Source organism: Typopeltis vanoorti, chromosome 12 (genome assembly GCF_054136105.1).
Source record: "Typopeltis vanoorti isolate ZY-2024b chromosome 12, IOZ_Tvanoo_1.0, whole genome shotgun sequence".
NCBI classification, from domain to species: domain Eukaryota; kingdom Metazoa; phylum Arthropoda; class Arachnida; order Uropygi; family Thelyphonidae; genus Typopeltis; species Typopeltis vanoorti.
Window position 1 is genome coordinate 138,759,178 of NC_143560.1, and position 243,793 is coordinate 139,002,970.

General features: G+C 35.7%; 2 protein-coding genes across 4 annotated transcripts; one reads left to right on the forward strand and one right to left on the reverse strand.

Moving 5' to 3' along the window:
- Window positions 1-53,426: 53,426 nt before the first annotated feature.
- LOC150101255 (solute carrier family 35 member E1 homolog) lies at window positions 53,427-173,293 on the forward strand. Of its 3 annotated transcripts, XM_090402267.1 has the most exons (7): window positions 53,427-53,562; window positions 53,691-54,078; window positions 74,001-74,071; window positions 92,927-93,064; window positions 134,690-134,815; window positions 149,424-149,669; window positions 165,439-173,293. In XM_090402267.1, the coding sequence occupies exons 2-7, from the start codon at window positions 53,754-53,756 to the stop codon at window positions 165,631-165,633; spliced, it is 1,101 nt and encodes a 366-aa protein (XP_090258393.1). In that variant the 5' UTR covers window positions 53,427-53,562; window positions 53,691-53,753; the 3' UTR covers window positions 165,634-173,293. The 3 variants fall into 3 exon arrangements, with proteins under 3 accessions (XP_090258393.1, XP_090258392.1, XP_090258394.1); XM_090402266.1 differs by having other exon boundaries at window positions 53,438-54,078; XM_090402268.1 differs by lacking the exons at window positions 53,427-53,562; window positions 53,691-54,078 and adding an exon at window positions 72,061-72,199.
- Window positions 173,294-179,273: 5,980 nt separating this feature from the next.
- Window positions 179,274-242,776, reverse strand: LOC150101256 (uncharacterized). Its single transcript, XM_090401849.1, has 2 exons — window positions 241,911-242,776; window positions 179,274-180,396 (listed from the first exon to the last, which is right to left on the reverse strand). The coding sequence occupies exons 1-2, from the start codon at window positions 242,274-242,276 to the stop codon at window positions 179,410-179,412; spliced, it is 1,353 nt and encodes a 450-aa protein (XP_090257975.1). The 5' UTR covers window positions 242,277-242,776; the 3' UTR covers window positions 179,274-179,409.
- Window positions 242,777-243,793: the final 1,017 nt, after the last annotated feature.

Sequence of the window (243,793 nt, forward strand, 5' to 3'; positions counted from 1 at the left end):
TATTTATTTATTTTTATTTATTATTTTATTTCTCGTTTTTATTTTATTTTACTGTTTTGCAGATTCAGAACATCGCAAGGATTGTGTTTTATTGCGCATGCTGTTGTTGTTGTGTTCCAATTTACGATTATTAGGCTTTCAACTATCCTTACATGTGAAACTCTACTTGTCTTTGTCCAGATCTTATTTATATACGAGATATCACCCAAATACAAATATTCAAGCTTCTTCCCCACTTAGTGTCACTAAATATTTATTTTATACTGCGCCTTTCAGGACATTTAGTTTAAGATATAAAATTCAAAAACAAGAAGCAATTACCAAAATATGTCTGAGTGTGAAACTAATATGCAGTCGTGACCTTTATCTCGTAATTTAACAAATCCCCCCCCCGCGTGATTTGGTTCGTACGTTGTTACAAGTGGTGCATTGAGAGGCAATCTCAGACAATTGTATTTTCAAGGAACAAAAGTTTATTGAACTCTTAAACATGGTACAATTCATTCTTTATCAAATAAAACTCAATTCAATACTAAGAATATATAATGCAAATTTTCACTAGCTAAACACAAGTATTAGGTTAAGTTCCTACATGAGAATTGTGATCATATCGCCATAACAGATTCTATACATACAAATAAGTATAATCCTAGAACTAGTTGATCCTTTGTCTAACCCCTTACTGGTTTGATCACGATATAATTCTGTATTTTCTAGGACATATATAATCAGTTACTCTAATTTTCTCACTAAGACAATATGGATTAAAATTATCCTTTTCCTGAGCTAATACACACTTTTGACCTTTAAACTTTCTTAATTAAAATACGATGTACATGCATAAATCTTTAGGCACATGAATACATATTAAAATTATCCTTTCGCTGAGCTAATACACTTTTGACCTTTAAACTCTCTTAATTAAAATACAATGTACATGCATAAATCTTTAGGCACATGAATTACGTATTAATTAATAATGACAAGCTCAATTTTTATTCTAGTTTGACATGTACTAAAGCCCTAGTATAATTCTCATTTATCCTTTCAACTGTTCAGTAATTGAACAATGACTACAGTCACATATGATTTGAATTGACATGAGATTTTACAGTACCTTTTGACTTGGGTCTTCTACACTGGTCGCTACCTTTTTCCGATATTTTACTTTCCTAGGACGAACTCTTCTATAACTTATCACTCCTAAGTTCTTTTGGCACTAAGATGGGCTTTCACAATCTTTACCTTACATTCTTCAATCAAGGACATACATAGGATCGTCTATTGTATGGCTGTGAAATTCACCTCGTGGGCAATGACTTCTTTATAGATTTTTCCTTCTTTCGTTACGATCACTGGACGATGAAACACACTAACATTATTTGCTTTCTTTTTAACGAAACGGCGTCCCTCCTTTCTTACGATAGGAACACGGAATCGAAATCCTGCACACTTTGTTTCCTTATTGTGTCGGATGGAGAAAACTCCTAACCGGTCACTCAGGAAAACCGCGTGAGACCTATACGAAGACTCGTGAAGAAAACGCCGAGGAACTCAGCCTCGTGGGGGGGGGGGGTTCCTAACCCTTTTATACGATAACCCCTACCGGCGCCTTCTTCAATTTCTTTTCTTCCTCCTTTACTGGAGTCGATTTCACTGACCAATTTGAGTGGCATTTTTCTGTCAAACCTCATACGGTCCGTGTGCACGCGACTGACACGTGACGAAGTCTCAATTCGGGAATTATGACCTTGAACTTTAGTTTTTGTTTAAGCATCTCTAATCCCCTAAATTAATCCCCTTTCGAAAATTTTCTAAGAATTAACTACTCGAATCTTTAATCTCTTATTTCAATTGTTAAAACTAGCCTCTCACATACAAAATCCTATGACTAATCTTCTTTGCTTTGGTTTACTTAACCTTATTTTATCATATCACAACTGTATTAAAATTTCTTTCTTTTTTTATTTAGAATACTGTATTCCATATTACTGTATAGTCTTCCATTACATATTAAGTTATTGATGCTATTAAGTTATTCGTAGATAGCTATAAACTGTGCAATATTGCATCAGTGATTTATATTTGCAAGTATTCAGCTGTGGACTTGTGAACTTGTTTGTTGACGAACTATGACAAATGCGGATCTTGTCAAGCCTTGTTTGTTAAGAACAATCTGCTTCATAATTTGGTTGCAATATTTTTTATTATTATTATTTTTTGAGAGCCGATTTATTGACTAAATGTCATTTTTCCAGAGAGGGTTACCAACTTTCCGTTAACGTAGTTTCAGGCAGGCAGTCTTTAGACAAGATCTTCCTTATATAATACTAATAATCCGTGGTATTTATGAATCCTGAATGGTCCACGCCTTGAAACAATGATTATAGTATAATTTGGTCATCTTTATACTATAAGGCTAACTACCTTATACTTATTTATAATTTACAACTAAAATATATGCGAAGTATGCATTTTTGTATAAAGTGCATGTGTTCTCCTAACCAGTTTGCCGATTACATGATAAAAAATCCAATTTTTCGGGAGTAAAAAATCCTGCCACTTCTGTAATCGTGCCAGGTAACTGTACTAACATTATCTGGCTACGGAGATGATGAATTGGTACCAACTGAAGATTATTTCGTTTCGTTTATTTATCGTTTTTTATGTAAGAGTTCGATAGTTTAACTATTCGTTATCCAAACTATCAATTGCGTTCACGGCTATGGTTTGACGTCACTACTTGGAGTGGCGCGTGAAATCATCGTCCTTGAGGATTTTGTTCACTGTCAGAGAATTCTGTACGAATTCTGACGCAATATTCAAACTCATGATCATACATTTAATTAAATATTTTTTATAATGAAGTAATTAAACTAACTATTCCGTCTTTCTTTTTAATTTAATGTCGAAAATTTCATGAGGAAGACCGAAGATATTTTCTAATGCCTCTTTATAAGGCCTTGATAAAACCACACCTGGATTATTGTGCGCAGATTTGATCTCCGGATTCCAAGGGAATAAAGAAGCCATGGAAAGGCTGCAAAGAAGAGTTACAAAGATTATATCCAGATTATGGGATTTAGATTATGAGGACAGATTTCGAGTATTTGGATTACAGACTCAGGTTAACAGGAGAAAGAGGGATGATATGATGGAATTCTATAAACTTTTGAATGAATGTTATAGAATATCGGGATGAAATTTTTCATTACGTGGAAGGTGAGGAGAGAACGAGAATCCATGGAAGTTAAGTTTGTTCAAAGTAAAGAAAGGGGTGAGAGAGCTAGGTTTTTCTCCCAGAGAGCAGTGAGGTGAGTGAGTGAGTGGAATAATTTGCCCTCAGGAGTAGTAAGTGCATCTAGTGTGGATGAATTTAAGGGACGGTATGACAGCTGGTTTGGGTGATTTATAGCCTTCCCTCAATGGGTCCTTGACTCCTTAGAGGTCTCAGATAATAATAATAAATATTGTAGCTGCCACAATATGCTTCATAATATGTTTTAGTTAGCATTTCTAATTATGAGATTAACTGTAAAACTAAATAAATTTATGTTCGGTTTCAAATTTATAATAAGCGTTGTAACATGGCAAATGCTCAAATTAACATGTAAAATTTCGCTGGCTGCTCACATTTTACATATTGCAATGGTTTGGGATTCTGAGACAATAAACGTAGTCGTGTTTTCTTTCAGTAATAGTGAGTTCAAGTTGGTAAGTTCTTTTATGTTGTCCAGCCAACTCTTTTGTGGTCTTTGGAGTGAGCTCTGTAAGACAGCAGACAAATTAAAGATTTTTTTAAAATTAAAGTCAACAAAAAATGAAAGTCATTTACTGGCTAAATGTCTTTAGTTACAGCCTAAATGACTGCCTAATGTGGTTACATTCAGAAATATCCATGCCTGCAGAGCAAGTTGACCTCACGGTCTGTTGGTCTGAAAGCGGATACGCTGGCCACCTAACCGATTATTTGTGCAATGATAGCGAATCGAAGTTCATTACAGAGATTTTTTTTTTTTTTTGGAAAAAAAAGGTCAAAGAGGCATGAGGGCAATGGTTCTAATTTTTTTTTAAAAAAGTATATCCTTTCTCCAGAATAGAAACAAAGTTTTCAAAATTTCGTTTTCATTAGGCCGAACTCAAATCATTCAAGCGCCGAACTCTAAATGAAATAAACAAAGCTATTAACGTTACACTTAATTAAAAGTGAATTTCAATAATTAAATTTGACTTGATAACAATCCAGATATCAAAACCAGGACATAAAATTTTGGTTACATAATTGAACCCTTTGGTTACATAATTGAACATAATGATATTGATTTTTCTTTGTATAAATACAATGCCTGTCATATTATAAAACAAAAACAAAACAAAAAAATTCTTGAAAAAAAACTCTTTTCCTTGAAGACTTTTTGAAGGAACAGGAAATCGTATTCAAAGGAAGTTAGAGTAAAAATATTAAAACTGCAGGAGTTATTATTCTTTTATATCGGAGGAAAACGATTCCTCCAGTACATCGCTACTCCTCTTATGGATGGTGTGGTATCCCGATACACGAAGTGTGAGCTCGGTATCAATCACACAATCATGCTAAATCAAACTTGAAACTTAGTTTTAGGCAAAATTCAAATAGCACTCTGAAACAGTACTTAAAATAGCATGACGCTAAAAGTAAAATGGATTTACCTGTCTAAGAATTCGAAACAAAAGTATATAAAAATATAATAAAAGTAAAAGAGTAATAAATTAAAATAAACACGACAGAAAATGAAAATAGAAATTTTCATGAAAGCAGTGGCAAATTAGGTGAAAAAAAAAGAAGAAGAATCTGCACACGACATCAGCAGTAGATGCAGATTACTCTATTTCAAATGCGTTCTTCATCAGCATCAGCCACTCAAAGAACGAAAAAAAGAATGGCGAGCATTCCTAGTTTGCAAGATTCTGGTTGTAGGAATTGGTTTGAGAAAGAAATATGGGATTTTTTTTCTCTTTTGTTTAAAAAAAAACAAAAAAATATGAGCTTTTGAGCTGCATTCAATAATTTGGATTTGTTTTAGGATGTTTCAGGTGGTAGCCTGAACTGATATTTCTGGTGAGTGACATTAACTGATTTGATTCCGCTTTATATTTTTTTTAAAAAAAAGTACTCATTATGCCATGGAACAACACAGTAATTCTCGATTATCAGGGAATTGATTCTCGATTATATAATTCATTTTTACTAGGTGGGAAATATTATTAAAAAGTTTTAATGACTGATACCAAGAGATAAAAAGATGACATGGTATATTTGAAAAGATACTACTAGTTTACTACTTTCGTTGATTTGATCAACATCTTCAGGTATCACAATCAAAGAAATATATAAAGAATTACAGAGACTTAAAATTACATTAACAGAACAAGTACAAAAGACAGTAGCGTGTTTGAAAACAAAATGCGAGCTTGAGTTCCAAATACACGTAGACTATGCGCAGTCGCGAGTGCGCCAATACTGAACAGAGGCAACGTGTGCGTCAGAGAGATTGAAACTTAGGCTGTTGTTGATATGGGAAGAATATAGAGAAATTTTCTAGATTCGACAATCTTTCTCTCGTGCTCATCATAGCACACATGGATGTTAGAAGTTTGAGTCCAGTTCACAATGTGTTGGCGGCCTTCGTCTGAGTTAACTGAAAAGAAAATGTGGCTAGAGAGAGCGCTGGCTCTAGTCCTGTTGCAGGAGATATCTTTACGGTGTTCTTCCAAACTTAGAAGGATGGATTTAGCAGTCTGGCCATAGTATGGCTTTCTACAATCACATAAAATCTTGAACACTCCTGGAAACTGAGTTGGAAGATGTTTCTCTTTAGGTTTACTAAGTATTGAACGAAATTTTGGGAGCGTAGTAAAGCAAGTTCTGAAGTTAAACTTCTTAAGAATTTTTGCCAGCAAGAGATCTGATGTAAGGCAAAGAGATGAAAGCTCTGAGGGAAGAGGGATCTTCAGAAGCAGTTGACTCACTGGGGGAAAGAAATTTATCAATTTTCTTAGGAGAGAAACCATTATTAATAAAAGTTTTTTAAGAAAAAGGATTTCATTTTCAATTTCTGCTTCTTCTGTAAGTAAAGATTTAGCTCGGTGAGCTAAGGTGGAAATAATACCAAATTTTTGTTGGGGATAGTGATGGGAGGAAGCATTTGAGTAGGTTGTCTAAAAATTGAAATTTTAATACTCTCAGCACATCTGGTAAGTTTCAGGTCTAGAAAGGGGAGGCAGTCATCGGATTCCAGTTCGAAGGTAAAAGAGATTTTTTCATGACACTTGTTTAGGTGGTCTAAAAATCAATTGAGTTTGTTGACACCATCTTCCAAGATGAGGAAGATGGTATCAACAACAATCAAAGAAATGATGGTTCCCTGCTCAAGAAGTCCTCGATCTTGTCAAGAAAAAATTATCCAAAAACTCTTTACTTTACTCTCCCATTGCATAAAGTCAGGAGACTTCAAATATGACAATAAGATCTACTTACAAAACTCAGGTCTGGCCGTGGGCAGCCCACTCTCTCCGATTCTCGCTGTATATATCTCTTAATGATTTTGAAGAAAAAGCTATTAACTCCTTCCCCCCTTAAACCAAAATTTTGGTATCTTTACATTCATGATACTTTCCTCATCTGGGAAGATGGTGTCAACAACCTCAGTTTATTTTTAGACCACCTAAACAAGTGTCATAAAAAATCTCTTTTACCTTCGAACTGGAATCCGATGACTGCCTCTCCTTTCTAGACCTTAAACTTATCAGATGTGCTGAGAGTATTAAAATCTCAATTTTTAGAAAGCTTACACATACTGATAGATACCTTCTTGCTTCCTCCCATCACTACCACCCCACACGAAAATTTGATATTATTTCCACCCTAGCTCACCGAGCCAAATATTTACTACAAAACAATTTAATACGAATAAATGAATGCATGTAATCTTGCAGTTCAATCCCAAGATGCATTTCAAAGAGCTTCTGCGTCTAATGATCATTTCTGACATTTAAGTTGCTGAGACCTTTCATGCTGCATTTATTAACAATGGCTCGTACAAACGATTCGTTCATTAAGGTAAACTTAAAATTATATTAATTTTAAATTAACCATTCATGTTTAGGTCCTTCACCTCCTTTACATTTACTTTTCTCACTCTTAATTGCTTATAAACAGGCTAATAAGTTGCACTAAAAAGTTTGCAAAATAGTCACGTCTTTGCTGCTGCAACACTGTACTATGGCGGCTCGGAATAGTAGAATGTTCAAGAATGGTTTTGCAACGCTCAATGAGTTTCCTCCTGAATTTTGTAACACATTACTACTCTTCTCTAATGCGAGAAATAACTGTTAATGTTAAATGTAATGAACAGAATTTCTTTTCTGACGAAATAACAATAAATGTACTGTAATGCATTTTGCATATAAAATGCTGCCTATGATATGCCTGTTTTTGTAAATACTTTTTTTCTGAAAAATCGGTCATTCTTCAGTAATGAACGAAAAGGAACACTTGACGTTCTTATTTTCGCAATTTAGCATATTGCGTCATTCGATTACAACACCCAGTACAAAGTTCAGTGTTGTGGTAATGAAAAACGCATTTCAAGGATTTCGTGTTTTTATTTTTTGTCAGGAAGATATGCAAGATGGGCTAATAAGGATGTTTAAACATAAGTCGAATTAAAAATAAATATTAACAAAATTGACTTATTTTTGTTGAGAGAGAGAGAGAGAGAGAGAGAGAGAGACACCCACTCAGCGATGAGCATTTATTCATTTAGAGCAAAAATTTTAGATGACATCTTTCATTTAAAGTGAATCAAAAATGAGTACTTAAAATTAAAACAAATAAAACTTGTAGATTTTAAAGTTAACTATAGTTTTGTTGATAAGGATCGATCATGGAAATATTGTGAATGAGAGATTCGAAAACATATAACAGGGAGCTGATATAGATAAATTTCATCCCTCAGTGTGAGACCCTGTCACCAGACGTTACTTTGAAATTGAAGTTTCACGTTTAGGTGATCTCCAGCACAGGGTTTCATGACTATCCTCAGCTCACGGCAGTATTAATGTACGAGTAATGTACTACAGCGAACCGAACCAAGGAATGGTTTCCTACCATTCGTTGCTAAGAATCACGTGAAAAATTAGAAGGCTTAGTCAGAAATATGTGAGTATATATTTTCAGCACCAGACAAAGACACCATCCTGATAAGTTTTGAAATAATGAAAAGCAGTGCTTATACTAAATCATGATAACATTTTCTTTAAAAAATATGTTGATAGTAAAAAATAGTACTTGGTTTTGGTTTCGGGTTTAAAATCTTATAATAACCTGCCTTTTGCATGCAAACTATGTATATACTTCGTTATTCTTCTTCTTTGGCACTACAGCCCAATGTAGGGCCTTGGCCTCCCATTTTTGGGTTTCATAACACACTACCAAGTGGGGTCGTTACCCACGCTCAACCGTGTGTAATTGTCTGTGAAGCGTTATGTTAAGACTGGTTTGCCGGGAGGAAAAACCCCAGATAAACTGAGGAGAAAAATCCTGCAGTCCACGCCCAAGACCGGCTAACTTGGCTCTGTCTGAGAATCTTTCTCAGACAGAATTTCTGCAGAATTTTTCTCCCCAGTTTATCGGCGGTTTTTCCTCCCGGCAAACCACTCTCAAGAACACAACGCTTCACAGACAATTTCACAGACTTAAAGGTAAATGGGAAGGTGCGCTTGCCAACATTCATCTTACCAGAGAATTTAATAATATCGATTCCACTTATGATGAGTTTCATATGATAAGGAGAGGAGGAGGAGGAGTCAATACCATCGTCAACAACAACACAGGAAATAATATTTTTGAAAGTCTAAAGAAAGATTTTACAAAGTGTACAAGATTCCCCCTGGCAGTTACAACACCCTTTAAACTTCAAGCAGTATTTGAGGTGAGTTCTGTGATTACTGGAAAAAAGAACCCAAACAAACAATATCATCATCAACACCTTTTGTTTCCTAAGGAGTCCCCAGGGTTGGGCCTTCTACTGGGTTTTGATCAGATTGGTGTAAGGCTGAAAGGCACAATCACTGGGAAATATCCAATTGATATAAAGAGGGGTGTAGCCACATATTTTTTTTATTCTGATTTAATCAAAGAGCAGATAGTTTGAGATACATGTGCATCACTGTTACGAGTTTTTCAGTGCAGCACCAAGTGTTCCTTCGTTTTTGATCACCCTGATTATTATTCGTTACGAAAACAAGCATTTCAGTCAATCAGCATTGAAATTCGTTCTAACAGTGACAAACTATTTCTATTTCACTTTTGTAGTGGTAAGACAATAATAATTAAATTACCTTTCTGCCAAGTAAAGTATGAGTGAATATCTTAGATATTACACTCTGCAGGCAGTTAGGGTAAAGTATTTGCAGGGCCATCAATAAAGCATGGGTATGGATTAGGTAGCATTTTCAGAAGTGCCTACTCCTTTTAATTTGCCGATTGTCAAGCCTTAAAAGCCAGTCAGCAAATATATTAGGATAGATGTATTGGAAGGAGTACTTGTACATTGCACCATTATAAACAGAGCATCAGAAGCTGGGAAAGCCATTACTCAAAAAGCTCAGAGTCAATTACTTCAGAGTGGTCAAGGAAGCAAAAAAAAGAAGACGAATATAAAAAGCGTAAGCAAGATGACATCTTTTGCTGAGGATATGATATCAGAGTTAAATCTTTTTTACCACCTTGTGTAACTTATGTGGAAAGAAGTTCCTATGTCACTTACCAATCAATATTGAGTACTGACAGTGGAGGATCCCATGAAATTTTGCGTACCAGTTATGCCTAAAGAATACTTGAATTTGGGATAATCATACCTATGCATTCGTGTGCGCATCACTGACAACGAGGGTAAAACTATTGAACATTCCTCAGGTGGTGTCGTGAACAATTTTGTCCATTCACTGTTCAATCAAATTGACTTTTTCCTCCAATACAAGCTGGTGAATGTGGCATCAGACATGTATCCTTATGCGGCCTATATTGAAAAGATGCTAAATTATGGCAAAGACGCTAAACGTAGTCAACTGACAAACGAGCTATTTGTTAAAGGTAACATGGCTAACGTTCGCGATATGTTTACCAAATGTGAATGTGGGATGCGTAGACGACAATCGAAATGTGTCGAGATGCTTAGGCAAATACACTCAGACATCATGCATCAATACTGTTACTTGAGCAAACTACGTTTCTGTTCGTTTGGTTCGCAGCTCTCCCGAATTTTGTTTATTGATTGCAAGTGTAGATGCTAAAGCTAAAGTGCAAATTGAAGAGGCTACACTTTTTGTCTGCAAATCCAAAATAAACCCAAAGATTCGCCTGCCTTTCCTGTCTATATTACACAAGTCAAACATGGTGTATCCCATCAATTGAGTGCAAATGTCTCATATTTTGATTCCCAAGGGCATATCAGATGCCACACGAGACAACTTGTATCTAGGTGAAATACCATCTAGACTAATTATTCGACTGGTCGCTAGTGATGGATTTAATGGACCTCTCAACAGAAACCCATTTAGTTTTCATAATTTCAATCTGAACTATTTAGTTGTGACAGCTTATGGTATTCAGTATCCCTGGCAACTACTGACTCCGAACTACAAAGAAGGACATTATAGCAGATGCTACATGTCACTGCTCACATCACTCAGCAAGTGGAACAGAGACTAGTAATGACATTTCTTACGAGGAATACGTAAAGGGAAACGTTCTCTATGGATTTCACTTATCACCAGATGAAATACCATTGCTTCCCATGTCAGTCTATTAAGAAGAGGAAGTGTGCGCGTCGAAGTTAAATTTGCTCAACTTCTTCCTGAAAACAACACAGTGGTTCTTTATGCAGAATTTGAGTGCATGTTATCCATAACAAAGGCTCGTTCTGTTATACTGGACAATGAACACTGAACAACTAGTAAGCATATTAGAGCTAGAAGCCACAACAAGAAAGGTAGCTTTAGGAATTTGAGCTCATGACAAATTGCCACTTCATCTGATCAGACAACAGTCGATGTTCATTGTGAATACAGATTCAACTTGGTTGCTTGGACAACATTGGCAAGCTATCTATATCAAAGACAAATGTGGTGATTTTTTCATTAACTTCAGTCATCCACCCGAAAGCAACATTGTTAACTTTCTGAATAGAAAAACTAATTTATGGCATTATAATAGTGTACGTATACAATCTAAGGAATCTGTGGCGTGTGGTTTACACTGTATATATTTTTTAATATTGAGATGTCGTGATGTTTCTATGCAAAATATTATTAGCAAATGTTATTCTAACAATTTGTGGTTAAATGATGTTGATGTTGTTGTCACCTATGCTGTAATAGATCATTTATGGCATAAGTTAAATTATTAAATTTAAATTATTTTCATTAAAAATAAAAAATAATTTAAAAAATTCGCTTACTATTTTTTTTACACACCACTTTCTTATTCCCTTGCAGTTTTTGGGGAGATAAAAAGACGAAAATGGAATTGGTTCTCTGACCTCTCCTGGAGATAGGATGTGGAATGGAAACATCTTCCTCACTGGCTGTGACCAAAGAAGCATGACAGGGAGGGACTGAATATTCTGTTTGCACACTGTGAGAGCTGGGTGCCTTTTTTTCAAATGTGACTGCTGGTGCTCCTGTTGCTCTCCTTTCGTGAGAGCCAGGTGACTTTTCAAACCTAAATAGTTCTGTAGAACAACACTTAAATATCCATTGACTTTTTCATCTGGATTGTCATTAGATCTTTTAAAATGAAGCTCATTTCATCATCTAAATTGTATAACTCATGCTGCTATGGTGGTTGTAGAAGTGTACATTTTTTTAAACACACGATTCATTTCTAATAAGTGAGCTCAATAAAGCATTGTTTCTCAAATTCAGACATCCACGTACCCCTTCTTAAATTTCATAATTACCAAGTACCCCTTATCAAAATAATAATAAAAAAATAAATAAAGTACTAATTATAATGAAGTGCCAAAGGCTTCAATTCAGCGACATGAACATATTTAAGTTAAGGGATATTATCCCATATTATTCCTTAGCCGAATAAGAAACTCAAAGAGTTTCATGCCGAATATAGAAACTATATAAAGTTCGGCGATTCCAAGCGTAAGCAAATACCTGGATAGTGCAGCAACTGACCCTTGAAGGTAGTGCAAGCTGAGGCAACTCATAGGAAGAGTGGAGCAAGCTCCGATCACTATTCTTGATATTTACCCATAATATGAACGTAACTCCTAGGAGCTGTATTATTGTTCAACATTATGAGAGAAGGTCACTACCCAGACCGGTTTCGACCTTTTTTGAGGTCTCATCAGTGAGTAGGTAGACCTAGTTAATACCAAGTTTGTAGCGAACAGAACTTACATCCCTTCTATGAGAATTGCCAAGAGGTGTCCTATTAAATTACTAATTATAATGAAGAGCCAAAGGCTTCAATTCGGCGACATGAACATATTTAAGTTAAGGGATATTATACCTCTTGGCAATTCTCATAGAAGGGATGTAAATTCTGTTCGCTACAAACTTGGTATTAACTAGGTCTACCCACTCACTGATGAGACCTCAAAAAAGGTAGAAACCGGTCTGGGTAGTGACCTTCTCTCATAATGTTGAACAATAATACAGCTCCAGGAGTTAAGTTCACATTATGGATAAATATCAAGAATAGTGATCGGAGCTTGCTCCACCCTTTCTATGAGTTGCCTCAGTTTGCACTACCAAATGGGTCAGGTGCTGCTATCCAGGTATTTGCTTACGCTTGGAATCGCCGAACTTTATATAGTTTCTATATTCGGCATGAAACTCTTTGAGTTTCTTATTCTGCTAAGAAACAATATGGGATAATATCTCTTAACTTAAATAAATAAAGTATATTTCACTTGTCAGAACATTTCATTATAAAAATATTTCATTGAACCGAACAGAATATTTCCTTATAAATGTCTATTTTATTTGAATTTATATGTTCATGTAAACAAAACACATGATTTATAGAACAATAGAACAAATTTTGGAATAGGTTCTTCTTCATTTCCCATCCATGAAAATTGACATTTCAAGTAATTCATATCATACTTACGAAGATTTTTCATCTTCTTCCTAGTTGGTTCTCTAGAGATGTCAGACGATACACCCTTATCAATTTCATTTGATCCAGATACAATATCAATGTTTTCTTGTTGTTTACAGCTACTTGTATTTGCAATATTGCTCTCTTTTGTGCATTTTATAAATCCAGTCTTTAACCAATGATCCACACTTAAGAATTTGAAAGCTAAACAAATTACCGTATTTACTCGACTATAACTCGCATTTGCATTTTTTTACCAAAATTAAAGCAAAAAAATCGTGGAGCAAGATATATGTGGGGATTTTCAGAAACTAAAGTTTTCAGAAAAAAACTGAAAATGGTATGACTTACCAAGAAGCTCCTATTCGCTATCACTACTTTTGGCATCGAGAACAGTTCCCTTGTGTGCAACATCAAAGTCCTCTGCCTAAATAGCTTCATCTTCTTTCCCATTATTTCAAGCAAAAATTACTAGTAAGTTACGAGACTTGAGATACATAATGAACAGTCCTTCACAAATAACTAACGAGAAGTAAAAGCAGAGCTCCAAACAGACAGCAATGGTAGGCCAGTAGAGATAGAACAGCTATGAAGGAGTGCATATGATTAGTGCAGCATTAACAGAAGATCACATGAACTAAAGACAAAGGCAAGTCAACAGATGAGTTGAAATGCTAATTCTCTTCAACAGAATTCCATGTCTGAAACATAATTACTATATATTTCTTAGTTTTAACACGTTCGCGATGGGGTAGTGTCAAGCAAAACCATATGTTGCACCGGCAACATATGGTTTTGCTTGAATCTATACAGCAGTTGCTGTTGGAGGGGAGATGCGATTCATTAGTTAGTGCCGTTTTTATCCCAGTTGTCTCTAATTGCACTATTTGTTGAGAAATATATTACACAGACCGCAAAGTCTGTGTAATATATTTCAATAAAACTACTTCTTTTTCTTATGTCTTCAATATTGTGACAATGTTCAGGAGGGCATGTTGTTTACCGCAGAGAGAGAGAGAGAGAGAGAGAGAGTGACTATCGTCACGACGTTCACGTCCTGGCAATAGTAACTCGCAATTTGAGTAGGAGAATCCATACATAATATATAATTTATTGAGAAATATATATGTATAAACTAATTCTTTTTTTTCTTAATAATGATTTCATGCATTAATGATGCATAGCCGAAAATTGCCACGTACCCCCTGAAGACCTTTTGTGTACCCCTAGGGGTATGCATACCACACTTTGAGAAACACTGCATAAAGGAACAATGATACTGCCTAATAATGGCAACAGTGCTTCCCCATGCTGCAAAACCAGTTTTTTTCGAGTAGTGAATGGAACCGATTTGCTGCTTAGTGTTCTTATAATTTCTTTCTTTCTTAGCTGCACCTTCTGGTGATTATTTAGTGGAATATTGCCAGATGTAACATTTTTACATATTTCGCAAAGCGTCGTGATTCGGTAGGGGGTGCAGTGATTTAGGGCGTCATTTGCATGTTTGGGAGAGGAATGAGATAAGTACTAGATGAGGTAAGCATATTGTTTGAGTCGATTAACCATTGTGGTACATAAACAATGTTATGTTCCTAACCACCATGTAATTTATGTGAACGCAGCCATAAATTATCCGGTGTTTCCTGTCTAAAGTCTAAAATTAAACGCTTTATAATATCTACTGACACCTGAGATCGACCTGGAAAAACTTGAGCAGCAAGATGAACAATTTGTAATGGGTCTTAGGGATTTTTCAACGCAATAACCTACTGGCTAATGGGAGAAACTGTCCAAAAATGAATTCCTTGAGATAATAAATTTTTTATCAGCAGAATGATGCTGAGGTTCCAGTGATGTGAACCTTTTATGAAAACATCAGCTATTTCTGTGCTGTCCTCAGCATGGCGAACCAAATCGTCGATTATGAGTACATTTCTCACATTCAGATCAAATTTAGAATGAATGTCGGCAAATTTTTTTAATTTACCCTGATTTTTACTGTAACAGTATACGATTCACTTAGGTGGTAGCATGAATGTTGTATGAGAGACAACATGAATGTTGTTTTTCCTGACAGAGTAGCTCCCGAAATAATGCAAGTAAATGGATGTATGAACATAGCGAAAAATGATAACATAATTAGGCTGTGATCATTTTCATGTCATCAGAGATCATGTAAGTATAGATACATAATTGTTCTTTTTTAATACCGGTTAAATATCCCCATTAAGCTTTTTTGTATCACTGCCACCATGTAATTATTCAAAGGTGAATTTTTTTTATTCTAAAAAAGAGCTATTGTGGAATACTTGTAACAATGACAATCATGTGTGTATAATTGCACAAGAGAGGGACAAAACTGCAGATTATTGTGTGAGATACAACCATGGATTTTTTACCTATCATGTAGAATGATGTTTAGTTTTTTTCCCCCCTAGATAGAAACTTTTGCTTATGGGGTATAGGAGAGTACGGAATTATCCTTTAAAATATGCATATGGCAAAGTGCATGTGTTGGTTGACACAATGCACTTTGCAAAGGTGCATTGTATCAACCAACACTATAAGAACACTTTTGAGTTCACAGCTCCACTTGTCCCTTTGGACAGAAAATGACACACAGGAATTTGAATGTTTTATGGCTCACTGCTGGTATCATAGATTCCAGATTAATATCTGTGATTGCATGAGAATTTAGAGTAATACCTTTGCACATGGTCACAATCTTACTTCCTCTTCCACATTCTGTAAGAATAAGATTTGGGCCCAGTTGTGACGAACTCAACGATGATATCAGCATTCAGTTCGTCACATAGCATCCCAATGTATTGACCAGTGGATGGTGAAAAATCGCCATGTTTTTGGGTGAAAATGACAGAATTCGTATCAGTGTACAAAAGCCATCTCTGCAAAGGTTCCATGACCTCATATAAATTTATCATACCGTAGACAGCTACAAATGAAGAGATAACAGCTTTCCCTCTCCTATTTTCAGGCTTGGTGCCTTGAATAGTAGGGAACCATTTTGCTGATCTGAAACTCACCTGCATCTTGTAAAATTTTACTGTTATCCAGGAATAGTTCTCTGAGGTTTTCATAACAGGAAACTACTTGGGTTTGATTTCTCAAGGTTCTCATTCCAATTCTTCTGCACATGGAATTCTAACAATAACAACTTCCCTTAGCAAAAATTCATCCATATAAGTTTTTGATTTTATCCCCAGGCCATCCAGATGATTCCTGTTCTAGCTTCAGAAATGTATTAATATGCTGAGCAAAGAAGTTTTCTTCACCTTCAAAGTTTTTAAAAAATGCCACACTTTGTAAATTTCTAAAACTTTAGTCTGCGAGCACAGGCAAGATCATATTCTGGAATGCCCCAAACGCCTGTAAATGACCAGTCTACATGTGAACAGCAGCATGACATTTCAGAACCACAGGCACCACATAAGAGGAAGATCAATTTTTCATTCACACTGATGGGCAAATCCAGTAAAAAGAGTTCGTCTAGCGTTTCCACTTTGGCATTGCTAATACCAAAGTATACCCCTAGGGCTATAGTCGAAATTATTGAGAATTAACTTTGGGATGTCATAGGAAATACTTGGCATTTCATTAAGCATTGATAAAGGCTACTGAAGTCCCAATATCGAATAACTTCCCCTTCTGATTGAGTTTTGTGATACATTTTATAGCAGTCAGTTCTACCATCATGCAGAGCACTATGAACCAAAATGGGATCTGGAATTCTAAGAGCAGAAATATCAAGTTTTTCATGGCTGTTTTCAGATATTTTGGTATTTAGCTGCCATTTCCAAATTGAGATCACATCGCATCCTTTACTACAAAAATTGCATTTGCAATCTTTTGCTTCCTCAAAGAGAGTATGTTTGTATTTCTGTATGTCTGAAAAGTATTTGGTCTGGCATTTATGACAATCATGGTCAAAACAAATATAGAATACATATAAAAAGTTTCCACTTTTCCCAATGACAAAACATGGTCCAATGTAGACTTCACCACCATCAGAATGTGCATGTTGTATGGATATGTTGTTCTGTTGTTCTAGCCATTTTATCCATGCCAGAGCCTTTCGACTTTGAACGTTTGTCCATCCTGTAATCAAGAGCAAGAAGTATGGCCAAGGTGTTGGGTTTTAAAACGCTCAGGAAAAATATTCTCAAACAAATCCCTGTTATTTTTGTCATGAAGAAAAGGTTGATCCATGTCTGCACTAAAGAGAAGGTGGAAAGTATTGCAAACATTATGCAAAACATAGACGTCGTACTTTTGTATAAGCCAGTAGTCCTGATTTCAGACAGTATTCTGTGTGTAACAAATTTTCATACCAATTCTCAAACTCTGTACAAGTTTCTTTCTTCATAAATTCCAGCTGGAAATATGATTTTTCAGGGATGGCTTCATGATAATCCAGCAAATTGGATATATCGAACTCATGAGTAAAGAAAGCCTTAAAGAAAATTTTGGCAATTTGAACATGCTTGGTAGTTTCCTTAGAGATACACTAAGGTATGCAAATGCTATCAATAAATATGACAAATAGGCCATAAAAGTTAGCAAGTATCTTTGATCCATCAAACACTACACAAGGATGGAAATTTTTTGCCAAGAGATATTCCAAAATAAAATACCCGTAAAACCACAAAAACTGCTCACAAGCACATGGATATTTTCGCGGTTTGGTTTGATAGTCTGAAGGATCCTACCATCTTTGGCCTGTTTCCTGATATTTTTGACAGAAAACAACTTATCTAGAAACTTACCCACACAGTTTTCACTCCAGAACTTGCATTCTTAACTGCCAAAATCAGCTACACACAATACTGGGATATGACGACCTTGCTGAACGATCATTTCTGTGTAAAAATAGATCATCGAAACCTGATTTTTGGGACCTCTGGTTTTGATGATCTAAAGTGTTGTTTAGGGTGTACAATCTTGCACTGTTGACAGTAATTTTCAGGTGGACAGACATAGTGGCTTTTATCTGTAGAGAAAAGACCAAATCAACACTGCAACAATGGAATTTTGGACAAATATCATATTTTAGGTGCAAATTCAAACATTCGTCGCCATAGCAAAATCTATTGCATGACATGCACAAAAGAAGGGCAATTGTGATGAACTATGATAGGCAAATTGTACAGAGGATATATATGTTTACCCACCTTACCAGCCATTATGAATCAAATACGCATCCTCATATGCTTCGTATCCATCATATATTTCAATGTAATTATCAATGGTATTACAATTTTAATATGCATTTCGTATCCATGATAACCTTGACGTCTATAGATGCCTTGGCCAGTAGCATGATTAAACAACTATGGAGTTGTAATTTGATTTAGATTTTGAAGATTTTAAAGCAATTTGGGCAATCATACACTGTCCCAAACAGAGCTTGGACACTATAAATTAAGTCATAACGTTTTTATGATATAAAAGATAGATATGTTTATTTGCATTTTTTTTCCTGAAACATTTTTTCCCTAAAAAATTTCAGAGAAACAGCATCTGCTGAAAAAAATTACTATTTGGTATTCCAGAGTCAAATGTTTCTGAAATAGAGCTGCATTGTGAACACCACATGCACTGAGCTGAACCCCCTGCAGTTTTGTGGAGATTTAAAGCCCTCATTGGAAATTACCAACAGCTCTTAGCATAGAGCTGTTGGTAATTTCTGGTGGGCGGAGTTCGAGGTCACAAAATTTGGTACTATTTGGTACTCCATTTCACCGATTTGGTATTTTATAGAGAATCGTGACCGACCCACCAAAACTGTATAAAAATCTCATCGAGTGTGGCATCAGAAGAAGAAGAAGAAGAGATATTATTTTCAGATCCAGAAATGGATGTAAACTTTGTGGGAGATCCCTGCTCCCTCCAGCCACACCATCGATTTTTGCTTGATGACACTCACAACTGCATGAGGATTGTACATTCTCTTCCTGTGTTTCTGATAAATCAACTTCTAAAATCAGGGGAACATAATTTCAAAAATGGCATCAGCATTTGTATATCAAATTATGGATGATCACTAATAAAAAAATCTCATTCTTTATTTAAGGGGATCGGCCTTAGAAAATCAATGTCACTCATCACAAAGGTGCATTTGGCAATATTCTACACTATGCAATCTGTTCTCTGATACGAAATTTTCAATATTCAACCCTTCTCTCCCCTTCCTATCAAACAAAAATATAATAACTTGTGTACACATTTCCGTTAAAAACACAAAACAGTTTTGAAATATTTTCATAAACATAAGTTTTTTTTGTTGCAAAAAGCACCTTAGACATTACTATTATGGATAAAATACGCATCCTCATACCTTCGTATCCATCATATATTTCAATGTAATATCAATGGTATTAAAATTTTAATATTCACTTCTCATCCATGATAACCTTGGTGTCTATAGATGTTGGCCGGTAGTGTGATTAATATTTTTCAAATGATCATTGCTATGCTTAATCTGTACAAAAAAAATTAACTTACAATCTTTCCAGAATGGTTCAACTTGGAACTAACGAAAATCCGACTGCACATAGAGATCCCAAATTAGTCTTAGATAAAAGGAATAATGAAAAACTCCATAACAGAATATAAGGAAAGAACTATCACCAATGGGATAACGAATAACACATGACATCCAATAAACCCACTGCTCACTGGTCACATGAGCTCAAGTTCCAAAGGTTGGTACACATAACCTTTATTAGAAATTCGTTCACTTACTCTAAAACCATAACCGATTATAATCTCAAATTAGTATGACGATGTCTTTAGCAGCATGGAAGGACAACTTATATCCATCAGAAGAGATCATGCGTAATGTTTGCGTCTTATGAATCATGCTTTAGACACCACTGACATAAAGATAACACTCAATAGTCTCAATTCTAAATGTTTGGAACTTGCAACAGAAGATTTAACATGAATATTAGCTCTGGTAGTATACAATAGTATACTACCAGAGCTAATATTCAGCTACAGTCATACCTCGGTTAATGTTACATCTGGTAATGAAGCCTCGATATAACAAAGTCCGCAATTTCAAGCCCCATTTTAAGTAAAAATATTAAAATTTTAAGGTCAACACCCTGCAATCACCCAATTGGCGAACTACGGTGACTTGTCACATACTCCCAAGCTGTGGGTGTATCTGTTTTAACAGTTTCGAGTGTCATCCGCATAATTTAGTTCGTTGCTGACACTTCGTGGGGTGTGTTTTAGTGTCGTGTATTGCAATAAATGGCATATGTTATCTGATAGCAATATTGTAGATTTTGTAAATATTAATATTTGGTTAAAATGTCAGAATTAAGGAAAACAAAAGCAGTTTCTTTAGAAACTAAATTAAATATCATACAACGTGTTGGAAGAAAATCTAATGTGGCGCATTCTTTAGGATTAGCACAGTCAACTTTAACAACCATACTTAGTCAATCAGAAAAAATAAAACAATCTGCTCAGAATTGTACAGATGTTACAGCAGAAAAATTAACTCACTTACTCACTTTTCGAAAAAATTGAGAAAATGTTACGTTTGTGGATAGATGATATGTCGCAACATCATATGCACTCAAATGGTGATTCAAGAAAAAGCATTATTTTTGTTTAATCAACTGAAATCTAAACAAACTGAAGAAATTAAGGAAAATTATGCAGTCTCTCATGGTTGCTTTGTGGAATTTAAAAAATTGGATAGAATTCATAGTATAAAATTATCAGGAGAAGCTGCAAGTGAAGATGGTGAAGCTGGGAATAAGGTTCCAGAAAAACTAAAGGAAATAATAATTGAACGTGAAAAATTTTCACCAAATTTTGTGTTCAGTGTTAATGAAAGCACTTTGTTCTGGAAATGGCTACCTTCAAAAGGCTTCATTTCTATTGAAGAAAAATCAGCTGCTGGGTTCAAAGCAGTCAAAGACTGTTTAATCTTACTTTATGGATATATATAAAATTTATGGATATATATACAAATGCCTCTGGCGATTTTAAATTAAAATTGTTATTAGTTTACCATTTGGAAAATTCGATGACGTTAAAAGGTAACATAAAAACGAATTTACCTGTAATATGGAAAGCTAATAAAAATGCGTGGATTACCAAGGAGTTATTTACTGAATGGTTTGTTAACTATTTTTGTTCAGAAGTGAAACGTTATTGCCAAAGAAATAATTTTGAAGAAAAAGCTCTTTTGTTGTTGGACAATGCTCTGGGACATCCTACTGACCTTAATAGTATGTTAGACACATGCATTCCTGTCAAAGTTGTTTTTCTTCCAGTAAACTTCCCTGGTTCAACTGATGAATCAGGGAGTAATAGCAACATTTAAAGCTTATTATCTGCAGGGTACATTAAGCAATTTAATCGAATTTGAAGATAAAGAGCAAATGTCAATTAAAACTCTGGAAAAACTACACCATTAAAGATGCAATTGAAAACATTAATAGCTCTTGGAAAGAAGTCACTCAGAAATGCTTAAATGGGGTTTGGTGCAAATTATGGCCAGAAGTTGTACTAAAAAAAGAAGAAGGAAATAACATTCAAGGGATTAGAAATGGCTCACTCAATAGGTTTCGAAAATGTCAACGAAGAGGATGTAAGAAATTTATTAAATGCAGAAGATGATGGATTTCAGTGGAAGATTTAGAAAAATTTGTTATCTGACTGACTGATTTTCCCTTTCAGTCGTTTCCGACCGCAGATGACTTTGTAGGCATTGCCCACAAAGTATTCCTGATGAGATTTTTATAGGGTAGTTCACCACTGCTTTCCCCCACCTCAAAATTTTATCCGGGCTCAGAACCGGCATATGGCTGGGACATATTCATGACTGTAATCCATGTGTGTTCATGGGGATGGATTGCCAGTTCTGGGGAACGAAAACACGAGTTTCTAGGATGAAAAAACCACTACCTCTATATGAGACCAGATAACTCACCTTTAGTCGAAAGAAAGAAAATGAAGACAAAATTACAGACGTTCCTACCGAAAATGTGTTAGCAACCAAAGATTTAAAAAGGTGCTTGAATGACATTGAAAACATTTGAAATTTTTTCATTGAAAATTATCCTATTTAGGAAGAAGTGTTATCGTTAAGCGATCAGTGCTAAATGCAGTAAGTCCATATAGGCAATTGTTAAATGAAAGAGAAAAAAACATAAACAATCAACTTTAAATATGTATTTTAAACTGTCGTGATTTTATCTTTGTTGGGTATGTAATATTGACTTTTTATTTAATAAAGCTTTTCTTTTTTCAAAAAAAGTCTCTCATTTTCTTTACGCAGAAACGTATCCCTAGTTAGCAGATCTCATACGGAGGTAGCAGGGTTTCTTCTCCCGGAAACTCGGGTTTTTTTTCGATTTGGGCCGATTTGTTTTTTTCCGAAAGGGCAGATTTGTTTTTTTCCGAAAGGGCCGATTTGTTTGTATGCGGGATGAAAAATCCCGCATACAAACAAATCGGCCCTTCAGAACACACGCAATTTACAGACAAAAAATACTAGTTGTGGTGGTGGAGGTGGGCGGTAGATGGCGTTGATGGAGATGATTCATGGTAGAGGTTCGGTGTAGTGGTTGAGACAGTTGTAAGTGTCCTCCCGCGATGAGTCTTCGGACTCCTTGGAGGTATCAGGAATAATAATAATAATAATAATATTATTATTATTATTATTATTATTATGACCATAGTATTTTTACCTCTGAGAACAAAGTTTCGCTTAACAAAGTAATTTCGTGGAACGCATCCACTTCGTTACTCGAGGTATGACTGTAGTTTAAATAATAATAATAATAAATAACTATTTATTTTTGTTGGAAAAATAGGTAACATAATAAGGATAAAGAATATAGAAAACTATATTCATAAGATGAAAAAAATACCAAATTTCAGAAATGACTAGCAGTATAGATGGGCAATTTCTGTATGATGAAACTCAACTTTATTTCCTAAAGAAATTTGTATTTCAGATGGAATTAGTGTAAGATATACCATGACAAAATCACCTTGTAGGTGAAATAAATTACCTGAAAAAGTAAAAAAGCAGAAGTCTTGGTTAATTAAATACAACCACAAACTGAAATGGGACATTGGTTCTCTTTCTCAGGACAAACTAATTGATTGGATAATACAATCAACATGCAAATATCAAATATTGCTCGCCAAAGATTTTCGACTTTTCTAGGCAGACCTGTTCTTGATTTAATCGATATTGGTTGTCCAAACGTGAAGATATATAGCTTGTACTTACTCATGTTACTGGAAACATAAACAAAGATTTTGTGCCTATGTGAAAACTCAAAAATATATATGTATTAGTTTTTAAAAAAAAAAATTAGAAACATTTACTGGAAACATAAACAAAGATTTTGTGCCTATGTGAAAACTCAAAAATATATATGTATTAGTTTTAAAAAAAAAAAAATAAAAATGTGTGCATTAATTTTACTACAGTAAAAATTTCCAAGACAGGCACAGAGATGAATAAGCTTTGCCTCACAGACAGCACAAAGTAGGATAATCACTCAAAGGTCACATACAGAAGCATGCAAAAACATGCCTATGAGTCATCTGCATGAATGTTACATTTTTAAGGAAATGGGCAGGGTAAAATAATCCTATAATGGACAAGACTTGAGTTCATTTTCAGTTTACTGCAGTTCATTCATTCAACCTAGATCATCGTGTGTGTGTGTGTGTGTGTGTGTGTGTGTGTGTGTGTGTGTGTGTGTGTGTGTGTGTGTGTGTGTGTGTGTGTGTGTGTGTGTGTGTGTGTGTGTGTGTGTGTGTGTGTGTGTGTGTGTGTGTGTGTGTGTGTGTGTGTGTGTGTGTGTGTGTGTGTGTGTGTGTGTGTGTGTGTGTGTGTGTGTGTGTGTGTGTGTGTGTGTGTGTGTGTGTGTGTGTGTGTCCAGTAAAGTAATATAACAGGTGAGCCACAAATGTCATTGAAAATTTCTTTCTTCAATAAAATAGCATGTAACAAAACATTCCACATAGCTCTAAAAGGATAGAAACTGATTGTTATTTTGGAAGATAGATACATTGTGATGTAGTAATCGAGAAGCACTTAGGAAAAATTGTGCAAAGGTGGAACGATATCCTCAGTTATCTGCAATGCAGAGTAGATTATGAAATTGACATCGGTGACTGGAATAATCTCAAATGCCAGGATGGTGAAATTATCGTCGATGAACAAGACATGGTGTAAGTAAAGTTTTCTCTATCAGTTGCAAAGAAGCTGAGAGATTTTCACGAAAATTGAACGATATTGATAATCATTTACTATTTTTGGAAATTGAGTTACCAGTTATCAGAATTGTGGTTCAGAAATAGCTACTCATCTCAACTCTTCGCTGGTAAAATGAGACTTTCAAGAACTTATTTAGTTCAATAAAGATTCTTTATTTTGGGACACTTACGAACACCATACGTTTATATACAAATTTGGTGACAAAGGAACATGGAATCCTTAACCAGGCATCGTGTAGTAGCAAACTAATACCATATCAGATGTATGGAGCTGTGCTTCCTATGGTCTGATCTAAAGACTTTTGCGGACTAGCTATTTTGATATACTTTAACCAAAAAAAAAACAGTGAGTAACGAACAATTTTATTATTAAACTCATTGAAAATGTAAAGAGCGTAAACTAAATGTTGTGAAATATTTGTAGGTAATTACATGTTTGAATACTTCTCTGTGAACATCATCATCATCATCATCAGTGGCTTTAATAGGAATTTAAGCACCCATGGCCTTCCAGCAGTCCTTAGATTTCTTAATCATAATACAAGGATAAGGCAGTTACCCCTATGCCTCTAAGTATCTTGTCTCTAAATTGGGTTTGTTCTAATGGCCACTTCCTTGTTTTGAGGGACAAAAGCCAACGTTTCAGGGTGAAAAAAGCCCTCTACCTCCATATCACGTTTAGCCAAAACTGACCAGATGAAGGTTCCTCACGACATGGACAGGAATCAATCCAGATCTTTCCAACCAAAATATTTCATTTATACAGAATGAGCTATGGAGGTTCTCTCTGTGAGTATACTTGTAAATAATATTTCAGTCAAATAAAATGGGTATTTCTAAACTTAAATGAACAAATTTTGGTGACGTTGATGTGCTCCCCATAATTAAGTAATAACATGTGTAATTGTGAAGTCACACACAATTTTTTTTTTGCTCAGTTATTCTGCTTAGATTTTGTAATAAAGTTAACATTTAATTAGAAAAAAGTAATGACATTTTAAGATCTTAAAATTGAATAGAAGCACTTGTTGATTACAGACAAATCAAAATATTTGGATAAGTCACCTATATATGAGAGTAGTCTGAAAATTTGTTGGCCTAACAATAAAAAAACGAATTCATAATTTCGATATTACTTTTATTTTTCAACATAATCTCCCTTAAGACTAATACATTTATTCCAGCGATGCTCCAGCGCCATTATCAAGTTCTTGTAGTGATTCTCAGAAAGATCTGTAAAATACCTCTCTACACTGCAATCACCTCTTGATTCGAAGAAAAACGCTGACCAGAGAGGAAGAGTTTTAGTTTTGGGAAGAGATACAAGTCAGAGGGAGTCAAATCTGGGGAATAGGGTGGATGTTCCAACAATTCATAGTGCATATCCCTTAATTTTCCCATTGCCAAACACCTTTGTCTATAGGTGCATTGTTCTGATCAAAGTTGATTTTTTTTTTTTTTTTTTTTGCTTCTACAAACCGGGCCTTCTCTCACGAATTTTTTCGTCTAGTTTGGTTAACGATAGGAATAATATTAACCGGTTATTGTTTTACCCTTTTCAAGATAATTAATAAACTAAATGTCTTTAGCATCCCAAAACACTGATGCCATGACCTTTCCTGCTAGTGGAACCGACTTTTTCTTCTTTGGCGCTGAACAATCAGCTTCTGTCCACTGTTTTGTGGGCTGTTTGGATTCTGGTGCAAATTGTGAATCCATAGTAATAGATTGATGCACAAAACCAGTCTTATTCCTGGTAAAATGCTCCTAGCACTGTTCAGAGATTTAGATACGAGGACATTTTCGGTCTGCTGTGAGCAAACGCAGCACCCATCTTTTGTGCTAAGCTTTCTCATTTTCAATTCTTCATGCAAAATATATCCTTTACATTCTTTTGAAATGCTCATGGTCTCAGTAATTTCACGCACTTTGACTCGCCGGTCATCCAATACCATATCGTGCACTTGACCAATGATTTCTGATGTTACACTTTTTGGGCGTACTTCAAGTGGATCATCTTCAAGGCTGGTATACGGCTACATTTAAACTCGGCAGCCCATTTCTTAATTGGTAAAAATGAAGGAGAAGAGTGCCCATAAACTTCTATGAACTTCGAATAAATTTCTTTTGGCGTTAAGCCTTCTTTTACAAAACAATTTTTTAACCGTACGATATTCAATTTTATCCATTTCAAGTGATGCGGACAACACTTTGCTTCAGAAATCTTGCCGATAGTGTTGCCGTCTGTGGTCGAGGTTGAGAACGTTTCAGACCAAACTTGCATATATATATATATATATATATATGGGTAATGGGTAATATATATATATATATATATAAACTAGGGGGACTCTTCCCCCCCCCGGCGCCTACGGCGCCCAACTCCCCAGTTCCAGGCTGGTAAGCCGGTAAGAGCCAATAACCCAGTAAGTTGGTAAGACAAAAAAAGTAACATAAAAATGTTTCAAATTTCGGCTTACCTTTTCATATATATATATATATATAGAATAGATATATAAGATTATTGGAAACACATGTTTCTGCTTAATTATACACGCATAAAATATTTACGATTGCAAAAAACCAAATGGTAGTGCCATGTGTTATCACTACTGTGAAATTAATCAAGCGAACAAAAAGAAAAAAAAGGGGTAACACTAATATTCGGTAATTAATTATTTTAGAAAAATATGTAATGCTATATGTAATGCTACCTGTTGACAAGAAAACATGAATGGAAAAAAATTGTGATGACATCTCTTGACACTAACCTAGAGATTTCTGTAGTGTAAATTAGGGATGAAATACCACACTTGAAATAGCAAATCATACTGCCATCTATTCACACCAGCTTGAAATTAATGCAGGAACAGGAAAAAATTGTGCATGTGAGGGGACACCACTAATATCCAGTAATTAATTATTTTAGAAAAATGTGTACTGCTATCTTTTGACAAAAAAACGTGAATGTAACAGAAAAAAAATACACGGCTGGCACCATCTCTTGACTCTAAAGAAAAAATTCCCATAGTCAAAATTATGAATGAAATATGACATGCTTATATTATTGGAGAATTCATGCTACCACCTATAGACAAATATTCTCCCATAATTCAACACTCGAGCCAAAGACCCCTACACCCTACCAAATATCCTCATCCAGAATAACACTCAAACCATTACCCATAATGCCACACTTGAACCAAAGGAACTCCTGATGTCATTGACAGATGGTGTCACCACGCCACATTGCAGAATTTGACACTCGAACCATTACCCAGAATTTCATGCTTGAACCAAAAGACACAAAATGACATCATCATCAACTGGGTTCAGCAGACCATGTTGCAGAACTCCATAATCAAACCATTACCCAGAATTCCATAATTAAACCATTACCCAGAATTCCATACTCGAACCAATACCCAGAATTCCATACTCGAACGAAAGGCACAACTGACGTCTTAGACAGATGGTTCCCCCAGGGAAATTCCAAGGATTCCATACTGTTAACATTACCCACAATTCCATACTCAAACCAAGACCCATAATGCACCATTACAACCAAGCCAAAAGAGGGAGCTCACACAATTCATGCATCCAGGATACAGATGATGTCACCAATATCTAAGACCGACTACAATGACGTCAGGAAATTACATCTCAAAAATATTGTCACTCGATGGTGAGTTAGCCGATCTCATACGGAGGTAGCAGGGTTTTTTCTCCAGGAAACTCGGGTTTTTCATCCCGCATACATAATGCTACCTGTTTTCCCGCATACATAATGCTACAAATCGGCCCTTCAGAACACACGCAATTTACAGACAAAAATTACTAGTTGTGGTGGTGTTGGAGGTGGGCGGTAGATGGCGTTGATTCGTAGTAGAGGTAAGGTGTAGAGACAGTTGAAGATGTCCTCCCGCGATGAATCTTCGGACTCCTTGGAGGTATCAGGAATAATAATAATAATAATAATAATAATAATAATAATAATAATAATAATAATAATAATAATTATTATTATTATTATTATTATTATTATTATTATTATTATTATTATTATTATTATTATTATTATTATTATTATCTACTTCAGATCAATGGCGTCACTTATGTAAATCTGAAAAATGATATCACTTATCTACTTTTCATAAGAACAGATGTATGACAATGACATCACACTGTTTATCTTACCTGTATTTGGATCATAGTGACCGAACATCTTCTCTGGATATTTGTGACTGTCTTACACCTTCATACATTCATGCAGACAAATATGTGTACACTCTTCGTATACAAATATGTATAGGAAGATGAAATGGATCACCATGCGAGATATAGACCCAATCTTCTCTCAATGGGAGAAGCTTTCACTGAGCAATGATTACAGGCTCATTTCATTCATTCATATAATAGTGTTGTCTAAGTTATTTTCTCTAGCGACACAGCCAGATCAGTAGGAAAACACACAGAGGACACATTAGTATGATGACCTCATATTCTTAGGTGCTTCTGCTAATTGCAACTAAAGGAAATCTCCTAATTAAACTTTTACTTAAATAATTTTGGACAAATTTTACCTATTCCCTGTCATTATTCCCATTTAAACAAGGTTTGGGAAAAGAATATACTACAAAAACACAAATCTAATTCAATATGTCATCATACGTCATCCAAGCAGAAAAACACATTAAGGTTTCCTATGCAGGAAAATTATAAAATGATGTTGGGTAGAAGTTATATTATCTTAATTAGAGAGAATATTCTTAATATAAATTTTAGCTGATCCCAAAACCTACAATGTGTATAATACACATCGTCTTTGATAATCACCTAAAACCTGTTGAGTAGCATGTAGAAGATCAAAGATTTCTTAGATTTTTTTTTCTTATTTTCTTTTATTTCTCTTTCTTCTAAAGTTGAACGTTTTTTATATGAATCCTACCTGTGAAAAGTTTTAAACCTATCTTAGTCAGTTAGGTTTAAAACCTCACTTCTAAAGACTGAACATGAAATATTTTCAAGCGTCCTAGTAGCTTGAAAATCATTTACTGACTGAAGACATTCACTAACATCCATGACTACAATGCATATGGAAAGTGCAATCCATTCAACCAATGAAGCCCATAGACTAAATTTTTCTAATTCGTTTTTCCTCTCCCTTCATAAATACTTCGAATAAAGACAGCTACACTATTTTATCAGATAATAAAATATTTACATATTCCATTTTTTTGTTAAAAATAGTTTGAATCTCTAATTAATAACCTCTAAGCAAGTTTGTATATGGAAATGACCATCAACCAAAACCATACGCTATTTCGTCTCTACTATTTTGTGTATGATATATTTATTAAAAAAATAATAAAAAATAAATTCTCTAATGAGTCTTGTTCCTGATATCTAGTAGGCGGCACTCAATTAGTATTTATTTTTCCCTTAATTGTCACCTATTAATTCATCGCTATCAATGGTTTGAAGACTTCGAGAAGGGAGTACAGCAGATGTTTACTCCCAATCTCCACCCTGTATCTAAAGACTGAGTGATAAAAGTGGTAAATTATAATCTTGAAATACGTGTACTTACTTGTTTCAGGAAATTTCGAGGTTAAATTTCGTGATTAAAATCGACACTTATCTATTGTATATTGAAGGTCAATTAAATTGGAACCAGTAGGACAAAACCCTAGTTATTCTGGTCGGAGCAGAATCGAACATTTGATGGTCTAGCATTATAGAACCAGAAATTGCCACAAGGCTACAGCCAGCCATTTGTTGTTGTTGTTGTTGTTGTTGGAAATCATCACAATCCATTGCTATCACTTATACAGGGTGTCCCAAAATTCACGCAAGAAGTAATTTTGATAGAAAACACAGGTTTTTAATTAAAAATTGTAATTTCTTATTGATTCATAAAGTATACAGTATAGGGTTATGCATGGAATAGCATATCGGGTAAATGGTCTCCACGGCTTGGCTGGCACATATGCACTCTTTTGTCGAAATTTTCCATGACCATTTTGCATAAATGTGGCTGAATTTCGTTGATACAGCGCTCAGTTTCCTCCTTCAAGGCGTGGGTGGTCGTGGGTTTGTTGGCATAAACCTTAGACTTCAAACAACTCCAAAGAAAAAAGTCCAACGGCGTTAAGTCACATGATGTGGGAAATTACACGACCAGGAAATGACTCATGCAGTAATTGAATTGTTTCTCGGGCTGTATAGCATGTGGCACCGTCTTGTTGAAACCATATGTCGTCCACATCCATATCTTGCAATTTAGGCACAAAAAACTGGATTATCATGTCGCGATAGCGAGCACCATTAATGTTATTAATGTTATTGCCTTACCAGCCGCATTTTCGAAGAAGAATGGACCGATGATGCCTCCAGCCCAAAATCCGCACCAAACAGTGACACGTTGTGGATGCATTTGTTTCTCAACAATCACTTGTAGATTTTCTGAACCCCAAATGCGACAATTTTGTCGATTAAAGAAGCCATCAAGATGAAAACGAGCCTCATCGCTGAAGATGATTTTGTTCGAAAAATAAGCATCCACTTGTTGTTGTTCCATAATCCATTCAACGAACTCTCTTCGCTGAGTGTGGTCATTTTTAATAACCCTGAACTGTCAGCTGTCACGTTGTCTTTTTTTTCTCGTTGGCAACACTTTACCGCACAAATGGCGCTAAATTTAAATCTTGCGTGAATTTTGGGACACCCTGTAGATTGCCCAAAGCTATCAACACATCAGACGGATGCCGCCACCTCCTGATCACTAAGCCTAACCCTCTATACTAATGTATCATGTCTAAGTTACCATGAGTTCTACAGTCGATTTTCTTAAGTTCCTAAGTCTTAAATCACAGTTTCCGGGAGAAGACGCATATCTTCTCTGTGCCAAAAATCAGCCAACTCTGGAACCGAATTAGAAATGTCCTCTAGCTGAAACAGAAATTAAGACTTTCTTCTGGAAGCAAATGCTATTTCTTTCCATGGGAACTCTATTCAGCATCATCATCATCATTGCCATCATCAACAATTTCTAGCATTTTATATTCTTTGCACGTTATAAAACGTTAATAAAAACTTATAGTAAATTGTACCGTGGATGGAATAAGGATATTTTTCCTTTTTTTATGAAATTTATATATTTTTTGTTATTTTTTATTTATTTTAGTAGTAAAACAAAACCATGGTCTAGAAATTAAACATTGAACTTTTTTAAGCTACTTCATGCCTCCATTAAGTGGGGCAGTGGTCTCACATCGAGCGATGAAATTCATCTCCCACCTGATATATATATATATATATATATATATACTGTATATATATTATAACTGGTTTTGCTAACTTTTCATCATCCAATCCATTTAAGTGGTTGTACCAACTTAGATTAACTCTGCTGACACATTCTCGAATGCCGATACTCGTATGTCAAGTTCCTTTCTAATATCTTCATTTTTAATATTTACTATTTATATATTTATTTATTTATTTATTCTTATGGCAAAAGCAGCTACAAGTCCACACCAGAAAGCCACTCCAGGGCCTCATCTGTCATCTCTTCGATGTCCTGGAGGACACCAACATGAAACTGACGCCTTGGGCAGTCCATCACAATATGAGTGATCGTCTGGGCCACAGGGGAACAGTCACAACAATGGTGACCTGATAGTCTCCATTTATGCAGTAGGTAGTGCCACATCTGCCCTGGTTAGTTCTGATCCTGTTGATAGATGACCAAATCATCATAGGAAAGGCAAAACTAGGCTGCGTAGCACACGGATCTTCAACCAGGAAACCCTTTGTTAAATGATTGTTGGACCAGTGTTCTCTCCACATGTCAGCTGTTGTTGGTAAGGCAGCTGAAGAGAATTGGCCCATAGACCAGAAAGGGTTTCATGATTTTAGGCCAACACTAGGTGGATTTATGAAAGTCTGGTGCAGGGGCAGGAGCGGGTTTCCTGTTACTTTATTAAATACTTTAATCGAGGCTTGTCCTCTCCGTATATTTGGTGGAGAAATGGTAGATTGGACAGGCAGCCAGGGAAGAGGAGTGCTTCTCAGTGTCCCACTAATTGTGCACATGGTAGAGTTTAGCTGGGTGTCTATAATGTTAGTGTGTGTGTGTGTGTGTGTGCATTTCTTTCCCAGACAGGGGCAGAGTATTCTGCTGCAGAGAATGCAAGGGCTAGTGCATACGACCTGAAGACATCAGCGCCACAAGCCCAGGTTGTTCCAGCAAGCGTGAGATGATATTATTTCTTGTTTTAACTTTGTTGAACAGGTTGGTGATATGCTTTTAATACTTTAGGCGTCTGTCCAAGCTCACTCCAAGGTATTTTGGGTAAGGCTAATGTTCTACCATTTTGCCACAGAAAGGAAGGCTGAGGTGCCGATTTGCCTCTGCATCGGATGGAATGCCGTGAACGCAGTTGTTGTTGGATTTGGCTTCAGGTCTGTTCAAGATTGTTTCCAGAGTCTGTGTTTCAAGTCTGTGTTTCAAGATTGTTGTCAAAGGAGGTAGACTGATGTGGGATAGTGAGGTCATTAGTATTTTCCCATAATGTAAAGCACATCTCACTAGAAGATGTATGCTGCAATGCATTATGGATGGGGTCACGACCCAGACCGGTTTTAACCTTTTTTGAGGTCTCCTCAGTGAGTAGCTAGACCCTAAATACCAAGGTTTTAGTAATACGGAGCCTTATCACCTTTACCTATAGAAGTTGCAACAAGGTGTTTTTATTTTTAATAAAAATCTCTGGAGGAGATATAGATGTAATAATTTTTTTTTTTAAACTTGGGGATATTGTATGTTAGGATAACCAAGTAATTTTATTAACTTGGTTATTTTAACTCCTAATCCCAAGTATGCAAACAATTAAGTTTGCACCTGAAACAAAGTTCAAGTCTAAAGATGTTACAACACCAAGGCAACTCATTGTAAAGGTGGGTAAAGCTCTGATCACTATTCTTAGTATTTTCCCATGATGTAAAGCACATCTCACTAGAAGATGTATGCTGCAATGCATTATGGGTGGGGTCACTACCCAGACCAGTTTCAACCTTTTTTGAGGTCTCCTCAGTGAGTAGCTAGACCCTAAATACCAAGGTTTTAGTAATACGGAGCCTTATCACCTTTACCTATAGAAGTTGCAACAAGGTGTTTTTAGTTTTAATAAAAATCTCTGGAGGAGATATAGATGTAATATTTTTTTTTTAACTTGGGGATATTAAAAATAAAAACACCTTGTGTTTTTAATGCGTTAATATGTTTTTAATATTTAAAATAAAAACACCTTGTGTTTTCAGACATTAAATACATTTTATTTAATGTCTGAAATAATGTGGGTTCTACGGTCGATTTTCTTGAGTTTACGGAACGAAAACCCCGCGTTTCCAGGAGAAAAAACCCGCTTGCCCGAGCCAGAGATCGACTAACTCGGGAACCGGTCGAAAAAAGGCTTAGAAAAATTTCCTCTAGTCGCCGACTAGACTCGAAATCAAGTCTTCCTTCGTGCGGTCCAGCGTCGTGGTATGCAAACGCCACATCCACTGAGCTACACAGGCTATAAAATAAAAAAATTAAATTAAATTAAAATAAACAGTAGCTAAATAGTTGAAATATTTTACTTGTTCTGTAGGTTTCCCATTCAAAATACAGCTGAAGTTTTCTATGTTCCTGCCTATTTTCAAAGTTTTGGTCTCTTTATTGCTGATTTTAATGCCAAATTTGTTACAGCTATTATCCAGTTTAGTTAAAAAACCTGGGGACTTGCACTAGATGTGTTCAGGAGTACAGCATCATCTGCATAAAGCAAAGTGTTAAGATTAACATCTATTTTTTTTTACTTTATTATTCGTACCTACTTATTTACATTATATACATGTATATATATTAGCATACAAGTACTTTCACATAAGCTATAAGAATGTATATTGTAATCTTTTGAACAATGAAACTTTACAATTTTACAACTTTACAATTCTGTAATAAACATCTGTACAATTCGGTACAAATTTTGTCACTTTACTTTCACTTTTTATTACTTCTCAGAGAAATTACAGATATTTCATAATATTTAGGCAACAGGACTATAATGACTTACGTTATACATTTCACTCTTAATATATTTATCATTTGCACAATGTGGAATTCATATAACAGAATAATATCAATCGCAGTAATCGTTTGCAAACATAGTTCACAGTTACACGATGTAGATAAAGTGATTACATGTTGCATTTTACATTTGATTATATATACAAAAAATTTCTGCAACAGATCGGAACCATTAGAAAACAAAATCATGCTAGATGAACTGAAAACCGCATGCACACATTTGCCAAAGAACAAATCTCCTGGCCTTGATGGTCTCACTAGAAGCCCACATCAATGGGCTCCCGCAATCCTTCACGACCTCAGTAGCACGATTGATACCAAAGAAGGGAGACCACACGGATATCTGAAACTGGCGTCCAATCTCCCTAATTAATATCGATTGCAAAACCATTTCCAAAGTTATAGCAAACCGAATAAAGCAAACACTGCCTGAAGTTGTTGGCCAACATCAAACGTACTCTGTCCCAGGGAGATCAATACATGATAACCTCCATTTAATAAGAGATCTCATCCACATCGCAAACAGCCAACATGAAAACCTAGCGCTCGTCAGCCTTGATCAAGAGAAGGCTTTCGACAGGGTAGAGCACGAGTACCTTTATGAAGTTCTAAATGCATTTGGCTATGGTCCTCTCATCATTAAAACAGTGCAGTTGCTTTACAGAGATGACACTTCTGTTTAAAAATCAACAACAGGCTCACTCGCACTTTGTCATACTCTCGAGGGATCAAGCAAGGATGTCCCCTCTCCAGACAATTATACATATTGGCCATAGAACCCTTCTTAAAAAGAGTATACGACACCATCGTCTACAAACGAACCAGCATAATAGAGCCACATCAAAAAATTACCCTATCAGCTTATGCCGATGACGTCACTGCAATAGTCCGAAATGAAGAAGAAATGACAGTAACCGAGGAAGCACACAGACTATATGCACACGTCTCAAGGGCCAAATTATATTCTGCAAAAACCACGGGCTTGTGGTCAGACAGTGGAAGTCTAGAAATGATTCTCTGATCGAATGTACCTGGTCAATCGAAGGACAAAAATACAACACCAAAATATATAACACACTGAACTGGACGCAGCTGCACAGCCGTTTTAAACAGGTGCTAGGTAAATGAAACAGCGTTCGTTCCATGTTTTCACTTAGAGGAAGAGTACTAATACTTAACCAGATGGCTACGAGTGTCTTATGGCATACCCTCAAAGTACTCACACCTTCTGAAGAATTTCTCTACCACATTCAAAAGGAAATCATACGTTTCCTCAGGAACAAAACTGACTGGACAACATACCCCCAACTCTGCAAGCCACTCAGCAAGGGAGGTCAAGGTCTGATTTCCCTTGAAAACAAGATTAGATCCTTCGGGATAATCCTTCTCCTAAAGACACTTCAATGCAATTACACCTTCGATTACACCACGAAATCATCCATCAGAGGACTTAAACTTTCCACAATCGTCCGAATGGCCAGTCCTGCACCATCTCATCCTAAACTACCTCATTTTTACAAAGATGCTCTACAGCGCTGGAAAAACACAGAACTTCATCACACACTTACAGGATCAACAGAGTCAGCTGTACTTACAGAACCACTATTTTCGAACAGAAACATAACAAATCTCTCAACTGGCCAGCCCTTTCTTTTCCTTACATGGAACTGGGCAGGAATAAGAGTCATAGGGGACCTCCTAACCCAGACCCTAAAGTGGAAAACATTTACAAGCCTACCAAGAAGAACCGAAAAACTGAAAAGCAATATCAACAAGCCTCCATTATTAAAGCCTATCCAGATATCGCTACACCTCAGGAAATCCGTGTTCCTTCTAGAAACTGCTCGGGGCCGATATTTCATCTTGTACAATATGAAGCCTCACTTCGAATTCTTCCCTCCAACTATAAGAAAATATACCACTTCCTCATGTCAGTGTTTCCAACCGCGCCCTTCTTATATTCATCCTTAACCCTGTCATCTACAAGGCTGCATATGCCTCTCAGTTTTCAGTGGGATCTGCCATATAAATCGAAGTGGCCAAACCAGATTCCGACATACAGTGGAGACTATGGCATAACATCTTGCCAACTCCTTCTAAGATATACAAATTTTAGCTAAGAGATCTGTGACTATTTTGTGACGTTTCAGGTACCTTGGAACACACATATCTAACCTGTCCCGCAAACAAAGTGATAATCACCTATGCCCTGAATACTGCCTCTAGCACCTGTAACTACGCACACAAAGCCAAGAAAACTACTGGAATTTAGTCCACACAGAAGAAAACAGACACAGAACATGCAATTTCCTCTTCATCTGCGCTAAGGCTATCATCTACAGCTTCTACCTAAAACACACAAGAAATAACCAGCACCCATCCATCACCGAAACTGCACAAACCCTCATGTATATCCTCCGTCAGAAACTAAAAAGCAGGCTTTCACTGGAACTTGAGTACTTCGAAGAAACAAGAACTGTTGCGAAATTCATAGAGGAGTGGAATCCAACTGGTACCCTCTTCTGGATTGACGACGACAACACGCTTCATCTGAAAGATAACTCAGACTGATTCTGAACTGAAAATTTTGAATTCATTTATTGCATTCTCTATTGTATACCCGAAAGGAAAATGTTTCTTTCTCTGTAATATATATACTTATATACTTATAATATGTAAATAGTCCTTGTTACCTATCGTCTAATGTATATTTTAACAAGCTAAATAAAATAAAAATAAAAATTTTAAAAAATTTATATATTACTTGTTTTATTTTAATTTTTTTTTTTAAGTTTGACTAAGTGTTACTATTATCATACAGGTCTGTATATACAAACCAGTTTTAAAACAGCTTGACATCTTTAACATTATATATATATATATATATATATATATATATATATATATGTGGCGATTAGTTTTTACTCGGTTGTTATACATTTCAAAAAATAGATTTAATGACTCCAAGACCGAGATAACATATAAAGATTTTAATGATAAATACTACTAGTTTCGGCATATAGCAGCCTTCTTCAGGTATTTATAAAGGAAAGGAATACTAATAAACATTGAATTATTTAAATAAACAAACTGGAAATTACAGGTACAAATTGCCTCACATAATCGATACATAAAAACGTTGTATTTTTCAAGTTGTTCCAACTGGCGTGCCATTGTTTGTTGCAATTGTGCGTGCAAGTTCACGTGAACGCCAATATTGAATAACTGCAGCATGGCTATCTGGGATGTTATAACTTAAATTATTATTTAAGTGGACCGGGTTCAGTAGGATTTCCCGTGATTCTACGATTTTTCTTTCAAACTCATCTTCACAGCGAAAAATATTTTCTGATCTATTCCAGCATACAGAGTGGCTTTGTTGGTCATCATTAGGATTATTTGAAAAAATAACATGACTGGATAAAGCAGTTGCATGAGATCTTTTGTATGAGATGTCTCTCTTATGCTCTTCTATGCGTTGTTCAATAGATTTGTTAGTTTGACCAAAGTATGGGATATTGCAATCACACCACAATTTATATACTCCAGGGTACTTAAGGTTGTGATGAGTAGGTTTTGGATGGCTGATTAGAGAGCGGATTTTTGGAAGTGTGGTGAAGAAGGTCCTGATATTATATTTTTTAAGGACTTTAGCTATTTTCTTAGAGACTGTGCTAATGTATGGAATAGAGATGCTACCTTTAAAATTAATAGTCTCTGTTGTGCACTGCTTAGGAGGGTTCAGAAGAAGTTTCTTAATTGTTTTTTCAGAGTATCCATTTTGTTTAAAAATAAGAGTGAGGTGATTCATTTCTTTTTGTAGTTCATCTTGTTCATTTAAGAGAGAACGTGCTCTGTGTCCTAAGGTAGATATAATTCCAAGTTTTTGTGGTGGAAAATGATGAGAAAGATTATGCAGATATCTATTGGTATGCGTAGGTTTTTATATATAAGGACTCCATTTACCAACAAAAACAAGGCCTGGCAATGGGCAACCCTTTGTCCCCTGTGCTAGCTAACATCTTCCTTGAAGACTTTGAAAAGAAAGCCATATCTTCCTTCTCATTTAAACCAAAAGTTTGGAAAAGATATGTTGATGATATATTCATTATTTGGAATCACGGGCACACAGCTCTCACAGATTTTCTTCGTCATCTAAACATCCAACATCCTAATATAAAATTTACTGCTGATATAGAAAATAATAACTCTTTACCTTTTTTGGATGTTATGCTTACACGATACTCTGAAAGATTAAAAATCTCTATGTACAGAAAACCTACGCATACCAATAGATATCTGCATAATCTTTCTCATCATTTTCCACCACAAAAACTTGGAATTATATCTACCTTAGGACACAGAGCACGTTCTCTCTTAAATGAACAAGATGAACTACAAAAAGAAATGAATCACCTCACTCTTATTTTTAAACAAAATGGATACTCTGAAAAAACAATTAAGAAACTTCTTCTGAACCCTCCTAAGCAGTGCACAACAGAGACTATTAATTTTAAAGGTAGCATCTCTATTCCATACATTAGCACAGTCTCTAAGAAAATAGCTAAAGTCCTTAAAAAATATAATATCAGGACCTTCTTCACCACACTTCCAAAAATCCGCTCTCTAATCAGCCATCCAAAACCTACTCATCACAACCTTAAGTACCCTGGAGTATATAAATTGTGGTGTGATTGCAATATCCCATACTTTGATCAAACTAACAAATCTATTGAACAACGCATAGAAGAGCATAAGAGAGACATCTCATACAAAAGATCTCATGCAACTGCTTTATCCAGTCATGTTCTTTTTTCAAATAATCCTAATGATGACCAACAAAGCCACTCTGTATGCTGGAATAGATCAGAAAATATTTTTCGCTGTGAAGATGAGTTTGAAAGAAAAATCGTAGAATCACGGGAAATCCTACTGAACCCGGTCCACTTAAATAATAATTTAAGTTATAACATCCCAGATAGCCATGCTGCAGTTATTCAATATTGGCGTTCACGTGAACTTGCACGCACAATTGCAACAAACAATGGCACGCCAGTTGGAACAACTTGAAAAATACAACGTTTTTATGTATCGATTATGTGAGGCAATTTGTACCTGTAATTTCCAGTTTGTTTATTTAAATAATTCAATGTTTATTAGTATTCCTTTCCTTTATAAATACCTGAAGAAGGCTGCTATATGCCGAAACTAGTAGTATTTATCATTAAAATCTTTATATGTTATCTCGGTCTTGGAGTCATTAAATCTATTTTTTGAAATATATATATATATATATATATATATATATATATATATATATATATATATATGTGTGTGTGTGTGTGTGTGTTAAAGATACCAAGCTATTTTAACCTGGTACATTTATTATACCCATGATAAAATACTTTCTACATAATTTACTCGGTAGATAATGTATAAAAATGAATTTAAATGACTCTACAGAGAAAGAAACGTTTAATGTTAAGATACGACTAGTTTCGTTGAAATTCAACTTCTTCAGGTATCATAGGCAAAGAATTAAATAAAAAATAACAGAGACATGATAAAATACATTAACAGATCTAGTATAAAACACACGAATAAATTTATAAACAGGATTGCGTGCTTGAGTTCCAACTGAAGTTGACTACGTGCGTGAGCTGACACGATTGCGCAGTATTGGACAGTGGCAATATGTGCATCAGAAATATTGTAGCTAAGGCTGTTAATTAATATGAGATGAATCAAGCGATATTTTTCGAGATTCAATTAATCTTCTTTCAAGTTCATCATAGCACACATGGATATTAAAAGTTTGTGGCCAGTCTACGAGGTGTTGGCGGCCTTCATCCGAGTTGATAGAGAAGAGAACGTGGCTAGAGAGAACGCTGGCTCTGCTTCTGTTGTAGGAAATGTCTCTTACGATACCATACTTTAGGTTTAAGAGTCGAGGAATTAATAGCTTTTTCTTCAAAATCCTTAAGAAATATGTCAGCAAGAATCGGAGAGAGCGGACTGCCCATAGTTGCCCATATCCAAGAATTTTTTTTTATTACTTTCTCACTGCGTGAACTCAGGATACTTCAAATACGACAACAAAATTTATAAACAAAACTCAGGTTTAGCTATGGGCACTCCGCTCTCTCCGATTCTTTCTGACATATTTCTTAAGGATTTTGAAGAAAAAGTTATTAATTCCTCGACTCTTAAAACTAAAGTATGGTATCGTTATAATGACGATGTATTTCTCATCTGGGAACACGGTATTAACAACCTGAACTTTTTTCTGGACCACCTCAACAAGTTTCATCAGAATATCAATTTTACCTGTGAACTGGAATCCGACGACTGTCTTCCCTTTCTGGACTTAACACTTACGAGATGCGCTGAAAATATCAAAATCTCCATTTTTAGAAAACCCACTCACACAGACAGATACCTTCATGCTTCTTCCCATCACTATCCTCCACAAAAGCTTTGTACTATTTCTACCCTGGCACATCGAGTCAGATCTTTATTAACAGATGAAACAGAAATTGAATATGAACTTAATTTTCTTAAAAGGTCTTTTGTTAACAATGGATTCTCTCGTAAAAAGATTAATAAATTTCTCTCTGTCCACCGCTCAACTGCTTCTGAAAATTCTTCTCCACCAAGAGCTTTTATTTCGTTACCACACATCAGCTCTCTCCCCAAAACTAGCCAAAATGCTTCAGAAATTCAGCATTAGAACTTGCTTCACTACATTTCCCAAACTTCGCTCCATACTGAGTAGATCTAAAATGAAACATCTTCCTGCTCAGTATCCAGGAGGCTACAAGATTTTGTGTGATTGTGGCAAACCATACTACGGCCAGACAGCTAAATCCATCCTTTTTCGCATGAAGAACACCAAAGAGACATTTCCTACAACAGAACCAGGGCCAGCGCTCTCTCTAGAAACGTTCTCTTCATTATCAGCTCGGATGAAGGCCGCAAACATCATACATCTCCTCCTAGGAGGTGTGATTTGCATTAAGGGTAAATATTAAGATTAGTGATCAGAGCTTATTCTACATTTACCATGAGTTGCCTTGCTCTTGCAATATGTGCAGGATCAGCTAGACTTGCAATACTTGCAGGCACAAACTTGACTTGTTTGTCTGTTTGCTTACTTGGGAAATGGAGTAAAACCATATTTAAAATAGCTTGGTATCTTTAACATATTCGTATATATAATATTTATCAAAGCTTGATTTGATTCCTCAGTCTTAAGAACACGCTGGTTATATTCCACTAATTCGGGCCCTACCCAAGGGCCTATGAGGTATGGAAATATTTTCTGAAAATGAAAGCTGTGCCGAACAAAGCGGCCTTTTGCAGCTGCACAATTTTTAATCCATCTAACCCGAGTGCTTCTAGATGTTTTTTCAATGTTTTAGGGATGGCGCCTAAAGCACCTATTATTATGGGAACAACTTTCGTTTTCTTTTGCCAGATTCGTTCAACTTCGATTTGCAAATCGCGATATTTTGTAATTTTTTCATTTTCTTTGTTGACAATCCGATTATCTCCTGGTACTGATATTTCGATAAACGTAACACCCTTGTTTTCACTTTTTTCAAACACTGTGATATTGGGTGTGTTATATTCCAAGCTTTTGTCAGTCTGGATTTTGAAATCCCAGAGTATTTTAGCTTATTCATTCTCAACCACTTTCTGGTGAACTTTATACTCCCTCTTTAGATACTTCAGACCCATGCTTTTTACATAAATGCCAGTGAATTATCTAAGCTACGTTATCATGCCTTTAACGGTACTCAATTTGTGCGATTTTGCTGCATCCACTTATAATGTGGTCTACCGTTTCTTCCTTTTCTTTGAAAAATCTACATTTACTGTCTTCTTGAATTTTTGTATTTTTGCCTTCGTAACGTTAGTTTTAATGGCCTGTTCTTGTGCTGCAAAAATTACCGATTCTGTTTCTTTCTTTAATGCTCCATTTCTCAACCTTCGCCAGGTCAATTTGCTGTCTGCGTTGTCCTCTATGCTGTGAAGGTATTTTCCATGTAATGCCTTATTTTTCCATCTTTCGGTTCTCACTTTTACTTGGTTGGTTTTGTATTCCAATTTTGTCTCCATGGGTTTAAATAAACCCTCTTTCCTTACCTCAATTAGAAAAAAATTTTCCGTTGTTTGCTGCAGATAATCATTTAAATTTCGTTTTTCTTCTTCGATAACTTGCTTCACTTGTAATAATCCTCTATCTCCTTTTTTGCTTGATAGATAGAGCCTATCAATGTCACTGCGAGGATTGAGGGCATGGTGCATTGTTATTAATTTTCAAGTTTTTCGATCTAAATCTTCCATCTATAGTTGGGTCCATTCAACAATGCCTGCTGAATATCTCAGAACAGGCATGGCCCAGGTATTAATTGCTTTTATCAAATTTCCAGCATTAAGCATTGATTTAAGGAGTTTTCTTAATCGTCTTATATATTCTGCTCTAGTTCTATCTTTGATCTTATTGTGCAGAATTTGTGATGCTTCTAAAATTCCCAAATATTTGTAGCTGTCTTCGAATTTTATTGCTTTGATTATTTCACCATTGAGCAGCTCGATTTCGTTCATATCTTCAAACTTTTCTCTTGTTATTCCAGTAATTGCACATTTGTCTAAGCCAAAATCCATTGATATATCTTCTGAATATGTGCACAGTGTTTAGCAACGATCCGAGTTCATTCTCTGATTTTGCATACAACTTCAGATCGTCCATGTATAAAAGGTGAGATATCTTTGCACTCTTTTGCGCAGTTTGATAATCATGAGCAATTTTATTTAAAATTCTAGTTAAAGGGATCAATGACAATATAAACAATAGAGGAGATAATGAGTCTCCTTGAAAGATGCCCCTTTTTATGTTTACCTCTCCAATTTCTTCTCTATTTATAACCAACGTTGTTTTGCAGTTTTTCATGCTGGATTGCAAAAATATTTGCACGTTTTCGCTAATACAAAATAGTTCTGTGCATTTTAAAATCCAATTATGAGGCACCGAATCAAACGCTTTTTTATAATCTATCCAAACCATATGAAGGTTGGTTTTTCTACGTTTGCAATTTTTAAGAATCATTTTATCAATCAGCAATTGGTCTTTTGTGCCTCTTGAATTTTTGCTGTTACCTTTTTGTTCAATTGGAAAAAGAGAATTTGCTTTAAGATAGCTGTATATTTTATCAGCTAATATGCCTGGGAGTAGCTTAAAAGTTGTTGGCAGGCAGGTTATTGGTCGGAAGTTTTCTGGGTTTGGACCTTTTTCTTTATCCTTTATGATCAAAAACGTTTTCCCTGCTGTGAGCCACTCTTCTTTGCATTTTTCTTCTAAAAATCATAAAATTGGTTAGCAAGTCTTTCATGTAAGCCTGTTAGATATTTCAATAGCCATGTAATTCATCCTTCCAGGGTGTTGACCAATTTTTTATTATTTTTTTTGCTTGCTTTTGAACCATTTCAGTTGTTATTTTCAGTTGGTCCATTTTTCGTTCTTGAGATTTGTTCGTAATTTGTTCAATCCATTTTGCCTTGTTATTGTGCCTCTTAGGGTCGTCCCATAGGTTTTTTTCCAAAACTTTAGTGTATTTTCTTTGTCTCCGGTATTTATATTTATATTTTCTTTAAAGTTATCATTCCTGCAGCAATCAATTTTCTTGTAAAACTGGTGCTGATTTGCGCGAAACATCGAATTTTGCTTGTACTGTTCAATGCGTGCACATCTTATTTTAACTGCAACTGCAACTATTTTTTGCTTCACTTCCTCTAATACTTTATCAATAGGTCGTGTTCCAGTATCATATCTCTTTATGAGGTTATTTCAGATTTTTGTGTTTTTCAGCTTCTTTTCCTTAAGGTTTTTCAAAATGCTCACGTCTGCTCTGAGTTTAAGAATTTTATTCTCCAGTTGATGCTTCAATTTTGATTCGTGAGCCTTACTGCTTTTGCGTTCACTAATCTTATATCCTAATTCAGATGTTATGACGTAGGCTGTTGAGTACATAAGTTGATTCGTTTGCCCAATAGTTCCAGTAGGAATATCCCTTGCAGCTTTATTGGCCTCTTGTAAGAGTTCCTTGAGGTTTTGTTGAGGTGGTTGTCTCAATACTGGAAGCCTAACTCGATCCTGGTTGCTGTTCATTTGCTCGATAATTTTTAGTGTGAGTTCTTGTTCCTTATCTGATAGCGTCCTTTCAACTATTTGTATATTTTCAAAATTTTCAGCATTCTGCACTTTGGAATCTGGTTCTGCTTCATGCATATTTTTGGTCACTTCAGGGTCAGTACGGTCTCCTTTTACAGCTTGAGGTTTCAGTGCTTCCAGCTCAAGTTCACTAAATACCTTGCGTTTGATAATGAAGCTGCGTTGCTGCATCAGCCTTTTGAATGAAATTTCAGAATTTAGGTGCCGTTCAAGCCAAAGTTGGAACATTCGTTTCTGAAATCCCCTAACTGATGGGTTTGAACTGTGGAAGCACTGCATGACTTGTCTATTTTCAGCCATGCTCCACTTTCTCCTAGTAAATACTTTAGAGTTCTGTGAATCTTGCTCCTGTAGCCCATTTGTCACTGGCTGTCCAGGAAGCCTAACATCCAGTGCGGTCCTCGATAACCCGCGCGACGACCCATGCGGTATAGTCTTCTGATTTGTCTTCACTATTTTTAACTGGGGGTGGGCAGGTGCATGAGATACAAAACTAGGTAAATAGGACAGAATCACCCCTAGCCCTCGACTACTCTAATAGCTTTGGGGGGAAGGAGCAAGGTGAAAAGAAATACAGAGGGAAAAAAGAGTAGGGACATAGTCTGCAGATAATATAGCAGAAGGTGTGGTCCAGCTTCAGGTGCCTTGGGTTCGCCATGCCCGTACTCACTAGAGTGAGCCCTTGAGGTATATATATATATATAGAGAGAGAGAGAGAGAGAGAGAGAGGCTGGCAAACAAGTACTGCCATCTCTTGGTACCTATCCTTAACAAGATATGTTACTGTCTGAAATAATGTGGGTACTACGATCGATTTTCTTGAGTTTATGTGATGAAAAACCCCGAGTTTTTGGGAGGAAAATCTTGCCCGTGACAGAGATCGACTAACTCGGGAAATGGTACAAGGAAGGCTTAGAAAAAGTTTCTCCTGTCAGCGACTGCACTTGAACTTAAGTCTACCTTCTAGCGACCAAGCGCAAAGGAGGCAAGTGCCACTTCCACTGAGCTACTAGGTCAGATATGATATGCACAAAGAGAGTGAAGTATATGTAACGCGGAATTAAATAGACTGCCGTAAGAGTGAATAATATCATTAATGGTTAATATAGATTAAGATATTGTGACCTGGAAGTAAATTGTAGTGATTAGATAATGAGGATTAGTTAATGACTTCTTGCTGATCCCGCCTACTTCGAAGCTATGGTTAGCTTTTATGAACAGAGTGGAATTTGCATATACTAATAGTTGTGTTGTTTGGTACTTTTTATGAATGGAATGCAGGCGTTGGATGTTGATGATTATTAACTGTGTTGATATAATGCTGCAATGATGTAGAGTTTAGTATGTAAGTATTCTATATGTTTGATCCATTTACGGTGGCAATCTATAAAGGTCAACTTATTCTGCATGTATTAAGGGTGTGATTTCGGGATATTGGCAGCTATTTTTGTTGCATCCCTTGAGTGCACTATCTGGTGTTCTCTTCTTTCACTTACTTTGAGATAGGCTGACATTTCTTATATTTTTCCTACCTGGTCTGTCTTGACCAATTCCTATCTTTTTCTGACTTCCATGCTATTAAAGTAGACAAGGGATAAGGAATTTCGTTTGCTTACCTTAATCTCTTTTTTCCTATTGGTAGAAAGAGCTCATAGTTATAGTGATGACTCTCTCTAATAGTAGAAGTCCCTGCTGCTTACTTTCCTCTATGGCCTGGTACAGGAAATATGGGATTGGGTTCCCACATGCTAGGAGAAGGTACACTCTGAGAGTAAAACTCTGGTCTTCCAGGTTTTGGGTTCGGTAAGGAGCCAGCTCCCATTTCATCTAAAAAAATTGGTTTCCTACTTGCATGCAAAAGAGATGGCATTCCTAAACTTTAGTTTTGGAATGCCATCTCTTTTTTTAGGAATGGAAATTGGCTACAAACACATAGTTTGCGATATGGAACATGGAAAATACCGAGTTTAACACTTGAATATTAGATAAAAAAATAAAGAAATAAAACTCATTAACACGTTATATTTCCTATGGGGAATAGGAGAGGCCGTATATCCCTAACTAATTTTTGGAGACCGAAAGGTGAGTTCATACTCCGCTAAGAGATAGCTGGTCTTAGACTAATTCTAATTATAAACAGCATCCAGTGAAGAGTGAAGAGAGGCAGAGAAGTACCTCCATTCTGTGTTCCCTAACCCGAACGGAGTGTATTATTGTCTGAAATAGTATAAATTCTATGGTTACCTTTCTTGAGTTAACGGTCCTAGATTCCGAGTTTTGGGGAGAAAAAAATCTGCACGACTGTGCCAGAGATCAATTAGCTCTGGAAGAAAGGGTTAGAAAACGTTTCTGCATTCAGGACTACATTTGAACTCAGAACGATTTCCTTTGAGCAGCCAAGCGCTTTGGATGCAAACCACTTTCACTGGACTACACTGGCCTTGGAAAATTAGATGTATTAAAACGGATTACTAGCAAACATTAGTTTTAACAGATTTGACAGAAACAAATAAAATACTCGTAATATCGGATATGAGGTTCAGGGTAGTTACATAAAGATCTGGAATAGCATCGATAAGACAAATAAAGAGAGATATGGGGTCTCATCATGGATTTAAAAAATGGAAGATGTCTATTCAAAGCTGGGAGGAAGCTGAGTTGGTTGTGAAAAGTACACACACACACTAGCTACTGAATTAGAAACATGTAGTTTAGGAAAATATAAGGAAAATTTTGGAACAGATATTGTTCTGAAATTAATCCATCATTAGGATATAATACAGTGGCTTAGGTGTGGAGGGCCATCAGGAAAATGAGAACACCAAACCGTACATCACATCCAGTGAGGTTAATGACTATGACAGCCTGGATGAAACATTTTAAGTATCTTCTGACAGAGGATAGGGAGGAATATATTGAAGAAGTGGTAGATGGTGACATGTGGGTACAGGAGTTATTGGATCCGTTTCTGGAAGACGAGGTGAGAGACGGACTGGAAGGTCATGTGATATGAAGGTTGACAGCCTATAAGGAGTATCCTACTGCAGTTATAGAAGTATAGCAACTGCCACACTTTCATGATTCCATAGGTACTTCCATTTTAAATATATTAAGAATAATCACAAGAACATTCAATCAAGTTCAAGAAGATCTGATTCCTCATGAGCGGTAATCATCATATATAACTCCCATATTTGAAAAGGATACAAATACACTTCAACTTACAGAGGCATCAGTGAGTTGTTAATTAAAATTATAACTAGAAGGTTCCAAAAGCTTACTGCTTTTTGTGCCACAGTTGACGAGACTGATATTACAGCTGGAAAATCTTGCATTGATATTTTTATAATAAGACAGATCATAGGAAAAGGAATCGTCAAAGTGCGGGAAACACATTTGATGTTGCAGATTTTGTAGAGGCCTATGATTCTGTTCTCATGATCGAAATATGGAAATCGATGAGAAAGATGAATGCGAGTGTTGATAATCAATTTGATTAAGAGAATATATAGATGGTGCAGAACAGTTTTTAAGAGTAGAGGGAAAGTATCAGCTTATATCTAAAGATCCAAGACAAGTATATGGGATGTGACAAAAACTATTTATGATTGACCTTGATGCAGTGTAGGCATGTTGTAATGCTTCTTGTAGAGGTATGGAAACTGAATTTGCAACAGTGTCATTCCTTCACTATTTCTGTGATGAAATATGCCAATATATCATCACAGACATATTTCATTGACATCAATATGTCAAAGAAATAATGCAAAATATCAATGCAAGTGATAATTGCTGAAGATGTGGATAACAGTGATATTATGATGAGGAAATTGGTTTTGATTTTTACAGCATGGGAGATCTAAAAGTAAATTTTACCAAGACAAAATATTCTTATGATAGTGGAGAAGGCAGAGAATTTAATCTCCTAGACTGTAAAATCTGGCCAGTAGATCATTTTTCAGATATAATAAATAAATAAATAAATAAATCAGCTAACGCCTTTTATTCCCTTATAGGGAGTAGGCGAGCCTTTTAATCCTATCTAGCTTTTAAAGACTGAGCGGGCAGTTCAATCTCCACCGGTAGCCAATCAGAGATAGTTGGCCCATGTCTATCACTAATTATAGCAGCCACCGATGAAGAGGCTGGCAAAAAAGTGCTGCCATCTCTTGGTACTTAATCCTAACAAGATATGTTACTGTCTGACATAATGTGGGTACTAGGGTCGATTTTCTTGAGTTTACGGGATGAAAAACCCGAGTTTCCGGGAGGAAAAACCCGCTTGCCCGTACCAGAGATCGACTAACTCGGGAATCTGTCGAAGAAAGGCTTAGAAAAAAATTCCTCCAGTCGGAGACTAGACTTGAACTTAAGTCTGTCTTCAAGCAACCAAGCACACAGGACACAGGACACAAGCACCACTTCCACTAAGCTACACACGCCTTGCATTTATTTTTATATTTAGAATAATATTATTCATAAGTTTGGAGCATATCAGAAAGTTGAAGAATAGTGTGTCAACCAATTCCATAATGGTGGTAAGCAATTAAACGGTGTACTACAAAGTCGAGACATTTGACAACAAACCAAGATAATTCCTTAAATGATAGTAGAGAGTGTCCTGATGTTTGGTAATGAGGTTATGAACTATTGTGGGGAAGACGCCTCTTGACCTAACTCGATGCTCTAGTTGATCCCACAGATGTTCTGCATGGTTGAAATTAGATCTCTTCAGTGGCCAGTTAAATGTGATTATGCTCATGTCCAAAAATCATGATGTTACGGTAATAGCCTGATGACACAATGCATTGTCTTGCTGAGAGAGAGACAATGGTCAGTTCCGTAGAAACGCCAGAAAGTAGGAAGTATTGCATTGTCCAGATTGTTTAGATACCTCAAGGAGTTAAATTTTTGCAACACCACAAACAAAGGTCTGAAACCAAACCAGAAAAAACAGGATCGCCTCCGAATTTTATATTCAGTAATGTACTTTGTTGAGAGATTTTAACCAGGCATCCACCACACTCACATACCAACTGCTTAGTATAGGGTGTTGATTGATTCATCGCTCCATAACTCAACTTTCCAAGTATCCATTCCCATACACGCTCTTTGCACCATTGCATGTTTGGTTGGGGTAATGTGGGGCTTACATATTTTTGCAGTCCTACCATGGAAACCTAGGCTATGGGCCTCAGGTTCTGAAAGTTTTTGTGCAGATTCGTGTTCCAGTCGATTCCTAGGACTTTGAATTCAACTCATTCAAAGGATTGTGGGTTTTACATGTTATCCTTCACAGTTACGTTTGGTGAGTGTAGTGGGTCATCCAATGCAGGGTAGCTATGGCTGTACTTACACTTTTCCCAAGGCGGGCAGGACCAAGGCACTAGAATGTTTTGGGACCCCTGTTATTGTTTGGGCCCTTAAAATTTACCTGACTTTTGGGACTCCAGATACAGCCCTCGTGCGCCTTTGCATAAGTATGGCCCTGCTGGTAGCACTTACAGTTGTCCATCTGTTTCCATCTCAGTATGTATCACTGATTGTTGACCTGGAATGGCTCAATTTTTCAACAATTTGCCAAAAGGATGAGCTTGCAACTTGAAATCCTATTTGAAGACTTCTTTGGAACTCCGTTAGTTCTCTTCTCACTGGCAGTTGACCCAGACACAGTTGCACTGACCTGGGAGCATCATATGTCTCTAATTCATATCTGCTACAATCAGGGGACTCGTTATACGGTACGATGCACCTTTTCGATGATTGTGTCTGCTGACTTGTTTCCAACCAGTGTATGTGAACATCTTGTCTCCAAAGAGGTCAAAAGAGTCCGCTATGGAGAAACTGATATTGCAAGAAAATATGAAAATATGATGACCCACTTGAAATGTTGATCTTTACAGTGTTATGATCATGTTCAATGGATGCCACAAGAGAGATGGCCTAAGACAGTGATGAATTGGTCACCACCAGGATGACAGCAGAGCAGACAGTCGCAGCTTACATGGAGAGGAGAAATAGGCGGAATTGTGGAGTTAATGCGAGACAGAGGGTTGCAAGAAGGCTTCTGGAACGACCATTCGCAGTGGAGAGTTACAAGACAACTGATGAACAGTGGAAACGCATCTCTCTTAGAAATTCATAAATCCTTACTTCGATAGTTCTAATATCGGCACCAGAAATAAGCCTACACGAGATATCTGATGTGCCATTATGGATGCCACATTACAATATTCTGCTCGGAGAATCCGCCCTCATCTAATTGTCAAGTATAAATCATTCTGCCTAATTTATAGGGGGGGGAATTCACATTTGACGTGCTTAGACGATGTATAGTTTCTCCCGTGCCTGCCTGAGTTTTGGGAATGAAACCTTCTACAGGGTCTCCCAAAATTCACGCAAGAAGTAATTTTGATAGAAAACACAGGTTTTTAATTAAAAATTGTAATTTCTTATTGATTCATAAAGTATACCGTATAGGGTTATGCATGGGATAGCATATCGGGTAAATGGCCTCCACGGCTTTGCTGGCACATATGCACTCTTTTGTCGAAATTTTCCATGACCGTTTTGCATAAATGTGGCTGAATTCGTTGATACAGCGCCCAATTTCCTCCTTCAAGGCGTGGGTGGTCGTGCGTTTGTTGGCATAAACCTTAGACTTCAAAAAACCCCAAAGAAAAAAGTCCACCGGCGTTAAGTCACATGATCTGGGCGACCAATTCTGATCACCAAAACGGGAAATTACACGACCAGGAAATGACTCATGCAGTAATTGAATTGTTTCTCGGGCTATATAGCACGTGGCACCGTCTTGTTGAAACCACATGTCGTCCACGTTCATATCTTGCAATTTAGGCACAAAAAACGGGATTATCATGCTGCGATAGCGAGCACCATTAACTGTTATTGCCTTTCCAGCCGCATTTTCGAAGAAGAATGGACCGATGATGCCTCCAGCCCAAAATCCGCACCAAACAGTGACACGTTGTGGATGCATTTGTTTCTCAACAATCACTCGGGGATTTTCTGAACCCCAAATGCGACAATTTTGTCGATTAACGAAGCCATCAAGATGAAAATGAGCCTCCTCGCTGAAGATGATTTTGTTGGAAAAATAAGCATCCACGTTGTTGTTCCATAATCCATTCAACGAACTCTCTTCGCTGTGTGTAGTCAGTAGGCTTCAGTTCTTCTGAAGTCAATTGAATTGTTCTTCTTTTGAGTCAATTGAACTTTATAAGCATTGAAAATCTTTCGTGAGAATACGCTGTAGTGAGCTTCTCGAAATGCCCAATTCAAGACCACGGTGCCGAATTGATGTTCCTGGACTCTCAGCAACACTCTCACGAACTGCTTCGATATTTTCTGTTGAACGGCTTGTTGAAGGACGGCCAGAGTGTATAAGATCACTAATTGATCCAGTTTCCTTGAATTTTTAAATTAATCTTTTCACAGTTAATGAAGTTAAATCACTATTCCGACCATATTTTGTACGAAAATTGCGAACTGTAGCTGCCAAACCTTCATTATTTTTAAAATATTGCTCAACAATGAAAATGCGTTGTTCTTTCGTGTAGCGCTCCATTTTTAATAACCCTGAACTGTCAGCTGTCACGCTGTCTTTTTTTTTTCTCGTTGTCAACACTTTACCGAACAGATGGCGCTAAATTTAAATTTTGCGTGAATTTTGGGACACCCTGTACTAGAAGAAGTGGATTGAAGATGCCCTTTCCACATAGAGTAAGTAAAACAATCACAAATCTCTATATCCATGGTGGGATTCGAACCTGCAGTCTCTTTGCCGAAGAGCGGATACGCTGACCATTCGGCCGACCAGGCCTGTTTCAAAGGGAAAGCGCGAAAACATTCCCCGACTGACAAAACATAAACGTTCAATCTATCCCAGTTTGGAAAAGTGGCAGAGGTCAACCGAACCGAGTGTGCAATGAAACATCCTCTCTCTCTCTCTGTCATTGACGCACCCAGGGAGAGGGACAAGGGCCCTTGCCCTCTCCAAAAGAAAAAGATAAAAACACTAGAAAATTTTCTAAAAATCTTTCCCTAATTAGAATTCATTTTTTTTTAAATTTATGTTGTGTCGTGTCTTCTATTTCTATGCTACTTATGAATTAGCCGTCAAATAAGGTCGGAATTCTGGCCGCTGTGAACGCAAGGTGAACGAAGTAGTGCTCGGGTGCTACTTCGTTTGCCCGAGCCGGGCCAGAGGAGATCACGGGTATCATGTATTGGAGATCACTGCAAATGCTCAGTCTGATTTCCCCCCCCCTTTCCCAAAAAAAAAAAAAAAGAGATTAAATCTTGAGTGCTTGGCCCCTTCCAAGATTAAATCCTGAGTGCGCCAATGCTCTCTGGAATTACGCCCTTAATGATCAGCCACAATTCAACGCCAGATAATATTTATTGAAATTTAGAAATCATATTAAATTAGCAGTGTTTGATCCAGAGGGAGCGATTGTCCTTCACTCAAAGAAGAATCAGAATTAAATGTCATGACTTTTCATTTAAAATAACCTTGAAATCTGTCTGAATCCTTTTTTTTTTAATTTTTTATAATAAAAAATTAAAATTTTGAAATAAATGAAATTAGTGAAAAATTCAAGTAAATTATTTTAATAAAAATCTTTAATAAACAAACAAATATTGTCAATCGTTCAACCGCAATATTCCAATTGTCCACGTAATGTGTGGATTAACCTTGCTTACTTTAGAGGAAATTTTTAAAATGTATATATGTATTTAATTATTCATTATTGGTTTGTAATTTGGTGGAATGTAGTCTTCTCGACTTAATGAATTGTGAATTTCATGAAACATGTGTTGATGTTTTATTTTTATTTTGTTTTAAATTGCAGCGTTGCTGTCACAGGCTTACAGCATGTTACTGGTTCATCCTGTGATTTAAGTAGGTGATTATAATGACTGATAGAACTACATTTAAAGAAATTGCCCACGTTTTTAGTCTTTGTGTTATTTGGTACGCTGTGAGTTCTGGAAATAATGTCATTGGCAAAACAGTCCTTAGTGATTTTCCCTATCCTATGACGATAACCATGGTACAACTTCTTACTGCTACCATATGTTCTGGACCATTATTTGCTTTGTGGGGTGTTCGTTGTCGTGTAGATATTTCATGGAGGTATTATTGGAAATTTATCGTGCCTTTAGCTTTCGGAAAGTTTTTTGCATCAGTTTCATCGCACGTCAGCATATGGAAAGTACCAGTTTCATATGCACATACAGGTAAATATTCAGATAAGATCAATTATTATTATTAACATCCAACCTCAATGGAGTCAGACATGTAAGAAATTATGTATTTCATTACCTTTTTTTAATAGATTTATTATATGGTATGATAATTGTTTCTAGTAGTTTTTTCCTTAACTTGATTGCAATCAGTACTTCATTCTTAAATGTAAAATTGGCTGGTATACTGTAAAATTAGGGCAGGAAGATGGTTTCTTTCACAGATGATTGACTCTTCACCATATTTAATGGAAATGATTTCCATAATTTATTGTTATTATTAACATCAAGTAGTAGACCAGTTTAATTAAGTTTAGTTAGTGTAACAAACTAAAGCATTAAAAAAAAAAGTTCTCTAATAGCATCTTGCATAGTTGTGATTGCTGTCTGGTGAAATTATCAAAAATCATTATGTATCTCTCTCTCTCTCCCCACCACTTTCAATAAGCCAAAAGACACATTCATTGAAATGTCAGGTCATTCAATGGGTCATTCAATTGGCAGAGTGGGCAAAAGAGAATGGGTGTCTCTTTAATGTCGCAAAGTATAAGGTTATGCATTTTGGGGTGAAAAGGTTACCAGCTGTATTCCAGGAAACTCACAAAGCTAGAGACTTGGGAGTGTTAGTGGATAGGCATTTAAAATGTAGGGGATGCATAGCAAAAGTGGCTAAAGTAGCTCATCAGATTATTTGGTTACTGAAGAATACTTTGACGAGCAAAGACAAGCAGGTTATTATTCCTCTTTATCGAGCCTTGATAAGACCCCATCTTGATTACGGCATGCAGATCTGGGTGTCAGGATTTCTTGGCAATGAGTAGGAGCTGGAGAGTATCCAGAGGCGAGTAACCGAGATGATAAGAGGTCTATGGAATGAACCTTACAAGAACAGGTTGAAGATTTGTGGGTTACAGAAACTGGTTGATAGACAGAAAAGGGATGATGTGATTGAGACATACAAGTTACTGAGAGGTTTTTACAAGATTAATTCAGAGAAAATTTTCAGAATAGGTGTGTTGGTGGGAGAACTAGAGACCATCTATGAAAACTTAGCAAGTGTGTTAGAATAGGATTTTTGCTTGGAGAGTAGTGAATGAGTGGAATAGGTTGCCAGAGTCTGTTGTGGGTGCTATGACTGTGAATGAGTTTAAAGCGAAGTATGATAGATACTGTGCAAATGTTGGATAAGTCTTGACATGGTGTTTAGGTCCTCCCTAGATGAATCTAAGTGCTCCTTGTATTACTTAGAATAATAATAATAATGTGGTAATAGTTTAATCCAATTCAAGGAAGCAAAAAATATTCAGCATCATAACAGAACACAAATATTGTTATTAAATGATATTTGTGTCATCAACTAACTACTTCACTGGCTTGGTTGGCTGATGGATGGTATCATTGATCTCCAATAAGCAAGCTTTGAGTTCAAATTCTGCTGTGTCATTGATGTTTGTCATCCAGCTTACTGGAGGCCAGAAATTGCTTTAATTAGTGCCATGTTTGGGTCTCAAGAGTAGAGCTTCCAGACATTGCAAACCTGAATCCCCTCACATTATTTATGTACTATTAGTTCATAACATTTCATGAATGAGAAACACGCGCGCGTGTGCACACACACACACACACACACACACACACACACACACAAAAAAACATCTATATGGATCACATTATGAAAGAAAGTGGCATTAGGCTTGCTATTAGAATTAGAGATGTCAAACATATTTCTCTGCTTTATGAAAGGTTTTCATTGGTTTAGATGTTGTACTTCTAAACCAATCTGGTGCAAGTCTCTAGGATTCCCTAACTGAATAACAGCTGTAACAAACTTGGCTGCAAACTTTACATCAAACAGGTGTTTGATGTAAAGATTGCAGGGAAAGAGATCAGGAGGAAGACCAATGTCTAGACAGATTTGATAGTCAAGAGTGTCTTAAAAGCACAAAATGTTAGATATGACAATATTGGAATGCCAAGAAAAATTGTTGATAGGAGATCAATAATAATGCATACTTAATCATGTAATTCTGTTCTAGTAACCTGACCGCCATTTGAGAGTACATATCAGGAAATTGATGAGGATAATGATCTCAATGGAGACTGGAGACTCATCATTGGAGACCTACACTAATTTATACACACAGAACCTTTCATACCTTTCCTCTGTTCTCAAACTGACTCTTCTATCCTTTCCTGGTATAATCAGATTATATCACTAGCATCCTTGACTTCCAAAAATCTTGGTATCTTTTTTGCTCAAGACATTACTTTTTATTATATCCAGCTACTTACTCCTACAAATCCCAAATCAGCCCAATCTTGGAATATTGCCTCATATTGGAAACGGTGCACTTCTTGACAAATTCTTGATGCTTTCATCATCATCAATTTCCAGATATGTACCCTCAAGGGGTGTTCAGGCTGCTATAACTACACTACACAATTACATTTACATTATTATTAATCTCCTATCAGCAGTTTTCCTCCAAATCAGTCTATTACATGTGAGCACTCCAATCAGTCCACCTCGACCTTGGTCTTCCTCTGGATCTCTTTCCTGCCCTCTTGGCATTGCACCCATATTTTGCTCACCTTAACTTTTCCACACAGGGGTGCTTAAGGGTCAAAGCTGTATAACTGAGAGGAGACCTCCACATAGCCTTTAAAGGAATGCAGAGAACCGACCAGGGCTTCTGACCTAATGTCCAATCCTCACCTTCTCGTGGTGCACCCTGTTGGGTATCTACTTGGATACTGAATGAACGAGAATGGGGTGGCAATTTGGGATTTAGCCGACAAAATTGTATTCTTATTGTTAAACTAAAATAAAAAATGATGGTACAACATGACAAAATTTCATGCCGGCTGGGGCATCGCCCGGTTAAACAAGGCTCCCGTTGTTTTCGCCAGGGAACCAGGGCGAACAGCGAAAAGTCAGCTACTGGAACAAATCTGAAAATAAACCGCAACTCAACATCACTAGAGTTAAAGATCGGCACTATCAACGTAAGAAGCCTGAATGGCAAAGAAATGGAGCTAGCTGAGGAATTAGATAAGTACCAGATTGACATAATAGGGGTGACTGAAACAAAAAAGACTAAAACTGGTGAGATCTTTCTGAGCAATAAATACAAAATGTTATATTCAGCCAATGAGAGTCAAGCAAAAGAAGAAGTAGCCATAGTATTCAACACTAAATACGAGTCTAATCTTCTTGAATCTTCAAGCAGTCTCAAGTAGAGTGATGTGGGCAAATATGAGAATTGGGAACTGGACAATGAGACTTATTTGTGCATATGGTCCCACAGAAGGTTCTACTAAGGTAGAAGTGGAGGAATTTTTTGAGGCTTTAGAAAAAGCAACTGACACAATGAAAAAGGAAAAGTTGGTCCTTGATGGGGATCTAAATAGCAGAGTAGGAAATGATTGTGAGACATACAAAAATATTTTGGGAAAATTTGGAGAAAAGAGCAAAGCTAATAATAATGGCAAATATCTGTTGGATTTCTGCTCAGGACATGGACTGGTTATTACTAACCCCATGTTCCAATATAAAAATGTGCACAAATTCACATGGAGAGAAGAGGCTAGGAATAAGAAAAGTCTCATTGACTATGTTATTGTTGATAGTGATGTTTTCTCCCTGGTGCAGGACACCAGAGTGTACAGAGGATTTGAAATTGGAAATTATCACTATTTAGTCTTGAGCAGAATAAAATTGAATTTCATATTCAAAAGAATAACATGTAAGAAAGTTTTAAAGTGAATAAAAGTTGAGCAGCTCTCAGATGTAAACTGTAGACTAAAATACACAAAGATTATTGAAGAAAAAATGAAAGAGTTTGAGAACAGGAATCAAATCTTGGAGATTCAGTGGCAAACTCTGAAGAAAACATTGATTGAGTCTGCCAGAGAGGCATGTGGTGAGGTTGTCTGCAAGGATAAAAAAATCAGAACTTCCTGGTGGACACAGGAAGTTAGAGGCAGTGAAGGAAAAGAAGAAAGCATATCAAAAGTTCCTGTCAAATAAGTCAACATTAAGGCAAGGGCCACTACCCATACCGGTTTCGACCTCAATAAAGGTCGAAACCGGTATGGGTAGTGGCCCTTGCCTTAATGCATAGCATTACAGATATCCGCAAGGAGATGTGCTTTGCATTATGGGAGATACTGAGATAGGAGTGATGAGAGCTTTCTCCACCTTTGCAACGAGTTGCCTGGTGTTGCACTACCTTACCCCAGTCTTGAAGATACTTTCAGGCACAAACTTTGTTTGCTCACACTTGGATAAAGGATTAAACTAAACTTATTATGGTGATATGATTGAGACTTACAACTTTCTGAAAGGGTTACACAGAATTTCAGTAGATGGAATTTTTCATTTTATGGAAGGTGGGAAAAGATTCAAGTGCATCAATGGAAGTTGAGGATGAATGCTGTCAAGAAAGGGATTAGGGCTAGATTTTTTTCCTCATAGAGTAGTACGTGATTGGAATGGATTGCCTTTTGGTGTTTCGTAAGTAGCGTAAATGAATTCAAGAACAGGTGTGAATAGTATGGCCTCCCTCGATGAGTTCTGACTCTCTGAAGGTCTCTCTTAATAATAATTTTGTACTCCATATTTAAATATTTTTGGTCAAGTATTATCTGTCTTTTGCACATTTTTTGCTTCTGATTTCTTTTTCCCTTTTAAATGTCTATGCACTGCATATTGCATGTTCCTTTTGAATGTTCCTACTGCTCCATCACTGCTTCTGTCAGTCATTTTAACAGCCTTTTAGACTGTTTACTTCAGACATCAAGTATATCTTTATTTTCAGTTTTGATATCATCTGTATCATTTCTAATTCCTTTTATAGTATTCTTTCCACCACTGCCAAACATTTTCAGTAATTTGTAGAATATCTGCCACCTACATGATATTTAATTTCCATTTCCATTATCCAAATTATGGAAATAACTACCATCTTAGAGTAAAACTTTAGTTTAATATAAACCAAAATAGGTACTCGATGTTTCAACCTTCACACTAAGGTCATCATCTGGAGTATACACATATATATACAAAGAAACAAGCTACACTACAATCTACATGGCATGCTAAAGTTTCTGACCAACCCTTACAATTGGCCTGACCTGTGATGAAAAAAAAACTTACTACATCAAAGTTGGAGCCTTTAGGTTGCAAAATTAATTAAGCTGGAGAGCAACATGTTTACATAAAGGAAAAAATAATAAATAATAAATAAATAATTATTACTTATATAAGTATGCATATAAATTACAGCCAACTGGTATGAATAGTGGCCAATAAAAGCTGAAGATTGCTTCAAGTCTGAAGTCAGGGTATGCTGGAAACTAAGTAGGCTGAATGTGTGCCATCCAAATTCTTGAGATTTTTATGCCACCATTATGGTTAAGATTGGAGTGGTTAATCAAAATTTCACAAGTACTTAGAGCAAGTACTTTTCCAATCAATTGTGTAGGGTGTTAAGAGCGTGATCTGTGAAAAGCCTGCTTCACCAAAATTGTTAAATTTAATGTGTCGTTTGTGCTCTTTTTTACAGATAGAGATTGTACGTCCCATTTCCCCAATATAAGGTAATAGATGCAATACAAGTGCAATAAACTCCATGATGTGCCAATGGGAGGGAGAGGATCCTTAGAGGTGTTGAATATGTTTTTTAATTTTAAAGGTGGTTTAAAAGTGGCATTAAGATTGTAATGGTGTAGGATTGTATTAATTTTCTTTGATAACCTTTTAATGTATGGGATAACAATGGTTTTACTGCAATCTATATTATTTTTTGATGAAATTTTATGAAGAATTTTATTAATAGTATTTCTGCTATAACCATTATTTATAAATGCATTGCTAATAATTTTTAATTCTTGTTTAAGAGCTTCTTTATTAGAGCAAATTGTTATAGTTCTGTTTTGGCGATTGCCTAACCCACATTCGAAGGTCCATATTCAGACAGCTCACGGCAGTAGACGCAAGTCTTCCTCCTAACTCCAAATTTTTGCGAAGGGTGGTGATATGAGTTAGCATCTATATATTCGCCAGTATGTGTAGGCGTTCGGTAAACAGCAAAGGATAGACAGCCTGAGGGAAGACGTGTGATTAGTGTATATCCAGGAAAGGAAGCAAGTTCTGATTTTCAATTTCAATAGTAAATTGTATGCACTCATGTTGTTTGTTCAGGTGGCTAAGGAATGTGTTTAAAGTTTGACGACCATGTGGCCAGATAATGAAAGCATCTTCAACGTATCTAAGCGAAACTGTAGGTTTTAGCGTAAAGAAAGGAATCAAGAGCACGTTGCTCAAAAGCTTCCATATAAAAGTTAGCATTGGGGGGGGGGATAGAGGTGAGCCCATACCTGTACCTTCTTTTTGTAGTTAAAATTTATTTTACCACACGAAGTAACCTGGAACATAGCATGTGGATAAATAGAGCCATAATGTCAGGCAGAAATTTGTTCTGTAGGAGAGAAATTGTGTCATTGATTGGGACATTTGCGAAAAGGGCAGAAACGTCAAAACTGACTAATAAATCATCTTTGCCAAGTGTTATGATTTAAATTTTGTTTATAAAGTGTTGTGTGTTCTTTATATAGGAAGGGTAAATGGCCTACCAACTCCTTGAGTGTTGACACTAATTTCTTGGCTAGGTGATAATTAGGGCTGTCTATTCCCTCAACTATCGGCCGAAGCGGAGCATTATGTTTGTGTGCCTTGGGAACACCATATATTCTTGGAGAACAGTGTCTGACAGCCAAGAACTGACAGACTTAAGTAATTTTACAGTTTTTTTCCTTTACCCTGTTCGTCAGAAAGGATTCTATTATCTTCCTTTGACTTTTGTTTACTTTTACATTTTTTATATGATCCCACCCATTAACCTTTCTAGTTGGGAGTAAGGTATTCATATATAGTATGTTAGGAGTACAAATGCTTTAAGGATATTTTTTTTCTGTATTTATTTATTTTTTACATAATCCTGATCAGGAGACTAAACATGGAACTTTTTCATACCACCTCAGGCCTCCAGTAAGCAGGTTGGTGGTCAATGCTGGGAATTTAAATTTATATCCCACTTACGGACAATTTCACCACGTTTTCCTCTCCTATCCTGCCAGAAAATGCTGTACCCTGCTACTTCTATTCCTGTTACTATATCATCTTTCATCAACTACGTCTCAGTGATCCCAATAATCTTTGGCCAGGCTGACCTATCAGCGCCATCAATTTATCTCCTTTATTCCAAATACTCCTGGCATTAGTATAAAGCATAAAAATGTCACTTCTTTTATACCTATCATTATCCCCTCCAGATTCCACTAGATTTATTATTACATGATGTCCTCCTGCTTCCTCCAAGCGCTCCATTCCCACAAAAGGCCACCCCTGCTACCATCCACCCTGGGAACTCTAGTTTTCCTTCATTGACACACCGACTCTTTCAGAAAACAGCAATCTCTTCAGGTGTCTGTGTCCTTCCTCCTTCAAATGCAAGCGGTCTCTCGCACATGGTTCCTTTCTGTCCTCAACTGCCTTCCAAGCATCCACATATTCCAGTCCCTCTCTGACACATTCTGGCTATTATGCTATTCATTATTACTGCTCTTCTGCGAAGCTCCTCATTATCATACCTGGGTAACACACACACACACACACTCACTCTTTACTGTCTGTGTTTTCTTTTGTACAACTTAGCATGAATCTCAGATCTCTCACCACTCGATTTACACTGCCACTCAAGTCATTCGTGCCCACCATCACAATCATTTCATCCCCCCTTTCACCCCACTTAACTGCTGGCAAACATTCCTCTGGCATCCTATCTTGCACACCACTGATCATCGAGTCTCCATACATCACATCTCTTACTGCTCTGTTCCTTGATTGCTCATCTGCATCCGTCACTCCTCCCCCCCCCCTCTAACTCTTTCTCTCAGTGTTTCCCTACTTACCTGCTATCCTGGCACCACTCTATCCCTGGTTCCAGCACTCCTTTGCATTCTTCTCATTTCCTCTATCTGACAGTTTCCATTCTTTTCTCTTCTTTTCCATAACTCTCTCTCTTTTACTGCTTCTATTCTCTATTCTTCTATCATTCCAATACCTCTCTCTCATCTATTGTTTCTATTCTCTCCTCTTCTATCATTCCCATAACCCTCCCTCACTCCTCCTCTGATTTGCCTTGCATTCATCTCTTCCATTCGCCTACTCTTATCGTTCATACTTCTCATCTCATTTCCCAGACATTCCACCTCTTCTTTCAACTCATCTATCTCTCTAATGCTGTGCATTATGGGAAGGGTCACTACCCAGACCAGTTTAGACCTTTATTGAATGTTCAAGTACAGGTCAAACTCCAAAAGCTCAGGGTTGTCCCCCTGAGTAACAGTTCTTCTGAGTGGCTCACGCTGCCACTCAGAAGAACTTTCAGAACCGGTTGGCCCTACACTGTGGCAGGCTCACCCCACCACCGAGCAGAGCTGCTCATATCTCATCTGAAGGATAACAGCAACAGCTGTGCCTCAGTTAACTTCAATGGCTACAGCATTGCCATTTATTACCCCCTCCCACACCCAGAACCTGGGTGACAGCAACAGCCAAGCCTCAGTTAAAACTTCATGGGCTACAGCATTGCCATTCATCACCCAAACTTCCAACTGGTTTCGACCTTTATTGAGGTCTCTTCAGTGGGATCCAGACCCAGAGGTGATACCAAGGTTGAAGTAATGAAGAAGTAATATTTTCCTGTACCAGTTGCCAAAAGGTGTCACACATTATTATTAAATTACTCTGGATTAGAGAAAGGTTGTTGGAAGTTTTTTCACTTGGTTATACTATAAATTAAAGATACCAAGAAATTATATACTTGATTTAATCCTTTATCCAATTGTAGACAAAGTTTGTGCCTGAGTTTGCATCTGAGTAGTGACCCTTCCCATAATGCATAGCATGGGCAAATGCTGGTCTTGAAATTCACGCTTGCTGTTGTTATCATTCAGGGAATGAGAGGTGTGATTGAAGTCTGATTAGCAGAATAATGAATTACTGACCATTTAAAACTATGCACAGGTAATAACGTGGATGTTAGGTTCCACAGAAATGCCACGTTATATAAATCGCTTTATGCGAGTCTCATATCACATAGAAAAAGTAGGGTTATGTTCCGAAATTGTTTTTTTTTTTTTTTTAATTATATAAAGAACAATGACATATCCAACAAAAAATATATTTTTATTTAATTCAGGTAATTCATGTAAGTTACGAAAACATATAATCTATTATTATAATTACAGCTATTATAACCTGTTTTTGTTGAGGAGTGTCCCTTATTTTAAATACATTGGCTATTATTACTCATAAAAGGGGTATATATATTTTAGGGCATTATGGGTGAGTATAGAAGGCAATATAGCAGAATAAAAGAGGTGGAAAAATTTTGTACATACCTCGTTTGAATACGATGTCTTCCAATTTCATGATCCTGCTGAAGGTTGTTTATAACCAGAGGGGAAGGGAGCATGGGGGGGGATGTTTTGACACGGGAAAAATAAATTTGGAAACCCGGGTTTTGTGTTAATAATATAAATATATATATATACTATTGTGTTTAGGGGCGCATATTGGGGATGGGGGGAGGAGAGAAGGGGAAGGGTTTACTTATGGGGAAACTGGGGCAGGAGAGAGCGTTAACGGGGGTGTGGACCGTTTCGGTCAACTGACCATCATCGGAACATTTTCGGTCAAAATTATGCCTAATATAATCTATGAAACAAATACATAGTATAAAAGTATAAAAATTACAAATTGTACTGAAACTTCATTGCACATAATGCATAAATGTTTTAGGCAAAATAAAAAGTTCATATTTTAATCTTTCATAGCACGAGGATTTGAGGATTTAAACACTAGTTTTGTCATGTAATCATCCGATGCATTACTACAAAACAGTAAAGTAATTCTATCTTTGGAAACTTGAATCCAGGAGCTGATCTTTCATTTTTCGAAATATAGGTGCATTTTTGCACTTTTTTCCAATATAACCCGGATTCATCTGCATTGAACACCTGGTCTGCACTATAAATGTTTATAAACTTTGAGAGTTTTTTGTTTAATAAGATTTCCATCCATAGGAATTTTCTTTTGAGGTTCAATCTTCTATCGAAATCATTAGAGATTTCTCGATTTTTTCATTAGAATATCGCGAACACAAGCAATGCGCTTTGCACTTATCGTTGACCCAGCAATAAATACTTTATCAGATTTTATGTTCATTTTGTTTGATTGTTCGAATTGTTGATTCATTTATGACATCAAAATCTCGATCCAAGATTTTGAATATTTTTCTTCAAAAGAAATTAATTTTGTTTTCAATGTTAGTTTTTCCCTTTCGTTGCAGTTTGTGGCCATTACTATAAAAAATAATTTTTTACACAAAAAAGCAAGCGTTACATATTGCATGTAACTCACCAGAAAATAAAGTGCTCAGCTTGAGATGAACACACTTGTGATTTTTAATGCACTTTCCTGGCAGAAACGAGGACAATTTTCAACAATAAACGTTTTATACGGTAAACAATTGAGGTACATGCGTGCTAAAGGGTATTTCCCCTAATGTAAATTTGCTACTTATAATTACATGCGGGATACAGGCAGACACAAATTTAACGAAGATAAAATTTGATTTTTAAGTCGTGCGGTGAAAAACACATGAAAAAATTAAAGGTTACTGTAATTTGTAGACTGTGTTTTTATCGGAACCGTGTTGTATAAGTACCGCGTTCAACAAGGGTTACTACAATTTTAGACTGTGTTATATCGAAACCGCGTTGTATAAGTACCGTGTTATACGAGGGTTACCTGTATTTAAAAATTTATGTACATTTAATCATACAAATACAACAATTATTTTACAAATGGTATTCTATCTTTTTCAATTTAGCTACTTGAATACAAATTCTACCCTGCAGTTCTTTATGAACTGGTCAATAACATTGTCATAAAAATATGGTTGTAACTTAATTTTCCCAAGCAACACGCACAATTTTAAAGGCTGGATGAAGCTCACTGGCTAGAGCTACTTTAACTGCGTATGACCCATGTTTAAGCAACAGGGCGAGATGACGTGGAGGGAATGGAAATGGCTATGCGTGCACATGAAATCACAGTGCTGAAGCGAGGACCTAGATGCTCCTACAACCGAGCAAGCCTGGTGTTGGCCTTCGATACACAACGCAAAGCTCAATTATTTCCGTGCAAGCTTAAAACGTTTTCTATCTACAAAATAAAAGCCTAAATGGAATGCTTATAAATGCATGCATTTATTAACAAATAAATATTACTTCTTTCTCAATTAATGAGAATGGAGAATTCGCCACTGATGCATAGCATTATACATGTCTGCAAGGAGATGTGCTTTACATTATGGGATACTAAGACAAGTGATGTGAAGTCATACCACCTTTACGAGTTGCCCCAGTCCTGAAAATACTTCAGGTGCAAACTTTGTTTGCTTACACTTGGATAAAGGATTAAACCGAATAAGAAGAATGTCCAAGATTGGTAAACTACTAGCATTTTCTTTTTTCCATGGTGAATTGAATTTGTGGGTGAAGGCTGTTGATCTATTGTAGGAAAGAGGTAAGCTCATTTTCAGAATAAGTCTAAACAGCAAAGATCTCATTGATGAAACAAAAGAAAGGGTTGGGGATGAATCGATGAGAACATGGTATCTTCTAGATGGTTCAAAAAATAGTTTGCCAAAAGAGGAGACAGAAGGCTATCCATTCTACAGATCTTGTTTTTTCCAGCTGAAATATACTGAATGTATAACAAATTCAAAAATCTTCACAACATCAGGAGGGAAATCATCATATAGTAAACTAATATTGTCAGATAACGGAATGTTAAATAGAGAAACAATGTCACAGCTGACTAACATATCCGACCCTCGTATTTAAATACTCTTGATTTTTAAGAAAATGTGTGAAATTCTTGACAAATCTGTGTGGATTGTTCAGTGGGCAGTTAATAAATGTGAAAGAAATTTAGCAATTCCATTGGTGGGAGAGTCGATACATTTTTACAGTTGGTCTTACTCAACAACCTTCTTTATGAATTTTTGGGAAACCATATAAACAATGAGTCCTTCCAAAATGGTCCTTTTGGAAGGACTACTTGATTTTGGATTTTCTGGATTTTGTATATAAAGTATCTTTATCCCAGCTAACAACTTCATTAAGGAGCAAATTTAATTGTTTAATCTGTGTTTTTGCAGGGTTATAACAAATTTCTTGATAGGTTGAGATATCCTATAAAAGGCAGTCTATCTTCCTCTCATAGTCTGCCTTATCCATTACCACTACAGCTTTTTGTTTATCTGCTTTCAAGGAGGAGATAGTGGTAAGTCCATGCCATACTTTTTTTTTTTTATGTGGGTAAAAATTATTTTGTCGCACAGAGTGACCAGAACATTGTAGGTGAGCAAAGAGTATCATGATATGAGGTGAAAATTTGTCCTGAAAAAAAAAAAAAATAAATAAATAAAATAAATAAATAAATAAAATAATAATCCATGTAACCGGATTGAAAAGGGAACTACAGAATAACATCAAATTTGACAAATTAGTAATTATTCTTTTTGGACACAAGTTAGATGCTTAATGGAGTGAAACACACTGAGAAAGGATTCAAAATATTATTTAATTCTTCCAATATTTTATAATAATAAAAGTCTTCTCCATTTCTTTTTCCTTTTTGGCGTATACTTTAGTATTCTTTTTCATAGTCCATTTGGTGGCATTCTATTCACATGGTCAATCAATTTGTTTCTATAATTATCTGTTGTTTGTCAAGTTAGTTCAAAATTTCTGTTTTATTTATTTATTTATTTTTTAATTTTTTTTTATCTTGTTTAGTGTAACTTGTTATTCTTCTCAGAAACTTTATTTCTGCTGATATTATTCTCTGTTGGTCTGGTGGTAAAGTTTATACATTGGTTATTCATAACTGCAGTTTTTTTAAGGAAATACACTGAATTTTTTTAAAATAAAATTACTTCATGGGAACCTTTGAAGAAAAAGCTTTCAACTCTGTCCCACATAGACACACTGTTTGGCTACTTTGTTGATGTGTTCTCCATTTGGTCATATATGGCCTGGATACTCTCAACATTTTATTTTATTGCATCTAAACAACCAACTCCAGGATCCAGTTCACCTTAGGAGAGTGAAATAACAGTCTCGCCTTCCTAGATACTTTAATTATATGCCAGCCTACTGGATACCTAGCATTCTCCTTTTACAGAAAACCCACACATACTGCTGGATACGTTCACAGTTACATCCCTCCACTCCCAACAGTATGGGATTATTAACACCCTATATAACAGGGCAAAATTAATTAGTTCTGGTAAGTGCCCTCTCCACTAAAGTCTATCACATTCACAAAACCTTCTTAGCCAATGGCTATAATACTGCTGTGTCCAATAAGTATTACTCTGAACAGAGACTCCACAAAAATTATCGCCATTTCTTATATATCCAGAGTACATCTTAAAAACTAGCTAATCCTGGGAAAAAAAAAAAAAAAAGACCTTACGTTTATAGACCATATAAAAAAATTGGGATCCCTTATCCACTCCACTAAAAACCAGCCACATTTACCAGATCCCTTGCAGTTATAACCTCTCCCTACTGTGGCTAAACAATTAGTCCGTCCAACATCAGAATCACATAAGGACTATATCCATTTCCACCACTATAGCCAATCAGGACTTGCTGACCATGATTTTTACATCAGTGGCAAGATATGCTGTAAGAAGGCCACTCTACTCCAGTGTAGCAAATATGAGAGGCTTCCTCTAATCTGCTTCTGCCCTGAGAAATTACCCAAACTTCAGATGAGGTTCGGATTGTTTCTGAGGGTGGATTTGATTGTATGAAACTGCTCCAAATTTGGGAAGCTCTGATCCTCTGTACAGCCCAAAAGCTAAAGACACTCATTTTAACCCATTGGGGAGGGGGAGGGCACTATTTTGGACTTCAGGCCTACTTTCGGTTACCATGCCTTGGCCTCATTACTCAGTATAATGCTTGCATGCACTATTGTACTGTGTTCCCTGATGATGGCAATTTGAGTTGGCCAAAATATTGGAAATATTAATGAAATTTATTGTAGTTAATATTAGTCTACAATTTAATTTCCTTAAAATACTACAGTTATTCTGTGGTTTTTTAAGGAAATTTTTACAGGTATTGTTCACACTTTCACGTCCATGGTTAAAGACCAGAGTTCACAAATGGGACAAGACAACTTTGTGAAGCAGAAGTAATTCACTCACTTTCTATAATAAAGTAACAAGTCAAATTAAATAAAGGAAATTCTTGCAACATGATATTGCCAGACTTTGCAAAGGCATGTTATAGGATATTGAATTAAAATTCAGTGAATATGAATCTGATAGACATCAAAGAGAGGTGTAATGTAGAGTTGAATTAAGGAGAAAGCATGTGGCCAGTGATATGCTATATGGCTGTGTACTTGGACTGTTGTTTAATTTGTTAATGATATTGAGGATGATTTGAAAGGGAATAACCAGCAAGGTACTGATGATCCTATACTGGGAGAGAAATAATAAATTAATGTGATTATAAAGATTCTGCAGAATAGACTGACATTGTAGGTAGAGTAATGGTTTCCTATTCAGTATCATAAAGTTTTACATTTTGGATTGAGGAGATTGCAGCCTTTTGGCTCTATACTTTAGTAATTAATTATGCACTTGAGAGTTCACTTATGGTGAATTTAACTTTTTTTTTTTTTTTTTTGACATAGGATTGCTGTGGTATTGAACAGATGGTTTTTGCTCTCTTTAGGCTGCTGCCTGTCTAATGAGAACCAAACAGCCTGAAACAGCTGTCAGGCTAGTGAAACCTAATTTAAGCACCAATAAAAGGCAAATGAACAGGCTCCTTGTGCAGAGTTTGTATTTTTTTAAGTAGTGCAAACCAAGGCAACTCCAATGCTGAAGATTATATTATCATAAGCTTTGGTAAATTTTGAAACTTTTGTTAAGTTTCTTTCTCTATCATTGTCATAACACTAATTACGGATATAGTTCTGGTCTTGTTATCCATCTAATATTCTTTTTTGAGATCTACCCATGCCTTTCTTTCCAATTGGTTTATATTTTATTATTTGCTTAGGATATCGAGTATTGACCATTCAGTTTATATGCTCTATTTGGCTATAAAATATGGATAACTCCTCAATTTTAATATTAGTTATGTGTTTCATCACAAGATTGCACCACAAGAAATTGAGCATACTATAGGTTTGAAAGTGATAGATCAGGTAATTTGAGTATAGGAAAATGTATTGCAGAAGTAGGGAAAATAGTAGCAATAATCAAATGGATGTTGAAAAACACAATAAGGGATAGGAATAAGGAAGATATTGTCCCTCTTTATAAAGCTTTGATACATCAAGAATCTAAAATAAGTAATGTAAATCCATCAGAATGGCAAACGTTATTTGATGTTGACCATTAATCTAGACATAAAAAAAAAAAAAAAAAAAAAGTAGGATGAAGATGACAAACAGGTAAAATCCTATCATGGCACTATGGCTGAAATGACTGCATTGGATAACAGGTCATACTTCAGTTGTTCAAAAAAAAATTTCCAAATTTCATGATGAATTTATTCCACAGTACAATTTCTCAGAGAAAATTTCTTTTGGTACCATCTACCAGTGTATTTATTGTAAGTTTTTTTTTCTGAAAAGAAAGGGGAGGGAGATTTATGAAGAAACCAAATACACACTTTTCCTAAAACGGCCCAAAAAATTCTTTTTCTGCATCGTAATTTTATCTCGATTCAGTTTAATGAACAAATCCACAAGTATTCTCTATATTTCACACATTCACATTCTCTATATTTATTTATTAAATGAAATAAATAAAAGTACTGTTATTTATTTGTTCTTGGTTTTATGTTGCATTGTTTATTAAATGTTTAATGACAAACCAGAAAAACACAGGATCATACCATCACACTGCCATCTCCAAATTTCATAGGGTTTCACACTCTGGTAAGAGATATTCACCGAGGCTTTCACACCTATACCTGTCCATCTACTTGATAGAGTGTGTAGTGTGATTCGTTGCTCCATAACATAGTTTTCCATGCCTTCAAATGCTACTGTATGTGCTATTTGCACCACTGAAAACTGTGCTGCATGATGTTGGTTTGGGTAATGTGGGGTTTGCATATTGCGTTCCTTACATGGAAATCCATGTTGTGAGCTTTGGTTCTGAATGTTTTTGTGCAGATTCATGTTCCATTCAATTCTCAGAACTCTGCATTTAATGGGTCAGCCAATCAATGGTGGTTTTTACATATTATCCTTTATAGCACCTTACGGCCATGTTCGGTGAGTGCTGTGAGTCATCCACTGTGGGGTAGCACTTGCAGTTGTTCCCTGCACCTCCATCTCAGTATGGTATCACTCATTGGTGACTTGGTATGTCCCATTTTGTCAACAATTTGCCAAATAGATAGGCCTGCAAAATTGCTTCGCATCCTATCAAACACCTCTTTCAAATTCAGTCGGTTCCCTTCTCACATCCATTTCACCCAGACATAATTGTGCCCTGACTTAAGAGCATTATATTCCTCCAATTTATACCAGCTACAAACATATAGCTCATTACTTGGCATGATCCACCTTACCTATGGTGGAATCTGTTGACTTCTTTTCCAGTAGTGTATACAGGACCCAACAAATTATGAAAAATCCTGCTCGTCACTGAAAAAATTTTACTCACCTAAGACAACGTGTTTTGATGATATATTCCAATTAGTCAATAAGAGTTTACACTTCAGTCTGCAGCTACTTGCCAGCTAGCAGTATGTATACATACAGCCTCTTGTGGTATGCAAAATACAGTATTCCTTATTAGACGCATTTCCTCCCAGTGGTGGGAGGACTAGGGGCCATACATGGAAGCTGGGCAAGAGTGTGGTTGGCAAGGGTGTTAGAGCTAGGTTTTTTACTTGGAGAGTGGTGAATGAGCTGCCAGAGTCTGTTGTGGGTGCCATGACTGTGAATGAGTTCAAGGAGAGGTGTGATGGATACTGTGTGAATGTCAAATAGTTGTTCTTGACATGATGTTAGGGCCACCCTCGAGAGTCTATCGACTCCTTATGTGCCCATAATAATAATAATAATAAAAATATATATAGATATATACATATATATGTATATATACATATATATATATGTATATATATTTTGGAATGAAAATTTTTGTCCTCTTAAGGTTTCTGTGATCTTTGATGAGAATCAGCAGTTCAAAACAGTTCCTTGATAAAAGGCAAATATGTGGGCACCTGAACAGGGCTCATAATCTTTTTAAGTAGTGCAAGCTAAGGCAACTCCAATGCCACCAGTTTTATTCTCATAAACTCTCAGGTTTTTTTTTAAATTCTCCCTGTATATATATTTTATTATGAAATAAGGATGGTTCTTTTTATTTTTGCATGTGGTTACATGGTTAGGTGAAGTATTATTACACATATTTTCAATATTTCTTCATTCTGCAATTTGGCTGAAGCATCAAATATTGTACTGAAGCATGCTGAATTAAATTTTAAACATTCTAAATTGGATTTTGTAAACAGATGTTTGAACAAAAAATATGCACACATTAAAATAATTTTTTTTTATTTTCAAATATAAAAATAAAAAATATTTTGAAAATAAAAAATATAAAATATTTTTTATTTTCAAAATATTTCTGTATAAAATTTAATTCAGTATAATTCAGCTGAATATTCAATGCTTCGGCCAAATCATGGTTCAGCATATTCCTAATGGAGATGACTAAATAATAATAATTTGATGGTAAAACTTTATCTTTCTCTCTCATCTTAGAAATAGTTGCATATGGGCTAATTTCCTAACTGCAGGATAAATGCTAGTGGAATAAGTAAATATTAAAAGATATCACTAAACACCAGTCCACTATGGAGTATAAACCTTTGGAACAATTGAAGAATTCCCATCATGGCTAGATGTTGGTATCCAGATTGGGTAAGATTGTTTTTGTCCTCTTTTTTTGGTTAAAAATAAAAAGGAACATTGAATGCTATCTGTCCAGAATGATAGGAAGGTATTTACTATAATCATCACTGCAAGAATTAAAATGAGCCAAAAGATTGGCTTCTTCTGGAGATAATAAAATGATAAACCATCTGGAAGCAAAACACTTGGAATAAGGCTGAACAAAAGTTATGGAACTAAGATGACTTGCTTTGTCAGAGATAGCAGTTTGAACTTGATGCAAGTTTTCTTACCTTTTGGTCATCAGAAAAGCAGTTAGTGAAAACTTGCTTTTAGATTTTTAAAGTTTCAGTACAGGCTAAAAATGGTAATTTGAGATTTCACTGAATGCCTCTTGTAGTATAAAAAATACAGTATTCCTTATTGGAGGCATTTCCTCCCATTAGGAAAGTATGCACTGTGGTTGCCAGAGTTGCATTTGCAAAATGGGCCCCCATTGTGCAAAGTGGGAAGAGGCTAATATTGCTCATCACTAGATCATTAGTGCCATGCTAGTTGATTAAAACAATTAAGGCATGTTTTCCAAGACAAATGGCTCAAGTAATTCAAATGGCTATGTGCTACAAAGACAGAGTTGTATTCTGCAATGTATAAAAAATGTCCTGAGGTTGCTTACAGAAACTCTAGATTACTACAAGATTTTTGAGGCTTTTTAAAAGTAGAGACATTTAGGTTTCATGAGACTTCAGTTTTCACAAAAAATGCTGCACTGTAGATACCTGGGTAACATAACACACCCAGCTGCTTTCCAATAAAGATGGGTTCTAAAATATTTGAGCACCTGAAGTACCTTGTTATAAAGCTAAATTCAGGAAACTATTTACTGACTTCAAAGAACTTCATAGGGCTCAGTAGTAGAACAGTATCAAAATGACTTGAAATGTAAAGAATTTATATATATTGCTGATGTTGTTAAACAAAAATTAGTTAAGAAAATCAATACTCTATTAACTGTGAGTCTTTTTCTAGATACTTCTACAGATATTTCAAATGAGAAGCAACTTGTCCATTATATGCAATGCATAGATAAAAATAGGAAGAGGTATTTGTTTACATAATTTCTTTCCAAAACTCAGCTGCAGTGTATTTTGATATTAGAAAGTGAAATGAAGAAACTTTTCTTGCCAGAAGACTAATAATTGGTTAGCAGGTATAGAAGCACATACTAGGGAAAAATTAAAGAGAAATATGCCAGATTTGTCACATTATTGCACGTAATTTGAATTTGGCTCTTTCAAATTCTATTAAAGATGTTTCCTTTTGTTACTGAAATTGAAACAGTGTATGTAGAAAAGATTTCTGAACCAATAAATTTTTTCAATGGACTGGCAGTTGGGAAATCATTGATAGACTACTAGAAATGCAATTCTTAAAATGCAGCAAAATGGAACTATCCATGACACAGGACATGGAGTTTAAACTCCATGGCTTCTTTCTTAATTTCCCTTTCCTTGAAGGAAATGCATTAAGTGAAAGCCAATGCAGTTTATTCAATTCTAAAACATAAAACTTACTGTGAAATTGAAGCTGTGTTTAGCAATTTAGCATATTAATAGTAGAAGTCGAATTAACTTATTGTTGAAGAAATGAGCAAGCTTTGTTTTATTTTGGCTTCAAAAACTATTATACAGAAGGATAATAAGTATCTATTATCCTTTCAATTAAGAATTAGATGAATGCTTAATTTCCCTGAAAGATTACTTTTTTTTTTTTTTTTCAAAATTTAAATAATTGAGTATAGAAAGTATTCTTTTTTTTCTTTTTCCTACAGTTAAAGCTACAATGCCATTATTTACAGTAGTATTATCAAGATTAATTTTAGGAGAAAAACAAACTTTTAAGGTAAGTTCTTGATTTGAAGCATAAAGTATGAATTGAATTATTTATTTTATAAATAAAAAAATCCTGTAATAAAGGATTTATTACTTTGCACCAAAGATCGACTAACTTGGGAACTGGCAGAAAGAAAAAAAAAAAAAAAAAGCTTCCTTAGTAACTGAAATCAAACTCTTTCTTCTGTCATTTGACTATTATAGAGTTACAAAGTTATGCAGGCACCAGTTATTATATATTATTGTATGCTTATTATTATTTAGGCATTTCCATGAAATCCTAAATGACTCAGTGGAAAGTCCATACTAATTCATATATAATGCCTATCATACCTCTTATTCAGTGGAATGCAGTTGCAACTTCTTCTGTCAACCCATTCTGCTCATTCATCATTTCTTTCCTCCTTCAGATTAGCCACATAATTAACCAGATCACTATCTCCCTCGCCACCACCATTGGCAATGCTTTTTTATGCACGAGAAGTCCTGAATGCAAAGTTTAGTTCTCAACAATTCAATATCACAGTGGATATTTTGACATCAATTCTCTTTTCACCAATATAATCCTCCTTATTGATCATATCGCTAATTAAAAAAAAAAATTTCCCATATATCTCAATATTTTTGCCATCTAAAGCAGTGGATGCCCATTCTTTTTTTTTTAGATGTGCAAATAAGCACATGTACCTATGTTTTGTTGTGGGACAAATATATAATAATATTGTATTATGCATATGATGTTTATTTATTATATAAATAATTGTACGTTTGGGGTAAAAAAAAACACACAGGACCACAGAGGTGGTAAATAAGATGGATATAAAAGCTTAAATATAAAGAGCCAATAGGCTTCGTTTTGGCGATATAAACATTATTCAAATTAAGGGGATATTAAATCCCACATTGTTTTAAAACCGAATAAGAAACTCAAAGATTGGAATCTGAGAGTTTCATGCCGAATATAGTAAACTATAAAAGTATCGGCGGTTACTAGTGTGAGCTAATTTGCATTAACTTGCTAACTTGCATTAGCTCACGCTAGTAACTGCCGATACTTTTATAGTTTACTATATTCGGCATAAACTCTCTGATTCCAATTTGAGTTTCTTATTCGGTTTTTAAAACAATGTTGGATTTAATATCCCCTTAATTTGTATAATGTGTATATCACCGAAACGATTGTACTACGTACTAGGACTACTTGCATTAGCTCACGCTAGTAACCGCCGATACTTTTATAGTTTACTATATTCGGCATGAAACTCTCTGATTCCAATCTTTGAGTTTCTTATTCTGTTTTAAAACAATGTGGGATTTAATATCCCCTTAATTTGAATAATGGATATAAAAAGTATAATAATTTATGTATTTATAATGATTATAAATGCAATGAGAAATTTAATTATAACGTACTTATTACAATATTTAGGTAACGAAAATATTAATATGTAACTTGATACTAATTTTATCTGTAAAATATATATTTAAAATTTAATGTGAAACGTTGGTATCCAATATAAATTGGTGGGCTGATTTGAAAGTCTCCTCAGGCCATAGGTTGAGCATACCTATCTATGGTATTACTTCGCTTGGAAGAACAAAATGAACATAAACATAGAGCCTTGCTATTGTTTTCTCTCTACCTCCCAGGCCAGTGTAGTGTTTTAAAAAGAATCTCTTGACACAGCTAGTGTTTTCTATTTGGCTGCATGGTCAGAACATATTAGGCACATCCCTCCGGCAGCCAATAATCTGGCCTTTCTAGACACCCTTTTTTTCACAACATGAAGAATATGTACTCACAAAGGCAGATATATTCGCAAACATTTTCATCATCTATCCGAGCAGTTTGGTATTATTAAAACACTAACAGTCTGTCAGTCTGTTTTAACCAAATATCTCTCGAAAACAATCTTAATGATTTCACCATACCATCTTATCTGATGGCTACAATTATAATGGAATCAACAAAATACTTAATCTTCCCACAAACCTCTCAACATAAATTAAATAATGCTATTATTATCCCTTATGTCGAAAGTTTTTTCACTTAGTTATACTACAAATTAAAGATGTGAAGAAATTATATTCTCGGTTTCATCCTTTATAGAAGTGCAAGAAAACAAAGTAGTTTTCGCATGAAATGACTTTACAACTGGGTTACTTGTATCTCGAGACTAATGACTTCAAATCAATTGCCTTAGTATCCCATAATCAGGGAAACTAGAACTATTAAGGAGGGGAGGAAGTGGATATTGTTGTGTCCCATTTTACGATTTTTATTCTATCTAGTAATTTCCTCTTATCTATGTTCTACTATTATCTATGCTCGAGATAACACCAAAATTTTTACTAATACTTAAGTTAATTCTCCCCTTAGTATCTCTAATATTTGTATTATGCTGCACCTTTTGGGACATTTAGTTTAAGATATTATATACAAAAACAAGGAGAAAGAACTAAAATATGTCTGAAAGTGAAACTATGTTGCAGTCGTGACACTTTATCTCGTTTCTTAACACATTAATTTCTTGCGTGATTAGGTTCGTAATTTTTCAAGTGGTGCATTGGACAGCAATTTCAGACAACTGTTTTATCATTGGACAAAAGGTTTATTAAATTCCTTAACATGGTACAATTCAAATATTAGTTATTTCTCAATTCAATGCTATACTAAATATTTACAAACTAACATTAGCTTATCACAAATAATTAAGCTATGATCCTATAATGGGTATTACGATCATGCCGCCATTCACTAAATGTCATATACTAAAGTCCTAGTATTGTTTTCTTGGTCACTTCAACAGTTCAGTATTAGAATAATGATAACTAATACAGGCGAATCTTAGTTAACACGAGATATATTTTACAGTACCTTTCTTTCTTGAATTTTCCATATGGGCCTCTACCTTTTTCTGATCGAACTATCTTGGTATAACCTCTCCAATAATCTGTTTCTCCTACGTTCCTTTTGAAATTGAACTTTGCTTACGCGGTCTTAACCTCTCGTAACTTAGGACACACTTTGAATCATCTATATAACAGCTGTACAACTCGCGACGTGCACATCGATTTCTTTACTTCTTTCCCTTTCTCGTAGTTGACACTGGAGTTGAAACACAAAGAATATGCTTTCTTTTCTTTGACTATATGGCATTCCTCACTTCTTACATAGGAAGTACGGAATCAAAATCCCGCTCACTTTCGTTTCCGTGTTGTGACGACAGAGATATAACCCCTATCTCGCCACTCAGGAAAACACCGTGAAATCCCTACGAAAGAGCTCGCGAAGAACTCTCCTGGAACAGAACCAAAACCAAAAGCCAAAAAGAGTCCCATCTCTTCTGGGGGGGGGGGGGTTCTAACCCTTTTATACCCTCTCTCCTAACGGCACCTTGGGTAGGGGAATAGTGAATGCAGAAGATGTCAAAATTTTGCAGGATGATTTGGATAGATTGGAGGTATGGGCAAAGGAGAATGGATGTCAATTTAATGTGGCAAAATGTAAGGTTATGCATTTTGGGCTGAAAAGATTAGCAACAGTATATCACATTGGTGGAACTGTACTGCAGGAGATTGATGAGGCCAGGGACTTGAGAGTGTTGGTGGATAGGGAGTTGAAGTTTAGGGGGCATATCGCAAAAGTGGCTAAATCAGCTCATCAAATCACTTGGATGCTGAAGAATACTTTGATGAGCAGAGATAAGCAAGTTATTGTTCCTCTGTATCGAGCCTTGATAAAACTCATCTTGATTACTGTACCCAGATATGGTCACCTAGGTTTCTTCTTGTTGGGGAGGAAGTTGAGAGGATCCAGAGGCGAGTGACCAAGATGATAGCAGGTCTATGGAATGAACCTTATGAAAACAGGTTGAAGATTTGTGGGTTACAGAAATTGGTTGATAGGCGGAAAAGGGGAGATATGATTGAGACATCCAAATTGCTGAAGGGTTGCTATAGGATTAATTCAGATGATATTTTGTTTCAGAACAGGACTGGTGGTGGGAGGACTAGCGGACATCCATGGAAGCTGGGAAAGAGTGTGGTTAGTAAGGGTGTTAGAGCTGGGTTTTTTTTACTTTTAGAGTGGTGAATGAGTGGAATAAGCTGCCAGAGTCTGTTGTGGACGCTATGACAGTGAATGAGTTGAAGGCAAAGTGTGATAGATATTGTGTGAATGTCGAATAGTTGTGATGGACATGATGTTTAGGGCCTCCCTTGATGAGGCTAAAGACTCCTTGGGGTCGCCCGTAATAATACAATGCACATATATTTATGGACATATATAATGCAATGTATCATGAGAAAAGCCAATACCCAGATGTTTGTGCTTGGAGTCCAAATTGTCCAAAACTTGGGCAATTCCTCAGCTCACCCAACGAGTGACCCAAGGATTATTGAACTCAGTGGCAGTTCAACCCTTCCACAAAGAAGAACTCTCAGCTCTGCCCAATGGCATACTCACCCCACCACCAGCAGAGCTGCTCATAAATCAGGGAAAAACATCCACCAAAGCAGCCACAAGACATCCTCAGACTTCCCACATCAGATGTTGGAGAAGGTCCAGGGACGATTGATTAAGCTGGTTTGTGGTCTCTGGAATGTGGAGTGAGGCCAGATTGAGAGAATGCAAATTACAGAGCCTAGTGGATAGAAGGAAGAGGGAGACATGATCAAGATGTATAAGTTAATAAGTGATAATTGCCAGATTAGCATGGATGAGATTTTTCATAAAATACCTGTAGATACAGGGAAGAAAGAGAGACCATTCCTGGAAGCTGTATATGGTGGGTGTTAACAAGGGAGATGAGGAGTAGATTTTTTTTCATGGAGAGGCTAACAATGTCAAGTTCTTTCCAAGTATCCTTTTTTTAATATGATATTGCCATTGATGCCATCTGTTCACACAACTAATCTTTCTCGGGATTCTCGTATCTGAGGTCTCTAGTCTTTGGTCAAATGTTTTATTTCTGCACCAGCTCTCAGATCAATAAGTTAAAATTGGTTTGAACACAGTCTTATATACAACTAATTTAGTGTTTAGACTAATTTATCTATTATTCCACATAAATTTATTCATTTGACTTCCTACCATACCGATTTTGTTGATTCTGTATTCTATTTCCATATTTAATTTACCTACCTACCTATCATCCGGCATTACAGCCTGTTGTGAGCCTTAGCCTCCTGTACAACTTGCCTATACGATCTTCTATCCTTGACTAGTCTTTCCCAACCTTTCACTTTCATAGTAGTCAGGTCTTGGATTACGCTATCAATCCTTCTTAATCTTGGTCTTCATTTTTTTCCTTGTTGCATATATCTTTTCTCTCAGTATTCTTTACGGAAGTGTTCCATTCTCTCTACATGACCTAATCATTGCAATCTCTGTGCTTTTATGAACCTAACAATATTGATTATTATTATTATTTGTCACCTCCAGGGAGTCCAAAGACTCATCGAGGGAGAGCACCTGCTCTACAACTCAGTATCCACCACTCACAATCCACCAACCAAACGCGACTACACCAATGCCATCTACCGCCGACCACTACCACCAGTATTTCGACAGGAATCACAAACATCCATGCCCACAGCAGGATTCGAACCTGCAGCCTTTTGGCTGGAGAGCTGATACTCTGACCATTCGGCCAGCCAGGCTGGCAAATATCTTCCTCTTTTAGTATCTGACTAATTTCTTTGTTGTACTCTATTCTCCATACATTGTTTTCTTCAATAGGCCCATAAATTTTTTTTATGATCTTCCTTTCAAATTTCCTCAAATTGTCTTGGTCTTTTTCACTAAGAGTCCAAGCTTCACTTCCATATGTAACCACGGGTTTAATGGGCTTTTATAAGTATTTTAGTACAGTTACACTTCGAGTTATGTAAATAATGCGCTCCGTAAACCTTTATGTAACTCAAATTTTATGTAAGTCTAATTTGTAAATTACATACATGCAATAAAATGTTCAATGGCTACTCATACTGCTGTCTTACATTAATTTTTTTGCCATTAATCAGATATTTTTCATTTTTGGGGTGATTAAAAAAAAATTCAATTATAAAAATATTTATCAATTGTATTTGAATAATATACATCACTTTTTTTGAATTTGAATTTTGACTATTTGAATAATAGTCAGCGCCTCTTCTTGGTAATAATTGTAATAATCTTCAAAGCTACCACACCTTTCGTGCTTTCGACAATGCAAACTTTATCCTTCACTGTTGTATTCGCTGTTGAAATAGGTTGATTTATTTCCTGAGCTATTGTTGATAGAATTTTCCTGCCTTCATACATAAGAATTATTTTCAACTTTTCTTCTAAAGTAATTGCAGACCTTTGTTTTTTAAGTTTATTACCAGCGCATTTGGTTTTGTGTTTGCATTCCACTTTAAGGATAAAAAACAATGAAACTAGCAGTAATAACAAGGGACCGAGCTAACCACACGAGGCATCTACTCAAAGCCGTGAATGTGTTCATATGCACAAGTAGATTTATTACGTAATCACTGCGAATATACGTAAGTCGCGTGTTACATAAGTTGAGGTGTAACGGTATTTCTGCTAATTAGCTTGCTTTTAATCATGTTCATATTTGCATAATATGCTTTATTACCAGTTTGAATATATTCTTTAATTGCTATAGTTGATCGTGCCTCATTCTCAACAATATCTCCTAGATATTTAAATCTGATAACTCCTTGAAAAATTTTCTGTCCAACTTGCAGATTTTGTGGTTTTCTTCTTATTTCTGAAGTTGACATTACTGTATATTTAGTTTTATTTGCATTGTTCTCTAATCCCATATCATTAGTTTTTCTTTCCAGTTCATTATACACTTCAATTAACAGTTTGATCTAAATCCACATTGGTATTCTCTTATTTTCTTTTTGGTAATGTCTTTAAGCCTGTCATTTATTATGGATGTAAGAATTTTTAAAACTACATTAAGTAATGTGATACCCTATAATTACTACAGTCGAATTTATCTCCTTTTTTATAAATAGGACAAATTATGCTTGCATTCCAGCTGACAGGCATTTCTTACTTGGACCAGACTATCGAAAATATATTCTGTAGTACAAAACATATTGAATCACCTCCATGTTTCAGTAATTCTGCAACTATATTATCTTCTCCTGGCACTTTATTATTTCTCATATTTTGTATTTTAGCTTCAATTTCACTAGTTGTTAGTGATAGGGATATTCTCTTCTACATCAATGTCCTTTCTTGTTTTTAATTGAATATTTTCCTCATTTTCTTCTCCATTTAATAAATCCTTAAAATATTCTGCCCATCTCTCTACTATTTTATTTTCCTCTCCTGATTAATTTCCTTTCATATCTTTACATCCACTAATTCTTGGTTGAAATCCTTTTTTTATTTTTTGGATGGCAGCATAAAATTTTCTACTTACATTTCATTTATTTCTTCTATCTTTTTTTTTAGTATATTATTTGCTTTTCTTCTAAGCTCGTATCTCTCCCGATTTACTGCTAGTGTTTAGCTGCATCATTTGTAGTCTGGCTCTGTTCTCTTTTATAGCTGCATTACATTCTTCATTATGAGTTCTTTCCTTTTCACCTATCGTTTCAGCACCCACTTCTTTAATCATATTTTCTACTCTATTCCATTTTCCATCAATGCTATTGAATCTATCAGCTGTGTTATTTTCCATTTTATTTAATTTAGTTTTCAAGTTATCTTGCATTTCTTAGCTTCCTTTACATCATTACTAAGCATATCTATGTCCCATAACCCAGCCTTCTTTTTTGTCATCTTTATCACATTTGATAATCTTTTTCTTATAATCATTTCCACTAGATAATGATCGCTGTCACAATTCCGGCCTCTACAACTCCTGACATCAATGACAGAGGAGAAATGACGTCTCGACACTAAAACATGATCAATCTGGTTTACTTCATTTGTGCCTGGTATTCTCCAAGTTCCCAGGTGAATTGCTTTATGCGTGAACGATGTGCTTCTTATGAATAATTTGTTTCTGATTGCAAATTGCATCATTAAACCACCATTTTCATTGTTTTTATATTGTAACATAAATATTCCTGCCACTTGCTTTTGATTTTTATCTCTCCTAATCTTATCGTGAAAGTCTCCCATGAATCATAGAAAATCATACCTTTGTGTCTTACAGCAGATTTTGTCAAGTTGCTCATAAAATCGATCTTTATCAATTTCTTCTTTCTCCTCAGTTGGTGCGTGAGCTGACATGTAATAACAGTAATGTTTCTAAATTTTCCTTTTAGGCTTATTTTGCATATTCAGTCACTAATAGCTTCATATTCTAACATACTTCTCCATATTTCCTTGCATACTATGAAGTACACAGCAGATCAGTTTGTTCATTGGGAGCACTATAAATAAAAATATAATGCTGTTTATCAATTCTCCCCTGTCCTTTCCATCACATTTCTTGTAGTGCAATGAGGTCTGTTTTATATTTCATCATTTCGTTAGCAACTTCATTCATCTCTCCTATTTGTTTCATTATCCTTACATTCCATGTTGCCATTTTGATACTCTTCTTCTTATTTTATTCTTATTTTTCTGTCTATTTTGTAATCCAATCATATCCTTTTTTTCCATTACAGGTCGGTCACCATCGAGTACTATTTGGAGGCTTTGTTTGTATCAGTTTCGTAGCATCAAATTTTTTATATCATTGGGTTGTCAGCCCAAAGCACAGCCCTCCTCCTTCATCCAGGCTTTGGATTGTCTGAAGTGATCACTACTCAGAGTAACCAACTTCAGGCAGAGTTATTTAATTTATCATCTTTACTAAAAATCGTGATTGAGTACGTGAAATGTTTTACTTCTTCTATAGGTTCTCCATTCACATTGCAGTTGATATTTTTAGTGTTTCTTTATTTCATTGTCTTTGTCCTGTTATTGATGATTTTCATACAAATTTATTACAACTGTTATTCAATTTATTTATTAAAAAGAACCCAGATTAACATCCCAATTTTAATATCAGGTTTAATGACACTTTATAACATGGTCCATATAGATAATGAATAACAGAGGGATAATGTACATCCTTGTCTGACACCAGATTTAACATTGAACCATCTTCCTGTAGTTCCTTCAATTCTAACTGCTGACTTACAACTCAAATAAAGACTAAGTATTGCTTGATATAATTTCCCATTGATATAATGCCCCAACTGATAACTGAGCTGACACCATATAACTGTAACGCTTTGAATAGTTTTTCTCTTGGCACCTTGTCGTATGCCTTTTCCAGATGTACAAAACTTAAGTACAGATCTTTGTTATATTCCCATCATTTCTCAACTATTTGTCGTAAAGTGAAAATCTGATCATGACAGCCTCTATTTGGCCTGAATCCAGCTTGTTCTTTATCAAGCTTCTCTTCCACAATCCTTCTCAACTGATTCTCAAGTGTACTTGAATAAAGCTTACCAGGAACACTCAGTAGAAAAAATACCTCTGTAATTATCAGATTTAGTTTTCTTTCCCTTTTTGTATATGGGTATTATGAGAGCTCTACTCCAATCATCTGGAATTCGTCCCTCTGTCCAAGCCTTCTGGACTATGCAGTGCAGTCACTGCAAGACTTTTAAACTTTTATACTTTTATACTTGAGCATTTTTGGTCAAATATCATTTACTCCTACTGCCTTTCCACATTTCAGGCTTTTTGATGTCTTTTTCTACTTCAAGTATGGATATGTATTCCTGATTGCATGCCTGTTTAGTGTTTTTTACCACTGTGCTGTCATTACCTGTTTCATTTAGCAATTTTTTGAAGTAATTACTCTATACATCAAAGATATATTTTTCTCCAGTTTTCATGTCAACTTTATCATCTCTAATTCCTTTTACAGCACTCTTTTCTCCATTTCTGAGCTTTTTCAACAGTCTCCAGAATATTTTGTCAGAATATAGATTCAGGGCTCTTACTACTGAATCTCCAAGGTTTGGTTCCTATTCTCAAACGCTTTCATTTTTTCTTGAATTATGTTTGTATGTGTGTATTTTTGTCTACAGTTCACATCTGAGAGCTGCTTAACTTTTACTGCTTTAAAACTTTTTTACATGTTCTTCTTTTCACCATGAAATTTAATTTTATCCTGCTCAAGACTAAATGGTGATCTCTTCCAGTTTCAAATCCTCTATATACTCTAGTGTCCTGCACTAGGAAGAAAACATCACTATCAACAATAATATAATCAGTCCGACTTTTCTTATTCTTTGCCTCTTCTCCCCATGTGAATTTATGCACATTTTTATGTTGAAACATTGTGTTAGTAATAACCAGTCCATGTCCTCAGCCGAAATACAACATGTATTTGCCATTATTATTAGCTTTGCTCTTTTCTCCAAATTTTCCCACAATATTTTTGTATGTCTGACAATCATTTCCTACTCTGCCATTTAGATCCCTAACAAGGACCAACTTTTCCTCTTTCATTGTGTCAGTTGCTTTCTCTAAATCCTTAAAAAAAATTCCTCCGCTTCTACCTTAGTAGAGCCTTCTGTAGGAACATAGGCATAAGTATGTCTCATTGTCTAGTTCCTCATTCTGATATTTGCCCACATCTCTTTACTTGATATAGCCTACCATTCAAAAAGATTAGCCTCATATTTAGTGTTGAATACTATGGCTACTTCTTCTTTTGCTTGATTCTCATTGGCTGAATATAACATTTTGTATTTATTGCTCAGAATGATCTCACCAGTTTTTGCCTTTTTCAGTCACTCCTATTATGTCGATCTGGTACTTATCCAATTCCTCAGCTAGCTCCATTTCTTTGCCATTCGGGCTTCTTATGTTGATAGTACCGATGTTGAACTCCGGTGATGTTGAGTTGAGATGGGTTTTAGGATTTGTTCCAGTAGCTGACTTTTCGCTATTTGCCCTGGTTCCCTTGTGAAAACAACGGCGGCCTTGTTTAACCGGGTGACGCCCCACCAAGCATGAAATTCTGTCATGTTGTACCATCATTTTCTATTGTGATTTAAGCAAGTAAGAATACAAGTTAGTTGGCTAAATCCCAAATTGCCAGCCCATCCTCGTTCATTCAGTATCTAAGTAGATACCTAACAGGTTGCACCATGAGACGGTGTGGATTGGACATTAGGTCAGAAGCTTGGTAGGTTCTCTGCATTCCTTTAAAGGTTATGTGGAAGTCTCCTCTCAATTATACAGCTTTGACCCTTTCTGGATTTTTTTAGAAGTATAATATCTGCATCGAGTAAAGAGCTGAGATTAGCATCTCACCTGTTTACTTTATGCAGATGTTATTCTCATGTTTTATGTGATGTGATCCATATAGATTATGAATAATAGTGAAGACAGGTGCAATAGTGTTCTCCCTTGCCTCTCACCTGATTTTACATCAAACCATTTCACATTTATTCACAATGAAAAAGGAAAAGTTTGTCCTTGTTGAAGATCTAAATAGCAGAGTGGGAAATGATCCAGACATATAGGAATCTTTTCTGAAAATTTGGAGAAATGAATAAAACTAATAATAATGATAAGTACTGCTGGATTTTTGTTCAGGACATGGACTAGTTATTACTAACACCACTTTCCAACATAAAAATATGCACAAATTTACATGGAGAGAAGATGCAAGAAATAAGAAAAGTCTTGTTGATTGTTATTGTTGATAGTGAGGTTTTCCTACTGGTTCAGGACACAAGAGTATACAGAGGATTTGAAATAGGAAGTGATCACCATTTAGTGTTGAGCAGTATAAAACTGAATCTAATCTTTAAAGAATAGAATTTCATATTAATAAGAAGAATGAATGTGTAAGAAAGTTTTAAAGCGATTCAAAGTTGAGCAGCTTTCAGAGGTGAATTGTTGACTCAAATACACAAATAGTTAATTAAGAAAAAATGAAAGAGATTGAAAACAAGTACCAAACTTTGGAGATTCGATGGTAAATGCTGAAGAAGGCATTAATTGATTCAGCGAGGGAGCGCCATGTGGTGAGGTTGTCTGTAAGGATGATAAAATCCAAACTCCATGGTGGACTAAAGAAGTTTAAGGGGTAGTTAGGAAAAGACAAAAACATGTCATAAGTTCCTGGCAAGTAAGTCAGCTTGTGATCTTAAAGAATGTAGAGAAAAATGTAAGAAAGTGCGGCACTGAGTATAACTAAGTAAACAAATGTTTACTTAGTTATACTTGCAAATGTTTCTTGTGGCTATTGAAAAAAGTTTAGAAATGGAGGAAAAGAATCAGAGATAAAGATGACATGAAAACTGAAAATAAAAATATTCTACTTGGAGTAATTACTTTGAAAGATTGTTAAATGAAACAAGCAGTGACAGCATGATGGTGGAAAACACTCAACAGGTATACCACCAGGAATACATATCAGTACTTGAAGTTGAAAAAAGTAATCAAAAACCTGAAATGTCGAAAGCCAGCTGGAGGTAGATGACTGGTCAGATTCCCGTAGTACATATCTCATAGTGTCCATCTATATAAAGCAATGTGAGAATTACAGAGAAATTTCTCGATTGAGTGTTCCTGGTAAGATTTATGCCAGAAAGTAGAAGCTTATAATGGATGATGATATCAGCTTGCCAGTCACTCATCCCAGTTTATACTTGAAAACATGCTAGAATACTGTAATTGTGAAACTCATTATTTTATAAATTTGGGTGATAGTAGCAGACTTAGCATCACTTTTACTTTTGGAGTGCATCAGTAGATAAGCACCATATAATTTTTGCCAAAATATTAACTTTGAAAAAAAAAGCTATATGAACTTTTTTTTGTCATCTAATTATACTAAGTATCATTATAAATCTTAGCGATTGAGAGTAGATTTCATTGTTATGTTTCTGTCTCAGTTTTTTATTGATTCTTCTTCTTCTTCATGGTTGCCAACCCCCTAGAAGGAGGTTGGCAACCATGTCACGGAATCTTTTTCTTTCTTTTGCTGCTCTGGAACATTTATGGTAATTCAAGCCAGTCCAGTCCTTAATATCTTCAAACCACATTCTCCTAGGTCTACCTCTCCCTCTTTTTCCATCCAATTTCCCTTCTAATATTAATTTCTGAATGCCTTCTTATCTAGTTAGATGTCCAAAATATTTAAGTTTTCACTCTTTAATTATTTTCAATAATATACTTTTAATTTTTGCTTTCTTTAAAACATCTTCGTTTTTCATTTTCTCTTTCAATGGTATTTTCAACATTCTTCTGATGGTCCACATTTCGAAAGCTTCTAATTTTTTCTCTGCTTCTTTATTTAGAGTCTAAGTTTTACTGTTGTAGAGAAGTCTTGACCAGATATAGCATTTTATTAATCTTTTTCTTGTGTCTATATTAATGTCTCTGGATGCTAAACAGTTTTCATATCAGTAAAGGCTTTTTTTGCTATCTCTATTCTTCTTTTTATTTCTTTAAGGGAATTTCCTCTGTCTGTAAACATTTGTCCCAAATATATAAAAGACTGAACCTGTTCAATTTTCTTTTTGTTAACAGTTATGTTCAGTTTCTTATTTATTGGTTATTTTGATATAATCATGCACTTTGTTTTCTTTAGGTTAATAATTAGTCCCATGTCTAAGCTTCTGTTATAAATTTCTGTGATTAAGTTCCGAAGATCATCTTCAGATTCAACTATAAGAACTGCGTCATCTGCATACCTGAAGTTGTTGAAGTTCCTACCTCCAACTTTTACATCCTTCAGTTCTGAAATATTTTCACAAACTTGCTCACTATATATATTGTATAGTAAGGGTGATAAGACACATCCTTGCCTTACTTTTTTTTGATTTCAAAGTTGGCAGAATATGCATTTTTATATCTTATTGAGGCTATTTGATTCCAGTATATATTTGTAATTATACGTAGATCTTTTCTTTTAACCCATTATTCTGTAGGATATGTATTAATTTCTTGTGATCTATTGAATCAAATGCTTTGGTGTAATCAATAAACCAAAGATATATGCTATTCTGGTTGTCAAGGCTTCTTTCACGTAATGTTTTCAAATTGAAGATTCCATCTCTTGTACCTTTGTCTTTTTGAAAACCTGATTGAGTGTCTTCTGTTTCTACTGACAAAGTGCCTTTTATTCTTTTTAGGATTATTCTCAGTAGTAATTTTGTAACATTGCTTGTTAAACTTATTAGTCTAAAGCGTGGTGGTGGGGTACTGCTTATGATAAGTGATGACCTAAGTCCTCTAAGAGTGGAGGCTTTGGAAGGAAGTGAGGCAAATGATTTTGAGAGAGTATGGTGTGAGGTAGAGGTAGGCAAGACAGGATATTTAGTGGGGTGTTGCTACAGACCCAGGAGCACAGAGGATGGGGACCAGGAGATGTTTAGACAGCTAAGTTTGGCAAGTGCAAGAAGAATGATTGTTATGGGAGATTTTAACTACAGTAGTATAAATTGGAGAGAGGAAGATGCATGTAGCAATAGGGGAATGGAATTTCTAGAATTCTTGAGGGACAAATGTCTTAGACAACATGTAACAGAGGGAACAAGAGGTTCAAGAGTTTTGGATTTGGTTATAGCATCAGAAGAGTTGATAATAACTGAATTGACATCTCTGCCACCAGTTGGAGAGAGTGACCATATGGTTTTGAATTGGAAAATGAATAGACATGCAGGACTATCAAAGAGACAGGAACTTATGTTGAATTATAATGCAGGTGATTATAATAGTCTTAGACGTCAACTTCGGGAAGTTTCATGGAGGGAGATTTTGGAAGGCCGGGATATCATTAGTGCATGGGAAATTGTGAAAGAATATTTGTTAGCAGCATTGTTAGGTTGTATACCACGAGTGAAGAAGAGGACACAATTTGGAGTAAAGTGAATGACAAACAATATTAAACAGGAATTGCATGCGAAAAAGAGGCTATGGAAGAGATATAAGGAGACAGGTGAAGAGAAGATGCATGAAGAATATAAGACACATGCCAGAAGAATGACTAGTGTGGTAAGGAAAGCGATGGAATATGAGAGATTGGCCCTAAGATCCAAAGAAAATCCTAGGGAATTTTTTAGCTGTGTGACCAGTCGGAGGAGAAATGATTGTGGAAGAATGATATTGTGGGATAAAAATGGGAATAGAGTGACTGATGTAGAGGACATAGTGGAATTGTTCAATTAACACTTTATTGGAGTATTTCATCCTAGAGGAGTCAGTTTTAATGCTAGAGGGATAGAGCTGGTTCGAGGTTTAGAAGTACAGGAGGAGAGTGTGTTTCAGATACTGAGTACTCTGGATGTCAGTAAAGCTGTGGGACTGATGGTATTTCACCTCGAGTTTTGAGAGAATGTGGTAGGGAACTGACAGTGCCTTTAATCTGGCTTTTCAATGAAAGTCTGGCTTCGGCAAAGGTGCCCAGGGAATGGAAGAAAGGTAAGATAGTGCCATTGCATAAGGGCGGTAGCAGACTGGAAGTGTCTAATTATAGACCAGTTTGTGTGTCATCAGTAGTTGTTAAGATCTTGGAGAAAGTAGTGAGGGACCATATACAACATTGGGCAGATGAGGGTAATGTTATCTGTGAGAGCCAACATGGATTTGTGAAAGGGCGCTCTTGTTTTAGCAATATGCTAGCCTTTTATAATAAAGTTACAAGAACATTAGATGAGGGAAAGGCATATACTGCAATTTTCTTAGACTTAGCGAAGGCATTTGACAGGGTGCCAGATGATAAGCTGATATTTAAGTTGCAGCACATGGGTCTGGATGTCAGATTGGTCAACTGGATTCAGGATTGGCTGTCTGATAGGTATCAGAGAGTTGTGTATGGTAGAGCAGTTTCAAGGAGGCAGAGGGTTACAAGTGGGGTCCCACAGGGCTCAGTATTAGGACCTATATTGTTTAACCTTTATATCAATGACATTGCCAGTGGATTGCAAGGGGATATTCAGTTGTTTGCGGATGATGCGAAGCTGGGAAGGATTATTAGTAATAGTGTAGATGTGGTATCCCTGCAAGAGGATTTGAATAAGTTAGATAGATGGGCAAATGAATGGGGGTGTCAGTTTAATGCAGCAAAATGTAAGGTCTTTAGGTTTGGGAAACATCGATGGGATGCTGTATACTCTATGGGAGGAGTTATACTGGAGGAAATAGGGGAGACAAGAGATCTTGGGTTGATGATTGATAGAAACCTGAAGTTTAGGGGACATATTGCAAAGGTGGTGAAGGTAACACAGAGGATTGCTGCAATTATGAGAAGGACACTGACCTGCAGAGGTAAGAGGGTTATCATTCCGTTGTATAAGTCTCTGATCAGACCACACTTGGACTATTGTTCTCAGATTTGGTCCCCAGGATTTGAAGGGGATAAATTAACTGTGGAAATTATACACAGACTGATGACAAAGATGGTTTCAGGACTGTACAAGGATAGTTATGAGGATCGGCTGAGGGAATGTGGACTGCAGAGTTTGGTGGATAGAAGAAGGAGAGGTGATATGATTGAGACTTTTAAACTGTTGAGAGGTGGTTGCAGGGTTGACACTGGGGAGCTCTTTCGCTTGGTTGAACAGCAAGATGGAGTGATGACGAGGCCATCCCTGGAAGTTACAAAAGGAAACTGTGAGCAAGAGGGTGAGGAGTGGTTTCTTTGCATGGAGGGTGGAACCAGGAATGCATTGCCGGATGGAGTGGTGAGAGAGAGAACGGTCAATGAGTTTAAGGAGTGGTATGATAGACTTCGTGTTTCTTAGGGGGCCTCCCCTCGATGAGTCTTGACAGACTTTATGTTCTTAGGAAGGACCTCCCACGTTGAGTCTTTTGATTCCATGGAGGCCTGAATAATAATAATAATAATAATAATAATCATTATCAAATTCCTGGTATATGTACCCTTAGGGAGTGAACAGGATCTTATAATAATGCAACATGAAAAAATTACATCATTACTAACTTTCTATCAACAAGTTTCCTCCAAATTAATCTGTTATCCATCAAGACTCCAGTATTATCAGATCTTATATTTTTGTCTTCTAAGGCACTTCTTACTGTATAAATCCACCTAGACCTTGGTCTTCCTTTTTCTATCTTTCTTAGCATCTTGAAAAAAAAAAAAAGTTTTCTAACTTTTCTTCTCCCTTTAAGTGACCATACTACCTGATATTAGCTCTGGTAATCCATTGTTTCTTATTATTCTCATGTTTATTTGATCTGTGAATCCCATCCATAATATGTTGTAAACTGAATTTTAGTATAGGTATTATTTCTGGGAAATTCCCATGTTACTCCTCTTAAAAACTATTATTTTTATGCCTGTTTTTGTGTTTTTGTTTAGGAGTGTCCCTTATTTTAAATACATTGGCTTTTTACTCAAGAATTCATAGGGTATTATATGATATATGATATTTTAGTATTGGAGAATATATTATAGTATTAAGGATTAGCTCATCTGGATACAGGTAATAATGATAGCTGCAGTTTCAGTATCCATAAATATTATATAAATACGATGTTCTATAAATATTATTAAGACCAAAAACTTTTTCACTTTTCTGTTGCTTTTAATAGTTTAGTTTCTAATTTTCTTGGTAATATATATATATATATATATATATATATTATATATTTATTATATATAATATATATTTATTTTTTTATTTTTATTATTTTATTAATTAATTAAATAATTTATTTATTAATTAATATATTTATTATATATTATATTTATTTTTTTATTTTTATTATTTTATTAATTAATTAAATAATTTATTAATTAATATATTTATTATATATAATATTATATATATTTATTATATATAATAAATATATATTTTTATTATAAGGTCATTTGACATAATATCTTCTCTTATCTGGTCTTCTCTGATATTACTTAGAAGATGGATCAGAACAACAACTTGATGTTCTTGAGACCAAACAAAACTAGACTTAGAAATTCCAAAAAATATTCCTCTCATCCTTTCAGTTTACATCGCATTTATGAATTTGCTTTTTTGCTCTTTATTGATCTCCTGTTTACAATTTATTAACTTGTAGTATTCTTGATCATTTTATATAATCCTCTTGTATTATTGAATTATTGACTTTTATTACTTGTATGTCTAATTTTGGCAGTTTCATGGACATTTCCTATATCATTACCTCTTATTTCTCAAATTCAACAAGGATTGTTTTCATTTGCTACCTATAACTGTATGCTCTATTTCGGTATGCATTTTATGATCGCGTCAACCCGAAATAATGACATGTACTAATTAATACTCTGATCTTATAGTTATTCTTGAAAAAGATGCCCAGGTTTTTTTTAACCTTTCAAGAAATATTTAAATTTGGGGTGTACCCACAACACCATAACATACTAGAGAGGCTACCCCCTCTGATTCTATATAGGCAAAGATTGGGAAGTCTTTTGTCCATATTTTTAGTATTACAGCCTTTTGCAATAAGCTGACTTCTTTCTTATTCAGACTTCAGTGGGCAATTCAGTTCACAGTGCTATTGATATATGCATTTATTTTTTTTTATTACTCCATATGAAATATATACTAAGTAACCAATTCATGTTTTTTAATCAAGTAAAAAATTGAGGTATAGGTATATGTCACAAAAGATTGCTTGAGATCTGAAAATCTGTGCAGTTTAAGAGTTTAAATTTTATATATCTTTTATTATTTGTGTCTTTACTAAAGTTTATGAATCACACACACACACACACACACACACACACACACACACACACACACACACACACACAGATTTTATATTCATTCTTCTTGATTGGATAATGTGGATAATAGTTTTATTTTATTTTTTTGTGAAGATTTAATAGTCTTTTATTTCTTATAAAGAGTTAATATTCTTTTTCTGTCATAGGTATATTTATCTCTTGTACCTATCATAATTGGAGTATTAATAGCAACTATTACAGAGATATCTTTTAATATGGTTGGGCTTATAAGTGCCTTATTGGCTACTGTGGGTTTCTCTTTACAGCACATATTTTCTAAAAAGGTAATAACAGTTTTTTTAATTTCCTGTATGTATCATTACATGTGTTTCTCATAATGTTAAATGCATATTTTGACATTTAAAATTTTGTAAATATATATGCATATATATGATTACATTTGAAAATTATCACATGCATTTTTCTTATACAATAATTCTGTTTGCAATAAATGAAATTTTTGATTGCTTGTTACCTTTCCGCATGTAGAAATTAGAAAAGGAATGCAATAATATTGCATTATATCTAATTACTGTGCCATTAGATTCCTTTATTTAATTTATTTAAGAGGTTTAATTTTTTCCTTCCATCAGCCTTTCTTGCCCATATATATACACACACACACACACACACACACACACACACACAAGCAACAATATTTACTTATACATTATTGCTTCTGAGTATGTCTTCATATTTTTATATTCAATAGAAAACTGCATGAATTCTATTTCAAATCAAATTTTATTTCACTAAAATTAAGAAACACTGATTGTATGTTGTACATATTTCCATCTTATGTTACTGATTAATTTTGATTACATTTAAGTTTTGTTTAGGTAACACCAGGGTTTGCTCAGCTATTCAATTTTATTAACTTCTAAAGAGGGAGGAAAAAAATTATGTGACCTTAGAATTCTGAGAGAAGGGAATATGAAGAGTTGATGTGCAGATTATGAGCCTCTACAGGCAAATTCATGTAGTCATGCATAGAACTCAGAGATAATAAACAAATATCTCTATCTTTGGAAAGTTATGAATGATGAATTCTTTGGTAACCTGTAAGCCATTATTTATCCTACTGGATTAGGGAAATTGCACTGGAATGACATAGAAATCCTGCTTGTTTATTTCTGAATAGATTATTAATCTTGCCAGAATCATCCATATATTATTCTTTGGATGATTCTAGCAAGATTAAGAAGTCATTGAGGGACAATTTGAACACATGAATGGGGATGTCAATTCAGTGTTGCCACTCATAATAAAGTCATATACTCTGACCAGAAGAGATGGAACTTTGCTTTAAGAAGTGAGAGATCTGGGAAGTTCAGGAGAGACATTGCAAAAATTATAACAGTTGTTATCCAGAAAATTGCTGCCATGCAAAGAACATGGACAAAGAGGTCATAGTGTCACTTCATAAGATACTGATCAGTACCTTATACACCAGCATTGATATTGTCACCTGGTTATCTGGACGATAAGAAAATGTTAAACAAATTACAACGGCAAGTAACAGTCTCAAGATGTGAGTCAGGGACTGACTGTCTAAGAATGTTGAGTATAAGGACAGATCAACAGAATATCATCTGCAAAGTTTTGCAAATAAGAGAAAAAGGTAATATCATCATCAAATTCCTGATATATATACTTAAGTGGTGTACAGGATATGATAGTATTACATGAAAAATTTACATCATTACTAACTTCCTATCTACAGTTTTTCCTCCAAATCAGTCTGTTACCTGTCAAGACTCCAACATTATTAGATCTTATATTTCTGTCTTCTAAGGCACTTTTTACTGAATTAATCCACCCATATCTTGGTCTTCCTCTGGGTCGATTTCCTGCCAACCTGTAAGAGAACACTTGTTTTGCTAATCTTTCCTCTCCCATTCTGTTTAAGTGACCTGAGATTAGCTCTGCTAATGCAATCCTGAATGCTGACAATGTCAAGTTCTTTCCTAATATCCTCATTTTTAATATGATATTACCATTGATGCCATTTGTTCATCCCCATAATCTTTCTCACGACTCTCATATCTGCGGTCTCTAGTCTATGGTCAAGTGATTTACTTCTGGCCCAGCTCTCAGATCCATAAGTTAACATTGGTTTGAACACTATCTTGTATAGCGCTAATTTAGTGTTTTGGCTAATTTCTCTCTTCTTCCATATAAAATTTTTCATTCGACTTCCTACTATACCAGCTTTGTTGATTCTGTTGTCTATTTCCATATTGGAAATAGACAACAGAATTTAATTTCCCATCTTCACTAAAAATCATGCTTAAATAGCGGAAATGTTTTACTTGTTCTATAGCTTCTCCATTCACAGTGCAGTTGATATTTTCATTGTCTTTGTCTTGTTATAGCTGATCTTCATAGCATATCTATTACGACAGTTATCAATTTAGTCAGGGAATCTTGTAGCGGATTTATTTAGAAGTATAACATCATCTGCATAAAGCAAAGAGCTGAGGTTAACATCTCCAATTTTGATATCAGGTTTAATGCCACTTTCCCTCATGACGTGATCCATATAGATAATGAATAACAGATGGGATAATGTACATCCTTGTCTCACACCAGATTTAATATTAAACCATCTTCCTGTACTTCAATTCTAACTGCTGACTTACAACTCAAATAAAGACTAAGTATTGCTTGATATTATTCCCTATTGACACCATATAACTGTAGCATTTTGAATAGCTTCTCTCTTGGCACCTTGTCATATGCCTTTTCCAGTTGACAAAACTTAAATATCTTTATTATATTCCCATCATTTCTCAACTATTTGTTGTAAAGTGAAAATCTGATCTTGACAGCCTCTATTTGGCTGAATCCAGCTGGTTCTTTATCAAGCTTCTCTTCCACAGTCCTTCTGAACTGTTTCTCAAGTATACTTGCATAAATCTTACCAGGAACACTAGTAGAGAAATACCGCTGTAATTCTCACATTCAGTTTTATTTCCCTTTTTATATATGGGTACTGTGAGAGCTCTACTCCAATCATCTGAAATTCCTCCCTCTGTCCATGCCTTCGGAACTAAGCAATGCCCCCCTTTTATTCCTCCATACCTGAGCATTTCTGGTCGAATATCATCTACTCCTGCTGCCTTTCCACATTTAAGGCTTTTGGTGGCTTTTTCTACTTCAAGTATGGATATGTATTCCTGACTGCATGCCTGGTCAGTGTTTTTTACCACTGTGCTGTCTTTACTGCTTGTTTCATTTAGCAATTTTTCAAAGTAATTACTCCATACTTCAAGGATATCTTTTTCTTCTATGGTATTTATTTCTGAGAAAATTCCCATGTTACTCCTCTTAAAAAAAAAACTATTATTTTTATTGCTATTATAGCCTGTTTTTGTTTAGGATTGTCACTTATTTTAAATACATTGGGTTTTTCGTCAAGAAATTTTTAGGGCATTATAAGTGTATTTTAAAGGAAAAATATAGCAGAATAATTTAGGAAGAAAATTTTGTACATTCCTTGTTTAGATGCGAGGATGACCTCATTCTCCATACTTCTGCTGTTAGGTTGTTAAAAAAGGAGGGGGAGTGTTTGTATCAAGATGGGAAGAATAATTTTTTTTTTTGAAAATCTCGTTTTTTTTAAAATAATATATATACAAATATGTATATATATTATTGTACTTAAGGGCGCTTTTTTGGGGAAGGGTTTTATGGGAAAACTGGGTGGGGGAGAGTGTTAATGGAGTGCGAGCCGTTTCGGCCGTGTGACCATCATCGGAACATTTTCGGAATGGGTGTAGGGCTATGTCATGACCGCATGTTGTATCTGCCAAAAAAGGGCATTTATTGTCGCTTATTGGTTGTAGGCATGACCTGATTTGTAAATTGTGGGGTTTCCAAAATTCGGAAATTAGGTACAGATGATGGATGTTGATTGAGTTTTTCTTCTATTTTCATGTCACCTTTATCAACACTAATTCTTTTTACAGCACTCTTTCCTTCATTTCTGAGCTTCTTTAACAACCTCCAGAATATCTTGCCACCTTCTTGATATTTATTTTCTGTGTTCTTTCCAAAGTCTTCCCATCACTTTTGTTTAGCTAGTTTTACAATGTGATTTGCCTTCTTACATTATTCTCTAAGAGCACAATCTGACTTACCTGCCAGGAGAAGTATAACATCATCTGCATAAAGTATTGTACACCCGAACTTCGTAGAACCTGGCTTTGTGCCAAGAAGAGTCGATTAATGCTGAAGGGGAGAAAGAAATAAAGGATGCACGAATTGGTCACAACACTCGAAGTCACGTGCTTTATACATAAATTTTCCAGCTGTTGTACAAGCAAAATAGTTTGCTTGTACAACAAGCAAAACCACTAAGAACTAGAATTTTCTAATAAATTTAGTTTAATCCTTTATCCAAGTGTGAGCGAACAAAGTTTGCACCTGAAAGTATCTTCAGGACTGGGGTAAGGTGGTGCAACGCCAGGGCGACTCCTTGCAAAGTTGGAGCAAGCTACTATCATTCCTATCTCAGTATCTCCCATAATGCAAAACACATCTCCTTGTGGATATGTCTAATGTTATGCATTAAGGGAAGGACCACTACCCAGACTAGTTTCGACCTTTATTGAGGTCTCTTCAGTGGGAGCCAGGCCCAAGTGGAGATACCAGCCAGAAGCATTAGCAAAGTCATCTCTACCTATAGGAGTTGCCAAATAGTGTGCCACCTTTTTATTAAATTACTCTGGATTTAGAGAAAGATGTTGAAAGTTTATTTTTCACTTGGTTAGAATGTAATAAATTTAGTTTAATCCTTTATCCAAGTGTGAGCAAACAAAGTTTGCGCCTGAAAGTATCTTCACGACTATGGTAAGGTGGTGCAACACCAGGGCACTCCTTGCAAAGATGGAGCAAGCTAACAACAATCCTATTTCAGTATCTCCTATAATTCAAAACACATCTCCTTGCAGATATGTCTAATGTTATGCATTAAGGGAAGGGCCACTACCCAGACTAGTTTCAACCTTTATTGAGGTCTCTTCAGTGGAAGCCAGGCCCAAGTGGAGATACCACTTTATGGGAGATACTGAGATAGGAATGATAGTAGCTTGCTCCACCTTTGCAAGGAGTTGTCCTGGTGTTGCACCACCTTACCATAGTCCTGAAGATACTTTCAGGCGTAAACTTTGTTTGCTCACACTTGGATAAAGGATTAAACTAAATTTATCACATTCTAACCAAGTGAAAAATAAACTTTCAACTAGAATTTTCATAAAAGGAAAGCTAATTTTCTAACTTACAATAATAAACACTCATTCCACGAAATGCATGAATTGGCCACCAACAATCGAAATCACGTGTTTTATACATAAATTTTCCAACTGTTGTACAAGCAAAATACTTACCACTTTAAGAACTAAAATTTTGTTATAAGAAAAGCTAATTTTCCGACTTACAATAATAGACACTCATCCCAAGAAACAAATTGATTACTCTATTATCAGAATGGATTCTCCTTCTTTTGACATGCGCAGAAGTGTGGAAGAGTCTCGCATCTGTGGGCCTACAGTAAAGAGCTAAGATTGACATCACCAGTTTTGTTATCATGATTTAATACCAATTCATAATCTGACCCATATAGATGAATACAGGTGGAGATAATGTGCTCCTTTGTTGCATGCTTGATTTTATCTCAAACCATCTTCCTATACCTCCTTCAATTCTAACTGCTGACTTACAGCTTAAATGGAGGCTATGTATTGCTTGATATATAATGTCCCATTTACATCATATAACTGTAGCGTTTTCAAGAGCTTTTCTCTTGGTACCATGTCATATGCATTTTCCAGATGTACATCATTATCATCAAATTCCTGCCATGTACCCTCAAGTAGTGTACAGGATATGATAGTACTACATGAAAAATTTACATCATTACTAACCTCCTATCTACAATTTTCCTCCAAATCAGTCTGTTACTTGCAGGCGTAGACTTCTGTGGCTAATTTGTTCAAAAGATATATTTCGGTGATTACACCACATTTTTTTATTATTCAGTTATATAAAACACTGAAATAATAGTTCCCGACAAGTTTCGTAAATCGTAGGATTTACATCGGGGGTAAATAGTATAACTTAAAGTTTAAACAAGAGAAATTAATAACTACAAATCATAACCGTCTGGCTATTGATAAACTCAAATAACAGAATGCAGATATAAAATATTATTGACGTTGAACAATGCTAGACGATGTCACGTGTTGTTCTCTTTCATACAGTCCGAGCTCAGATTGAGGTAGATTTTTTATTAGAGCTGACCACACTTGGAGAATTAAACCTTGATTTTTATTGCATTGGGTTGGGTTTTTTAGCATATAGCAGCTTCTTTAAGTTTTCTTATATAACTGTTGTTTTCTATGTATGACATCATCGTTTTTTGCCAGAGTACATCATGTCCAGTGGAAGTAGTATGGAAAGCATGACCCGTTTTTTGTTCTCTTTTGTATTGTACATCTTTTTGGTGTTCAGCCATGCGTATTTCTCCAGATCTTCCTGTCTGTCCTATGTAGCAAAACCCACAAGAGCAATGGATTTTGTAGACTCCTGGTTTTTTAAGAGAATGATGAGGTGGTTTTGGTGGATGTAGGAATCTTGAGATTTTTTCCATAGGAAGGAAGGCTACTTTTATGTTGTGTTTGTTCATTAATTTGGCTAGCTTATCTGTAACATTTTTGATATAAGGAAGCAAGATTGCGTTTTTGTAATCCTGTTTTATTGTGTTGTTAGCTGGAGGCATTTTAAGGATTCTCTTGATGATTTTTGTTTCATATCCATTCTGTTGGAGAATTTGTGTTAAGTATTTTAGTTCTTCATTACATCTTTCTTGTGTGCTGGAGATATTGTATGCTCTGTCTCAAAGAGTTTTAATTAAGTTTATTTTTTGTGAAGGATGGTAGTGTGAGGTTGCATTTAGAAATCTTCCAGTGTTTGTCGGCTTCCTATATACTGAGAAGGAGAGTTTACTTTCTTCATTAACTTCTAATAGAATATCCAAAAAAGAAAGTTTTTTATTTTTTTCTTGTTCTAAGGTGAATTTTATGGTGTTGTGCAAATTGTTGAGATAATCTTTGAAATTGATAAATTCATCTGTTGTTCCACTGAATATGATGAAAATATCGTCCACATAGCATAGCCATATTTTTGGTTTTTTATGGTAATTCTTAAGAGCACTGTTTTCAAATTTTTCCATAAATAGGTTTGCTAATACTGGTGATAATGATGAACTCATGGCCAGTGCTTCTTTTTGTTCCCAGATTCTATCTTTATAGGTGAAAAAAGTATTGTTTATACAATGTTTAAAAGGATTCAAGATGTCCGGAGGGAAGAGGTCTTCTAGGAGAGTCAAAATTTCTTGTCTTGGGATGTTTGTAAACAAGCTGATAATGTCGAGACTTGCTAAGATGTCTGTTGGACCAATATGTATATCTTTCACTTTTTTTATGAAATGTTTACTATTTTTTATGAAGGAAGATGTTTTTCCTATATGTTGTGAGATCATGTTGGTGAGGTATTTCCCCAAGTTGGAAGTCGGTGAATCTCTTCAATCTACTATTGGTCTTAAAGGTATATCTGTCTTATGGACCTTTGGAACACCATATATTCTTGGTATCAAAAGAAGTTTTGATTGTAAGTATTTTTTAAGTTCTTCCGTCCAGAGAGGCACTTTATTTATTAGATCATTTGTTTTTTTTGTGTGTAGGCCAAGTCTGGTCTCTGTCTATGGGTTTGTAGGTGTTGGTATCTTCCAGGAGACTTTTCATTTTGTTATCATATTCTGTAGCATTTAAAACGACAGTTGCATTGCCTTTATCCGCTTTCATTATGACAATATTTTTATCATCCTCTAACTTTTTAAGGCAAATGTATTCATTGTAAGGTAGATTCCTACGAGGTAATCTGCTTTTTAATAGTAAAGCTGTACTTTCTATATGGATAAGATCTGCCGTGTTGTCCGGTAGATTTCTAATTCCTTTTTCTCTTTGTGCTATGATATCAATTTTTGGAAGGAAACATGGGGTTAAGGCGAAGTTAAAACCCTTAAGTAAAGCTTGTCAAGATTCCAACATTGTCAGATCTCATATTTCTATCGTCTAAGGCAGTGCTTCCCAAACTTCTGGATGTCAGGGCCCCCTTTGGAAAAATTAAAATATTTCACGGCCCCTCTCAAAAAAAAAATCGTAATATAGACATATATTATTATAATATTTATTGTATTTATATTCAATACAAAAACATATGCAGTGAATATTTAAAAATCAAACACAAATATTACATTTTTAGCATCTTACATACGCATTTGACATGGCATATTATCTCATATTTTTATACAGATAGATATATTGTTATTGTACATTTGCAGTACAAGCACATGAAATGTAAAACGATTAGTAATAAAGAAAGAATTAAAAACATAAAAGGAGTTTAATGACAATTTAATGTGATGGATGTTTGGATGGATGTGATATATTCAATACTGCTACACAAAAAGTCAATATCAGGTGAAATATTTGAAACTGCAATTCTTAGATTTCTGCTTTGAAATGAAACATATGAATTAGCATATATTTACTAATATTCATTTAGTGCCGAAATACGCAGGAAACAAAATTTGTGAACCCGCACCAATGTGAGATTTTTTTTACATTAAAATATAAAAAATAACAAAAAAGAAATAATAAATAATAAAAATTAAATATGTTTCTTTTACGATAAAAAAAATCTACTTAGTCTTAAAACCAATAGCCTGTGTAGCTCAGTGGATGTGGCGTTTGCCAACCACGCCGCTTGGCCGCACGAAGGAAGACTTGGTTTCGAGTCTAGTCGGCGACTAAAGAAAATTTTTCTAAGCCTTTTTTCGACCAGTTCCCGAGTTAGTCGATCTCTAGCACGGGCAAGCAGGTTTTTCCTCCCTGAAACTCGGATTTTTCGTCCTGTAAACTCAAGAAAATCGACAGTAGAACCCACATTATTTCAGACATTAAATATATTGTGTTAGGGTTAAGGACCACGAGATGGCGGCACATTTGAGCCGTCTCTCTTCACTGAGTACCGCTTAATTAGTGATAGCCTTGTGCCATCTATCTCTGATTGGTACCAGTGGAGATTGAACTGCCCACTCAGTCTCCAAAAGTTAGATAGGACTAAATGGCCTCGCCTACTCCCCGTATACGGGAATAAAAAGGCGTTAGCTGATTTTTTTTTACAGCCCCCCTCAACAAAACCTATGGTCCCCAAGGGGCCATGGCCCATGGTTTGGGAAGCGCTATTCTAGACCAGTGCTTCCCAATTTTATGGATGCCAGCCCCCCCCTTTTGAAAAAATTAAAATATTTCATGACGCGTATCGAAAAAAAAATCATAATATAGACATATATTATTATAATATTTATTGTATTTATATTGAATATAATTTATATTCAAGATTTTGGGTTTGTAAGCTTTTTGTGCTTCTTACCAATTCCTTTGAAATGAAACTTATATGAATCAACATATACAGTATTTACTAATATTCATTTATTGCCGAAATAAGCAGGAAGCAAAACTTGTGAACCAACACCAATGTGTGATTTTTTCCATCAAAATATAAAACAGAACAAAAAAAGAAATAATAAATAATAAAAATTAAATACATTACTTTTAAAATAAAAAAAAATCTACTTAGTCTTAAAACATTTTCATTTTGTTTTCATTATTTCATGGCCTCCCTCAACAAAACTTGCGGCCCACAGTTTGGGAAGCACTGGTCTAAGGCACTTTGTACCATATCAATCCACCTATATCTTGGTCTTCCTCTGGGTCATTTTCCTGCTAACCTGTCGGAGAACACTTGTTTTCCTAATATTTCCTCTCCCATTCTGTTTAAGTGACCATACCACCTGAGATTAGCTCTGCTAATGCATTCCTGGATGTTGACAATGTCATGTTCTTTCCTAATATCCTCATTTTTAATATGATATTGCCATTGACGCCATCTGTTCACGCCTCTAATCTTTCTCAGGATTCTCATATGTGCAGTCTTTGGTCAAGTGTTTTACTACTGACTCAGCTCTCAGATCCATAAGTTAAAAGTGGTTTGAACACTTTCTTGTATATATACAACTAATTTAGTTCCGACTAATTTTTTCTTCTTCCATATGAATTTATTCAGTTGACTTCCTACCATACCAGCTTTGTTGATTCTGTTGTCTATTTCCATATTTAATTTACCATCTTCACTAAAAATCGTGCCTAAATAGCTGAAATGTTGTACTTGTTCCACGGGTTCTCCATTCACAATGCAGTTGACATTTTCAACAATTTTGCCTATTTTCATTGTCTTTGTCTTGTTATTGCTGATCTTGATAGCATACTATTACAACAGTTATCAATTTAGTCAGGGAATCTTGTAGCGGATTTATTTAGAAGTATAACATCATCTGCATAAAGCAAAGAGCTGACATTAACATCTCCAATTTTGATATCAGGTTTAATGCCACTTTCCCTCATGATGTGATCCATATAGATAATGAATAACAGATGGTATAATGTACATCCTTGTCTCATACCAAATTTAATATTAAACCATCTTCCTGTACTTCAATTCTAACTGCTGACTTACATCTCAAATAAAGACTAAGTATTGCTTGATATTATGCACTATTGACGCCATATAACTGTAGCGTTTTGAATAGCTTCTCTCTTGGCTCCGTGTCATATGGCTTTTCCAGATCAACAAAATTTAAATACAGATCTTTGTTATATTCCCATGATTTCTCAACTATTTGTCGTAAAGTGAATATTGATCCTGTCAGCCTCTATTTGGCCTGAATCCAGCTTGTTCTTCACCAAGCTTTCTTCCACAATTCTTCTCAACCGTTTCTCAAGTATACTTGCATAGATCTTACCAGGAACACTCAGTAGGGAAATACTTCTGTAATTTTCACATTCAATTTTATTTCTTTTTTTTTTTATACCTGGGTACTATGAATGCTCTAATCCAATCATCGGGAATTTGTCCCTCTGTCCAGGCCTTCTGAATTATCCATTGCAGCCACTGTAAGACTTTTAAACCTCCATACTTGAGCATTTCTGGTCGAATATCATCTACTCCTGCTGCCTTTCCAGATTTCAAGCCTTTGATGGCTTTTTCTACTTCAAATATGGATATATATTCCTGACTATATACCTGTTGAGTGTTATTTACCACTGTGCTTTTTTCATTTAGCAAATATTTGAAGTAGTTACTCCATACTTCAAGAATATCTTTTTTCTCCTGTTTTATGTCACTTATATCATCTTTAATTCCTTTCACAACACTCTTTCCTCCATTTCTGAGCTTCTTCAACTACCTCCAGAATATCTTGCCACCTTCTTGATATTTATTTTCTGTGTTCTTTCCAAAGTCTTCCCATGACTCTTGTTTAGCTAGTTTTACACAGTGTTTAGCTTTCTTACATTTGTCTGTGTGTTCTCTAAGAGCACAAGCTGACTTATTTGCCAGAAATATTCTATATGCTTTCTTCTTTTCCTTCATTACCTCTTTAACTTCCTGTGTCCACCATGGAGTTCTGATTTTTCTATCCTTGCAGACAACCTCACCACATGACTCTCTGGCTGAATCAATCAGGGTTTTCTTCAAGGTTTGGTTCCTGTTCTCAAACTCTTTCATTTTTGATTCCATAATCTCTATCTATTTTAGTCTACAGTTTACATCTGAGACTTCTGATCAACTTTTATTTGCTTTAAACTTTCTTACATGTTTTTCTTTTCAATATGAAATTGAATTTTATCCTGCTCAAGACTAAATTGTGATCACTTCCAATTTCAAATCCTCTGTTCACTTTGGTGTCCTGCACCTTAGAGAAAACATCACTATTGACAATAACATAGTCAATGAGACTTTTCTTATTCTTTGCCTCTTCTCTCCATGTGCATTTGTGCACATTTTTATGTTGGAATATGGTGTTTATAATAACCAGTCCATGTCCTGAGCAGAAATCCAACAGGTATTTGCTGTTTTATTAGCTTTGCTTTTTTCTCCAAATTTTCCCAAAATATTTTTGTATGTCTGACAATCATTTCCTACTCTGCTATTTAGATCCTAACAAAGACCAACTTTTCCTTTTTCATTGTGTCAGTTGCTTTCCCTAAAGCCTCAAAAAATTCCTCCATTTCTACCTTAGTGAAACCTTCTGTGGGACCATAGGCACAAATAAGGCTCATTGTCCAGTTCCCCATTCTCATATTTGCCCACATCATTCTACTTGAGACTGCCTGCCATTCAAGAAGATTAGCCTCGTATTTAGTGTTGAATACTATGGCTACTCTTTCTTTTCCTTAATTGTCGTTGCCTGAATATAACATTTCGTATTTATTGCTCAGATAGATCTCACCAGTTTTTGTCCTTTTTGTTTCAGTATTATGTATTTATGTTGATCCGGTACTAATCTACTTTCTCAGCTAGCTCCCTTTCTTTACCATTCAGGCTTCTTATGTTGATAGTACTGATCTTTAACTCTGGTGATGTTGAGTTGTGGTGTGTTTTCAGATTTGTTCCAGTAGCTGACTTTTAGCTGTTTGCCCTGGTTCCCTGGCATAAACAACTGGGCAATGCCCCAGCCAGCATGAAATTTTGTATTTTGGTTTAAACCAATAAGAATACAATTTGGTCGGCTAAATCCAAAATTGCCAGCCCATCCTCGTTCTTTCAGTATCCAGATAGATACCCATCAGGGTGCACCACGATAAGGTGAGGATTGGACATTAGGCCAGAAGCCGTGGTCGGTTGTCCGCATTCCTTTTAAAGGCTATGCGGAGGTCTCCTCTCAGTTATACAGCTTTGACCCTTCCAGATCAACAAAACTTAAATACAAATCCTTGTTATATTCCCAAGATTTCTTACCTATTTGTCTTAAAGTGAAAATCTGATACTGACAACCTCTATTTGACCTGAATCCAGCTTGTTCTTCACCAAGCTTCACTTTCACAATTTTTGTTAGCCATTTCTCAAGTATACTTTCATAAATCTTACCAGCAACACTCAGCAGGGAAATATCTCTGTAATTCTCACATTCAGTTTTATTTTCCTTTTTATAGATGGGTACTGTGAGAGGTCTGCTCCAGTCATCTGGAATTTGTCCCTCTAACCAGGTCTTCTGAATTATGCAATGCAGCCACTGTAAAACTTTTATACCTCTATATTTCAGCATTTCTGTCCAAATTTCATCTACTCCAGCTGCCTTTTCACATTTCATGTGTTTGATGACTTTTTCTACTTCAAGTATGGATATGTATTTGTATCTCCATTACTGTTGGGAGATTTTTTATCATCATCTTATGCTGTTTGTTTCATTAAGCAGTATTTCAGTGTATTTACACCAGACATCTAGAATGTCATTATGTTCAGTTTTCAATTATTATTATTATTATTGTTCCGGGCAACTCCAAGGAGTCGACAGACTCATCGAGGGAGGCCCTAATATCATGTCAAGAACAACTATTCGACATTGACACAGTATCTATCATACCTTGCCTTGAACTCATTCACGGTCGTAGCACCCACAACAGACTCTGGAAGCTTATTGTCATTCACCACTCTCCAAGTAAAAAACCTAGCTCTAACACCCTTGTCAACCACGCTCTTGCCCAGTTTCCATGCATGGCCCCTAGTCCTCCCACCACCAGTCATATTTTCAAAAATAGCTTCTGGATCAATCTTGTAGAAACCCTTCAGTAATTTGAATGTCTCAATCATATCACCCCTCCTTCGCCTATCGTCCAATCTCTGCAACCCACAAATCTTCAACCTATTCTCATAAGGTTCATTCCACAGACCTTCTATCATCTTGGTCACTCGTCTCTGGATCCTCTCCACTTCCTCCCCATCACAAAGAAACCCTGGTGCCCATAACTGGGCACAGTAGTCCAGATGGGATCTTATCAAGGCTCGATACAGAGGAACAACAACTTGTTTGTCTCTGCATGTTAAAGTATTTTTCAGAAGCCAAGTGATTTGATGAGCTGATTTAGTCACTTTTGCAATGTGCCCCCTAAACTTCAATTCCCTATCCACCAATACTCCCAAATCCCTGGCCTCATCAATCTCCTGGAGTACGGTTCCACCAATGCGATATACTGCTGCTATTCTTTTCACCCCAAAGTGCATAACCTTATACTTTGCCACATTAAATTGACATCCATTTTTCCTAGCCCAGTCCTCCAAACTATCCAAATCATCCTGTAACATTTTGACATCCTGTGCACTCACAATTGCTCTACCCAACTTTGCATCATCAGCAAACAAGTGAACACTTCCTCTCAGATCCTTTCCTATATCATTGATGAACAAATTGAAAAGCAGTGGTCCAAGAACAGAGCCCTGTGGTACACCACTAGTCACATCACAATTTCAATTCACTTTTATCATCTCCGATTCATTTTACAGTACTTTTTGCTCAATTTTTAAGCTTTTTCAATAGCCTCCATCATATTTTGTCACCTTCCTGATATTTATTTTTTTGTTCTTACCCAAGTTTTCCCAGGACTTTTGTTTAGCTAGTTTTGCTGTTCTTTGCTTTCTTACATTATTCTCTCTATTCTCTAAAAGTAAAAGCTGACTTACTTGCCAGGAACTTTTTATTTTATTTTATTTTTTTTTTTATGTTGAGACCATACACGAGTGGTTGGTTGATCGACCTCTAGTACATTAGTACCGTGTATGGGTGGTTGGTTGGGAAAGAAGGTACTTGTTCACATTTGATTTAAAAGTCTGTATATTGTATTCCTTGGGATCAGAGCAAAGACTGCTGTACTATTCCATAGTACAGCAGCTGCAGGGATGAAGGAGCAGGAAAAGAAACTTGTTCTGTGGGTTTCATGGTGCACTGTGAAGGGATGCTAAGCAGCAGCTGCACATGTTTCAATAAGCTTAGTACTAGTGGGGGAATTATTGATGCTATTTCAGATGAACATTTTCCATGGAAATATTTGTAGAATACATATAGTGCAGAGACTGATTGTCTATGTGAAAGTGAAGGGAGTGAGTTGGTAAGAGATGGGGCACTAATAAGTCCGATGGCTCTCCTCTGTATTGAGTCGAGCTTTTTGGGGCCCCATCCGATATGTAAGAGCAGTATTCAGTGGTTGGGCTGATTTGATATGCTTCCTTTTTTCCTTCAACTGCCTCTTTAACTTCCTGAGTCCACCACGGGGCTCTGATTTTTCTATCTTTACAGCAACCTCACCACATGCCTCTCTGGCTTAATCAATGTTTTCTTCAGGATTTGCCATTGAATCTCCAAAGTTTGGTTCTTGTTTTCAAATTCTTTAATTTTTTCTTCAGTGATATTTGTGTATTTGAGTCTATGGTTCACCTCAGAAAGCTGCTCAATCTTAATTCATTTTAAAACTGTCTTACACATTTTTCTTTTCAATATGAAATTCACTTTTATCTTTCTCAAAACTAAATAGTTATCACTTCCCATTTCAAATCCTCTGTATACTCCTGTGTCTTGAACCAATGAGAACACGTTGCTTTCAATTATAACATAGTCAATGAGACTTTTCTTATTTCTTGCATCTTCTCTTCAGTAACAATTTTTTCAAGGTGAGATGTAATATGTATTGTGATCTTTTGAGAGTGCAGCCTCTCATGAGTTTTCTGATTCTATGAAAGTCTGGAAAATTCATAAACTCGTGCTTAGCAACTTTGAACTGAGACTAATTATTATTTTCTCATAGCAGTATTTGTTTTCAATATAGGGATTCTGTATCAGAAACATTCCTTTATCACCGTTTCCAAATTTGCATCATTGTCAAATTTGTTAAACATTATTGTCAGAGGCAATATTATTTATATCCATTCCTAATATCACTATTCTTGGTTTGACATAGAACAACAATACTTTATGCCCATGTAGTTTGTCTGCCTCTTTGACCTCTTATGCCCATGGATTGATATATATATATATATATAAATCACTAAATAATGATGCCGTTTAGTTGGAAAGACCTAGGTTCAAATCTTAATATGTCAAAAACCTTTATAAGGGTTTTTCCACTGAATCTGATCTTGCAGTTTCTTACAGAGGTGACAAGGTTTTTACCTCCTGGAAACTCAGACTTTTCATTTTGCAAAACAGTGAACCTGGCGTAAGAATACACACAATTGCTAAATATAACAGACTGTGCATATAAGATTACTCATTAATCACATTTATATGAAGCTCATTTCCTTGAATTAAAGATACCAAGAAATTATCTTCTTTAATCATTAATCCAAGTATATGCAAATTTGTTTGCTCACACAAGTCATGAAGTATCTTCATCATTAGGCTACTTGTATTTCTATAAATTACTTGATAATAACAGGTCTCGGAGGCCTGTCATGACACACACTGTTAAAATGGTTAAAATGCTTAAATTCAAAATAAACACTGAAACTAAACTCTTAGTAAACCTTGCACATAGGATCGTATCCTAGGATATCTCATATATAACCTAACCACTATTATCCTTAACATCCCTTTATGCCCATTAAACCTATTAAGAGATTGAGTCTTCAGACAGATTTCAAACAAAATAAAAATCTTAAATTCACAAAAAACACAGGTATATACAACATCAAATCACCTACTTAACTATGCAGTGCCAGCATATTCTTTTGTTGTAATATAAAAGAATATGTGCCAGCATATTCTTTTATATTACAACAAGAAAATTACCATTTCAGTGAATGGACTGCTATGAAAATAACAAAAGCCAACTAATTTAGGAAACTACTTCTTATGTTTAACCAAAATATTCCATTGCATTTTAAAGTAAAATGCAATGAATCATACATGGTTTACTGCATTTGCTTCCATACTTTAGGGAAGGGGAAATCTGGAATCTTTATTGCACATGTAGAGCTGGAGAGAAAAGAAAACTTAGAAAAAAAGTATTTAAGACATAAAATCTTCACTAGGAAACAATTACAACTCAAGAATGCACACACAACAGACATTTCTCAATGCGATATAAATGATTCATTTGAGCTAATTGCCTTTGTTATTTTGGAAAAGCCAAAGCAACTTGGACTCTAAGGTCTGTGTATTTTGTTTGTTAACTCTGTGTGTCCCAACCAATGTGAATGTTTTGAATGAAAACTCAACTTTCTGGGAATAAAGTCCCTGCCATCCTAGTAAGAGACTGGCCGACTCATCATCTTCAACCGAAAAAAAACTTGTTTCTTTGCATCTTGATAGTATTCAGTAGGGCAACAATGGTCAACTAATACTTCGGTCCAGTTAACCATAACATATGAAAATTAACTCATGAGTAGTTAGAGGACTTGATCTTCTTCTGATGACAAAGTTATTCGTATTTCTACCCTTTATTGTCAAAGGTGTACCTAAACTTAGATATTTAAGCCTTTAACCTTCAAGTAGACTTTTGACCTGTCCATAGGATTCCTCCTTTCTTTCATAAGCAAATGACAGCTTTTCCTCTCCGGCAGTGTGCTCATGTGATTTATGTTATTTAGGACATTTCAGGAGACCATCCACTGTTATTCTTGAAGAACATAAAAATACATCAAGTACCATGAAACTGTCCTCGTGTTGGAGTGGATAGTAAAATATCCCAACCACACTCCTGTATATTGTAAGAGGCGATAAATAGAGACCGAGTTCCTGGAGGTATAGCTGAGTCCCCTTCGGGGATTGGGAGAAGAGCTAATCGCCCATCCCTGTAAAAATTGTTTGATTACGGAAACTGCAAATCTGGATGAACAAATGCTCCTGGCAACAGACATTACTTTTGAGACCCCAGAAGACAGTTATCTATCTTTGTCTGATGTGGATAACGTATATATACCACACCAAGGGGAAAGCCTTTCAGAACTCTTGTTGTTGAAAGAGTCACTTATGAAGTAACAAAAAATTTTAAAGATCGGATCATGGAATGTCAGAACACTGTACCAGGTAGGAAAAACTAGGCAGGTAACAAATGAAATGGACAATTACAAGTTAGACATTTTAGGCATCAGTGAACTCAAATGGACTGGTTTTTATAGACTTATAACTGAAGGCAACATTGTACTCTGGATCAGAAGAGAAGCATGAAAAAGGAGTTGCACTAATATCGAACCCAAAAGTAACCAAAAGCCTGAGAATGGGAACCAGTAAACGAGAGAATCTTAAAAACCATGTTTTATTCCAAATTTATTTATTAAACTTTCTGTTGTGCAGGTTTAAGCACCTACTAATGATGCAGATGAAGAAATAAAAGAATGCTTTAATGAACAACTCTAAAATGTAATAAATTCTATTTCAAAACATATGATAATGCTCATTGGTGATCTTAATGCAAAAGTGGGTAAAAGATCATGTGCAGAAGAAAACTCCTTAGGTTTCGAGGCTTGTGGAGACCAAAATGAAAATGGCATGATGTTTGTATCCTTTTGTGAAATGAACAACTTTGTTATTGGAGGAAGTAAATTCAAGCATAGAGAAATACATAAATTGACTTGGATCATGCCAGACGGCAGTACACGAAACCAAATTGATCGTGTTGCTTTCAATAGTAAATTCGTAAGATCCATGCTTAATCTGAGAGTCAAACGTGGTGCTGATGTTGGTTTTGACTACTTCTGTTAGTGGTGAAGTTTTAATTAAACTTCATCACTAAAAAGTGTTTTAAGAAAGAAAAGAAGTTCGAGAACTGCATTTGATATTGAAAAGTTGAAAATTAAAGAAACAGGAGAAAAGTTTGATTTGGAGATAAAGAATAGATTCAATATGTTAGAAATAGAGGAAAATGAAGGTGTAACAGTAGAAAACAACAAAGTAGAAGAATGTTGTTTATTATTTTAACGGTATAATAGAACACAGAAACTAAGTAAATAATTAATTTATTAACTTGATGCTGATATTTCGCTGGTATTATAACCAGCATCTTCAGAGCACAAAAACACTGTTTGTCACAATACGCGAGACTAAAACAACATGGTGTACTTAAACAAAATTGTAGCAGCAACACAAAGACTATAGTCCTGATTTTGGCGCCCTCTATCTGAAAAAAAAAAAAAAAAAAAAAACGCTATCATATATTACTAGAAAAGTGCTAGTTTTTTCTTAATATGACTGTCTCCCAGATCTTCGGCAAGTTAATACAGCCATATTTGTTGAGATTTGGAGTATGTTTTAGGGCTTCTGTTGCCTCTAAGAACAATCTCTCTGATTTATATGGGTTTCTGTGTAGTACTTTTGTGTTTTTCCAGTTGATCCTGTGTGCAGGGGTATCCAGAGCATGGTCTGCTAGGCCCGACTTCCCATAATGATAATTCCGGACGTATCGTTTATGTTCGCTGATGCGGATATTCACAGTTCTTCCTGTTTGACCGTAGTAGGCTTGATTGCATGAGCAGGGTACTTGGTAGACTCCTGGATGTGATAAAGGAGGAATGCTGTCCTTGGGTGAGTGGATGAGGGTAGCTAATTTGCTACATGGTCTGAATGTAGTGCGTAGTTTATGTTTATTGAGAATTCTTGAGATCTTTTCGGATGTGCCTTTAATGTAAGGGATGGTGACTGTTTTGTTGTAGTTCCCTGTGGTGGATGGTGGGAGGGGTTTCTTAGGAGTGTTTAGTATTTTGTTTATTTTTTGTGGATTGTAGCCCGTTGGCCAAGAAGGTGTGGCGTAAGTGAGTCAGTTCAGCAGTAAGAGCCTTGTCATTTGAACAGATTGCTCTCGCTCTATGGGTTAGCGTTTTTAATATGCCATATTGTTGAGAAGGATGATGGTGTGATTGTTTGTGTAAGTATTTGCCTGTATGTGTGGGTTTTCTGAAAACTGAAAATGATAAGGAACCATCTGGGAGACGTGTGATGAGTGTATCCAAGAAGGGCAGACAGTTGTTGGCTTCCAGTTCCATAGTAAAGTGGATTTTTGGATGTTGGCTATTTAAATGTGCTAAGAATGTTTTCAATGTCTCAGGGCCATGTGGCCAAATAGCAAGTACATCATCAACATAGCGTAGCCAAAGTGTTGGTTTGAGAGTGGCTGTATTGATTGCTTGTTTTTCCAGGTGTTATATGTAAAAGTTGGCTGGGGGGGAGCCCATGGCTGTCCCATCAATTTGTTTGTATATTTTCCCTTTCCATGTGAAATATCCTGCATGTATTGTGAATTTGAATAAGTTCAAATATATCAGGGGGGAAGTGTGACTTCAGTAGATTGAGGGTTTCTATTAGTGGTACATTTGTGAATAGTGAAGTGATGTCAAAGCTTACTATTAAGTCTGAGCTTTTTAGGGTGAGGTGTTGTAAGATGCTTTTTAGGTGTGCTGAATTTTTGACAAAGGAGGATTGTTAGTGAGAATTGTTAGTGAGAGTGGCTAGTAGCTTCGCTAAATGTCTAGCCAGTTTGTATGTGGGACTATTTATACTGTCCACAATTGGGCGTAGGGGTGTGTCTGGTTTGTGAATTTTTGGTGATCCATAGATCCTCGGTGTTTTAACATGGAAGGGTTTGAGTTTGTTAACTGTGTCTTTGGGCCAGGAAGTGACTTTTTTTAATAATTTTCGTGCCTTATTCTTTTGTGTGTTGGTGGGATTGCGATCTATAATTTTGTATGTTGACTGATCTTGTAATAATGTGTGCATTTTGTTTTCATATTCAGTTGTGTCCATCACCACGGTTGCATTTCCTTTGTCTGCTTTTGTTATGGTAATCTGGCTGTTGTTGTGTAGCTCTTTTATAGCAATGAATTCCTTATGTGGGATATTATTTTTGGGAGGCTTGGACTTGATTAGGATGTTGGCCACATCTAAACGTATGTTGTTAGCTATTGTTGGAGGCAGGTCGTAAATTCCTCGTTCGATGGACGCATTATTTCGGCATTTGGAACTTGCTTGGGAGTTATGGCAAAGTTGTGCCCTCGACTTAAAGCAGTCGTGGCTTCTTTGCTTAAGGTGAGTGACGATAGATTCACGACGACGAGGTCTTGTTGTAATTGCGGTTGTTGTATGGTGTTCCGTTGTTGTAGATTTTCGAACTTCTTTTGGTGCCGGTATCCACACATACAGGCAGATACTTACACAAACAATCACACCATCATCCTTCTCAACAATATGGCATATTAAAAACGCTAACCCATAGAGCAAGAGCAATCTGTTCAAATGACAAGGCTCTTACTGCTGAACTGACTCACTTACGCCACACATTCTTGGCCAACGGCTACAATCCACAAAAAATAAACAAAATACTAAACACTCCTAAGAAACCCCTCCCACCATCCCTTATTAAAGGCACATCCGAAAAGATCTCAAGAATTCTCAATAAACATAAACTACGCACTACATTCAGACCATGTAGCAAATTAGCTACCCTCATCCACTCACCCAAGGACAGCATTCCTCCTTTATCACATCCAGGAGTCTACCAAGTACCCTGCTCATGCAATCAAGCCTACTACGGTCAAACAGGAAGAACTGTGAATATCCGCATCAGCGAACATAAACGATACGTCCGGAATTATCATTATGGGAAGTCGGACCTAGCAGACCATGCTCTGGATACCCCTGCACACAGGATCAACTGGAAAAACACAAAAGTACTACACAGAAACCCATATAAATCAGAGAGATTGTTCTTAGAGGCAACAGAAGCCCTAAAACATACTCCAAATCTTAACAAATATGACTGTATTAACTTGCCGAAGATCTGGGAGACAGTCATATTAAGAAAAAACTAGCACTTTTCTAGTAATATATGATAGCGTTTTTTTTTTTTTTTTTTTCAGATAGAGGGCGCCAAAATCAGGACTATAGTCTTTGTGTTGCTGCTACAATTTTGTTTAAGTACACCATGTTGTTTTAGTCTCGCGTATTGTGACAAACAGTGTTTTTGTGCTCTGAAGATGCTGGTTATAATACCAGCGAAATATCAGCATCAAGTTAATAAATTAATTATTTACTTAGTTTCTGTGTTCTATTATACCATTAAAATAATAAACAAAAAGTAGGAGAATATTGGAAAAACTTCAGGAATACCTACAATGAAGTTGCTAAAGATGTAATTGGTAAACAAAGAAAAAAGAAAAATAAAGAATGGTTAACTGCAGAAACTTGGAAGATCATTGAAGAGAGAAAAGTGATTAAATCATTAATGACCAATACAAATTCAGAACAATTATACAAAATACATAGCTATCGCAATAATGAACTAAATAAAAACTTAAAGAGCGCTGCAAGAGCTGACGAGAAAATATATTGATAAATTAGCAAAAGAAGAACAATATACTGCAGAAAATGGACAAATTAGACAACTTTATCAGATTATAAAACAAATCAATGATAACAAAAAAGCAATCCCTTCTTCCGTTAGAGACAAACAAGGAAAGTTATTGACAATTGACTCCAAAATCGAAGCAAGATGTGGAGAATATTTTGATGAAACTTTGAATGTAAATGTAGATACAAGATCTCAACAGGTGCATAATATTACAACTAATGTAATACCCACTTTGAACATTTCCGAAGATGAGATTTCGTTGACTGAAGGCACTAAAATCTAACAAAGCATGAGGAAATGATAATATCAATGCCAAAATATTAAAAGCTGATCTTAACACAACTACTACTAAATTACTAAGGTTATAAAATGAAATATGGAAGACAGAAAAAAATTCCTCGACAATGGAAAGAAGCAGCAATTATAAAAATCTCCAAAAAAGGAGATTTGACCCAATGTGAAAATTGGGGAGGAATAAGTTTGCTTTCAGTAAAAGTAAAAAATTTCTGTAAAAACGTTTTTGCAAACGTTTTTACAGAAATTTTAATTAATACATTAAAAAAAAATCGAAAATTTATTAAGAAAAGAACAGGTTTCTGAACTGGTTGTGGAACCATCCAACAAATATTCACTCTTTGAAATATAATCAAAAATGTATAGAATTTCAAGCCCCACTTTACTAAACTTCATCAATTTTAGTAAAGCTTTCGACTCAATAGATGGAGAGAAACTTTGGAAACTAGTAGAGGAATACAGAATACCTTATAAATATCTCAACATTATATGTATAATATCATCATGTCTTGCGTGGAAGTAGATGGAAAACTGACAAACTTCTTTATCATTGAAACTGGAGTTAGGCAGGGTTGTGTTATGTCTTCTTTTCTATTATTTATAATTTTAATTGATTGGATTATGAAAAACTCAATTAATCATCAAAAGAGAGGAATAGTTGGGACTTTACATCCACACTGGAAGACCTTGATTTTGCTGATGACATAGTGCTCCTGTCCTCCAAGTTAAATGACTTACAGCTAAAAACTGATGACTTTGCTCGCTGTCCAGAAACTATGGGTCGTCATATAAACAAAAAGAAAACCATGGTCATGTGAATAAATGAAAATTCAAATAAAGCAATTAAGTTGAAAAATGAAACAATTGAAGATGTTGACATATTTACATACCTTGGATCTTTTGATTACATATCTTTTGATATCTTGGATCAGTAATAAATAAACAAGGCGGCACTGACGAAGATGTTTTACAGAGAATTGCTGAAGCACAAAATTGTTTCGGGTGATTAAATAAATTATGGAAAGCATCAAATATTACAGTTAAAGTGAAAATTAATATATATAAATTGATTGTACTAGCAGTACTGCCATGTGCCTCTGAAATTTGGAAACTTACCAACATGACAAAATTTCATGCCAGCTGGGGAGTCACCCGGTTAAACAAGACCCCTGTTGCTTTCCCCAGGGAACTAGGGCAAACAGCGAAAAGTCAGCTACTGAAACAAATCCTAAAACCCACTCCCAACTCAACATCATCAGAGTTCAACATCGGTACTATCAACATAAGAAGCCTGAATGGCAAAGAAATGGAGCTAGCTGAAGAATTGGGTAAGTACCAGATCAACATAATAGGGGTGACTGAAACAAAAAAGGCAAAAACTGATTAGATCATTCTGAGCAATAAATACAAAATGTTATATTCAGCCAATGAGAATCAAGCAAAAGAAGAAGTAGCCATAGTATTCAACACTAAATACGAGTCTAATCTTCTTGAATAGCAGGCGGTCTCAAGTAGAGTGATGTGGGCAAATATGAGAATTGGGAACTGGACAATGAGACTTATTTGTGCCTGTGGTCCCACAGAAGGTTCTACTAAGGTAGAAGTGGAGGAAATTTTTAAGGCTTTTGAGAAAGCAACTGACACAATGAAAAAGGAAAAGTTGGTTCTTGATGGGGATTTAAATAGCAGAGTAGGAAATGATTGTCAGAATCATTTCCTAATCTTTTCTCCAAAATTTGGAGAAAAGAGCAAAGCTAATAATAACGGCAAATACCTGTTGGATTTCTGCTCAGGACATGGACTGGTTATTACTGGCACAATGTTCCAACATAAAAGTGTGCACAAATTCACAGGGAGAGAACCAAGGAATAAGAAAAGTCTCATTGACTATGTTATTGTTGATAGTGATGTTTTCTCCCTGGTGCAGGACACCAGAGTGTACAGAGGATTTGAAATTGGAAGTGATCACTATTTAGTCTTGAGCAGGATAAAATTGAATTTCATATTCCAAAGAATAACATGTAAGAAAGTTTTAAAGTGAATAAAAGTTGAGCAGCTCTCAGATGTAAACTGTAGACTAAAATACACAAAGATTATTGAAGAAAAAATGAAAGAGTTTGAGAACAGGAACCAAACCTTGCAGATTCAGTGGCAAGCCTTGAAGGAAAACCCTGATTGATTCAGCCAGAGATGCATGTGGTGAGATTGTCTGTAAGGATAGAAAAATCAGAACTCCATGGTGGACAGAGGATGTTAAAGAGAAAGTGAAGGAAAAGAAGAAAGCATATCAAATGTTCCTGGCAAATAAGTCAACTTGTTCTCTTAGAAAATATAGAGACAAATGTAAGAAAGCTAAAAACTGTGTAAAACTGGCTGAACAAAAATCATGGGTGGACTTTAGAAAGAACATAGAAAATAAATATCAAGAAGGTGGCAAGATATTCTGGAAGTTGTTGAAGAAGCTCAGAAATGGAGGAAAGAATGCTGTAAAAGGAATTAGAGATGATAAAGGTGACATGAAAACAGGAGAAAATGATATCCTTGAAGTATGGAGTAATTACTTGGAAAAATTGCTAAATGAAACTAAATGAAAAATTGCTCAATGATCACAGCATAGTGGTAAAAAACAAGTATGGATATGTATTCCAGGCATGCAGCCTGGAGTACATATCCATACTTGAAGTAGAAAAAACTGCTAGAAGCCTGAAATGTGGAAAGGCAGCAGGGGTAGGTGATATTCGACCAGAAATTGCTCAAGTATGCAGGTATAAAAGTCTTACGGTGGCTGCATTTCATAGTTCAGAAGGCCTAGATATAGGGACGAATTCCAGTTGAGTGGAGTAGAGCTCTCATAATATCCATATACAAAAAGGGAAAACTAAATCTGATAATTAAAGAGATATTTTTCTACTGAGTGTTCCTAGTAAGCTTTATGTAACTACACTTGAGAAAGAGTTGAGAAGAATTGTGGAAGAGAAGCTTGGTGAAGAACATGCTGGATTTAGGCCAAATAGTGGCTGTCAGGATCAATTTTCACTTTACGGCAAATGGTTGAGAAATCATGGGAATATAACAAAGATTTGTAAATAAGTTTTGTAGATCTGGAAGAGGCATATGACGAGGAGCCAAGGTAGAAGCTGTTCAAAATGCTACAGTTATATGGTTTGAATGGAGCTTAATATCAAGCAATACATAGTCTTTATTTGAGTTGTAAGTCAGCAGTTAGAATTGAAGTACAGGAGATGGTTCAATATTATATCTAGTGTCAGACAAGTTCATTATCTATATGGATCACATCATGAGGGAAAGTGGCATTAAACCTGATATCAGAATTGGAGATGTTAATCTTTGCTTTTTTGCTGATGATGGTATACTTCTAAATAAATCCACTACAAGTCTGCAAGATTCCCTGACTAAATTAAATAACTGTTGTACTAGATATGATATGAAGGTCAGCATTAAAAAGACAAAGACAATGAAAATAGGCAGAAACATTGAAAATATCAATTGCATTGTGAATGGAGAACCTATAGAACAAGTAAAACATTTCAGCTACTTAGGCACGATTTTTAGTTTAGATGGTAAATTAAATATGGAAATAGACAACAGAATCAACAAAGCTGGTATGGTAGGAAGTCAACTGAATAAATTTATATGGAATAAGAGAGAAATGAGCCAAAACACTAAATTAGCTCTATAAAAGACAGTATTCTAACCAATTTTAACTTATGGATCAGAGAGCTGGGTTAAAAGTAAAACACTTGACCAAAGACTAGAGACCACAGATATGAGATTACTGAGAAAGGTTAGGGGTATGAACAGATAGCATCAGTGGCAATACCATATTAAAAACGAGGATATTAGGAAAGAACTTTGTCAGTATTCAGGAATGCATTAGCAAAGCTAATCTCAGGTTGTATGGTCACTTAAACAGAATGGGAGAGGAAAGATTAGCAAAACAAGTGTTCTCTGCCAGATTGGCAGGAAAAAGACCCAGAGGAAGACCAAGACATAGGTGGACTGACACAGTAAAAAGTGTCCCAGAAGACTAAAATATGAGACCTGATAATATTGGAGTCTTGACAGGTAACAGACTGATTTGGAGGAAAACTGTAGGTAGGAAGTTAGTAGTGATGTAAATTTTTCATGTTGTGCTATCATATCCTGTACACCCCTTGAGGGTATATATCAGGAATATGATGATGAAGACAGATGACATCCTGTCATTTTTAAGGTTCTGTATTATGATTTGTTTTGGGCTGGTATGTTTTGTAGTGGCTGATCAAATTACATCCACTACACAATATAATAGACTAAAACAAATGATTTACTCAAAATGGAAGAACATAATTCCCATCATTATCTTCAAAGAAATGACATTCATATTATCTGGTGTTTGGCTTGCCAAGTGCTTAGCATATCTGCCTGCCAACCAACAGGCTGGAGATTCAAATCATGCAATGAGCATGGATGTACGTAATTGTCTTTAGGTAGCAGATGAATTTCATTGCATGGTATGAGACCATTGTCCTTTATTGGATTCCTGATGTGGCTTGAAAAAGTTCCATTTTTGGTCTCTAGAGCATGAATAAAAACAAACTAATTACAAAAATTTTATTAAAAAATAAAAAATCCTTAGTCCATCCACAGTACTATGTACTATATGTTTACAACTTGTATACAGAGCTTGAAAAATGCACTTGTCTGCTCTTCCATGAGTGAGTGAGAATTTTAGTTGAGGGCAAAAAAATTGGAACAGGAGTTCTGGTTTAATCAACAGTTTTATTTATATAATGTTGATTCTGTTTCATGTTTTATATCATAAATATTTTTTATACCTTATTTATTGTATCCATTGCAGAATGTCAATCATTACAAATACCTATTTTGCTGATTATCACTGATTTTGTTGTAATGGGATAAGTATAAGTCATTTTATTTTTCTAGAGTGCTCAGTTGTGCTATGATGTTACCAGGACATGGCAAACTAAAATAGGTATGCAGCACACAGTTATTTTTCATTTTTATGGTGCAACGACATCGAAGGTCATATTGTGCCAGGACACAGATTACAGCATTACATATGATGAGTAGGACAATCGCAAACATCCATATCCCTGGTGGGATTCGAACCTGCAGTTTCTTGGCTGGAGAGTGGATGCACTAACTACTTGGCCAACCAGACCACTGCACACCTGTGAGCCAGCACAAAATTTATCAAGCCCCAGTAATGTATAGAGAAAGTCTCCATCCATAGCTCAGTCATTATCAGTGTTGCTGTTTGATTGGAAAGACCTGGATTCAAATCCAGTCCAGAGATGAAGAACCTTTATCAAAGCTTTTTAAGTGAAGGTGAATTAGTCTCATATGAAAATATATGGGTTTTTCCTCCCAGAAATTCAGGTTTTTTGTTGCACAAAGCAGACAAACTGAACAGAAGAAAATATGTAATTTACAGATTTTGCAGACAGTGCAATATTTGACTTATTATTCCCTGAATATTTCACCTACCAAATTTAAGCTGTTCTCATTTGTCATGTATTCTAATTTGTTGTAAATAATGTTGTACCACTTACTTAGTATTGTACCACTTGTGTTTCGACATGAAATAAGTATATGATATCCTCAACAGCCTTTTGTTACACCACATCTCAAAAGCAGCTATTCTTTTCTTATCCAACTTCTTTAGGTTTCAAGTCTCACATTCATAAGTCACACGAATGAAGAGTATTTTCTTGGAAAAACAGCTGCATCCAAAATCCTCAACTTTGTTCCCATGGAGATAGAGCCATCCTTCCAGATTTCAGACAAGTCTCTGACTGTTGTTTTAGCCATTCCTAATCTTCTTCTGATGTCTTCTGAACAGCAATTCTTCACATTAATAATGGATCCCAGGTACTCAAACTTGTTGACTTCCTCAATTCTTTCTCCATTAAGGTACACTTGTTTCTCAATAGCTTCCCTGTTTGTATTTCCATTGAAAACCATAATCTTTGTCTTGCTAGGATTTAGTTGAAGTCCTCTGTTATTATGTTAACTTTATCAAGAATTTGTCCTAGGTCTTAGATTACTGATCTAGGTCTATAGATTACTGATCAATCTATCACCTATCCTCATTCCTGTCTTGAGCTTATCCAATGTTTCATGCATGATGTCCTCTGTATATATACTAAACAAGTGAGGAGAAAAAGAAACATCCTTGCCTAACTCCTTTTCAAACCTGAAGCCAATCAGGCAATCCAACACCTGTTCTTACCATGGCTTCTTGCCCCCTGTAGAAGTTGGCTATCAACTGATAGTGTGTTGAGGAAAACCCATTCTTTTCATTACTTCCCACAGTTTCACATACTGTACAAGTCAAAAGCTTTAGAGTAGTCTAATTAACACTTTACCAGACGGAGTCTGAATTCTTTATTTGCACATCTGAACACATAAAAGATGTCAGAAAAAGAAGAGAGCATAAATCAGGCCTAGCATTCCATACAACCATACTGGCCATCAAGTGCTTTGGCAATAAACAAAAAATGTCATATATTGATCATAACTGTTTTACAAGAAACTTTAAAGAAGCCTTTCAAATTCTTAGGATCTCTACACAATGCAATAAAGATCAATCCTTAATTTTACATCAAGTATGGTCTTCTTTCATCAAAAATTGAATTGCCATGGACCTAGGGTATAACAGAATGTGGTATCATGTTCTGATACAGAATGTGATAGCAACAACTAGCAATGTTCCAACATGCATACAGTAACAAATTTACCATTTGTGTTCTGGTTTATCAATTATGTGTTGCAGTTGTAAAGTTATCAAAAACATCTAATATGTGTAATCAATTGTTAATAGGCTTTTCTTGTGTTAAAACTTTTATGTAGCAGTATCCCTGATGGTGATTTACGACTTACGAAATGTATCACGTTTTAATTGCTCATTTTTCATTAAACTGTTTGGTAGAGCCTCTACTACTAATGGCTCAGTTAAGTAAGTTTGAGCATGGTTAGTAGTTGAAAATGGGCCAATGGTTCAATGCTGTTGGCACACTCTCCCTCAATGAGTCTTTGGACTCCCTGAAGGTTTCAAATAATAATAATATTTATTTACATCATAATGTGGTCTCAATACCAAAAACTTCCCACAATTTGTTTAGTTTTTAGGTGCATTTTGCAAAATTCATAAGCACTTATATAAGAGCTCTTTTATAAGTGCACGCATATTATTATGAGACTCTGATTGTTAATAGGCTTTTCTTGTGTTAAAACTTTTATGTAGCAGTATCCCTGATGGTGATTTACGACTTACGAAATGTATCACGTTTTAATTGCTCATTTTTCATTAAACTGTTTGGTAGAGCCTCTACTACTAATGGCTCAGTTAAGTAAGTTTGAGCATGGTTAGTAGTTGGAAATGGGCCAATGGTTCAATGCTGTCACACTCTCCCTCAATGAGTCTTTGGACTCCCTGAAGGTGTCAAATAATAATAATATTTATTTACATCATAATGTGGTCTCAATACCAAAAACTTCCCACAATTTGTTTAGTTTTTAGGTGCATTTTGCAAAATTCATAAGCACTTATATAAGAGCTCTTTTATAAGTGCACGCATATTATTATGAGACTCTGACTGGATGGATTTTAGTTGTTTATTTAATTTTTTATCCATATTTGATATTTGGAATAATTACAAAAATTCATTATGCAAAATTATAGAGATCATGATTACTGCCATATTGCGGTAATGACTTTATTAAAAATAAACTAATTACTTTGTTGTGGTCTTAATATTAACCCTGTGGAGGTCGCGACTAATCTGACAGATACAAACAAATTGTTTTAACATAAATATTCTTACACATATCCAGTGTATAGCTTGGAGGTCATGAATAGCTGCACATGTGTATATTACGAGTAAATATTCTGCACTGTTTATGCCGTTAGTTTGATTTAACATGTGTTATGTAAAGGTGTATGATATTCGATAGTAAATAAATTGTATCTGAGATATACCACAAACTCTGATGTCAGTATAGTATTAGTTTAGTTGTTTTTTTTTTTATTTACCATTGAATATGACTGACAAAATATATTTATTGGATAATTCATCAGATTGTAAGAATAGGTTTCTGTGGTTTAGCAGTTCAAAAGAAAGATTCCGGTATTGTGACCACATGTTTATTAAGATAAATAAAGATAAACAAACCCGACATCTTTCGTATGTCATTTGACTTACATCTTCAGGGGTTACAGGTAACTAAAAATTTAAACACAAGAAATGAGAAATTACTCAAAATAATCCATTAGATGTTGCGGTCTAACTGTTCATCAAATTAAAAAATCCGAATATGGTATCTATACATGCGTTATTGCATGCTATGTTTGAACATTGCTGAATGTTGTCACATTCTGTTGTTCACATTCACTCTGTCCGAGTTCTGACTTAGGTATATTTTTTATGAATGTTGACCAAACTTGATGTAGAATTAGACCCTGGTTTTTGTTGCATTGCATTGGGATTTGAAAGATATTTGCAGCTTCCTTGAATTTTCTTGTGAAACAGTTTTTTTCAATATAAGACATGTTCATTTTATGCCAAAATACATTATGGCCGATGGAAGTTGTGTGGGATGCTGAGCCTGATTTGTGTTCTCTTCTTTTTTGTACGTCTTTTTGATGTTCGTTCATACGAATTTCCCCCGATCTTCCTGTCTGGCCTACATAACAGATGCCTCAGAAACAATAAATTTTATAGACACCTGGTTTTTTTAAAGGGGGGATGTGGAAATCTTGATATTTTTTCTAGTGGTAGAAAAGCTACTTTAATGTTATGCTTGTATAGTAATTTGGCCAATTTGTCTGTGACATTCTTGATGTATGGTAGCATAATTGCATTCTTGAAATCTTGCTTTCGTGAGATGCTTGTAGGTGGTGTGTTGAGGATTTTCTTGATTATCTTAGGTTCAAAACCATTTTTTTTTTTTTTGAGGATCTGTGTTAAATAATGTAATTCTTCATTCCGCTTTTCTTCTGTGCTGGGAATTATTGTAAGCTCTATCCCTCAAGGTTTTTATTAAACCTATTTTTTGCATTGGGTGGTGGTGTGAGGCAGCATTAAGAAATCTATCTGTGTTGGTGGGGTTTCTATAAATAGAGAAAAATAATCTGTTTTCTTTTTCATTGATTTCTAATAGGATATCAAGGAAGGGTAGTTTTTTGTGTTCTTCCTTTTCTGAAGTGAATTTTATATTGTGCAGATTATTAAGGTAATCTTTAAAAGCAGTGAGTTCATCTGTTGTTCCTGGCCATATGATGAAAATATCGTCTACATAAACCAAATTTTCAGTTTTTTATGATAGTTGTTTAATGCATTATGTTCAAAATTTTCCATATATAGGTTTGCTAAAGCTGGGGAGAGGGGGAAGCCCATTGCCAGTCCTTTTTGTTCCCAAAATTTGTCTTGATACATGAAAAACGTATTTTCTACAGTGGGGTAAAAAAAGAAGAATGAGCAAAAGCAGGTATAATGATTATGTTACATAAATCCCTCAAGAACAATATTATACATTACAACTATTTGAATGAAAGACTAATAGAAATCAGACTATGCAATGTTTATATAGTTCTACAATGTCCTGTGGAAAAAGATCTTTAAGGAGATTCACTGTTTCATTTCTGGGAACATTTGTAAAAAGGCCAACTACATCCAAACTTACCAAGATGTCTGAAGGTTCTATGTATATATCCTTTACCTTCTCAATGAAATGTACGCTGTTCATAATGAATGATGTTGTTTTTCCTGTGTGTGGTAAAATCATGTTGGTGAGGTGTTTTGCCAGATTTGAGGTCAGAGAGTCTCTTCCATCTACTGTCGGTCTTAAAGGAGCATCTTTCTTCTGTAATTTTGGTACTCCATATATTCTAGGAACTAATGGGTGTTTTGAATGTAAAATTCTTTTTAGTTCTTCAGTCCAATTGGGTACATTTTTAATTAGATCATTGATTTTATTGTGAGCTTGCCAAGTGGGATCTCTGTCTAAGGGTGTATAGGTATTGGAATCTTCAAGAAGAATTTTCATTATTTTTTTTTGTTATAGTCCTCTGAGTTCATGACCGTCACATTCTCTTTATCCAGCTTCATTATAACGATGTTTTTGTCTGATTTTAGTTCTTTTAGGGCTGTGGATTCAGTGTATAGTAAGTTCCTGGGTGGTAATTTGCTTGGTATGTGCACAAATTCACATGGAGAGAAAAGGCAAGGAATAAGAAAAGTCTCATTGACTATGTTATTGTTGATAGTGATGTTTTCTCCCTGGTGCAGGACACCAGAGTGTACAGAGGATTTGAAATTGGAAGTGATCACTATTTAGTCTTGAGCAGGATAAAATTGAATTTCATATTCCAAGGAATAACATGTAAGAAAGTTTTAAAGCGAATAAAAGTTGAGCAGCTCTCAGATGTGAATTGTAGACTAAAATACAAAAAGATTATTGAAGAAAAAATGAAAGAGTTTGAGAACAGGAACCAAACCTTGGAGATTCAGTGGCAAGCCTTGAAGAAAACCCTGATTGATTCAGCCAGAGAGGCATGTGGTGAGGTTGTCTGCAAGGATAGAAAAATCAGAACTTCATGGTGGACACAGGAAGTTAAAGAGGCAGTGAAGGAAAAGAAGAAAGCATATCAAAAGTTCCTGGCAAATAAGTCAGCTTGTGCTCTTAGAGAATATAGAGACAAATGTAAGAAAGCTAAACACTGTGCAAAACTAGCTAAACAAAAGTCATGAGAGGACTTTAGAAAGAACATAGAAAATAAATATCAAGAAGGTGTTAAGATATTCTAGCGGTTGTTGAAGAAGCTTAGAAATGAAGGAAAGAGTGCTGTAAAAGGAGTCAGAGATGAATAAAGGTGACATGAAAATGGGAAACAAAGATATCCTTGAAGTATGGAGTAATTACTTCGAAAAATTGCTGATTGAAACGAGCAGTGATAGCACAGTGGTAAAAAAACACTCAACAGGAATACAGTCAGGAATACATGTCCATACTTGAAGTAGAAAAAGCCATCAAAGGCTTGAAATAGGGAAAAGCAGCAAGAGTAGATGATATTCGACCAGAAATGCTGAAGTATGATGGTATAAAAGTCTTGCAGTGGTTGCACTGCATAGTTCAGAAGGCCTGGACAGAGGGACTAATTCCTGATGATTGGAGTAGAGCGCTAATAGTACCCATATATAAAAAGGGAAATAAAACTGAATGTGAGAATTACAGAGGTATTTCCCTACTGAGTGTTCCGGGCAAGATTTATGCCAGTATATTTGAGAAAAGGTTGAGAAGAATTATGGAAGAAAAGCTTGGTGAAGAACAAGCTGGATTGAGGCCAAATAGAGGCCGTCAGGATCAGATCTTCATTTTACGACAAATAGTTCAGAAAGCATAGGAATATAACAAATATTTTATTTAAGTTTTGTTGATCTGGAAAAGGCATACGACATGGTGCCAAGAGAGAAGCTATTCAAAACACTACAGTTATATGGTGTCAATGGGACATTATATCAAGCAATACTTTGTCTTTATTTCAGTTGTAAATCAGCAGTTAGAATTGAAGGAAGTACAGGAAGATGGTTTAATGTTAAATCTGGTGTGAGACAAGGATGTACATTAACCCCTATGTTATTCATTATCTATGTGGATCACATTATGAAGGAAAGTGGCATTAAATCTGATATCAAAATTGGAGATGTTAATGTCAGCTCTTTGCTTTATGCAGATGATGTTATACTTCTAAATAAATCTGCTACAAGTTTGCAAGATTCCCTGACTAAATTGAATAACTGTTGTTATAGATATGGTATGAAGGTCAGCAATACAAAGACAATGAAAATAGGTTGAAAATGTCAACTGCATTGTGAATGGAGAACCCGTAGAACAAGTACAACATTTCAGCTATTTAGGCACGATTTTTAGTGAAGATGGTAAATTAAATATGGAAATAGACAACAGAATCAACAAAGCTGGTATGGTAGGAAGTCAACTGAATAAATTCATATGGAAGAAGAAAAAAATTAGTCGGAACTAAATTAGTTGTATATATACAAGAAAGTGTTCAAACCAGTTTTAACTTATGGATCTGAGAGCTAGATCAGAAGTAAAACACTTGATCAAAGACTAGAGACTGCAGATATGAGAGTCCTGAGAAAGATTAGAGGCATGAACAGATGGCATCAATGGCAATATCATATTAAAAAAGAGGATATTAGGAAAGAACTTGACATTGTCAGCATCCAGGAATGCGTTAGCAGAGCTAATCTCAGATGGTATGGTCACTTAAACAGAATGGCGAGGAAAAATTAGCAAAACAAGTTTTCTCTGCCAGGTTGGCAGGAAAACGACCCAGAGTAAGACCAAGATATAGGTGGATTGATATGGTACAAAGTGCCTTAGAATAGAAATATAAGATCTGACAATATTGGAGTCTTGACAGGTAACAGATTGATTTGGAGGAAAATTGTAAATAGGAAGTTAGTAATGATGTAAATTTTTCATGTAGTACTATCATATCCTGTATACCTCTTGAAGGTACATGTCAGGAATTTGATGATGATTGTAATGCTGTACTATGTATGCGGATGAAATCCGATGCATGGTTTAATAAAAACCTTGAGGGATAGAGCTTACAATATTTCCAGCACAGAAAAAAAGCGGAATGAAGAATTACATTATTTAACACAGATCTTCAAAAAAAATGGTTTTGAACCTAAGATGATGAAGAAAATCTCAACACACCTCCTACAAGCATCTCACAAACGCAAGATTTCAAGACCGCAATTACTCTGCCATACATCAAGAACGTTACAGACAAATTGGTCATATTACTATACAAGTATAACATTAAAGTAGCTTTCCTACCTCTAGAAAAAATATCAAGAACCAGCTTTCTATAAAATTTATTGTTCCTGTGGCATCTGTTATGTAGGCCAGACAAGAAGATCGGGGGAAATTTGTATGAATGAACATCAAAAAAGAAGAGAACACAAATCAGGCCTAGCATCCCACACAACTTCTACTGGCCATAATGTATTTTGGCATAAAACAAACATGTCTTATATCGAAAAAAACTGTTTCACAAGAAAATTCAAGGAAACTGAAAATATGCTTAGAATCCAAACGCAATGCAACAAAAACCAGGCTCTAATTCTACACTAAGTTTGGTCAGCATTCATAAAAAATATACCTAAGTCAGACCTCTGACAGAGTGAACGTGAACAATAGAATGTGACAACATCCAGCATTGTTCAAACATAGCATGCATTAACATATGTATAGATACGTTAATGCATGTGTTAACGTATGTATAGATACCGCATTCGGATTATTTAACTTGATGAACAGTTAGACCGCTATAACAACATCTAATGGACTATTTTGAGTAATTTCTTTCTTGTGTTTAAACTTTTAGTTACCTGTAACCCCTGAAGATGCAAGTCAAATGACTTACGAAACTTGTTGGGTTTGTTTATCTTTATTTGTCTTAATAAACATGTGGTCACAATACCGGAATCTTTCTTTTAATCCATCAGATGTTGAAGAGATTCAGCAAATGTTACTCGAGTCCGATGATGAGAATGATAGAGTCAAATGTGAAGATGATGATTATGTGAAAGTTTGTTCAGAAGATTCGGATACCGAACAAGATATTTCTAGTGAAGAAAATGAAAATGAATTACACATGAATGAAGAGTATTTTCTTGGGAAGGATAAAGAATCAAAATTGAGGAAAAATCCAATAGGAAGACAGCCACAGAATAATTTGTGTCTAATTCCATTAGTTCAACCAAAACACAAAAAATGCCAAGACAAAACTTGGAATTGCTTTATCACAGATGATATTTTAGATCTAATCTTATTATATACAAATAAATACATTGATTTTATTTTGAACCAGTATTCAAGAGAAAGAGATGCTATATGAATAGACAAAACAGAACTGAAACCATCTTTAGGCCTCTTATATCTACCTGGTTTGCATTGCAACAATCAATGATGAACGATGATGTGAAAATACGGCGCGAAATATTTATTAGAAATCTCATAATGCAGTTAGTGTCAGAACAAATAAAAAGACATTCAGAAATCTCTACGGGTGTGCATAAGCCTTTACACCTGAAACTTCATCAATTTCAGACACATTTTGAAGGAAATTCTAACGACGACATAGATATGGCACCCTCCACAAACAGAAAAAGATGTTTGACATGCTATGCATCCAAAACGAGTCACTTATCAAAATATTTTTGCAAGTATTGTAAAAGGTATTTATGCTTTGAGCATATCACTATTGTTACTGTTATGACTGTTTTGTAAATCCAACTATTGAAGATTCTGATTAATTAACATTAAATGCATTTGTTTAGTTTTATTTTCTTTCATTAACCATGTTTGCGTTATTTTGTAACAAAAATTTTTATTCTTTATATTTCTTTGTTCAATAATTTCTAGATTGTAACTGAAAATAAATAAACCATCATGTTATATTTGCAGTGTTTTTTTTTTTTTTTTTTTTTTTTAAGTTTTATCGCATTTCATCACATACTAGTAATGAATGTATCTCTCAGATACACGTGGCCTAAAGCTGCAATTTTTTCAACCACGAACGCCGCAGGGTTAAGATCATCTTAATATGCAGTATACAGAAATACAAAGAAATACAGACTGTGTTACATTTCACCAAAGTATATTAAGCATTACTAATATGGCCAGTTGTTTACCTTTACCTGTCCTCTGGCAGAGTAAGAAAATAAATGTATGAAACTACATCAATAGCTATTGATGAGAGTTTAATTCTCTAGAGTCCTGTTATTTTTAAATAGCTCGAGTAAATTTGAGTCATTATCCAGTAGCTTCAGGTTGAAGAATGCTGGTTTAATGTAGGCAACATTCCAAGGCATTTATGGCCTGTAGTTCTATACTTGTTAAATATGGACTGAGATTGTACTATTTGTAGCATCCTCGAGTTAGGGATTGCTGTTGACCTAAAGTGCTTATCCGTTTTATTTTTTAACTGGTTGAACTGGAGTCCTGTTACTTAGATTAAAAACCATTGTTCTACTATTGTAACAGATGTGAGTTGAATGTGAGCCATCAATATCCCTGAGCTATTTAGGCCATTCTTATTGTTGAGATTAGAGTGATTGATTAGCATCTCACATGCCTTTGTTTAAAACATAAAATGCAAAGAAGATAGCTGTTCAAAATGATACAATAAAAATTTTGAACATTATTATGTTTGAAAAATTTCTCTTATGTTGTAAATGCCATGTTTTGTCACCAGCATTCCCCTATTGCTTGTTTTTTGGCGAATTTTAGCATAATCGCAATCTGAATTGAAATTGTATCACTGTTTAAAAAAACATAATTTTTTTTAACAGACAACAATTCTATTAATGTTTATTAATATTTCTATTGAAATATTAATAGAATACAATAGAAATAATAATAGAAAACAATTTCTTGGAAAGAGTCTCTTCATATACTTACTTAGGTCATCTCATTGATCTAAACTGTGGACTCCAAAAGGAAATAAATAGGACAGTTCAACTTGCCTGGAGTGCATTCAGAAAATTGAAAAGCATTTTCAAAACAATGATGTCCCACTCTGTTTAAAAAGGAAGACATTTAACCAGCGTATACTTCCAGTCATCTCATATGGTTCTGAAACTTGGTCGCTAACAAAATCACTGGCAAATAAACTAACAACAACTCACATTAAAAGATAAGAAGTGAAACATCTGGATAAGAAGCCAGACTCACATCACTGATATTATTCTTTACCATAAACGACTAAAATGGAAATGGACCAGATATTTATCCAGAAGAGAAGATGAGCAATGGACTACCATACTAACAAACTGAATTCCAAAAGAAGGGAAATGAGGCCGAGGACGTCCTAAAAGAAGGTGGAGTGATGAATTGTCAAATTTTGTTGGGGAAAATTGGTCAACCATTGCCAAGAACAGAGAAAGGTGGAAAGAACTGGAGGAGGCCTTCATCCAGCAGTGGACAGAAAATGGCTGAAAAGAAGAAGAAGAATATTCTTTTGCTTTTAATATGTATCAAGTCATGTATTCAATGTGTTAACAGTCCTCGTGTTTCTGGTGTGCATTATAATGTATGGGAAATTAGTAGAATCTCAGACACTTAATTATGTGTTTATTCCAGATTATTTTAATGATAATGATGGCACCTCCGTAGCGCAATTGGAAGAGCGATGGTACGTTGCGCTCTTCAATTGGAAAAGGCCTAAGCTCGAGTCTCGTCATGATGGGAGGAATCTTATATGGACTTTTTCAATCTAAAGTGAGTTAGCTGATCTCATAAGGAGGTAGCAGGGTTTTTTCTCCTGGAAACTCAGGTTTTTCAACCCACATACAGACAAATCAGGCCTTCAGAACACATGCAATTTACAGACAAAAAATACTAGCTGTTATGGTGGTGGATGGCACTGATGTAGATGATTGGTAGTAGAGGTTCAGTGTAGTGGAGGAGATGGAGAGTTGTACAATGGGTGTCCTCCCGCGATGAGTCTTCGGACTCCCTGGAGGTGTCACAAATAATAATACTAATAATGATAATTTCATTTCTTTTAAAGCCCATGTACCTAGACTATGTTTTGATACAGTAGTCAATTGCTATAGTGAACTCAGAGGGGGGCTAGAGGCATAATTTATCATAATACAAGGTTTGCTATACTGAATTTGGGATAAATATACTAATTCCTGTACTCCATTCACATGAAATTAAAGAAATCATGGGAAGTAACACAAAAGAAATCACTAGAAAAAAAAAACAAAAGAATGCAGCCGATTAATGCAGACTGTCCTATCCTGTTAGGTGTCTTCTCCCTCCAGGAGATTGACTACCACGTGTCTCCACCATGTCCTATTCTACGCCTCTCTGCTGCATTCCTCATATGAGAGATAGGTCCAGTCTTCTGTATTTTTCATCGACTCCAATCTTTGTCTTCCTCTCCTTCTCTTTCCCTCAACATTTCTCTGAGAAGTGTCCTTTGTAGGCAGTTATTGTCTCAGAATATATCCAAAATAGCTGACTTTTCTCTTTTTAATTTCTTTTCATCAGGCTCCTGTTTACGCCTGCCATCTCTAGTACCTCTTCATTTGTCTTTCCATGATATCCTCATAATTCTTTGCAGCATCCACATTTTAAAGGCCTCCAGTTTTTTCACACTCAGATTGGAGAGTGTCCATGTCTCTACTCCGTATAATAATGTGGACATATGCAACATTTGGAGATTCTTAGTCTTGTTTTCAGATTTAATTCTCTAGATGTCAGTAGATTTTTCATACTGTTGAAAGTTGACCTTGCAATTTCTATCCTTTTTCTAATTTCATCTTCTGTCCTGCCATTCTCTGTGATCAAGTGTCCGAGATATATGTATGTTTGCACCTGTTCTAATTTATTTCCTTTTATATTGATGCATATTTTTGGTATTTCCTTTTCTCTTGAAATTATCATGATTTTTGTCTTTTTAAAGTTGAAACTGAGGCCATACTGTTTGCTGTACTTGAGGGTTTCATCTATAACAGTCTTGAGGTCATATTTGTTTTCAGCTAGAAGAACCGTGTCATCCGCATATCTTAGGTTATTAATATTTCTGCCCCCTACAGTGATTCCTTTGAGGGTTAGTTACTAATGTTATTAAACATTTCTTCTGTGTACAGGTTAAAGAGAATCAGAGAAAAGATGCAGTCTGTTCCCAGTAAAGATTAGTTATTAGCCTAATGTATTTTCCATCCATGCCTATTTATGAAAGAATTTTAATTAATTGTTCATGTTGAACATTGTCGAATGCCTTTTTTGTAATCTATGAAGCAGAGGTACACATCTTTTTGTTTTTCTAGATATCTTTCTATGATGGTTCTGACGTTGAAAATACCTTCTCTTGTACCTACATTTTCCTTGAAGCCACTTTGTGTATCATTTATTTCTATGCTTATTTTTCTTTTATTTCTTTCAAGAATAACAAATAGGAGGACTTTTGATACTTGACTGATGAGGCTGATTGTCCTGAACTCTTCACATCTTGTAGCTTTTGTATTTTGGGGAATTGGAACGAAAATTGAGTGATTAATATCTTTGTGTAGAAATCCAGTCTCGTATATTTTATTGCATAATTTTGTTAGAAATTTCGGTTCTCCTTCATCGAGAGCCCTCAACCATTCTGCCAAGATGTTATCTATTCCTGCAGCTTTATGTGGTTTTAGTTTTCTGACGGCGTTTTCAACTTCACAGAGTAAAATGGGTGGTCCTGCTAAATCAGTCTGCTCAGGAATATTATTTCTTTGTTGTTCGTATAATTTCCTTGTGTATTCAATCCATCTTTCCATGATTTCTTTTTATCCATTAGAATATGGTCTCTTGAGTCTCTAATGACACTTGCATGATTTACTGTATTTGTCCTTCTTGTCATTTCTCTGATCTTTTCATACATTTCTCTGCTTCCGTGTTTTCTATCAAGGTTTTTTTATATCTATACATTTATTCTTAATCCATTCCTCTTTGGTTTTCCTGCATTCTTTTTTTATTTCTTTATTCATGCTTTTATATTCAGGTTTGTTCCTTAACTTTTTTCTTTGTTCCATCAACATTAGTATTTTTCCATTTATTATTTCTTTTGGCTGCTTCGTTGATGCTATTCTTGAATGTTTGCCAGTTCATGTTAATTTCATCAATTGGTGTTCAATTTTCTGTGTGAGATGTGGTGTCGACTTGTTAAGGGATTTTGTGAATTCTTTTGTAATGCATTGGCTTGGTATCTTAAGTTTTATTTTGATTTTTGCACTCACTGGGTTGTGATCCGATCCTATGTCTGCTCCAGGATAGGTTTTTATTTGTGTTATTGCATTTTGGAATCTTGCTTATTATTATATAGTCAATTTGGTTTCTATAGATGTCCCCCAGAGCTTTTCCATGTATATCTGGGAGAATGTTTAAACAGTGTGTTGGCAATTATTAGGTCATTGGTTTTATGTAATTGAATCAATCTTTCAGCCATGCAGACTAATGTATAGAGTAATATTGAGCTTAAAATAATATTGGTTCTGTGCGACTTTTGTGTAATTCATTATAGCACATCATTATGTTATACTGTTGTTTGCTGTAGCATGCATATAGTACATTTCTTGAGTTGTTCAGAAATTAGTCTAGGCCACTTGCTGAACTGAATGTGACATAATGGAAGCATAACATCACATCAGTTTCATGTACATAAAACTTATGCGTATGTATGTATATAATTTTTTTTTCTCTTCTTAGGTTTTGAGTGAGACGGGGATTCATCATTTACAACTTTTGCATATTTTAGCAAGACTTGCTTTATTCTTTTTCATTCCAGTGTGGTTGTTGATTGATCTTAGGATTATAATTACAGATGAATCTTTGGTAAGTTATGTTTAATACCATTGATGTAGAAAAGGGTGAAATATATATTTTTTCATTAACAGTAAAAGGATTGTTATATAAATCCTTTCTTTAGAAAGTTTTCAGTGCTGCACTATCCCTGTGGAGAGTCAATTTTTATAAACCCTTCAAGTTATTCAGTAATTTTAAAAGTTTTTAAAAATTGAAAACAATGTACAAAACTGGTTTCTTTCGTAGTCCAACTTTTATGCATCAGTACATTTGTTATTATGTTTACTAATTGGGTAAATTAATTTCAGCTTTTTCATGATATTATATAATAATGTCATGATGATATTATGTTGATGTTTAGTCACATCTGAAAATAATAATTAACTATATTTAGGACTTGTGTGGAACATTACCAAGGAAAGGAGTGGCTCTACAGCATCTGATGATGTCTAGTGATCAGATGGATGGATAGATTTAACTAATTAGATTATTAAGCCAGTATTTTGCCATGGTCACCAAGGCATCTTCATGAGCACAAAGAAATATACTAAGCACTCACACACAGACACACAATCAGGCAAACACAGACTGTAAAATGCAGGTTCCTACAGTTCCTAATTGGCATCATCTATAAGGGCAATAATGGAATCTTGGTGAAGGTGTCACAAAAGGTGTCAAAAAGATGGTCTCAGAGACCATCATTTTGACACCTTTTGTTAAATGCTGTGCAGCTGAACTTATGGAGAGCAGTATAATGCTGTGGCCATTTCTATAAATAGTTTCACTGATTTACATCTATTTCTGTATAAGAAAGTTTATATGATTACAGGTAACCCTCGTATGATGCGGATGTTAGGTTCCATAGAAATGCCGTGCTATATAAATCGCGTTATACGAGACTTAGATCACATAGAAAAAGTAGGGTTAGGTTCCAAAATCGTTTTTTTTTTTTTTAATTATATAAACAACAATGACATATCCAACAGAAACAATATTTTTATTTAATTCAGGTAATTCATGTAAGTTAAGAAAACATAAACTATGAGACAAATACGTAGTATAAAATTATAAAAATTTACAAATTGTACATAATACTGTATTTAGTTATATTTCATTTTATTTAATTATATTTAGTGTACTTAAATTTTTTTTGCTTGTAATTGTTTGTACTTTTTTTCTTATTTATTTAACGGAATTTATTAATTGAATAATTATTAAAGATTACGCTACTCATCAGTAAGGAATGATGGCAGATTCGGCTGCAGTCGCAAGTGGCGTATCGCCAAGTCCTCTGCCCATTTAAGAACTCTATTATAAGTAATATCATAAGGGACTTTGTGGCATGCAGTACTTGCGGCATGTATGCGACTCGGGAACTGAATATGTGGCTTGTGAAAGAGAGCGGAGAGCATATGTGTGCAAAATGCAGGCAGCTGGAGGAAATAAGTTCATTAGAAATATCAATATCCGACCTTGTTGCTCCAGGAACAGGGAATGAATGTAGGAAGACAAGTAGTGTGATAGGAGAGAATGACAAAAATATATATATGCATGAGAAAATAATAGTTGATAGTGTGGAAGGTGTGAGTGACTGTGAAAGTTTAGGAGATGGTTTTGTTTGGGAGAGTGAATTTAGATTAAGAGTGACTGACCTGCAGAGGGAGATAGATGAGCTGAAAGAGGAAGTGGAATGTCTTGTGAATGAGAGCAGAAGTATGAAAAATAAGATTAGGAGAATGGAAGAGATGAATGCAAGGTGAATCAGAGTAGGGGAGAGAATTTAGGGAGTACGAGTGAGAGGTATGGGGGTGCTAGAAGAGGAGAGAATGGAAACAGTAGAAGAGAGGGAATGAGAGAGAGAGGTATGGGAATGCTAGCAGACGAGAGGATGGAATGAGAGAGAGATATGGAAGTGCTAGAAGAGGAGAGAATGGAAATGGTAGGAGAGATGGAATGAGAGAGAGGTATGGGAATGCTAGAAGACGAGAGGATGGAAACAGTAGGAGAGAGAGGTATGGGAATGCTAGAAGAGAGAATAGCAGTAGAGGAGAGGGAATGAGAGAGACCTATGGGAATGAAAGAAGAGGAGAGAATGGAAAAAATAGGAGAGAGGGAATGGTAAGAGGTATAATGTATGGCGACTCAATGATCCGTGATGTTCAAGATTGGATGCTTGAGGAGTGTTTGCCAGGAGGAACAATAGAAAGGGTAGCTATGGCAATTAAGAGAGGTGAAAGGGTGGATGAGATGATTGTGATGGTAGGAACAAATGACTTGAGTGGTAATGTAAGTTGGGCAGCGAGAGATATGAGATTTTTGCTTGAGGCTGTACGGAAGAAGGCAGAGAGAGGAAAAATAGTGTGCGTGTTTCCTAGGTATGATAATGAGGAGCTGAGCAGAAGAGCGGTGATATTGAATGGCATAATAGCGAGAATGTGTGACAAGAGAGGACTGGTATATGTGGATGTTTGGAGTGCGTTTGAGGAAAGAGAGGAATTGTATGCGAGAGATCGTTTACATTTGAATGAGGAAGGACGTAGGCATCTGGAGAGATTGCTGTTCTGAACGAGTCAGTGTGTCCCAGGGAGGATGATAGCAGGGGTGGCCTCTTGTGGGAATGGATACTTGGGAGAAGGGAGACGATGTCAGGTAACACTGAGCCCAGTGGAGGGATAATGCTGGGTATAGAAACAATGGCATTTATATGCTTTATACTAATGCCAGGAGTATCTGGAATAAGGGAGAGGAATTGGTGGCGTAGATAGCATCAGCCTGGCCAAAAATTATTGCGATCACTGAGACATGGTTGTCAGAAGGAGATATAACAACAGGAATAGAAGTCGCTGGGTATAGCATTTTTCGTCAGGATAGGCGGGAAGGCGTGGTGGTGGGGTACTGCTTATGATAAGTGATGACCTAAGTCCTCTAAGAGTGGAGGCTTTGGAAGGAAGTGAGACAAATGATTTTGAGAGAGTATGGTGTGAGGTAGAGGTAGGGAAGACAGGATATTTAGTGGGGGTGTTGCTACAGACTCAGGAGCACAGAGGATGGAGACCAGGAGATGTTTAGACAGCTAAGTTTGGCAAGTGCAAGAAGAATGATCGTTATGGGAGATTTTAACTACAGTAGTATAAATTGGAGAGAGGAAGATGCATGTAGCAATAGGGGAATGGAATTTCTAGAATTCTTGAAGGACAAATGTCTTAGGCAACATGTAACAGAGGGAACAAGAGGTTCAAGAGTTTTGGATTTGGTTATAGCATCAGAAGAATTGATAATAACTGAGTTGACATCTTTGCCACCAGTTGGAGAGAGCCATATGGTTTTGACTTGGAAAATGAATAGACATGCAGGAGTATCAAAGAGACAGGAACTTATGTGGAATTATAATGCAGGTGATTATAATAGTCTTAGACGTCAACTTCGGGAAGTTTCATGGAGGGAGATTTTGGAAGGCTGGGATATCATTAGCACGTGGGAAATTGTGAAAGAATATTTGTTAGCAGCATTGTTAAGTTGTATACCACGAGTGAAGAAGAGGACACAATTTGGAGTAAAGTTGATCACAAACAATATTAAACAGGAATTGCATGCGAAAAAGAGGCTATGGAAGAGATATAAGGAGACAGGTGAAGAGAAGATGCATGAAGAATATAAGACACAGGCTAGAAGAGTGACTAGTGTGGTAAGGAAAGCGAAACTGTAATATGAGAGGAGATTGGCCCTAAGATCCAAAGAAAATCCTAGGTAATTTTTTAGCTGTGTGGCCAGTAGGAGGAGAAATGACTGTGGAAGAATGATATTGTGGGATAAAAATGGGAATAGAGTGACTGATGCAGAGGACACAGTGGAATTGTTCAATTAAAACTTTATTGGAGTATTTCATCCTAGAGTAGTCAGTCGTAATGCTAGAGGGATAGGGCTGGTTCGAGGTTTAGAAGTACAGGAGGAGAGTGTGTTTCAGATACTGAGTACTCTGGATGTCAGTAAAGCTGTGGGACTGGATGGTATTTCACCTCGAGTTTTGAGAGAATGTGCTAGGGAACTGACAGTGCCTTTAACCTGGCTTTTCAATGAAAGTCTGGCTTTGGCAAAGGTACCCAGGGAATGGAAGGAAGGTAAGATAGTGCCATTACATAAGGGTGGTAACAGACTGAAAGTGTCTAATTATAGGCCAGTCTGTGTATCATCAGTAGTTGTTAAGATTTTGGAGAAAGTAGTGAGGGACCGTATACAGCATTGGGCAGATGAGAGTAATGTTATCTGTGAGAGTCAACATGAATTTGTGAAAGGGCGCTCTTCTTTTAGCAATATGCTAGCCTTTTATAATAAAGTTACAAGAACATTAGATGAGGGAAAGGCATATACTGCAATTTTCTTAGACTTAGCGAAGGCATTTGACATGGTGCCACATGATAAGCTGATATTTAAGTTGCAGCACATGGGTCTGGATGTCAGATTGGTCAACTGGATTCAGGATTGGCTGTCTGATAGGTATCAGAGAGTTGTGTATGGTAGAATAGTTTCAAGGAGGCAGAGGGTTACAAGTGGGATCCCACATGGCTCAGTATTAGGACCTATATTGTTTAACCTTTATATCATTGACATTGCAAGGGGATATTCAGTTGTTTGCGGATGATGCGAAGCTGGGAAGGATTATTAGTAATAGTGCAGATGTGGTAGCCCTGCAAGAGGATTTAAATAAGCTAGATAGATGGGAAAATGAATGGGGTGTCACTTTAATGCAGCAGAATGTAAGGTCTTGAGGATTGGGAAACATCAATGGGATGCTGCATACTCTATGGGAGGAGTTATACTGGAGGAAGTAGGGGAGACAAGAGATCTGGGGTTGATGATTTATAGAAACCTGAAGTTTAGGGGACATATTGCAAAGTGGTGAAGGTAACACAGAGGATAAGGACACTGACCTGCAGAGATAAGAGGGTTATCATTCCGTTGTGTAAGTCTCTGATCAGACCACACTTGGACTATTGTTCTCAGATTTAGTCCCCAGGATTTGAAGGGGATAAATTAACTGTGGAAAGGATACAAAGACGGATGACAAAGATGGTTTCAGGACTGTACAAGGATAGTTATGAGGATCGGCTGAGGGAATGTGGACTGCAGAGTTTGGTGGACAGAAGAAGGAGAGGTAATATGATTGAGACTTTTAAACTGTTGAGAGGCAGTTACAGGGTTGACACTGGGGAGTTCTTTTGCTTGGTTGAACAGAATGGTCAATGAGTTTAAAGAGTGGTATGATAGACTTTGTGTTTCTTAGGGGGGACCTCCCTTCGATGAGTCTTGACAGACTTTATGTTCTTAGGAAGGACCTCCCATGATGAGTCTTTTGACTCCATGGAGGCCTGAATAATAATAATACTACTACTACTAATAATAATAAATTTCATTGCACATAATGCATAAATGTTTTAGACACAATAAAATAAAACACATATTTTAATCGTCATCACTGTCTTCAGAAATAACATTTCGTAGATGTTCTTTAAGTGGCTGGTGGTCGTCACCACTTGAAATCTCTTGGACATCATTTGTATAATTCTCATTGCATACTTCGGCTGGTTTAGTGATCAAGTGAATAATAAGACATTGCTTTCCACTATGCTGCAATTTTTTATTAAGTTCATAATATGGCGCTAAACAAATATCCAATTGTCTCATGAATTTTCCCAAGCGCTCCATTGAGGGATCATTATCCGTAAAATAACTTCCTAACTTTCTTGTCAAGTTCAATCCTTCTACTGATTTCTTTAAACTAAATTCTTTAATGCATTCATCACAATCAGAATCTTCGACGGAACTTTCCCTGCCATTTGGTTCGACGCCATCTATTAATTGTACCAGTTCCTCTTCATTTAAATCTATTTCTCCATCATTTAATTCGCTAATTTCGTTTTCAACCATATCACAAAAGCCCCTCCACCAAAAATGTGTGTGACGTTTATTATACGACATAGCTCGGCATCCACTGAAGGTATGAAATTTTGTTCCAGAACGGCTTCAGGACATATTTTTTTCCAGCAGCATTCAGCATAAAGGGTTGTGATTCCTTAATGGACAGAGAAATAATTTTTACACAATTCAATATTGAAAACTCTTTCCATGCTTGAGGCAGTATCATGTTTGGATTAGATTCCATTTTTTCCAAAATTAATTGAAATGTTTGCCAAATATAATATGACTTAAATGTTGATATTATTCCTTGGTTGAGTGGTTGAATAAGTGAAGTAGTATTAGGTGGCAAAAAAGTTATTTTAATATTCTAATGGCTTAAATTTGTTGGCTGGACTGGTGCGTTATCTAAAATTAGAATTTTGCAGTTCATATTCTTTTTCTTTGTGTAACTTTCTAGATTGGGTACAAAGCACTTGAAAAACCAATTTTCAAACATGCTCGCTGTAACCCATGCCTTTTTGTTGGACCGCCAATAAACAGGTAGGGTGGACTTGTCGAGCCCTCTCATCGCACGAGGATTTGTTGATCGGTTAATAAACATTGGTTTTGTCATTTAATTACCTGATGCATTACTACAAAATAGTAGAGTAATTCTATCTTTGGAAACTTTGAATCCAGGAGCTGATCTTTCATTTTTCGAAATATAGGTGCGTTTTGGCATTTTTTTCCAATATAACCCACATTCAGCCGCATTGAACACCTGGTCTGCACTGTAACCACCTTCTTTAATGATTTTTAAAAAAGTCCTGCTGGGTATTTCCAAGCAGCTTCAATGTCTGCTGATGCTGATTCTCCCTGGATTTTTAGATTATACAAAAAAAATTGCTTTTAAAGGTTTCGAACCAACCCTTACTGGCACAAAATCCATTCTGAGAGATTTCTTCTGAAGAATCTTGATCGAGTTCTTTTAAATGTTTATAAACTTTGAGAGCTTTTTGCTTAATAAGGTGTCCATCCAAAGGAATTTTCTTTTGAGTGCAATCTTCTATCCAAATCATTAGAGATCTCTCCATTTTTTTCTATTAGAATATCGCAAACACAAGCAGTGTGCTTTGCACTTGCCATTTACCCAGCAATAACACTTTCTCGGATTTTATATTCATTTTGTTTGATTGTTCAAATTGTTGATTCATTTAAATTCAGTCCTTGCAACAACTCCTGGTTTTTCTCCAATTTTCAGCCGATCCAAGATATTAATTTTTTTCTTCGAAAGAAATGAATTTCCTCTTCAATGTTGGTTTTTTCCCTTTCGTTGCAGTTTTAGTGGCCATTACAATAAAAATAAACTTTTACATAAAAAAAAGGGATTACATACGTATGTAACTCACCAGAAAATAAACTGCTCAGCTTGAGAATAACACACTTATGATTTTATAAATGCACTTTCCTGGCAGAAAACGAAGACAATTTTCAACAATAAACACTTTATACAGTAAACCCTAGATGGCGAACCTATGGCACTCGTGATTTTAAATTACTTTCGATTTCAAATAGAAAGCAAGTACACATTCAAATTTTCAAATCATGTACAAATAGATCACGTGGTAGCACTCAACACGATAAAAAGGCTGCATGCAGCGAAATGTGTTTGAAGGAAGCTCTTTTTGTGAAGGAATAAAATTGCAAAATGAAAGTTTTGTAATGTCTCAAAGACATCATCTAGATGATTTCATGTGGGGAAGAATTATTGGAAAGCTTGAAGAAGGCCGAAGAATTACTGATATTGCCAGAGTTTGCAATCCCATTTCAAATCCGTGAATGTGTTCCAAACATTTGCTAAGAGGTCGTCCTCACTCTACCACAGAGAATGAAGATTGGTTTTTGGTTATAACAGCAAAACATAATTGATGCACCATGGTAGGTCAGCTTTCATGGTGGCTCCATTCAAGCACAGATATGCAGATATCTCAATAAACTGCGGCAAGACATCTGCAACAAGTAGACCTATACGCCTGAAGGCCTGTATTCTGCATCCCTTTATCTACAGCTCATCGTAGAGCACATTTTCAGTGGTGTTGGATTCATAAAAATTGGACTAGACACCGATAGACTAATGTACTATAAATTAACGATACCAAGAAATTATATTTTTGCTTTCATCCTTTATCCAAGTGTAAGGAAATAAAATTTGCATGTGAAGTCACTTCATGACTGGTCTATTTGTATATAGGGGCTAATGACTTCACATCGGTTGCCTTAGTATTCCATAATGCAATACATATCCTTACGGACATGTTTGCATTATGGGAAGGGGCGCTATCCAGATCAGTTTCAACCTTTATTGATGTCTCATCAATGGGAACCAGACACAGATGTGATACCAAGGTTAAGCAATGCAGACGTCATATTTCCATATACAAGTAACCAAAAGGTGTCACACCTTGTTACTAAAATACTCTGGATTTGAGATAGATATTGAAAGTTTTTTCACTTGGTTAAGTGAAAGTGACTTCATGTGCAAACTTTGTCTTACATTTTAAAGGATGAAACCAAGAGTATAATTTCTTGGCATCTTTAATTTATGGTTTAACCAAAAAACTTTCAACATCTCTCTCAGATGAGGATGGGATAATGAAAACCAAATAATTACTTAATTTAATTGACCTTGCTGAAGTTCCTCTAAATCTACTCAGTACCAGCATTTGTGTCATATTCTTAGTTTGAAGCAGTTGTCAGGCCAGCGAAACTTTTATTAGTGCATTTATCAAATGCACTAATAAAAGCTGAATATATGGACTCCTGGGCAGCACTTGTGTCTTTTAAGTAGTGCAAGCTAAGGCAACTCTGATGCCAAGGATTGTATTCTCATAAGCTCTCTGGTCAAAATTTCGAAACTTCCAAAGTTTCTACATACATCAGACTTTGAAATAATGCCGGATCTTTAACTATATATGCCGAACCTCAGATATAATGCTGTGGCATTATATCTGAGGTTCTGCAGCTTCCTAATGAAAATCCTTCCACCAATCAAAATGCCTTTAGATCACCAATACAGCCTACATGATGTGCACAACAAAATTTTGTTCCATTATTATGATGATGGTTTTCCATAAATGAAGTAAAGTCATTTTTTCAAAAACGACGTTACTTCATCCTGTAAATGAATTTCATTGTTTCACCATATATTTTTATATTTCTAATTTTTACATTAGCTTTTTTTTTCCATCCTTTATGGTTTTCAAGTTCTAGATTTTTAGTATTTTAATGTATTTTGACTTTTAATCTTTAAGTTTTATAGTGCTTGTATTATTAACATCACATTTATTCTTTGTTCACATTGTATATTTTATTCATATTCTTTAATAATTTTTATGCTTTTATACTCTCTCACTTATATCTTAACTTTTACATTTTTAAGATTCAATGGAGTTCTATCTCTCTACTTTATTTATCAGTAGTATCTTATTCATTCATCAGTGTCACTAATATCCTTTATCTTCGCACCTGGAAAACATGCTTTCATTGCATCTTATTAGGTACACCTTTTATCATAAAATCCCCATACAATACTATCTCTTTTCTCCCAGTCTCTTGCACTTTTATGCTTTTCTCAGTCACTCTTTCTTTCATGCTCCATCCTTCTGTATCTTGTACTACTCATATATATATATATATATATATATATATATATATATATATACCCTTCACAACATTGTCTTCTATTGCAGCTTTATTTAAATGGTTTTACTAATCTGGTTTTACTATGAGTATGTATGAAGAAGAATTCAGTAAACTAGTTGCTTGTATTGGCTGCCACAAATGATTTGAAAGGTGAGAAATATGCAATAAGAGAAGATATGAAAGAGTTATTAGTGGAAGTGAAAATGAAGAGCAAGAAAGTAAGATTGGGAGTCTGCTGCTTAGGTATGATAGACAGAACTGAGAAGAAGAGCCATGATTGTCAATGAGAAAATTGTGCAGCTTATTGATGTGTGGAGTGAATTTGATGGACAAAAGGACTTATATATGCTTGATGAACTACATTTAAATGATTTTGGAGTTAGATGTTTGAAGAAAGTGTTGTTTAATGACAGTGTGGTAGTGCAAAACCATGGAAACTAGATATTAGGGAGGATGAAACCACGCATGTGTCTGGCCACCTCTATGATAAACAAGCATAGGTACAGTAATGATTATGCAATGCCAAATGAGATCTCACAGGTCTTCAGTTTAAATGGGTTGGTAGTGACATTACACAAGGATACCTATGGGAACAAAGGGATGTTGAAATGCATGTACATGAATGCAAGAAGTATCAGGAATAAGGGTGAGGAGTTTTTGGCATTGGTAAGCTTGACTTTTGCCAAAGATTATAGGCATCAGTGAGACCTGGTTGATTGAAAATAATATAGTTACAGGGATAGAAGGAATGGGATGGGAGGTGGGTATTGGTAATGATAGCTGTAGAATTACAACCAACAAAATTAGAAGTTAAAGAGGATGTTAGGTCTGAGGGAGATAGTTCATTTGAGACTGTTTAGTGTGAGATAGAGGCAAATAGGACAAAATACATTGTTGGGTGCTGCTGCTGTAGCATCTTCCTGTGGACCAGGGGGTCCACAGGAAGATGCCATGTATCAGCAAATTAGCACAACGAGTGTAGGCCAAACAATTATTATAGGACACTTCAACACTTTATTATGGGGACATCATTTCGAGAGAAGAAAGGGGACATGGCAAGATGGAAGTGGGATTTATGCAGTTGCTAAGGGATAATTACATGAAACCACATGTTGTAGAGGGGATAAGGGATTTGAGGGTGTTGGATCTGATAATAGCATCAGATGCATCCATAACCAAGATGTTATGAAGATATTTTGCTTCCCACTGGGGAGAGTGACCGTGCAGTCTTTTTCTGGGAAGTTTGCCAAACGTGAAATTCTCTGTCAAGAAGGGGTTTACGTTCAACTATAATGCTGGTGATTATGAGAAACTCGGGACTGATCTTGGAACAGTGCCATGGCTTGAGAAGCTACAAGGAAAGAATGTCAGTAGTGCATGGCAAGTGGTCAGAGATTGCTTGAGAGTATCAGTATCAGACTGCATACCCAAGGTCAGGAGGATAAACCAAATTGGAATTAGGTGGATGAGTAGGGATATAAAGGAAGAGCTGCAAAAAAGAAAACATTGTGCAGGAAATATTAGGAAAGAAGTGATCAGCATACTCATGAGCAGTACAAAGGGCAAGCAAGAAGGTTGACTAGTATGGTAAGGAAGGCCAAATCACACTATGAGAGAGAATTAGCCAAACAGGTCAAAGTAAACCCAAAAGAGATTTTTCATTTGTAGCAAGTAAGAGGAAAAATAACTATGTTAGAATCACTAAACAATGCCTGTGGTAGGAAGGTAACTGAACCAAAAGAAATAGTTGAGTTTCTGATTGATCATTTTGCAAAGGGGTATCCAGGTGGTGATTTTACAGCTGCTGATGCTATAGAGATGCATATCAACATTGAGGTAAATGAACAGGTGTTTAGCATATTAAAAAATATGAATGTGAACACAGCACTGGGATGGGATGGTATATCAGCCCATGTACTACATGATTGTGCAAGAGAATTGGCATTGCTTCTGACAAAGTTATTCAATTTAAGTCTCAGCTGACAAAGTTATTTAATTTAAGTCTCAGCTGACAAAGTTATTTAATTTAAGTCTCAGCTCTGGCATGGTTGCAAGGGCTCCAAGACAGAGGTAGCAAACTACAAACCAATTAATATATTGAGAGTGATTGTTAAAGTATTGGAAAAGTTGGTGAAAGATAAAGTACAACAGTAGGTATATAGGGATGTGCTACTCTATAGTGGCAGCATGACTTTATAAAGGGTAGGTCCTGTCTTAGTAATTTATTCACATTTTATAATGAAGTGACAGTAGATTTGGATAAAGGTAATTGCTACACCATGATACTGCTTGACTTTTCCAATGCATTTGACAGAATACCACATGGAAAACTATTACAAATACTGGAGAGGATGGAATGAATATGAGGTTAGTAGCATGGGGGGGGGGGCTTACAGATACAGTCTAGAACAGCTTTTCTCAACCTTTTTACACCTGCGGACCGGGGAAAATAGGAGAAGTATTTTGTGGACCGGTTGACGTGACTGGAGTACTGTTTCTGAGAGACAAGGAAATTTCCACAGACCACAGGTTGAAAAACACTGGTCTAGAAGACTAGAATGATTAGTGGAGTGGAGTCTAGAAGAATGATGTTTAATTTGTATATCAATGACATAAGAAAGATTTAAGAGGGAATATTCAATTCTTTGCTGATGATGCAAAACTGAAGAGAACAGTAGTTGATAAAGGTGAGGTAGATATCCTGCAGAATGATTTAAATAAATTGGCATTGTGAGCAAAGGATAATGATTGTCAATTTAATGTTGCAGAATGTAGGGTTATGCACTTCAGGTTGAAAAGATTGCATATGATTTATCATATTGATGGTATTGGTTGGCAGGAAATTGATGAGGCTAGGGACTTGGAGATAATGGTGGATAAAGAGTTGAAGTTCAGAGGGCATATTGCAAAAGTTGGTAAAATAGCTCAACAAATAACTTGAATGTTGAAAAACTCGCTAACAAGTAAAAATAAGGACGTTATTATCCCTCTTTATATGTGACTGAATCATAGCCTTATGGCTATGATTCAATCGCATCTTGACTTCTATATGCAGATTTTATCCTGGGTTTCTTAGAGACCAGGAGGTGGTCGAAAGGATTCATACAGGAATGACCAAGATGATGATAGGTCTGTGGAGTACTCCCTATGAGGATAGGTTGAAGATTTGTGGTTACAAAGTTTAGTTGAAAGTTTATTTTTCACTTGGTTAGACTGTAAAAAATTTAGTTTAATTCTTTATCCAAGTGTGAGCAAACAAAGTTTGCACCTGAAAGTATCTTCAGGACTGGGGTAAGGTAGTACAACACCAGGCAACTCGTTGCAAAGGTGGAGCAAGCTAACATCACTCCTATTTCAGTATCTCCCATAATGCAAAACACATCTCCTTGCAGATATGTACAATGTTATGCATTAAGGGAAGGGCCACTACCCAGACTAGTTTCGACCTTTATTGAGGTCTCTTCAGTGGGAGCCAGGCCCAAGTGGAGATTCCAGGCAGAAGCATTAGCAAGGTCATCTCTACCTATAGGAGTTGCCAAACAGTGTGCCACCTTTTTATTAAATTACTCTAGATTTAGAGAAAGATGTTGAAAGTTTATTTTTCACTTGGTTAGACTATAATAAATTTAGTTTAATCCTTTATCCAAGTGTGAGCAAACAAAGTTTGTGCCTGAAAGTAACTTCAGGACTGGGGTAAGGTAGTACAACCTGGTGTTTTACTACCTTACCCCAGTCCTGAAAATACTTTCAGGCACAAACTTTGTTTGCTCACTCTTGGATAAAGGATTAAACTAAATTTACAAAGTTTAGTTGATATGCAAAAAAGAGGGGATGTGATAGAAACTTTTTAGATAATTAAAGTGGTTTTATAAAATTGATGCAAATGAAAATTTTTCAATATATGACAATAGTCAGAGAACTAGGGCCCATCCATCTAAGTTGTGTAAGAGTGTGGTTAGTAGGGATGTGTGAACCAAATTTTTTGGGTGGTGAGTGAGTGGAATAGATTGCCAAAATTGGTTGTGAGTTCCCTGATGATGAATGGATTCAAGGAGAGATATGATAGGATTTGTGTGTATGATGGTTGATGTGGATCTCCTGCAGTGAGTTTCCAGACTCCATGGAGATGCTGTAAATAATAGTAATAATATTAATCTAACTCTCGTCTAAATTATCCCGCTGATCTTGAGTATACATTCTAATACTGATTTTTTTTCAGACACCCATCCCACCTACCGCTTTTGACCATCTTCCATGCAATCCTTTTTAAGCACTGCTTCAAACTTATTTTAAGAGCTTATTTGTTTGGCTTAGTTATGGACAGATCTGCTGATGCTATCACCAAATCTGTTACTCTCAAATCCCAATCTCCTTTACCACTTTCTATTTCAAGCAATTATATTTTAATAGGTGTATAAATTTCATTTTCTTTCTGTTGTGTGATTGTTACTCGTAATTTGTATCTATATAATTGAAGCCCAGCATAATAATTATTGAGCCTACACATATCATGTTGATTTTCCAATGCACATTATCTACATCTTTTCCATCCCCTAGCCTATAGCATCTAACTGCATATTTTGCAGTATATTGTCTTATTGATCTCTCTCTCAACAGATGGTCGCATATGAAAACATTTCAAAACATTACTTCTTGCCTGCTCAACTCCTAACACTTTGTCTCAGCCCCAACCAACCTTCGAATATTGTTAACACATCATACTGTTTTTTTTCCCAATGAGTTCCCTCTCCAACTTTTTAAGAAACATATTAAAGATTACTTTTTTTTCTTTAAAAACTTGCCTGTGCAAGGTACTTTTGTGTTGTAGGTCGTGTGATTTTTCGTGTGTGAGGTTGTTATAAAAAAATACACATACACACGCCTCCATAACTAATCCATTATTATGTATCTCTTTCTCTCTTGCATGCGTGCTGTGTGTGTGTGTGTGTAAGAGAGAGAGAGAAAAGATGCACTTTCATTTAACATTTTGTTAATTTGAAATAAAAGTGCTAATCAGGTATCATTTTAATTATTTTTGTAGCTTCAAAATACTGACAAGTTTGTGGTCATCTTCCTGTTAACTGTTGATGGTATCTGCAATTTTGCTCAGAACATTGTTGCCTTCAGTATATTATCAATGGTGTCTCCTCTGACCTACTCTGTCTGTAGTGCAACAAAACGAATTTCAGTTGTTACCGTGTCTTTGTTATTACTTCGTAATCCTGTTACAGTATTCAACTTTTTTGGTATGATGTTGGCTATACTAGGGGTTCTTGGATATAATAAGGTAAGTATAATTTTTTTACAGAATTTACTTTTTATTCATGTAGAAGCTTTTGGAAATTATGAAATTGATAATTTACTTTAGTAAATTATCTACTTCATTCTATTTTGTCAGGTGTAAATAAACTAAATATTTATACTTGACGTTTTGCCAGCTCATGTTAGCATTATTTAAGGTACATTGAAGATACACACTTAGCAAAGACAAATGAGCTTCACAGCAAGGACAGTCACATGTATAAAGGGCAATAATAGTGCTCTCTCTCTCTCTCTTTCTACGGTGATGTTCTATGATTATCATTGGGCTGGGCAGATAGGTTGGTGCTTTGAAATTTGAAAGGTTCAAATTTAAAATTGTACAGATGATTTGAATTTGAAAGTGATCATCATTTAGTGATGAGCAGGATAAAATTAAATTTCATATTGAAAAGAAGAACATGTAAGAAAGTTTTGAAGCAAATAAAAGTTGAGCAGCTCTCAGATGTGAACTATATACTAAAATTCACAAATATTATTCAAGAAAAAATGAAAGAGTTAGAACAGGAACCAAACCTTGGAGATTCAGTGGTAAGCCCTGAAGAAAACATTGATTGATTCAGCCAGAGAGGCTGAATGTGGAGAAGTTGTCTGCAAGAACAGTAAAATCAGAATTCCATGTTGGACACAGGAAGTTAAAGAGGCAGTTAAGGAAAAGAAGAAAGCATATCAAAATAGAAATTAAATATCAGGAAGGTGGCAAAATATTCTGGAGACTGTTGAAAAAGCTCAGAAATGGAGGAGCTGTAAAAGGAATTAGAGATGAGAAAGGCGACATATAAACTGGAGAAAAAGATATCCTTGATGTATAGAGTAATTTCTTCAAAAAATTGCTAAATGAAACAAGTAATGACAGCACAGTGGTAAAAAACACTCAACAGGCATGCAATCAGGAATACATATCTATACTTGAAGAAGAAAAAGCCTGAAATGTGGAAAGGCAGCAGGAGTAGATGATATTCGACCAAAAATGCTCAAGTATGGAGGTATAAAAGTTTAACACTGGCTGCATTACATAATTCAGAAGACCTGGTCAGAGGGACAAATTCCAGATGACTGGAGCAGACCTCTCACAGTACCCATCTATAAAAAGGAAAATAAAACTGAATGTGAGAACTACAGAAATATTTCCATACTGAATGTTCCTGGTAAGATTTATGCAAGTATACTTGAGAAACAGTTGAGAAGAATTGTGGAAGAAAACCTTGGTAAAGAACAAGCTGGATTCGGTCTAAATAGAGGCATCAGGATCAGATTTTTACTTTACGACAAATAGTTGAGAAATCATGGGAATATAATAAAGATCTGTATTTAAGTTTTGTAGATCTGAAAAAGGCATATGACAAGGTGCCAAGAAAAAAGCTATTCAAAACACTACAGTTATATGGTGTCAATGGGGCATTATATCAAGCAATATTTAGTCTTTATTTGAGTTGTAAGTCATCAGTTAATATTGAAGGAAGTTCAGGATGATGGTTTTATGTTAAATCTGGTATCAGGCAAGGATGTACATTATCCTGTCTGTTATATATTATCTATATGGATCACAATATGAAGTATTAAACCTGATATCAAAATTGGAGATGTTAATCTCAGCTCTACTTTATGCAGATGATGTTATATTTCTGAATAAATCCAGTACAAGTCTGCAAGATTCCCTTACTAAATTGAATAACTGTTGTAATAGATATGTTATGAAGATCAGCAAGACAAAGGCAATGAAAATCGGCAGAAGTATTGAAATATCAACTGCATTGTGAATGGAGAACAAGTAAAAAATATTTCAGCTACTTAGGCATAATTTTTAGTGAAGATGGTAAATTAAATATGCAATTAGACAACAGAGTCAATAAAGCTGTTATGATAGGTAGTCAGCTGAATAAATTTATATGAAATAAGAGAGAAATTGGTCAGAACACTAAATTAACTGTATACAAGACAGTGTTCAAACCAATTTTAACTTATGGATCTGAGAGCTAGGTTAGAAATAAAACACTTTACCAAAGACTAGAGACTGCAGAAATGAGAGTCCTGAGAAAGATTAGGGGATGAACAGATGCCATCAATGGCAGTATTATATTAAAAACGAGGATATTAGGAATGAACTTGACATTGTCAGCATCCAGGAAAAAGACCCAGAGGAAGACCAAGATATAGGTGGATTAATACAGTAAAAAGTGCCTTAGAAGATAGAAATATAAGATCTGATAATGTTGGAGTCTTGATAGGTAACAGATTGATTTGGAGGAAAATTGTTGATAGGAAGTTAGTAATGATGTAAGTTCTTTGTGTAGTACTATCATAATATTCTGTACATCCCTGAAGGGATGTACAGAATATACATGATGATGACATACGAGTAACCTTGTTAACATGTTACTCTTGAGCTTAATCTAGTTTTGTTACCAGATAGATAATTAATATTAACAGGACTCTAGCATTTGTGTAGTTAGGTTTTTTTTTTTTCACCAGAGGTTAGGCCAGTAGTTTTAATGGTTGACCACATCATTGTAACTTTAACGTACCATGTAGATTGTAGTGCAGCTTGTTTCTTTGTTATATGTGTATGCTCCAGATGATGACCTTAATGTGAATGTTGAGTGATTATTTTGGTTTATATTAAACTGAAGTTTTTCTCTTACCTGGTAGCTGTTTTTCAATGAATTAGATCTGACAATACTGGAGTACTGGCAAATAATAGTTATTTGGAGGAAGATTGTTTATAGGAGATTAGTAAGAATATAAGCTTGATCATGAGTACTGTCATGGTATCCTGTACATTCATTGAAAGTATATATTTCAGGAAATAGATGACAATTATTATGATTGCTGATTTTCATGCTAAATTAGTTACATCAGTGATTCAATTTCAGTTAGTCTTGATGACATAGTGAAACTTAATTATTAGTACTATATTTCTGACATTAATGTCTTACTCAGTGGTTTAGGTCTCCGACGAGAACTAGCTTTTTCTTTATTAGGTTGCTTTCTTTAATGATTCAAAGAATTCCTATGTTTTGCTACTGGTGCCTTCACTTGGCATGATATGCACAGATAAGTTGTATTTTCTAATTTGAAATGCATGCCATTCAAAAAAAAGTTAATTTTCATGTGTATTGACCAATGCTTGAGCTATTACTTCTTTTTATTATTTGAAATTATCTGAATAAGTCATATGATAATTATTTTTGAGAAGCATCTCATCTGTTGTAGTCTTCTTTATTTCAGTCACACCAATTATACGAACGAACAGAGTATTTCTTTAATTTCTCTGCTATTTCCACTTTTCCTTCCACTTGTTCAGGAATGACTTTTTACTGTTCTTCCTGGTTCTCTGATGGGGGGGGGAGAAAAAAAAAGCAAGGTTCTTGAATAACAGGTGATGCTTCTGCTGACATAACATTCAGTCATATTGTACGATCATATTTCTGTGTGGTTTTAGCTAAGATGGAGTACAGTTTGATTGGCCAAGTCCTAAATTTATATATGTCCTTTTCTATAATTCTTGATAAAATCAATGAATTTTGTTTAGTAGGTTTATTTTATATTTGTTTTGCAAATTGTAATTAAAAAATTCATTTGTAATGAGTAAGTTGTGTTAGGTTGCACTTTGGAATATGTTGACCTAAACAGCTCCTTGTTTTATAATTGTCAAAGTGATTTCCTTCATAAATTTAACCAAGTATAACTGTAGCAGCAACAGTTTTTTAAGTGCTTAATATCACTACAGAATCTGTAAGTACACAAGCGTCCCGCAACGGTATTTTTATTAGTTCAATATTGGCCACGTGCAAGCACCTGCTAATGCCTACTGCAAAAAAGCCTAGTGGTGACAGATTATTCCTAGCATAGCTAATGCAGTGCTGTAGACTAGACTAGACTTGACATCATAGACACCAAAAAAAAAAAAAGTCTTCTGTCCAAATTTTGTTGCCATTGTACATGCTCCTCACATAAAAATTGATGAATTGGCATATAAATTTCTCCTGAATCTGAACCACCCTTTCTTCTGTGCACTGTGCCTCCCTTCCTTATAACAGTTCATGAACTTAGGAAAATGCATTGCAACTTGAAGCACTGTCCTGATGCTTTTGAGGAAACATTCTCCTTCAAAATCAAATGAAACTAAGCTATAACAGATCCATAATCAGCACCTCAACAAAAAATCACCCACCACCAATACCAGCCAGCTCCATAGTCTTCTGTCAATGTCACGACTCAATCGAGGCAAAAAAAAAAAAAAAAAATCCAGTTTCAGTCCCAGAAAAATGAGCTGCCACTGCTTCAGATCCACAAATAAAAGAAGGGATGGCACAAACTTTCTGCAACTGGTGATAATTAGTAGTGAGTGCATCAGAACTAATGGCAACTATGAACAACCTCAAAGTAACTTCTCCCCAGTTGTGCATACGAGCCTGACTCAATCTTATCTTCAGCTAGTGTGAATAAGGTCATTGACTTTGCCACCAAGTGGGGAAAAAAAAAAAGAAAAAAAAGATGACAACATGTGAGTGAAATTTGGAACATCGACTACAAGAGTGCAGTACTAGTGTAGAAAGTGAGTGCCACTAATAACTATCTTGGAAACCAAAATACAAGTACTCTATAAGGTCAAACATGTTCCTATAAGGAACATGTATTACTCACTCGGTCAACAAAAAACACCATAGATACTTTCACATTCACTTGACAGATATACGTGGTCTCATCTCCAACCTCAACAGTATTAATTTCCATCTCCACTGTGCAAAAACTGCATCTGCTTTTCCTGACAGAAACCTAAATCTTGGCTCCAAGGGTATTGTTTGTGCATACTTTCACTCTGACATCCCATGTCAAACAGCATTCAACTTGAAATCTCTCAGTTTCAATCTACTTTGGCTGAAGATCTCTCTCTGCTCCACTCTGTCAAATTCATATGCTTTCTCTATCACTCTTCCAATGTTACCAGCCAGTCTGAACTTTTCAACTTCCTCTACTTAAATGTCATGTCCTTCAGTCCAACTTTCTTAACAGTGAGGTTATCTTTCTCAAAGAGTGTAACATTCACAATACTAACCAGTTTTATTCTCTAACTGCACAAACCAAGCAGCTAAGAGATGCTAAAATATTTGCCATCACAAATGATATTACAACAAATTGTTCACATGCTCACCAGAATACCAGATAACCCCCCCACTCTCCAAACACTCTGGACCCCTTTCCTCACTAGTGATCTCACCAAATATACTCTGAAGGTTGTATACCCCTTAGGTAATTTAGACTATAACCTTCTGCTTATCCCTTCTCTTATCTCTCTTTTGGTACATCTTATGAAGAAGTAAGTCTTACTTCCCCAAAAGATGCACCAGGTCTCTACAAATGAAGAACCAAGCATACCACAACTATCTATACTCAAGAATTCCACCTTTCATCACTGTTTACACCAAAGCATGAAACAGCTGCAAGAAAATGCATTGAGAGCTGATTTCCAGAGAGCCAGAAGCAGGAAGCTGCATCATGCTCAAATGTCAGTCATGCCTTTGGTCTCTTTCCGAAGCAGTTTGCCATAACTTTTGCCCACTGCACTCAGTTGATCTCTTGCATTGACACCTACCAAAAAAAAAACCAATCTCTTGGCATCATACTTTCCTATCTAATCTAGACAGGAAAATCCTGTCTAGATTAGATACCAAAAAGTCTCCTGGCCCCGATGGCATTTCTCCAATTTTCCTGAAGATTTGAACTCCAGAGTTGACTCCTGTCCTATGTCACCTCTTCAAGATCTGTTATTTCTCTGGTATCTTACACATTAGAAATTGGACTATGTCTAACTCATTCCTCAGAAGGATGATTACCATTAAACTACCACTCAATCTGTCTCACCTCAATCCTCCACAAAGTAATGAAGAGAATGATCAGCAACCGACTCCTATTCTACTTTGAAGGTACTCAACCAATAAACAACCACAACTATGGATTCTAGTAGTTATTTATTTAGAAATTTAGGTTTAGAACCATGAGTAAATTAAGAAGACAAAAGTTTTATCTTACACAACTCAAATACCACTAAAGAATTATTTAAGACAAATCTTGCTTCTGCTCGTTCGGAAATCCCTGCTGACTCTTGATCATGACACCTCTTACCAACAGCTTTCAAGGGCAGTCATTGAAATTTATCATGTGGCACTTTCTCAAATTCTTTGCAAATTCCAAAATAATGATATTATATATATTTTTCTCTCGTAAACTGTTACTTTATTCTAAAAGTCAGGCAGATGACAAAAGCAAGAAGACCCATTAACAATTAATGCTGTCTCTCATTGATAATGTTAACCTCATTAGTAAAATTTTCTGTATGATCTTAGATGAGGGAAAGGCATATACTGCAATTTTCTTAGACTTAGTGAAGGCAGATGATAGGGTGCCACATGATAAGCTGATATTTAAGTTGCAGCACATGGGTCTGGATGTTAGATTGGTCAACTGGATTCAGGATTGGCAGTCTGATGGGTATCAGAGAGTTGTGTATGGTGGAGCAGTTTCAAGGAGGCAGAAGGTTACAAGTGGGGTCCCACAGGGCTCACTACTAGGACCTATATTGTTTAACCTTTATATCAATGACATTGCCAGTGGATTGCAAGGGGATATTCAGTTGTTTGCAGATAATGCGAAGCTGGGAAGGATTATTAGTAATAGTGCAGATGTGGTAGCCCTGCAAGAGGATTTAAATAAGCTAGATAGATGGGCAAATGAATGGGGGATGTCTTAAAAGAAAGGAAATGGGGGTGTCAGTTTAATGCAGCAAAATGCAAGGTCTTGAGGTTTGGGAAACATCGATGGGATGCTGCATACTCTATGGGAGGAGTTATACTGGAGCAAGTAGGGGAGACAAGAGATCTGGGGTTGATGATTGATAGAAACCTGAAGTTTAGGGGACATATTGCAAAGGTGGTAAAGGTAACACAGAGGATTGCTGCAATTATGAGAAGGACACTGACCTGCAGAGATAAGAGGGTTATCATTCCGTTGTATAAGTCTCTGATCAGACCACACTTGGACTATTGTTCTCAGATTTGGTCTCCAGGATTTGAAGGGGATAAATTAACTGCGGAAAGGATACAAAGACGGATGACAAAGATGGTTTCAGGACACAAGGATAGTTATGAGGATCGGCTGAGGGAATGTGGACTGCAGAGTTTGGTGGATAGAAGAAGGAGAGGTGATATGATTGAGACTTTTAAACTGTTGAGAGGCAGTTACAGGGTTGGCACTGGGGAGTTCTTTCGCTTGGTTGAACAGCGGGAAGGAGTGATGACAAGAGGCCATCCCTGGAAGTTACAAAAGGAAACTGTGAGCAAGAGGGTAAGGAGTGGTTTCTTTGCATGGAGGGTGGTTGAACCGTGGAATGCATTGTCTGATGGAGTAGTTGGAGCGAGAACGGTCATCGAGTTTAAAGAGTGGTATGATAGACTTTGTGTTTCTTAGGAAGGACCTCCCACGATGAGTCTTTTGACTCCATGGAGGCCTGAATAATAATAATAATAATCTTTCACTAATTTCTCTAAAATCTTAACAACTACAGAAGAAATACGAAATACAAACTGGCCCGTAGAGTGACACTTCTATTCTACCACCACCCTTATGTGGTGGCACCATCTTACCCTCCTTGGGCACTTTTCCCATAGCTAGACTTTTTTTGAACAGTCATATCAGTATAGCTGTCAGTTTCTTAGCACATTCTACTTAAAATATCGTAAATCTCTTCCAGTCTCACTGCCTTATGGACTTCCAGAGTACTTGGTATTCCAAATAAGTTCTCCTCATGCATTTCCATTCATGAGGAGAACCATGAGCCTGGATAAAATTGTGGGGTTGGGGAAAGCAATGGTAAACTACCCTGTAAAAAGTCTCACCAGGAATATTTTATGAGCAATGCCTACAAAGTCACCTATGGTTGGAAACAATTGAAAGGGAAAATCATATCATTCATTTCCAAACTTTCAACCCTTTCCATTTCTTGGTATAAAACCAGGATGAAATACTCTAATAAAGTGATCATTATACAGCTCCACTATGTTATCTTACATTTGTCACTCAAACCCCATTGGTCATTCATCCATAGTAATATCTCCTCCCTACAGGCCACAAAATGAAAACATTCCTTATACTTTTTCTTGGATTGCAGTGCTAGACTCTTCTCATATTCCATTTGTCTTCCTTACTATACTTGTCACTTTCCTGGCTTTACTTTTTTATTCCTCATATATATAATATTACTTTTTTCATAAACTCTTTTATCTGCATTTCCTATATTATTTCATCAGTCATCCATTTTACATCAAATTGCATTATCTTTTTTGCTTGAGGGTATGCAGTTTGCCTGCTGATGTTTCCTAACTAGCTCCCATATGCTGCTATCTCTCGCTTCCAATTATTTCCCCTATGCAACTATCATAAGCTGATTTCTGAGATTATTTTAGTCATCTGCCTTATAATTTCACATAAATTCCTTTCTCTGATATTACTTTATATCAAGGCATCATCCAAGTCAAGATTACAGCTGTGTCAAGAATGACATCTCAGTTACAGTCAGATCCTCTGATGCTAAGACCAAATTCAAAACTCTTGATTCTCATGTTGATTCCGCTACATGTTGCCTAAGACATCTGTCCCTCCAAACTTTTGGACTGCTCTGTGTTGTGCCCAATTTTATGCTGTTGTAGTTAAATTCTCTAATAATGATCTTCACTTTGCAGTTGCCAAATTTATCTGCCTAAACATTTCTTGCTTATCATCCCCCATGTTTCCTGCCCTATAGCAACATCTCACTAAATATTCCATCCAATTCACCTCACACTATACATTCCCAAAACTAGTAGTGTGTGATTTCCTTTCAAATTGTCTACTCTGAGAGACAGAAATCATCATTTATCATATATAACACTCCACTACCCTATTTAACCTTCCTATCCTGCTGAAACATGCAATATTCTTCTTCCTGTTAGGATGTGATTTGGTCAACCAAATTTCACTGATTCCAACAATATCTTTGGACATACTGAGGCTATCAGTGATGCTAATTTATTCCTGATACTCGTGGCATTTGTATAAAGAAACATCAGTGCATTATTAGAATTCCTTTACCCATTATTATTCCCCAAGGCTACATTTGACTCTACGATATACCACACATTCTGCAATCTCCTATCCACACAAGAGGCCACCCCTGCTTTCATCCACCACAGGAACTCTAGTTTCCCTTCCCCAACACGCTCTCTTGCTTAAGAAACAACAATCTCTTCAGATGCATTTGAACATGAAAGGAAGTAGGCATCTGAAGAGATGCCTACTAAAGAGATTGTTGTTCCTTAAGCAAGTGAGTATTAGGAAGTACTCCAAACATCCACATCTTTCCAACCATCTGCGCGGTTAGCCTAGTAGCTATGCGCCTCGCAACCATATGCCTGGGGAAGGAGTGTCCTAGGTTCGATTCCCGTCGGTGACGTGAGGAGCTGAAGGATCTTCCTCAGCCATAGTCAAGTTAGCCAGTCTTGGGCGTGGACAGCAGGGTTTTTTCCCCAGTTTATTCTGGGGTTTTTCATCCCGCAAGCAGGCAAACTGGCCTTGAGAACTCAACACTACAGGCCATGGGATACACCGGGGCATAAGGCTGACCACCTTATCCTGTAAACGGATTGAGGTCCGATGATCAATGGACCCTCGACACCGCAAGGTAAAAAGAGGGTATAAGGAAGATGATGATGATGATGATGATGATCTTTCCAACCTCTTTTAACTCATTCTTTTACCATCATCATTATTATTATTACGTAACACCTCCAGGGAGTCCAAGGACTCATCGAGGGAGGGCACCTACTCCACAACTCTCTGTTTCCACCAACCACAACTACCTTCATCTACACCAACGGCATCTACCACCAACCATCACCACTAGCATTTTCAGACAATCACAAACATCCATGCCTACGCCGGGATTTGAACTCACAGCCTTTTGGCTGGAGAGCGGATACGCTCGCCACTCGGCCAACCAGGCATCATATTATTCATTATTAATGAATGAATGAATGATATTACTTTTTGATATTACACACACACACACACACGCTTTTTCAACTGCACAGTTCTTAACATTAACCTTAGATCTTTTGCCATGCAATTCATGATACCCGAAGATCATTTGTACCAGTAATCACTAATCATCTCTTCCATGTTCTTACCTCACTTCATTACCATAGTTGCACTTCTTGTTCCTCCTCCAGAAAGCACTCCCCAACATTCTAGTATGCACACTATACTAGAATGTTGGGGAGTGCTAGTATGCATACCATGAATCAGTCTCTACCCTCTCAACTTCCTTTCTCTCTCTTTTCCTGGTCCACCATAATTTTCACTTCTGCTCATATTAGCCTCACATCAGTTAGCCTTTCAAATCTCTATTCCCTCCTTCATGTGAATCAACTTATTTTTCATACCATTTCACTTCCTCTCTATTGTGGTACCTGTATCTCTCTCTCTCTCTCCAGGCATCATATCCTCACTCAAGATTAACTGATAAGATGTATACATGCCATGGGTGAAGCATGCTACAAATCTTGTATGATACTGTGCAAAAGATAATCTTTAAATCTTTGGCAACTGCCATAATTGAAAGAAAGAAAGAAACAGTACAAGAATGTATCAGAAAAATACTTCCAACTCCAAAATGCACACATTCCATCACAACTGACTCTGGCTAAATTTACAATAAAATCTCTAATAATTAATATGAAAACACTCCTTCCCACTTTACTCTACACAGTACCTTGCTTTCTGTTGTCTTAATATGCCTGAGAACCTGCTTATGTAATGCTATAATGCTTGTATGTTTCTGTGACTGGTTTTTCTTACATGACAATAGAGTCACTGTTTCATTGTTGGTAGCAAGGTAAGATGCATGCTTTTATTTTCAATGGGTAGCAACTTATTTATTTGAATAATTGATATTTTATAGAAAATTAACACACACTTCTAATTTCTGTGGTATGGTGACTCAATTTTAAAATTTGCACTTGCCCAGGGAGTCACTACTTCTAGTTTCCCTGGGAGCAAAAATTAAAAATATGACAAACATAATTGAAAAACAAAAAATAAAAATAAAAGAGATGGTAGTTCTCATAATTTAATATAATTTAACATATAATTTAAGTAGTGACAAATATTGTGTGAGAGAAGATATGAAAGGTCTATTGGTAGAAGTGAGAAAGAAATGTGAGAGAGTAAAAATTGTTGGATTACTACCCAGATATGACGGTGCTGAGTTAAGAAGGAGGGCGACGATAGCAAATGATTTCATGTGAAGGCTGTGTAGAAGATATGAATGCGAGTTTTGAAGATGTGTTTGATGGCAGAAAAGACTTGTATAAGAAGGATGGCCTGCACTTGAATTCATTTGCAATCAGAAGCCTGGAGAAATTACTTCTTGGTAAGAGAGCTAATGCAGAGAGTCAGGAAAACCAGATCATCAAGGGAGGAATGGAAAAAATGTGAAAGTTCACCTATGCTGTGCAAAAATGATAAAGATATAAATGTCTTCAAACATGGTTATGTATGTGATGATGGATAATATGCATTAGGTTCGGGTGTTTTAAGTATATCTGGGGAGGGAAAAGAGAAAATTGTAGAACAAGACCAAATAGATTGCATATCTAATTATAAGAATAGGCTAGGTGGTAATTTATTGTGTCTATACACAAATGCCAGGAGCATTAGAAACAAAGGGGTTGAGTTCATTTGCTTTATTGAATACGATGTGGCCTAAGATTGTTGGCATTAGTGAAACCTGGCTATCAGAATCAGATATAGTAAGTGCGATCGAGTGTAATGAGTATACTATTTTTAGGAATGACAGAAGAGATAGGAGAGGAGGACTACTAATGATATCGGATGACTTAAGTCCAGTTAGGGTAGAAACACAAGAAAACAATGATGGTAACAATGTTTCGTGTAGCAGTGAGTTGGACTATCTGGTGTGAAGTGATGGTTAACAGAATGAAATATATGGCGGGGTGTTGCTACAGACGTGGCAGCTCAGTTGCAAGGGATAAAGAAATGCATCGCTAATTTAGCCATGTGGTACCAAACAAATGATCATTATGGGTGATTTTAATTTTCCGAACATTGATTGGGTAGAAGAGAAATCTCATGTTAAGAAAGAAGAGGAATTTATTAAATTGTTCAAGACAACTTTCTCAAGCAGCATGTGAAAGAAGGAACTCAAGGTCAAAGAGTGTTGGATTTGCTCATAGCATCAGAAGGGCTCTCTGTCAAGAATAGGGCTATTTTATCACCAATTGGCAACCACTATCATGCTTTACTTTCTTGGAAGTATCTAATTGTATTGATGCTCCAATTAAAACAGGTTACATGCTGAACTACAAAGCTGGAAATTATGATCAACTTAGGAGAATACTATCTTTGGTCCCATGGTGTCAGCAATGCATGGGAATCTTTGAAAAGGTGCTTAAATGAATCAGTATCTGATGTATCCCTAGTGTTCGAAGAATAAATAGGTTCGGGGTGAAATGGATGTCCAACCTTATTATGCAAGAAATCCACAAGAAGATGATGGTGTGGAAAGAATAAAAAAAAAAATCAGCTAATGCCTTTTCATTCCTGTATATACAGGGAGTAGGCGAGGCCGTTTTTAGCCCTATCTAACTTTTTGGAGACTAAGTGGGCAGTTCAATCTCCACTGGTACCCAATCAGATAGCTGGCCCAAGGCTATCACTAATTAAGCGGCACACAGTGAAGAGTGACGGCTCAACAAGTGCTACCATCTCGTGGTCCCTAACCCTAACATTCATATTTAATGCCTGAAATAATGTGGGTTCTACGGTCGATTTTCTTGAGTTTACGGGACGAAAAACCTGAGTTTCCGGGAGAAAAAACCCACTTGCCCGTGCCAGAGATCGACTAACTCGGGGACTGGTTGAAAAAAAGGCTTAGAAAAATTTCCTCTAGTCGCCGACTAGACTCAAAACCAAGTCTTCCTTCGTGTGGCCATGTGCCATGATGTGCAAACGGCACATCCACTGAGCTACACAGGCTCCCTGTGGAAAGAATATCATGAGAATAAGAGTGAGAGGAGTTATGAAATATATAAAGCTCAAGCCAGAAAAGTTATGAGTATTTTGAGTATGAAAAGAAATTGGCCTGCAAGGTAAAGGCAATCCCAAAGAACTTTATCGTTATGCTGCAAGTAAAAGAAAGAATGAATGTGGAAGAATAACTTTATTGAATGCAGATGGTACTCGAGTGTTGGAAGCTAATGAGATTGTTCAGTTAATGAGTGCTCACTTTCCTAAGATATATCAACCAGGTGTATGTAACATGGTGCAGTGCTACTGTTACATTGGGTGAAGAGTTAGAGGTGCACGAAAATGAGGTTGAAGAGCTGTTGCATAACCTGGATAAGAATTTGTCTATAGGGACAGATGGAATATCAGCCTGTTTGATAAAGGAATGTTCAGCCAAATTGGTTATGCCTTTCACATGTTTGTATCACTTGAGTTTCAGCTCAGGAATGATACCACAGAAATGGAAAGGAATGTATGATAGTTCCATTGTCTAAGGGTGTTGCAAAAACTGGTGTGTTTAACTATCAACCTATCAGTATCTCTGGTGTGGTGGTGAAGATTTTAGAGAAGTTAGTAAGAACTTGCATACAGAAATTGGTAGACATACATACTATAAGCTACAAGAAACAGCATGGGTTTACTAAAGGAAGGTCATGTTTTAGCAATCTGCTCATATTTTATAACAATGTTATGGCCAAGTTGGATAAAGGGAATGGATACACTATGATAATGTTGAATTTTTCTAAGACATTTGATAGGATACCACATGAAAGGCTGTTGCATAAACTGGAGAATATGGGATTAGAATATAAACTCTTGATTTGGTCAGGGAATGGTTGACAGACAGACATATCAAAAAGTGGTATATAGTGGGTGTGAATCTTCCAGATTTAAGGTGACCAGTAATATACCTCAGGTTTCTGTCCTTGGGCCATTATTGTTCAGTCTAAACATTAATGACATCAGGAAGGATCTAACATCAGATGTGCAATTTTTGCCAGTGATGCAAAGATAGGCAGGGCAATCAGGGATGCTACTGATATTCAGCAATTACAAAATTATTTGAATAGACTGGAAATTTGGGCAAACGAAAATGACTGTCAATTTAATGTTAGTAAGTGTAAAGATTATGCCCTTTGGTGTGATTAGAGTTCCAGCACCATATTATATTAGCAGGATTATGCTACAAGAAACTGAAGAGGCAAGGGATCTTGGCATATTGGTGGATAGGAATTTAAAGTTCAAAGGTCACATAGCAAAAGTTGCAAATACAACTCAGGATAATTGTGATGTTGAAGCGAACATTGTAAGGATAAGGAAGTCATTTTGCATCTTTATAAGACTTTGATAAGACCACACCTGGATTATTGTGTGCAGATTTGGTCTCCTGGGTTCCAAGGGGATATAGAAGCTGTGGAAAGGGTGCAAAGAAGAGTTACAAAGATTATATCTGGGTTATGGGATTTAGATTATAAGGACAGATTGTGAGTATGTGGATTGCAGACTGGTTAACAGGAGGAAAGAGGGGTGATATATAGAGGTCTATAAACTTTTGAATGGGTGTTATAGGATATCAAGTGATGAAATTTTTCTTTATATGGAAGGTGGGGAAAGAACACGGGGACATCCATGGAAATTAAATTTATTTGCAGTCATAATAGCTAGGTTTTTCTCTTAGGGATAGTGAGTGCATCTAGTGTGAATGAATTTAAGGGAAGGTATGGCTGGCTTGGGTGATTTATAGCCTCCCTCGATGAGTCCTTGACTCCCTGGAGGTCTCAGATAATAATAATAATAATAATCCCATAAATATTCTTTTAAATTAAAAAAAAATAATAATAATAAATAAATAAAAGTGATATGTTGACATTCTGCATGCATGCTGAAAGAGATACATACCTAGTAATTTACTGACTAGAACACAAGTTTTGGCTCTTGGCCAGTCTTTAGTTCTTATATTACATGAAATACAACTGAGACTTTAATATATATTTGTGAAAACAAAGTTTTATTATTATTATTTTATATGGATCCTGTCTCTTCCCTTTAATTAGCCGATACAGCTGTCACAACAATGGTTTCATTCTCAAATTTTTTTGTATATTACCTAGGCCTCTGGCTTTACAACAGGTTGCCTTGGTATTGCATTATATATAACTAGCACTTCTTTGGTAGTAAGAGAAAGATTGTTTCTTCAATTGCTAAGGGCTGTCCATTTTATGGTTGTTGCCATATTTTGAACTTGATGAATGTTAACTGTGTTTGGCAAAAAATAACAATACTTAGTTAACAAGAATTAGTTTCGGAGGTTCTCTCACAAGTTAATTTTTCTTATATATCACCTTAATTCAACTGCTGAACTATTTCCATAGTATTTACCTACCTTGATACAGCAAGAGACTTGTTTCTATATAGTGTTAACAATGGGGAAATTCATGAATTTTAGCTATATTAGGATTAACATGAAATTCACCTTTCAATATTTTGAACTGCTATTTATCTCTTTTGTTTACTTTCTCTTTACCTGCAGAATTCTCTAGTATCCTGTTATTGCAAAATAAAATTTCAGATATTTGTATGCTTAACCACAAATATTCATACTTATTCATTTTTTGCAGGCTAAATATGATTCTAATGTGATTAAGAAACAGGGATATATTTTGCCTTATACCAAGAATGATGTCAATATGTTAGAGGAATATCAAACCAGTAACCATGTTCATCATTTATCTGATACAAAATTTAGTTTACAAAATGGTTATATGCACGTAATTTCCAATGGATCACCAAAGAATATTATAGAGAATATTTAGCCTTTTTTTTTGTAAGTTAAGCATTTTATTTACAAAAGAAAATTAATACCATAGTTATTACAATATATATATTTTTAAATTATTGTATTTCATGCTTGTATTTCAAATGGTTTTAATTTGAGGTGTTAAGAAGATGTAAATTTACTAGTCTTTTAAACTCCAAAGCGTTTTTTAGAATGTTAGTTTTTTTGAAATACATTTAAATGGATATGTGACATGCATTTATGTTGAATGAATATTTATTTTTTTAATATACATGTGTGTGTGTGTGTGTGTGGTTTACATTCCTCGGTATAACTTGTCATTCACAATGTCAAATTGATTTTAGGTTGCGGAAATAAAATATTTATTTATAACTTATTTAAGTTTAGGTATACGTAGATGATCAAATTTATCAGGAAAAAAATGACTATAAAATATTTGCTAGTATATCTTATTGCTGCAATGTGAAATGCATCTATAAACAAATCTTTTGTTGCTGAATCTAATGCCTAATGGTCTCCTAAAGAAAATAATATGAATAAATATAAGTATCAAAATGAAATTTTATTGAATATTTGAAATAATATACAGTAGCAAGTACTACAGTGAACACCACCATAAAATTATGAATTACAAGAAGTGGTCTAAGTCCCATAGAACCAGCATTGTTTTAAGCTCACTGGTGCAAACAATAAAAGCATAACCATCATAATAGCAACTGAATTTCCTCGCAAATAATATCAACCAATGTCAAAAAAAAAAAAAATCCAGCTGTTAAGTGTAATCACGTGAGAAACTGCATAAAATTCAGTTACATTTTGTATTAAAACTATAAAATAACAGAAAGGAGGAAACTATATCACAGTTTCCTCCTTTCATCCTGCATTGATAACAAAAGAGGATTAACAGGAGCCTACATAAAGTACACAAAACAACATGTAAAAGTATGTATGCAAATGCAGATATTAATAGGAGACATAAGAAAGAAGAGTTATGAAATTATCAAAATGAAAATCCAGAATTAATGTTTACATTTTGAAATGTTACAATGATGTGAATAAGTAAGCTTCCTAAATGCACAGATGTCTGTCCATTTAGGAAGAATGGTCCATCTTTAGATCTCCTATTTAAGAAAACTAACTTGTTCACATTAACTGTGCCAATACCTTAAGTTGACTAACACAGGCTAGCTCTTTATTACTTTGTGTCCCTTTTCTGTTTGTAATTGAAGGTGATCAATAAATTGTTTCTTTTATCCTAGGAGTTTGCTATAGCAAGCAAGTATCTACTGTAATAAAAAGTAAACTTTAATCTGAAATGTCATATTGTAACTAACAAACATACTTTTTAAATTTTTATCATGATGCTGTTGCTTTCTTGTTAGTTTCTAGAACAAGTGTTTCTAAATACTTTATAAGATGTCTTCCTCTTTGATGATTATATATTTTGTATCTCCCTTTCTCCTCTCCTGTTGATTTCCCAGGGAAAATAAATTTTTTATAGAATTCATGGTCCACATTTAATTAGTGTTGGAGACAACATTAAGCTTATATTATGGGAATTAAATATAATAATTAAATAATGTAAATATTACATTTTATATATTGGTATTTAGAATTTGTTTAAACTTTGTCAAGCTATCTTAATTTTTTAGTTTTTGTTTGTATTGAATTAGATCATATTGGAGTTAAATTGTGCAGAATCATATGACTTGTATGCCTCACTAATGTACCAAATTTTTAAGATTTATAGTGCACAACTGAAATCATAAAATTTTTGAATCCATGAATGAATTACATTAGCTTGTAAGGTGCCATTTCATTATAACACATGTTGAACATTTCATATTTTAAGATATTAATAATTTAATTCACTAAGTATAGTAGTTTAATTAATTAAATGGTTAAAGTTGATTATAATTATAGGGTGTTGGCAACCAAAGAACAAGCTCCACTTGGGAGTTGAGCCTTAAATGCATTTTGTTTCCTTGCTTCACCAGGATTAAGCATTATAGTATTTATTTTATTTAATGATAGACTTAAGAGTTTTGACAAAATTAAATTGAGTTAGTTGTAAGTAAATGGCTTTATTTTAATTCTTCAATTTCAAAGCAGTATTTTGTTCCTTTTTATCCTTATCATATACCATTAAGAAGTAACTTTTGCATTTTTTGAACCAGGAACTGAATCAAATGTCTTATAAACAAAGCTGATAGTAGCAGAATGCCTTTTATCTCTTAAACTGCTTTTATCAATTTTGATATTTATCCTTACTAAAAATTTATTTCTCACTTTTGATTTGGATTGGACATTACAAACTATTCTTTCTTGTAGGTCCTCAGTTATATGAAATTCATGTATTTAATGTTTCCAGTTCCCAATTTAGCTTTTTTTTTAACTTTCTGCTGCTGCTATGCCAAGAACTAAGGATGAAATTTTTAATGCTTAAAATCACGCATCTTCTCTTCTATATGGAATTTTGAATTTGTATAGAAGTTGCATAAATTCCAAATTGGATAAATTTTACAAGATTATAAAACAAACCACATAAAAGCAGAGTTTACTTGGCTTATCTTTGTGAATATCTACAACCACATACCTTTATGGCATTGTAAAAAGAGCAGTGGGTTTGTGAAATAGAATACTACCTCCAAGTAATGAGACTATTAATATGGCATTTTTTAATGATTTTTGTTTTTGAGAATAGACAGATTTAGAAGTTGCTTTAAACACTGTATAACATGCCACCCTCAAAGTAGTTATTATTCATAGTTGATATATACCTAAAGATTTGAGATTCCATTCAGTGGTAGGAAAATGCTGCAAAGTCACTTCCAGATTTCAAAGCAAACATTTCCCATTATATGAATTAAAACAAAAGTAATGAATAATAATAGTGTAAATTTTATTATTTGAACATGTGTTATGCATATTATCCTTTTCACATCAGTTCCATATCCATGAAAGTATTTCTGTTAACACAAGCAGTTGGTGTTACTTTGAACTTGCATGACAAAATGCAGACTACTCTGGAAACTTTGATAATTTAATATGGGGGGTAACAAGTGATAATTACTCCATTTTACTTTGTTGAGTATGTTATTCAGGTTTCCCTCCCTTTCCTGTGCCACAGGCATTTGATTAAGCTTACCGAGCTGTCAAAATTATCAACTTATCTCATACACTTGTAAAAAACTTATTTTTGGCTGTTTCATTTATTTTGTTTTATATATATATATATATTTTTCTTTGTTCTAACCTTAGATTAGAATATATAGAAAACATTTGTGCAAGTTGCAGTCCACCCTCCTCAAAACTCATTTATACTTATCCTTGAAGCAAAAGAAAAAACAATTTTCTCTTCCTATTATTATATGAGTATATTTCCTCTTGAATGTGATTACCATTGAAAAAAATTATAACTGGAAAAAAACTCATGTAAAATACTTTATTAGGCATAGAATTTTTGCCCAAGTATAAGCATCATCAGTACAAGATCACAACATTGCAATTAAACATTAACAGACAATTCTAAAAAGTAGCAGATGTGATGTAAGATAACTGAAAAGGTCAAAAAATTTCCTGACTTATAAAAAAAAAAAAAAATTCTAAAATCAGTGACATTGACAACCACATTTTTTTTTAATTCAAAAAATTTTACTTCTCTGAAAAGTAACAACTGAATTATACGAGGGTGGTCTGAAACGTTCTTGGCTTTGACCATAGATGGCAACACTATCAGCAAGATTTTTTTTTTTCTTTTCTTCTAAGTTTGGACATTTGTCAAAAGCATCCGTGTGACATTCCAAGTCATTCTATCAAGTAGTTTTTTTATACAGCTGTCTGAAGCAAAAGTGTTGTCTGTATCCCTTGAAATGGATAAAACTGAGTATCGAGCGGTTATAAAATTCTTTGTAAAAGAAAGTTTAACACCAAAATAAATTCATTCGAAGTTCATAAAAGTTTATCAGCATTCTTCTCCTTCATTTTTGACAATCAAGAAAAAATGAGCTGCCAAGTTTGAACATGGCTGTACCAACCGTGAAGATAATCCACATGAAGGACATCCAAAAAGTGTAACAACACCAGAAATCATTTATCAAGTGCATGATATAGTATTGGATGACCAGCGAGTCAAAGTGCATGAAATTGCTGAGACTATAGGCATTTCAAAAGAACATGTAGGATACATTTTGCATGAAGAAATGTAAATAAAAAAGCTTTGCACAAGATGGGTGCCCTGCTTGCTCACAGCAGATCAAAAATGCATTCACATTTAAATCTCTGAACAGTGAACTTAGCATTTTAACAAGAATAAAACTGATTTTGTGTGTTGATTTATTACTATGGATGAGACTTGGATTCACCATTACACGACATAATCCAAACAGTGGACAGAAGCCAGTTGTTCAGCGCCAAAGAAGACAAAGTTGATTCCATCAGCAGGAAAGGTCATGGCATCGGTTTTTTTGGAGGCTAAAGGCATTTTGTTTATTAATTATCTTGAAAAGATAAAACAATAACTGGGGAATATTATTCTGATCTTTTAACCAGGCTAGACGTAAAAATTTGTGAGAAAAGACCCGGTTTGCAGAAGAAGAAAAAAATCATCTTTCATCAGGACAATGCACCTGCCCACAAAGGTGTTTTGGCAATGGAAAAATTAAGGGACATTCACTATGAATTGTTGGAACATCCACTTTGTTCCATAGATTTGGCTCCCTCTGACTTCTGTCTCTTCCCAAAACTAAAACTCTCCATCGCTGGTCAGCGTTTTTCTTTGAATCAAGAGATGATTGCAGCTGTAGAGGGGTATTTTGCAGATCTTACTGAGAACCACTATAGGGATGGGATGATGGCACTGGAACATCGCTGGAATAAATATATTAGTCTTAAGGGAGATTATGTTGAAAAATAAAAATAATTTTGAAATTATAAATTCGTTTTTTCATTGTTAAGCAGAGAACTTTTCAGACCACCCTTGTATTTTTTCTTGTAATATTTGTTTATTAGTTAATAATAGAAATAGAAGCCACTCAATCAGGTTTTCAAAAAAAGACAAAGGTACAAGATTTTCAATTTGAAAACGTTATGTGAAAGAAGCCTCGAAATTGTAAACCAGAAAAGCATATATCTTTGTTTTATTTGATTACATCAAAGCATTCGATTCAATAGATCACAAGACATTAATACATATCCTACAAAATGATGGGTTAAAAGGAAAAGATCTGCATATAATTACAAATATATACTGGAATCAAATGGCCTCAATAAGATATAAAAATGCATATTCTGATAACTTTGAAATCAAAAAAGGAGTAAGACAAGGATGTGTCTTATCACCCCTACTGTATAAGTTACATAGTGAGCAAGTTTTTAAAGATATTGCAGAATTGGAGGGTGTAAAAGTCAGGAGTAGGAACTTCAACAACTTCAGGTATGTAGATGACACAGTCCTTATAGCTGAATCTGAAGATGATCTTCAAAACATAGTCACAGAAATTTACAACAGAAGCTTAGACGTGGGATTAATTATTAACTTAAAGAAAACAAAGTGCATGATTATATCAATCTGGTCAAGCCTTCTCTACAGCAGTGAAACTTGAACTCTAAATAAAGAAGCAGAGAAAAATTAGACGCTTTCGAAATGTGGACCATAAGAAAAATGTTGAAATTATCATCGACAGAGAAAATGAAAAATGAAGATTTTTTAAGAAGCAAAAATGAAAAGAACATTAATGAGAATAATTAAAAAGCAAAAACTTAAATATTTTGGACATCTAACTAGACAAGAAGGCATTCAGAAAGGAAACTGGATGGAAAAAGATGGAGAGTTAGACCCCGGAGAATGTGGTTTGAAGACATTAAGGACTGGACTGGCTTGAATTACCATAAATGTTCCACAGCAGCAAAAGAAAGAAAAAAGTTCCATGACATAGTTACCAATGTGCTTCTAGGGGATGACACTTGAAGAAGAATATTTGTTTATTAGTTAATAATTTCTAGCTTTTGGATCCTTGTTCAAGGAATGTATATTGTTTATACCATACCAAGTTGCTTTTTTTGTTCCTCTCCAGAAATACTTGACAGTATACCACATAGCAAAATTTGATCCTATTCAGATTATTTATCTAATTTAACTGTGTAAGCTGTTAATGAGTATTATATGCTAATGAATCATATTTTCTTCTTGTTACCGATTATACAGATTTTCATCTGTATAATCCTGTCAAAGGTGATTGAGAGTTCTTATGGATATTGAGTAGATTAAATCTTGCAACCATACTTCATATATTTAGTACACAAAATTTTAAAGAAATATATTATTCCTAATAATTGTTTGCTATTTATAAGATTCAAGAATTATGTTGCTGTTGGTTTTATATATATATATATATATATAACCAACAGAAACAAAATAACAAATGTATAATAAACTAGATATCTGATCTACACACTGTTGATCAGATATCTAGTTTATTATATATGTATATAACAGGCACATTAGCAATATATGTACTTTTTATTGATAGCATAATATTTTTTCTAATGTTCACTCCATAATAAACATATTTGCATTAAACAGAATGTCATTGTTAAGATAATTTATTTTTATAATAGATATTAGTGTGTCAAGTGCTGATGGAGGGGAGAATATGTCTATCATTGGAATAGTTCAGTAAATGTTAACTAAATGCTTGGGACTGTGTTTAATAAACGATATTTTAAAGTACAACAAATAACACTGTTTTATTCTGTAACTGAAATATTGTCATTCTCTTCAGTTATTTGTTCATGGAATGTAATAAATGTCTTCTCAGCACAAAACAGTGAATATGAAAAGTCAGTGCAAAAACTAACTCATGGTGCAAATATTCACTGCCATAAGAGTTGTGGAAAAATTAAACTTCTGCAATATACTGTATCTTTAACAGATTTAAATGATATACATGAAAAGTTATTTCATGTATACTCTGAAGGTAGCATGTAAAAAATGTCTTGCATTCACTATACATAACTATTGTATATAACATCTACAATTTATATGCATGTACAATATGTACACGTTGCCCATTAGAATTAATGTCATAAGTTATGTCATATCATCATGCTGGCCTTCCTAATAGTGGATATAAAAGCTAATATTCATATAGCCATCATTTTTGATGATACCGATTCATAAGTATGTGAGGTGCGTTGTTCAAAATAGTCTAAATAATTTATTTTGTTTAGACCTTAAGTTTGGTATCTGATCACTTCTCTAATAGCATTTATCTGATTTATGGACTTCAAAAAATAAATTTATGTTTGTAGTTTTATAAACAAAATATTTGCTTGTGTGCTTCTACTTTGTTTTAGCAATTATATTTGTTTCAGCATACAGTAAAATTCTGATGTCAGTTGATAATTGCTTAAATTTGAGATTGTTTTCCATAATTTTCAGCTAAAGTTAATATGAATTGTGTATAAATTCTTGTATTAATTCAATATTATCAATGTTTCTAAGCTTTGACAAGTAAAAAAATCTTTCTCCCAGTTCTATTTTAAGTGTTGTTACATCAGCTTGCTATATAATATAATGTAATGTTAATTGTACATTAAAATTGTACATTATCATATTCAAAAAATACGACAGACTATAATCTAGAATAAAATGCCTATGGTCTTTGCTTTGAGAATTCTTTATATTCCTGCTGTGTGTTAATTACCATAATTACAAACTGGTCACATGCAAAAAAAATAGAACACTTGCTATTAGCTTATCTGAAGATCCAAGATTTGAATTAAAACAAAAATAGTAACTTGTTATATATTACAAAAAAAAGGAATAATTGTATTAATCCCATTACTAGTAACCTCATTATTTATTGATCATCCACCCACCAGCTTTTGCCTTGCTTTGTATTGTGAGGCTTTGTCAAGGATTGGAATTTATCTACTCAGATGTCACATTGTGTTTGTATGGTGTGTTACATTATAATAAAATTAGTTTTATCCTTTATCCAAGTGTGAGCAAACAAAGTTTGCGCCTGAAGTATCTTCAGGACTAGGGTAAGGTGATACCACACCAGGGCAACTCGTTGCCCTGGTGTGGTATTATGTTGCCCTGGTGTGTTACATTGTTGCTTCTTGTGTAGTCTCCTTTTTTGTTGTTGCTGCTGTGTTTTTTTGTGAAGCCATATCTAAGGTATGACAAAGCATAATATGCTTTAAAAGAGATGAAAGGAAGCTGTAATCCAGAATAACTGAGTGATTCGTGTGGTATTCATTAAAATAAAACAAAATAGAAGCATGAAAGTTTTTTCCCCTAATGACAGCTATTAACCCTCTCATGCATAAGGGCCTCTCATGCATATGAGGACCTAAAAATGATGTCCTCAGATGAGGACATAATTTTTAACATATACAGGGCACAAATTTAGCAAAATTAATGAATTCATGGTAATACTGTAAGAGTAAATGGTACTGTATCATCATTATAATTTTTTATAAATGAATATAAAAATTCATGCATGAAAAGGTTAATAATTATGCAAACAATGAGAATACAGCCAAATTACTTGAGAAAGTAAGAGAAATCATTATATTGCAGCTAGAAAACACTAAGATTGTGTGCACACATAATCATAATGATGAGAAAGCTAGCAGTGGCAAGCATATTATCATATCTCAGACCTCTGTATTTCATTAAAGAAGTACAGCAATAATTCAAATAGTGCAGTTAATGTGTACCGAAAATATTAGGCACTAACTGAAACCAGCCGAGCAGAGCATTAATATAACGAGTTAGTTTCCACGTAATGTGCTCCAGACAGACAATTATTTGTGTAATGCTGTGCTCTTGTAGATAGATATTTCAGTGAAATATCTAGCTGCATACAGAGTACAGCTATATATTACAGTGAAATATCTAGCCACAAGAAAAAAAGATTTTGAAAATTTTTTTTTGGAAAATGCTTAAATGCAGACCATTCAAGAATGTTTCACCTTAATTTTGTAACACATTCATATTGCGATGCAGTGAATAACTGTTAATGTGAAATGTAATCAGTATATATATAATTGCCCTTCTTATAGAATTACAATAAATGTACCATAATGCATTTTTCACTAATTACAAACTGCATTATGTGAGGTGTTACTCAATACTTTATGTTACATCATATGATAAATATGTATATTGTCATATATGTTATGATATGCATTATAGGCTTGGGTTGAAAACAATCCAATTACAGCTAAATCAGCAAATGCTGTAAAGTCAGTTAATTGCCTGTGATCTTCTGGCCAAATTATCAGTATTACAGGATGACAAACCCATGTTTCTGGGAGGAAAATATTTACATAGGCAATAATTAATACACATACCAGACATGCAATTGAATGAGCATACAGATCTCTTCTTGTGATGGTTGCTTGCATTGTTCTATGGAGTATCTGATGACTTTCATATAGACACACCACATTTTTATCAATTAGGCAATTTATATAATTAAGCAATCTTAATTTTAAAAATTAGAAAGAAACGGAGATAAAACTTGTTTCCCCCCCCATTTACTGTTACTTTAATTTACTATTATCATTAAATTCATTTATCTTTATCTACATAAGGAGAATAAAGAATTATGTTAATAAATCATTTTGTAAAATGTATCATTAAAACAGTTTGTATCTTTATGTTATAAAGTATCACTAAACTTTGACGTTTTGTAATGGAGAAAATTCACCCATGTTCGGAGTTGGCAGATTTCATAGTTCAAGTGCACTACATTTCAGCCAGCAGATATCAAGAAACTATCATTATTTTACTTTAATGAAGTGAAGCTGTACAATAAATTTTCTTCCAACATGCATACAGAGTACGGCTATATATTACAGTGAAATATCTAGCCGCAAGAAAAAGAGCTTTTGAAAACTTTTTTTTTTTTATAGAAAATGCTTAAATGCAGACACATTATTTCTTCCTACTGTTTAAGGAAAGTGCCATTGAGTTACACCAGAAATTTGAAGCTAGCGTACGCATGCACAGACTTTTGAGGCATCTGCACAGCTAATCAGCAATGTTTTCACTGCTGGGAAGATTGCAATGAGCAGGAGAATGTGAGTTCCATTTAGAAAGAAGTTATAGGAATATATTCAGAGACCTTTTGATTTATCTGAAAGTATTTATTTCTTTCAAATTGTGTATGATCACCAGAAGATAAAAAATCTAGGGCTCTGTAATGTTCTTGTTTTTAAAGGACAAGCTCAAAGTTTGGAAGGAGCAAATTCCAATACTAGTTTTGGTCTACAATTTTTTTTTTTTTTAAACTTGAGTTTGTTCCTGACACTGAAGATAGAGCATTCTGTATCAAGCAGAAGGTTGTTTTTTTCTTTTTGATTGGTGTTCTTCATGATTGTGAATATATTTCATAATACTGAAAGCAAGATGAAAATAAGATGTTTATTTAGAGAGCTGTAAAGCCAACAGTTCATGCTAAGTATTTTCTCTTAATAGATAACTTTCTAAAGCAGGGTAATTTTTACAATATTGTTTACACAAAAGTCCTGTGGTAGTACAAGGTTATCTATTTTCAAAGAGTGTTAACTTTGATCTAGAATGAGCAACTCTTATTTGGGAAGTGATTATATTGAAAAGCTGAACTTGTAACTCTTAGAGAGAATTTAGGAAAGGAATTTTTTTTGTGAGAGAGAGAGAGAGTGTATGTCTCATGAATTTTATGTAAATAACTAATCTGTATAGCTAATTGAATTCAGTGTTTCTTTTGTATTACAATTCTCTTGTATAAGCCTAAACACCAGGATTACTATTGTCCATGGAAATATAGTTGCACCCAAGGCCCACAATTTCGGTAAGTTAAAACTGAAACTAGCAAGAGAACTCAACAGTCTAGCCTTCCTTAAACAGTGTAGGGATAATAAAGTCATCCCCAGTTGTGTAAAATTAAAACACCAATTCCATTCCGACAAAACATTGTGTTTATAAGCGCACTAGTTTTGCTCTACTACGGTAACAAATTGGTGCAATGTGCTCAGTGCTTGCCGATACTCAAAGAAGCTGTCATACGCTGCAAGAGGAGCTCTCCATGAAACTGAATGCAAACCTTTGGATGATCCTCTTAGACATCTCGAATGCATCTGTTGCTAAGGAATTCGCAAAAATAAAAAGTCAGCATATCAAAAAGTTCGAAAATTTAACAAAGTTACCGACCCCTCCAAGACCACCCAAAAACAACGTGGTTAATCAAAATTATCCTCAAAGCAGACTCCAACATACACAGCTAAGTGTTGATGCAGTCAACATATGTGATGTATTGACTACTGGCAATACCTCATCACATATCAGAAACTCAGCCCATTTTAAGTTCAGTATACAAGGCCTCACACTCTGCCACACTGACTTAATGGTCATTTTCGATGTCTCTTCCTTATTCACAAATGTCCCACTTAAGGATGCCTTGGCACTGATCCAAGCAGAATTTCCTCCGGCTATCTCGGCACTGTTTCAGTTCATTATGAACTAGGACTACAAACAAATCAAAGGTACAGCCATTGACTCCCCTCCCCTCCTTGGCTAACATTTTCATGGAAACATTTTAAAAGGATGCCCTAAATTTCTTCTCACTTAAACCACTATTTGGCTATGTTATGTGGATGATGCGTTTTAAATTTGACCACATGGCTGGGACACCTTACACACTTTCTTATCCCATCTGCCCTTCCTAGACATCTAAGTTACAAAACCAAATAGATTCCTGACATTCACAGTTTACAGAACTCCCCCCCCACCACCACTACACACACAGGTAGATACATCCATCAACACTCACGTCTTTCCTCCAACAATTTGGAACTATAAAAACCTTAGTCCACTGGGCAAAATTAATTTGCTCAGGTAAACACTGCACTTAACACAGAACTTGCCCATATAAAAAACACTTTTTTGACCAATGGCTACACCTTCCACCAAATAAAAAAAAAATTATAACTCCACATACCACCCCCCCCTCCTTGCAAACATAGATTACAGCAAATCCATCGCCATTCCCTATATCCATGATGTCTCAGAAAAGGTGTCCAAGATATCAAAAAGCAAATCTTATAACCAACTTATAAACCACACAAAAAGCTACCTTATCTGCTCTTCCAAAGACCAGCTACAACCTTTGGAGCGTACCAGGTATCCTGCAGCTGCAACCTTTCTTATTATGGACAAACATGCAGGACAGCCAACATCCATCTAGCAGAGCACCTGGATTACATCCACGTCCACCACTACAGCCCCTCAGGATCAGCAGACCATGCCCTGGATACCAGGCACAGAAGTCGATGAAAAAAAGCCACGTTACTCCAAATTAAATTTAAGTTCAAGAGGCTTTTACTCGAATCTGCTGCAGCTCTTACCAACTCTCCCAACCTAAACAAATATGGGTGTATTAGATACTCCACATATGGGAAACCCTCATCCACAGGCAGTCAGCCCAGTGCTGGCCAAGAGCACCCACCCAAAGCCAATAGGTGGTGTAATCATAGGACTTTAGGTCTCCCCTGTATCTCTCCTGTTTTCTTCTTTGTTACTGAAATGTGCCTCTGCACATGTGTTTAATACCATTGTATTAATCCCTGAAGATGCTGATTTAACTTTGGCAAAATATAGAAAATAAGTATTTTTAATTACTATCAAGTCTACCTTGTCAATTTCCTTAATACTGTATACTATACAATTCTCCTGTCTTTTTTAAAAGGTAGTAGATGAGATTTTAATAGCTTGGGGAAGCGAATTGTTTTTAAAATAGATAAATGTATTGATTTGAAAGAAACCAGAAATTATTCAAAATTAAGAGGATATTGAGTACCACATTCTTATTGTTAGCCGAATAAGAAACTCAAAGATAGGAAATCTAATCTAAGAGTTTCATGCCGAATATAGAAAACTGTAAATGAAGTTCAGAGAGTCCAAGCTTAAGCCAACACCTGGTAGTGCAATGTTATGGCAACTTGTAGTAAAAGTGGAGTAAGCTCCCATCACTGTTCTTAGTATTTTCCCATAATGTAAAACACAGCTCCTGTTCTACATTGAGAGAAGGTCAGTACCCAGACTGTCTGGGTACCTTCTCTCATAATGTAGAATAGGAGCTGTGTTTTACATTATGGGAAAATACTAAGAACAGTGATGGGAGCTTACTCCACCTTTACTACGAGTTGCCCTAACATTGCACTACAGGTGTTGGCTTAAGCTTGGACTCTCCGAACTTCATTTATAGTTTTCTATATTCGGCATGAAACTCTTAGATTAGATTTCCTATCTTTGAGTTTCTTGTTAGGCTAAGAAATAATGTGGTACTGAATATCCACTTAATTTTGAATAATTTTACTTTGCTGAAGTGAAGCCTATTGGCTCTTATTTCAGAAACCAGAAATGTTTAAATCTTATGGTATTGACTTAACCTGGTTTTTATATCTGCAGGAAACACAAAAAATGTACACACATACATGTTTCACATACATACTATTTTAACAGTTCCTTGGGTTAAAAAAAAAAAAAACTTGAACTATCCTTTCCCCATGGAACTGCCATTATATATATAAAGTTATTTTGGATGGGAAAGTTTTTACTGTGTGTAAAAAGTAAAGTTTCTCATTTGATTCTTCCAAATGCTTCTTTTGCAAAATATTTAAGAGCAAAAAAAAATAAAAAAGTTGTTACACTCTCAGAATGAATATTGTAATCATGACAGTATTTATGGAATTAAAAATATGTTGATACAAAAGTCCACTTCAGAATATTTCAAAACTATGGCACAGCTATATTTGATTTTGTTAGCGATACTTTTTCCAGATTACTGCTAAGAAAATCTAATTTTTCTTCCGTAAATTGTGCATCCAAATTGCTGTCAGTTTTACTACTTCTGACTGGTGGCAGCGGTTGTGAATCTTTATATGATCCAACAAGAGGAATAATTTTTTCTATTATCTCAGAGGATTCTTTATCAGATATGCTTTCAGTCATTGCCCAGTTATGTTGCTTGCCATAAGAGTCCTGTAGATTTAGATCTTTCTCATTCAGGCAATGAGTTCTCCTTTTCTCTAAGTGGTATTTTGATTCCCAATACACTGGACCATGAATTTTCTGAGTTGCAACATCAACTGGATCCAATGTTGGTTTAGAGTATTTCTGAGATGATCGACAGCTGTATGTATTTGTGATCCAAGAATTGATTTTCCAGTCTGCTTTATTCCCTGAAGATTTTGGTGAATCAGAATGCACTGTTATGCTTTTCAGTGGTGGTGTTTTGGAGATAAGTATGTTATGTTTCATATTTTCTTTATGCATAATTAAAGGAATTGGTTTTCTTTGTGGAGTATATGCATATTTAATGACTTCTTTTGATGCTAAATTCTTCTGATCCTCCAATTGTTGACTATCTGGAGAGTACAAATATCTATCTGAAGTAGCATCCTTACATATTTTATCTGATTCTTTTATACTACCTGGTGTAGGTGCCCTCTCCAAAATTTTTGGGCCAGGAAACTCCTGCATTACTTTCGGAAACTGTTGTGCTTCACGCGTTAGCAATCGTGAACAAGCATCATGTTGGTTTCTTGATGCAAGATGCAGAGCAGTCAGTCCATGAATATTTTTCTGTCCTACATATTCGGTTCTACTGAGGGATCGAAATAAATTCAGAAATATTGAAACAACATCACAGTGTCCAACAGATGCTGAATACATAAGAGCTGTGTTTCCTTCAGGATCTTGTAAAGTAGGATTTGTTTTTTTCTGTAAAGAAAGAATAACGTAAGACACTTAATGAACAGCATATCCTTATTTCTATTCTTAGAAAAAGACAGTGAATAATTAATAATAATTAAAATTAACCTAGCTACATTATAAATATTAATGTAATCATCTTTGTACCAGCAATGTATTGTGGGTAAGAATCCCATTGTGGTATGGAAGCTTGTCTTTTCATTACTGAGGATTTGGCTTCTAATGCAGGTATTACAAGGTTTCTAGATTAGTTGGTACCCACAATACAGGATAACCTTCTGTAGCTCAGTTGATATTAACAATGTTCTTTGGTTGGAAAGTCCTGTGTTTTGAATCTCATCTGAGACATAAAGAACCTTTATCAGAGTGTTTTCAGTGGATCTGGTCTCATACAGAGGTTGCAGGATTTTTTTCTTCCAGAAACTCTGGTTTTCTTCCGGCAGTGAACTGGCAGAAAAACACATGGAATTCTTTATATGAATTTTGGATGGGAAAGTTTTTTACTGTGTTCGAAAAGCATCTCTCATTTGATTCTTGTTACATTGAAAAAATCTGTCCAAATGCTTCTGTTGCAAAATATTTAGAAGCAAAAAATAATTCTTATAATAATTATATAATTATAGCTGAAGCAACTATGGTACACCTTAGTTGTTTTAGCCATAATTCTAAACATCCAGCAGCCAACCAACAGTATAAGCATGCAGTAGGTGTAAAGCATTGCCTGTTTTGTGATCTCAAGCCCATGTCATTGCAACCAGTTCAAACAGAAATGGCATTGTTACTTTTCTGCAGGCCTGCATTCCAAAGAGATAATGATCATTGTGAATATTTGAAAGGATCTTAATATAAGAACTAAACTGAAGAGTCTTCAATTTCCTACCAATAGAAAAGTGAAAACTTTATCCAGTGGCTTTGAATACTATTGTTGCATGGATATTTGAAGAAATTAAGTAATAATAGATTATTATTTCCCATTATGAGGCCATGCTATCTTGCTTATTGGAAGACTAAAGTGGCTGGAAAGATTCCTGGAATCTAAAAAGTCATGGTGCCCACCAACTAGCAGATATACTGAAAAAATGTGTACTATGTTGAAGCTCTAAGGGGAAAAAAAGATTTTTGTAAAGATAAGCAGCTATAGTGTATTGTTTATTATTAAGATTGGTTGTTGCAGTGCACGATGTTTATGGAGTTGTTTTCCAAAGTTATTTTATTGTATCTTTTTCCTCATACTTCGCCATCATGGCAACTGCTCCATTTAAGCACTCTCTCTCTCTGTCTGCCATCATTCAAGAATTACACTCTGGTCAACATACTGCAGGTATAGGTTTCTGTAGTGTTTATGCAAGTACACTTCCCACCAATGTAGAAGGAACAGGTACAAACATGTATCCAAAATTTAGACAGTGTGGAAGATGACAGTGTCATTATTCACAATTTCAACTGGGATTGTGTGGGAAATTATTATTTTGGGCAACTCCAAGGAGTCGACAGACTCATCAAGGGAGGCCCTAACATCATGTCAAGAACAACTATTCGACATTCACGCAGTATCTATCATACCTCGCCTTGAACTCATTCATGGTCATAGCACCCACAACTGAAAGTGGAATAAACTCTAGCAGTTTATTCCACTCATTCACCACTCTCCAAGTAAAAAACCTAGCTCTAACACCCTTGCTAACCACATTCTTCCCTGCTTCCATGTATGGTCCCTAGTCCTCCCACCACCAGTCCTATTCTCAAAAATATCTTCTGGATTAATCTTATAGAAACCCTTCAGTAATTCGAATGTCTCAATCATATCACCCCTTTTCCACCTATCAACCAATTTTTGCAACCCCACAAATCTTCAGCCTATTCTCATGAGGTTAATTCCACACACCTGCTATCATCTTGGTCACTCATCTCTGGATCCTCTCCACCTCCTCCCCATCAAGAAGAAACCCATATCTGGGCACAGTAGTCTACATGGGGTTTTATCAAGGTTTAATACGAGGAACAATAACTTGTTTGTCTCTGCATGTTAAAGTATTTTTCAGAAACCAAGTGATTTGATGAGCTGATTTAGCCACTTTTGCGATGTGCCCCCTAAACTTCAATTCCCTATCCACCAACACTCCCAAATCCCTGGCCTCGTCAATCTCCTGGAGTACAGTTCCACCAATGTGATATACTGCTGCTAATCTTTTCATCCCAAAATGCATAACCTTACACTTTGCCACATTAAGACATCCATTTTTCTTAGCCCAGTCCTCCAAACTATCCAAATCATCTTGCAAAAATTTGACATCCTGTGCACTCATAATTGCTCTATCCAACTTGGCATCATCAGCAAACAAGTGAACACTTTCTCTCAGATCCTTTCCTATATCGTTAATGAACAAATTGAAATGTAGTGGTCCAAGAACAGAAATCTGTGGCACACCACTACTCACAAGCCGTCTTTTGGACTCAACTCCTGAATAAACCACTCTGGTATCTCTCCATCAACTATCCATCTCACCAACCCTATATTCATCCCCATCTGCTAAGTGAGTGAAAGTAGAGAACGAGTGGGTGATCACATTAAGATTTCAGTTATGGTAATACAGAATGGACAGAAGAAATAAATAATATGGGAACCCACTTTCTGTGATTCTCAGACAATTTAAAAGTATATGATGAAGTGAAAATGAGAAGAGTTTTGGATTTTATCTTAATGTCAGAAGCCTTGATTGTGACTGAATCAGGCATGCAACAATCTCAAGGGAGAAGAGACAGGTGGAATTATAAGCCTTAGGAACTATTTTGATGCAAATAGGAAGGAGGAATTTGAATATGGGAAGCAACTAGTCCAATGTTTTTTGTCATTACTCTCCACCATGTAGCCAGGAGAAGAAATGGCTGTGAATTATCTTCAATGGGTGGTCAGGTGACTACTACAAATGAAACAGAATTGTGTAAATAATTACGAGCATGGCTTTAGGAATCACAGTGCAGAGGTTGAAATTGGCTTCATGGAAAATGTGGAGAGGTAAATGTGACAAATAAATGAAAAAATTTTCATTTCATCTATTTCCTTCTATAAAAAGCAAAACTAATTGCATTCTCCACATTTTCCATGAAGCTGAACAGCTAATTTTTTACTTCTGCATTCCTTCCATAGGATTTCATGGCTAGCAATACCCAAAAGTGCAGCTTTTCAAGTACAGAAATTATGTATTTTCTTTATTTACACGTTCTTAATTATCGAAAAACAGCAAGAATTTCATTATTTTACTGTCAATTTTGAGGAAGTCATGCTGTTATAACAAGCCAAAATAAATTTATTTTGGCTGACATCCTGACAGGAATAGAGTGAACGAATATGATATTTCTCATGAAGCCCATTTAAGGTGGATTTGCAAGGTGCAAATAGTGGAAATTTTGAGGCAGTATGATATGAAAAAGAGGTAAACAGGATGAAGTATTTAGTTGGGTGTTGCTATAGACCTGATAACGAGAAGGAAACGTATAGGCAATTTGGCCTAGCTAGCAAGAAACGAGTGATCATTATGAGCGACTTTAAGGATTAATATATAGACTGGAATCAAGAGACTGAATCTGAAGCAAAGAAAATGAATTTTTGGAGTTTTTGAAAGACAATTACCTTAGGCAGTATGTAACGGAGGGTACATGAGGATCAAGAGTGTTGGATTTGATCATCTCTTCAGATGATATGTTATAAATGGGATGTCAAATCAAATCTTCCACCAGTTGGTGAGAGCGACAACGAGGTGATTACTTGCAGGGTGACCAGTCATTCAAGGACGTCTGTTAGAAGGGATATATGTGGAATTAGAAGACTGGTAATTATGAAAAGCTCAGGAAACAGCTTACGGTAATAAAATGGAAAGAGGAACTGGATGGAAAAGATATCAATGCTGCTTGGGTCCTACACAAGAACTACCGTATTTACTCAAATATAACTCGCTTTCGCGTATACGTGTAGCGTTTGCACACCACGGTGCTTGGTTGCACGAAGGAAGACTTGATTTCGAGTCTAGTCGGCAACTAGAGAAAATTTTTCTAAGCTTTTTTTCGACCGGTTCCCGAGTTAGTCGATCTCTGGCACGGGCAAGCGGGTTTTTTCTCCCTGAAGCTCAGGTTTTTCGTCCTGTAAACTCAAAAAAATCGACCGTAGAACCCACATTATTTCAGACATTAAATACGAATGTTAGTGTTAGGGACCACGAGATGGCGGCACTTGTTGATCCGTCTCTCTTCACTGCATGCCGTTTAATTAGTGATAGCCTTGGGCCAGCTATCTCTGATTGGGTACCAGTGGAGATTGAACTGCCCACTCAGTCACCGAAAGTTAGATAGGGCTAAAAACGGCCTCGCCTACTCTCGATATATACGGGAATAAAAAGCGTTAGCTGATTTTTTTTTTCGCGTATATCTCGCACCCGTAATTTTGCTTGACGAAAAAATAATTTTTTAGTTTCTCATATACATCGCACACACGAAAACTTTAAGAAATAGTGAATGTTGTTATGGTAGTTTCATATATTTTGAAATTACGTTTTAGAGAATCAGCATTTCAAATCAATTATCGGTTTTCCTTTGTCATTGAGTTGCTCAATCTTTTGTTAATACTACACCAATCATATGAATAGAGATGGACGCAACCAGTAGAGGAAATGTGAGAGTGAGGGGCATTGACTTCTCAATCTTGGATTGCATGAGGGTGGATTAAGAGCCCATCGTTACGACTGTTGTGGAACTGGATTTTGAGAACTTGGGACACGATTTTGCCAGAAATAATTAATTTAATTACAGAAACATTGTCTCTAAAAGATTCAAATATATTTCGTGATGATGAGCTGCCGATCTCGTAAATAACGTTGATAATTAACATTTAAATGCATTCATTTTATAAATAATGTGAGCAATTATAATGAATACTGAGGATTTAATTATAAATATCAATTTAGTTTTTTCCCGAAAATTTAAGCTTCCGATAATCATCGCATATATCTCGCACCACGATTTTTTAACTTTAATTTTGGGGAAAAAAGTGAGTTATTGTCGAGTAAATACGGTATTTGGTGGAGGGAATATCAGAATGTATTCCAAAGGTAAATAGAAGAGATGTAAAATGGATGAATCAAAAGATAAGGTATGCAATCTGGAAGAAGAAGATATTATGGAAGAAACACAAGATGGGTAGTTATAAGAACCAGTTGCATGAGAAGTACAAAGAGCAGGTGAGGAAGCTGCCTCGCTTCATAAAGGGAACAAAGGTGCAGTATGAGCAGCAGTTAGCTAAACCTGCAAAAAAAAAAAAAAAAATCCTAAGGAGCTTTTTCGATATGTGGCCAGTAGAAGAAAGAATGATTATGGTAGGATGGAATTGATTGGTGAAAACAAAAGAATGATAACTGCTGCGGAGGATATAATTGAGATATTTAATGAGCAATTTATAAAGGTATTTCATTCTTATGAATGTGCCATGCAGAACTTGAAAGCAGTGGGAAAGAAGGAGGCAGAAGAACTGTTAGTAATTGAACAGGAGGTTTATATGGAATTGAATAGACTTGATGTAAATAAGGCTGTGGCACTCGATGCTATTTCACTGCATGTTTTGAGGAAACGTTCCAGAGAATTAACAACAGCTTTTACCCAGCTGTTAACTTTTGTTGTCTGGAATGTTTTGTTGTCTAACTATTGTCATGTCGCATATCTTTTCAACATGAGTCTTTCACTGGTCATGTTGCAAAGGAGTGGAAAGAGGGTAAAATTGTTTCAATTCCCTCCACTAACTTCTCTATGATGTTAGAGAAGTTAGGACCAAGATTCAGAACTGGGTAGACAACATAAAAATACTCTTTGGTGGCCAGCATGGATTTACTAAAGGAAGATCGTGCTTTAGCAATCTGCTTACTTTTTGTACACCTGTTCAAAAAGAAAGTGAACTTTTCGAAAATGGAAAAAACTAGTGGAGTCACTGGTTGTATCTTTTTGTTGTCGAAAGCGGCAACTTCATTAGTGTTGTGTCACCTGTTTATGACATTTGTTTCATTAGAAGCCGAGTTATAATGGCTGTGTGTTTTGACGGACGGTCGGAAAATGAGTTTCAAACGGAGAGCTGCGAATGACTTTTGTGTTAAACTTGGTAAAAGTTTTACCGAAACGCATCAAATGCTTCAAAAAGCATACGGTGATGAATGGGTATCCGGTACTCGAGTTTACGAGTGGTTTAAGCGATTTTAAAGTGGTCGTGAGGCGCTTGAGGATAGCTAAATTTGAGCCGTCCAAAAACTGAACTGAGCGAAGTTAACATCCAAAAAGTGCGTGATTTCATCAAAGAATACCCGAAATCGTCCGTGAAATTGATTGAAGATGAATTGGGGATTCCAAAATCAACTGTGCACAACATTTTGACCAAGAGTTTGGGTCTTCTTAAATTGAATTCGCGATTTGTTCCCCACAAGTTGACAGACGACCAAAAAATGTACCGAATTGAGCACTGCAAGGACATTGATAAAACCACTCGTAAGGACTCAAACTTTCTTGAAACGATCGTTACTGGTGACGAAACATTTTGACTATGAGCCCGAAACAAAGCTGAAGAAACAGAGTTGACCAACAGAAGATGGGAATCCGAAAAAAAGTAGCTTGGAGAAGTCAAAAGTAAAGACAATACCGATTTGTTTCTACCATTCCAAGGGTATTATCCACAAAGAATTCGTTCTGCCTGGCCAATAGTCAATGGTGAATTTTATCGCGAAGTTTGGAAGCGATTGATAGCGAGAATTCGTCACGTACGGCAAGAATATCGTGATGCAGGCAGCTGGTCGCTTTTGTACGATAATGCACCATCTCATCGTTCGAGCATCGTGAGACAGTTTTTGAGCAAAAACCAAGTTTGTGTGTTGGATCACTCGCCGGATTCACCTGATTTAGCACCCTGTGACTTCTTTCTCTTCCCCTGACTTCATTTTCCAATGAAAGGACAGCGACACGACACCATTGAAAATGTTCGAGCGGCAGTAACCACGATCCTTAACAGTATCCCAAAAACCGATATAAAAAACTCATTTAACGAATTAATTGACCGTGTCAAACGCTGCATCGAAGCTGAGGGAGAGTATATTGATTGAAATAAATGATGTGAATAATTATAATTGGCCTGTGTTTTACTTTCTATCAAAAGTTCGATTTATTTTAGGACAGAGGGTGTAATAAAGTGACAAATGCATTAGATAAGGCTGTTGCGTATAGTTGTATGTTTAGATTTTGCAAAGGTGTTTGATAAATTGCCACATGACAAGCTGCTAATTAAATTTGAACGGATGGGAGTGAACAGTAGATTAGTTTGCTGGGTTGGCTGTCTGATAGGTATTCATGAGTTGTCTATAGAGGAGTGATATTCAGAAGAGGAAAATTACTAGTGATGCACCACAAGGGTCTGTTTTGGGTCCATTGCTGTTTAATTTGTATGTAAATGATATTTGGAGAGGTCGGAATGGTGATATGCAGTTTTTTGCAGATGATGTAAAGTTAGGGGATGGTGCTATCAAGAGTAGAGCAGATGCTTTGGATTTGCAAAAGGACTTGAATACACTGGCTGAATGAGTAAATGGGTGGGGATGCCAATTCAATGCTGCAAAGTGTAAGGTTTTGAAATGTGGGAGGTAGAGATGGGATGTAGAGTACACAATCGGTGAAAATATCTTGGAAGAGGTACAGGAGATGAGAGATCTGGGAGTGATTGTAGACAAGGACTTAAAATTTCGGGGACATGTTACTAAAATTGTGAGGACAACACAGCAGATAATCGGAATGATGCAGAGGGAACTGACTTGCAGAAGTAAGGATGCTATGGTTCCCTTGTATAAGGCCTTGATCAGGCCACATGTGGATTACTGTGTGCAGATTGGGTCACCTGGTTCAGAGACGATTGACTAAGGTGGTTTCTGGCTTTGGAATGTTTAGTATGAAGACAGATTGACAAAATACAATTTGCAGAAAATGGTGGAGAAGAGGAGGAACTGACTCCAGAATCCCTGGAGTGGATTTGGGATTTAAGGATTAAGCTCCGATTGTTAATTTTTAATGTTTAATTATTTCAACCTATTGTACCTTTTAATATAATTTTAGAGTTGTTTTACGTAATATGTATCTATTATCCTGAGACCCGTACATCATATGCTAAATAAAAGAAATAATAGAAGTAGTTAACTTATTACTTCAACAGTGGTAGTTATATGTATGATAAAATTTGGCTTTATTATTAACAAAAACTTATAAATTGTCCAGACTCTGATTAACCATGTGATTCACATGTTGTGAATATAATATAATAGGAGGATTATACACAGGTGAAATCTAGATAGCGAAAAATTTGTGTGACTGGTGAACCAGCACAATTTTTTTTTAGATCCTGATTATATTATACTTGGAACTGGTAATCCATCAATGAAAGGTATCAGTTAGTACTATGGATGGACTAATACCTGGTAGTCTATCCCTAGAGACTAAACATAGAATTATTTAAGCCACTTGAGCCTTCAATAAGTGTACTGGTCTTACAGCAGACCAAAAATTTTATCCCGCCTAAAGGTTTTCACAAATATCCATGCCCACATTGAGATTGGTTCCCCCCCCCCCCCCCGGGAAACTCAGATTTTTCATCTGACATACAAATCAAATAAATTAAGCGGATATTAAATCCAACATCATTTCAAACTCGAATACAGAAACTATAAAAGTTTCGTGCAAAAAATTACCAGAGAGCTTGGGGGAATACACCGCCGCTATACTACAGTTGCCTGCCCTAGTCTAACCTTATAGGAAGTGACGAACGCTCAAAGTGCCCGTATATTCGCTTCCTATTGGTTCATTTTGATAAGGTTTCACTAGTCTGACAGCTGTTTCAAACTCACTGGTTTTCGTCAGAGACCAGGCAGAAACCTAAGAGAGCAAAAACTCTCAGTATTAAGGAACTTGATGCGTCGGAAAGATGTATTTTCCTTAAGCTAACTCTGAATTCTGAATTGCTGGACTTAAAGGGAACCCGCCAACCAGGTCGGTCATCTAAACCAGTGCTTCCCAACTTCTGGATGTAAAGGCACCTTTGGAAAAATTAAAATATTTCACTGCACCCATCGAAAAAAAATCGTAATACAGACATATATTATTATAATATTTATTGTATTTATAATCAATACAAAACATACACAGCGAATATTACAATGATCAAATGCAAATACTATTACATTTTTAGCATCTTACGTATACATTTAACATGGCACATTATCTTATATTTTTATATAGATAGATTTTATATTGTTATTGTACATTTGCAGTACAAGCACGTTAAACGTAAAAGATTAGTAATAAACAAAGTAAGAATTAAAAACATAAAAGAAGTTTAATAACAATTTAATGTGATGGATGTGTTTCGATACCGCTACACAAAAAGTCAATATCACGCGAAATATTTGAAACTGCAATTCTTAGATTTCTTTCCAATGCTTCCATTAATAAGCAGGACCTGTGTTTATTTTTAATTACAAATAACGATGTAAATGTTGTTCACAAAGGTATGTAGATGGGAGAGGAATTAGTATATCTAAGGCTGCGTTTGCTAATGAAGAACATTCTTTTTGTCATCGAATCCAAAATTCGGATAAATCACTGTTAATAAATTTTGATTCGAGGGTTGAATCTGCTCTCATATCAATTAGTTCTTCTTGGGATGACCATGGAATATTACTAAATTGTAGAGAAGGAGCAGCTTGTGTTCTTATCCAATCATATTCTTTATCTTCATTCAAATTAGGAAAATATTTTTCGGAAAAAAAAAACAGAATTTGTGAGGTGGTTAATTATTATCCTTTTATTTTCTGTTGATAGTAAAATATTATTTTCTTTAACATATTTATGAAAAGAAGTAAACATTTCCGCTTTATTATCCTTAAAACTTTTTAAACTTTCTGCGTGGTTAAAAAGTTTTAAGGATAATAAAGCGGAAATGTTTACTTCTTTTCATAAATATGTTAAAGAAAATAATATTTTACTATCAACAGAAAAGCACCAATATATTAACACTAAACATTAAATGCTTGCAATTTAATGTTTAGTGTTAATATATTGGTGCTTTTTCCTTGCAGAGAAAGATTCAATTCATTAACTTTTTCGAAAAAATCCGACAGATAAGAAATGAAACACAACCAATTTTGATCACAAGAATGAGATGCTAACATGGGATTCTTATCAAGAAGAAAAATTCGTAGTTCATCTTTCAATATTAAAACTCATTTTAGAACTTTTCTGCGGGACGACCACCTTATTTCTGTGTGATATAAAAGTGTCACAATTGGAATCCATTTCTTGGCAAAAAATACGAAACAGTCTTGTATTAGTAGCATTACGTTTTATATAATTAACTATAGTAGAAACTTCTGCTAACACTTTACTCAGCGATTCTTCCATTTGTCGAAATACTAAGTTTTCTCTACGGCTAAGGCAATGAACGTGTCTTGCATTCGGATAAAATTTTTTTACTACTACTACAAAACCTGAAATTCTCCTCGTCAAGGCTGCGGCACCGTCAGTGCAACCCCGATGCACTTTTGCCAATCAAGTTCATATTCTTTAAAAAAACATTCACTTTTTCAAACATATCTTTTCCTTAGGTTGTATCGGAAAGATTTCTGCAAAATAGATCTTCATGATTTTGAAAATTATACAGGTATTTAACAAAACCATTAAATTCGCGTCATTTGTGTTATCCGTAGATTCATCAAGTTGAATAGCAAATGTACTTGCTTTGTTTGATTCGGGAAATTAATATAGACATGATACTATCGGCGATGCAATCTATTCTTCTTTTAATTGTGTTATTAGACACAGGAAGGTTCTGATATTTCGTAATCATGGATAGTTTCGCAAATTTTTATTGCTGCTGGTAGACGAGGTCTTCACCAATTGTATGAGGTTTCTTTGTTTTTGCAATTAACAAAGCATTTTCGAAATTTTACTAATTTGTCATTCAGTTTAGCATGCTTTGAAAAACATTTAGTTTGTCGTTTTAATTCTTCAGCCTTTCTCTGAAAAAAACTCAATTGTCTTACTCTTATATTCCCCATGAACAGTATCTAAATGGCGACAAAGTTTTCCGGGTCGCATGCAATCATTTGATAACTGTTTCCAGCAGATTACACACATAGGTTTGTTTGCATCATTATACTAAGAAGAATCGTATTTTTGAATTTTTTTCATACGACATTTTTTGCCTCTTACCGTTTGGAGCTGAAGACGATGCTGACTGTTCTGGTAAAATATGAGATGTGTCGTTTGTCTCTGTTTCTACTTCTGCTTATTGTATTTTTATCAGCCACTTATCCATCTCAGGATTAAAATTTGAACGTAGAATAGATCAAATAATAGCACCATGTGCCGATACCAGCACACCACAGACTTACAAGATGAAATTAGTGAATTACGTGAATAAGGGAATCATCATCGTTTATAGTTCTGATACATGTGAGCTGTGCTATCAGCGCAAGTCGCCCTACACTCCGAACGTATTTCTTTCACGCGCATCGCTTGCACCTGTATACACTAGCAATGAAACATTATTTTAAATTGGAAAACTTGGCCGTTTTAAATGAGCGCAAGATTTTGCGTTTGTAAGCTTCTTTGTGCTTCTTATCAATATCTTTGAAATGAAACTTATATGAATAAGCATATATTTACAAATATTCATTAAGCGCCGAAATAAGCAGGAAGCTTATTTCGGCGCTTAATGTGTGATTTTTCCCATTAAAATATAAAAAATAACAGAAGAGAAATAATAAATAATAAAAATTAAATACGTTTCTTTTAAGAAACGTATTAAATAAAAATTAAATACGTTTCTTTTAAGAAACGTATTTAATTTTTATTAGACATTTTTATCTTTTAAGATAAAAATGTCTACTTAGTCTTAGAATATTTTAAATTTGTTTTCATTATTTCACTGCCCCCTCCAAAATCAACGGCCCCAAGGGGACCGCGGCCCACAGTTCGGGAAGCGCTGATCTCAATCATGAAAAGTTCTTCCATCTCAGTGATAAAACTGTCACGTTTACAGATCACAGTATCATTAACTACTGTGGCACTTTTCACTTCACTAAGAATTTTATCTTTGTTTTTAACAACAGTAAGAAGAGTGATGCGATGTTTCGGCCTCTGTCAGTGTTCAATACACCATCGTCACTAAATTGAATCATTTTTAATCTTAATATGGGTTTACGCGTAAATAACTTTGATTAACGTTGATCTGAGTTTTATCTGCCATTATTAACAACTATAAAAATTGAATCATCGTTATGAACAGTTTATAATTCACAGCGAAACACAAAGAAACAATGATCAGGATTGCAAGGGGAAGAACAAATCTGAAGGCCATGGATAACATCTGGAAAATTAAAGTGATCAGCCTGCAAACAAAACTAAGAGTGCTGGAAACATGCATCTTTAGCGGTGTAGTGTATGGGTCTGAAACGTGGGTGATAAATAAGGAATCAAGAAAAAGAATTTTGGTATTTGAAAGAACTTGCTACAGGAAGATTCTAAGAATAGGTTGGGTATAGAAAATCACAAATGAAGAGCTTTATCGGAAGATACAACCAGAGGAGAATCTAATGCAGAAGATTATACAATGGAAGCTGCACTTATTTTGACACATCCGCAGAATGAGTGAGGACCAGAAGATAAAGACATTCATGTTTGGAATTTACCTCTTCTGTTTACGCCATCCATAATACCAAACATGAATGTCTTTATCTTGCGGTCCTCACTCATTCTGCAGATGTGTCCAAATAATTGCAGCTTCGATTCCCAGGGGGGAATGGAAGCTGCAATTATTTACATTCCAAACCCAGGGGCGGCTCGTGCATAGGCACTACGGAATTGCAGCAGCCCCAATTTTTCTCGATATATAAATATATGTATTAATTTATTAATATTTGCTTGTAATATTTAATTTCTATCAACAATCCTATACAATTCTCTTATTTTGTATAAAAAATAATAAAAATCCCTCTTGTAGCACTTAAGAGGGCGAAGGACGCTAGCAGCACTGTGTTTACTACAGTGTCATATTGCTATGCGTCAAGCATATGCACGTCATAGTGAGATGCGAGCTATTAGCGTAATGCGGTACTGTCCGTCGCGCAGTTCCATTGTTGTTTATATGCAGTTTGCGCCAGTAGTAGAGTGTTCGTAGTGCTTATCGTGTTTACTCCGTCTCTTTAAATATTTGGACATTACAATTAAAGGATTTAATTGTAATGTCCAAAAATTGTAAATCCATTCCTTTAATTACAATTAAAGGAATAGATTTTATTTTTAAATAATTCTGAATTATACTAAACTGTATAATTTTATCGATAATAAACAATATTTTTTCATGTTTAATTTTTTTGAAATTTTTACCATAATTTTGATATTTTATCCAAACACGTTAGTCGGTCTCTGGCACGGGTAAGCGGGTTTTTCCTCCCGGAAACTCGGATTTTTATCCCGTAAACTCAAGAAAATCGACCGTAGTACCCACATTATTTCAGATAGTAACATATTTTGTTAGGATTAGGTACCAAGAGATGGAAGCACTTGTTTGCCAGGCTCTTCAACGGTGGCTGCTATAATTAGTGATAATTATAGCATTGGCTTCACCTGTAGCCAATCAGAGATAGCAGTGAACTGTCCACTCAGTCTCCAAAAGCTAGATAGGGTATAAAGGCCTCGCTTACTCCTCATAAAGGAATAAAAGGCATTAGCTGATTTATTTTATTTTATTTATCCAAACTCATATACATTGTATTTACAGTATATTTCGAAAGTTGCAGCACCCGCACGATTTCAAGCCACGAGCCACCACTGGGTAGACCATACAGAGAATGGATAGACGACATAAAGGACTGGGTGTACAGAAACTGCGACACTGCACTGGACAAAGAAAGGTGGCAGATAGTGATGGAGGCAACCGGCAGTGACCCCCATGGTTCGTGATGATGAAACGCAAAGGGATGTAGCGACTAGATAGGTTGTAAACACGACAACGTTCATAAAGACGTTTAGGAAAATTGCCCATCATTTGATTCACGGGAGAGTTATGTCGCTACGAGCGACGTATGCGCGAATCGTCATAAGCAGGGGCATTATTGCACGTACTCCAACTATCTATATATTATATACTGTACCTACTATAATAACCTCCACTTTGGTTTGCTTGCGTTTGTACACTATGCTACCTGCGATGGACAGAATGTTTTTTACTACACAAGATCACTTGTATTAGGTACTAAATTATTATTGTATACAGGCGCAGCTGTTATTATTGGTCAGTTGTATATTTCTCGACAGATCTCTGTTCATAAGTTTCTTTTTTCTTCTTCTTCTTTTCTCACAAATTATGCCTATCACAGGGAGATTAAAGGATCACATGTAATTCATTCCGTCTCACACAGCTTGCCTGACACATGTAATACCACAATTATTGGCTCGTCATTTTATCTCTCATTAATAGATTTTTCGTTATGCCTATTCTAGCCCTTCTTAAATCATTCGCGCATACACTGCTTGGAAATGGCTGCGAGAAGGGAACTGACAAAGTTTGAAAGAGGCATTGTGATAAGATACCATGTTGCAGGCCCTTTGGCAAATCGTTGACAAATTGGGCCATCCCAGATCAACAATCGGTGGTACCATACAGAGATGGAAGAGGGGGAAGTCAACTGCTACCCGCAGTGGACCACCCACCACACTCACTGTAGAATTCAGATGCTACGAATGATAATATGTAAAAACCACTATTCGTCGGCCAACACGTTGAATGGGGAGTTCCGGGTATCGACTGGAACACGAATCTATCCATAAACATTCAGAGCATAGCCTCGTGACATGGGCTTTCATAGTAGGACCAACATCGCCTACAGTGGGACGTGGAAGATTGGAGCATATTGGAACATAACAATGGAGCGACGAATCGCGCTAAACCCTCACCCTGCCAGTTACAACCTGTTAACCCTTGGCTCACTCATGTTACTAATGCGCGATAGGGTTTTCACATCTCAGGAAGTGTCCGCGCGGTTAGCCTAGTGGCTTTGCGCTTCGCAACCATATGCTTAGGGAAGGAGTGTCCTAGGTTCGATTCCCGTCAACGACGTGAGGAGCTCAAGGATCTTCCTCAGCCATAGCCAAGTTAGCTGGTCTTGGACAGCAGGGTTTTTATCGCCAGTTTATCTGGTGTTTTTCATGCCGCAAGCAGGCAAACCGGTCAGGAATACTGACCCAGCCATAGGTCTGATTCGTCAGCCTATGCCGGTTCCTGAGCCCGGATAAAATTTAGGGGGACTAGATGGTACCATGAACGCCTGTAAAAAGGGGAAACGAAGCATCATCGTACGGAATTTATTTATTTATTTATCTCAGGAAAGAAAACTGTCTTATGCTTGCTCTCCTTAAATGTACACGAGATCAATGCAGTCAGTGAGGAGGAGGGGGGGGGGTTAGGAGTAACCGAGTGAACATATTTTTCAGCTTCCTGTAAGTATGTAATGAAATATCCTGAATGGTGTACGGCTACATGTTGCTACGGGTATAGAAATGGGAAATACTCGAGAGTAATTCATGAACACCTGGTTTGATTAGTGATCTTATAAAAGATCACAATGTTAGTAGCCGCCGATATCCAGGAAATGCCTATAGAGAAAAGTTTGGAGAAAATTAAGGAATTACCCCCCCCACACACACACACACTTCCAAATAAAACAACCACACTTTGTATCTGTAAGTTTGTTAGATAAAAATATCGTTGTTATCGTTCAGGTTGGAAAAACTGGAGGAGTAATACTTAGGAATGCCACGTACGATCAATAACAAGCAGAAGTTGCCGTTATTTATTCTATACCAACAGCGAGGGTCGATGACCTCTCGCCTTGATTGTTACAGAGAGAACAGTTTACAAAGTTCCAGTTCATTGACCTGTATCGTGTGTTGTACAAAATTATAAAACAGTTCACGTTGGTCAGCTGACTAATATGAAAAAAGATACCTTATGAAAACACTTCCGACTTTTGTAGGAAATCTTCCGTCCAAGTTTCTGAGTTTGAAGTTTTCATCACATCGTGATGTTAACTAATAATTATTCGAATCTGATGATAAAGCCCAGTGAATTAAATGATTCCAAATTTTTCATGCATACAAAAAAGGGGTCACCCTTTTTCATTCTTAAAAAAAAAAAAAAAAAAGGAACATAAAATGTTTCTTCTTTAAAACAAGGGACCTCGATTACTGGGGATCTGAAAAATTTCCGTGTTTGTTCTCTAGCGCATGAGTATTATCTTAATTTTAGCACACCCGCATTAGTACCGCGGTTTATAACCTTTCGTGGATGGAATTTATGTGTGTGTGTGTGTGTGTGTGTTTTCGGGCTTTTTTTTATTAAGACAATATGAAATTATCGTAACACAAACATAGCAGCTTCGTAGTACTTAATTTTTATTTAACATCAAACATGATTCTCCGTAGCGCAGTCAATAACCATGATGCTATTTAGATGGAAATATATGATGTCAGACGTGAAAGAGGTCTGAATGAATAAGTAACATCTCTTTCTGGAAACACTCTCGTTCAGCATGGTGAACTCATGTTCAGTTTCAGCCAGTGGTGGCTTGTACATAGGCACTGCGACACTGCAGCATCCCCAAGGAAAAAACGAAAAAATTAAATTTTGTTTGTTTTATAAATAATAACAATGCTTACAACATTATATAAATGCAATACAACATGTTAAAGGTTACAGCTTATGTTTCGACATTGACTGAATAGTTAATAATTGGAATTGTTCGATTAACACTTTAGATTACGAAACAAATGAACTGCGATCTAACGCAGTTCATTTGTCGCAATTATCATGTTCGGTCAGTTCCGGAATGTCACTTTGTCATTTTTCAATGTCACTTTCCTGACATTGAAAGTGAATGTCAATTTCAGTGACATTCACTTGTCATTGCACGTAACAAGTGAATCCGACACTGCTCGTGGAGCAGTGTTGCGACAGATAAATTGTATGCTTGCGCGCGTGATTTCTGTGAGATACGAAACTTTTATTATTGGTGTGTGTGTTTGTGGTGAAGGTGAAATATTTTTGGTAAATCTTATTTTATTCTGTTAAAATAAAATATAATTATTTATTTATTATAAATACAAGGCTAATTATATTTTCTCAATTATCGTTACAGGAAACAAATGCACTGCGGTCTAACTAACGTAGTGTCGAATGTCGAAACTATATCTGTTTCGACACTGCTCAATGAGCAGTGTCGAAACAGATATATTGTGAAACAGATATATTGTATGCTTACGCACGTTATTTCTGTGTACAAAACTTTTATTATTCGTGTGTGTTCGTGGTGAGGGTGAAATATTTTCAGTAAAGCAAATTTTTAATATGTAAATTTGCTTATTAATAAATTGGTTAGTAATTCGGAAAAAATGAATTATTTTTCTTATTTTGTATATGCAGCACCCCCACTTAAAATTTTCACCGGCAGCCACTGGTTTCAGCGCTTCCAATTGTAGATAATATTCCGGTATAGTTAATTGGTTGGCAGCAGCATATTTTCGTAGCTCGAGTAGAGTCAGATTTTAGCAACATCTCTATACAATATTTTCCTGAATGATGCGATTACTTTTTTCCCCTTGAACTCCTATCCACGAAAAGGCTGTAGCCCTATAGTACATTAGTGTCGTGGGTGGACTAAGCTTTCATTATTATTATTTTATACACTTTTTTTTATTATACAGCATATGTATATAATTTTTATTTGCTTTTTACATAAGAACTTTTTCAACTATCAATGTGCGAGACCACCGCTTCGCTTATTGATAGTTGAACCAGCAGCCTATTGGTGATGAGCAAATACACTATCCACTAGGCCAGTGTTTCTCAAACTTCAGATATCCGTGTACCTCTTCCTAAATTTTCATCATTGCCAAGTACCCCATTATCAAAATAACAATAAATAAATAAATAAATAAAATAAGTATATTTCGTTGTAAATGTCTATCTTATTTGAATTTAGACGTACATGTAAACAAAAAGATATGCTTTATTTGTAATAGAACAAAATTGATTCATATAATTACTTTTTAACAATCGCTATCGTACGATCTTCGTGTTGTTGCTGGCTCACAGCGTACATTCATGTACTAAGCTGAACGAAGATTCACGAGTGCTCGCTCGCAAATTTTGCAAACTATGAAGCAGTTATCACAATTTGAGTAGGAGAATTTCGTAAATAATATATAATTTATTGAGAAATATATACTTTTAAAATAATTACTTTTTCTTAATAAAGATTCCATGCTTTAATGATGCATAGCCGAAAATTGTCCCCCTGAACACCTTTCACGTACCCCCAGGGGTACGTGTACCACACTTTGAGAAACACTGCACTTCAACGCGGCAACATAAACGAACATAATTTGTCGAGTCTTACTTCTGAGTTTATCTCACTTCAATTATTAAGCCGAACAGAATTCAGCGCCTCTACTTCCAAGTCGTATAAATTCGAAATGTTCACCTTGGTGAAAACTTTAAAGTCCTTACTTGCGAATGGCACTTAAATTCTTATCAGCAATGAGATAATCTCGGGTTGTATATGGAGAGATTGTGTAAAGAAATAGCGGGTCAAGGCAAGTTTCGACGTTAGTGCGGTGCTTCAATGCATTCCGATTATATTAGCATCGCTTGCAAATTAGGTCAAGTCCGTTTTCACTCACATCGAATCTCTTTCAGTAAGATTTGTTTATGTTTCTTCTAGGATTGGCACTAGAGAAATCTTGAGGTATACAGTGAATATTGGCTGTCCGAAGTCCAAAATCTTCATTAAGAAGGCTTTCTTTGAGAAACGCGATCACCACCTTATAGAGAAGATGCGAGGCTCTAAACTTCACTATCACGTCGTCCCTGCCTTGTGCTGCCATCTACATTTAACACTACCTGCTGGGTTTGCCTACTTGCTTAAGGTACTACAACAAATTTGCCCTGAAAAGTAATCGTTCGCAATGCGATATCACATGAAATGAGTTTGGGAATCAGATTTTTCTAAGTGCTTCGGTCCGAAAAATTTCAAAAGGTCACTCATGCTATCTAATCATCAAAAGAATATATGATATTAATTAATTTATTAATTTGTTTAAAAATTATGGGATATAACATCCCATATTGTTTCTTAGCCGAATAGGAAACTCAAAGAGTTTCATGCCGAATATAGAAACTATATAAAGTTCGGCGATTCCAAGCGTAAGCAAATACCTGGATAGTGTTACAACTGACCCTTTAGGGAGTGCAGCACTGAGGCAACTCATGTAAAAGGTGGAGCAAGCTCCGATCACTATTCTTGATATTTACCCATAATGTGAACTTAACTCCTAAGAGCTGTATTTGTTCAATATTATGAGAGAAGGTCACTACCCAGACCGGTTTCAACCTTTTTCGAGGTCTCATCAGTGAATATATGATATTCTGATTTTTTTTTTTTTTCATTTATTCGACCAAATGTTTTATGTCGAAAGTCTTAGAACCGAAACCCTTAATTTGCAGACCTCGCACCCTAAACAAAGTGTTATCTTTTAAACTATCAATTCCTGCACACTGTAACTCCTTCAGACAAGCTGCGACATACAACATAACTGAAAATGAGAACAGCATTTGGTGTTGTTCTCACTACCATTTCCAATTTTGACTAGAACGCTAAATGGAAGTGCGATTGCTTATGCGGAACGTGTACGCAGTCACAGCCCACATTTGTAACCTACATTTTTTTTTTTAAATGCATTGCTAGTTAATATACGAAGAATGTCGTATTCCCAGTTCTGCTTCCCAAGTACCTTCCATTTTTCCAGATTTTACTCTGAGCACTCCCGATCCCTTAGACCAGCGATTCTTAACCAGCGGCCCGCGGCCCCCGGGGGGACCGCTGGAAATTTATAGAACGTTTAACGTTTCTAGTTTTCAAAATTTTGAAATCTCTTAAAATAATTATTTTTTGCTCTTTATTTTACTTTGTTTCAAATTTATATGGTCTTGCATTAGTAATCTGAATTATGCAGCAGTGGCGGCTCGTGGCTTGAAATCGTGGGGGTGCTGCAACCAACTTTCGAAATATACATACACACTGTGAGTACAGTGTATACGTGTTTGGATAAAATATCAAAATTATGGTAAAAATTAAAAAAAAATTAAACATGAAAAAATATTATTTATTATCGATAAAATTATACAGTTTAGTATAATTCAAAATTACTTTAAAATAAAATCATTATCATAACCCCAATAATGTTCTAAAATAAGCTATAACAAATGTTACGTGTTTAATTGTAATGTCCAAATATTTAAAGAGACGGAGTAAACACGATAAGCGCTACGAACACTCTACTACTGGTGCAAACTGCATATAAACAACAGTGTAAATGCGCGACGGACAGTGCTGCATTACGCTAATAGCTCGCATCTCACTATGACGTGTATATGCATGCGCGCGTACCAAATACTAGCAATATGACATTGGTAAACACAGTGCTACTAGCGTCCTTCGCCATCCGAAATGCTACAGTTGGATTTTTTTTATTATTTTTTATACAAAAGAAGAGGATTGTTGATGATAAAATTAAATATTACAAGCAAATATAAACAAATTAATAAATATATTTATATATCGAGAAAAATTGGAGGTGCTGCAGTTATGTAGTGCCTATGCACGAGCCGCCCCTGTTATGCAGTTTAACAAAGTAGTTTCTTTTGCGATGGCGCCACAAGCCGACTTTTCGCTGATGGTAGGTAATACTGCAAGTCGTGACATCTGCCTACTAGACGTGCGAACGTGTGATAGAAGTGATTCTCCGAAGTTTTAAACAATACTAGTACAACTGAACGTTGCGCTCAAGTGCTACTTGAGTGCAATTACTGTATTTTTCGATACTTTCAGTGCTATAATACTGATTTGTTATTTCATAAAATGTATCCATTATAAAATGAGCAAACAAAGAACATTATTTGATTTCCTAAAACAAATAAATTCCCTAAAGTTTTTACAGTAATATTCAAGTAAAGTTGATTTCTGTTTTCTGATTTTTTTTAATAATCATTATAATCAGTAAGTAAAATCACTTTTGTAAAAAAAAAAGTTGAATTATTATTTTGTCCCTACAAACTAGGGGACCGCGAAAATATTTTAGGATACTTAGGGCGCCGCGACTACTAAAACGTTAATACCCACTGCCTTAGACTACACCTATTTTCAACAGCAGTGATTTCTAGTTCCCCGCACTCTAGTCACTCCACGCAAGTCCGATATTGTGGTCTCAATAACTAGTGGTTTCAGGCAGGTTTGTCTGCAGGCGAGATGAAATAAACTCTCTCCCCTCCCCTCTCCGCACGAGACTACAGATGGAGAACTCACCTACAACTTGGCGCTTGTATTTCTCAATAATGTTTCGCACTCTCTACGAACTGTTTTCATTTCAAATCACGCACGTCGCATCATCCCATTCGACTGCGCAGGCGAGGAGCTATTTAAAAACCAGACAACCAAGTTGTTGAAAAACCTACAATAAAACCAACAAAATAAAATAAATAAATAAAATAAATGTTTTCGTTTTCGGATATGAAAAAATGCATTATTTTAAATGAAATTATGCTTTTTCCCCCTCATTATTCTCATACATTTTATAGAATTTGGCGAGAAATGAATTTTCTGGAAAATTACTTCGTTGTATAACGTGATATAGTGTACAACGCGAAACCAATTTTACTCCCCCCCCCCCCCACCACCACACAAGAACTGCAGACAGACAGTGTAATATGTAATTTAAGAGAAGGAACTAATGTTTTCTACTGTGTGTGTTCTGGCTCGCTTCCCCCCCCCCCCTGACTGCTGTCAGGAAAACAAGATAAAAGTATGCGCTGTTTTCAAGAGCAAAGAGATTTTCTCTTCCCATATCGTTAATGTATTTCTGAACATTAGCGCGCGTCACGCAATTCCGTGAACTGCCATGTGATTTCGTTGCCCTGGCAACAATCAAGGAAAATTGCGCAGCTGAATACGGCCGTTTCCTTGACAACGAAATAGAAGCGAGCTGTTTATACGTGCTCTTGCAGTGATGTGGGGTTATTTTCAGTTATTAAACCAACAATTCATTAAAGTTGATGGGTTACAGAGCGTATGCATTGAGCCAAGTTATGCGTAAGCGAAATAATCCATAAAAAAAAAAAAATCCTGAATTGAAGACAATTGAGAGATGCAAAGGCGTCACATATATTTGCTATCACTTCGCTGATAATTGCAGTCATTATGCATAATATAATAACGATTACATCTTATGAGCACGCATCTTATGCTGTGCTCATAAGATGCGTGCATCTGAATAACTCTTGATGTCTTCGATCGTCTTTTCATCCCATGGGTTCGCAATAGCTTTCGGAACAGCTCGTTAAGGTAGGTTAGCTTAGAACATGGCAGCACCAACTAAGACTTTGTGCGGCAGAAGAGGGAGATAAACATAAATGTGATTGGTTCTTCATTTTTGTAGTTTGGTTAAACTACTGAAAGTCTTACAGGGTAGCTTACGTCTCCCAGAATTTGGCATCGTCCATAAATTATACTTTCCGGGATATATGTGCGTTTGGGGGGGGGGGGATTTTAAAAATCCAGAAAGCACCATTACGCAATTCTTGGAAGAGATGCTCTTCATTACGCTCTTCTTGCCATTTCCAGGAAAAAAACAGTCTCTCAGAATTTCATCCGTACACGTGGTGACAATCTTGAATATCTAAAAGTCTGCATTTTAGAGAGGAGTGCAAGATGAACGTTTATATTACACGCATAACATATTGGCAACAATGAAAACCTTCTCTGGGCAAGAATATCCAACGTTTGGCCCGCCAACAATTTTTATGCAATCGGAACAAAGATATTGAGAAAATGATTATATATATATATACTTTTGAAATCCCGTCTCCATGTCCGAAAATGTTGCCCATCACGTTACAGTACAAGTGTTTCCAAACTAAAATAATTATAATAATAATTAAAAATAATAAAAATCAAAATAAAGACTTTCAAGTCCATTCTGTGCTATGAACAGAATGGACTTGAAATATAAAGGGTGTCAAATAGAAAGATTTGGTCTTTCTCATAAAAATAGCACCTACACTTTTCTTTGTTGACAACTAGGTCAGCTTGAGGTGGCCCACTTTCCGAAGCTAGTTTGTTCGATTCCAATTACTACTGTGCGGAATTCAAAGTAAATTTCTAGATCGATTGAGTTGGGCTTCGTCCTCACAAACAAGAAAAAACTAGCTTTTCAAATTATCTTCAAACGAAACTAACATGTGGAGGGAATTATTTCACACGGCTTGTCGCTTGTTTAGCGTCAAGGGCAGAACAGCGGGAATAATGCACTGCACCATCCTCAGTAAATTAAAAATGACCGAGATAAGCACAAATTAATTGCATAATTGTGTCACTATGACAATATTAAAATAAAATTTCAGGCAAAAGCAATTTTATTTATTTTTGCTTAGCATTTTAACCGATAATTGCGTTTTACGAAGTAGTATGAGTAACATAATCCCAGCAAAACTTCAAGAACAGAAATTCGTCTGCGTTTGTTTTTTAACCACTTCTAATAGCGCTGCTTTGGACAGATGAAAATAGTATTCTTAATTTTTACCGTCTTCTTAGTAATAATAAAATCTTCCATTAATTCTGACTATTTGATTTCGTGAAAATCTCAGACGACACTGACTGTAGTATTTTTTTTTTGACATTTGTTGACGTTTAGTGTGTTTCTTCCCTCCCCCCCTCTACGACACTATAGACATATTAAAACTTGCGTTTATTCGAAATGTTGGAGAGTTAATGCTTATGGCATGCTATACTAGTGATAGAGCAAGTAAGAAAGGATAACTACCCTGAATGAACATTTCGATTTATTTAATGGGGAGAGGGGGGAAAACAGAAAAAAATAATCAGTACGCACACTCAGTCAACAACCAATAATATACTGAATGAATGGCTTTTATTTCATTCTCAATCTGAGGATGTGAGCGGATTACCTTATACGGTAACAATCTCTAATGAGATTAGAGCTGGCTAAATTTCTTCAGCCTGTTATTTGACAGCCTTTATGTAAATCGAGGATTCATGTCCGTCAAACGGAAAAAATAAATAACACTCAATTACAATTCACCTGTACTGTGTAGATGTCGAAGTTCATTGCAGAGAATGACTTCGTTCACAATTATCAGCACCCCGCGGCCCTTCCATTATACTTTACAGGATCAGCAGAATGTTCTGCGAAATATATATTTGGCCGATGGTTTATTATTTTTAATGTTTTAGTGACTTGATTTTTCATTAAATATATTATTAATATTCATTTTATTATAACACTATAATCACGTTTATTATTAATATTCATCTTAATGAAGATGAATATTTGCCTAAAAACAATAAACATTAAAAGAAAACAACTCCTAAAATGGGATCTGCAAAATCCAACAGTAAAATCAAAATTTAATGAAAATGCTTCAGAACTGCTGCTTGCAAAATGAAAGTGAACCTTCCCAACAAACAAACAAACTACAAACAGCTGTTATAACATCTGCTAAAAACCACATCAATAAACATTAAGAAAGAAAGAAAGAAAAAACCATGGATGACACAAGAAGAAATCGACTTTATCGATGAAAGAAGAACATGGAAAAGAGGAGAAAATGAAGAACAAAGATTAAGATATAAAACATTGGATAAAAGAATCAAACATTTATGCATGAGATTGAATGAAAACCGGATAAATGGAAAGTGCACCGAGATAGAAGAATTACAAAATAAAAACAAAACCAGAGAAGCATTCCTGAAAATGAAAGAACTTAATGGAAAAGCAAAACGTACACATCCTAATAACATCAAGGACAAAGACCCTTGATGTAATATATAACATTGATAAGGAAAAGATAAATGGAGTACTTATCAGATCTCTATGATGATGATGATAATGGTAACATGTTGGATGATTCACGACACCTTAAGTTAAACGTAGCAACAGATACCACTCTACTCACAGGAAAGGAGATACAACACATAATTAAGAATCTTCCTAATAATAAATCCCGTGGGTGCGATAATATTCCGGCTGAGCTGCTGAAAGCTTTGACTAGCTATAATAACAACTATTTAGTAGAATCCATTCAGGGCATCTATAAAACAATAGAATTACCTGAAGTTTTTACAACATCTATCTGCATACCAATTCCAAAGAAAATAACGCACAAAATTCCAAGGATTACAGAATTGTGAGTCTAATATCCCATGCATCTAAAATTATTTCAGCCATTGTTAAACAAAAAATAGAGTGTCTTTTCACTTTATTTAATTTCTGTATGTTAGATTCAGAAATACAATATTGTAAATAATATTTCAGTCAAATAAATGTAACATAGAAATTAACAGTGTATACTACTACAGAGCTAATATTCATTTGAAATATAAGAAATAACTATTTATTTGTGGTGGCAAAAGAATTTTCTAATAAGATATCGCTAACGGAAATTTCCAAACCCAAAAACAGGAAGTCACACATAGCCACGACAAAAATGCGTTTCCAATTCAAATCGATTATGCTTTTGAATTTGTATAGAATTGTAATAAAAGATAACATATTCAGTTGAAATAAGAATAAATAATTATTTATTTGTGTTGAAAAAAATACCTAATATAATAAATGAGTTAATATATATATAAATATCACTACTGTGAAATTAATGCAAGGGGTGAGACGACAACAGTCACCTTTCATCGCATACCTTGATGGTAAACTGGTGCCTCTCCTGTAAAATCATAGTTAAACTTGTTTTGAAAAGCATATTTTGAATTTTTTTAAAAGTAAAATAGAGAAAATACAACCAAGCAGATTGAAAAAAAAAAAAAAAATTACGAGTCCAAAAACCAAGTCTTAGTACAAACTGTCTCACTATCGTGAAAATTAACAGAATAGGCAAGCGGTGAGGTTACTTTTCTTCAAATGATGTCTCTAAGTAGAGAACCTCCAGAAGCGTGGGTAAAAAACATAGACATGAGCGAAGAAAATAAACGAAATGCACAGTAACCTATAAGGAAAAGAATCAACTGCATTTTCAGACCTTGTGTTTGTGTGTTTTGTGCTGTGAATATATGGTTATAATTCAACTATTTTGGAAAATCTATTGAATTCAGAACCTCGTTAGTTCCAAGATGACCAATTCTGGAAAGAAAGTAAGTTAATCTTTTTTGTGTAACTTAAACATAGCAAGTGATATTTGTATTTTCAAATGACCACTGCTTGTATGTTTTGGTAAGCGCAATTCTAATTCTAATACTGAATAGTTTTTCATGGTGATACTCTACATTAGAGAGTATCACCATGGGATACATTAGCGACTTTAAGGTGTTTGGGCAACGAAAAAAAAAGTGTGTGTTTGAGGTGACAGAAATGATAGCCTATAATTAATTATTCAGAAAATGTCTAAATACTGCCACCATCTCTTGAATCTAAACCAAAAATTCCAATAGTCATAAACAGGAACGAAATTTCCACACACTCATATTGGAAAATTCGTGATATCACCCACAAACAACCTAACACAACACGTGATGACAATAACGATGTGTCCCCCTGGGAAATTCCAAGAATTACGTACTCTATCTTATCTCTAGCCACCACCCACAATACCATACGCGAACAAAAACACACGACTTGATGTCACTGAGACATATGTTCCCCAGAAAAATTCCAAACTCATAACTTCACAATTCCTTATCTCTAACCATTACCCACAATTCCATACGCGAACCAAACACACAACAGGATGTCACAGAGAGATGGGGGCCCATCGAAATTCCAAACAATCCCTACTTTATCTTATCTCTAACCATCACCGATAATTCCATACGCAAACCATTCACTTATCTACATCTGATAACAACACACATCCATGACACTGACGTCGCTTCCCCCATTCACCCTACCCCTATTTGGTTTAAAGTGTCCCACCAATCAAGGCACGGATCGTTATCCACTACTATAACTTCCTTTCCACTTCAACTCAATGACGTCACTTATTTACAACTAACAAATGACGTCACTTATTTACATCTGATAACAACACCCATCCAGGACATCGCTTCCTCTATTCACCCTACCCCTATTTGGTTTTAAGTACCCCACTAATCACGACACGATTACTTATCTCTAACGACCACCCACAATTCCATACGCGAACAAAACGTGATGTCATTGACACATATGTTCCCCAGAAAAATTCCAAACTCATGACGTCACGCACACACAATGACGTCAATGATTTTATCAACCAATGACGTCACGATTTCTTATCTTATCTTGATCTTGTTCAGAGTGACCGGTATTCTACTTCTGCCACCATGACCTGCCATCCATTATGGTCAGTAGGATGACTAGAGTGGACAAAAGCCCTATGCCTCTGGTTTTAGTGGAGATTCATAAAGCTTAGAAAAATATTTATGACCTAAGAAGTCTGTGGGCTCCGGATCACCTCTGAGGAAGAAATCTGCTTTAACTGGACAGTGCCACAGGTGTCAAAGATTTGGAGAAAGATTCAATATAAGCGTCATCTTCCTCCTCGCTCATGGTGATGACGGCACTACAATAGTCCATAATCTGTTGTTTATAATATCCGTAATATATACGAGGGCTGTTCAATAAGTAATAAGACTAATTTTACTGTCGCGAATCCACTCATCACAATATTAATTTCTGTGGAATAAAGAAATGTTGCTGTCTGTATTAACAAAAGAGGTTGATAGATGGCGTATACGGGCTGATGTGCCAGAGTGTCACGTGACTAAACGCAAGCGTGTTTCGGCGCGCCTACGAACCGCGATCAGTCGTCGAAATGGAAGCATCTTTGGAACAGCGTTATGCGATTAAATTTTGTGCGTTTGCAAAAATCGGCATCGGACACTTTTAACATGATACGCGAAGCTTTCCACGATGAAGCAATGTTGAGGGCAAGTGTATTTCGCTGGCATAAAACTTTTAAGGAAGGAAGGCAAAATGTGGAAGATCTTGAACGTGAGGGAAGACCTTCAACGTCCATCACAGAGACAATGATCAACACATCAGCGATTATCATCAAGGAGGATCGCAGAATTTTAGTACGCCAGCTGCATGTTGTCCTGAATATTTCTGTGGGAAGTATTCACTCAATCATGGCTGAACATTTGGGACTGAAACGTGTTTGTGCCCGATGGATTCCCAAACTCTTGACACCGGAACAAATGCAGCATCGAGTGGATGTGTGCACAGAATGGAAAGAAAGACTGGAACAAGAAGGCGACAACTTCTTAAAACGCATCATTACAGCAGATGAAGCTTGGTTGTATCACTATGACCCTACAATGAAACAACAAAGCAGTGAATGGAAGCATCCGTCTTCGCCTACCCCCAAGAAAGCAAAAACTGTAAAATCGGATGGTAAAGTTATGACCATAATGTTTTTTGACTACGAAGGCATTGTTTACCAACACGCTGTAGAAACCGGGAATGCTGTAAACGGCTCATACTATGCGGATGTTTTACGGACAATGGCACAGCACGTCAAAAGGAAGCGTCCATTGCTGAAGAATGCCTTCTTATTGCACCACGATAATGCAAGGCCACATATTGCTGGTTGTGTAGTGGACGTTTTGCAGAAGAACAACATACTGTACATATCCTACCACACCCTCCATACAGTCCTAATCTCGCACCGTGCGATTTCTGACTGTTTCCTCAGCTCAAGAAACACTAAGAGGCCGCCATTTCGAAAGCAACAAAGCATGTGCAAAAGCTGCGGAGGCGGTTTTGAAAGAACTCTCAAAAAATGGACTTTCACATGTGTTTAAGAAGTGGACGCAACGTTGGGACAAATACATCGCGTCTCACGGTAGTTACTTCGAAAAAGACCATATAAATGATTACGATTAAAGGTAATCTGTTTTCTGTATAAATATAGTCTTATAACTTATTGAACAGCCTACGTATATATATATTATGTCACATTTTTTTCTTACCAGCTTACCCGCTCTTACCGGCTTACCAGCCCGGAACTCGGAGGGTTGGCGCCGTAAGCTTAGTGCAATAACGTGGACTCAATTTGTTCTATTCATACCCTGGGAGTGGTCGGATGGAAACAAACAGTGGAATGGCTTAAAATGTAATGATTCCAAGTATGCCCAATTAGTGTAAAATCTGTCCAACATTGAAAATGCCTATACATTTTGGTTAATCACTTGAAAACTAACTTCAAAAGATAATGAATTATAATAATGGTGGCGGCTCAACATATTTATTTAAAATGTGACAATAATGATGAGGACAAGTGCTACTCATTATAATCAGCATGCATGAAATGATGAAGACCAGCGATGGTCGACTGACAATATACAATGGAGTACAAAAGAAAAGGACGAATTATATTTTTACCTGTATAATGAAAAAAAAAAAATTCATGATTACAGCCAAATGTGGACATAAATTTATTGCAGAGTATTAACAAATTATATTACATAAAAAATGTGTTCTAAATTTCGGCAAAAGTTACACGTTTTCTAGGGATGCAGTTAAGGAATTAATGTACAGTGCTTACAGAAAACTATGCTGAGAGACATTTTAGAATGGAATATGACCACCGCGAAATGCGAAGTAGCTCTCACAACGTCGTACCATGCTTAACACAGTGATTCAGGAGCTTTTGAGGCAAATTGGCCCACTCCTTATTCAGAGCCAAGATATATTTTCTGGAGGGGAATTTCGAGCAATAATGCGTCTCCCTGTTGCCTCCCTCGATCTCCAGAAGTGTCTCCACTTTGGATAATAAATAAGTTGGAGAGTTTATCCCATCTACAATCGGAAGAAGAGGTATATCGGTCTTGTGTACTTTCGGCGATCCATATAAATGTGGAGTTAACGGATGCATGGATTTCAGTTTGCGAATGATATTAGGTTAAAGACTGTGATTCTTCTCTCTTCTTCTCGTCCTCCAAAAAAAAAACATTACCCACTTAGAAAAAAGAGCAGCTAATTTAAAGAAAAACTAAGGGATAATAATACTTAAGGCTGACAGAGGCAATTCTACTGTCATCTTAAATACTGGTGATTATGGATCAAAAATCTCAATTTTGCTCTCCGACACATCTACATACTGTCAATTGGATTCTGACCCCACTTGGACGAACAATATAGAAACCAACAGCCTTCTCTGCGTAACATCAACACATGGCCCACAAATCTTAAGTGGAAACTGAAATCCATGTATCCATGGATTCATGATACTATAATAATGGTGGCGGCTCAACATATTTATTTTAAATGTGACAATAATGATGAGGACAAGTGCTACTCATTATAATCAGCATGCATGGAATGGTGAAGACCAGCGATGGTCGACTGACAATATACAATGGAGTACAAAAGAGAAGGACGAACTATATGGAAGAAGGACCTTCCATAAATCCTCCATTTATATGGATCGCCGAAAGTACACAAGACCGATATACCTCTTCGTCCGATTGTACATGGGATAAACTCTCCAACTTATTTATATTATCCAAACATCTCGCACCTCTTGCGAAGGTTCGTTGGTTGGTAGGCGGAGAAGAGGAGATATGATAGAAACATTTAAATTACTTAAAGGTTTTTATAAGATTGATTCAAGGGAAATATTTCAGCTATGTGATAGTGATGGAAGAACAAGAGGTCATCCCTGGAAATTAAGGAAAAGTGTGGCTAAGAAGGGTGTGAGAACTAGATTTTTTGCTTGGAGAGTGGTGAATGAATGGAACGCATTGCCTGACTCAGTTGTGAGTACTTCGTCTCTAAATGAGTTCAAGAAGAGGTATGATAGATATTGTTTTGATAGTTTGTGTCTCTCGCGATGAGTCGTCCGACTCCATGGAGATACCCATATAATAATAATAATCTTCTAAAAGCACATATTAGAAATATAGACGCATATATCAAAAATACACAGCACTTTCTTGAAAAGTTAAGAAAAATCTCCATATCAAGAACAGGCATTTTAGCAAGTTTAGATGTCGTGTCTTTATTTACAAATGTTCCAGTGAATGAAGTTATGACTATCATAGAATATCTGTTTCCTCAAGACATCTCTCAACTTTATAAACATTGTCGCAATTCAAATTTCTTCAAGTAGAATGGAAAAAATGGATAAAGAACTTTCAGGACCTAAGATGGGAAGTCCTCTATCTCTTCCATGTGCGGACTTATTCATGGAAAAATTCGAAAATGGCGTCTTATTACTTACGGATCCTAAACTGTCTGTGTGGTAGAGATATGTTGACGACATATTTATAATATGGAAACACAGTATGGCAGAGTTAATGATTTTCTAACTTCCATAAACTCATTTCACCATAAAATCAAGTTCACCTTAGAAATTGAAACTGAAGGGAAATTACCTTTCTGGACATTAATTACAAAACAAACGGACGAAAGCATTTGTCTTAATGTGTACCCGCAAGCGTAACAACCAATGCAGGTAACGACCGACACATGTCGTTACCTGCATTTCGCCTCATTATATCATATTTCGCAGAAATTAAACACATATGCTGAAGAACAGGGCGATATGAATAGGCGATAAGATATGAAAGAATATTAACAGAAGAATTAGATTTTATTCTCCAAATATTAACCAAGAATGGATATCCGAAAAAGTAACATAAAGAATACTTTTCTCCAATCCCTCTTCACAGCATATCCAGGACGCTCATTACAGGACTTTAATTTCCATACTTTCAAAAAAAAAATTGCCAACCTCCTAAGGTCTCACGACATTTGGGTAGCCTTCAAACCGTTCAGGACAGTACGGAATATGTTACACTCACCTAAAGACCAGAATACTTTCAATAAACACCCTGGAGTTTACAACATTCCTTGTTCTTGTGGCCTGAATTACATCGGACAAACTTCAAGAAGTCTAGAAATAAGACAAAAAGAGCACATTGAAGAGGTAAACAACAACAGAGAGGACAGTTCTGGTTTAACATTCCATTTTTCCAACCGTAACATTGAATGGGATAAAGGTATTATGCCATACATAGAAGATGACTACTGCTCCCGCAACATAAAAGAAGCCGCAGTAGTAATCCGCTCACAAGGCACCCTGAAGAGAAACATAGGGATGATCTTCGGTGATATCTGGAAATCATTCATAAGATCTCTCTACACATCAGAGTTTAATTTCGCAGCTAATATAGAAAGCACCTGCTTAACAATGACTAACCAAGTGCTAGCATCCACGGTCCACGTTACTGTGTAACGGTTCCTATGAATTTGATATTTTTCATTTTTCAGTTATGTGTTGATTTGTAATCTAAGCTCGTTTGTTTTAAGCTGTTATATGTATATTCATCTAATACAGAAGAAGCCACCAGTTAACGTGGCGAAACTAGTCGTTTACTAGTTGTATCAAATTTCCGACCAATTAAAACCCAATTTTCAGTTATCTTATTTAAGTAGTTAGTGGTCGGGAGGGGAAAAAATCATAAAAAAATAGAAAATAAAACTAAAATCATTATTAACCATCCAAAATTTATGGTTGAAAATACGAATTAACTCTTCAGAAAACCTAGATATCGTTCACACATTATTTTCCCCTCTTCTTTGAGTTGATGTATACGTTTTTCGATTTGTTTTATAACGTTGAGCAGGGTCTTCATTGATTTCCTTGTCAGTGTTAAAATCATTAACGATGTCTAAACTTTTATTACGGTAATCGGTTTTCTTAATTATTAAGTAATTTCCTCTTTATCAGCTTTATTGATAATAATATTAGTTTTTTTTTATATATATATTTTTTAATTCATAGCATGTGCGTGCAACGTGGGACAGATATTTGATTTTGGAATTAATCTACTATTTATGAAATTATTTATCTTTTTAAAAAATATACGTTTGCTTGATGCATTTTTTCCTAGAAAAAAATTTAAGGAGATTAATAAAATTTAGACCTTTATTTAATACCTCTATTTTGTCTGGAGAAAGCATATCTGAATAAATTTATTTTCGACCTAACAGCATTGTTTACGAACTTTGGGCGCGGCGCAAATGAAGTTGGGGGCAGGAAGGTAGGATGTGCTTGTTGGTGTTAATACATTAGTTACATTTATTCCATTTTTTTTATTATGTCGCACTTCTATTATGTAGGAACTGCTGCTAATTAATAATTGTATCTGGTGGGAAATATTTTACTATTTCTTGAGACCTAAAAAAGGTAATTAAGCGATTTTAATTTTTATGGATAGTTATATGCTTGTGTTTTTACGTTGTATTTATAACTTAGTGCTCGTTTTATGAGGATTTAGAAGCATGATAGTACGGTTTTTTTTTTTTTTTTTTTTTTTAAATTACCAGAATTGGATTTATTTCCTTGTTCTTCAACAAATCTGACATAATGTTATGTGCAAAGCTGTTTTTAACTTCTTAAAAATTATATATGTAATCAGCAAAAAGGAGTATTGAATCAGCAAAGAAGAATACTAAAAATAATCTGATAAAATCATGATGCTAAAATTTGATATGAAAGTGAAAAAAAAAACTATTTTAAAAATGTTGCAGTCCCTTTTTTTTTATCCAAGGTGGTTAAACGCTGTTAATTAAATGAGATTATATTAAAGGATTATTAATTGGCATCTGTGAGCATTTTTTTAAGGATGGGGTGACCATTTTTTGCTCACGCCAATCAGAGAAAGAAAACTTGTTTATATAAGGAAAAAAAAATCACGTCAGTTTCCATTTTTCTTGTTCAATTCCTGAATTTTCTTTCTGCAGATACATATTTTCAAATATGAATTAATGTAGTTGATTGTAATCCTACAGTATATTCGTACCGCGAGCAGGTTAAGGATTTTTTTCTATTTTTATTAATTTTATATAGTTTTTCGTTTATTTTTTACATAGTCCGGAAACCTTGTTCAAGAGACTTAACATGGAACGTTTTACAACAACAACGTTACTGACCTAAAGGGTGAAGCAGATGCTTTTCATATTTCCCGCTATCTGATGAGGAAACTGTGATTGGAAAAAAATTATGAGCCTATTGCTCGCCCTGAGTGGGCTTGAGGATTAATCATCAAAATTGCAGTTTAAAATGGCTTTTGGTCTTTTATGCTTAAAGTAATCTGTTGCGTCATAATTTGCAGCGAGTTGAATCAGTATGTTAGGGTGCACAGATGCTTTTAAGAAGAACTTAGTTGCTATAGTCTGCATGAAGGTGTAAATATAGGGGACATTTGTGTCCCGATGAAGTTGGACAGTTCGTACGAACCATGGTGCGTTGAGGATCATTCTTAGACATTTATTTGCACACGTTGTAACTTGAGAATATTGGTATTAGCAGTATGGCTCCAAGCTGGAGAAGCGTAGGTGAGTATAGGACGAATCATCAATTCATATATAAGTAGTTTGATTCTGGTGTCCAGTTTGCTGTTCCTGTTGATCAGAGGATAGAGCTGGGCTATGATTTTTGATGTCTTTAGACAGAGAGTCTTGATATGGGAGCTGAAAGTCAGCTTACTTCCCAGTAGTACGCCAAGATATTTGATCTCAGTTAGCCATGGGATTTTTGTGTTAAATAGGAGGATGTCTCCTTTGGGAAGCATTGATCTTCTGTAGAATAGCACGGCTACGCACTTTTGAGGATTCACTTGGAGTCGCCATTTGGTGAAGTATTGTTCGATTAGCAGTAGGTTTTCCTGTATTTTCTTGATGGCTAGGTGCGGCTGCAAAGATATGGCTAATATCGCTGTATCAATCACGTATAGGGCTTTGATAAATGACAATGGGTTGTGCGGGATATCACACATGTATATGGAAAACAGAATCGGTGCCAGTAAGGATCCTTGTGGGACTCCAGCCAAGATGCGTTTTTGTGTTGAAATTGTACCGTTTATCTTAATATGCATGCGCCTGTAAAAAGTCGATTGTAGCTTAAATATTCTAAGGCGCTTTACATCGATTTTTTTACAGAGGTCAAGTCCCATGAGAATGTTGTAAAAATAACTTGTTTGTCTCTGTATATTTTGTACTACATATTTTTGTAAATAACCCTTTGAAAGTCAACTGTATATACTCCTTTAATAAGAATATTTCAGAGTGTTAAAAAAAGCTATTAACTTTATGTAATAGCTTTTTTAAAAAAAAACTCTGCTGTTAAAGTTCCGGCGGCTAAACATTGCCACCGGGACTTTATGTAATAGCTCTACATGACAGCATAAGAAAGGTTGTTTATGATTTTTTTTTTTTTTTGTGTGTATGAGAATGACTTTCAAGCTCTGCACGTAAACACTTCCGAAGTCAGTCAGAAAGGTTAAAACAACTTTCCGATGGCCGGCAACTTACAATCAAAAGAAAGCAGAGGAGAACAGAAAGTGGGCCGAACTTGAATGAAGATGAAAGAGTCATGCCGAGTTCTTTGGGGTTACAAACTTTGTGCGAGGTCTTAGAGAAGGCATAATAAAAAGGGACAGAGCTAAGCATAGGGGGCTTCCTGGTTCGAGACGTCGCTAGAGACATGACTTCTAGGCCAGAGAGAGGGTTTCCAGAGGCTGCAGACGGAGCTCCCCGCTTCCAGCAGTTGCCAGAGAGGGGCTTCCCATTTCCAGTCTAGAGAGAGAGAGAGCTTCGAGTTGCCGAAAGGAGAAGTTCCAATTGCCGGAGAAAAGCTTCCAGCCCAGAGAGGGATCCCGGTTGGCAGTTGGCAGCAATTACAGTTTCTTAGAGGCGGGAGTTCAAACTACTTGAGACGGCAGTTGTTCAGGCATTTTCGGCGAGCCAAAGCAGAGGAGAAAAAGCGATGTAAATTATCCGAAGCAGCTTCGCTCGGAAGTTTTTCTTTTCACCGTGGGAGAACAACATTTTGCTGGTGCTGCATGAGTACCACAGGTCGCTGTTTACAGCCCACTATTTTTCCGATGACATATCGAGATCTGAGATGAAAGAATTGTCATAGAACTTTTAATGAAAGACTTTTGACCGAATGTGCGATATGAATGTGCCTTTGTAAGTTACGCACTTTTGTATATTCCCTCTTATAGTTGTTATAGAAGGACGTTTAAGATTTTTGTTTAATAGTGATAAGAAGTGTCCTTAAGAGAGTCAATTGGCATGTTGGAAATTGATATCAAATTTGTAAAAATAACTCTAACCTCTTTGCAAGTAAACTAGGAGTTTAATAAGTTGAATTTGTAAGCAGAGAGTTAAAGAGATTAATCAATGTTGAAGTAAAAAGGTTCTAATTTGTGCTAAAGATTTTTATAGGTGGATAGAGAAAGCAATCTTCCTATTGTATTCAATAGGGAGATTGAATTTAATTCATACTAATGTAAATAAAATGTGTTTTGATTTTTTTGTTAAAGGAGTGCTGGCTGATTGTTTATTTTTACAACTGCACTGTTCCTAAATAAAAAAAAATCGCACTTGTGAGCGGGAAACTAAGTGAGATAGCCGAAGCATAAAGTTAAATAAAAAATTAGACCACGACTATTTGTGTAAGGTTTTATTCAAGGAATTTGTGTTAGAGAGAGAAATCTGCTTGCCCGTATTATTGAGTTTTATGCTGATTAAATTATATTAGTGGTGCAGTCTAAATTAAATAAATTTTCTAGTATCTTAGGCATAAGACTCGTAGTGCGAAGGGTAGATAAACATAGTATTCAGTAGAGTAAATGAGAAAGGATAAGAGGGAAAAAGTGCATTAGAGTAAAGCTAAAAAGAATGAAGATAAAGAGATATTACATATATAGGCAGAAAAAATAATATATGTTTACAGAATCACAGACAGTAGGAGATATTACACGCCTATCATAGAGATATGACTTAATTATATGAATCATTCCCATTGGTATTCCAGTTGATATCAGTTTGTATAGCAAACCATAATGCCAAACCTTATCGACTGCACTGGCTATGTCAAGGAAAACAGCCCCAGTGCATTGCCGCCAGTTGAATCCCATGGTGACATATTCCACTATTCTGTATATCTGTTGCATGGTGCTGTGAAATTGATGGAACTCAAAATGCTCCTCAGGAAGAATGTTTAGCTTGTGTACTGATTCTTGGAGTCTGATAAGAATAACTTTCTCGGCAATTTTTCCCAGATTTGAGATGAGGCTGATTGGTCTGTAACTTTGAGGTAATCGCGGATCTTTTCCAGACTTATGGATTGGCATTATGTCAGCCAGCTTCAAGTGGGAAGGGAAATGTTTGTAGTGGAGGATGGAGTTTATTATGTTAGTCAGATGTGCAATAGCTGTACGAGGTAGTAGTTTTATCACCTTGTTGGTGATTCTGTCAGGTCCAGCAGCCTTTTGTTCTTTAACTTCTTGATTATATCATATATTTCTGCAGGTGATGTAGGTGCAATTTGACTGGAGCATGTGACAGAAGATTTGAGCGGACCTCTGACATGTCGATGGATCTTATATATGTGATTGAAGTCGAGGTGGTTATATAAGAGTTTACATTGCTTTTCTAAATTTTTTGCTATTGCTTTGGCTTTATCTGCATCAGTGTGGATGAGGCCAAGATCTGTTTGGAGAGGGTGAAGAGGTTTGTTTTTATTCTTGATCTTTCTGATTAGGTTCCATATGGAGTGGTTATCAGGAGAAATGGAAGTCAATTTTTCTTCCAAAAGTTGACTTCTATGAGCTGTAAGGGCATCTCTTACTGCAGAGTTGAGTCTTTAAGATTCGTTTGTCTTGAGATGCTCGAGTGTTGTGATCTCTTTCTTGCTTTGCTTTTCCACCTAATCAGGTTCATGATATCTTCTGGCAAATGGTTGGGTCAGAGGGTAGTTTGGAAATAGTAACTGGTGCACAGGCTGTGTTAATTTGTTTTGTTAGATCCTTTACAGCTATTTCAATTTCATCTTTCGATTTAATAAGGGACACGGGATCAATATATTTGGGGAGTACCTTGGACAACTTTTCCAATGGTATGAATGAGGGGAGGAAGAGTTTTTCTTGGTTTCCCAACTTTAATAGTATTGGATTGTGATCAGATGAAAGATTATTAAGTGTTACTATACTGTACTGGAGTCTTAGATTCTGTGGCATGACTATGTCCAATACATCAGCCCGACCATGTGTTGTGATAGGTAGGTTCAGTGGGACCTGCCACGACCACGTTGTTGGACCCTGTATAGTTTGCTAATATCTGTCCATTTTTATTGGTAGAACGGCTATTCCAGACAGGATGCTTAGCGTTGAAGTCGCAGGCCATGACAGGCTCCCTGTTGTCCAGTACGGAGTTCAGATCTGAGGAGAGTAATGTTTTTTGCAGAGGATTATATGCTGGATTTTTAGCTTACCAGCCGAGCTCGTGAGAATCTTTATGCCAGTAATCTCAAGATTATGGTAGGTGGGATATTTAGAGTGATGACTAATGTAATTCTTAATGAAAATAGCAGTGCTTCTGCCTCTATGGGACAATCTGTCTGTTCTGTACAGATGATATCGCTTAATTTTGGGATTGTCAGATGGTTTCAAATGGGTTTCGTTTAGCAAGCGTACATCCGGCTGATGTCTTTGGGTGAAGTCCTGGAGTTGCAACGTTTTATTTCTTAGTCCGCGTTCCACGCAATGATCCGTAATGAGTCTGGATTTAATTTATTCCGGTTCATCAGTGAGCACTGTGATGATGGTTTGAGTATATCCTTTAGGAATCTTTTAGTGGAGGATGGTGAGGAGTTGGATCTGCTAAAGTCCAGCAGCATATTTGCTAGAGAAGCAGTGATAATAGGTGTCAAATTAGAATGTGGTGCTGGTTGATCCTGTTCCTGGGTTGTCTTTTTAGTACGGACTACATCTGCATATGTCTTTGTCTGTTGTTGAGTTGGTCTTTTAAAGACCTCTGATTTCGGGAGATGGGTTTGTAAGCATTTGTTCTGATCTTTGGGGCTGTGGAGCTGTGGCCTCTGGCATAGGCCTGCTGGGGGAGGAAGAGAGTGGTTGTTTCCGATTGTCTGTTTTTTGGGTTTTGAATACAACCTCTATAGTTGGCTGTTTGAGGGTCGCCGCAGTTGGCTCATTTAGCCGGTGTGGTTTTTGGTTTTATGCAGGTGTTAGTGGGGTGACTCTTTGCACATTTCACACATTTGTACTCTGCTTTTCAGAGTCTCTGAGCATGACCAAATCTTTGACACCTATGGCATTGCCGAGTTGAAGCCTTCTTCCTCAGAAGCTCTGGGATGATTTGGAGTTCACATACTGCTCTAAGATCACAAATATTTTTATAAGCTTTATGGATCTCCACTAAAACCAAAGGCATAGGGGTTTTGTCCGCTTTGGTCATCCTACTGACCTTAATAGGCAGAAGGTCCCGGTGATGGAGGTCGGCCTCTATTTCATCAGTAGTTATATCTTCTGTAACACCCCGTAGGACCACCTTCAGATTTCTCTCCGAGCCAAGAGAGAAGGTGTGGTATTGTGTATTACTTGAATCCAGCTCTTTAGTTAGTTTTCTGAAATCTGTTACAGTAGCAGGCTGGATTTTGATGCCATCATCGATGTTTTTTTTAGGCTGAGATTTACTGTATTTGTAGGTTTGTCATAGTGGATCTTAAGTGTGTCCATTTTTTTCTTTTCCCGGAGGACAATCAGTTGCACCCTCTCTTTGGGCGAGGCCGAGGAATCGGAACTGGGAGTGTCTTCTTCCATACAAAAATCCATGAGAGGCTCTGCGTCGGTATTTCAAGTCACTTTAGGATTCTAATAAGTGGGGAGGTGGTCTCGCATTATGAGAATTTTTATTTCCATCTGAAGACCATCACAAACATCCATGCCCAGGCAGCATTCAAACAAGCAGCCTGTTGGTCGAGAGCGAATTCGCGAACTACTCGGCAATCAGGCCGGCATGGAAGGTAGGTCTGACAACCCCCCTTGATAAAATTAACATCTCCTCTACATCCTTCTAGTCAATCGCACTTTTTTTTGTTACCCATTTCTCTTCATTTCAAGAGAATAAATATTTATTTAAATTATGAATTCGCGAATTGTTCTAATAACATCAAGAAAAAAGGGTAAGTAGCTGTCGGTCGGTGACATTACTCGCCTTTTTAAATAATATTGCCACCAATACTGACGACGACTTAATACAGAGGGCGGATTATATTTATTCTGAAAAACACCTTAAGCATAAACGTTGACAAGCATACAAACAACGTTATTTTCACGCCAGAGTAAGTGCTAGTTTCTAGCATTTTAAAATTGGAAAAAGACTTAATGAGATCTGTATTCTGTAGTAAATAACGTTACTTGGAGTCTTTCAGATATTCCGAAAGTTACATAAACAACAAATGCAGTCTCAATTTTTATGCTCTCGAAAGCAAACAAGGAATTGCTTCACATAATGACGTCTTAACATTCATTAAATTATTCATTAAATGAGCAGACCCAGTGGTTGATAATCTGTCCAGCTGCATCTTTAAATCAACAAAATGCTTTGAAGTTTCCACGGGTCTCCAAAGAAAGACTTTTTTTTTTAATACCTTGAAAAAAAAAAAGAAAAAGAAAAGTAAAGTAAACACTCCCTTAATATCTCCCTTAATCTATGCGGATTTTTGGAGGATATTCTTCAACTTGAGTTACAGAACTTTTGATGAGCATAGTTTTAGAGCATGTGGTCAGAAGTTGACGGACAGCACCGTGCTTTTCGTTTTTATGATGAAGGACGCTCTTATGTTTAAAGGCAATGGGATTGGTTTGCTTATTTTAGTGCTCTTATTCAAGTCGCACTTGCGTTCTTTAGGTGTGTTGCGGTTATAACAGAGCGCAATGTCTGCTTTCGCTAATTATTTCCTCTCTTTCAGAAATAAGTGATGGTAGTTATTGCTAAACAACAGAACCATACGGCTATATATAATTACATAGGCAAAGTGGATATTAGATCTCACATTATTTCAAAGCCGAATGTTTGTTGTCCGGTCAATTTTGTGGAACTTTCATAGTTTCTACAAACATTCAGCTTTGAAAGGTTGTTGGTTCTAATATTCACTTTGCCTGCGAAACTGAACAATTCTTGATTGCACCGAACGAAATTTTATTGGGGAGTTAGGGAAAGAAATCTTCTCCTCACTCCCGTCTTTCCAACTGATTTTTATATTATCAATTTTTTGTGTGGCTCCCACAAACGAAAAGTTTCTGTAAACCTATAAAAAAAAAAAAAAAAAAAAAAAAAAAAAAAAAAAAAAAAACAGCTCACTCACGAGTGAGCTAATTTTTGTCTGTTTTTTTTTAAATTAATTATATATATATATATATATATATATATATATATATATATATATATATATATATATATAATTAATATATATATATATATATATATATATATATATATATATATATGTATATGTACAAAGTATTTTTACCTTGGGTATAAATATGTTAAAGATACCAAGCAATTTTAAACCTGGTTTTACTCCATTTCCCAAGTAAGCAAACAGACTAAAAGTCAAGTTTGCGCCTGCAATTGATGCAAGTCTAACTGATCCCACAGGTAGTGCAGAACCAGGGCAACTCGTGGCAAAGGTGGAACAAGCTCCGATCACTAATCTTAATATTTACCCTTAATGCCAAAACACATCTCCAAGAAGGGGATGTATGATGTTTTGTATTAAAGGCAAGGGGCCACTACCCAGACCGGTTTCGACCTTTATTGAGGTCTCGTCAGTGGGAGCTAGGCTATGAATACCAAGATTTAGTAATACAGAGCTTGTAAGTATTTCACCAAAACAAGTTATTTCACCAAAACAAGTTACCATAAGGTGTTTTAACCTTATTAAATAAAAATCTCTGGAGGAGATATAAATGTACAAAGTATTTTTACCTTGGGTATAAATATGTTAAAGATACCAAGCAATTTTAAACCTGGTTTTACTCCATTTCCCAAGTAAGCAAACAGACTAAAAGTCAAGTTTGCGCCTGCAATTGATGCAAGTCTAACTGATCCCACAGGTAGTGCAGAACCAGGGCAACTCGTGGCAAAGGTGGAACAAGCTCCGATCACTAATCTTAATATTTACCCTTAATGCCAAAACACATCTCCAAGAAGGGGATGTATGATGTTTTGTATTAAAGGCAAGGGGCCACTACCCAGACCGGTTTCGACCTTTATTGAGGTCTCGTCAGTGAGAGCTAGGTCGAAACCTTTTATGGCAGAGCGACAGTAATAAAAACAATCGTCACCCCAATGCTGATGCACACGGTCAATATCACAGGCATCACACTGGCACAAGAAAATAAATTATCAAAAGAACTCCTGGATTTCTTCTGGAATGGGAGAAAACGCGAAGTAAAGAAAGAATATCTACAACTCAAACAGGAAGAAGGGGGTTATGCTCTGCCCGATCACAGAAGCTTGCTACAAGCAAACACGTTCAAAACCGTACGGAAGGCCTTAAACTCCAACCACATTTCTGGCCTACTAATTAGATATTTTATAGGACTTTTCCTCCCCCTCTTTGGGATCACGGACTATGCTGGACCCCGCGCAAGGGGGGTGCCCAAGTGGTACCGTACAGTAGTGAAATCGATCACAACACTCAGAGACAGAGGAATAGCAATCCTCACACACAAACCCAAAGCAGTATACTGGGATTTCTTCCAACTTTCCAGGCGTGATACACCCAATCTTCGTACAAATAATGAAATTCTCTTCAGAAACATCAAAAATAGCTGGGGACAGCCTTTTCATCGGGATCTAGCCTGGAGAATAGCCTACGGGCGGCTCCCGGTGAAACAAATAATGAAATTCTCTTCAGAAACATCAAAAATAGCTGGGGACAGCCTTTTCATCGGGATCTAGCCTGGAGAATAGCTCCCGGTGAAACAGGTGAAATCCCGGTATGTACCTAACCCGTGCGACCCATTCTGCGATGTCTGCCGGGACGTGAAAACGGTGGACCACTTCTTTTATTTTTGCCCACCAGCCCAACGCATCTGGCGGAGACTCAGCACAGCATTGGGAATCCCCATGCTGACAGTAGAAGAGGTAGTACGACTACAATTCCCGCCACCAGTCCAAAAAACCCAAAAGTTCACTATCTTCCTAATCAATGTACTAAAATATCACATCTGGAAAGTACGGAAAAAATCCCAGGTACGAGACGCAAATTTAATGTATGCAAGAATAAGAAAAGGTTTCTTTTTCTACTTACACAAATTTCTTGCACAAGAAAGGCACTTACTAGGAGACTTTAAATTTGTGAATCAATACTGCAAACCACCGATGATATGCTTTCTTATACAGGGACGCATCAAGCCCTGTATATCTCTTTAGAACCCAAAAAAATCCACCATCCCCCCCACCTCAGGAAAAAGAATAACCACTGTTTCCCCTAGCCACAAAGCTTTCGCTGGCACGGTTTCTTTACTCCAAACAAGGGGGGGGGGGGGGAGCTGAGAACCCGGGCGGCGAAGGCTTACTGCGAGACGGTGCCGCTCCTCGTGAGCGGCATCTCCCGGGCCAGTCTCTTCCCCATTCTAAGTCCCAGTGGTAACAGGTATACAAGTTCCTCAGTAAGTTCCTATTCATTCCTACTTACCGGACCTTAAGTCCCGTTATTTTAGATTTAAAATAAATATTTAAACAAGTCCTATTATTTACATCCTGTTTTATAAAAAAAAAAAAAAAAAAAATATATATATATATATATATATATATATATTTACCTGGAATAAAAATAAGGATATCATATCTAGTAACATAAAAAGAACCTCCATTAATACTGGAGTAAATCATTACTTTAGATAAAATAATATGAGAACTATAGACAAAAGTCTATGTTTAACCTTTTCTGAACAGGTAAATTGAGATTATATGTTACAGACCAATTAGCCAATAAAGCTAAACAGGTTGACTGAGGCCTCTTTTTACCTCCTACTATCCTACTCTATCTTATATCATACTCCTCTTTTACTGTCTGCTGATCCTCAGCATGCTTTATTCTCCAAAGGCCAATGATGAGAGACATGAACTCCCATTCTACCTCAATAAAGGTCGAAACCGGTCTGGGTAGTGGCCCCTTGCCTTTAATACAAAACATCATACATCCCCTTCTTGGAGATGTGTTTTGGCATTAAGGGTAAATATTAAGATTAGTGATCGGAGCTTGTTCCACCTTTGCCACGAGTTGCCCTGGTTCTGCACTACCTGTGGGATCAGTTAGACTTGCATCAATTGCAGGCGCAAACTTGACTTTTAGTCTGTTTGCTTACTTGGGAAATGGAGTAAAACCAGGTTTAAAATTGCTTGGTATCTTTAACATATATCTTTAACATATATAGTTTCCGTATTTTAATTTATTTTTTACACTGTCTGGAAACCCTGTTTTAGAGACCAAACATGAAACTTTGTCAGGCCACTTCAGACTTCCAATAAGGGGGCGGTGTTCTCACACTGGGCGATTAATTTCATTTCATACCTAAAGACGGTCATAAACGTTCGTGCCGAAGGCGAGATTCGAACCTGCAGTTTGGTTGGAGAGCGGATTCGCTAACTGTTCAACCGATCAAGCTGGATCGAAATTATTTTATTGAAAGAATTTATTTATTTATTTATTTATTGAGATTTCATTGCAGGGATAAAAGTTATGATTATCTCCTTGTTTAAAATGTGGTACTTATTTCATTCTTTTCATTACAAGAGTTCGAGAAATACTCTCGCACACGTGACGATAGAAAAGTCTCACGTGTGCGAGACTTTTCTATCGTCATTTGGAGAGTAGCTGCAGACTGGGCAAAACAGAACATATTTTGTTTCACAATAAACACAAACGTTCAACATAACATCTTTATCAACTTTAATAAAAACTTCTTTTTTCGTCCTCGAAAGAATGACAACATCTTATTTGATGGATATAGCGCATTGTGCAGTGCTCTTGTCTGCCATGATTAAAGACAATTATGTTGTTCTGCAATTTAACGTAGGTATCATACCTGTGGCAGGTTAAGGTATCTTTAAAAATGGAGAGTCTTGGACGAGTACATATTTTGGATGGCAGATACGGGTTGCCTAATTTTTCGGGCCGTGCTTAACTAACTGCAGAAATAAGCTGTGTGCATATTCAAAAATGCGCAGCTTATTTGGTGCTTGTCGTTAATGCTTGTAGAGTTTTATTGCAAATACTTCGCTCATTTTCCGTGCCTGAAGGAACGCCTTGCTTTCGAACCTTTGAAACGTACACAGCGCATCATAAACGGAATATAATAATAATAATAATAATAATAATAATAATAATAATAATTATTATTATTATATTATTATTACGTGTCGACACATCCACGGAGACATGAGGACTCATTCTGAGGAAACGTCGCACTGTTATGCCATCCACCAACCACCATGGTATTTTTGTCTGTGGAGTGCGTGTGTTCTCCTCGCTGATTAGCCTGCATGCTGGATAAAAATCCCTAGTTTCCAAGATGAAAAAATTCTGCTATCTCATCAGCAGATAGTCTAAATTTTAATTTCAGAAACCTTCACATAAATATTCCTCTCGTCACGACGAGAATCGAACTCAGAGTTTCTCACGTTAAAAAAAAAAAAATAATAATATATATGTATTTTTAAATTAAATAATAAAAAATATATATATATATATATACAGTAAAACCCCGAAGTTACGCGGTAGGTGAGACCAACAAAAAGCGCGTAAGTTGAATTCGCGTAACTCGGGGTATAATTTTGCATGTCATTTATATATACAAACATACAAATGGGACCAAAGGTTTACAAAATTCTTAAAAAATATAATATGATTATATTTTTTAAGAAATATAATCATAATTGTAGTTTTTCGTACATAAAAAAAAGAAAGTTATTTCGATGTCGATGGTTTCATAAAATCTAATAGATTCGTTTGACGACATAATGTCTTTTTCTTGTCACGCAAAATTTCTTCATAGAAAGCTAATGATTTTTTTTATTGCTTGCCTTGTGGCTACAAATCGTTTCTCATTAGAATCTATGTCCTCCAAAATCTGTAAATCTTTCTTTTATAATTGTTCTTACTGTGGATTCCTGTAGATCGAACTTCTTTGCTAGCTCACAAATTTTCATTCCGCCTTCAAAATCCTTAATAATGCTGAGTTTTGTTTCCAAAGTCAATGTTTTTCTTTTCTTGCTAGCTCTAGAAGAATCGGACTTACTTCTTTTGGATGCCATTATTATTTTTTATGTGATAAAATTTTTATCAAGAACATAACATTAAACAATCGCAAGGTTTGTAGACTATAAAAATCGTGTATGAATGGAGACCGCGCGAAAACACGTCAGTGCTTGTTCACAGCATGTGCGACACTGGCGAATGCGGCCGGCACCTGAAAGATACGACTAGTGGTGAGGCGGGACGGGAATACGTACATATAAGAAACCACGTAACTCCGGATTCGCGTAAGTCGGGGTATAACTATATATATATGTGAAAAGTTTTTTACCTTGGGGATAATATATATAGATTAAGGATATATTAAGGATACCAAGTAATTTTATAAATAAACTTGGTTTTTCTACTCCTTCTCGCAAGTAAGCAAAACAGTTAAGTTTGCGCCTGAACGTAGTTCAAGTCTAAAGGCAGTGCAAACCAGGGCAACTCGTTGTAAAGGTAGGTAAAGCTCTGATCACTATTCTTAGTATTTCCCATAATGTAAAACACATCTCACTAAGAGATATATATATACTGTTATATATACTGTTATACATTATGGGTGGGGATGGGTCACTACCCAGATCGGTTTCAACCTTTTTTGGGTAGCTAGACCCTGAAATACCAATATTTTTAGAGCATTATCAATTTTACCTATACGAGTTGCTACAAGGTGCTTTTACCTTGAATAAGAAACTCTGGATGAGATAAAGAAGTGAAAAGTTTTTTACCTTGGGGATAATATATATTAAGGATACCAAGTAATTTTATAAACTTGGTTTTTTTTTTTCACCCCTTCTCTCAAGTAAGCAAAACAGTTAGGTTTGAAGGAGTAGAAAAACCAAGTTTATAAAATTACTTCGTATCTTTAATATATATTATCCCCAAGGTAAAACACTTTTCACATCTTTATCTCATCCAGAGTTTCTTATTCAAAGTAAAAGCACCTTGCAGCGACTTGTATAGGCAAAGTTGATAAGACTCTGTATTACTAAAAATCTTGGTATTTCAGGGTCTAGCTACTCACTAAGGAGATCTCAAAAAAGGTTGAAACCGGTCTGGGTAGGACCCCCCCCCCCACACACACACACCCATAATGTATAACAGTATACATCTCTTAGTGAGATGTGTTTTATTTTACATTATGGGAAATACTAAGAATAGTGATCAGAGCTTTACCTACCTTTACAACGAGTTGCCCTGGTGTTGCACTACCTTTAGACTTGAGCTACTTTCAGGCGCAAACTTAACTGTTTTGCTTACTTGGGAGAAGGAGTAGAAAAACCAAGTGTATAAAATTACTTGGTCTCATTAATCATTTATATATATATATATATATATATCAGGTGAGGCAAGCGGATATTTTGAGGTAGTTCTTCTATAAATTAAAATTTAATACAATTAAATTTTTTATTTTATTCACTATTCGCTTGATGTTTGGTTCGAGGTGAATTTAGCACTCCTGTAAAATTGGCGACTTTTGTCTGTTTTATTATGTTTTTTCATTAGAAAATTTATTTTTATAGTATATTGCTATAGATTTTAGTGTTTGTAATGTATTTGGTATTATATAACGTATTTTTATTAAGATATTTCAATAATAAGTATAATTTTAAAATGGCGGCAAACGTGCACAAGAAAAGTAATGCTAAAAATAGCTCTGTAGGCGAGAACAAGAAGGCTAACGAGGTTATTGGTGTTATGGAGGAGGATAATGAATTAACCTCCAAAATAGTAAAAGCAGGTCATCAGAGAAACGACTCGAGAATTACAAAAAAGTCGAGAGGAGTTTAAATGAGCATAAGAAGAAAATGAAAATTAAACAGCAAAATAAGAAACAGCCAAGCAAGGAAACAGGTAAGGCAGGAAGTGACGAAATCAGGTAAGTGACGTTGTTAGTAAAAAGAAAGACGTTATTTGGTATGGGACTCTATAATAAAACATGCCATTGATGAGGGAGTTATAACTTCGAGTTTTCCTGGAGCGAAAGTTATATAAAGGAGAGTTCAAAAACGGAAAAGAAAAGTAAATGAGATTGTAATTGTAGTAGGTACAAACGACTTAACTAGCGATAAGTTCAGTATGAGAAAGGACATGAAAAGGTTGTTGAATGAGGCGAGAGTGAGAAAGTGAAAATCGTCAGTATTTTACCTCGAAGTCATTAGAGAAGAATAAAACCGCAAGTTGTCCAATTGTGTCAGGCAAACTGCAGACAAGAGTATACAAAAGAACAAACAGGTAGATTATTATGTCTGTACACGAATGCTAGGAGTATCAGAAACAAAGGGGTAGAGTTTGTTGCCTTATGCAGTATGTTGGGACCTCAGATTGTAGGCATTAGTGAGACCTGGCTATCAGAATTAAACATACTAACTGGTATCGAGTGTAAAGGGTATAGTATTTTTAGGAAGAATAGAGAGGCTGGGGCATGCTGCTAATGATATCGGATGACTTGAATCCAGTTAGAGTTGAGACCTATGATTGTATTACTGCTACTAACAGTATTTCATGTGGCAGTAAGTTTGAAGCCATGTGAGGTGGAATCTAACAAGATCAAATACATAGCGGGGTATTGTTACAGACCTGGTGGATCGGTTGCTAGTGATGAAGAAATGCATCACAAAACAGACAAGATGAGCGCGTAAGGAGTATTCATAATGGAAAACTTTAATTATCCAAATACTGATTGGGTAGCAGTAGAATCTCATGAGAAGAATGAAAATACATATATTGAGCTGTTACGCGGCAACTTCCTCAAGCAGCATGCGACAGAAGGAACTCGAGGTCAAAGAGTGTTAGATTTGATTATAGTGTGAGAGGACGTTTCATTTAAAGATGTAACTATTCTGCCTCCGGTTGGTGACAGTTATCATGCGGTACTCACTTAGGAAGTGACCAAGTTTAGAATGTTCCATTCAGAAAAAGGTTACCTGCTGAACTACAAAGCAGGAAATTATGACCAAGTGAGGAGTATTCTGAGTTCAGTGGGATGAGATCGGTTGATGGATGGGAAAAATATCGACAGTGCATGGGAAGCGATTAAACAATACTTAAATGATGCGATATCAGAGTGTGTCCCGAGAGTTCGAAGAATAAATAGGGCGGGAGTCAAATGGATGTGTAATCTTATTAAGCAAGAGATTCATAAGGAAAGATGATGTGGAAGGAATACCATGTGCATTATGAAAATTATAAGAAGCAGGCTAGAACAGTCACAACTGTTATATGGAAAGCAAAATCCGAATATGAAAAGAAACTGGTTCTGCATGCTAAAGACAACCCACAAATATTCTATCGATATGGTGCAAGTAAAAGAAGGAATGAATATAAAAGAATAACTCTTCTAAATGCAGATGGCGTGAGGGTTACAGATGCAGAAGAGGTTGTTCAAATAAGGAGTACCCATTTTGTTAAAAGCTATCAAACTGGTGTACGCGACATTGAGCTCACTGTTACCACTTCACTGGATGAAGAAACTCAGGTGTATGAGTACGAGGTATTAGAACTGTTCCGTAAAACTAAATGAGAATTCAGCAATTGGGACTGATGGGATATCAGCACGTGTGCTAAAAGAGTGTTCAGCTAAAATGGCTATTCCTTTGACCAGGCTATTTAATATCAGTCTCAGAACAGGAAAGATTCCGCAGGAGTGGAAGGAATGTATAGTAATTCCATTGCATAAGAATTGTGCAAAGACCGGTGCATCCAACTATCGACCAATTAGTATCTCAGGAGTGGTGGTAAAGATTTTAGAAAAAATGGTTAGGGCTCGCATTCAGAAATGAGTTGGCAGTGAATCCCTACTTTGCAATGAGCAACATTGGTTTACTAAGGGAAAGTCCTGTTTTAGCAACTTGCTCACATTCTGTAACGATGTGGTCTTCAATCTTTTTTAATTGCGTACCCCGAAGACATGAAAGGAATTGATTGAGCAAAAATCTATTGTAATAAGTATTATAAAGAGGAAATATGCCTTGTATCATCATATATAATTAAAAACGCTAGATATTTTTACACATTATTTTTATTATTAACAGCTTACAAACATACTTATTACAATATTTAATGTGAACAATGGCCTTGCATTTCTTTCATAATTTCTTGAAATTCTGGTTTGATGACTTCTGATACTGCGATACGAAGGTCTGGTTCCAAGTTTAATTTATTTCGATATTTGATTTTAATACCTGTCATTGCAAAAAATGATACCTCACATAAATAAGTAGAACCAAACGGTAGGAGTGCATCGTTTGCTGTGTTTACTAAATTGCTATACTCCGACTTCAGTCCCATCCACCAATTATGAAGAGATTTCTTTTGAAATTCGTTTTTCAAAGTTGTGTTATATCTAATGTCAATTAATTGCTCTAAGTATTATAAAGAGGAAATATGCCTTGTATCATCATATATAATTAAAAACGCTAGATATTTTTACACATTATTTTTATTATTAACAGCTTACAAACATACTTATTACAATATTTAATGTGAACAATGGCCTTGCATTTCTTTCATAATTTCTTGAAATTCTGGTTTGATGACTTCTGATACTGCGATACGAAGGTCTGGTTCCAAGTTTAATTTATTTCGATATTTGATTTTAATACCTGTCATTGCAAAAAATGATACCTCACATAAATAAGTAGAACCAAACGGTAGGAGTGCATCGTTTGCTGTGTTTACTAAATTGCTATACTCCGACTTCAGTCCCATCCACCAATTATGAAGAGATTTCTTTTGAAATTCGTTTTTCAAAGTTGTGTTATATCTAATGTCAATTAATTGCTCTAAGTATTATAAAGAGGAAATATGCCTTGTATCATCATATATAATTAAAAACGCTAGATATTTTTACACATTATTTTTATTATTAACAGCTTACAAACATACTTATTACAATATTTAATGTGAACAATGGCCTTGCATTTCTTTCATAATTTCTTGAAATTCTGGTTTGATGACTTCTGATACTGCGATACGAAGGTCTGGTTCCAAGTTTAATTTATTTCGATATTTGATTTTAATACCTGTCATTGCAAAAAATGATACCTCACATAAATAAGTAGAACCAAACGGTAGGAGTGCATCGTTTGCTGTGTTTACTAAATTGCTATACTCCGACTTCAGTCCCATCCACCAATTATGAAGAGATTTCTTTTGAAATTCGTTTTTCAAAGTTGTGTTATATCTAATGTCAATTAATTGCTCTTGAAAAATAATCGGAAGGTGGTCAATTTTTACATTTTCTGCAAATGGGTATAAAATCCATTGAAATTCTTCGCCATGAAGATCTGTGAATAAGTTAGAAAAATATGTCTCTAAACTTTTTAAATGTGCAGATATTAGACTTTTTGTTTGTTTTACATTTACAGTATTTTCTGTAACGAAATCAGATAAAGATGGAAACATTTCTAAACATCCCTTTTCAAATTTCTCTCTCCACAACACCATTTTCTTTCGAAATGCAGTTATTTTCTCATTCATTGTTAAAATGCTACCTTTTCCTTGAAGAGACAAATTAGGCATGTTTACTTTTTCAAAAATATCAGCTAGGTAGCATAGTATTAATAACCACTTATCGTCATTGAAAATATCTGCAAATTTCTTATCTTTATCCAGTAGGAAAATGCGTAACTCATCTTTTAGTTCTACAACTCTCTTAAGCACTTTTCCTCGAGATAACCAACGAACCTACGTGTGGTATAGAAGATTTTCGTGGATACTGCCCATCTCTTGACATAGTACTGTAAATATTTTACTATTCAAAGGCCTCGTTTTTTATAAAATTAACTATATTGATAACATCCTGCAGTATTTTGTGTATATCAGGCTACATTGTTTTTGCCGCAATAGCTTGCCTGTGGTAATACAATGAATGAATTTGACATGTGGGCTATTTCAGTTACTTTTCCTTTGAATCCTTTCTTTGTACCAATTAAAGCAGCTGCTCCATCGCTAGTTATGCTGAAACAGTTTTTCCACAAAATATTGTTTTTAACAAAGAAGTTATTTACTGTTGAGAAGATATCTTCCCCTGTACATCTTTCCTGAAGTGCCTCACAAAAAAGTAGTTCTTCGTGTAATTCATTATTAAAATAATATCTAGTAAATACCAATAGCTGAGACACGTTGGCAACATCTGGGCTTTCATCAAGCTGTATAGCAAATTTTCCATTGAGTCATTTGTTTTAATAGTTGCTTCTTTAAATTATCTGCAATGATTTCTACACGTCTACCAATAGTATTTGCTGATAAGGGAATACATTTTAGTTTATCTGCATATTCTTTTCCATGGATTATTTCTACCATTTTTATGGCGGTTGGACGTACAAGTGTTTCCCCAATGGTGTGTGGCTTTTGGTCTTTTGCAATTAAGAATGCAACCTCAAGAGATGCCTCCAAATATTTATCATTAATTTTAGTGAATTTTCTTAAGTTGTTGGATTGAGAATTATAACATATTTCAAAGAATTGTAAAGATTTGTTCAGGATGTTTTGTTTTTAACTGTTTTACTAATACTGATGGTTTCATACTTCCATTACATAGCGTCTCATGACAAAATACACATGTAAGACGAGGTTCATTGTTGACTATCGTCGATGTAAATCCCCATTTCAAGTAGTCTTCTTGATAATTTCGAACTTTCTTGGGCAAGGTTTTGTTAAGTTTCAGATTAATGTTTTTATCCCTTAATTTGACTGCTAACGAACTTGTTTGAATAGAAGAGTCAATCCTATTTTCTTGTTGTTCATCTGATGTAGAAGTACTATCATAATTATCTTCAATTCGCGGTTTATTTGGAGGAAATTTTTTTAACCATTTATCCATTTTGTGAGGGTTAATTTGTAAAATTTAAATATAATTCATTTACTATTGATGATATCAAACACTTTTAAAAAATGTAAGCAATTTTGATAATATTAATTCACTATTTCTAGTGTAAAGCACAAAAAGGCGTTGGAATTGCACAGAAACAATATATACTAAAAAATCGTTAAACTTACTACTAATAGTCAAATAATTAATACAACTGTGGTGTCATCTGTAGATAGCAGGATAACTAAGCAATTTTCCTTCTCTAGTTGGGCTTGTCAACACTAGGATGCTCTACAAACAATGGCAATGATAGGAAGTAAGAGATTTACTGCCTAGTTTTAAAAAAAAAACATGACAGTTTTTGCCATGGACGATTATGTGTGCAAAGTCGCCCAGTGTGCGCTACTCGCAAATTTAAGTTTACAGGATCTTTATAACGTCTTTGTCTATATTAGATATATGTTTAATTGATGAAAGAAAGTAATATTCTTTATCTTTAATTAATTACTTAATTTTATTCCTATCAATACAAAACTTTTTTTGATGTACCCCCATGTATCGACTCACCTACCCCCTGGGGTACGCGTACCACACTTTGGAGACCACTGAATTAGACAATGGGAATGGATACACCATGATACTTTTGCTAAGGCTTTTGACAGAATACAGCATGGTAGACCGTTGCATAATTTGGAGAATATGGGTTTAGATTATAAAATATTAACTTGGATAAGAGTATGGAGACTGACATATCAAAAAGTGGTATATTGGGGATGTGAGTCTGCAAGATTTAAGATTTAACCAGTGGTGTACCACAAGGATCAGTGATTGGTCTACTGTTATTCAATCTATACACCAATGTGGGAAGTATTTGACAAGCGACATACAGCTATTTGCTGATGATGATGCAAGGATAGGTAAGGTAATTAGGAATGCTGCTGATATGCAGCACTTGCAGAATGATTTGAATAGGCTGGAATTATGGGCATGGGAAAATGGATATCAGTTCAATGTCAGTAAATGTAAAGTCATTCACTTCGGCGTGATTAGATATCCAATGTTGTATTATATTGGTGGGATTATGTTTGAAGAAACTGATGAGGCTAGGGATCTTGGAGTGTTAGTAGATTGGAAGTTGAAATTCAGGGGTCATGAAGCAAAGATTGCAAATACAACTAAAAAAATATTTGCAATGCTGAAACGAACGTTCACATGTAAAGATAAGGATGTCATTTTGCCTCTTTACAAAGCCTTGATAAGACTTCGCTTGGACTATTGTGTGCAGGTCTGGTCTCCTTATTTCCGTTGTGATTCTGATACAGTGGTGAGAGTGCAAAGGACAGTTTTGAAAATCGTATCAGGACTGTGGAATACTGATCATGAATATTTATTGAGAATTTGTAGACTGCAGACACTGGAAAACAGGAGAAATAGAGGTGATAAGATTGAGAGCTATAAACTTCTAAAATACAGATTTCAGTAGATGGAATTTTTCAATTTATGGAGGGTGGGGAAAGGCAAGAGGGCAGGCTTCCTTGGAAACTGAGAATGAAAATTGAGCCACTGAGAAGGGGGTGAGGGCTAGATTTTTCTTTCATAGGGTGGCGCGTGATTGGAATGGATTGTCATTGGATGTTGTGAGCGCAAGCAGTGTGAATGAATTTAAGAATAAGTATGATAGCTGATGACTGGTGTATGTATCCAACTATCGATGAGTCCCCGATTCCTGGAAGTCTGTCTTATAATAATAATAATAATAATAATAATTTACCCTTTAATTCATTTAAGTAGCTACTATAAAGATAACATTACTTATCATTAATATTTTGTTCCAATAAGAATTAACAGTCATTGTAATCAAAATAGTGAATTTTATTGTCATTGAATATAATTTTCAATTTTTTGAGGAAATCAACCCACTCCCCCTACCGTGACAGTTGATGTCCCATTTCTTTCTTTTACCCCCAATTATGGGCACCTATTTTATATGCAATGTACATTTTTATGAACGATAATAAACAAATTACAAACATGAACTCAAAATATCGTTAAATTTAAAAAACAAAAGAACTTTTCCAAAAGTGTGCCTACTTATGGATCGTAGGCTATGTCAGATCACACTGATTCCTCCATTCCAATGACAAGTGAAAGCTGTGAAGAATACATTATATTATTAATTCTGGTTTCGGCCTTGGCCTTCTTTCAAAAGTCCATTTAAAGTTTTTGTACAATTTGTAGTTAATGGAAATTGATTCAATTCCCCGTGGAACGAAACAGTTTAATCCAACGAAGAAATATTATTTGAAATGCAATTTTGCGTATACGAAACTCTACATTAGCGGCGTAACACTGTTAACCTTTGAGAAGAGGAGCGTGTATTCCTGAAAGTACTCAAGAGAGTCACGCTTTACGTACTTAAAATAATATCGTTGCGGTCTCACTCTAATTTTGATTAAAGTGATCAGTGGATACTTTCATGCCGCATTTATATAGAAACAGTTTCTTCACAGTCTGATCTACATAAAAGAGAAGAAATTTCAAGCTCAGCTTCAGTGTACCCGGTCAGTAATTATTCAAAATAACGTGTTTTAAATAGGGTTCCCATAATGTTTTACTAAAATCTGGGACATTCTGAAATTTTTACTTAAAAAACCCGGGACATTTTGTAAAAAAACGGGACATGTTAAAAATTAAGGAAACCAAAAATAAAACTATTATATATGTTGCACTTTAAATTAAATACTGCTATGAACATAAATTAACATTAAATCTATTTAAAAAAGGATTATTAATCGCAAACATTTTAATTAGAAAAATATTTATCAGATTTATGGACCTGTTCAAGAATTTTTTTTTTCCTTTTGATCTTTGATCATAGAACTCAGCACAAGGGAAATTCTTAAAATATGTCTTTACAATGATTAAAGCTTTTACTGTCTCAATTTTAAGTCAGTTTATGTTTCACCTGTCCAGAACGCATTTATTAATGAAAAAACACGTTCAACAGCTGCATTAGTTCCTGGCAGTGCTAAACAAAAACTAACTAGGCATTTAATACTCCCAGAATTTATACCCTGCTTTGTAAAATGAGCAAACATTTCACACCATTTATCACTGACACTTTGATCCTTTTGTTCATTCCGCACTTCAAATTACTTTCACAATATTTTTTTACACATACAAACTCATCAAATAAGTCCTCATGCATTCACAGTGAAACTTGGTGACACTGTCTGCATGAATATGTAGTTTCTTGTATGTTCTTCCAAGTCACAGGATCCTTTCCCTTCAAATTAATCCAATCCATAGACTGAAATGATGTATACCACTCCTGAATATATTCAATACAGGTGCCGTAGAAATCTACTGCATAGCTTTCAAACTTTTCACTGTTATGTGTCCTTCTTTTTATAATTCTTGCAACTGTTTTCTCACAGTAGTTGTAAGAAACTTTTCTGCCTTCCTACAATTTAACCTTTCCACCAGTTTGTTTGTTTCATCCTTCACTTCAATTACTGTTATATCTTGCTTTTCAATACATTTAATGGTATCATAAAATGTTTTTAACTGGCTGGCAAGGAAATGAAGGAGTGTAATTGAAAGTGGATTTTCAAAGAAATTTTTGAGACTGATAGGACATTTGTCAATACAAAGAAAATACGACTTCAATGACAGGAACATGTGAATAACCCTCTGGATTGCAGGCAAAAGAGAGAGCCATCTTGCCTTGCTGCTACCCAAAACGGTTTTATACTCTGTGTTTGTGAATCCACAAAATGATTTAAGTTCCTCAACTCGTACACAATATATGTGGAAATGTTGATAAATCTTGTTAATTATTAACTGAAGATCGATAGGTAAGCAATCTGAAGCACTGTGCACAGCATTATGTATCATATGTGCAGGGCAACCAATTCCAATTAAATTGTTCACAGTGTTCTCTTGCATTTTGAAGTACAGATTATCCTTTCCCTTTTTTCCACCAAAGTTTGTATTTGTATTATCTGCTAATATAGCAATAACCTTTTTCAGGAGATCTAACTTCTGTAATACTTCCAACACACAAGAAAATAAAAATTGTGAAGTTTCACCACCTAAATTAACGAACTCCAACACATTCACCTTCATACCTTTTTCTGGATGATAGTATCTAATGACCAGAGGCACTAATTTCATGTCAAAGTGGTTTGATGAATCAATTAGTACTGATATAAAACGTACTTCTTTTAGCTCTTCTTCAATCTGCTTTGTCGCTAATGGCGCAATAACAATTGATTATTATTGCCTTGCACTTTGTTTGCGAACACCTGAATTTATTGTTGAAAATTTTTTTACGATGGTTGTTGTGCAGTCCATGGAGTTAAAGCTGTGGTTATGCACCGCTGTGTGATACACGAAGGTTGCTTCCTGCACTGCCAGTGATAACTCTTTTCCCCTTTCACTCTTGGTTTTCACAATTAAAAAAATTATTTATACTGCAGTTGGAAGCCTTACTTCGAACAGCAGCTTTATGTTTTTTCGTTTTCACGTGGTTGACTACTTCTGACCCACCACCATGCGAAATGCAAAATTTACAGTTACATAAAGTACATGCCACATTTTCATCTACTCTCTTCTAATATTATCATTAATACTACACTTACGTTTCGGCATTATAGGGGTAGAAAACGATGCAAATTATAACTCGCAAAGTACTGATCAAGTAAGATACTGTTATAAGAGAAGCATAGGAAAAAAGAACATCACCATTAGTTACTATTAGTTATTATTTGTTAATTATATTATTTATAATACTAATGATTATTATTATAAATAAAATTTATTATTATCAACATTGTAATTGGTACTAAAAACGATATAAAATCAGTTTATCCATTTTTTCCTGAAGGACACTTAAAAAAACGGGACTTGGAATTAACTCGGGATATTTTTATAAAAAACGGGACTGTCCCGGGAAAAACAGGACGAATGGGAACCCTAGTCTTAAAGCGAGTTTTGTATCGTTTTTTTACAATTCCGCTAAACATGAAACAAACAGAGAAACGCATTTTTTTATTCATTTATTTGCGAAATAAATGTATTTATTTCGATGTATTCGAAATTTATTAACAAGTCATTTTTAAATCAAATCAAATAATAAATACGATGTATTTATTTGATTTGATGACGTTACTGGGATCACGTGAGAATGCTTCTTTCTCGTTTTAAGCATGTTGCGTTTGGAATATTCCAATGTAAAAATTGTCCGTTCTTTTGGTTTACTGATGATCTTATATTTGGTTTGCAATTTTTACTGATTTTACTGGCTTTGTCAGTATATTAATAAATATATTAGACTCACAAAGAATATTAAATTGATATGTTCTCTCCATTCTGATCCTTTTATTATTATTAATTCGTTTATTGGTTGTAACTTTATATAGAATATATATATATTCCACTTTTTGTTATGCACTGTTTTAACTATTTATTAATATTTTTAATTTTTGTTTCACGCGTATTGGTTAAACTACTGGTTTTTAGATAATATTGTATTAACAAAATATGAAAGTAACGTAAAGACCCCACACTTCTTCATATTTTTGTTGAATTTAAACAATGCTGTTGAATTAAACATAAATAAATAAAAAACTTTCTATATTAATGCTACAATGTTAGTTATATTCCAGTATAAGAAGGAGAGGTGATATGATACAGGTAGTTACATGATTGACACCGGGGGGGGGTTCGTTTGGTTGAACGGGGGAGGAGGGAGGACGGAGGGGGAATCCCTAGAATTTACGAAAGGAAGCTGTGAGAAAGAGGGTGCGAAGTGGTTTCTTTGCATGGAGGGTGGTTGAACTATGGAATGCATTGCCTAATGAAGTGGATGAGTTCAAGGAGTAGTATAATAGACTTTAGGTTGTCTGGAAAGGCCTCCCACGATGAAATTTGTGACTCCATGGAGGCCTCATTCATAATAATAACATGGATAGCTTTTAGAGTTTTTTTTTTTTGTGTGTGTGTGTGTGTGTGTGTGTGTGTGTGTGTGTGTGTGTGCGCGCGCGCGCGCGCCTTTGATTGGCATATTTTCACTCTTACCGGTTCTAATAATTTTCCAATTTAGTTTACATCATTTTTTTTTTCTTCAGTTACCATTTTTATTGATATTTCCCTATTAAATTTATAATGCATCTGTTGCTGTGACTTTTACTTTTTTTTTACTTTTACTGGGGCTCCGAGCATCGACTAGAACACTAATCTTCACGAAAACATTTGGAACGGAGGCTCACAACATGGGTTTCTATGGTAGGACCTCAATATGCAAGCCCCACATTACCTGAACTAACATTCAGCGTCGTCTTCAGTGGTGCAAAGAGAGCGTGTACCGTGGGACGCGGAAGCTTGGAAAACTGTGTTATGGAGTGAGGAACACGCTACATCCTCTACCGAGCAGATGAATGGTGTGAGTGTGGCAGATGTCCGGTGAACGTCTCTTACCAGAGTGCGTAACCACAGCTATTTGGAGTGTCGGGTGAGGTCAGGGGACGTCCAGACAATCTAGGATCCACAACAGTCCAGGGCTTCATTCTTCATTAAGAAGAATGGTTCAGTATTCCCATTGATCGCTATCGTACGCGTGTGTGTGTGTGCCTCCGTAGCACAAATTGAAGAACGACGGTGTATTGCGACCTTCGCTTGGAGAAGAACTGAGTTTGATTCTCGTCGTGATAAGAGCAATCTTTATATGGACTTTTCCAATTGAAGGTGATTTAGCCGATCTCATACGGAGACAGCTGGGTCCCCCCCCCCGGGAACTCCGGTTTATCATCCGGCATACATGTAAATCTGCCAAGAAAACACAAGTAGTTTACAGACAATAAATACCTGTTGGTGGCGATGTTGCGGATAGTAGTGTGTAGATGGAGGGTGAGTTGGGGGGGGGCTATTAAATGAGTCTTTGGACATCAGAGATATAACGGAATTGTCATAAAAATAAGAATCATAGAATGTGTCCACTGAATTTCAACTCGTCTCCCCCTCCTTCTTGCAATACAGCTCAACCGCAAACAGATATGAGTATTTTGTTGGCGGGGCTCTATTGCGGAAAGTGAAGGTCTTGTTTCCTAATACCAATATCTAGCATAAAGTTACGCTGAAGCGGTATCCCTGCTCTTCCGTCCAAACTCTCATAAAATTTAAATCTCGTTGAAGGACCATAACATCATCATTATCTATAATGAATTTTGCAAACTAGGGCCTGGTATAAAGCTGTGAATAAAAGGTTAATATCTTGTTTGAACCACCTGTGATTCTGATTTCAGTTGTCACATTTCAGTAGACAGACCTTAATGAAGTACGGCTCATTCATTTCAGGTTCCACAATTTTGCAGACCTCTTCTGCTTGAGTCACGATTACACTTTAATTATACTAAAATCGTTCTTCATTCAAATGTAAGAAGATTGTATTTATAATTATTAATAGTTTTATTAATTAATTTTATTTATCAATAAAAACAAACTATATATCATGCTTGTATGAAGCCTGTTAGCGCTTTATATTTAAGTAAAGTTATATATCATGCATTTCATTTAGTTAAATTGAATATACTCTAAAATATATTTCGTAGGAAATATATTTTAGAGTAAAATAACTGTGGGTGGGACTTCTGTTGTTATTGAATGACAAGCAGTTCCGATGAGATCAAGCTGAATAGTGATGTGACCCATATACCCTTCCCCCCTCCCTCTCTCTCACCACACACACACACACACACACACACACACACTGATACATTAGGAAAACCCTGGATAATAATGCCCCGGTTGATGAATTTCTAAACTCGCCCAATCTTCTTCTACACTCCTTATCTTCGCAAATTACCTTACCTTACATTGTGGAACTCTCTCCCCAAGAAAATCTTCCATAAGTCCCGCACACATATTTAAAAATTAAAATAAAAGTAGAGGGGTAGTAACTGGAAATTTGCATACCGCTTCGAAAGTTCTTACTAGGGTGTTTATTTTATTAAAAATAAAATACTACTAATAATAAAAACTTGGCGTTCTTTATGCAAAGTATCCGCTTAAAAACAAAACAAAACAAAACAACAACAACAAAAAACGTTTTCTGCTTTCTTAGCACCCAGATTTTTTTTTTTTTTAAAGCTGATGTAAAATGAACTATGTATCTCGCTGATAGTTATTTACTCATACTGCGATTAAAGACTTAAGAATACAAAATAAGTTATTTATTCATTCTCTGCAAGTATCAAGATATTTGAAATGGAACCAATCTCAACACATCAGTATTTTCCAAACAGTACTTAATCTTCGGACAATGTCATTTTAATTCGGTTTTCACTTTCGTATGAAAAGAAATAAAAAAAAAAAGAGAAAGAAAAAAAAGCGACTTACACATTCCAAGAGGACCTTGATTACCTCCGCTTGGCCTTGTATTGCGGCGTGCATCAGTACAGTAAGTCCTTGCCAGTCTTGAATGTTGGGGTCGGCGCCAGCATTCAGAAAAAGTTGCACAAACTTCACGCAGCTCTTTACGTTGTCCACGTGCGTAGTAGTGTAGATCAAAGGAGTCTGACCTCTGTGATTACGACTATTCAACTCAATACCCGCCTCCACCAGCAACAAAGTCTGACGGTGCCGACAATGACGGATCGCTTCGAAAAGAGCATAATGTGTTGGAGATCTCCCCGGTTCCTGTGTTACCGAAGGAGGACCTGACATCGATGAAAGATTTGGGCCAAATGCAACTGTATGTTTCATCCGTTTGAAGTTACCACTTTCAGGGAAATGAAATGGGTAAATCAATTTTCTTTTTTTAATCCAATGTCAGAAAATTTGCAGGAAATACTACACGAGTAAAATGTCAAGATTTGAATTGCTGTCAGAATGATAAATAATAGTAACTGCAATACAAACTAAATTGCAAGCGGGACATTTCTAAACTTACATGAACGTGAATAATTTTTTTTTTTCATTAGGACATGTGCTAATACTAATACTAATATCATGAAAAAGCAGTTGCATCACGTGCCTAGAGTCATGTGGTAACTTTAATAATATTTCAATCCATCTTAGTTCGTATGATTAAAAAAAAAAAATACGCGCACAACAGAAGTGCTTACTAAAACCGTCCAGAAATTATCACTTTCGCTGAATCTGATTTCTGAATCTATACTGCACAGCACTTAGGGTGCTTCACTCTCGACTGATCCTAAGCACCTGCACTTCTTGACAGCAAGCAGAACAACCGAGGTGCTCCATAGCGATCACGATTAGTAGCGCATGCGCTAATCGTGCACATTACGTTGTATGGTTATCCAAGAGCTACTGTCGTTCTTGTTCTCTGAAACAAATTGTAATAACTGTTGCGAAACGACCTTGAAAATATCATCAAGTAGAGTGCAACTGATATAAATAACAACCACATATTCGAGTAATTACATTCCCACAGTGGACTGTTAAGCACTGCTGCAGTAATTCCACAGTAATTTATAAAATGTCATCAGAAATCGGATACAAATACAGGTAACCCTCTTATAACGCGGATGTTAGGTTCCACAGAAATGCCGCCTTATATAAATCGCGTTATGCGAGACCCAGATTACATAGAAAAAGTAGGGTTACTTTCCGAAATCGTTTTTTTTTTTAAATTATATAAACAACCATGACATACCCAACAAAAAAAAATATTTTTATTTAAGTTAAGGGATTTACATCCCATATTGTTTCATAGCCGAATAAGAAACTCAAAGAGTTTCATGCCGAATATAGTAAATACATAAAGTTCGGCGAGTCCAAGCGTAAGCAAATACCTGGATAGTGCAACACATAACCCATTTGGTAGTACAAACTGAGGCAACTCATGGTAAGGGTGGAGCAAGCTCCGATCACTCTTCTTGATATTTCCCCATAATGTGAAACCCAGCTCCTAGGAGCTGTATTACTGTTCTACATTATGAGTGAGAGAAGGTCACTACCCAGACCGGTTTCAACCTTTATTGAGGTCTCATCAGTGAGTAGGTAGATCTAGAAATACCAAGTTTGTAGCAAACAGAACTTACATATACCCTACTATGAGAATTGCCAAGAAGGTGTCCTAGTAAATTATTAATTATATGAAGAGCCAAAGGCGACATAAACTTATTTAAGTCAAGAGTCAGTTGTAACACTATCCAGGTATTTGCTTACGCTTGGACTCGCCGAACTTTATATATTTACTATATTCGGCATGAAACTCTTTGAGTTTCTTATTCGGCTGTGAAACGATATGGGATGTA

What these genes read in the sequence shown, in the direction of transcription:
- LOC150101255 (XM_090402267.1), top strand. Translation starts at nt 53,754, where the DNA reads ATGACTGATAGAACTACATTTAAAGAAATTGCCCACGTTTTTAGTCTT. An exon ending in GAGAAAAACAAACTTTTAAG is followed by an intron (nt 74,072 to 92,926) that starts GTAAGTTCTTGA and finishes TTTCTGTCATAG; the next exon opens with GTATATTTATCTCTTGTACC. An exon ending in TAATTACAGATGAATCTTTG is followed by an intron (nt 134,816 to 149,423) that starts GTAAGTTATGTT and finishes TTATTTTTGTAG; the next exon opens with CTTCAAAATACTGACAAGTT.
- LOC150101256 (XM_090401849.1), bottom strand. Translation starts at nt 242,276, where the DNA reads ATGAAACATACAGTTGCATTTGGCCCAAATCTTTCATCGATGTCAGGT. An exon ending in TCAAGGTCCTCTTGGAATGT is followed by an intron (nt 180,397 to 241,910) that starts GTAAGTCGCTTT and finishes CTTTCTTTACAG; the next exon opens with AAAAAAACAAATCCTACTTT.